This window comes from Eulemur rufifrons, chromosome 1 (genome assembly GCF_041146395.1).
Source record: "Eulemur rufifrons isolate Redbay chromosome 1, OSU_ERuf_1, whole genome shotgun sequence".
Classification (NCBI taxonomy): domain Eukaryota; kingdom Metazoa; phylum Chordata; class Mammalia; order Primates; family Lemuridae; genus Eulemur; species Eulemur rufifrons.
Window position 1 is genome coordinate 98,681,272 of NC_090983.1, and position 288,358 is coordinate 98,969,629.

The window sequence follows — 288,358 nt, forward strand, 5'->3', positions numbered from 1 at the left end:
TCCAGAAAATCTGCTAAGTGGCATGGAAGACCAACGCCCATAGCTATGACCCTGCAGGCTGAGCAGGTGCTCAACTACCTTGCCCTGCTGTAGCTGGTCTGCTTGGAGTTTCCCACTTCTCTCAAGCCCATTATATTAACAGATGCTTTGACTCTCTCTTTTGGTATTTGAACTGACTTCATCTCATTAAGATCTCTCTTTCTTTGCTATAAGGAAGGTTGCTGGCACTGCCCTTTTCTTAACAGAGGACAAATGTTCTTCCTCAGCAGAAAAAGAAAAGGCTGTTTATGGGAAGTTGTTTTAAATTCCATGATGTCAAATTCGAAACCTTATGGACTTAACTCCAGTAAACCTTTTCCCCTCACCTCAATAATACTTTAGGTAGCTATCATCTACCAATTCATATTATTCTTCCTAAAATATGCATGCCTCTACATATATTCACCCTATTTTAGAAGTAACAAGTTCCAAATGCAAGTATGTGTTTAAATGGCCCCTTTTATTCTTCACTGTGGTTCAACTCATTCTAGAAAATCAAAACATGTAGAATGAACCTGGGAAAAATGATGTATTTCTCTTTCATAACTTTGCAAAATTACCTCTTTGGCCCTTATTCTTTTATTCTTTTGTATGTCTTTTTTAAGGACATATATAACTGAATTCTGGGGAAGAAAACACCCAATTCATTTTTGCCCCCTTTATTTGAGTTCATTATTTTCAAGACCATTTCAATAGATTGAAACACTAATTCTCTGCCAGGTTTTTGACTAAAGGCCATGCTAAAGTCAAATCTTATGGACTTGAATGGGATTCCGTCATTATTTATTTATTTCAAATCATTAGTTAATACCTACTATGCACTCATTGTCAGGCCTCTGCCACTTGTTGAGACTACAAAGGAGAAGAGAATCCAATCTCCAGCCTGAAGAAACTTGTCTTTATTGGGGAATAACACATGAGAAACATAATGAAGTTCATGGAAGAAGAATCTTCTTGAAAATTGCTTCTATCAATGAATCAGAATAATGCAGAATTTCTAATTAAAATTCCAATTAAAGCTGGTTAGTGTTCAGGAATCCTATGAGAAACTTTTTTTAAAAATACGGCCAGGCATGGTGGTTCACGTCTGTAATCCTAGCACTCTGGAAGGCCGAGGCGGGCTGATTGTTTGAGCTCAGGAGTTCGAGACCAGCCTGAGCAAGAGCGAGACCCCGTCTCTACTAAAAATAGAAAGAAATTATATGGACAGCTAAAAATATATATAGAAAAAAATTAGCCGGGCATGGTGGCACATGCCTGTAGTCCCAGCTACTCGGGAGGCTGAGGCAGAAGGATTGCTTGAGCCCAGGAGTTTGAGGTTGCTGTGAGCTAGGATGATGCCACGGCACTCACTCTAGCCCGGACAACAGAGTGAGACTCTGTCTCAAAATAAATAAATAAATAAATAAATAAATAAAATACGCAATAAATACAAAGGCTACTTCCAGCTAGCTGGGCATGTTTATTAATAAGTGTAGTATTCCAGTATCCGGCAAACTATTTGCACATCAGCCCAACTTCAGAAGTTTATGGCACACCAATGATCTTCCAAAAAATATCTTGCTTTTCCTCATCTCTACTCTGGGGGGAGGTAGAGACAAAATGATCTGTGTAGTTAACAAAGCCATGAATTCTCCATCTCTGGTGTTCCCCAGTTCTCCTATATCAGACTTAATTTTTCTCTGTTGCTTCCCAGAGTAGCAATGATAATGTCCAAGGAAAGCCCTCTGCCCATTGCCTTGGGCTCGAGGTGAACCCGTGATTCTGGACCAGCCATTTTACTTATTTGAGGTTCGGAAACCTCGTCTGTAACCTGAAATTATAGATAACCACCTCTGATCATTGGTTGGGGATTCAATTAAGTAGCCTGGTTCAAGCACCTCCTAAAGTAGTTAGAGCAAGCACCTTATGAACTATTTAGCCAAGCTATGGGGGCAGCCTCCTTTACCAATAAAGGACACTTTCCACTAGAGTCTAATCCATTTGAAAAAAGCTAATGTGTTTGTTTTATTTAAAACAAAAACAAAAACTTCTAAATAATCTTTTGGGTGGTGGGAAGCTGCTGGTCATTTTAAAGCCCTCAAAGATGGCATTTGTCACTTCATTTTGAAAACAAAGATGTCCTTATGTTTATTAGATAGCCACTCTCCCCCTCCCCCATATTACTACAAATGTGTGGGCCTAAAACAATGGACATTTACCTCACAATCTCCCATGAGTCAGAAGTCCAGGCACAGTATGGCTCACTTGTGTTCTCCATTAGGACGTAACAAGGTAAAAATCCAGTTAGGCCAACCCACGCTCTTATCTGGAGGTTTTGGGAGAAAAACCACTTTCAGGTTCATTCAGGATGAGTTCACTTCCACGCAGTTGTAGAACTGAGGTCCGGCTCCCTGGGTGGCTGTGGGCGCAGTGCTGTTCTTAGCTTGGAAATCATCTTTTGCTTCTACTTTTAAGGACTCATGTGATCAGATCAGGCCCACCTAGGTGATACTTTCTTGCCATATTACATAATATAATCAGGTGAGTAACACGAGGGGAAGGGGAAGATGGAACCCAATGTTCTGACTCCCACAGCTCAATTTTTTTTGTTGTTTGTTGGTGGTGGTGGTGGGGTGTGTGTGTGTGTGTGTGTGTGTGTGTGGTTGATTGGACAGTAGGAAGATCATTTGGTGCAAAGAGTTTTACATTTCAAACTACAAATCCTTGGTGCTAACTTTCCATCTCAGACTTAACAACAACCAAATCTAACAGAAGTTTTGCTTTTTTTTTTTTAAAGGGAATCATTTATGTTCTTTTCATATCATGTCAAGAAAGTGTTGTATTTTGTTGTTTGTTTGTTTTAACACACTGTGATTTGTTGCTAACCTGTGAGATACAATAAAGGCAGAAATATGTACTTTTACTGATAAAGGTTTCAACAGAATTCTCTCTTGATCTTTTAAAATGTCATTAATCTTACTTTCAATTGTGTTTTGTTGGTAGAAATGATAACATGCATAACATTGGGCTGGAGTCTCCTTGAGAAAAAAACAAACTTTTTTTGAGATTAAGTATTGATAGGTTAGACCATTTTTGTTGCAGTTGAACTGAATACCAAATTGGACAAATCTTCTCCCTCTAATACATGTAAATAAGGGAATTGTGCCTTTATTGTGTCTCTAGTCCTACAGTAGGGGAGCCTAAATATTTCATGAACAGGAAAGATTAGTTTGAAAATGACATTTCTTATCCAGTGAAGGGTCCAAAGCTAAGCACAACTGTTATTTAGTGCAACCAAACATTTGAGAACATCTAGAAGAAGTGGCATGCAGGGAGATATTATAAATGGACCATAATTTACTACAAACAGGTAGTTTTTCTAAGGCAAATACTTCTGAGGAATGTATTGTGTTGTTCCTGACGGCTGTATTTTTGGAATAGTACCTCACAAGGAAAAATAATTCACACAGGCACTCTCCACAACCATGAACAACGCCGTAGAAAACTTCATTCCGCGGGTGGAAGCCAAATTACATTTTCTGGAGTTAAATAGAAACATTCTTCTCTCTGATCAAATTTTAATGAAACAATTCAGAGGAAAACCATCATCTTACTTCAAAAACTGTTTTTACTGAAAATATAATAAATTCCAGCCCTCAGGCACAATCATAGCTTCTCTGCTTGACTCTTCAGTGCCTGCCGAAGCAAACCGACGAAGACCTGCACTCCGATGTTGGCCACGATTCCAAGGTCAATGCAGTGTTCACTGGGAACTGATCAAAGTGCAATCCATATGTTCTCTTTTAATTCATATAATAATATAAATTTTGGAATGCGGCCATAATTTTTTCAATCTTGGCTACTTGTCTTCCATGATTTTCTAAGTGCATTTTCTATTTATTATCTCAACCACAATTTAATTCTTCAAGTCACTGGGAATCTAGTTAGAACCACAGAGCACAGAGCCTTAAGATAGTTGAGAAATCAACTAGGAAAATCCATTTATGGTGCAGATGAAGAAGGTGAGGTCTGGGGTTGGCCTCATGAACCACTGCCAGCTGGAAGGCCACCAGGCCACCAGTTTGGCCAGCACACAGTCGGAGGTGTTTCTGAGAATCTCACAGCTTAACTTCTTACAAAAGCAGTCAATTCATTTTAGAAGTATGATTTAATTTTGAAATGATACATATTCATTATAAAAGAGAAAAACTAAAGTAAAAATCATGGAATATAGAAAATTAAAGGAAGAAAAGCAAAAATCATCCAAATTATTTCTTCAGAAATAACCATCTTTTACATTCGATGGATATCATTTCAGATATGCTTCTTTGAGTACAGTTATCTTTATTCTCTTAATTAAAAGTACTAATTGTGAGTATTTGAATCTCCTTTGTATTTTATATCTTTAAGTTCACTATATATTAATTTTTTTATTTTTTATTTTATTTTTATTTTTTTTTGTTTTTCAGCTCATTATGGGGGTACAAAAGATCAGGCTATATATATTGCCCATGCCTCCCCATCCCCCCGAGTCTGAGCTTCAATTGTGTCCATTCCCTAGACAGTGCACATCGCACTCATCATGTAGGTGTGTACCCCTCCCCTCCCCCCACCCCATCCCCCCCAGTCAGAACTTCAAGTGTGTCCATTCCCCAGGCAGTGCGCATCGCACTCATCAAGTAGGTGTATACCCATCCCTTTCCCCCAGCCCCCACCTCTGTCCGATACCCAATTGGTGTTATTCCCAAATGTGCACTCAGGGAAACCAGTTTGCTGGTGAGTACATGTGGTGCTTATTTTTCCATTCTTGGGATACTTCACTTAATAGAATGGGTTCCAGCTCTCTCCAGGAGAACCAAAGAGATGCCATATCGCCATTATTTCTAATAGCTGAGTAATATTCCATGGTATACATATACCACATTTTGCTAATCCATTCATGAATCAATGGGCATTTGGGTTGTTTCCATATCTTTGCGATTGTGAATTGTGCTGCTATAAACATTCGGGTGCAGCTGTCTATTTTATAGAATGACTTTTGTTCTTCTGGGTAGATGCCCAGTAATGGATTGCTGGATCGAATGGTAGGTCGACTTGAATCTGTTTAAGGTATCTCCACATTGCTTTCCACAGGGGCTGCACTAGTTTACAGTCCCACCAGCAGTGTATGAGTGTACCTATCTCTCCACACCCACGCCAACATGTATAGTTTTGGGACTTTTTGATAAAAGCCATTCTCACTGGAGTTAAGTGATATCTCATTGTGGTTTTGATTTGCATTTCCCTGATGATTAGAGATGTTGAACACTTTTTCATATGTTTGTTACCCATTTATTTCTACTATGTCTGTCTATGTACTGCCCACTGTATTTATTCTGTTGTTACTTTGTTCCCAGTGATATGAAGTCTTAGACTCTTTGCACTACACTCTAACCCCCAGTGGCTCCTTCTTCCACCCTGTATCTCCCCTGGCATTCTCCCTCACCTGAGAAGCTAGGTCACAGACCAAAGCTAGGTCAAGGATGACCTCACTCATGATAGCTCCTCCAGTTCTGAGTCTCCTAAGGAATTCCACCATGTTCAGCAAGGCTGTCCCTAATTCTCCTGTCTTGTTAACGTACTCAGATCTAGTCTATTAGTTAAATGGTCAGTGAGTTGACTTTGGAAAAATAATGCTTATTTGCAGTGTAATCTGAAGTTTGGAATTGTAGCCAAGTAATTATTTGGTTTAGTGGGTTTTTAAAAATTTCATTAATTCCCCTTTTTTCCAGAATATTTCAGGAGAAAGAATGAAAACAAAGATACTTCAAATCAACCATCTTTGGGGAGAAGTCACAAAGACATTTTCTTAAGACTTACTTATTTTTCCTGGGATAGGTCAAATGAATTAGAATCAGTGGCGGGCTTGTGTACTGTTTAGCTTTTACTTGATTATGCTTTGGTTACCAAGAACACCCACATTTAATTCACTTGTACAAATAAAGTTTTATTTATTTTTCATCTCAAATTTCCATTACTGTTGGTCTTCATTTTGAAACCCAGGTTAATATTATATATGACATATAATATTAAGCTCTCTCTGGAACTTATTATGATAGCACAAAATACCACAGGATTGTTCTTAGAGCTTCTGCTTGCAAGTGGAATGTGACTTTTTTCATAATAATTCATGGACCCAAGAAAGTTACATGATCAAGACTGATTGTAACAGTTTAGGAAGTTAAAATCCATCCTCAAAGAGAAGTAAAGAATACTTGGGATTCGTAATGAATCTAAAACTGTCCATCTTCTTGGTCACAAGTATTCATCTTCTACATGCACATTTTACTCACCCCCTCATCCCAAAGGGAAAAAAATCCAACGTCATCCAATCACAGGGTCTGGCCAGGGTCTCATGATCTTGGTCAGATGTGGTTCCTAGTTATTTATGACTACCTACCCAGCATCAAATGGTAGAGTAGAGCTAATCTGTGTATATTCACCACACCCATTATAAAAGTAAGGAAAGCAAGCCACATAGAAATCACTGGTCCATAGCATTTAGGAAACCCAGACAAGGAAATGTTGAGAGGTCACAAGAAATGAGTCACATTTCTTGATTAAGCTTTCGTTCTTCTCCTCGGTTTATCTCCCCAGTCATTGCACTTAATGGCTTGTGGCTCTGCCCTCTGTGAGGACTTTTGTCTCTGGTCCACATCTGAAGAAAACACTGAAGGCCAAAAGCCTTCTCAGGCTGCTGATTTCCCATTAGAAAGTTGGTGACCTCCCGGTGAATTTACGTCTTGAGTTATAACTGTGTCTTTTGATTCAGACTTGTTATTCATTAGGCAGGAAAAATCTCTCAAAACATAGGCTTTTGTCTATTTGATTACTTCCAATGAGTTCTATGTGACATGGCTTTATTGATAATTCCTTTCCAGATGTGCCTCTCACTCCAGGGTTAGTTATAGGCACACCGAATTTATCAGGATTTTGTGGGAAAGCCAAATTTTAAGGTTTTTTTTTTTTCTTTTCCTCAGTAATATTTTTTCATAGTTAAATCAATTAAGATATTTTAATGAAGGTTGTAATTGCAGTATATATTTGGTCTTATACAAAAATCTGGGTTTTATGATAATAATAGTTTCTTGCTTAAAGATCCTTCTGGTTTTACCTTTCACCATTGTAAATGAGAATCAGTTGTGTGTTCTAATGTCACAAGTCCAGAGTCTGTGTTCTCTTGAAGTCCTGCTTAATTATGTGACAGTTATTTTCCTGAGTTTTTAAAATTTATTGATTAATAGTATTAAATGCAGCTGAGAGCATCAAAGTCCTGTCAGTAAATTCCCCAACTCTTCACTGCAGGCCACAAACTTAGTACTTTAAATGGTTTCCACAGTACTGCTAGTGATACCCAAGTATTTTGTCACCATATACTATGAGTCATCTTTTTTGCAGTCTACAATCATAATTTTTTTCAGTATGTATGGCCTGGCCTTAAAACAAGAGTTTTGTATCTTACTTTTGTTGTTATTACAATGGAACCCAACTTCTGGTACTAAGTTTTGTATTGTCTTCACTAGTTTGAGCAAAAGTAACAGAACAATACAAAACAAAACAAAATAAAACAAAGAAAAAATCAGTGCCTTATAAAAATAGATTTATTTCTTTCTCATATCACATTTCCATCATGGCTTAGCTACATACATTCTCCATTCTGGGATGTAAACTATAGAACTGCCCTAATCTGGGAAAGATTGATATGATAAGACAGGAAATGATGCTGTCTCTATGCAATGGAACCTAAAGCTTCTGCTTAATGGGCTCTGCGTTACTTCTATTCATATTTATTGACCAAAGTACATACTTAAAGATGATTTAATCGAGATGAAGAAATATAATCTCTCATTGGAAATTACTGTTGTAGGAATATCAAGACAATCAAAACATACATGATCCGTAATTATAAAGAAAATGAATTTAGAATACTTGAGCTAAAAAGAAGGGCAAAAGTCATATGGACAGTGGGTTTTTTCAACAAGGTATGATAATATGTCCTTTTCTTGAAATATTCTTTAATGTTTAAAACATAATACCTTATCCATTTGTGGATGGAATTTAGAGTCCATCATTTGAGGGATATTGTTATACTCTAAACATTACTACCAAGTTACTAGAATTTGGGAGGGATTTATTATATTTAATTTTTTTATACTATGCTTTTCTAAAATGTCAACAAATGTCTTGTACTACTACTGATTCCTTTTATGGTGATCCACTTGTTGCTAAGTAGAGTTATTTTATAGCCCACATACTCATGAACACAAGTACTAAACATCTCTATGACTCATGTTTCATAGTGAAGAAAGCATGCCTATGGAGCATTTTAAATAAGGTAATCTTTATGTTTGTTGTCAGTGCTATACCTGAAATGAAAAATGCTAAAACTAAAAGATAGAAAACACATCAGATGAAGTCTAGCAACAAAATTCTCCAAAAAGGAATGAACATGTTCATAGTGAATAGTAGAATCTTTAAAGCATTGAAAGATGTTACTTTTATGTTAATAAAAGCTAGAAATCATAAAGAAAAAATAGAACATAAATCTTTTTGTGTCAAATGACATTTCACTAAGATCTGTAAAGTAAAAATTGGTTGAAATGTAAGGAGAAATTAAGAAGAATACAACACAGTGGCGTGTTTAATACATAACCTTTAGTTTATGATGAACCAAGGACATAAAATTGAAATATGGTCTCAGAGTATTTGAATAATATAAATAAGATTAAAGCGATTTAAGAGAAAATTTTAAGTTTTGTATCTCAACAAAAATTCACATTTTATCAAATATATATAGAACTTTTACTGCAAACTTTCCCACAAGTAACAGCTTATACATTTAAGAAAAATCAGAAATAATACAAGGCATATTTTATGGCCATTTCCATTAATAACTTTCAATAATACCTAGAATCCAAATACTTCTGTCTATTTCCACTTGTTATGCCTCAGTCTGATCCATCTTAATCTAGCACCAAGCTTACTGTCTATTAAAACACCTTGGTTCTGTTCTTAACACCTAAGAGTATATGCGCAACACAACTGACAAGACAACCCTTTAAAACATAAACCAGGTCATCTTACCTTTATGCACAAATCCTGCACACACCTCCCCATTTCAGAGTAAAAGTGAGTGCCCGTGTGATCTCTGCAAGGCCTCCAGCAGCGAGCCCGGCCTCCCCTTGGACCTTGTCTGCCATGACGCTCCCTCCTGCTCTGCTGTCTCCAGTATCGGTCTTCTTGGTACTGCTTGAATGTACCAGCCTTAAGGTCTCTGCTGTGCTGTTCCCTCTGCCTGGAACACTCTTCTGCCATACAGCTGCTTAGGTAATTCCCTTTCTTCCATTCTTAGAAATTTTACTTAAATTTCAACTTCTCAATGAGGCTTACCATAATCACTCGAATTATCACTGCAAGAAGCATCCCATACACAGATATCTCTCTGTTTGTTTTATTTTTTTCTTTTGTACAGTGCTTGTGACCACCCAGTGTGCTCCACTGTTTATTTAATAATTGTGTGTTGTCTACCTCTGCTAGAATCCATGCTCCATGTGGGTACTAATATTTACCTACTCTGTAAAGGTTTACAAGATCAATTGAAAATTCAATAGTGTACTATTTACCAAATAATATACAAATGTGATATATAATACATATGTAATACACAGACGTTCTCTGAATTACAATTTTTCTATTTTACAATAGGTTTATTGGGTTATTAAATGCATTTTTTTTTTTTTAAGACAGAGACTCAGTCTGTTGCCTGGGCTAGAGTGCCGTGGCATCAGCCTAGCTCACAGCAACCTCAGACTCCTGGGCTCAGGTGATCCTCATGTCTCAGCCTCCCCAGTAGCTGGGAGTACAGGTGCTCAGCACCATGCCTGGATGATTTTTTTATTTTTTATTTTTTTTGTATTTTTAGTAGAGACAGGGTCTCACTTTTGCTCAGGCTGGTCTTGAACTCCTGAGCTCAAGTGATCCTCCTGCCTCAGCCTCCCAGAGTATTAGGATTACAGGCGTGAGCCACTGCACCAGTTTAAATGCATTTTTGATTTATATTTTTGAGTTACAATGAGTTTGTCATGATGTAATTCCCTCATAAGTCAAGGAATATCTGTATAACAAATTCTATATATAATATGCTATATGAATATATGTATCTCAGAGGCAAATTTATAATCTTTAATGCTTATATTATTTTTAAAAGAACAAAAGTCAAACAATATTCATTATTCATTTAAATAATATAGAATAAATATCTATCAAAAAAATAAGTAAATATAAATAGTAAAATTGGAATGTTCCTAACTCAAAGAAATGTTAAATGCTGAAGTGATGGATACCCCAATTGCCCTGATTTGATTAATTCACATTGTATGCTTCTATCAAGACATAACATGTATCCTATAAAGATATACAATAATTATGTACCCATAATAGTAAAAAATAATTTTTTAGAAGAAAGAAAATTTTAGAAAGAAAGAAATCTTTTAGAAAGAAAAACTGTTGAAGTAGTGGAAATATCTTAGAACAAATTCTTGCATGTTCTACCAAAAAAATGACACAGAGAACAAAATAAACAAAGGCAATTGAATAGTAACTAGTAGTGATACAATTTAGCAATTGAGCGATAACAGAAATTAAAGCAGAAAATCAAAAATGTAATAACAATACCCACTAATAACAAAGATATAGGTATTTTCAAACATTTATGGTGTAAAAATAAATTTTCAAACTACTATAAGTATGCCCTTGAACACAGTTTGCATATTGCCAGAAATAGAAGACACTAATGTTAAGGAACAAATTTATATCAGTTACTTATGAGTTCTTTCCAAAACGAAAGAAGGAAGAGAAAAAGGATGGGAGGAAGGAAGGGAGGGTGAGAAAAAGGAAGGAAATGCATATTTAGCTTTCATGATTATGGTTATCTTATATATTCAATTTTTTCTTTTTAAACCTTCAAGCTATGTCCTTTTCATGTTATTGTAATACTTGGTGAACACTTCTGTTAGTTATATAGTTTTATATTAGGTAGATGAGAAATAGGTTGATAACTTTTTAATTTTTCAGTAACTACAATAACACCCTGTAGCATATTTCGTCATAATGGTCCATTTGTGCTCAATATCATGTGGAAGCCAGTCTGAATTGAGATGCAATGTAGTTTACACTACACATACCTAATATGGAAGACTTAATATAAAAAGGGGAATGTAAAATATCTCATTAATATTTTATATTGATTATGTGTTGAAACAATATTATTTTAGGATTAAATCAATATATCACTATAATAAATTACACTACATTCTTTTCACTTTTTAAAAAAATGCAACTATAAGAATATTTAAAAATTGCATATGTGGTTCATGATGTTGACTTACATTTTGTTTCTGTTGGACCATGCTGGTCTAGACTAAGTGTTACATGATCAGGTAAAAAGGAAAGTTATTAAGATATGGATATTTGGGAAACACTCCTCAGAAGACATATTTGAACAAGATAGCTTTTGAGAAAAGGAGTACCTATTAGTATTTCACTACTGTAATGTATCCTTTAAATTATACCAGAATAGTCCTCTGAAATACTTGTGTTTAGCAGTCCTTTTGATTTATTTTATATGCTTATAACTTTACAACCATTAGACTTATCACAGCAATAAATAATGATTTCTCCTTGTTCACAGCTAATCACATGCTCAGAGATATTTAATATATGAGAAATTCCATGATAGGCTACTATTTAGTATTCAGTCATTCTTTTGTTTTCTTCTGATGTCAAAGTCTGTGTTGCTTTAAACTACTGTCAAAAGATAATCTGTCACGGACCCAACATGATTAACCCTGAATATCAAGCACCTTTTTAAATTGTTTACTATTTTAACTGTGCCAGTTGGTGTAATTTTTTAAAACACATAAATATGTTACTGTCTGTGCCAGTATAAGTGTGTTTGTTGTGTTTTTTATTGAGGTAAAATTGAATTAAATTAGCTATTTTAAGCTGGAACTACTTAGCAGCTTTGAGTAAATTGATAATGTTATGTAACCGCAACCTCTATCTGGTTCCAAAATACTTTTTTATATAATTTAATATATTTTATATTTATAATATACTTTTTTTTTTAATTTCAGCTTATCATCATGGGGGTACAAAAGTTCAGGCCACATACACTGCCCATGTCCCGCCCATCCCCCTGAGTCAGAACTTCAAGCGTGTCCATTCCCCAGACGGTGTGCATTGCACTCATCATGTAGTTATACCCCCATCCCCTCCCCGCACCACCCATGCGCCGGAGTCAGAACATTCAAGCGTGACCATTCCCCAGATGGTGCGCAACGCACTCATCATATAGGTATACACTCATCCCCTCTATCAACCAAAAAAGGAAACCCAGTATCCATTACACAATTCCCACCTTTCTCAAGGTCCTGGCAACTACCAATTTGCATTCTATCTCTAAAGATATACTATTCTGGATATTTCTTATAAGTGGAATCACACAATATGTGACCTTTTGTCTAAATTCTTTCACTTAGCATATATTTTGAGTTCCACTATAGCGTGTACTATTTTTTATAACACTTCATTCCTTTCATGGCTGTATAAGATTCCATTGTGCATATGTACAAAATTCATTCACTGATGGATATATGATCTGTCTCCACCATTTAAACATAATGAATAATGCTGCTATCCACATACTCACAGACATACTTTGTTGAGCACCTGCTTTCAATTCATTGGAGTATATTCCTAGGAGCACATACATTGGGTAATAGGGTAATTCTATGTTTAACCACCAAAGTGTTTTCCATTGAAACTGCACCAGTTTACATTTCTACCAGTGATGTGCAAAGGCTCTAATTTCCCCACATCCTCAACAACACTTGTTATTTTGTTTTTATTTATTTTTTATTATAGACATACTACTATTGTGAAGTGGTACCTCATTATGGTTTTGATTTTCATTTACATAAAGAGTAAAGATGTTAAGCATCTTCACCTATGCTTTTTGGCCATTTTTCAATTGGGTTGCTTGTCTTTTTGTTGTTAAGTTGTGAGATTTTTTTTATATTCTGAATACTTTATCAGATATAGGATTTGCAGTTTTTTTCACTTAGGTTTTTTTACTTCCTTGATAACATCATTTAATGCATAAAAGTATGTAATTTGATAATGTCTAGTTTATTATTTTCATTTCAATTCTTGTGTTTTTCATGTCATCGCTAAGGATCCATCGCCAAATCCAAGGTCATAACGACTCATGTTTTCCCCCAAGAGCTTTATGGTTTTACTTATATTTATGTTCTTGATCCATTTTGAGTTAATTTTTGTACGTGTTGTGATGTAGAAGTCTAATTTCATTTTTTGCTTGTGTATAGTCAGTTGTGCCATCACAAATTTTTGAAGACACTATTCTTTCCCTGTTGAATGGTCTTCTCACCCTTGTCAAAAATCAGATTGGCTCATGGTTTTCTTTAGCACTTTGAGCATGTTTAAGACACTTGACATAAAATATTTGTGTGGCAATTCCAAAACCTATACTTCCTTAGGGACAGCTTCTGTTAATTCCATCTGTGAATGGGCCTTAAGTTTTGTTGAAAATGTGATATTTTGGATATTATAATACATTACCCCTGTGAATCAGATTCTTTTCCTTTCTTTGGTTTGTTTTTGTTGCTTTTTGTAGGCTTTGGTGGCTGTTTGTTTATTTAGTAAACTATATAAAGTTTTCTCAACTACTTTTAAAGATTCTATTCCTTGCTTTGTGGTCTCTGAAATGTCTGTTCCTTTTTGAGAAAGAGATTCCCTTAAACACCAGGAGTCAGAAAACAAACAAAAAGAGAGAGAAAGAAAATGAATAAAGAAATAAAGAGACGAAAGGGAAAGAAGGAAGGAAAGCAGGAAGGAAGGCAGGAAGGGAAGCAGGAAGGAAGGAAGGAAGGAGAGAGAAAACTAACAAAAAACCTCTTTCAGTCTTCCCAGATTGGCTCAGTGCTGGGGCACTCCTTCAAAGCCTAGCCAAAGGGTTTATAATTCTGCCTTAGCCTTCACTTCCTGCCTGTACGGAGCCTACACATGATCCAGAGGTGAAAAGCTTAAGGTCTTCTGAGGTCTTTTCTGAACATGCATCCTACCCAGGGCATGCGTGTGGCTTTCTAAAATCCTCAGTATATGTTGGTGCTTTTGAATGCCATAATTCCCCAAAGAAACTCTTTCTCCAGCTTTTTCTCCCAGACTTTTGGCATTCTATTGTATGCCTCAACCATAATCTTTTGTCCCAGGCAACTGAAGTTTCTTTATTCACCTTACTAAATAGTCATGCATGACATAGTGCCATTTTGATCAACAGACCCCATATAAAATAGTGGTCCCCTAAGATTATAATGTAGCTGGAAAATTCCTATTGCCCAGTGACATTGTGGCCATTCTAAAGTCATAGCACAATGCATTACTCACATGTTTGTGGTGATGCCGATGAAAATAAACTTATTGCACTGCCAGTACAATAAAAGCACATACAGTTATGCATAGAACATAATAATAATAATAACAGATAATTATGTTGCTGGTTTATGTATTTGCTATACCATACTTTTCTCATTATTTTAGCATGTACTCCTTTTACTTATAAAAAAATAGTTAACTATAAAATATCCTCAGGCAGGTCCTTCAGGAGGTGTTCCAGAAGAAGTCATTGTTATCATAGGAGATGACAGCTCCATGCATGGCATCACCCCTAAAGACCTTCCAGTGGGACAAGATGTGGAGGTGGAAGACAGTGATATTGATGATCCTGATCCTGTGTAGGCCTAGGCTAATGTGTGTGTTTATGTCTCAGTTTTTAACAAAAAAGTTTAAAAAGTAATATATATGTATAAATTTTAAAAATAGACAAATGTTTGTAGAGTAAGAATGTAAAGAAAATATTTTTGTATAGCTGTAAAAGGTTTTCGTGTTATAAGCTAAATGTTATTATAAAATAGTCAAAAAATTTTTAAAACCTGAAATTTTATAAGGTAAAAAAGTTATACTAAGCTGAGATTAATTTGTTATTGAAGAACAAAAATATTTTTATCAATTTAGTGTGGCCTAAGTGTATAGTGCTTATAAAACCTACGCTAGTGCACAGTAATGTCCTAGGCCTTCACATTCACTCACCTCTCACCCACTGACTTACTCAGAGCAACCTCCAGCCCTGCAAGCCTCATTCATCGTGAGTCCCCCATATAGATGTACCACTTTTTATCTTTTATACTATATTTTCACTGTATCTTTTCTATGTTTAGGTATGTTTAGATATTTAACACAAATACTTACCATTGTGTTACAGTTGGCTACAGTATTCAGCACCGTAATACGCTGTACAGTTTTCAGCCCAGGGGCAATAGGCTACACACCATAGAGCCCAGGTGGGCAGTGGGCTGTGCCAGCTAGGTTTGTTTATGTACACTCTATGATGTTCGTACAATGGTGAAGTCCCCAATGACATATTTCTGAGAAGATACCCCTGTTGTTAAGCAATACATAATGATATTTTCAAATAAATCCTGTTGCCACTCTACCCTGAATGAGTTCTGAATCATGTAGAACAGAGGTGAGTACCTATGTCAGTCTTTCAGGAAGTTCTCAGGTTGAAATAGAAAAAGAAAATGCCGGTTCCTTGCAAATAAGGTCAACTTTGCTCCATCTAGAACTAGGGACCAGTGTCCTACACTGCAAATGTGGGCTATCCTTTTTAAGAACACTGAAAACCTGGGAGACAGCAGGGCAAAAACACAAAAATGCCACAAAGCTTTCCTATCATTTTAAAGTTACCTTTTTCTTGATTCAACATTCTTTTGGGTGCTATAAACCTTTGTTTTCTAGCCTTGTGACAAAGTTGATTTCAATAGTTTAAAAGCTTCTGTACAGCCAAGGAAACAGTCATTAGAACAAATAACCTACAGAATGGGAGAAAATATTTGCATGCTATACATTTGATAAAGGGCTGATAACTAGAATCTATAAAGAACCCAGGAAAATCAGCAAGAATCAAATCCCATTAAAAAGCTGGCAAAAGACATAAACAAAAATTTTTCAAAAGAAGATAGACTAACGGCCAAGAAACATACGAAAAAGTGTTCAACATCCCTAATCATTGGGGAAATGCAAATCAAAACCACAAGGAGATATCACTTAACTCTAGTGAGAATGGCTTTTATCAAAGATCCTCCAAACAACAAATGTTGGCGTGGATGCGGAGACAGGAACTGGGAACTGAAATAAAATCTTAAGGCTCACCCCTCCACTGGCTGACTGAAGGGACCCCCTGGTGGCCAAAGGAATATCCTAAAACTAAATTGCCTGCCAGGAGGAGGGAGCTCAGACAAGCCTCATCATGCCCCCCTACCTTCTTGGGGACATCCTTTGCAACCCATTAACAGGCCTAAGGGTCTGCAAGACAAACCTGCAGGTCCTCAATTTACACAATAAATATATGTCTGGTGGTTTGTCTCTGATAAACAGCTCCTTATGTTAAAACATTCCAAGGCTTTAGACAAAGCTTCACGTCTTGAGCCAATTACAAGTCAAAGAATCTTTAAACCCACCTGTAACCTGTAACCTGTAACCTCCTCCGCTTTGAGATGGCCCATCTTTTCGGGCCAAACCAATGTATGCCTCCCACATATTGATTTATGACTTTACCTATAACCCTATCTCCCTGAAATGTATACAACCAAACTGTAACCCAGCCACAGGGAGTCCACTTGCTCAAGGCTTCTTGGACATGGCTCCGGGTCATGGTCCTCAAATTTGACTCAGAGTAAATCTTTTTAAAATGATTTTACAGAGTTTGGGTTTTTTGTTTTGTTTTGTTTTTGTTTTTGTTTTTCTGGTTAACAGAACACTCATACACTGCTGGTGGGACTGCAATCTAGTACCTCTCTGGAAAGTAGTATAGAGATACCTCAAAGAACTAAAAGTGGACCTACCATTTGATCCCGTATCCCACTACTGGGTATTTACCTAAAGGAAAAAAAGACATTCTATAAAAAAGATACCTGCACTCAAATGTTTATTATAGCAGCACAATTCACAATTGCAAAGATGTGGAAACAACCCAAGTGCCCATCAATACATGAGTGGATTAATAAAATGTGGTATATGTATACCATGGAGTACTAGTCAGTCCTAAAAAATGGTGAACTAATACCTCTTGTATTAACCTGGATGGAGCTGAAGACCATTCTTCTAAGTGAAGTACCACAAGAATGGAAAAACAAATACCACATGTACTCACCATCAATTTGGCACTAATCAGTCAACTCCTATGTGCACATATGGAAATAACATTGATCGGGAATCGAGCATGTGGGAGGCAGGAGGAGGGAATGGGTAAAATCACACCTAACGGGTACAATGCACATTATCTGGGGGATGGGTATGGTAAAAAACAATTTATGTAACCAACTTGTGTGTACCCTTGTAATATTCTGAAATAGATTAAAAATAAATAAATAATATAATAAAATAAAATAAAAAATAAAGTTTAAAAGAACAGTGGAGTAATTCAGTACATTTTGAGTTTTATTTGTTAAAGTCCTGCAAAAAGCTCATTCCCAGATGCTGTACATCTCTAGAAGTTTAATTTGATTTTGATTTGAATATAGTTTTATTTAAATTAGTTAGCTTTTAACTATTAATACTTGTTATAAACATCAAATATTATGGTTGCAGCAGTAAAAAAATATAGTTTATGACTGATTTTTTTTATTGTTTCTGTGGAAGAAGGGACAGTTGGAAGTGCCCACTCTACCATGTTCTCTGACGCCCAAAAGAAATGTTTTTACATCTCTGTTACCTCCCAGGTTACATCTCTGTTCTCTTTCTCCTTCGCATATAACGTTCTAGTTACTTGAAATGTATTCCTCCCACTTTATCAACTGAAAGGGCATCTGAAACCCTTCTTCCAGTAAATGTTTCTCCTTTGGGTCCATAAAGCTCTCAGTGCTTCTTTCAAACATACCCTTACTAATTTGTATTGCTTTATTTCCACCTCCCACCCTAGTAAGTAGAGCATGACAATTTTGATTAAGAAGCTGTGTGTCACTGGTCCACGTATTAATTACTAATAAATGCACACTAATTAGAAATCTACTTTGTAGTGGGAATTGTGCTCAGTCCTAGTAGCTCAGAATGGACAAAGAATACCCAGCTCTTCTCTGACAACATGTACACTTGATGCCTCCAGCTCCAGCCAGCCGTCTGGCATACTGTAGGTATTCGATAGAATGGATGAATAGATTAATAGATGTTGTATATTTACTTAACTATAATTACCATTTACTGAGTCACTGGGGGTAACTTAATAAATAATGACAATTATTATATCTTGGGTGCTTTATATATATTATCCTATTTAAATATCAAAAATACTAATTTGGGAAGGCATCATTATATCCATGTTTTAGATGGTAAAATTGAGATTCAGATTAAATTTTTAACTATATTTACCAAGTATCAGAGGCATAAAATCTAGGTCTGTCTTTCTAGACTCATTGTTTGACATAAAATAACATCATGATTTGTTAAAAAGGCAACTTCCTGTGAACCCTATCATGTTTATTATAATCTTCTATTTCTTAGAGAAAAATGAAAGAAAAAAATTACATTAAATCTTTGAAGAAGCATGTAACTTTTCTGCTCATAAATAGAACATAGACAGGAAACAAAAGGCTAATTTGCATAATACAGCCAAATCACATTATCAAATCCTTTCCCCTGCAAATCCTTTACAAATTGTCGAGCTGCATGATAAACCAAAATTGAAAATGAATTTCCACATTAGTTATTGTAATTGTAATTGCTAAGGAAGCATAATGGAGGCACCTAAAATCCATATTTTGTGTATGTCAAATGACATCTCTACAAGGATCTTCTTAATAATGCATTTCATTAAAATAACCTATGTCAAGTGTTACCCTTAGGCTTCAGTCATACACATTTGGTTTTGCTTTTTCCAATTTTCAGGATTCTCTTATCTCTTGCCTCTCATATTTCCCATGATTCTCTTATTCCGTTCTTCAATCTGATAAGCCATCTGCACCCACCTTCTGATTTAGCCTTCAGTGGCAGGCTGAATAACAGGCCCCCAGTCCTAATCCTCAGGGATAGAGATTTCGCACAAGGGACTTTGCAGCCATGATGAATTTAAAGATCTTGATAAGGGGAGCTTGTCCTGGAACGCCCTGGTTGGCTCTGTATCATCGTAAGAGTCCTTGTAATTGAGAAGCAGGAGGAGGAGAGTCAGAAGAGGTGATGTGATGATAAACCATGGGCTTTGAAGATGGAGTAAGAGGCCACAATGCAAGAAATATGGGTTATCTCTATAAACTAGAAAATGCAAGGGAACAGATTTTCCCCTGAAGCCCACAGAAAAAATAAAACCCTACATACACCTTGGTGAGTAAGCTGAGTAAGACTCACTTTGGACCTTTGACCTTCAGAACTTAATGTAATGTATTTGTATTGCTGTAAACCATTGAGTTTGTGATAATTCATTACAGTAACAAGACAAAACTACCACACTCCTCCTCCTTTCCCTTCTCATTATCACAAATGCCATGTCATCTTTCAAAAAAAATTTAAGGAAGTTCTTCTGGAAAGCAATCAGTCACAACAATTTTGATCAAATTATAGAAAATGGCTCTTTTGAGACTCAAAAAATGATGCATTTAAAAATACCATAGTATAAAATAATGCCTTACAAAAAATTCACTCCCTACTTCTACACTCTAGATGGGTGATAGTAGGTTCATTTTTTTTCTTAGATGGGTGTCTTTTCACACACCTGTTAAATCACATGGCTATTTTGTAAGATTACCATTAAGATCAAGAAAAGTTCATGCATTCTAATGAGCTTAAAAATAAGACACAGTATATAGCTTAGTAATTCAACCAAGAAAGCAAGCTGTGAAAGCCAATAAGATGAGCAGTTAAGTACAGGGTCTTGGTCTAAAAGACAACGGTGTTCCTCAAAGTAAAAGGAAAGTGTGCAAAACTCTGTTAGGGAAAGAGGATCTGGAACTGTCCAGGCATAACTTTGAAGCTAGAGAATGGTCACATGACTCTGGTTAGATTTTGGAATTTTGTGAAATATTATGTTTTTGATATTTAAGTTAGCTATCAGAGGTTGCCTACCATCTGTAAATATAGTTTTGTTTTAATAAACTTTATTTTTTAGAGCAGTATTAGGTTTACAGAAAATTAAACAGGTGGTGTGGAGAGTTCCCATATATTCTCTTTCACCCTGTTCCCTTCTTACAGTTTCCTCTGATATAAACGTCTCATGTTGGTGCGGGACATCGCTCCCAATTGAGTAATCCATAGTGAGACGTTACTATGTAATAAAGTTTGCATTAAGGTTTACTCGTTGCGTTGAATAGTTCTACATATTTTGACAAAGGTGCAAGGTCAAGTATTCACAAGTATAGTATCATGCCTACATAATTGTTCCACTGCCCTACAAATCCAGGTTGTTTCTTAAATATACCTACATATTCATATTGCATATTTCTCTTCCCCTATGCTGTAACTTACAAACAAATTATTTTGCTTAGTATATAAGTCCATCTAAGTAAGATGTTACACCAAACTTTCCTTTTCCTCTGTAATTTCCCAGACTTAGTTCTCCCAAAGGCAAACTTACTTACTCATTGACTAAAAGACAACTTAGTCCTTCAGGTGACTACACCTTTTCCGAAAAGGAATGAGTCCCCATCTTTGTCCATTTTTCCCCTTTAGTTTACTGGTATGTCACTGCCATCCACACTGCCTATGTTTTGTGTATTGGTTTAACTCTAGTATTAAAGGCTGAGTGGGTATTCCCATGGCTGTGGTTGTGAGCACAAAGATCTCTTTGAAGAAAGACATATCTTCTCCTTTCAGTATTCATTTTCACAGTCAGGTCTTTCATGAAAAGGGAGATCCACTTACAAAGGGTTATCTCATCTACATGTAGACACAGACAGAACAGTTACTTGCTAGTGATCTCACCCTGCAGCGTGAAGGCAAAGGAATCCACGGCCCTGGTGTGGTCATTAGATATCGTTCTATCTCCTTTTGGTAGAGCACTCACTCTAGGGTGGGTGGGAGGGAGATCAGAGCGGGTGGAGGGGCAGGAAGTGGTAATGAAATGAGTTGGCATTTATAGAGTAATCACTGTGGGCCACTCCCTGTCCTCCTATGTGCTATTCAGTGCTCAAAACAACCCTACCAGATTCATTGTCTCCTTTTATAACAAGGGCTCCCACAGGGTATATCATTTTACAGATCAACTGTTGAACCAGACCTCACACCGTAGTATATTCTAATCCAAAGTTTATGTTCTTCCCTTCTGTTCTGTTAAACATTGCAGTAGTAGAGTGAGAAACAGGGTACTATTTAACATGCCCAAGGTCTGGCAACTATAAAGTGGTGAAATCTGTCTTGAAAACCTATTTAATGTGACACCAAAACCCATGCTCCTCTTACAAGAGGTTAATTATTTAGGTTTTCTTTTCCACTCAAGAAAGTGTTTTAAAAGTTAATGAAAATTACTTCAAAAACACAACTTCTTATTTCCCTACTGAGTTGTAGTCTTATGAAAGAAGAAAATTAAAACTAAAAAACAGAAACAAAAACAAATAATAATTGGGCTTCCAGTGCCAAAGATCATTAGTGGGTTTATTCATGAGTGTTTGAGAGCCTGAGCATGCGGCTTCCATTGTTTGCTTTGATAACTCAAGAAACTCAGATACGTCACATCTTCTCTGCTTCATTCAGGTTTGAAATCTAAGCAAAAGAAATGTGATGCTTGCATATTCTATTTTTATTGTCATGATCACTGATCTTTCAGACCAATATTAACAGTTTTCTTATATTTCTGATTTAACCTTAGTGCAAAATGGACCCATTTCTATATTGCTTTCCTAGCAAAATACTGTCATCTGTTTATTTTGTGAAAAGGTTATTTTTTTCATCTTTTTTTTTTTTTTAATTTCAGAATGTTACAGGGATACAAACATTTTGGTTACATAAGTTGCTTTTGTACCATTTGAATCAATGTTATAAAAAAAAGTTTTGGTTTTTTTTGTTTGTTTGTTTTAGGTTTACTAAAGAGCTCAGAACTTTACAGATGTTTCCCGTATATTTGACAACGATGCTGGAACGGGTCTGTTACTGGACCCATTTATGTAATACCACAAGTTAGAATTAATATGTCAGTTACTGGCACAGCATGTCCCGAACAATCACTGTGGGGAGCTTGTTTTATTTTTTTCTTCAAATGTCAATATGACCGATTACTAATTTTGTTTTTCAATAAATATGTGTGGAATTTCTGACTATGTGGCTTTCACTGTGTCAATTTCCATGGATTTTGTACAGAGGAGCATATGAAATTCTACCTGAAAATACAAAATATGTAAACAAACAATAGAATGCAAAGAGAAAGTGCCGCCATGAAGCTGGGCAGAAGTCATGGTACGGTATTAAGCAAGCTTGGTGTTTATCACTCTGCTCTTCCCAGGGTTAGGTTACCAAAGGGGAAAACAAAGATTACTCATAGAACAATCTTAATATGAGAGAGAGAGAGAGAGAGAGGAGAACAGAAGAGGAGAGGAGAGGAGAGGAGAGGAGAGGAGAGGAGAGGAGAGGAGAGAGGAGGGGTGAGGAGAAAATGAATGAGGATTCTGGACTGCTCATTCAGAATCCTGTGAACTTTACTAAGAGACCCCGGACTAAGATTAATTAAGGAAAACGCGATGCTTCAGTAGATCTCCATAGTTTTTTCTCATCAACTCTCATTCGTGATTTAAGGTGATTAGATTTGTTGATCTTCATTGCTATTATATGTCATGAGGTGAAGTAGACCTTTGTCTTTTTACCCTAGGAGAGGTAAAACAATTTTTCTGACATCACAAAATTGGTAAGTGAAAAATTTGGAATTCAAATTCTGGCTTGTCTTCAAAGCTTTCTCTCCATTTGCCATGGTTCAAAGTTCATGATATATTGTAGAAAATACAATAGATTGTCCAAAACATACTGATGTTTCTCATTCTGATTAATACTTTATTAAATCTGTTGACTGGAATCCTTTAAAGAGAACAATCATTTAAGTCTGAATGTGCCAATCAATCATCCTAATACTAAAGAAAAGATAAAATAAAAGCACACACAAATAACAGTATCTAACAATTATTGAATGCATGCAATTTTCCATGCAAAACAAAACTATGAAATATTCTTGCTTTGTATACAGGAAACAGGCATAGAGAAGTAAACTAACTTGGAGTTGTGATTTGAAACTAATAATCCCGGTGCCTAAACTCACATTCTTCACCACCATGCAATGTTCTACAAACATTTTTATAGGTGCCTACTATGTATGCATTTTTATGATCCATAAGGCAGCTGCATTTTAAAAATGCTCACTTAAAAAATAAGAATGTTCATCTGCATATAAAATGCCCCATTGCTTCCTCAAAATGTTTATTTCTGCCGATAGGGTCATTTTAAACCTAGTTTTCTGCCTTTTCTCATTTTCTTTGCAAATCTGCAAGTATTTGGTTAACAAATCCATCTCCTAAAAGACCTAAAGTCTCTGAGAGCAGAGAAAATTAGGATGCTTTAGCCTGCAGTCTGTTTTGAGTCACGTTGACACCCTCCAGTCACTCATCTATGAGAAGGAACAACACTGGTCCACAGGAAATGTTTCCACATTAAATAAAAAATAATGCTGTCTTAAGATGCTCACACTAAGACAATTCCAGTTTTGACACAATACAGACTGTTGAAGCAAGCGCTGTCCCACCGGAGGAAGCTCACTGAGAGTAAGAGAAAGCAACAAGGGGAACTGTGGTGCGACTGGATTGGGGAAAGAGCTGCACGCACCGTGGCTCAGGGCTGTTGGTTTATTGTGTGGAGTATTCTTTTGTTGCCCTGATGTTTTTTTAATGCCTTATAAATAAGGACTCACAATGTACCAGCCTACATGAATTTTCTCCAGCTGGCCCTGCCCCAGGGAGCTGTACTTGTAATAAAAGGAATAAAATCAGCATACTTCTTATGTCGTTTGGTATAAGTCAGGCCTCATTCCTAGGCAGAGGAAGAATTTTGAATTATAATTATGAGTAGATATGTTTATTTTATTCTGGTTTAAATTACTTAAATCTCAAGTAAACCAATCATTATGCTTCAATTTGGGTTACATAGAAGAACTCTGCAAACACTGTCTGCTAATCTTAGGTTGGACTTCATTATGCCCCCATTATACATTTCAGTACTGTGTCTCATATTTGCCCATTTGCCAAGATAATTCTCTTTTTGTTGGTTGTTTTTTAGCTCCCTGTTGATTTCCATTTTGCTCTTTTTATGGTTCTATATTTTAATTTATAATTTCTGTCATGCCTTAGGCTGCTTCAACTGGGTCATAAGAAATGTAAGCTCATTAGTTTTATCATGTAAAAGAAGGCTTGGATTTTTTCAAGACAAGTCCAATAATACATCTAGTGTCACGTACTTTCCAGAAAGTTCATGATTTATATATATTGAAGGATGAGACTATTGAACTTGATTTTTCATTTTTAGGAAAATTTTAAATCAATATCAGCAAATGGTTTTTTTGTGTGTGTATGTTTGTGTGTGTTTTAGTGGTGAAGACATATAAAATCTATATCTTGGTGGCTGGGGTTGGGTTGGGGACTACGGTTCAAAGAGTCTGAGTAAGGTTTTTAAAATCAAACATCTTGCTTGGAAATCACAAGTGTTAATATCCCTGTTCATTGGATATTTCTTCATTTTGGTACCTTATCTCAGAGCAGAGTAGCTGAAGCCAGTCTAAGCCATAGCTGGAAATCATCTTGCCAAAATAGAGAAAGTATCTGAAAATATTAAAACCGCATTGGGTAAGCTCCCATCCACAAGTACATTTGATGCAGGTAAGGCAAGTGCCTGTGGTGTGAAATTGTGTGGCATCAGTGTCTAGAGCCCAGAGGTTAATTTATCTGAAAGCATTAGCTATCTGAGAAGATGTCCCTAAAGAATTAGTGCGACATGTGGTATCTATAGAAATGAATTGATTAAGACATATTTCTTTAAAGTGGTGGAGAAAGGATTAATAATTCATTCTGAACATCACAATCATTGACTATAAAAATAGTTTGATTTATTAAGCATTCAGGCTATGCCAGCTACCCTTTTAAGGGCTTTATGTGTAATGATTCATAGAATACTTCTAACTATCTCCAAAGGTAAGGACTACTATTATTCTTATTTTATGAATGAAGAAATTGAGGCACAGAGTTCAAGCAACTTGCCTAGAATCAAACAGCTAATACCCGGGCTACTTGTTTCCAGAGTCCACACTGTTAGTGATAGGTGATCCTGTCCACCCAGCTCATGAATTGATGCATGTCGCCTCCTGAAGCTTTTCTTATCCCCTCATTGTAGAACATCAGAAATAATACAATAATAAAAGTTGTGGCTCCCACACACTGAAATGAAAATCTGTCTTCTAGATATTTATTTGTAAGTTGGATCCAAGTATTAAGTGTCTTCTATCAGTATCCAGTCCCGGTCCCTGAGATCCACAGTGCATATACTAGAATGTCCACTTCTTCCCCTGGCCAGGACAGGCCTCCATCCTGCTTGTTGCTCACACCTAAGTGCTAAGGATTGAAGTTTTTCCACTGGGTCTTGAAAAGCCATCTACTTGCTTCACCTGGTGACCCACAATGTAGCTGCAAAAAGGTGTGGTGTTCTTGCTCTAGGCAAGCTATCTATTAATTTACCTAAATTTTCAAAACCTTAGTTTCCTCATCTGACCAATGGCAAGAATAATAACGGTGCCTCCTTCACCTGGTTTTGTGAATATTAAAGGAGTTAAAACATGTAGACAATTTTGCACTTGTAATTACAGATGTTATTTGTTAGAGTAGGTACTGTTATATCTCTGTTACCTCATGCAGGAGCAATGGGGAGACATTCTGATTGGAAAGGTCAGTTTCTATTTGGAGTCTCAGCTAAAAATAAACCCTCTACGGCAGAGTTCCATGGGTTTCCTGTGCTGTAGCATTGCATTGCTCAGCCCCAGTGGAAGCTGAAAAACAGCACAGGTGGTTTCTGTGCTGTTTGGGCAATCGTAGAAATGAACACTACATAGCAAATAGCGTTGTTGACACTCCTCAGTAGTTGCTTTAGAAAGAGAGCCAAGGTCCCATTCCCTAAATATTCACTCCCTGAAGTTGTTCTCTGTCTTCCTTTGAGTGTGGAAGCATTAGTATAGCATCAGGGGATGGAAATGAGAGAAAGAGAGAAACGACTGCTTTTCCAGGTTTCCTACAAGGAAGATAGGGAAAATAAACTATTTATGTCAAAGTAACCACTTTGGGAAATATTTTTCTGGAAAAGTGGTCCATAAATCTTCATTTTGTTTATTTAAAGTCCTCAAATGTAAAATACCTTCATCACCACTTCCAATTAATTTTATTACTTCTCCCCCGCCTCCAATTTTTTTCATCCTACTTCTTTATTTATTTATTTATTTTTTAAATTTCAGAGTATGACAAGAGTAGAAATGTTTTGGTTACATGTATTGTTTTTGTGCAGTTTTAGTCAAAGTTAAAAGTGTGCATCCATAGTGCACATTGTATTGTCAGGTGTGAATCTACCCATTCCTTTTACCCCCTTCCACCTGCTTGATTTTCATTGAATTTTACTACCATATGTGCATATCAGTGTTGATCTATTAGTTCCAACTTAGTAGGGAGTACATGTGTTTTCTTGTTTTTCCATTTCTGCACTTAAAAGGATTATCTCTACTTCCATCCAGGTTGTCACAAAAGGTATTAATTAGTTCATCATTTCTTATGCCTGAGTAATACTGCATGGTATACATATACCACATTTGATTGATCAATGCATGTACTGATGGGCACCTGGGTTGTGTCCACATCTTTGTGATTGTGAATTGTGCTGCTATAAACATTTGAGTGTAAGTGTCCTTTTTATAAAATGTCTTTTTTTCCTTTGGATAAATACCCTGTGGGGGTATTGCTGGATCAAATGGTAGGTCTACTTTTAGTTCTTTGAGGTATTGCCATACTACTTTCCATAGAGGTTGCACTAATTTTCAGTCCCACCAAAAGTGTAAAAGTGCTCCTTTCTCTCAGCATCCATGCCAGCATCTGTTGTTTTGGGACTTTTCAACACACAACTTCACTAGGCTCAATCAGGAAGAAATTGAACTCCTGAACAGATCAATACCAAGTATTGAACTTGAAGCAGCAATGAAAAATCTCCCAACACAAAAAGGTCCCAGACCAGATAGTTTCACAGCTGAATTTTACCAGACTTACAAAGAGGAAGTGGTACTTATACTGTAGAAATTATTTCATAACTTAGAGAAGGAAGGACTCCTCCCCAACTCATTCTACAAAGCCAATATCACCCTGATACCAAAACCAGGAAAGGACACAACAGCAACAACAACAACAAAAACTACAGACCAATATTCCTTATGAATACAGATGCAAAAATTCTTAGTAAAATCCTAGCAAACTGAATGCAGCTGCACATCAAAAAAATAATCCATCACGATCAAGTGGGCTTCATCCCAGAGATGCAAGGATGGTTCAACATATGCAAATCTATAAATGTGATTCACCAGATAAACAGAAGCAAAAACAAAGACCATATAATCCTCTCAATAGACACAGAAAATGCATTTGACAAAATTCAGCACCCTTTTATGATAAGAACTCTTAAAAAAGTAGGCAGAGATGTAACATACCTCAATATTATAAAAGCCATATATGACAAACCCATAGCCAACACCATACTGAACAAGGAAAAATTGAAAGCATTCCCACCTAGAACTGGAACCAGACAAAGTTGCCCACTATCTCCACTTCTATTCAATAGAGTGTTGGAAGTCCTTGCCAGAGCAATCAGACAAAAGTGGGGAAACAAGGGTAACCAAATGGGAGCAGAAGAGGTCAAATTTTCACTCTTTGCTGATGATATGATATTATATCTAGAAAACCCCAAAGAGTCAAGAGACTCCTGGAATTGATAAATAAATTCAGCAAAGTCTCAAGTTACAAAATCAATATACACAAATTAGTGGCATTCCTGTACACCAACAGTAGTCAAGCTGAGAATCAAATCAAAGACTCAGTATATTTTGCAATAGTAACAAATGAAATAAAATACCTAGGAATATATTTAATGAAGGAGGTGAAAGACCTCTGCAGAGAGAACTACAAAACATTGAGGAAGGAAATCACAGAGTACATAAACAGGTGGAAAACCATATCATGTTATGGGTCAGCAGAATCAACAATGTTAAAATGTCTATACTACCGAAAGTGATTTACAGATTCAATGCAATCCCCATTAAAATACCAACATCATTTTTTGCAGATCTAGAAAAAATAATTTTACAATTCTTATGGAACCAGAAAATATCCCAAATAGCCAAAGCAACTTTAAGCAAAAAGAACAAATTGGAAGACATCACTTTACCAAACTTCAAGCTATACTACAAGGCTATAATAACCCAAATAGCATGGTACTGGCACAAGAAAAGAGACCTATACCAATGGATCAGAACAGAGAACCCAGATATAAAACCATTCTTATATTGTCATTTGATCTTTGACAAAGCAGACAAAAACAAACACTAGGAAAAATAATCCTTGTTCAATAAATGGTGCTGGGAAAATTGGATAGCCACATGCAGAAGACTGACACAGGATCTGTACCTCTTACCTCTCATAAAAATTAATTCATGTTGGATAACAGACTTAAACCTAAGGCATTAAACTATAAGAATTCTAGAAGAGGTTGGAAAAACTCTTATAGATATTGTTCTAGGCAAAGAATTTCTGAAGATGACCCCAAAGGCACTCACAGCAATAACAAAAATAAATAAATGGGACCTGATTAAATTAAAAAGCATCTCCACATCCAACGAAACAATCAATAGAATGAATAGATAACCTACAGAATGGGAGAAAATATTTGCATGCTATACATCCAATAAAGGTCTAATAACTAGAATCCACCAAGAACTCAAATGAATCAGCAAGCAAATATCAAACAACCCCATTAAAAAGTAGACAAAAGACAAGAACAGAAGCTTTCCAAAAGAAGATAGACTAATAGCCAACAAACATATGAAAAAATGCTCAATATTTCTAATTATCAGGGAAATGCAAATCAAAACCACAGTGAAGTATCACCTAACTTAGTGAGAATGACTGTTATCTAAAACTCCATTTTACTTCTGTCTTTTAACACCAGGGGCATGTGTTCAAGGGTTGTTCTGGGTGGGTACCTCTCCTTATGAGTGGTTTGGGTCTCAGCACTGAGTCCACATCTATTCTCCTAACTAGCTTAGCTAAGACTTGGCACATGGTAATATCTAGATCCAGATTAGACACCAGCTGTTTTAATAAATAGCTTCTCTTATGAGCGTCGCCTATTCCACTTGAGCACTACCAACCAGGAAGCACACTCAGGCCTAAGGTTTCTTGCCAACATAATCTAGGAGAACCATGCTTTTGCACCATGTAAATTTGCATCTCTTATAATCCTCAACAGTCCCCAGAAGCCATCCCAAATTAAAATACTGCTTCAAGTGTTATGCTTTCTGCGTAATGCAGTTTCAGGAGAAACTGGTAAATAAGACTGTTTCTGTGAGTTAAACTTGATAAGGCAAAGCTTGGTGAGTATAAATATGGTATATCCTAACTTGTCCTTACCAGGCCAGGGTAATAATTCCCTCTACTAATTAAATTCACCCCTCCTGGAAGCATTATCAGAGGAGTGGATGGTCTCTAATTAATACAGACTAGGAGAACCCCCAGAAACAAAATTTAACTTTGACTCAAGTACGAATATGGAGGATTGGAGAATCTGAAACTGGTAGGTATGTGCATTTTGAGAAACTTGAGACCCAGTCCCTAGAAAAAAGGTCTCTTGATCTCTCTACAGTAGGAAAAAATTATCCCTCAAAATGATTCACCACCTTTAGACCTGTTTCTCAAGAGTGCCAAGCAACTTTCTCACTACTAAACTGTCTTTAGAGACATCATGAAGTTTGACAGGGAGAGGGGTGCTTAGAGAGGTTGCACCAACAGGGCATTCACTGGCTATAACACACTGATCCGAAATTTCTGAAGAGGTGGTCTGGTTTAAGTAGTAAGACTCTCACATAAACCTATTTATGGGGGATCTGTTGGCAAATATGATTTTTTCTAGATGTATCACTGTTTTCAGGCCTTAAATTAAGTATATCCATGTGAGACCTAGAGCAAGTCTGCTTTGTCTCTTAGACTATTCCTGAAACACGTACAAGGTATGATTTCTGAACCACTGGGAACTTTCTGCTGCTTAAACGGTGTTTCACCACTGCCTGGCTTAATGACTAGAATTTTTCCATTATACATTACAATTTGGCACAATCAACTCTTGTCAAGATTATTGACAGGGCAATATGGCATGCTTTGTTCAGTTCAGACAGAAAGCTAGCTGGTAAAAAAAAAGTGTTCAGTGTGTACTTTGTCTCAATTTGGTAAAGTTCAATGGTGATTACCATTTTGGTGAAGCATATCTGGTTTCTTGCATGAGATGATTTATGGCTCTAAACAGACCAGGAATGAATATTTAAATGGGCCATTGTAGGTTTTAAAGGGAAGTTCAATGTGGGCAAGAATTGCAATGCGCACTACCTGGGGAACGGACACACCTGGAGCTCTGACTTGGAGGGAAAGGCGGTACATGGGCAACGTATGTAACCTGCAATTCTGTATCCCCCATAACAATAAGATGAAATAAAAAAAAAAATCTGAAAGATAATCATAAGCCAAACTGTGCTCTTAAAAGAATGAGGATGTACCTTCACAATAAAAATAAAACAAGAAGTGTTCAAAGCAATAAAAAAAAAAAAAAAAAGAATTGCAATCTTACCTCAAGCACTTGATGGGCAAAGTTTAAGGATAAAGATGTGGCAATTATTAAAACACTATGTCCATTTGACACTTTATGGACCGTGTAGCACTCTCTGTGGAGGGACAGACATTTATTGTAGACCTACTCTGTGCAAGTCTCCCTGTTTATGCAGCTCCTTGAAACTTCACCACAGCCTTGTGGGGTAAATTCTATCTCAGTTTTAGAAATGGTGGTATTTGCGGTTCAAACACTTTTAAAGATTAATTGTAAATTCATTCCTAGGCCTATATGACATTTCAGCACCATGCCATGTCATGTCCTCTGGGGAAAAGACACACATTTTTGGAATTTGCATGCACTATTTTGGGGGAGAAGCGATGATCAGCATGTTATTGACTCCTGTGCTCTGCAAATTATCTTGGCTCTATGCACTGTCTGGAAGGAGTGAAGAAAAGTGCCTGATTTTGTGGATGATCATGTGTAAATAAATTGATAGTTATAAAAGTGCTAATTGTAATGTTTCTGATTTTGTCAAATTTTATGAAATATTAATATGTCACCCAGAGAGATAACAATATACAAAAGAAAGTTATCTGGTAAAGATTCAAAATTTCTGGGTAGTTCATTTTCCTTTGTAAGTCCTCTTTTCCCCCCAGAAAATAATTTTAGTTGGGGTAGAAATGAATAAGATCAAAATGCACTTAGCAGTGTTTTTACAAAGCAAGGGTAGTTGTGCTGCACCCCCCTACTCTATCCTATTTCTTGTGAGACCAAAGACACATGCTAAAGCAGGAGGGGAAAGACTAGATGTTTGGAATGGGAACGGATTGTTGAGGTGTCAAATTTCTCTCTTAATTTAAAATAAATACACTTTGAGTAAACATATGAAAAAAATACTCAACATCGCTAATCATCAGGGAAATGCAAATCAAAACCACAATGAGATATCACCTAAACCCAGCAAGAATGGCTTTTATCAAAAGGTCCCAAAACAACAGATGCTGGCATGGATGTGGAGAGATAGGAAAAAACATACACTGTTGATGGGACTGCAAACTAGTGCTACCTCTGTGGAAAGTAGTATGGAGATACCTCAAAGAATTAAAAGTAGTCCTACCATTTGATCCAGCAATCCCACTACTGGGTATTTACCCAAAGGAAAAAAAAAACAAAAAACACATTTTATAAAAAAGACCCTTGCACTCAAATGTTTATAGCAGCACAATTCACAATCACAAAGATGTGGAATCAACCCAAATGCCCATGAATACTCATCAATAATGAGTGGATTAATAAAATGTGGTATATGTCCACCATGGAGTACTACTCAGCCATAAAAAATGAATTAATATTTTTTGTAACAATCTGTATGGAACTGGAGACCTAAGTGAAATATTGCAAGAATGAAAAAACACACACCACATGTACCCACTATTAAATTGGAACTAACTGAACTGCACTCATGTACACAAAAGGAAGTAAAACTCAACAGAAATCAAACAGGTGGAGGGGAGAAGGGGATAGGCTAAATCATACCTAATGGGTACAATGTACACTATGTGGGAGATGGGAACACGTATAACTCTGTTTCAAGCAGTACAAAAACAATCCACGTAACCAAAACATTTGTACCCCAGTAATATTCTGAAACAAAAAAAATTTGAAAAATAAAATAAAAAGTAATTAAACCATAAAAAAGCAGTCAGAGTTTGCTTGGGAATGGGGTGGGAAGGAGGAGGAATTACAAAGAGGTGTAAGGAATCTTTTGGGGTTGATGAGCATGTTCGTTACGCTGACTGTGGGGATGACTTCACGGTAGCAGACTGTCAAAAGCTATCACAATTTACACTTCAATATATGCAGTTTATTGTATACAAATAATGTCTTGATAAAGCTAAAATATAAGTGATTAATCAAAAAATAAATAAAATGAATACATTTTCACACACAAAAATGATATTGATATTGGGATATTATTTTATAATTTATGCAGTTTGCTCCATCCATGCACCGCTATGTTGTTTTGACTACCATGTTGTGATACTATTTTACCCTCTTGGAAAATTGATGGAGAGTATTAAACGTGTACCCCTCCACCCCTGTTACAAGTGGCCAGCTTATCTCTAAGTCTCCCCAGTAAGCTTTTGCATAAGGAAGAAGCTATCAATTTTAGATGGGCTTTGATCTATAATCATGATAACATTGCACAGTTAAATCTTTAGTAACTAGATCTAAACCTATCCTAATAGAACACAGACTGGGAGGACCTCCCAAAAGTAATCAAACATTAACTTTGACTAGGGCACCTTTGCTTGTGTACAGCAATAAGCATCAAACTATCCTCGTCTCTCTCTCTCTCTTTCTCTCTCTCTCAATGACATTGGATCCATATGTCCTGTAGTCTGCATTACTCCCTTCTCTATCCCTTTTCTATATGATAATTCTCTATTGGTGACATTTATGGTGAAAGACCAAGCATTCAAGGAAACCTAACTTTGGAGACTATTTCTGGAGACAACTTTATATTATCTGCCTACTACTTAAGGTCTTCCTCATCACAGAGCTAGTCCACCTCTCCCAGTAAGAGACATCTACTGGTGTAGGCTGCTCTCCTCTCCCTTTATTTTCTACTTTCAGGCATTCCTTCCTGAATGCTTATATCTCCTTCTGGAGTAAAGATAACTACCTCTCTGCCTATCTAGACTTTTTATCCATCTTTTATTACTCATCAAAGATTTTATTTCCTGTGTGACATGACTTGTGCATAGTAAACTTTCATTTTTCTGGATTCTTATAGCTCTCAAATTCAGATATGGATATGTGAAAATTACCCCAAATACAGCCAGATTGATGTCACCATACAGGCTGGAAGAAGATGATGATACTCTTGATCATAACAAAGCATGAATATGCCCTGTAAACATCTGCATTCATTCTGAGAGAGAACCTTTCTTAGGCAACTGAATACAGGTTCTTGGATTCTTCTCTCCAAAAATACCACCTTAACACTTGTACTGATATGTTCATATTTCATCTATATAAACTTAGTCTCTCAGACTGCAAGCTGCTCTAGGAAGGGGGTAGGTCATTTTTATTTTTTTTTATTTATTTTTTTTTTTTTTGAGACAGAGTCTCACTCTGTTGCCCAGGCTAGAGTGAGTGCCGTGGCGTCAGCCTAGCTCACAGCAACCTCAAACTCCTGGGCTCAAGCGATCCTCCTGTCTCAGCCTCCCGAATAGCTGGGACTACAGGCATGCACCACCATGCCCGGCTAATTTTTTCTATATATATTTTTAGCTGTCCATATAATTTCTTTCTATTTTTAGAGGTGGGGTCTCGCTCTTGCTCAGGCTGGTCTCGAACTCCTGAGCTCAAACGATCCGCCCACCTCGGCCTCCCAGAGAGCTAGGATTACAGGCGTGAGCCACCGCGCCCGGCCCATTTTTATTAAATAATGCTATACATGTCTAGATCATAGTGTAAATAAAAACTACTTGCAGAAAAAGTAAATCAATGGGATTATATCTTTTTTAAAGGTAGAAAGCATGGCATAATCACATTTATATTTTATTTGGTATACAGAAGACATTAATAAACATTGAGTAAATTTAATTTATCCATGTATACATTAACATTTAACTTTTATTTAGATTATTAGTGGTGGAATGATGGGTCAGAACATGTCACAGTTTATGCAGCTAAATCCCTACCTCTTACCTTTAATCTTGCCTTTAATCTGTATATATCTCTTTTGGGGGGTTTATTATTTCTATTTAGAAACACAATTGTAACTATATAGAGAAATCTAGAAATCTTAAAAGTTAAATAAAAAAGGGATTTTTACTAAACTCCCTCCCTCCTATTATCAGTCAGTTATCTTTGTGTCTCAATCTTTGAATTTGTACAGCTATCATGAACAACCATTTATTGTTTTGTGCACGAACATCCATCACTAAAATTGGGAAACCAGCCTGGCAAATAAAAATAAAGATAGCATGAAATTTCCAGGACAGAGATGCAGTGTACACTCAACACCCTTTATGCAGCCTATTCCAGCATGCTGTACTTTCTTATTAAAATCTCCAACTAGTGAGGATTGGACCAGCTGTTGGAAACCATTGTTAATCCCATCATTTCTCCTCTTAGAGGTGGGAGGTGCAAGTAAGATTGTCTAATGTGTTCCACTAAATTAGGCTTTAAAACAAGTTGAGTAATAAAATAACAAAACTTACACATCAAACAGAGTCTACGATTGGCACTTCAAAAACATTTGACATTTTTCTCTTGGAATGCAGAAATACATGTGGCAAAGCATGCCAGAACTTATGCCAATGCCCCGCAGATACTCATGCAAAACCTGAACTGAAATTCCAATGCTTACTCTTTGCAACATTCAGAGTTCTAATTAGAAAAATGTTATTTGCTGTCAGGTTACTTGCTGGTGTGTTTCACTTCTCTTCTTACAGCCTGTATCCTTCCTGATCACTTGCTTTCTTCTCTCACAGATATATGTCATATTTTTTTCCTGACCACCCTCCACTCTTCAACCTGATGTTCACAGTGCCTTCCCCCTCAAGCTGCCAGAGAAGTGAATGCAATCGCTGTTATCAGCAATGCTTTGTACAGGCAACCCACAAACCCTGCTATGATGGATTTACTGCAGTAGAGCATGTTGTAGACAAACAAAAAGACCAAATGGAGTTGAGAGATTGAAAGACAGATCATATGTCTTCATCCTAAAGGAAGAAACAAAAAAATCTTTCTATAAATCTGTGACATTATGATGCTTTTGTTTAAACGTTTTTGACCCTCAGTGACAGAAAGCACTGAAGTACAACTGTGATACTGCAAAAGGCAGAAATCTCTATAATTTTGGCATTTTGTAGACGGGCATATTTACTGTATATCATCTCAAGAATCTGAGTTTTCACAGGCTTTAAAGTTCAAATAAACTTTGTTTTATATAATTTATGCTTTTATCTTCATCCCCATTTTTTTTCCTTTTATACCATAGTAATTGTTTTGCTTATCAGATTGTCTAGGTCTCAATTAAGCATCCCTATTCCCTAAATGCTAACATTTAGGGTAGCTTGGTGGGTGCAGTTCTGTGTTTCTTTGTCTTCATACTGCACCAGACTCTATCCTCCTATAGGACAGTGTTTCCCAAGAATTAAGCAGAGTGTTTGTCACATGCTTCATGCACAGTCAATATTTGTTGAACAACTAAATAGAAACTAACTTTATAATTTTTTCACATTATTATAATTTACAACCTATCTTAATTTTTCACCTCCAAATTCTTTATCTTACCCTATTTAAGCTGATGCAGAAATATGCCTTTTTAAAGTCACCTCCATTTGCTTCTATTTTCTTAAGTCGTTTAAATTCAAACCCCATTTCTTACCTCTAGAATGGCAGTGGTGGGTTAATTATTGCATTGAAGTAATTTTAAAGATTAAACTCAAAAATCACATCTGATTAGTGGGTGGCACACTGATGTTTGGGAGGGAGATAAAAAAATGGATTCATATGCAAATCTAGTATTGTGCATTATCAGCATACTTAATGAATGGTGGTATTGATTTAATTTGGCTAATAAATTTTGGATAAGTAGAATTCTCAATTAAAATAGTACAACTCAAGAGTAAAAATCATATTTTGAGTAAACAAATTACCAAAGGTTGAAGGCTTCCCCTGACTGGAGCTTCACTCTACCCACCCTGGCGTTAATTAACTTTGTCAACCAGCATATCAGCCATGGAAATAATTTGGATTTTCATTAAGCATGTGATCTAGTCCAAATATTTCTCTTCCTTGTCCATAGCCTACTCAGAAAACATTCATCAGAAAATCTCTACATAAAATTCCTAGAATACCATAAATGTAAGGGAACCTGAAGTTCATGTTATCTGTTACCATTCATCCAACACTTTCTCAGAAAGGATTATGTCATCTTGGCTCCAATTCAGGCAAGATATGGGGAGCTAATTTCATCAGGACATAGTATCGCATGGCTGGACAGCTCAAAATGTTTCTAAATAGCTAATAAGGAGATCAACTCTGTCTTTCTTTTTAGTGATGCTGTTTGATCCCCTAGAGTCTAGAGCAGCAGCTTGTAAAATATGTTTTAGCATATAATAATATGAAGGGACATGGTTATCACGTGCCCTGTGAGGTCTCTCATAGTCTCCGTAAGAAAGGAACATTTTCATAGCATAGTCTCTTTAGACACCCCATATTTTTTCAGGATTACCTTAAAAGTTCAAGTTCACAATTTTCCAGTTGGGTCTAGCAAATGCATACTTCATTGGTGATATTACATGAAAGTATTCACGCAAATGCAGTTTATTTTCTCTTTTCAATTTGAATAATAAAATGCCATCTGACTTTTAAATAATTGATTTCCCTATTAAATTTTCTATATTTTTCACCTTTACTGTGGCCAAGGCCTCTTTGTATGTTTCTTATAGAAAATATAAATGACACAGCTATTTCACAGGACTTTTTTTTCCATCCAATGACTTCCAAATATCATTCCCACGTCTTCACAGATTTGGATTTTTTCCATCATCATTATGGGTGGGAAAAGTGGGAGAAAGATTCTGATTTATTCAAATTTGAAGGATCTTTCAAATGTCCCTTACAAAGTAGAACTTTTTGATATAGTTTTCACTAAATTTTCTGTTCAATCAGGGCAACATATTATAAAATAGGTTTATTTTTTACTAAGTTTTCCTGTGGTTTTACAGAAGGTACCAGCCAGTTTGCCATCTTATGCTAAGACAATACAGAGATTCAGAGAAAAGATTAGGTAAGAATTCCAATACAACAATTTGATATCTCTACGACCTAATAAGAAGCTAATTTATCCAAAGTTTAATCTTTCTCATCTGGAAAGTAGGCTGATTTTTCACTATTTTGCAGAGTATTTATGTGGATGGAAAGAAGTATAGAACGCATGTAAACTGTCTGATACAGGGTCCACATCTAGATAAGTTTACGAACATATTAGTATTAGTATTTTTTCAGACAGTATAAAAAGTTAAATTAGTATGATTTCTTATGTTAAATATTTTTATTTCTGACTTACTTAAGAAAGAAATGTGTCAAGAGGAAGTCTCTTTAGTTTGCTTAAAACTCATTCACTGTGAATTGTCATATATGAATTTTTTAAAATACCTATTCAGGTTAGGGGAAAGCATTTGGATGACAAGACACTTTGGTTCAGTCATTTTGTCATTTATGTCTATGAGCTTATGAAAATTTTAGAAACTATATAATACTTTGAGAAGCATTAACGATAGGGTATGAGCAACAGGGACTCTCACAATATCTAATTTCTCACTCCACCCCTTCCCCACACCACATACTCTGGCCTATTTTTAAGTTGGGTAGGGTGAGAGTCAGAGCCAGGGATGGGATACTCTGAAGGGCAATGCCACTCTGTCTCTGTGCAGGCAGACAGACGTGGAGGATGAAATCCCACCATTCAACCAGCCAGATCAACTGAAAACATAAGTCACAGCTTCAGCGGATGTCCTCACCAGTCCCATCTCCTGCCTCACATTGTGTGTTCAGGATAATTCTATAGTTGCCAAAAGCTTGCCTTTAAAAATCCTGCAGAGGCAGATTAAAATATTGCTTTCAAAGGGCGTTTGAAACAATGAAAAGAGTAAATGGGGACCTTCTTTGAGCTGCTACTCTCTCAGGGAGCTGAGGTTAGTCTTTTGGGAATAATCTAAATCAGTATAGGTAGATTTTTGAGTCCAGAAATCATATGTCTCACCAAAAGTATAAAAATTTTACCATAACGTAATCTCTTACAGTTGAAATTATAGTTTTGCCTTTGCGACTACACTACCAGGATGCTCTGGCTAAAGGATAATCCATTTTCTTATTCTTCATATTTATGATGCCAGACACAATTCATTGCGGTGCTGGGTAGGCAGCACATTTTTAATGTGAGGGGCAGGAGGATATGGGTTAAAATATGTAGAACCAGTATTTATTTACCGAGTATCTACCATTTCCCAAGGACTGCACCAGTCCCCTTACATTTAACATCTCACTTAATATTCACAACATTTTTAAAAATGAGCATATCCTTTTAATAGATGAAGAAACCAAGACCTTGAATGGTTGGACAAATTACCAAATACATAAAGTTGTTAAATAGAAAAAATAGGATCAAAATTTATGTCTAATTGACTATAAATCCTTATGAGTTTTATAATCAATGCTGCCTTTCTAGAAAAAAATACACTGCTTATTAAAGCATACATATACATATATATATAATGCAGTTATAAACATTTTCATCAAAAATATCTAAAGCTCTATATCCTAAAATACAAAGCTTCAGTTATCAGAAAAATGAACTTTCATGGAACGCCTCATTTTCTAACACTGCTCTATAAATGTTGTGTTGTTATCACCAAGAAAAAAAATAAAATGAACTATGAATTACCAAATATCACAAGTGAATTCATTTGTGAAAATTGTGAATACTCTGTGTTTGATAAAGAGTAATACCACCTGAATTTTATGTCTGAAAACATTCATTTTAGCTGGTTCTAGCTTAAAAGGATGCATTCAACATTGACAGCATTGAGGGAATATATTTGCATCCATGTATTTCTACACTGAATTCTGTGCTTACTTAGATTCTGTTAAAGCTAATTGGAACAAAGACTGTCACATTACTGTATGAAATGCTACTCGACAAAATTAACACACAGTGGTGTACCTGGAAGATAAATACAGCATTCCTAGAGATGGGATGCAATAAAAAATACAAATCGGTAGCACAAATTTTCACATAATAAAGGTACTTGGAAATAGATTCGCAAAATACAAAGGAAGAAAGGCAAAGTGAGGAGCAATTGGGACAGTAAAAAGCAGCAGTCAGAAATTGGCTCTAATGGATGGATATATATGTGTGTGTATGTATACATATATGTATGTATGTGTATATATACACACACACCCTCCCCCAATTTCCCTCCATTTTTAAGTGAATAGAAATGTGCACACAGATAGTTTTTTTTAACATGTTAAATACATATTTAAGGGAAATTTTAACATGTTTATTGTAAAAGTAACATCCTCATAGGCTGCTGGTGGAAGTGTAAAATGGTGCAAATTTACTGGATTTAGGTAGAATTTAGGTAGAATGATAGATTTAAAAACAGATGATAGCCCTGATTTGGGGTGGGGGCAAGGGCCATATATGTAACTTAAACTTTTGTACCCCCATAATATGCTGAAATAAAAAAACAGATGATAGATATAAATATTTTAAGTATTTAATTCCCCAAATTTAACTTTGGAAAATCTATGCTAAAGATATAGAGTTATTTTATTCAATATTATTTATCATTATAAAAATTTAAAACATTCTAAATGTTCCATGTATACTGGTCTTAAAAACTGCAAACATTGGAATATTCTTCTGTCATTGAAATATTTCCAGATAGCTTTTAATGATGAAAATATAAGCAAGAAGGTAAAGATAGACAAGCTGGGACAAAAGGTAAATCATATATGTTAATAAACACACACACACAGAAAGTAAATAAGTTAAAGTATGTGTGAGGAAAAAAACTATAAAATAAAATCTGATGTTAACGTTATAAATTTGAAAAATACTTTCTTTGTGTACATTTTTGTATCTAAATTTTCTGAAATAAAAAATATTGTTCTTATAGTCAGAAAGAAAATAATCTTATTTTCCCCCGCTTTTCTAGTCATCTGAGACATATTCATTCATCCATCCACACTTATATGTGAAGAAAACTTATAATGTGTTTGTTATTATATTAAGGGATATGGGAAATGAATGAAAATGCAAAAAGTTAATAACTCCTATCTTGTTATATTAGGTTATTAAGTATGGAATGTCCAATTTTCTTAAGTACTAAATTTGACAGTTGGTGTCTCTGACATTTCACTTTGACACTTCTTGTTTTATTTTTATTGTGAAAGTACATCCTCATTCTTTCAAACACATATTTTGGCTTATGATTCTCTTTAAAATTTTTTTAGAGCAATTTTTGTGAACCCATGGATAAGTCAAAAATTCATGTTAATTTTTAATATGAGTTCTGTCAAGGAACCAATGCAGTGCAGACAGCTAAAAATATCAAGTGTTTGGGAAGGATGTGGCTAATAAATGCACAGTACATCGATGGTTTGAGAAGTTCCGTTCTGGTGACTTTAATCTTGAAAAGGAGCCATGTGTATGACCTGAGGCCAACGTGGATAACGATGAGCTGAAAGCTGTAGTGGAAGCAAATCCATCTCAACCTATGCGTGAATTAGCAGCAAGGTTTGACGTTACTATTCCAACAATATTGGAACATTTGAAACAAATGTGCAAGGTAAGGAAGTTGGATAGATGGGTTCCACGTAAATTCTGAAAGCATCAGAAGAGAAATCGTCTTGAAGCTTGCCTTTCTTTGCTGTCACAACAGAAAGACAAGCCTTTTCTGCACTGAATTGTTACGTGTCATGAAAAATGGATACTTTTTGACTATTGCAAGTGTTCAGAATGATAGTTGAATACAGATGTAGTGCTGAAACACAGTCCAAAATGGAATATTCATCAAAAAAATAATGGTGTCTGTTTGGTGGTGCAACCCAGATATTATGCACTACAGCTTCATGAAACCTGGTCAATTGATTACAGTGACATCTACTGCACCCACTTGGTTGAAATGATGGGGATGCTTGCCAGGAAGCAGCTGAGATTGGTCAACAGAGACAGGCCAATCCTCTTGCAAGACAATGCCCAACCACATGTCACAGCTGGACTTGGAAACTCTCTGTTATCTACCATATTCACCAGACCTTGCACCAACTGACTACCACTTCTTCCAGGCTATAGACCACTTCTTGCAAAGAAAAATAGGCCATTCTCAATAAGCTGTGGAAAATGCCTTTATTTCATTGCCACTTATTCTCCAGGCTTCTTTGCTGCTGGCATAAACAAGCCACCACTAAGATGACAAAACTGTTTTGATTGTTCAGGTGCACACTTTGACTAATTGTACTGCTTCTTGTTTGAGATATAATAAACTACATTTTTGATTCAAAATCGGACATTTCACATTTAATGACTTAATATAATATCTTAGCATGTAATAACGGCTATATCCACAGAAATGCAAGAACATTATTATATCAGTTAAGTATAAAATTAGGTTAAGATTGTTAGTTGATAGAGTGGTGAATTTCATTTCCAGAAATCTGGATTTTATGAATGAATAGAACAACAACAAAAAATTGGTCCAGTTAAATAGATAGATAACATAGGTTTGTCAAGTTTTATTTAGAAATGTAAAAATATTAAAAAATTATTTATATGCATACTTTTAATGGAAAATCATTGAGTATCAAATTCCCTTTGTAGATATTTCATTGAATACAATTGCTTTTTTGAGAGGGAGGGGGTAAATTCTGTCAATTGGAGATTTATACTAAATAAACATAGAGAATAATTCAAATGACTTTTTCCAGTATTTTATTTTGATCATAGTTATTGACATAGTTGTTGATAAAAATCTCACTTCACATAGAAATCACAACTAAAGTGGAAACAATGTTATTAATGCTACTTCCTTAAATTTGGTGTATTCTGAGAAAATTGTTTTGAGGCCACTCATGTTCTGATTGTTCAACCCATAACAGTTGATTCCCAAAGAGATTCTATAAAATCTTTGTCATATTCAGGTACTGGCCTGCAGAATTTTGGAACCACATGTATAACTATTTTTTTGTATATTTTTACTTAAATAGATTTGGGGGGTACATGTGGTTTTCTGTTACACAGTTGAATTGCATAGTGGAAAAGTTTAGGCTTTAATACACCAACACCTGAATAGTGTACTCTGTGCCTAATAGGTAATTTTTCATACTGTAGCCTCTGTCATCCTCCCCCTTCTTAATCTCTAGGGTCCATTGAATCATTCTGTATGAACATGCATACCATTGCTTAGCTTCGACATGTAAGTGAGAACATACAGTATTTCGTTTTTTGTTCCTAGGTTACTTCACTTAGACTAAAGGCTTCCAGTCCCACCCAAGATGCTGCAAAAGACATCATTTAGTTCTTTTTCATGGCTGAGTAATATTCCGTTATGTGTGCATGTGTGCATGTATGTATGTGTATCATATTTTCTTTCTCCACTCATCCATTAGTGGACGTTTAGATTTGTTCCATATCTTTGGAATTGTGAATTTTGCTACAATAAAAATATGAGTGGAGATGTCTTTTGTATAAAATGACTTATGTTCCTTTGGGTAGATCCCCAGTAGTGAGATTGCTGGGTTCAATAGTAGATTTGCTTCTGAGAAATGTCCATACTGTTTTCCATAGATGTTGGACTAATTTACATTCCCACCAATCATATATAAGTGTTTCCTTTTCAACACATATGTGCCAGCATCTATTGATTTTTGACTTTTCAATAATGCCATTTTGACAGGGGTAAGCATCTCATTGTGGTTTAATCTGCATTCCCCTGATGATTAGTGATATTGAGCACTTTTTCATGTTTCTTGGACATTTGTATTGCTATTGTAATTACGACATCATTGCCATCATCATTTTCAACATTACCATCATCATCATCTGCATCACCACCATCACCACCTTCAGTGGTAGCAACAGCATCACTATCATCATCATCATTCTCAACACCATGATCATATTTGTGGATTTCATTTTATTGGTCATGAATCATGCTAAAGTGATTTACATGGATTTTTCTTAACTGACCTTCACTTTAACCTTATGAGATTTCTACAGACTATCCCCACTTACAGTAGTTAAGGCTTAAAGGCATTATCTAAGACAGCAGAGTAAATAAAAGTCAGAGGGCTCCAAAAACCTGATCCTGGACCCTGTCGTTTAATTGTACTTTATAGTAAGCAGAGCGACATCTGGTTGAATACATTTTCTACCTTTCCAACCTCGTGTATCTGTTGTGACATTTAAGCAAAATGGTTCACATGAAGCAGTTAGAAATAGGTTATTGTGAAATATAAGGACATGTAAAAATAACCTCATTAATTAGATTTTCTTAGGGGAAGTAATTTTGTAAGTTTATAAGTAAATAAGTAATAAGTAAGTAAATTTAGGCAGTGAAGTTATAAGTATATAACTGTATGTATATAAAAGTAGTAGAAGTGCCCAAATACTATATAAGGCAATTATTTTTGAACATAGACAAGTTTCATAGGCCATAATCTAATCATAATACTCTTCTTCTATCTGAGATACACATACAACCTTCTTATTCCCAGTATCTTCTCAGTGTTTGAGACTCACCTGGGACTCTGAGAGAAGATCGGAGACCTCCTGGTACGTTGATTTTCAGCAAGGAAAAAAAAATCTATTTGGGAGGCCATGAAAAGATTTCTATAGATCATATCAAATCTCAAATTTTATATTGATCTTAAATGATTATGCTCATATTAAACTAAAATTTTCACAAGGGCTGTGATAAAGTGAACCTTTAGTATAATTAATTAATTATTAATTTTAAATTTCCTTGGTAAACATGGATCTATTTAAATTGAATTTAATATAATAAAATTATATTGTATACCATGGTGTGATTTTACAGGTGAAAACTATAAAAACACTTTTATTGTAGTTTTTTTGTATCATGTAAGTGCAAAGATGTCAACTACTTTTTTTTTTTTTCTTGATAGGCACGTCCATTTTTTTGGGTACTGCCTACAATGTTTTCTTTTATACAAGTCTTTTTATTTTTGTTCCTTCTTCCTTTGTACAAATTACTTCCCAGTGAGAAGTAGCCACTTGACCTTTGCTTAATATAACAAAGTTTTAAAATTTATCTTATCCCTGAAACAGTGTTTTTGTTACAAACATGAGTTTTTTGAAAATTGGCCTCAATCTCTGATGTACGTCTGAGGGCTAGAATGCTCTCCATGGTGCTTTGAAGGTATTTAGCAAGTTATTGCTTTATTCAAATTGCTTCATATTTTCAATCATATGTTTTTCCTGTGATGGAAAGTTTTACAGGTAGTTTTACAGGTAGAAAACAGAAAGAAGGCATAAATCTATCTGTTAAATGAAATATATGCATTTTAATATTATATCATTATGATTTGAATTCATTTTGTCATATTCTTCAAAAATTTACCTCAAATTATGATAAAATATCTTAAAAATCTTAAATACAAAAGAATGAGATGGGCAAATCACTAAACCCTTTTAGACTCCCTTGGGAAAACGTATTCACATTTCACTATCTGATAGTGATATCTTTATAATAGATTAAATTTTTGTTGTAACACATTTTGTCTAAGAATTTTCACATAGCCCCCCATTTGATCCTCACAATAAACCCAGGCAATGGCAGAGCAGGTTCTATTCCCTCTTTGACAGTACAGAAAGCATATATTGCAAGGGATTTATTTGCCCAAAGTCACAAAGCTATAAGTTTAAGTGCACAATGCCAGTTCCCCTTACCTTACATCTGTGTGCTTATTGGCAAAACTCACATAGCCCCTGGATTCTATAAGTACATATATTAGCTGCCAGTATCAGCCAATTCTTGGACAGAATTACTACATTTGTTAGGCAACTTATTAATTGGAGGCTCTATTTAGATGTGTTGCCTCATCTAAATCTCACAACCACACAGAGTTGATACTGTAATCTGTAAATTACACGCGAGCAAATGATATGACACATTGATAGGTTCACCTCCATCACCTCCTTTGTTAGCAATCACTGTTCACAGACTCAACAGGCAAAGGATTGTTGATTCTGCCATGACTTTGTGCATAACAATTGGTATAGTCTTACATGTCCTTTGAATGAAAAGTAGTATTTTATGCTGTGGGAACCACAGTGGTTAAGCTGATGCACAGTTTTTGTTGATCACTTAAAGTAATTCTTAATTATAGGGAGAATAGCACTAAAGAATGGCAATATATCACACAGAATACAGTCACCTGCAGTGGCTCATGGTCATTAGGCTCTGGTATTTTCCATTGGCTAAACATACTTCATTTAAAACAAAGCATTGAATCTGTAGATCACTTTGGCATGGATGCGGAGAGACAGGAACACTCATACACTGCTGGTGGGATTGCAAACTAGTGCAACCCCTGTGGAAAGCATTATGGAGATACCTTAAACAGATTCAAATAGACCTACCATTCGATCCAGCAATCCCATTATTGGGCATCTACCCAAAGGAACATAAGTCATTCTATGACAAAGACACCTGTACCCGAATGTTTATAGCAGCACAATTCACAATCACAAAGATGTGGAAACAACCCAAATGCCCATCAATTCATGAATGGATTAGTAAATTATGGTATATGTATACCACGGAGTATTACTCAGCTATAAGAAATAACAGTGATACGACATCTCTTTGGTTCTCCTGGAGAGAGTTGGAACCCATTCTATTAAGTGAAGTATCCCAAGAATGGAAAAACAAGCATCACACGTACTCACCAGAAAATTGGTTTCCCTGATCATCACCTAAATTCACATCTGGGAATGATAGCAATAGGATATCAGACTGAGGTGGGGGGTGGGGGGAGGGGATGGGTGTATGCCTACATGATGAGTGCAATGCACACTGTCTGGGGAATGGACACGCCTGGAGCTCTGACTTGGGGGGATAGGCGGTACATGGGCAATGTATGTAACCTGAACTTTTGTACCTCCCATAATAAGCTGAAATAAAAAAATTTTCTTTTGCATACAATTGTTTAACAATAAATAAATAAATAAAACAAAGCAAAACACAACATGAGTTTGTTGTTTGTCTCTGGATTAAGGAAATTCACTTGGGAAGTGGGTGCTGATGAATTATGGTTTATGATGCCACTCATTTGCATTCCCTCAAGGATTCCAGGTGTTTTGTGTTCAGCATTTGTTATGGCAGAGGTGCCACCAACCATTTGTGCTGGAAAGAAGATGAACTTTTGAATACTGCTATTATTTATTTCAAGTAGACAGGCAAACCACTTTCCCAGACATAGACCTGTAGTTAACCTTACACTGTGTATTTTCTTGTAAAGAGATGAAACAATTCTAGAGAATGGCCAGGAGGGACCTTCCAGCAATTCTGACATCTGAATCTTTCAGTAGAAAAGTTGTTGAAGGCCATTATACATCCGTTAAGTCAAGTACATTTTGTGAAATTTAGCAAGAGAACAAAGAATTCTCATCACTTGTAATGTGAGAAACCTTTCTTTCAATTTTCTTCTCCTTTTGACTTTCTTATCTCTTGATTAATTTTTTTGTTGTAACAGAATTATAGGACCGAGCTACTGAATTCTGTCACTAGCATTTAGTGTTCCAAAAAATACTTTCTGTTTCCTTTCTAAATAACAAAACGTTTTTCTATATATTTTAAAAGCATGGCAGAGTGGAGTGGTTCACAAACTTCAGTGTACACAAAAATCACTGGAACCTACGATTACACAATTTGCATATGGCATCTTGGACCTTGCCCTCATGGTTGCTGAATCAGGTATTCAGGTTGATGCCCAGGGACATTTTAACTCAGACGATTTCCATGCACTCATTATAAGAAGCTCACTAAATTAGTAGTCTTACATTGATAGGGAAATTGTATCATTACTATCAGAAAAATATATTTCAATCAGCATAATGGTGAGCTAGTGAGCTCCAAGTTCTCGTTCCTCAACAGAAACAAGAAGAAGAAGAAGAGGAGGAGGAGGAGCAGGAGCAGGAGCAGGAGCAGGAGCCAAAGCCGAAGCCGAAGCCGAAGCCGAAGCTGAAGCAGAAGCACAAAGCAGCAGCAGCTGATGCTGCTGCTGACTCAACTTTGTCTCAGTACTCCGGAAAATAGAAGTTTATAGTAACCAGCTAAATACCCCAAATGGTAAAGTATTGTGCTATTCTTACTCGTAATCACTCTACTCCATCCATAATACAACAATGGTCTCTGTCTTTGACCAGGCAGCAACCTGGTTCTTAGTCTCAACTCTCCACTTCCCCAAGCTAGAGAAAGAAGAGCAGACTTCCTTTTTAAATTATTTTGTACATCTGCTCTAACCTCTCGAAGACACCTGAAGGACTGAAATAAGACATACTTCTGCTAGGTGTAAGTTGTAAGGCAGGTGAGGAAGTGGCAAGCAGTGCTTTTAAAAGCTACAAGGAGACTACAAAACCAGAGAGGCTTAGGGGAAGTTAATATAGATGGAAAACTACAACAGACCATTTTAGGCTTGGAGGAGAACCTGGGCTGAGACTATTTGGAAATTAAATCATTCAAAAACAGCCATATATGCAAGGGAAATTAAAAGGCAACCTTCATCCTTTGGGAAAGTGCATCCTCAGAAAAGCCCTAAAAGGACTTTAAAAGTTTACCTCTGCTGGTCCCTAGACTCAGTACAATCTTAGCTAAGTGGAGAAATACTGCACCAGCACAGAGCTCATCTTTAATGACTCAGAAAAGTGGTTGTTCTCTCCTTCATAATAATGTTAACAGTTAGTTGTTTTGTTTGCTTATTTGTTTCAGTTCTTGGTATTCAAGAAAATCTCTGTTAAAACCTTAACTGAACATGAGCCAAAGGAAGAGAAACTTCAGTGATCACACATGATAAGAAGGATCTTTGCAAAAATAGTTTGATGGAAAAACAAGCACCACATGTACTCACCACCACATTGGTACTAACACAAAGGTGGTCAACTGGTAGTAATATTCACTGGGTGCCAGTCAAGTGGGGGGGTGGGGAGTGGGTAAACTCACAACCAATGAAGGCAGAGCACACTGTATCAGGGAAGGGCACACTTGTAGCCCTGGCTTGGGGGAGGCAAAGGCATCATATGTAACCAAAATGTTTGTACCCCCATAACATTCTGAAATTTAAAAAAAGGTAATGAACCAAAGTCTTTAAAAAAAAGATTAATACAGGTCTTCACCAATTAAAAACAAAAGCAAAACAGAAAACCCTGGAGAAAGGGGAGATTTCCAGAGTTAATACACTAAAATAGTCAAATACCCAATTCACAACAACAACAACAACAACAAAATTCAAAGCATTAAAAAAAACTTCACACATATGACAACACAGCTAATTCAAAGGAATTAAATAAATTGACAAAAAAAATCATTGAGTATGCCCAGATGTTAGGCTTACTATCCAAATACTTTAAGTAAACTTTCTTAAATATACTTGAAGATCTAGGAGAAAAATCAAGAAAAATATATAACAAAATAAAAATTTTAACAAAGAGATGTAAATTTTGAAAACAACAACATGTGGACTATATTAGCTTTGTGGGAACATTAGAAACCATTTAAGAAGCAACCAAGTAGATGCCTAATCAAGAAAAAGCACACTCAAATTGGTACAATGTTTTGCCTCACCCAAGCAAGGATTAGAGGCATGCCCTTCCCCTCTACAATGCTCACCATGTCCACTAGTTGTGAGTTTACTCTCCCAACCCCCTAATCCCTGGAGAATATTACTACCGTGTGAGCACCATAATGTTGATCAGTTAGTGCCAATTTTATGGCGAGTACATGTGGAGCCTATTCTTAGGATCTTGTGATACCTCACTGTGGATAATGGGCTCAAACTCAATCCAGGAAAATATAAGAGGTGCTAGATCACTGTCATTTCTTATAATTGAGTGATATTCCATTGTATCCATATACCAAATTTTAATAATCCACTCATGAACTGACGGACACTTGGGTTGTTTCCACATCCTTGCTATAGTGAATTGTGCTGCCATAAACATTCGGGCGCAGATGTCTTTATTATAGGATGTCTTTTGCTCTTTTGGGTAGATTACTAATAGTGCTATTGCTGGATTGAACAGTATTTATATTTTTAGCTCTTTGAGGTATCCCCAAGTTCTTTTCCACAGAGGTTGCACCAATTTGAAGTCCCACCAGCACTGTAAGAGTGTTCCCGTCTCTCTAGATCCTCACCAGCATTTGTTGTTTTGGGATTTTTTGATAGAGGGCAATCTCACTGGGGTTAGATGATATCTCATTGTGGTTTTCATTTGCATTTCTCTAATGATTAGAGATGTTGAGCATTTTTTATATGTTTCTGGGCATTATTCTTTCTTCTTTTGAAAAGTTTCTGTTCATTTTTCTTTGCTCATTTATTGATGGAGTTGTTTTATTTTTTTCTTGTTGAATTTTTTAAGTTCTAGATAGATTCTTGTTATTATCTCTTTATTGGAAAGTTATAGTAACTAAAACAGCGTGGTACTGGCACAAGAATAGAGACATAGATCTTTGGAACAGGACTGAGAGTCCGGAGATGAAACCATCCGCATATGATAATCTAATCTTTGACAAAGCAGATAAAAATATACACTGGGGAAAAGAATCTCTTTTCAGTAAATGGTGCTGGGAAAACTGGATAGCAGAAGATTTAAACTGTATCCCCACTTCTCACCTCTCACAAAAATCAATTCAAGGTGGATAACAGACTTAAACCTAAGGCATGAAACCTTAAGAATTCTAGAAGATGTTGGGAAGACTCTTTCAGACATCAGCCTAGGCAAAGAATTTTTGAGGAAGACCTCCATAGCAATCACCATAGCAAATAAATAAATAAATGGGATCTGATCAAATTAAAAAGCTTTTGCACAGCCAAGGAAACTATTATTAGAGCAAATAGACAGCCTACAGAATGGGAGAAATTATTTGCTCTCTACAAATAGATAATCTTGAGAGCAGCAAAAGAAAAGTGATTGTCGCATACAAGAGAGCCTCCATAATATTATCAGTGGATTTCTTATTAGAAAACATAAAGATCAGAATGAAGTTAGATAATGCATTTAAATAAATAAAATAAATGCAAAAAAAAAAAAAAAAAGAAAAAGAAACCAAAACACCAAGAATTCTATTAATACATACAGTGAAATTGACCTTCAAAAATGAAGGTGAGTTGAAGGGGAGAAGAGAAGGACCAAATAGAAATCTCCAGTTATCATCTCTGTGAATTCAACAACTATCCATGCAAGCAAACATCTTCAGAAAAATTTAAAATCAGATGCGCGATCACAGTACCTGATTTTAACATTATATCAAGAGAAGAGTCACTAAAGAGAGCAGAAAAGTCAGTCTTGCATTGCCTCTGCTACCCCTCTCCTCTTTCCTGGCAGCATGCTGAGTGGAGAGAGAATCTGTGTGCCCAGAGGAGAGAGAGTGAAGTGACTGTGAGACTTCACATTGGAACTCAGGGCCACCTATAACAAGGGAACAAACAAGGACAGACATATCCTAGTACCCATAGAGGGAACATTTAGACTAGTCTGGACAGAGGGAAATCCTTCACCCAAAAACCTGAGGTCTTGCTATCCCCACCACTGGTTGACAAAAAGCAGCCTGGGGACTGGAATAAATTCATAAGGGAGTCAGGCCACAAAGGCTGAAATACACAATTCTTGCAGCTGTGCTGGCTCAGAGCCAGTGAATTTGGGGTGCACATCACCCAGTGAGACATCAACATGTATGTTTAACCAAGTGCACGTGTCACCTCACGCCAACTACAGGCAGTACAACTCCAGGAGAGTCTTATTCCAAATGGAGAAAGGAAAAGAAAGAGTTCAGAGGATTTTGTTTTGCAACTTGATTACCAGCTGAGCCACAATAAAGGACTAAGTAGATGCCTGAAACCCCTCATTCCAGGCCTTTGTTTCTAGACCCATGCTGGGCCAGAAGGCAACATGCTGCCTTGAAGAGAAGGACCCAGTCCTGGCAGGATTCAGTACACACTGACTAAAGGGTTTTTGGGTTTTGACTAAACATCAGAGATAGGCAGGCAACAGTCACCATGGGCTTCGGGTGAGATTGGGCTGGCTTTAGGTTTGACCTGGCACAGTCCTAAATGTGGTGGCCATGAGGGAGTGCCCACATCATTTCTGCCCCAATTCCAGCAGCCCAGCATACACAGTGAAGGAAGAGAGTGAGAGTCTTTGCCTGGTAATCCAGGGAATTCTCTCATATCCAAGTCCACTATGGTGGTACCATCAAGATTCTGCAGGAGTTATGGCATTACTGGCTTGGGCCACACCAAGTGCTGATATTGCTGCAATGACCAAAGACTTAGATCACAATACTCAATTCCTTTTGGATATCTGGAAAATTTTCTCAAGATGGGCATGTTCAGAAAAGTACAGACTACAAACATTAAAATAAATACCTAACTTTTCAATGTCCAATGATGAACATCCACAAACATCAAGAACATCCAGGAAAACAAGAAATCACCATATAAAATAAATAAGGTGCCAGTGACACATCTTGGAGTGATGGAAACATGTGACCTTTCAGACAAATAATTCAAAATAGTTGTCCTGAAGAAGCTCATGAACTCCAAGACAAGATAGAGAAGGAATGAGAAGCCTATCAGAGAAATTCACTGAAAAGGTTTAAAATTTTTTTCAATAGTCAAGCAGAAATTCTGGAACTGAAAAATTCAATTGACAAACTGAGAAATGCATCAGAATCTCTGAACAGCAGAAGTGATCAAGCAGAAAAAGAATTAGTGAGCTTTAAGACAGGCTATAAGAAAATACACAGAAGAGAAAAAGGATAAGAAACTAGAAAGGAATGAAGCATAGATACAAGATCTAGAATAATAGCCTCAAAAGAATAAATCTAGGAGTTATTGGCACAAAAGAGGAGGTAGAAAGATTAGGGTAGAAAGATTATTTAAATAAATAATAGCAGAAAACTTTCCAAACCTAGAGAAAGACACCAATATTCAGGCACAAGAAGGTCCTGGAACACCAAGTAGATTCAATGCAAACAAAACTACCTCAAGTCATGTAATAATCAAGCTCCCAAAGTTCACAGATAAAGAAAAGGTCCTAAGAGAAGCAAGGAAAAAAATAAAATGTGAAGGATTTCTAATACCTTTGGCAGCAGGCTTCTCAGTGGAAATCTTATAGGCCAGGAGAGAGTGACGTGACATATGAAAAGTACTGAAGGAGAAATCCTTAACCCTAGAATATTATATTCTGCAAAAATATCTTTCAAACATGAAGCAAACATGTTTGCTTGTCAAAGAAAAGCAAGGGATTTCACCAACATCAAACCCATACTATAAGAAATACTAATAGGAGTTCTTCAATAGGAATGAAAAGATCATTAATGAACAATAAAAAATCATTTGAAGGTAAACTCACTTGTATCAGTAAGTACACAAACACAGAATACTCCATTGCTGTAATAGCAGTGTATACACCACTTATATCTTGAGTAAGAAGACTAAAAGACAAATCTATCAAAAATAACTATAGCAACATTTTGAGAGATAGACAGCATAAAAGATATGAATAGAAACAACAAAAAGTTAAAAAGCAGCAGGGGGACAGAGTTAAAGTGTTGAATTTCTTTTACATTTGTCTTTGCTCATTTGCTCATAAGCAGAGTTGTAATATGTTTAAAATAATTGATTTTAAAATGGTTTTTTGCAAGCCTCATGGTAACCTCGAATTAAAAAGCATACAATGGATATACATAAAATAAAAGACAAGAAATTAAAACATGCTATCATAGAAAATCTGATTTAACAAAGGAAGACAGGAAGGAATGAATGATTACCAAACAATCTGAAATCAAATAACAACATGTCAATAGTAAGTTCATACTTAATAATAATATTGAATGTGAAGGGACTAAACTCTCCAATCAAAAGATATAGAGCACCTGAATGGATTTTTTTAAAGAAAGACCAAAATATTTGTTGTTTACCAGAAATAGACCTCACCTGTAAAGACACACATAGACTGAAAAAAAAGGGATGGAAAAATATATTGCATGCAAATGGAAACCAAAAAGAGCAGGAATACCTATATTTCTATCAGATAATATAGATTTCAAGAAAAAATAAAAACTAGAAAAAGGCAAAGAAGGCCATTATATTACCATAAAGGGGTCAATTGAGCAAGAGGACATAACAACTCTAAACATACTGGAGGACTCGATGCTGGAGCACCCAGATATATAAAGCAAATATTATCAGAGCTGAAGAGAGAGATAGACTCCAATACAATAATTGTTGAAGCCCTCAATATCCCACTTTCATCATTAAACAGGTTATCTAGACAGAAAATCAATGAATAAATGTTGGACTTAATCTTTAGTATAGACCAAATGGACATAATATTTACAGAACATTTCATCTAACTGCTGTAGAATACAAATTCTCCTCAGCTCATGGATCATTTCCAAGGATGGACCATATGGTAGGCCACAAAACAAGCATTAAAAAAATCTAAAAAACTTAAATCATATAAAGTGTTTTATCTGACCACAATAGAATAGAACTAGATATCAATAGCAAGAGGAACATTGGAAACTATACAAACACGTGGGAATTAACCAATATGCACCTGAAGGACCAGTGGGTCAATGAAAAATTTAAGAAGGAAGTTAAGAAATTTCTCAAAACAAGTGAAAATAAAATCACAACATTTCAAAATCTATGGGATACAGTAAGAGCAGAAATAAGAGGAAAATTTATAGTAATAAGTGCCTACATCAAATAAGGAGAAAAGTATCAAATAAATAACCTAATGATATATCTCAAAGAACTATAAAAACAGGAGCAAAACAAATCCAAAATTAGTTGAAGAAAAGAAATAATAAGGGTCATAGCAGAAATAAATGAAATTGAAACTCCCCAAAGTAGAAAAATCAATGAAATAAGAAGTTCATTTTTGAAAAGATAAACAAATTAGACACACTTCTAGCCAGACTAAGAAAGATAGAGAAGACCCAAATAAATAAAATCAGAGATGAAAAGGAGACTTTACTACTAATACTGCAGAAATCCAAAGGATCATTAGCAACTTCTATGAGCAACTATATGCCAACAAATTGGAAAACCTAAAAGAAATGGATAAATTCCTCAACACATAGAACCTTCCATGACTGAACCAGGAATAAATTCAAAACCTGAATAAACCGATAACAAGTAATGAGACAGAAGTGGTAATAAAAACTCTTCTATTGAAGAAGAGCCCAGTACCTGACAGCTTCACTGCCAAATTCTATCAAGCTTTCAAAGAAGAATTAATACTAATGCTACTTAGACTATTTTTAAAAAACAGAGGAGAAGGAACTACTGCCAAACTCCTTCTATGAGGCCTATCTCACCTTGATACCAAAACCAGACAAAGACACAACATCAACAACAACAAAAGAAAACTATAGGCCAATATTTCTGATGAACATGGATGCAAAATCCCTCAACAGAATACTAGGAAACCAAATTCAACAACATGTTATAAAGGTTATTCATCATGATCAAGTGGGATTCATCCTAAGGATGCAAAAATGGTTGAAAATATACAAATCAATCAATGTGATACATCATATCAACAGAAAAAGGGAAAAATCCATTTGATCATTTCATTCTATGCTGAAAAAGCATTTGATGAGATTCAATATCCCTTCATGATAAAAATTCTCAAAAACCTGGGTATAGAAGAAGTTTACATCAACAAGATAAAGGATTATACAACAGACATAGAGCTAGTGTCATGCTGAATGGGGAAAAACTGAAAGCCTTTCCTCTAAGATCTGGAATAAAACAAAAATGTCAATTTTCACCAATGTTACTCAACATAGTACTTGAAGTTGTACCCAGAATAACCACACCAGAGAAAGTAACAAAGGGCATCCAAATTGGAAATGAAGAAGTCAAATTATGTTTATTTTCAGATGATAATGATATGATCTTATATCTAGAGAACTAGAGAGTCCACAAAGAAAGCTACTAGAACTGACAAATTCAGTAAAGTTGCAGGATACAAAATTAATATTGGAAAACCAGTAGCATTTCTACATACCAACAGTAAAAATGTGAAAAAGAAACCAAAAAAGTAATTCCATTTACAATAGCTACAATTAAATGAAATATCTAGGAATAAATTTAATTAAAGAATTGAAAGATATTGACAATGAAAACCATAAAACATTAATGAAATAAATTGAAGAGGACACAGAAAAAAGGAAAAATATTCCATGTCCATGAATTGCCAGAATCAATATTGTTAAAATGTCAATAGTACCCAAAACAATGTATAAATTCAGTGAAATACCTATCAACATACCAATGACATTCTTCACAGAAATAGAAAAAAAAAAGTATCCTAAAATTTATAGGGAACTACAAAAGAACCACAGTAGCCAAAGCCATCCTGAGCAAAAGAAGAAAACAAACAAACAAAACCAAAGGAATCACATTACCTGACTTCAAATTATACTACAGAGTTGTAGTAACCAAAACAACATGGCACTGGCATAAAAAACAAACATGGAGACCAATGGAACACAATAGAGAACCCAGAAATAAATCCACACATCTATAGTGGATTTATCTTCAACATAAATGCTAAGAATATACATTCAGGGAAGGAAAGTCTCTTCAACAAATGGTGCTGAGAAAACTGGATATCCATAGGCAGAAGAATGAATCTAGACCCTTATCTCTTGCCATATACAAAAATCAAATCAAAACAGATTAAAAACTTAAATCTGGGACTTGAAACTATGAAACTATTAATAATAAAAGAAAACATTGGAGAAATGCTTCAGGATATTGGTTTGGGCAAGGACTTCTTGACTAATGCCCCCAAAGCACAGGCAACCAAAGCAAAATTAGACAAATGGGATCACAGCAAGCTAAAAAGCTTCTGCACAGCAAAGGAAACAGTCAAAAAAGGGAAGAGACAACCCACAGAATGGGAAAAAAGTATTTTCAAACTACCCATCTGACAAAGATGAATAAGTGGAATATATAAGAAGTTCTAATAACTGTATAGAAATAACCAGTCTGATTAAAAAAATTAGCAAATGATTTGAATAGACACTTTTCAAAAGAAGACATACTAATGGCCAACAGGTATATGAAATCTCAACATCATTAGTCACCAGAGAAATGCAAATCAAAACAACAATGAGTTATTATCTCATTCCAGTTAAAAAGGTTTTATCAAAAAGACAAGGAATAATGCTGGTGAGGATGTAGAGAGCAGGTAACCCTTGTACACTCTTGGTGGGAGTGTAAATAGTGCAACCACTACGGATAACAGTTAGGAGGTTCCTCAAAAAACTAAAAATAGAATTACCATATGGCCCATCAATCCCACTGCTAGGTATATATCCAAAAGAAGGGAATTTAGTATATTGAAAAGATATCTGCAGTCTCATGTTTATTGCAGCATTATTCACAATAGCCAATATTTGATATCAACCTAAGTGTCCATAAACAGAGGAATGGATAAAGACATTGTAATACATATAGACAATAGCATATTATATAGCTGAAAAGAATGAAATCCTACCATGTACAGCAACATGGATAGAACTAGAAAACCTTACGTTAAGTGAAATAAGCCAAGCACAGACAGACAACTCTTGCATATTCTCATGTATATGTGGGAACCAAATATTAAAAACAATTGATCTCATGAAGACAGAGAGTAGAATGATGGTTACCAGAGGCTGAGAAGGGTAGAAGGGAGTGGGTGATAAAATGGGGATGGTTAATGGGTACAAAAATATAGTTAGAATGAACAATATTTGAAAGCACAGCAAAGTGATATAATCAGTGAGTTAGGATATATTTAAAAATAACTAAAAGACTGGAATTGGAATATTCTTAAAACAAAGAAATGATAAATGCCTGAGGTGGTAGATTCCCCAATTATCCTGATTTGATTAGTTCACATTGTATGCCTGTATCAAAACATCACATGTACCCTATAAATGTATACAACTCTTATGTACCCAAAATCATTAAAAGTATTTTTTAAATGAAAGAATAATTAATATGTTCTTAGATAAATAGAAGCTGAGGGAATTTATTTTCACTAAACCTAACCTACAAGCGCTAAAGGTAGGTTACTTTTCATTCAAGTAAAATGAAGAGACATAGACAAAACCATATGAGAATGTAAAGTTCTCTGAGAAAGGTAAAAATATGGACACATATAAAAATTGGAAGTACTGTAAATTTATTTTAACTTTATTTTACTCCTTTTATAAGTAAAAGACAAAAGCATAAAAATAATTTTAAGACTATGTTAATGAGTACACAATATAAAAAAGATGTAATGTGTGACGTAAGTAACATAGTCACAAAGGACCAGAGTCACAAAGTAGTTGATTTCTTGTTTGTGATTGAAGTCAATTTGTCTTTAACTTTAAATAGATTTTTATAACTTTAGGATGTTTTATGTACTCTCCACAGTAACAACAAAGAAAAATCTATAAAACATACTGCAAAATCAGGAAAATCAGTAAGAAAAAATCGAACAACCCTATCAAAAAGTGGACAAAGGACATGAATAGACATTTTTCAAAAGAAGATATAAAAATGGCTAACAAACATATGAAAAAGTGTTCAACATCTCTGATCATCAGGGAAATGCAAATCAAAACCACAATGAGATATCACTTAACTCCAGTGAGAATGGCCTTTATCAAAAAGTCCCAAAACTATACATGTTGGCGTGGGTGTGGAGAGATAGGTACACTCATACACTGCTGGTGGGACTGTAAACTAGTGCAGCCCCTGTGGAAAGCAATGTGGAGATACCTTAAACAGATTCAAGTAGACCTACCATTCGATCCAGCAATCTCATTATTGGGCATCTACCCAGAAGAACAAAAGTCATTCTATAAAAAAGACACCTGCACCCAAATGTTTATAGCAGCACAATTCACAATCGCAAAGATGTGGAAACAACCCAATGCCCATTGATTCATGAATGGATTAGCAAAATGTGGTATATGTATACCATGGGATATTACTCAGCTATTAGAAATAATGGCGATATGGCATCTCTTTGGTTCTCCTGGAGAGAGCTGGAACCCATTCTATTAAGTGAAGTATCCCAAGAATGGAAAAATAAGCACCACATATACTTACCAGCAAACTGGTTTCCCTGAGTGCACATTTGGGAATAACACCAATTGGTTATCGGACAGAGGTCGGGGCTGGGTGGAAGGGATAGGTGTATACCTACTTGTTGAGTGTGATGCGCACTGCCTGGGGAATGGACACGCTTGAAGTTCTGACTGAGGGGGATGGGGTGGGAGGAGGGGATGGGTGCACACCTACATGATGAGTGTGATGTGCACTGTCTAGGGAATGGACACAATTGAAGCTCAGACTCGGGGGGATGGGGAGGCATGGGCAATGTATATAGCCTGAACTTTTGTACCCCCATAATGAGCTGAAAAACCAACAAAAAATAAAAATAAAAATAAAATGAAGGCAATAATTAAAGAGAAGAGGGACAAAAATGCTTTGAGACATAACAGAAAAAAAGATGATAATAGTAAGTTCTCCTTATCAGTAATTACTTTAAATACAAGTGGATTACAATCAAAATATTTTGATTAATTAATTCCTGAAAAGAGAAATGAAAAAAATGATTTTAATTAAATCCCCTATCAAAAGACAAACATTGGAAAAACAGATAAGGAGAATCAGGGCACAATTATTTGTTATCTGTAAGAATCTCACTTTTGAACTAAGCACAAGCATAGGTTGAAAGGGCGGAAAAAAGATTCCATTCAAAGTGAAACCAAAAGAGGGACGAGATGGTGATATTAATATTTCACAATGCATATTTTAAATAAAAACGGTTATTAGCAAAAAATGAAGCCATTACACAGTGGGGAAATTGTCAATTCACCAAAAGATATAGCAATTTTAAACAAATAAGCACTGCACATCATTACTTCCTTATATATGCAGAAAATATTGGGAAAATTCAGGGTAGATATAGACATATCTTCAATAATAATAGGAAAACTTCACTATCTTACTTTCAATAATGGATAGAACAACCACAGAAGATCAATGATGAAATACAGCAATCTAACACTATCGACCAACCAAACATAGCAAACATTTATGGAACACTCCACCAACAATAGGAGACTACGTTTTTCTCAAATGTACATGTAACAATATTCCTTAAAGACCATAAGTGGGCTGCCAAATAATTCTTAATAAATTTAAAAACATTGAAATCATATGAAGCATTTTATCCAGCTACAATGGAATGAAATTAAAAATCAAAAGCTGAGGAAGAACTGGAAAATCAACAAATATGTGAAAATTAAACAACAGACACTTAACCAACAAATCAGAGAAGAAATCATGGGAAAATTGTAAAATACCTTGAAAAAATGAAAATGTAATAGAACAAAACTTATGGGATGAAACAAATGCAGTGCTTACAAAAAATATATAGTGGTAAATGCCTGTATTAAAAACAAGAAATATTTCAATTCACAACATAATTTTTTACCTCAAAAAACTAGAAAAGAATAGCAAAATAAACCCAAAGCTAGCATGGGGAAGAAAAGAATAGCAATTAGAGCAGAGACATATGAAAGAGAAAATAGAAAAATAATACAGAAATAAACAAAAGTGAGAGTTGGTTCTTTGAGAAGATAAACAAAATTAGCAAACCTTTTGCTAGATTGACTAAGAAACAAAGAGAGAAGACTCAAATAACTAAAACTGAAAGAAATATGGGAATTACAATTTACTTTACAGAAATAAAAAGGATCATAAAAGGATATTCTGCACAATTGTATGCAAAATATTAAACACCCTAGAAAAAATGGATAGATTTCTGAAAAAACACAATGTATGAAGATTGAATCATGCAAAAATAGAAACTAGAATGGCCCTATAACTAGAAAGAAGATTTAATCAATAATCAATATCCTCCCAAACAATGACAAAGCAAGAACCAAAAGGCTTTCCTGGTGAATCTTCACAAATATTTAAAGAAAAATTAACACCAATCCTCCTGAAACATTTCCAAAATTTTGAAGGGAAGGGAACAATTCAAAACTCATTCTATGAGGCCTGCATTTCCTAGAAAGCAAAGTCAGACAAAAACACTACAAGAAAAATATATAGCTTTACCTCCAATGAATATTGATGCAAAAATTCTCAACAAATTATTAGCAAACAGAATTCAACAGTACAGAATTTCAAAGGTACATTATACACCATGACAAAGTGGGATTATTCCTAGAATGCAAGACTGGTTCAACAGATGAAAATCAATCATTATAATATACCACATTAACAGAATGAAAACAACAACAAAGCATGATTATATCAATTGATGCAGTAAGAGTTGTTGACAAAAGTTAACAATCTTTCACAATAAAAACAATCAATAATCTAGGAAGAGAAAAATATTATGTCAGTGTAATAAAGACCATATATTAGAAGTCTACACCCAATATCATACTCAATAGTATGATAAACTGAAAGCTTTCCCTCTAAGATCTGGGACAAGACAAGGATGCTTGTTTTTATCTCATTTGTTCAACATAGTACTGAAAGTTCTAGTTAGAGCAATTAAGCAAGGAAAAAAAAGTTATCAACCTGAAAAGGAAGAAATAAAATTATCTCTTTTCACAGCATAATCTTATCTGTAGAAAACACTAAAAATTCTACATAAAATGTTAAAATTGATAAAAATGCAGGTAAGTTTCAGGAAACAAACTCAATACACAAAAATCAGTCTGTGTTTTTATACACTAACAATGAGCTATCAGAAAAGGAAATTAATGTAACAATTCAATTTATTATATAATCAAATAAAATACTTAGGAATAAACTTAATCAAGATGAACAAATTATACATTCAAAACTAAAAAAAAAATATTGCTGAGAGACTGTAAATGAGATGGAAATAAGCCCCATATACAAGGATTGGAGGACTTAATATTGCTAAGATGTCAACATTACTCAAATGGTATATAGGTTCAATGAAATCCCTATGAAAATCTCAACTTTTTTTTTTTTTTTTTTTTTTTTTTTTGTAAATAGAAAAGTCCGTCCTAAAAGGAACTCACAATAAAAAAGTAATCCTTCCACCATCAAGGGACTCCAGATAGCCAATACAATCTGCAAAAGGAAGAACAAAGTTGGAGGTCACATATTTCCTAATTTCAAAGTTATTACAAAGCTACAATAATCAAGACTGTAGTACTAGCATAGAGACAAACATCTATACCAAGGGAATAGAATAGAGGCCAAAAACAAGCTCTCACATATATGAAATGGTTTTTGACAAATGCACCAAGGCCATTCAGTAGGGATAGGACAGTATTTTCCAATACATCGTGCTGGGAGAACTGGATATGTGCATACGAAAGAATGAAGTTGGACTCTTATTTTATTTTTCCTTTTTTTATTTCAGCATATTAAGGGGGTACAAATGTTTAGGCTACATATATTGCCTTTGCCTCACCTGAGTCAGAGCTTTAAGCATGTCCATCCCCCAGACAGTGCACACCACACTCATTAGATGTGTATGTACCCATCTCCCCTCCCCCCTTCCACCTGCCCGGCACCAGATGAATGTTACTACTATATGTGCACTTAAGTGTTGGTCAGTTAAGTCAGTTAATACCAATTTGATGGTGAGTACACCTGGTGCTTGTTTTTCTATTCTTGTGATATTTCACTTAGTAGAATGGGCTCCAGCTCTATCCTACACAAGAGATATCCTGACACAGGAGGTGCCATATCACCATTGTTTCTTATAGCTGAGTAGTACTCCATGGTATACATATACCACATTTTATTAATCCACTCATGTATTGACGGGCACTTGGGTTGTTTCCACATCTTTGCAATTGTGAATTGTGCTGCTATAAACATTAGAGTACAGATATCTTTTTTATAGAATGTCTTTTGTTCCTTTGGGTAGATGCCCAGTAATGGGATTGCTGGATCAAATGGTAGTTCTACTTGTAGCTCTTTGAGGTATCTGCCTATTACTTTCCCCAGAGGCTGTACAAGTTTGCAGTCCCACCAGGAGCGTAGGAGTGTTCCTGTCTTTCTGTATCCATGCCAACATTTATTGCTTTGGGATTTTTTCATAAAAGTCATTCTCACTGGAGTTAAGTGATGATATCTCATTGTGGTTTTGATTTGCATTTCCCTGGTGATTAGAGATGTTGAGCATTTTTTCATGTTTGTTTTACTAGATAACAAAATTAACTCAAAATGGATCAAATACCTAAACGTAAGTCCTAAAACTATAAAACTCTTAGGAGAAAACAGGGGAAAAGCTTCATGACATGGAATTTGGCAATGATTTATGGCATATATCACTAAATAGAAAGGAAAAAAGAAGAAAATAGATAAATTACACTACATAAAATTTAAAACTTACATTAATCAAAAGACACAATCAATGGATTTAAAAAGCCACCTATGGAATGAGAGAAAATATTTGAAAATCATGTATCTAATAACGGGTTAACATTCAGAATACGTAAAGAACTCCTACCTTTCATTAACAACAACAACAACCTTATAAATAATATACAGAGGACTTGAAAGGAATATATACAATGGCCAATAAGCGTATGAAAAGATGCTCAAGATCACTAATCATTAGAAAAGTGAAAATTAAAACTACAGTGAGATAGCTCACATCTATTAGAAAGGCTACTGGTTAAAAGAGACATATTAACAAGTATCAGAGAGAATGTGACAAGGTTGGAACCCTTGCAAACTGTTGATGGAAACATGAAATGGTACAGCCGCTATAGAAAGCAGTATGGCAGTTCCTCAAAAAATTAAAAATGGAATTACCGTACGATTCAGCAATTCCACTTCTAGATATACACCAAAAAGATTTGAAAGCAGATCTCAAAGAGATACTTGTACACCCATGTTCACAGCAGCATTATTCACAATAGTCAAAAGGTGGAAATGAGCTAAGTGTTCATCAACAGATGTGTAAACAAAATGTGGTATTTACACACAGTTGAATATTATTCAGCCTTAAAAAGGATGAATATTCAGACACGTGCCATAACATGGATGAATCTTAAGGACTTTATGCTAAGTGGAATCGGCCAGTCTCAGAAAGGCAAATACTGTACTATTCCACCTATTAATACATGAGGTACCTAAGGTAATACCATTCATAAAGATAGGAAGACTGGAATGATGGTTGCAAGGAGATAGATTTCAGCAAAAGAATGGGACCTGTTGTTTAATGGGTATAAAAGTTTCAGTTTAGGATAATGAAAAAGTTCTGGAAATGGATAGTGGTAATAGTTGCACAACATTGTAAATATACTTAATGCCACTGAATTTTACAGTGGTAAATTTTATGTCATATATATTTTGTCATAATTAAAAATATGCAAATGAGGAGAGAACAAAGGGAGAAAAACAAGGATTGAGGAGGGGAGGGGGACATAATAGAAAAAAATGGGGGATACCGAGGGAGGGAGGGAAGAAGGGGAAGAAGAGGAGGAGGAGCAGGAAATAGAGAAAGAAAGAACTAGAAGGAAAGAAGAAAAAAGAGAGAGGCAGGGAGGGAATAAAAAGAATGACAGCAACTGACCCAGATTGCATCCTCGTCAGGCTGTATGTTATATGTAAGTTCTTTAGAAAGTACCTTAAGCTTTCACAGACTCATTTTCTGCTTTTGGAAAATATCTGATTTTCCAATTTGTTCCTAAATCTTATAGTAAATAAATATGTAGTTTATCTGACAGCAATCTAACAAACAAAATCAATTGTTTCAAGGAGATTTTGTGGCAACTACAAACATTAAATAGCATTGCAAGATAAAAAATATATTTACTATATCTTTAAGACTGTACACAGCTTGGTATAGGACTCATATTTCATACTTTCTTCTGTTATTCTACATAACACCTAATGTAGCAGTTATAGCTATCATTATCTAGGTGTTCTGAATTTTATTTGATGCAGATCAGTTTACTAAAATTTGTGAACTGTAACCATAAAGCGTTTATTCACTAACTTAATAAGAAACTCAGATACAGCCAATGCAGAGGAATAGAGTTTTCATGATACCATAAGGTACTCAAGTTTCTTCTATTTTTCTGCTCAGTGCTTCTTTATATGTAGTTTTATCCTGTGAATTGCCTTGAATTCATCATAAGGCTATTTTACCTCTACTTTGCCATTTGCATTCTCAGGGGAACAAATGATGATGGGCAAATTATGCATATTCACAAAGCCCCCACATCTGCCCCAAATAAGTGTCACTTATGTCTCATTGGCTATTGCTGACAAAAGTAGTTTGTTTTTTAATTGTGTGTAGGTGGTGAGTGGTGGGTGGGGATTTGTTTGTACGAAAGAAGGGTAGAATGCATATTGGGGAGAGCACCAGGAAAATGCACTCAGGACATCAATGATTGAAAATCACTATTTGAACATATTGTGAAAATAATTCTTATCAACATAATGCATGCATATGCATTTTAATAGCACATTTTACAGAAAAGGAAAAAAAAAGTTATAGGTTCCTTCTTACCCCATCCTGTATCATTCCTCAGAGGCTACTTTATTTCAACATTTTGTTATTTAATCTCAAAGTTACTGTTAATACTACATAATATATATTTTTCAATTATTTTTTGAATTGCAATATCAGTAGAGCTATGTTCCTTTGGAGGTTCTAAGGGACAGTCCATGCCCTTGCCTTTTGCAGCATCTGGAGGTTACCTGCACTCTTGGCTACTTCCTCTCTCTTCAAAGCCATCTTTCTCTTCAAATCTCTCTCTCTCATATCTCTATTTCCATCATCATATTGCCTTCTCTGCCTCTGATACTCTTGTCCCCATCTTATAAGGATCCTTATCATTATGTCCGGCCCACCTTAATAATTCAGGGTGATCCCGTCTCAAGCTCCCTAACTTAATCACATCTGCAAAGTCTCTTTGCTGTGTGAGGTTAGATAGTCATAGGTTCCAAAGATTAGACTGTGAGCATCTTTGTCAGAAGAAGATCATTATTCAGTCTACCACACTATCTACGTTGTCATAGGTGATACATTCATTTCTTTATTTTATCATAATAGGATCTTGAGAAAGAGGTAAAGATGACATCTTGAAGAAGCGATCTTTAATAAGGAAAATTTAAGCCACTCCTTCAAACCAATGCCTATGACTTGTCCATCGCTCACCTGTAGCATATTGTCTGACATGATACAGCACATAGACATCATTAAGAAAATAAAGAATATTATACTATTAATTTATGTAACATAAATATTAATATATTCATCTCTTGGACCTATTTTTTTTTGTTTGAAATTTAATATGGCATCCTTCCATATTGGAAAGGATAAAAACATAAATGCAAACATATTTGTAATTCAGTGGTAAAAAATGTATTTGATATAGGAACAAAGAAATGTCTGCTTATCTCTGAAAGGAAGGTAAGTACACATTAATGAAGGTGAAGCCAATTTGAAGCTTGAAGAGAATCAGTAAGACAGAAAAATGAGAGATAGGTGGGAGCAATTTGGTGTGAGATACTGTTGAGGGAAATATCTTTACAAAACTGCCTGTCATCATGTAGCATATTTTCTGGTGAAGGAATACAGAAAATAAGTGGAGATATATATCTATATGCTTAGTATTACTGTTTAATAAAATAATTTCATAATAATTACCGTTTAGCATAATCATAAAGTCTATGTCAGAGTAGTTTAAGCTAAAAATTGAATGTTTGCTTTTTGAGCATGTTAAATTTGAGAAAACCATCACAGTTAACCGGTAGAGTTGAGTAGATAACTGAAGAACAGCCAAGGATTTGGGGTATAACTGATGAGTAGAGGTATGAATAATATTTAAGGCTATGGAATTTGAGTAATAGAGAACAAATATGACCAATGAAACTGAACCTTGAAGGAGGGGAATCTGACTTAGTACACTCAAAAAGACAGCCAAGAGGGGTGGAAGAAAACCAGGAGAGGGCAGTGTCCTAGGAGCCAACTGAAGTTCATGTCTGAAGAGAGCAATCATCTGTGTCAAAATAATGATGAGAACGGGGATAGAAGCATGCAATCTAGTAGTGCTGGGATGGACAACGCATGATATCATTCAAAGGCATGAGAAGCAGCATGTGCTATTGTTTTCATTGTCTGTTGCGCACTCCCACCTCCAATCCTGATATATTTTTTGCTGTTTTTTACTCTGCTCTATGCCCATAAAGACTGTACTCTACAGCTGAAGCATTCAGATTGCCTTGCCCTTGACTTAGAATCTTGGAATATTTTACCTAAAATTTTAATTTATGACTTTTTACTGGGAAACAAAAACCCTGAGGATATGGCATGTGTTCTCACAGTCTAGAGTGGCAACAGTAGGCAGGAACCAAGAAGCAGCTACATCTTTTAAAAAGCGCCAGTGTTGCCCAGGTGCCCACGGTTCTCAGTGGTCACTGTGATGGAAACCTAGGCACACATACTGGGATTGCTTAACTCATTTTTGTTGGCTTCTGGGCCCCTTTGGGGATATGCTATTTTAGCTGCTTCTGTGTGACCAGCAATGAACGGTTTGTGTTTTAGAAATTTTGCTGAAGAAAACCTACTCATCCATTATTATTTTTTCATCATTTCTTCCAAATCCTAGCAACATATTTCAGTACATGAAGAAAATATCTGTTGTTCACACAAGTACTTCTTTGCACCAGATTAATTTTAGGGCTTCCCAAGCCCTTTCTTTCTGACACTGTAGTCCTTCAACTCCTATATAATTCCAAGTGCTGCAATCAGATATTGCTGGCAAAATGGGATGGAAACAGCTGAACTGGCAGGAGAGCATTTCCATTTGACACTGAACTTTCTGTCATTGGGCCTGTTTCCATCTACAAACTCTCTGAACCTTATACTTTTCAGTTGGTGCTCCCCACATGAACTGCAGCAAAATGAGGTTTCCAAACAAGATCACATTTCTGCTTGCCCCATGCTACCACAGAATCCATCAGAGCAGATAATGCTGGAAGGCTGAGAGACAGCAAAGAAATATTAGTAAATATGGTCTTATTCCAACACACCACATAACCTAAGAGGACGATTTGTGGGTCTGACAGTCAATATTGCAATTGAATATCATTCTGCAGCGGCGGAATTGTTGCTGCTGCTGTCAGCACATAGCAGGTGGTTGGAAGTTGGCGACTTTTATGAAAGCCATTTATATTACAGTACATTTCATGCAAACAAGGGCAACATAAAGCTAAACTGCTCCAGGAATGAGATGCAAATACTACAAGTGTTTTTTTTTTTTTTCCTCCAATAAGGATTTAGGTAATTGTGCTTGAATTAAAATAAAGTTTAAAGAATAACTTTAAGCCACCATCGACATTTTCTGTACATATTTGACTCAAGTACTACTGGCAAAGTATTCACCACAGTTATCCTGTTCCAATTTCTGTTAACTTTAGTAAATCTGCAATTTTGGAGGCTGATTAAATAACAGATTAACTAAAATTCTTGACTGATAAGTTTATTCATAGCAAAAAGTTTGCCCAGGTATACTTTTAAAAACTGAGTGAACAAATTTATTACTAAAATAATGCCACCCTCACCTGCTTTCTAATAAAATTTCTTAAGTGAAAGCGTCTTAACACAAGAGAGTTGTCCACGGCCTTGAGAGAATATCGCTCATTTCTTTATTACCACCCATTGTATCACAACACACACACACACACACACACACACACAGAGAAAAGATTGAAGTTAATATTTTCTGAAAAATAAATTACAAAAATTTCTAAAAAAAACAACTTTGCTTGCATGAAATTTTGTATTTATTCCATTAGCCCCCAAACGTCGGCAAGTGGGACTATTCCAACATCATGCAGTGATCCTGGATTAAATGAAATCTCAGCAAAAAGCACTTTGGGAGAGAAGGTTCATCTAGAGTGAAGCAAATGGAACAAAGAAATGGCTGTAAAACGTGAGGGAGGGAAACACAACAGGCTTTGCTGCCTTGTAGCATAGCCTAATGCAAACACTGGATGTCAATTTTTGTACCTTCTATTATACTCAGAGATATAATTACTCCAAGTCACAGGTTTCCTGAAGTTCAAGTGCCCATTCAAAGTATGAGCCATGGCAGGGATAGTCTGATCAACATGGTATGTATAAGCCCCACGCAGACCAGTGAGAAAGACCAATGGGCTTTAAAACCGTCCTAAAGAGTTTACCTCCAGCGCCTATGCCACATGGGCATTCAGATAAGAATATGTATCTCTACCAACCACCAGGAGACTGAGGAGTCTTGCTTCACTGATTAAAATCTAGTCTTCTAGGTCCTGGTAATCTGCCTAGTTGTAGCCATTATTCAAAGTAAGGTACTTATGACTCCGACTCTAATTGTCAAATTTTCTATTTCTCCTGACAATTTTCTCAGCCTTTGCTTCATTATGATGGGGCTCAATTTTTAGGTAAATTAAAAGTCTATAATTGTTGTAACTTCCAGATATATTGGTACTTTTATTGTAAAAAAATCTTTACTACTATTAACATTTTTTTGTTTTGTCTGATATTGGCTCACTCAAGCTTTGTTATGGTTAATGTATCTTTTTCCATCTTTTTACCCTCAACTTATTTGTATCTTTGTATTTAAAGTGTGCATCCTGTCTTCAGCACTTGTTTTGGTATTTTTTAATCCAGTCTGATAATGTCTGCTTTTAAATTGGATTATTTAATGCATTCACATTTAATGCAAATATTGATATGGGTGAATTTACAACTTCCTTTTTTCTTTTAGTTCACTACATATCTCGAGTCATTTTTGTACCTCAGTTTTTTCTTTACTGCTTTCTTTTATATTAAGTGTAAATTTTCTAGTGTAAAATTGTAATTCCATTAATTGTTTTTTCATCTTTTTATAGTTATTTTCTTAGAAGTTGCTCCAGGTCTTCGCATATATGTCTTAACTTATCAGCATCAAATTCACGTTTACACTAACGTAATTACAATGAGTTAAGAAAAGTAATGCTATCTCATTTTTGTGCCAATATTGAATTTATATTGCACTCTTACTGTTAACATCCCACAATGCATCGTTGTAATTATTATGCCATATCATTTTATGTCTATTAAAGAATATAAGGAAATAATGGAGAGCAAGTAAATGTTTATATAATTTATTATATTCATTTCTTATTTACCATTTCTGTACTTATCTGTTTTTGTGGGTTTGAGTTATAAAATGCTGTAATAGCCTTACTCCAAAACTATTTTGTTTGTACCCACTTCATTTTGTGTTATTATTGTCAAATATAATACATCTATATATGATGATGATAACCATAAACTAGATGATACAATTACATACATCTTGCATTATACAATTGATTTTTTTTTTAAAAAAAATAGTGTGGTAAAATATACATAACATAAATTTACCATTTTATCTATTTTTTAAGAATTTTATTTATTTTGTTTTTAATTGACAAATGAAAACTGTGTATATTTATGCTGTATATTATAATGTTTTGAAACATATATACACTGTTAATTGGCTGAATTAAGCTAATAAATATACACATTACCTCACATATATATCATTTATTTCTAGTGAGAAGAGTAAATATCTACTCTGTTAGCAATTTTCAAGTATAAAATACATTAACTATAGTCACTATAGTGAGAACAGACCTCCTGAATGTTCCTCTTGTCTAAGTGAAATGCTGTCCTCTGTGATCCACATCTCCCGCCGTCCCTCTGCCCTCAGCCCCTGGTAACCACCGTTCTACTCAGCTCCTATGATTTCAACTTTTTAAAAATATATATTCCACATATAAATGAGATTATACGGCATTGTCTTTCTGGGCCTGACTAACATAATGTCCTCCAGGTTGATCCATATTATTAAAAGTGACAGGATTTTTTTCCATTTAAAGGCCAAATAATGTTCTATTGTGTATATATATATTTTCTTTATCTGTTCATCCATTGATCGACGCTCAGGTTGATTTCATATCTCAGCTACTGTGATTAATGCTGTTATGAACATGGGAGTAGAGAGAATCGCTTTGAAATCCCAATTTTATTTTCTTTGGATATATACACTGAAGTAGGATTGTTGGAACATACGGTAGTTCTGTTTTTAATTTTTGGAGGAGCTGCCATATTGTTTTCCATAATGACTGTACTAGTTTGCATTCCTGCCAGCAGTGTTCTAGTGCTCCCTTTCCCCCATATCCTCAGCAACACTCGTTATTTCTTGTCGCTTTGATAGTAGCCATTGCAACAGGTATGAGGTAATATCTCATTATGGTTCTGATTTGTATTTCCCTGGTGGTTAGTTAGCATTTTTTAATATACCTGTTAGCCATTTGTATGCCCTCTTTTGAGAAATGTCTATCCAGTTCCTTCGCCCATTTTTTAATTATATTATTTGCTTTCTTGCTATTGAGTTAAGTTCCTTACGTATTTTGGATATTGACCTCTTATCAGACATATGGTTTGTAAATCTTTTCTCCCACTCTGTTGTTTGTCTCTTCACTCTTTTGGTTGCTTTCGTTTGCTGTGCAGAAGCTTTAGTTTTTATTATAGTTTGACATATTCCCATTTGTCTATTTTTGCTTTTGTTGTCTACATTTTTGCAGTCATATACAAAACATTCATTGCCTATAGCAATGTTATTTAGTTTCCTTCCAGTGTTTTCTTTTAGTAGTTTTACAGTTTAGGTCTTATGTTTAAGTCGTTTTATCCATTTTGTGTTGATTTTTTTATATGGTGTGATATAAGAATCTAATTTCATTCTTCTATCTGGGGTATCTAGTTTTCCCAATATCATTTTTGTAAGACACTGCCCTTGCCACATTGTGTGTTCTTGGCATCTTTGTCAAAAATCACTTGGCCATAATGTATAGATTTTCTCTGACTATCCTTTTCCACTGGTCTGTATGTCCGTGTTTATGCCTGTAGCATGCTGTTTTCATTACTAGAGCATTATAGCAGATTTTGAAATCAGTTAACGTGATAACTCTAGCTTTGCTCTTTTTGATCAAGATTATTTTGACTGCTCCTATTCTTTTGTGTTTCCATGTGAATTTTAGGATTGTTTTGTCTATTTCTGTGAAAAATGTCATTGGAATTTTGATTGGAATTGCATAGAATATTTTGGATAGTGTGGACATTTTAAAAATATTAATTCATTCAATCTATAAACAAGGGATATCTTTCCATTTATTGTTATCTTTGTTTTCACCAATATTTTATAGTTTTCAGTGTACAGACCTTTCATTTCCTTGGCGAAATTTATTCCTAAGTATTTTATTCTTTTTGATGCTATTGAAAACATAATTATTTTATTTTTTTTCAGATAATTCATTGTTAGTTTATAGGAATACTACTGAATTTGTATGTTGATTTTGTATCTTGCAAATTTACTGAATTTGCTTATTTGTTCTAATAGTTTTTTAGTAGAGTCCTTAGTTTTTTCTATATATAAGATCATGTCATCTACAAATGGAGAAAATTTTCCTTCTTCCTTTTCTATTTGGATGCCTTTTATTCCTTTTTCTTGTCTAATTGCTCTGGGCAAGCTGTCTTGCTGTTCAGTTCCTCAGGTAGACTGTCCTGGAGCTTGAGTCTGCAGGTGGGCAGACCTAGTGCCAAGGTCCAGGGGTTGCACCTGGAGCCTGTGTCCACAGGAGCCGGCCTTGTGAGTATAGGCATTTAGAATAGACCTGTGAAGACTGGCCTAGATCTGGGTCCACAGTGCTCTGGTGTGGGCCTAGAGGCTAGTTCCACAGGGGTAAACTTTCCTGAAATTACAGGAGCTGTCCTGGAACTGGGGTCTCCAAGGTAGTCCTAGAGCCTGGGACCATGGGGGTTGCCCTGGCACTGGACAAACCTGTATCCTGTGATCACAGAGGCTGGTCTAGAGTTTAAGCCCATAGGAACTGGCCTAGTTCCTGAGGCCATGGTGGCCAGCCTGGAGCTGGGGTGGTACTGGAAGCTGGGGCCCCAAGTAATGCCTTAATGCCTGGGGCTACAGGGCTGTCTTGGTGTTGGACCAGACCTAGATACTGGGTCTGTACAGCTACCAGGAAGCCTGGGGCTATGGGGCCTGCTTTGGCATTGAGTTGGGCTTGAAGGCTGTGTCCATAGGTGCGAGATTGGTGACTAAGTCTACAGGGGCCAGCCTGTGCTGGGGCCCACCTGGCATTTGAGTGGACATGAAGGCTCAGTGCAAAGCTACCAGCTTGGAGTCTGAGGCTGTGAGAGCTTGATTGACATTGGGTTTTACCGGGGCCCACCCAGAATAGGGGTCCAAGACAAAGTTCAGTTCTCGCTTGACTCTCCTTTCTCCATGGAGAGGGTATCCCTCTCCACGCTCTGCTGCCTGAGGTTAGGGGAGGAGTGACATGGGTAATATGAAACCACCATTCTTTCCTCTTCAATGCAATCTTTTGCTATTTCTATGCTATACACAAGTGCTGTAATATATCATCTGGTTTCCTTAGCTCTTGTGAAGGTTTTTTGCATGCATAATTGTTCAAATTTATGTTTCTGCCAGGAGACAAGTGCTGGAAGGTCCTATTCCACCCTTTTGTTAATGCCATTCCTTTCCTAACCATTTTTAAGTGTACAGTTTGGCAGTGTTGCATACATGCACATTGTCGTGCGACCAATCTCCAGAGTTGTTTTTATCTTGCAAAACTGAAATTCTATACCAATTAAAGAATAACTTGCCATTTCCTCTCCCTGAAACCCCTGGAACTCCCCATTTTAGTTCCTATGTTTATGAATATGATTACTCTAAATACCCCATGAAAGGGGAATTATGTATAATTTTCTTTTTTGACTGGATTATTTCACTTAGCATAATGTTCTCAAGGTTCATCCATATTGCAATATACTAATATGTCATTAATATGTCATAGTTTCCTTAATTTTTAATTTTTAAGGCTGAATAATATCCCATTGTGTATATACATATATATGTGTGTTTTTCTTTGTGTGTGTGTATACATACATACACACACACACACACACACACACACAACATTTTCTTTATCCATTCTTTTGTTGATGGACTCTTGGTTTGCTTTTACCTTTTGGCTCTTATGATAATATTGCTAACATTGCTGTGAATGTGGGTTTACAAATATGTCTTTGAGACCCTGCTTTCAATTCTTTTGCATGTGTATACACACACACACACACACACACACGTGGAACTGTTGAGTCATGTAGTAATTTTATTTTGAATTTTTTGAGGAATCTCCATACTGTTTTTCTATTTTACATTCACACCAACAGTGAACAAAATCCCAGTGTTCTAATTATTTTACATCCTCACCAACACCTGTTCTTTTCTTTTTCTTCTTCTGCTTTTTCTTTTTTATAGTAGCCATCCTAAGGGATGTGAGGTAGTAACTTCATTATGGTTTTGATTTGCATTTCTCTAATGATTAGTGATGCTGAGCATCTTTTCATGTGCTTCTTTGCCATTTGTATATATTCTTGGAGAAATGTCTATTTAAGCTTTTTGCCCATTTTTTTATTGTATTCTTTTCAAAATTATCATGTTGTAGGAATTATTTAAATATTCTGGACTGTAACTCCGTATCATATATATTATTTAAAAATGTTTCCTCCCTTTTTATAAGTTGCCTTTTTTCTTTTTTGATTGTATACTTTGACACACAGAAATTTTGAGTGTTGATGTAGTCCAATTTATGTACTGTTACTTTTGTTGCTTGTAGTTTGGTTCCATATCCAGGAAATAATTGCCAAGTCCAATTTCATTAAGCTTTCCCTCCTATGTCTTCTCCTAAGAATTTAAAAGTTTTGACTCTGACATTCAGGTCTTAGATCCATTTTGAGTTTATTTTATATATGTATATATATATTTTTTTTTAATTTCAGCAGTTTATGGCAGTACAATTCACAATTGCAAAGATGTGGAAACAACCCAAGTGCCCATCAATACATGAGTGGATTAATTGAGTTAATATTGTGTGTGGTATAAGGTAAGGGTTTAACTTTGTTTCTTTGTACGCAGATATCCAATTTTCCTAGTATCATTTGTTGAAAAAACTGGCTTTTCTCCTCTGAATGGTCTTGATACCCTTGTCAAAAATAATTTGTCCATATATGAGAGGGTTATACAAGTGATATTTAACTCATTAAGAAAGCAGAAAAAGAATATGCATTTAAAGTTATCTTATAATTACACAACTATTTTTACTGATGCTCTTTGTTTTGTTGTTTGGGGGGTGTGTGAGCGTGAGTGTGTGTGTGCGTGTGTGTGTAGGCTCAAATTTCTATCTGGATTTATTTATTTTCCACCCATGGAATATCCTTTAGTATTTCTTATAAGGCAGGTCTCCTAGCAATGAGTTCTCCCAGCTTTTGTTTATTCTGGAAAGGCTTTATTTCAAGGACTCTCTCAGCCACTAATCTATGCAAATCGTAGATTGTAGCCTCTGAACTTATTGGTTTCTCCTGATGTGGAACCTCTGACCCCTGAGTGAGCTGGGAGGACGAGCAGTAGTTGTTGCCTTGCATTCTCAGCCTGCTGTGCCTGGATCCCTTCTGTGAGCACAGACTGGGTGAGGAAAAAGGCCAGCGAAATATTGGCCACACTCACCGGAAAGTTAGTGTATTCAACTTAAATTAGACGGGATGAGAAATGCTGGTATCTTTCCCCTCCTATATCACAGTGAGACTCAGGAAGCTTTGATTAGATGTGAAGGGACAGGGAGCCTTGTCTGCTTGTCTGTACCTGCCTGGTGTGGAGCTCCAGGCAAGATAAACTGGATGAGGAAGAGGGGGAGAAAAAGCATGCTGTGGCTCAAATGCTACAGATTCTTGTTGTTGTTACCAAAATTTAATACGTTTCTTGAACACAATTGTATTTATTTGCTGTATGCACTAGGGACAATTTTCAAAGACTGTAAATGGTTGTTTTATTCAAATTTTGACCAGATTGGTTTGTTTTGCTGGAGAGTGGGCTTACAGAGCTCCTCACATTGCTATCTTGGAAGATGTACACAGTTATATGTTTTTAAATGATAAAGAAAGAAAGAAAATTTTATTTCTGAGTTCCCGATTGAAATAAAGGTATTGTGTTCTCAATAAGAAAAATAAAAGGTAGTCCTTTATGATGAAATTCACTTGGTATTTAAGGAAAAAGTACAAATACAGTAAAAAAATATATCTAAAGACATGGATATTTAATTACCGTAACAAGTTCAAGATTAGGCAAATACATTAATGTGGCTAAAAGAAAGAGTTTGTAAAAGAATTCAAAACAAGGGCAGAGGCCAGACTATGCTTCGGAGTTTGGGCTCCATCCTGAAGGAATTTATAGGAATCAAATCATATTTCAGAAAATAGCTGAACCTGCATCATTACATAATGTGAAAATATTCCAATGTGAGCATACTAATATAGTTATCCTCATCTGGATCTGCAAAGCATGCCATCCTCAGGAACCTTCTAGTGTACAGACATTTTATTTGTTCCCCAGCCGATTGTCTCTGATTCCCAAATTAAATGGGACAAATACGTGCTAATTCCATCAGAGACTGTTCAATGGAATTCTCTTAATACATGTTCTCCCAGTATGTTCCAGTCTGGATGAGTCTTGCACTGAGCCAAATGCTGATACTTCTCAAAGCTGACTTTCTTGATAAACACACACATATGCATACACACTCAGAGTAAATCATTCAAAGTGGGATTGTGTTTGTGTGTTAAAAATATTAAAATGTATAACTAAATAAGCAACATGTGCTGTTGGCATAACAGGATAAAGAGAGATGCGGGCTGGAATGGCCAGAGATGCCTTTCCAGAAAAAGTGAGAAGTGAGACAGAGCTTGAAACATAAGATAAATAAATAAATAAAGGGAGGAATAATTTTCAGGCAAAGAATATTAAGAAGAAATATTTCAGAAGAGAGATTGAGAATGTATAAAGAACAGATATGTATGAAAAATTCACTCAAAGGGTAAAACAGCAGACTTGACCAAGAAAAGAAATGGCTTGTGAACTTGAAGGGAAGTAATTTAATCATTTAAGATTATCTAGTCATAGGAACAAAAAGAAAAAAAGTGAAAAAAGCCTATGGGGCTTAAGGGACACCATCAAGGACCAATATATGCATTATCAAGGTCCTAACAGGGAAGAGAGGGGGAAAGGGGAAAAACACTTAGAGAAATCGTGGCTGGAAACTTCCAAATCTGGGGAAGGAAAGGGACATTTACACTTAGGAAGATCAACCTTCCCATAAAAGATAACTCTAAAGAGTTACACAACAGGATGCATGGTAATTAAATTGCCAAAGTCAAAAACAAAAAATTTTAGAAGCAGTAAGTAAAAACTGACTTTGCATGTTCAAGAGAACTTTCATCAGGTTATCAGTGAATTTCTCAGCAGTAATCTTGCAGCCCAAAGGCAGTTAGATGATATATTCAAAATTCTGAAAGAAGAAAAAAATACAAGAAATGCTAAAGAAACTCCTTTCTTTGAAATGAAAAGACACTAAACAGAAATATAAAACCATATGAAAGTATAAACTTTGCTGTTAAAATTTAATATGCAAACAAATGCAGAATACTGTAATGGTATATAAAGAACTTTTAATTCTGATTTAGAAGTTAAATGACAAAAATATAAAAATAACTATATGAAATTATGTTAATGGATACACAACATTAAAAGATATAATTTGTGACATCAGTAACATAAAGTATGTGTGGAGGAGAAGTAAAAGTGTAGCGTTTTTTATGTGCTTGAAATTAAGTTATCATCTTAATATTAATAGATTGTTTTCCATGTAAGATATTGTTTGTACGTTCCATGGTATCCACAAAAAAACATACCTACAGAAGATTCCTGCTGAGAAATTTGCTGGTAACCTGATGTAAATTCCCTTGAACATGATAAGTCACTTTTCACTTGCTGCTTTTAAAATTTTTGTTTGACTTCTGACAAAAACATACAAAAGAAAATGAGAAAGGAATCAAAGGATGTCACTACAAAAAAATCAGTGAACCACAAGGAAGACAGCAAAAGAGGTAAAGAGAGACCAAGAGCTACAAGACAGAAAATAAATAACACAATGACAATAGTCAGTTTCTCTCTATCGATAATTCTTTAAGAAGACTCAGAACCGAATAACATGAGTCACCCAACAGAGTGCCTGGCGCAAAATTCAGTAAACGGCAGTTTTGTGGACTGCCATGCTAACTCTTCCTGCTTTACATGAGCTAAGGAAAGGGATTGAATCTTTTTCATTTTTATATTTGCAAGCCTGGAACAGTATCTACTATTCAAAATATATTTCTTGGATAAAAAAGAAAGGGAAGCTCCAATCTATTAAAATCACCACTCTTAGATATGGAATAATTTTGGACATAATTGTGGAAGGAAAAGAAACTAACAGAAAATTCATTTTCTGTGCCAAATTCTCTCCTGGATGCTTTAAAACGTTATGTCATTTAGTTCTTATAACAAATATGTAAGGTAAATATCAAAGTCTTTTTATTACGGACATTCAGAACAGTTGATAATTGCTCAATTTCACCTAAAATTTGCTTTCTGTCCTACATATTTTAATCTCCTATTAGAATTTTTGATGAATATACTGCTGGAGCTCTAGTTCCAATATTGGGAAAATGATTAGAAATAAATGCCTTATTTACAGTGACTGCTCTTTTCTTGATTTTTGTCTCTTTCTTATTCTCAAATTCATTCAGTTAACTTTTCTTGAGAATTTTTCTCTAAGGATCTCACAAATGCAGCCCAAGCCTTCCATTTTGCTGCCACTAAGCTGGTTGAGGCTTTATCATCTTTCTCCTGCTCTTCTTAGATAATGCCAGCGCCTGACCTTTTAAAGTGCAGCCTCTTTTCCTCTATTCTTCTGCATGCTTTTCCCAGAGTGTTTTTTATATAACACAAATGCAAATCATCAATGAAACTCTAAATTGCCCTCGTCCTTTAGAAATAAGTACTATTATCCTAAGAAATCACATTTTCTAGATTAGCCGTGAACTCTTTGGAGAAAGACCTTTATTTTTTTTTAATGGGGATGATGATAATGAAGATTATATGTGGGATACAGAAGCAAATAAAATAAACTTGTGGTGGACTTCAACTACTCAACTCCACACTAGTGGAGTGATCTTGAACAATATTCTAAACTTCTATGCTCCTCACTTTCCCCCAGTATAAACAGAGACAGTAATAAAACCTACCTAAAATGATTTTAGTACTAACTAATGGATTCACATATGAATTTTGCAAGGTGCCTGACAGATAAGAATCAAATAGATATTAGTTGTTATACTGTAGTCCTGGATAGTAGGATAATGAGTGAGCGACACAGTTTTGGAATACAATAGGTATTTGATGAATAATGAATGGATATTTAATAGACTTCAAAATTGGAAAACATAATAATAAGGTCTACTTCTTCAGGGTACCTGAGTAAATAGCCACATAATTGTTTTATGATCATAGAACAGTTGCCCCATTTACCTCTCTTTTCCAATTATTTTATGTGCACCTTTGCTCTATGGAAATATGTGCAAATGGTTCAGAATTAAGACAGCAAGATATTGATTTTGGGGCATTGAATTTCTGCTTATTATTCAAGAATCTTATTCACAAATTACATGAATTACCAAATATTTTTTTTCTTAAATGACTAAATAATTTTTATTTGTTTGCTAATCTTAAGCCCAACAAATTCTTTATTTTCTCTAGGAAAAAGAAGAAAAAATGTAAGCATAAATAAGAATAAGTTGTTAAAGAACAACTCCCAGCATAGATAGTGGAAAAACATCCCAGGAGGAGAGGAACACAGAAATCAGCTGGATTGCATGCTGACTTCTACTAAGTCTCAAAAATATGATAATTATTAGGCACTTAAAAAATCATGCCATTCTCAACGCACGATTGTTTTTGTTCCTGTTCCACAACTATTATCTGTCTGTTCTTTAGCAAGTAAATCAAACGTTTGAGGTTTGACTTTGTAATCATCCTCTCTAGAACTGTTTTGTTCCTATTCTGAAAATGGTACCTTTTAAAAGTGATGCCTCCCACCTACTGAAGATAAAATGCGGCTAAACTCTCTGACCTTTGAAAAATGTGGGTGTAACAGCCAGATCGAAGGACAGAAATCAAACAGGAGATGGATGAAATAAATTCTTCTTCTTCTTTTTTTTAATGACAAGTGTTGATCTTTTTTTTGTAGCTGCCAATTCCCCAGAAAGTTTTCCTTGATTTCCAAGGTCATTAAGCAGCAGAATAGAAACAAAGTCAAACTAACTCTGCCCGCCATTCTGGGGGAAGATCTTCCATGAGTGCAGCAGCTCAGCTGCATGCCAGCTACTTGGGGAGAGCCTCTCTTTCCTCTCTAGCAAGTGTGAGCTTATGGAATTATATTTTAAGGGGATTTCCATTTCTAGGATTACATTTTAGGAGGCTGTTTATGACAAGGATCCTCGGAGTGAATTCCATATTTTTGGATACCAGTTTCACGTCCTTATAAAAGGAAAAGAGTACATGCAGTATGCAGAAGAGACTCATTAATAAGCATGTAGATATTGGTCTGTGGCTCCCACTCCTGCACCCAGTTGATTATTATGGCTGTGCATGTCACTTTTGCAAAACATTTCTAACTCTCTTGCGTAAACAGAATTTGTGGAAGCTGTTCTTCAGAGTTTCAAAATTGCTCTTATAGAAAAGGAGACAATAAATGATTCACTACTATAGCCAACTCCTCTCCCCAAGGAAAATCTTTCGCAGGGAAGTACTTGGCAGCCTGAATCAGGATAGGTAGAGGGGGTTATGCAGATCCCGGTCACATGTATATTGGGTAGAAGACGTGCTATGTAATACTGAGGTCAAAATAAAAAAAAAGTGATGCCAATACGAAGAGATAAATTGATGTGGACTTTGTAAGCTTAGGATTGGAGCCAGATGGGTGTTGTAGACCCAGAAAAGATGAAATTCAAGGGCTGATGTAGGACTGCGGACTCAACTATAAGCATTTAGCCTTATGACTACCTGAGTGGGTAAAGTATCTTGATGAATACAAAGTATAATTTTATTGATGTAAAACTATTCTGTACTTACCTATAAAATGTCTCTTCACATCTGTAAAAGCTGCTTTCTGAGAGATACCTGTGATTTCCCATAGGCCCATAATTTCAGAAGCAAATACTCTAGCTTATCCAATCATTTTCTCTCTTATTCTTTATGAGCTCAAAACAGAGAGAAACTATTCTTGTGGAAAAAGCATGAGACTTAATGTAAAAAAAAAATGGGTCTATTTAACACTAGCTAATTGACATCGGGTAAGATAATTAACCTCCATCAATTTATGTAGCATGGGGTTCATAATGTCTTCTTCATAGTAATATACAAAAAAACTACCATTATGTTTAGTTGTTCCAAATTAATGTTCCATAGCAAGACAGCTATGATTGTGTGGCATAGGCATTAGCTAGGTGAGAAAGAGAAGGTATACTCCTGTAGCCAAAAGCAAGAGAAGATGGGGTGTCCAGAGAGGGACCAGGGATGTGCCAGGAGTGAGTGGTGAAGATTGTTTCCCGATAACATATTGCAACTTCCAAAGCCCCATGTGTTTCTTTCAGTTTGATTATATACTACATCTGTCCCATGCAGTGACCGTGAAGAACTGAGTTTTGTCTTCTCTTGGTTAACATGGAGCTCCAGTCTTTGACATTATGGTGAGTAGTTTCCTATATAACAGTCTAATAGTCTGACTTGAAAAAAAAGTTAGAATCTAATCTCTGCTTCTTCACTCACCTTCAGAATGTCCATTAAGAGATTAAGTTATATATTGTCTTGGAGAGTTGGTGGTAAGTGAGGAGAAAAGAATAAGGTACAGTTGTTAAAGAGAAAATAGTATTGTTAATAAAATAATTACACCCTGTGTATCACTTTCTCATATATCCTCCAAGCACTAAATAGCAAACGCCATAGATTTGCCTTGCCTGGTGAAACAGTTCAATTAAGTTAAGCTACAATTATACTTGAACAGTTTAAGATTGGGAGATTTTGTGACATGACACTATCTTAATATTAGAGGGAGAATAAATAAAGTACAACTAGTTCTCTGTCATAATGGGCCTATTTATTATAAACCTTTAGGAAATCTCATTTCAGTTTACCTGTACTATTAATTGTGAACAAACATATTTTTCTAAGAGATGTTATTGAAATCATTTGCTCTCTCCCAAAGACATTAGACATTTCAAGATACCTGAATTTAGAATGCTCACAGGAAATAGTGAATGACAGTAATTATTCAAGACTCATGTAAAAATGTCTAGCATTCAGCGGTCCTGTTTTCGTCATTGGGGATACCGAAAATAGAGCTTCTTTTTCTCAAGAATTAGTGATAAGAAAGATAGGAAATCATAAAGAATAGTGGAAAAAGTATCTTTTGTTATAAAATATGCATAGAAGAGGAAAGAAGTGGAGGAGGCGATGTCCATGCTGGAGTTTGAAGATGAAGCATGAACAGAATGTTGTCAAATTGAGTGCAGGGAATGAAAGTAGGAAAGGAAATTCCAGCAAGCATGAAGGTAGGTTTGAGGAAACAGCACAGAGCGTGGCCTCAGGCTCAATTAATTCTTGTTTGTGAATGAATTGATTGTTTATACATTCTTTCTTTACTTAATTTTACTGATATTTTTCAAGGTCTATGTAAAGCTTTTTAAATAGTCTTTGTTAAATTATGTAATGTGTAACTACATCATCAAATGATATCATGAAAATAAATTCAAATTATCAATTATTTGAAAATTTAATACAACTAGAGCAGCTCCAATAATTTGTGTTATGTACACAGTTATTATAATCATGAATCATTGGAAAAGCTTCATGAAACAAGGGGTCCAAGGTCTAGACATATATTGAAAAGCTGGTAAATGTACATATGATTCTTGAAGTTCAGATTCTACCAGGATCACTGTGAGAGGCAGAAGAGAATGAGAGAGAAATTGACAATGGCTGTTCAGGTGGGTATGAAGCAAAGTACTTTCAGAAAAATGTCTTTATTGGTCTGGCTTCCATTGTGTTAAGCAGACAGCAGTTGGTATGCCTCACAAACCTTCTAGGTGGAATTAATGGACCCGGTATACCTCCGGGTACATTAATCTTTATATATCTTCAGTGTGTGGAGATGTGGTATCCAGCATGTTTAGTCAGATGGGGTGAATGCATATCCCTCCGTCCCATCTGTGCCATCAATGGTTTTCCAATCTTTTGTGCATTTTTGATTATCTTACCTCAATGTATGGTTATTTGTTATGAAAGATAACTTCTATGGGTACTGTTTTAATTTCCATTTAAAATTTTAAAATTTTTATAGTATAATGGATTCTGCTACAGGCACACAGACTATATAGGAGCCAACCCAGTTAGCTGTTTAATTTCTAGAAAGCCACATGCTAGGGAAAAACAAAAAGATGTGAGGAAGTCATTGTATGATATTTAGGCATCTCTATAGGGAGCACTCCAGAAAAGGAGGATTTCTTTGTTTGTTCCTATTGTATCCCACCTTTGCCCTTCATTATGTTAATACCCTTCCTGGTAAGGAAATTGCCAAGTGTTCTTGATATATCATAATCAAAGTATTGAAAATAATGCCAAATAAAATCTCCTTTGAACCTTGATATAATGAACAGTCCATTTTATTCTTTAGTTAACTTCTGTAACTATTTGCAGATAGCATGCAGTAATACTTTCTTCTCTTTTGTAACCAGCAAAGGCTAATGGTTGCACTGGAACTGAATTTAGTTTCAATTGTGCTCTAGGAAATTTAACTGACTTATGAAGTTCAAAGATTAATTACTTGTGGGATACCCAACATCAAAACTGACTGCACAAGACTCAGAAAACATAAGAAATGCCTTCTCATGGTCCCTCATTTATATTTATTAATTAAACACTAATATATTAATTAAACTATTTAAGTGTAATCCTACTTATAATTTAGAACTATGTTGATGGGGTTTTTCTCAACATCTGAATACTGAGACTTTTGTGGAATTTAGACATCAATGTTCGTGTCTTCAGTTGTGGATGGCAACAGATATCCTGTGTGGAAGACTAAATAAGAGACCATGATAATTCAAAAATGATAATTCATCGTCAAAAACATTGACTTATAATCTCATTCACCCAGCAGCAGTCAAAAATGTTTTTAGAGTATATTTCATAAATGTTCCTGAAAAACAATCCCTGTTTTAGTAAGTTAACTATTCCAGTGACCTGGGGTGGGAGAAAGTAAAATTCCACATTAATTTTATGAAGCAGCATAATTTTACATAAAAGGTATGTAACATGCTCAACTAAAATTATAGGTTAGCTATGTTTACCAGGTTGTAAAAATTCGTAAACTATAACCTGGGTAATTTCACAGTAACCTATACAAGCTGAAATTGCATGCTGATAGCAATTATAAGCGTAGTTCAAGACATAAACAACTGCTTGAATGTGTTGCAGAGCACAAAGCAGGTGGAAATGGGAGGGTGCCCGCCTTTAAAAGGCAGGAATGCCACTTACTTAACAATCTATGTTGATCTGCTTTTTCTCCTGAAGGCATGTCTGGATTTAATATCAATGACTTAAGCTTCCAATTTTAGAAGTTAGAAAAGGAAGAGCAAATTAGTCCCAAATAAGGGGAATGGATGAAATAATGAAACTAAGAACAGAAATCAATGTAATAAAAAACAAAACTTAGAATATGTCAATGATACCCAAAATGGTTCATTAAGCAAAGATTAATAAATCCCTAATGAGACTGATAAACCGATATACGACTAAAAAAAGATGAGAGAAACACAGAGAGAAAGGAGGGGGAGAGAGAGCAAATTGCTAATAACAGGAATGAAAGAACTAATAACGTCACAGACTGTATGCACATTAAAAAGCAATAAGGGATTCTTATTAACAACTTGATGGAAATACAGCTGAAAACTTAGAAAAAACAGACACAGTCATTAAAAAGCACAATTTACAAAAATGAACAAGAAAATAATTTATAATTCTCTATAAATAAACTTAGCTAGTAATTAAAACTTCACACAAAGAAAACTCTAGATCCAGATGGCTTCACTAGTTATTTCTGTCAAACATTGAAGGAAGCAATAATATCAATATTTATCCCATTTATTAAAAAATATATAGGAAGAGAAAAAGCAATTGAATTTGCTTTAGTGACAATAACACTGATACCAAAAATTGGCAAGAATATTACAAGAAAGGAACATAAAATGAAGAAATACTCAACAAACCAATTCTAGCTATATATAGAAGGAATCAATTCAAAATGGCTAAGTAGGGCTTTCCAGGTAAACATGGTGAATCTAAAATCAAACAAATTAAATTATTGTGTTAATAAGGAAAGAAGAAAACTCATACAGTCATTTCAATAGATACATAAAATGTACCCAGCTGATTCAGCACACATTTCTTATTAAAAAAAAAAAATAGCAAAAAGGAATAGAAGCAAATGTCCTCAATTGAATTAAAATAAAATTTTAAAAAACCTTATAAAACACTCATAGCTAATATAAAACCTAAGGTAAAAGACTTAATGTTTTCTCTATATGGCCTAGGACAAGGCAATTTTGTTCACTCATGACATTTTTTCAGCTACAGATTGAAGTCTTACCCATTTCAATAAGACAAGAAAAAGGAAATAAAGGATGCAAACATTGGAAATTAAGTAATAAAAACTTTCTTATTTTAGGACAAATAAAAAGTGTAAAAAATCTAAAAATAAGAGCAACTAAGATTAATACATAAATTTAGTGAATCACATTATAAAAAGTATATGTTTTTCTATATTTCAGCAACAAGTAATTAGTTAATAAAGATAATATCATTTATAATAGCATCAAAAACTGGAAAAACTGAAGAATAAATCTAATGCGTATGGGCTCTCGACTGAAAACAACAACACATTCTAGATAGCTATTAAAGGAAACCTAAGTAAATAGAGAACATATCCTGGTCATAAATTGAGGGAGTCATTTTTAATCTGTTTATTCTTTCCAAATTCGTCTGTAAAGTTAACACAATCTTGATTAAAAATATGAGCAGAATGTTCTTCCTTAGAAATTGACCAGATTCTAAAATATATATGGAAATTCAAGAGACCTAGATTGCCAAAACAATTTCAAAAGAAAAAAAGAAGCTGGAAAACTAATATCTGATATAAAGACTAGCTACGGATTTCACTAATCAATCATGTTACCGATACAGGAACAAATAGGTCATTGGAACAAATTGAAGAATCCAGAAATAGATCACATAGATATCACTGATTGTCTATAAATGTGACCAGTGAAAGAGAAGAATTTCAGCAAATGATGCTGGCACAATTGCATATCTGTGTGATAAAAGATTAATCTTTACCCCTACTCCTTACTCTACACAAAAATCAGTTCAGAAAGGATCATATACCTAAATATCAAAGCTACAACTATAAAGCTTTTAGGTTAAACATACGAGTATACATTCATGACCTCAGAGTGTACAAAGATACCTTAAACAGCACACAAACAACACTAGTGAAAAATTGTACTTCTTCAAGAGTAAAAGCATCTTCTCATCAAAAGACACAGTAAGGAAATGCAAAAGCTAGCCAGAGATGGAAAAATATTTTCAATATATTTGTATGACAAAAGAATGTCTGCTAATACTATGTATATAATAATAAAGAAATACTTGATTTTTAAAACAGTCCAGTATTTAAAGTGAACAAAGATTGAACAGACATTTCATAGTAAAAGAAATGTGAGTGACCATTAAGTGTATGAAAAGGGCTTGATATCATTAGCCATCAGGGAGATTTATATCAAATTATAAAGAAACCCCATTCACACTCACTAGAATGGCTATAATCTAAAAGACTGATTGTAAGAGTGTTTATGAAAATGTGGAACAAGCAGAACTGTCATATACTTCTAGTTTGAAAGTTTTTGCAACCACTTTGGGAAACTATTTGGCAATTACTAATAAAGTTAAATATTCTCCTACAGTATGGCAAAGACATTGGACTCTTACATATATTCCCTAGATAAATTAACAATAGATCCACAAAAAGACTTGTACAAGAATATTTAGGGTAGTTTTTTTCTGTTTAGCCAAAAAAATAATAATAATAACCCAAATGTCCATCAACAGGTGAATGCATAAACATACTGTGATATAAACATGCATTAGAGAAATACTGAGCAACAGGAAAAAACAACTACGATACAAACTACACAGATGAACCTCAAAAATATGATGAGTAAACAGGTCATATTGTTTGATTCCATTTATAAGAAATCCTACAACAGGCAGAACTAACTTATGGGAATGGAAAGCAAAGCAGTGGTTGCCTGTCCTGGGGGTGGAAGGGGCCGGTAAACTGCGGAGAGGCACATGGGAGCTTTCCGGAGTGATGGAAACGTCCTCTGCCTAAACTGGGATGATGGTTCAGCAGTATAAACATACACCCAAATGTGCCAGACTGTGCACTTAGCATAGAAAAATTAACAAACAAAAAGTCATGACCGATTTGAGAGCAATTCAGACTACAAATATGTTTACATACAATTATCAGGATAATTTAGAATCTAATTGCTTAAAATCATAAAACATCTTTGCTAGCTTGCAGGATACAAGATCAATATAGAAATCAACAGTGTTCTAGCAGTAGTCATTTAAAAATGGACAAGACATAAGCAGTTATATATCAAACAGTGTTCATTAAGACAGGGTGACATTGAGGTATAGAAAATACTAGAGAGCCCCAAGGAAGGTCCTTTCACATATAGCACATCGTATGTGTCAGAAGAGGCATTTAGAATCCTGGGGAAAACAGAAAGAATGGGCTAGTCAGCCAACCATTCTAGACTATTTTACTATTCACAGGGGAAAATTTAAAAAAGATTTCCACCTTCTACTTTTTTTCCTACCATTTTTTTCTTTTTTAAATCATTGATAAAAGAACTAAATATGAAGACCTGAATAGAAAAAAATTAAAACAAAATATTAGGAGTATATTTTAATGACCTAAGGGCTGAGAAAAACATTCCTTAACAAGATGCAATAATCCCTACAGATGTATGAACTTGAGTTGAAATTAACTTTGACCAAGAATCCCATTCCCTTTCTGGAATTTGTAGCTAAGAAACATGGCAACTGACTCTAGAAATGGGGACTTCTGAGTGCTCTCTGGCTTTCTAAAAAAACTTAGACTGAAGTAGAATATGACCTCAGAACTTCTAGGGATGGATAGGTTTGAGAAGATTCTGATTACAGAGCGAAGGGTGGCACCCTGTGATGCTAGAATACGTATTAGCACTGACAGCTACGGACACTTCGTTATGAGGCCCCTTTAGGACAGAGTGGCAATTTGTGGATCATATTTCCTCCTTTATGCTTCCTTTCTTCCTTCAGGTATGGTGACATTGTTTAGTGTGTCTGCTTGCCAGTTCAACCAAGAAAGAGATAGTTCTACAGTGAGTTTTCTGGCATAGCTGGGTAGCCAATGTGCCCTACTGAACATTTTACCAAAAAAAATATTGACGAACAGCTAATATTCTGTGTATACCAACTGTGAAAATCAGAAGATTCCATAAACAATCCCTCATTTCCATTTGAACTTGACAAACTACAAGCTCTGTCATCACTGGGACCAGTTTATGAGCCAAACACTGGGTTAGGGAGGGACAATGGCTTTCCCTCGGGCAGGCTCTGTCCAGCTTGGGACAGTATCTACCACTCATGCAAATGTTCTGCCCGGCCCCTGCAGACATCTGAGTCTGGGTCCTCCATCCGGCTCCTTTCCTCTGAGCTGGTTCTCCTGGCCCACAGAAAAAAGTGATCTTCCTGCATGGTGTTTGCTGTTGAGAGGCTGCATGGGTTGTAAAGTGGGAATTGAGGTCCCACCTCTGGAGCAGGACTGCATAATAAATCCAAACTCTACCTCTTACTAGCTGTGTGACCATGCTAGGTATCTTAGCTACTCTGTGCCTTAGGTCACCTATCTGCAAAAAGGCACACAATAAATACCACCTTTTTCAGAGTTGTTAATAGGATTAAAATAATCTAGAGTAGCAATAATAACAATATCTGATGGAATATGCATTCATTAACTGTTACTCCTCCATCAAAAAATATATGCTTATTTATTTTAATTTGCTTTATTTGATAGCTTACAATATTTTGCATTTCATATGTTCTACGTAGTATTACCCATTATTGTAAACACCTTGAAAAAACTTTTTTCCTAACATACTATGTTTCTATAAATATTATTTTACAGTGATTTAAAATTCATTGAATTGTCTGTGCACAGTCAGTCTCCCCCACAACGCTTGCTGTAAGGATAGTTCTGCCTACTTCTTTTGCTTCTGTCTCTGGAGACCAGTACAGTGATTGACATATTAACTGTTCTCCAAATGAAGGGATGGGAGGCAGGGGAAGACATCAAGAGACTCAAAGCACTTCAGAGCCCGGAAATACCTTAAATCAGTGTTGTGAAAACCGAAAATGTCTTCAAATATTTCTAAATGTCCCCTAGGACATTGTCAAGGGTCCCAGGTTGAAAAACCACCGCCTTTCTTCACAGGAGGACACCTAAGCTAAAGCATTTCACTAGTTGTAAAGCCACCAGTAAACACTTGGGAATACTTAATGGGATGATTTGTATTTTCTCAAAATCCATTACCTGTCTTCCTTTCCTCTTTATTATATTGGGGTTTTTACATTTTTTGTTGTTGTTTTTGTTCAGATGTTCTCCTGATGTGTAAAAATTGAAAGTCTTTTCTGGCAAGTTGCTTCAATAGTTTTCTTGATTTGAAATATTGAAGAAATTAGTACCTAAACAGGAAACTAGACTTTCTGTTCAATCACTGTGTAGAATTGTTTATTAAGAACTATGTTCTTAACAAAGGTGCTAAGGATAGAGCAGCGATCATATCAGTGTGCCTCCCTGATGAATTATAATCATTTGAAATATAAATCATCCATATATTCCTTCTAAAAATCAAGCATATTAAAATAAAAACTACAAGTATATAATGTGTTGCTAAAATACGCAAAAAAATCTGGAAAATATAAAATGTTAAATATTATCTTTAGGCCGGGCGCGGTGGCTCACGCCTGTAATCCTAGCACTCTGGGAGGCCGAGGTGGGCGGATCGTTTGAGCTCAGGAGTTCGAGACCAGCCTGAGCAAGAGCGAGACCCCACCTCTAAAAAAAATAGAAAGAAATTATATGGACAGCTAAAAATATATATAGAAAAAATTAGCCGGGCATGGTGGTGCATGCCTGTAGTCCCAGCTACTCGGGAGGCTGAGACAGGAGGATCGCTTGAGCCCAGGAGTTTGAGGTTGCTGTGAGCTAGGCTGACGCCACGGCACTCACTCTAGCCTGGGCAACAGAGTGAGACTCTGTCTCAAAAAAAAAAAAAAAAAAAAAAAAAATATTATCTTTAAAAACACTGCAGAATTGGCAGAATTGGTCATCTGGTTATAAAAAGGACACACTGAAATCTAATAAAAAGATAAAATAATCTTTGATGTGTTTGTAATTTGTAAAGTAACCAGAAGAAGATTAGCTTAATTGACCACCTTACATAATTACTTAAACATATATGAGCCATCAGATATTGTAGACAAGGGAAATCATATATTGTGGATTTTTTAAATGTATGTCCTACTTGTGTTCAGTACTGTATGGTGTTCACTGTGTGTGTGTTTCTGTGTACACTGCCATATGTCCGTATGACAGACAACATCCAGGTTATACAGTAAGTGAGATAATGTTTGTTTCATTCTGTATAAGAGCAACAGGGACCAAAGCAGTGTATTGCTTTTAAAATTACAGAGTCATGCCGGAGAACCAGCCTTAGCGCTTATGTCTTCTGCCCTGAAGGAGGACAGTGTGAGAGGGGAACGGAGAGACACAAGTAGCAAAGGGGGAAATACATTAACTGGAAAAGACGAAACAAAATTTCCTTACTTACGATTGATTTTATTTTCATAATAGAAACCACAAAAATATCTGTAGATGACTTGCTAGAAATGATAGAGTTTAGTAAGTTTTCTGGGTACAATTTCAAACTTCAATATCAATTACATGTATACGCAGAGCCAAGAACAGAAAATGCCATTTTAAAAATACAATTTACTATAATAAAAAATGTAAAGTATCTTGGAAGAAAGCTCACAAAATATCCAACTAAGATGTATTAATACATCCCTCGCTGAGAAATTCATTAATGTAAACCTCTGTTACAGACATTTTAAAAGGCCCAGGTAAACGTAGACACGTACTGTGCGTATGGAATAGAGGTTCAGCACAATGAAGTTAATGCTGCTAACCACAATTCTGTCAAACTGTGAGCTATATTATTGTTTAAATTTGGCAAGCTCACTCTAAAACTTATATAGATCAGAAAATACCTAAATTGAGCTAAGATATTGCTCAAGAAAGAAAATGTTGGCGGATTTGCTCTAGCAGATATCAAAATTTTTCTTCCTTTTCAACCATACACTTCATGAAGTCTGGAATTGTTTTCTCCTTTTGCAATACTACTCCCTGCTGTAGTGTCTGGAATATGGATAGCACTAAAGACATATTTTTTTTAGTATGTGAATTATTTAGCTATGTTAATTAAGACAATGCTGTACTTGAAAGATTAAAAAAAAGATCACTGCAATAAAATAAAAAGCTCTGAAAGAGAGCTTCATGAATGTATGCACACTTGAATTTTTAATAGTTTTGCATCTCAGGGCAGTTACTAAAGGATGGGTTTTTAATATAATAAGCTGAAAAAATCAGTTATCCTTATTTCAAAAATAATAGAATCTAACAGATGCAATAAAAATAATTCCAGGTAGATTAATAACTTAAATATGAACAGAAAAATGTATAAAGATTTTTTAAAACATTTTAGAAATGCACATTTATTTGTCTTGTGTATGCCACATATAAAAAGCAAAAGCCAAAATAAATTATAAATTTACAGTAAAATAACAACAGACCACTTAAAGAAAATGAATAAAAAAACCTCACAAACAGGAAGAAGACATTCCTAATAGCTACACTGACAAACATGTAGGATCTCTCACATATAAAAACTTCCTCCAAAAATTAATAAGAAAAAAAAAAAACAAGCAATAGAAATATTTGAACAGGACTATTACAGGTACAAAAACATAAATAACAAACTAATGAAATTATGTTCAATCTTATTAATAACCAGAGAAAGCCATAACAGTATTAAAACTTGTTGATTCCCAAAATTTAAATGTTTGATAATATGAAGATGAGAATAGGGCAATTTATTATGTACAGATGATGAGCGTGTAATTCTTACTACTACTTGAAAAAAAAAAAAAAACTATTTAGCCTTTTGTAGAAAGTTAAAGATGTGATTATACCATGACCTAGCAGTTTCAGTCAGTACTTTACAAAAATCTCTATGTGTAATCCAAAACCCATGTAAAAAATTATTCATGGTGATATCATTCAAAAAGAAAAAAACTGGAAACATTCGAAATGTCTGTGAACATTAGGATGGAAAAATGTGTTACATTTCTAGAGCAATGGAATATTAGCATACAGTACACAGCAGGGAAAGAAGCATTTACCTCTCTGTACATGAATATGGGCAAATCTCACTAATACAATTTTGAATTAATGACAAAGAACAAGTCAGAGATAAATATATAGCATGATTCATTACCACAAAAATTTAAATATAATTGATTTTACTTATAAATTGAAAATTAAATGATATACATATATACTTACATATGTACACACATGTATGTGCAATATAAATATTTTTATATACAAATGATACTGATAAATATTTATCAAAATATAAGTATATATTTATATTTCATTTATATTTATTAAATATGTGTATTAATACAATATAAATGTCTATATAAATTATACACATATAATTTATAGTATAATTTATGCAAATTATTTTATATAAATACATTTTATGTTGTAATTTATATATGAATTTACTAAATACATATACACAGAGAGACATATACACAGCGAGAGAAAGAGAGAAAGATGAGAGAGAGAAGCAAGGCAATGATCAAAACAAAGTTCTAGAAAATAATCAGATCCAGGAGAGAGGAAGGTCAGGGAAACATTATTAAGTGTCCCAAGAATGTCCTGTTTCTTAAATGCCTTCTATTGGCTACTTTTGCTAACTTACCAAGAATTTATGAATCTTCTCTTATTTGATGTTTTTAATGAATGGAATTAACTTCATTTAAATCAGAAATGTAGAGCAATGGTCTTTTAACAAAAAGATTTATTTTTCAGACTCTGTTATAAATCTGTTGGTGGGCTACTAAGAAAAACAAATTAGTAAGTTTTTACAGTAAGTAAAGAGATTTGGTTATCTACTACCGAACACATGTAGCAGAGCAGATTTTTCTTTTAAGGACAATGTGGAGGACCTTAAAGCAGAAAAATTGCTTTATGACAAAACCATGTCTGTACCATTAATTATGCAAAACTTTGTTTAAAATTTAGATTTTATAAAATTGGAGATTTTACCTCATAGGAGATAGTGATATGATGAAACTACTATTATTTTTATTAATGTGATTTAAGAGTAATTTAACTCATAGTAATAGCTCTATGAACTTAATGTTTTGCCTGTTAATCTCTTGGCTGTTTATTCGACTAAAAGCAATAATAAGGATAAAATATAAAAAAGGAAACAAAAATCAGATTTCAGTTCTGAAATAGATTTACAATCTCACTTTTGCAGACACTTTTAATATACTTGAATCAAACAAATATTTTAACTTTCTAAAGCTAAATACCACATGGATCTTTGTTTGTGTTAGAAAATGTTTCTTTGATTTTTTTCTTGTAAAAATTTCAGCATTTCATAATTTCTAAAAAATAATTATTTCATAAATTTTAGTATTGACATATATTGATCAGCTGGGCATGGTGGCTCACGCCTGTAATCCTAGCACTCTGGGAGACTGAGGTGGGAAGATCACTTGAGCTCAGGAGTTCGAGACCAGCCTGAACAAGAGCGAGACCCTATCTCTACTAAAAATAGAAAAAGAAAAAATTAGCCTGTCAACTAAAACGCCAGGCATAGTGGCGCGTGCCTGTAGACCCAGCTACTCAGAAGACTGAGGCAGTTGGGTCATTGAGCCCAGAAGTTTGAGGTTGCCGTTAGCTAGGCTGATGCCACGGCACTCACTCTAGCTTTGGCAACAAAATCAGACTCTATCTCAAAAAAAAAAAAAAAAAAAAGAAAAAAAAAAGAAAATAAAGGTATACATTGATTGATGTTTTATTATCTTAAACTATGTGTTGTGTCTAGAAATACATCCTTTTTGGCATTCAGTATTTGTTTATTTGCATCATTTTGCCCCATTTTCTTTCTTGATCATTCTTGGTAGAGATGTGTTATTCTTCTTAATATTTTCAAACAACCAGATTTGTTTTGTTGGTTCTGTTCTTGTTATTGATGTTATTGCCTTTTGATTTGTCTCTTGTTTCATTATTCATTCCCTTGCATTTCTTTGTGTTTAATTCGTTGTTTCTCCCATCCCCAATACCTTGAGTTAGATGATTAGCTCATTAATAGCCTCTTTTTTCCTAAGTTGTAAAATTCTTTCCATAGGCTCCTTTAGTTTTATCCTGCAAATTTTTACAGGATGTTTATTTGTGTTAATTTTTATTCAGTCTAAGCATTTTGGAATTCCTATTGCTGCTGTTAGTCTAACCCAAGAAAGTGTGTGAGCATTGTGGGATTTTATTTTTCAGTTTCCAAGTGCATGATGTTTTAAACTTTTTTTTTCTTTTGGTCCTTACAACATAATTGCATTATTCTTGAAGAAAGGTTATCATACAATATATTGTCAAACGCAGGACACTTATTGTGGGCAAAAGGTAAGTACTGTTAATGATTATGCCAAGATAGCAAGCATATATTTTAACTATACAGATAAACCTGAGTATACTTTACCTTAATAAGAAAATAATGTTTTCCTTTTTATTATTTGAAGCTTCCTTTTCGTGAATGTATCAGGCTTCACTTGAGAGATTGTGAATCATACTATTCAAATTCTTATTTTTACTTATTTTTGTCTTCTGATGTAACAAACTTAGATGTATATAATATAGTACAGAGATATTTACCCAATTGTGCAGCCACATTTGGCAATTGATTTTTTTCTATTTCTCCCCATTGTTCTTCAGTTGTTCATTGACGTATGATAAAGCTATAAATTTGGGCAAAATATATTTTTATGACTACAACATGTTGAACTGGTTTTACTTTTATAAGTATATAACATTACTTTTCCCTCTCCATGTTGCCTTATATTAAATTTGTTACCATTGTTTTCTTTTGCTTTTTGCCTGCCATTTTTTTCTTGTCCTATGTATTTCATATTCCATTTGTGCGTGTGTGTGTTGTGAACCACTATTACTAGATCATTTTCCTCCCTGATCCTATCTTTTTTTTTTTAATTTCTTTCCCTGCTTTCCAGTGGATACAGAGAATTCTCTTTTGCTGGTTATAATTCTATTTTTATTCTTTCAGCGATTACCACTATTCTACTAAGTAGCCCTAATTAATATGCTTTTTCTCTATCAAATTCTAAATGTAGCAATAGTTATATCTTCCTTTAAGAGGATAACTATTTTAGCATTCCTCATCTAACTTATTTTTCACCTTGTGGTATCATCTACAGTTTTAGGATTGTTATAAGCATATTATTTTTCTATGGTTTTGCCATTTTGCAAACTTACTAATTTCTTTGGTCACCTTTATATAACATCTATTTTGACATTTACTGAATTTGTTTTTTTTACTGGATGGAGCTATCTCTTCAGGCCATTTTGTGCTCTCAGTTTCTGAGGTCTTATGGAATATTTTTGCACTCTTGAAAATATTTTTGAAGTGTTATTCCTTAATAAATAAAAGGAAAAACATGCTAGTTTATTTTAGTTTTGTCTTAGTTAAGGAGCCTTAAGGAGCCTTTTTAAAAATTGTCTTAACTATATTTAAATGAACAGTAAAGTAGTGCTAACAACATGCACATTGTTGTGCATCAGAAATTAGAGAGATTTATACCAACTTCATTCTTATAGACTGTTTTGGTTTTTTTGGCTTTTTCACAGTTACCTTTAATTTTCACTGATGTAATGTTTCCCCTTATCATATTTATCTTTCTGCATTCTATGTGCCCTGAGATTTTTTGACTTTTCATGCTTTTACAGCCATTATTTTATTTAATCCACTCACATATTTTTTCTCTGCTTTTTGGTGATTTCTATTATAAAAGTATCAATCCATCTACTCCTATGACTTAACCTTCTTTTAAGTTTTCGCCTTTATAACCTTTCTGATGCATGCTGGCTGACTTCTTTGGCCTTTTTCTCTAGTTTATGAATTTGGAATTTTTCACAGAGCAGGATTTGTACCATCCGATAATATTTCTTATCATATTATTTAATGTTTGACCTTAATTTTGTAAATTTGGTATCAATATTGACATCTTTGTGTTTATACTAGGAAGGGTGGATGGAAAGTCATTTTTGTTATGTATTTTAGTCCATCACACTATTTTAAACATTTATTTGGGCTCATTTTTTTGAGGACAAATACATGGATTTATTTTTAATTGAGCCTCACAATCTTTGTCTTATGATAAAATAATTTTATTCATTTATATTAATTTTTATAAGTGATATATATGCCTCATGCCACCATTATTTTAATTGTGCAATCTTCTACACTTAAGCATTGATTTATTTTTTTCCTTTTTGTTACATTTCCTAAGTTGTTCATTTCTTTATTTCTCCCTTTCACATAGATCCTGGTCTAGAAGTTTGGCAGCTCTACTATGCTTCTCAATTCAGCTGTTGTTTGTCATCTTTTCTTTAACATGCAGATTGATATTTCTCTAGTGATATATCTACATTACATAATATACATGCTTCCTATCAAACATCATTGCCTATACCTCCTTGATCCTATAGTTATGATTTTCTGAAAATCTGTATTTCCAAACTTTCTCCCTACAAAGCTTATGATTTTTCCTTGATATACATTATCATTAATTTTCCCTTTTAATATATATTCTTAGTTTCATTAAAAACACTAATGCGTTATAAATTCTCAATTATATATCTATCTGTCATTTTTAGCTATTCTAAATTATTGTGAGATTAACTCTGTACTTCTGTTTTCTCTACTCTTTTTATTTTATTCCCTTACCTTGAGATCACTCTTTGTGTTAACTAGGTTTTCATCTGGTTAGAATGGATGAGTAAGCAGGGCATGGTGGCATGCACCCGTAGCCCCAGCTGCTCAGGAGGCTGAGGCTGGAGGATCCCTTGAGCCCAAGAGTTTGAGGCTGCAGTGAGCTATGACCACACCACATCCCTCCAGCCTGCATAACAGAGCAAGACTTCCTCTCTAAAAAAATTAATAATTTTTTTAAAATAATAGATGAGTAAGAATTTTTGCCTTTTAGGGTACAGGCATTGTATTTTCTTTTCTGTTTCATAGAAGTTTGATTGTAAAGTAATGTTCCTTGTTTTTATATTTTTTAAGAAAACCTCATTAAAATATCTTCTTAATACTAACAATTTGTTTATAAAATTATTCATATTATCTTTTCTTTGTATATTATCATATTGTCTAAGGATACAAGCCTTGTTGCTTCTTTCCAATTCTTTTGTTACTGCTTTTTTCTTGATTTAATGTACTTCCTAGAACCTCTTGCCCAACACCAAATAGGAGTACTCAGAATTAGCCTCTTTGTTATCTTCTCAATTCAACAGGAAAAGTTTCAACGTTTCACCAATAAAAAATGTTTTCTGTAGATAAAAGATTAGAATAGCTTTCTGCTATCTCATTTGCTATTTTTTAAATGAATGTATATTAAATTTTAGCAATAATTTCTGCATGAAGAACATCATCTGATTTTTCCTCTATTGTATTAATATATAACTCATTATATTAATTGATATTGAATGAGAAAGCATTTTTTTAACTTATCTTGGTAATATTAATTTAGCCTTATTGCTGCATTCATATTGTTGTTGTTATCTTTAGAATTTTTTTCCATGAGTACAGGAGTGAGATAAGTTTGTAATTTGACTCTTTTAACATATCTTTGTTCAGGTACTGGTGTCAAGGTCTTGCTGGCCTTACAAAATGAGTTAGGAAGTATCATTTTTTCCTTAAATATTTGGTAACAATATACTGCTAATATCTTCCAGAACTGAAAATGTAAGGAAAGTTTTAAATACTATTTTTAGTAGAAATAAGAAGTATTCATGCTCTTTTTGTATTTCGTATCCATTTCATCTAGACATAAAAATTTATTTGCATGATGTCGTTCATAATAGCCTCCCATGATCTTTCAATGTCTATGAAAAAAGTCATTATGCCCCATTTTACTCCTGATTCCTTACAGGTTATTTTTCAGCTACCTGTTTTATTACTTACTGAGAGTGTTTTGTTCAAAATTTCTGACTGTAACTGTGCATGATGTTGCCTCCTCCGGTTCCCTTACCACAGTGCATGTCTGCTTATGATAATGATGACAACGCGTTCTACAGTGAACACTGGCCACTCTGTGACCTGAGTTTTTCCTGGCTTGCATGACAAGCAGGTTGTAAGGGCCAGCATATGTAAAGCCCCTAGAAGAAGACTTTAACCAATGATAGAATATAAATATCCTACTTTCTTTCTTTTTTTTATTTCAGCTTATTATGGGGGGTACAAAAGTTCAGGTTACATATGTTGCCCATGTACCGCCTATCCCCCCGAGTCAAAGCTCCAGGCGTGTCCATTCCCCAGACAGTGCGCATTGCACTCATTATGTAGGTATACACCTATCCCCTCCTCTCACCACCCCCCTCCCCGAGTCAGCACCTTCAAGTGTGACCGTTCCCCAGACGGTGCGCAACCCACTCATCATGTAGGCATACACCTATCCCCTCTCCCCCCACCTCAGTCTGATATCCGATTGGTATCATTCCCAGATGTGAATTTAGGTGATAATCAGGGAAACCAATTTTCTGGTGAGTACATGTGATGCTTGTTTTTCCATCTTGGGATATACTTCACTTAATAGAATGGGTTCCAACTCTCCCCAGGAGAACCAAAGAGATGTCATATCACTGTTATTTTTTATAGCTGAGTAATACTCCACGGTGTACATATACTATAATTTACTAATCCAATCATGAATCGATGGGCATTTGGGTTGTTTCCACATCTTTGCAATTGTGAATTGTGCTGCTATAAACATTCGGGTGCAGGTGTCTTTTTTATAGAATGACTTTTGTTCTTCTGTGTAGATGCCCAATAATGGGATTGCTGGATCGAATGGTAGGTCTACTTGAATCTGTTTAAGGTATCTCCACGTTGCTTTCCACAGGGGCTGCACTAGTTTGCAGTTCCACCAGCAGTGTATGAGTGTTCCTGTCTCTCCGCATCCATGCCAACATGTGTTGTTTTGGGACTTTTTGATAAAGGCCATTCTCACTGGGGTTAAGTGATATCTCATTGTGGTTTTGATTTGCATTTCTCTGATGATTAAGGATGTTGAGCATTTTTTCATATGTTTGTTAGCCATTCTTATATCTTCTTTTGAAAAATTTCTATTCATGTCATTTGCCCACTTCTTGATAGGGTTGTTTGATTTTTTCTTGCTGATTTTCCTGAGTTCTAAATAGATTCTTGTTATCAGTCCTTTATCTGATGTGTAGTATGCGAAAATTTTTTCTCATTCTGCAGGTCGTCTGTTTACTCTCGTGACTGTTTCTTTGGCTGTGCAGAAGCTTTTTAATTTAAAAGCATTTGACAAAATTCAACACCCTTTTATGATAAGAACGCTTAACAAAATAGGCATAGATGGAACCTACCTAAAAATGATACAAGCCATATATGACAAACCCACAGCCAACATCATACTGAATGGGGAAAAATTGAAAGCACTCCCACTTAGAACTGGAACCACACAAGGCTGCCCACTGTCCCCATTACTTTTCAATATAGTATTGGAAGTCCTTGTGAGAGCTATCAGGCAAGAGAGCAGAATCAAGGGAGTTCAAATAGGGAAAGAAGAGATCAAACTCTCACTCTTCGCTGATGATATGATGTTATATCTGGAAAACCCCAAAGATTCAACCAAGAGATTCCTGGAATTGATTAACGAATACAGCAAAGTCTCAGGTTACAAAATCAATGCACACAAATCAGAGGCATTCATATATGCCAATAATAGTCAATCAGAAAACCAAATTAAAGACTCAATACCCTTCAAAATAGCAACAAAGAAAATAAAATATCTAGGAATATATTTAACTAAAGAGGTAAAGGACCTCTATAGGAAAAACTATGAAACACTGAGGAAGGAAATAGCAGAACATGTAAATAGGTGGAAAACCATACCATGCTGGTGGATCAGAAGAATCAACATTGTTAAAATGTCTATACTACCCAAAGTGATCTACAGATTCAATGCAATCCCTATTAAATTACCAACATCATTTTTCACAGATATAGAAAAAATAATTATACACTTTGTATGGAATCAGAGAAGACCCCGTGTAGCAGAAGCAATTTTAAGCAATAAAAACAAAATGGGAGGTATTAATTTGCCAGACCTCAAACTATACTACAAGGCTATGGTTCTTAAAACTGCCTGATATTGGCACAAGTGCAGGGACACAGACCAGTGGAACAGAACAGAAAATCCAAATATAAAACTATCCTTATATAGACATCTAATGTTTGACAAAGCAGACAAAAACATACTCTGGGGACAAGAATCCCTATTCAATAAATGGTGCTGGGAAAATTGGATAGCCACATGTAGAAGACTGAAACAGGACCCACAGCTTTCACCTCTCACAAAAATCAAATCACAGTGGATAACAGACTTAAACCTTAGGTGTGAAACGATTAGAATTCTAGAAGAAAATGTAGGAAAGACTCTTACAGACATTGGCCTAGGCAAAGAATTTATGAAGATTGCCCTAAGGCAATCAAAGCAACAACAAAAATAAATAAATGGGACCTGATCAAATTAAAAAGCTTCTGCACAGCCAAAGAAACAGTCACGAGAGTAAACAGACAACCTACAGAATGGGAAAAAATTTTCACATACTACACATCAGATAAAGGACTGATAACAAGAATCTATTTAGAACTCAGGAAAATCAGTAAGAAAAAATCGAACAACCCTATCAAAAAGTGGGCAAAGGACATGAATAGAAATTTTTCAAAAGAAGATATAAAAATGGCTAACAAACATATGAAAAAGTGTTCAACATCTCTAATCATCAGGGAAATGCAAATCAAAACCACAATGAGATATCACTTAACTCCAGTGAGAACGGCCTTTATCAAAAAGTTCCAAAACTATACATGTTGGCGTGGGTGTGGAGAGATAGGTACACTCATACACTGCTGGTGGGACTGTAAACTAGTGCAGCAATGTGGAGATACCTTAAACAGATTCAAGTAGACCTACCATTCGATCCAGCAATCTCATTATTGGGCATCTACCCAGAAGAACAAAAGTCATTCTATAAAAAAGACACCTGCACCCGAATGTTTATAGCAGCACAGTTCACAATTGCAAAGATGTGGAAACAACCCAAATGCCCATCGATTCATGAATGGATTAGCAAAATATGGTATATGTATACCATGGAATATTACTTAGCTATTAGAAATAATGGCGATAATGGCATCTCTTTGGTTCTCCTGGAGAGAGCTGGAACCCATTCTATTAAGTGAAGTATCCCAAGAATGAAAAAATAAGCACCACATGTACTCACCAGCAAACTGGTTTCCCTGAGGGCACATTTGGGAATAACACCAATTGGTTATCGGACAGAGGTCGGGCTGGGTGGAAGGGATGGGTATATACCTACTTGATGAGTGCGATGCGCACTGCCTGGGGAATGGACACGACTGAAGTTCTGAATGGGGGGGATGGGGTGGGGGGAGGAGAGGGGTGTACACCTACATGATGAGTGTGATGTGAACTGTCTAGGGAATGGACACAATTGAAGCTCAGACTCGGGGGGATGGGGAGGCATGGGCAATGTATATAGCCTGATCTTTTGTACCCCCATAATGAGCTGAAAAACAAACAAAAAATAAAAATAAAAATAAAAGAATCTCACCATAATATAAATCTAGGTTCTTTGAAGGAGATATGGGGGACAGGAATTGGAAAGTAAAAATAAAAATCTAGCATATTAAAAAAAAATTAACTTTATTTAATTACCTCTACCTAAAATTATATATTTATTTTACATAGCAATATTATCATTATTGTTATAATAATTATGTCAGTGTTAATTTAAATTTATGAAAATAACAATCCCATCAAAAAGTGGGCAAAAGACATGAACAGAATATTTTCAAAAGAAGACAGACAAATGGCCAACAGACATTTTAAAAGTGTTCAATATCACTAATCATCAGGGAAATGCAAAATAAAACCACAGTGAGATACCATCTTACCCCTGTCAGAGTGGCCATTATTAAAAAAACAAGAAACAATAGATGCTGGTATGGATGCAGACAAAAAGGTACACTTATACACTGTTGGTGGGACTTCAAATTAGTAGAACTTCTATGGAAAACAGTATAAGGATTCCTCAAAGAGCTAAAAGTCTAGACCTACCATTTGATCGAGTAATCCAACCACTGAGTATCTACCCAAAGGAAAAGAAATAATTTTATCAAAAGACATTTGCATTCTTATGTTTATCACAGCACAATTCACAACTGCAAAGATATGAAATCAACCTAAGTGGCCATGAATACATGAATGGATATTCCAATTCCACAAAGAAATGTTAAATGCCTGAGGTTATGGCCACCCCAATTATCCTGATTTGATTAATTCATATTATATGCCTGTATCAAAATATCACTTGTACCCTATAAAGATATACAACTCTTATGTACCAATAATAATTAAAAATTAGAAAGAAAATACATGAGTGGATAAAGAAAATATAGTATATTAACACCATGAAATACTACTTAGCCATAAAAAGGAATGAAACAATGTCTTCCACAGTAACTTGGATGGAACTAGAGACCAGTATCTTAAGTGAAGTATCTCAGGAATGGGAAAAAAACAAACAAAAAAAAAACACACTACATGTTCTCACTAATAAGTGGGAGATAACAATGGGTTCACATGGGCACAACAGACATAAATGACATTGGAAATTAAGAAGAAGGGAGGATGAAAAGGGGGTGAAGGATAAAAACTTACCCTATTGGGTGCAGTCCTGAGCACTGCCCTGGTGTCAGCCACACTGAAAGCCCTGACTTCAGCCTTGTAGAATGTATCCATGTATCCCCATTTGTTTTTCTTCACTTCTGTATTTCATATATTTTTGTCCTTCCTTGATTTATTTATTTTAGATGCTTTATTTATTGTAGATGCTTTCTTCTGATTTATATTAGGTTTATTAATTTTCCTTGGAAGTGTGACTAAGCTATTAACAAATTGTTCGTAGAGTTCTTAACTTTGGTTACTTTCCCTTTTAGTTCTACAATTTAGGTTTTGAATTTCAAAATATAACATTAATCCCAGTTTCATGAAAATACTACTGACTAGCAGATTTCTAAGAATGCCTCAACATCCCCACTCCCTGGTGTACACATGCCACATAATCCCCAGGACTGAGAATGTGATGACTCTTATTTCTATGGTGAAACACTGTTGACTTTAAGAGAGAGATTACCCAGATGTGCCCGACCTAATCACATAACGCCTTTACATTTGTGTCTAGAGGTAAGGGAGTCATGGGAGATGTGAAGCGAGAGAGAGATTGAACCTAGGAAAATTCTCCTACTGGCATCAGATTTAGAAGGGTACACACAAAAAGAACCTGAGAGAGCCTACAGGATCTGAGGGTGACACCTGGCTAGCAGCTAACAACAACAAAATATTTTGTTACAACAACATAAAGGAAATATAAGCTACCAACAATGTAAATTAAATATAAATTACTTTGAAAGAAGATACTAAACTTCAGGTGAGAATGCAACCTTATCAATCCTTTAAATTTAAGTTTTTAAAGAATTCAAATCAGCTTTTATAACTATACTCAAATAAGTAAAAGAAACTATGTCTAAAGAACTAACTCAACTTATGAAAATAATATTTTAACAAATATGAAATATTGATAGAAACAAGTTATTAAAAATAGATTCTAGAATTGAAATGTATTATATAACAATGAAATGAAAAAAAATCAATAACATGGCTCAGCAGCATATTTAAGCTGGCCAAAGAAAAGAATCAGCAAACTTGAACATAGATGAATTGCTACTCTCCAGTATGCTGAATAAACAGTAAAAGAATGAAGAAAAATTAACAATTAACAAAGCCTCAGAGACACCTAGAACACAAACAAATGTACTTATATACACATAATCAATGTCCCAAAAGGAGAGGAGATAGAAAAATAAGCACAAATAATATTCAAAGAAATAATAGCCAAAAAATTCTCAAACTGTTTAGATGGAAATAATTCACAAACTGACCTACAGATTCAATGCCATTTCTAGCAAAATCTGTTGGCTCTTTTTTGTTGTTCTTGTTAGAAATGGACAAGCTGATCCTAAAATTCATATGGAAATAAAAAAAAGACCATAATTGCCAAAATAATTTTGAAAGAAATAGAACAAAGTTGGAAGAGTTGTACTTCCCAATTTCAAAACTTACTACAAAGCTACAGTAGTCAAGGCAACGTGATACTGACATATGGATTGTCACATAAATTAATGGAATCTAATTGACAGTCTACAAATAAATCCTTAAGTTTATGGCCAATTGCTTTTATTTTTTCTTATTTCAGCATATTGTGGGGGTACAAAAGTTTAGGTTACATATATTGCCCTTGCCCCCACACCCCCCAGTCAGAGCTTCAATCGTGTCCATCCCCTAGGCAGTCTTCGCACTCATTATGTATGTATACACCCATCCCCTCCCCCACCCACATCTGCCAGACACCCGATCAATGTTATTCCTAAATGTGCTCTTAGGTGATGATCAGGCTACCAACTGCTTTTTTAACAAGATTTCCATAAAAATTCAGTGGGAGTAGTAGTCTTTTATAACAAATGGTGCTGGAACAATTGAATGCCCACGTACAAAATAATGAAGGTAGACGCCTACCTAACATTATGTACAAAAATAAATAGCTTTAAATAAATCATAGGCCTCTGTGTGAGGGATAAAAGTATAAAACTCATAGAAGAAAGCATAGGAGTAAATCTTAGTGACCTCAGGTAGGTTATGTTTTTTTGGGTTTTTTTTTTTTTTTTTTTTTTTTTGCTATAACATCAAAATTGTAAGCAAGAAAATAAAAAGAGATAAATTTGATTATATAGTATTTATTTCTAAATTGAGCTGCACTTGGATATCAAGAAAGTGAGATGACAATTTACACAAAGGGAAAAAATATTTGCAAATTATATGCTTGATAAGAGACTTGTATCCAAAATATATGAAGAGCTGTTACAACTCAATCATAAAAAAGAAAATAGTTTAAAAAAAACTGGTCAAGAGATTTGAATAGACATTTCTTAAAAATATATACAAATAGATAATAAGGAGGCCATGAAAAAATGCAAAACATCTTTTGTCCTTGAGGAAATTAAGTCAAAACCACATTGAGTTACTACTTCATATTCAGTAAAATTGCTATGATCAAAAAGACAGAAAATAAGTGTTAGTGAGGAGAACTGAAATTCTCATTTATTGCTGGCATAAGTATAAAAGCTGCCTACTTACTTTATAGCTATATACCAAAAGGAGCTGAAAATATATGTACACTTAAAAATTATACATGAATGTTCATAGCAACATTATTCTTAATAGGCAAAAAGTATAAACAAACCAAATATCCATAAATGGTTGAATTTATAAACAAAATGTGCTTTAAACATACACTGCATTATTATTTTGCAAGAAAAAGTAATGAAGTAAATGATACATCATGGATAAACCTTAATACATTATGTCAAAGGAACACATTATGTGAAAAAAAATCACCTCTTTAAACAATTATAAATCAATAAATTAGATAACCTAGGAGAAACTGATAAATTCCCAGAAACATATAACTTATCAAGACTGAATCATGAAGTAATAGAAAATTTGAACAGACCAATAACAACTAAGGATTGATTCACTAATCAAAAAACTTGCAATAAAGAAAAGACCAGGAACAGATGGCTTCACTTGTAAATTCTACCAAATATTTAAAGAAACATTAATACCAATCTTTCTCAAACTCTTCCAAAAAAATTGAAAGTAAAGAAATACTCCCAAATTCATTTCTTGGGGCCTGCATTACCCTGATATCAAGTCAAACAAAGATGCAAGAAGAAAATAAAACTACAGGCCAATATTCCTGAAACAGAACATATTAATATATACATGTACATCGAAGCAAAAGTCCTCAGAAAAATACTAGAAAACCAATTCAAGAGCATATGTAAAAGATTATACATCACGATCAAGTGAATTTATTCACAAGATATGTATATAGCACTACATATGCAAATTAATAAGCATGATATAGGACATTAGCAGTATGAAGGATAAAAATTTTTATGTTTATGTCAATAGATGCAAACAGAACATCCTTCCATGATAGAAACTGTCAGCAAGTTGCACGTAGAAGGAATGTATATCAACGTCATAAAGGCCATATATGACAAGTTCACAGCTAACATCACACTCGGTTGTTAAAAGCTAAAAGCTTTTCTCTATGATCAGGAAGAAGGCAAGGGTACCGTCTCTCACCAGTTCTATTCAACATAGTACTGGAAGTCCTAGCCAGAACAATTAGGCAAGAGAAAGAAATGAAAAGCAGAAATCACAGATGACACAAACAAATGGAAAAACATATCATGCTCATGGATCAGTAGAATCAACATTGTTAAAATGTCCATAGTATTCAAAGTGATTTACAGATTCAGTGAAATCCCCATCAAAATTTCAACATCATATTTCACAGATATAGGGAAAAAAAAGTTCTACAGTTTGCGTGGAACCAGAAAAGAGCCCGAATAGCCAAAGTAATCTTAAACAAAAGGAACAAATCAGGAGGCATCACATCACCAGACTTCAAACTATACTACAAGGCTATAGTAAGCAAAACAGCATGGTGTTGGCACAGAAATAGAGACATAGACCAATGGAACAGAAAAGAGAACTTAGATATAAAACTATCCACATACAGCCAACTGATCTTTGACGAGACAGACAACAATATATCCTGGAGAAAAGAAGCCCTATTCAATAAATGATGCTGGGAGAATTAGGTAGCCACATGCAGAATAATGAAACATGATTCATATCTCTTACCATTCAGAAAAATTAATTCAAGATGGGTAAAAGACTTAAATGTAAGGCATGATACTGTTAGAAGAAAATGTTGGAAAAAGTCTTAGATATTTGCCTAGGCAAAGAATTTATGAAGACGATACCAATGACAATCACAAAAACAATAAAAATAAATAAATGGGACTTGATTAAATTAAAAAGCTTCTGCACATCTCAGGAAATAATCAACAGGATAAATATACAACCTGCAGAAAGTGAGAAAGTATTCACAATCTAAATGTTCAATAATGGTCTAATAACCACAACCTACAAAGAACTCAAGCAAATCGTCAAGAATAAAATAAACAATCCCATTAAAAAGTGGGCAAAAGACTTGAACAGAAACTTTTCAAAAGAAGATAGACAAATGGCCAAGAAACACATGAAAAAATGCCCAATGTCACTAATCATCAGGGAAATGCAAATTAAAACCATAATGAGATATCACCTTACCCCTGTTAGAATGGCTTTTATTTAAAAGTCCCAAAATAATAGATGCTGGCATGGATTCAGAGAAAAAAATGCTTGTACACTCTCGGTGGGACTGCAAACTACTGCAACCTCTATGGAAAACAGTATGGAGATTCCTCAAAGAACTAAAAGTAGACCTACCATTTGATCCAGCAATCCCACTACTGGGTATTTACCCAAAGAAAAAGAAGTCATTTTATCAAAAAGACACATGCACTCAAATGTTTATGCAGCATGATTCACAATTCCAAAGATGTGGAATCAACCCAGGTGTCCATCAATTCATGTGTGGATTAACAAAATGTGGTATATGGATACCATGAAATAGTACTCAGCCATGAAGAAGGAGGACTTAATGCCTTTTGCAACAATTTGGATGGAACTGCAGACCATTATCGTAAGTGAAGTATCTAAAGAATGAAAAAACAAACACCACATGTATTTGCTATTGAATTGGAACTAACTGATCAGCACACATGAGCACAGAGGGAAGTAAAACTCAGTGGAAATCGAGCTGAGGGTAGGGGGTAAGAGGGGATGGGCAAAAAGCTACCTAAAGGATGCAATGACCACTATCTGGGTGATAGGCTTATAGCCCTGACTCTAACCTAACAAAAGTGATCCATGCAACCAAAATCATTTGTACCCCCATAATATTTTGAAATTTAAAAAAAGATAAAATATCAATGGCCAATAAATATATAAAAAGATCCACTTTATTAGTATTGAGACAATGAGAATCAAAACAATGACCACATCAAAGAAAAAAGTAACAGTATAAATCCAATATTTCTACATGAAGAAGAAACAGTATATTTATACATAGTTAATGATAATATTGAGGTAGCAATTTTGAAGGCAATTTGGCAATTGTTAAAAAAATAAACACATAATAATTAAAAATAAAAAAACATACAATGAAATAAATCTGACACTTTCATCCAGCAATTCCAGGTAAGTAACTTACAAAAATGAGTCTATATGGGAAAATACTCTATAGCAAAGAGTGTTAACTGTAGAACTCTTAACAGCAAAAATACTGAATACCACCTGCAATTTTCATCATCAGAAAAAATTGTGAATGTCTCTGAAATAAGCATGATGGCCTCCAAAACTAGGGGACTGTTTTTCACACCATCTAGGTTGTGTTTGCCTCTTGTTCACCTTGAACAATGCTGTAAAGTGTACAAAACTGAAATTAATAGAAATGATTCATTTACCTAGAAATGTAAATGGTTTGAGACCATTGAAGCAGTGCATATTGACCAATTTTTGTATATATCTATAAATTTATTTTTTATTTATTAATTTTTTTAGCTTCAAGGTAATTTATTATTTATAGAGTCAGATAAAAAAGTTCTTATCATCACTCAGTTACTATGCCCTTTTTTATTTCAGAATATTATGGAGGTACAACGTTTTGATTATATAAATTGTTTTTGTACCTTTCCAGTCAAAGTTATAAATGTGCCCATCCCACAAATAGTGTGCATTGTACCCAATAAGTGTGAATTTATCCAACTCCTCATTCCCCCTCCCACCTGCTTGATTTCTGATGAATGTCATTTCCATATGTGACGTAAGTGTTGATTGATTAGTTCCAATTTAGTGGTTTGTACATGTGGTGTTTGTTTTTCCATTCTTGTGATACTTCACTTGGAAGAATGGTCTCCAGTTCCATCCAGGTTAACACAAGAAGTGCTAGTTCACCAATTTTTATGGATGAGTAGAACTCCATGGTATATATATACCACATTTTATTAATCCACCCATGTATTGATGGGCACTTGGGTTGTTTCCACATCTTTGCAATTATGAATTGTGCTGCTATAAACATTCAAGTGCAGATGTCTTTATTATAGAATGTCTTTTTATTCCCTTTGGGTAGATGCCTAGTAGTGGGATTGCTGGATCAAATGATAATTATACTTTTAGCTCTTTAAGGTATCTCCATATTACTTTCCATAGAGGTTGTACTAGTTTGCAGTCCCACCAGCAGTGTGTGTGTGAGTGTTTCTATCTTTCCGCATCCATGCCAACATTTTTGTTTTGGAACTTTTTGATAAAAACCATTCTCACTGGAGTTAAGTGATATCTCATTGTGGTTTTAATTTGCATTTCCCCAATGATTAGAAATGTTGAGCATTTTTTTCATGTGTTTGTTGGCCATTAATTTATCTTCTTTTGAAAAATTTCTATTCATGTCTTTTGCCCACTTTTTAATGGGGCTGTTTGATTTTTTTCTTACTGATTTGCTTGAGTTCTTTATAGATTCTAGTTATCAGCCTTTATCGATGTATAGCATACAAATATTTTCTCCCATTCTGTAGATTGTTTATTTGTTCTAATGATTGTTTTCTTGGCTGTGCAGAAGCTTTTTAATCTGATCAGGTTCCATTTATTATTTTTGTTGTTGCTGTGATTGGTTTCGAAGCCTTTCCTCATAAATTCTTTGCCTAGGCCAATGTCTATAAGAGTTTTTCCAATGTTTTCTTCTACAATTTTTATGGTTTCACTCCTTAGGTTTAAGTTTGTCATCCATTGTGAGTTGATTTTTGTGACCAGTGAAAGGTACGGATCCTATTTCAATTCTACACATGGCTATCCAATTTCCCAATACCACTTATTGAATAGGTATTCTTTGCCCTGGGATGGGCCCAAAGTCCAAATCCTAAGCACCCAGGTCTCAGTCGTATTGCTCTAGTGCACAGAAGGGATACTTGTGTATGAATTTATTTTGAAATATTTGATTTTATATGTGCATGTTTGTGTAGGTGTTGTGTTGTGGACGTGTTTGTGTACTGAATTCTTTGAACCAGTTGTAACATCTTTGGGGTTTCATTAACTGATGAGTTAATTAAGTTTCTGAACAAGTTTTCATTTTATAATTGTATGTCATTACCTTTAAAAATTATAATAAATTATTGTTCATCTATATTAAGGAATAATGCAGGAATTAAAAGAAATGAATATGAGCTCTATATTCTGTTAGGGAAAGTTCTTTGAGAAATAACCTTAATTAATTAAGTTTCAGAAATAAATATAATAGCTTCTATCTTAAAATTTGCATATGTAGAAAATATACAAAAATCAAATATGTACCATAAAATACACATTCACTCTGCAAACTGAGGTTATTACATGATTTGTCATCTAAGCTGATATATTTCTGTGAATTTAAAAACTTTCTGTTACCTTAGTGACTACACCAGATCAGTGGGTGTAAACTGGCATGTTAGTTCACTCAATTTCTAAGAACTGCTACTTCTTGGAAAGGAAATGGGATTTACTTTGCTGTCTTACTAATATTTTGCTTTAACAAAAAACACATGGTCACTTATTCTGTCTACATTTTCTTTCTTTTTTCTTTTTTTTTTTTTTTTAAGACAGAGTCTCACTCTGTTGCCCAGGCTAGAGTGCCGTGGCATCAGCCTAGCTCACAGCAACCTCATATTCCTGGGCTCAAGCAATCCTCCTGCCTCAGCCTTCCGAGTAGCTGGGACTACAGGCATGTGCCACCATGCCCGGCTAACTTTTTCTATATATTTTTAGTTGTCCAGCTAATTTCTTTCTATTTTTTTTTAGTAGAGACAGGGTCTCGCTCTTGTTTAGGCTGGTCTCAAACTCCTGACCTCAAGCTATCCTCCTGCCTCAGCCTCCCAGAGTGCTAGGATTACAGGCATGAGCCACCACGCCCAGCCTATTCTGTCTATATTTTCAAGTAAAAAAGTACAGAACATTTTTAATTCATTGAGCTTAAAAAAATACTATTTGAAATACAGCTTTGATTACATTGTGGTTAGTAAGTCAAATATTTAACAAGGGGATAGATTAGCCAAATTATGATACAAATATAATAGAAACTATTGCATGGCTTTTAAAATTAAAATTTCAATAACATTTAATTATAGGGAAGATGTTCAGTACATAAGGTAAAACAAGAAAGCAATATATAAACAATATAGAAGAAGTATTGTTCTAAATTAAAATATATCTCCTGGGGGAAAATAAGTGGGTCTATAAAGGATATTATTTTACATGCATTATTCTCTCACATTTACCAAAATTTTCTACAGTGGTCATTTATTCCTGTTTCAGTCAGAAAACACACACACATAAAACTCCACCACATTTGTTTTTGATACTAAGACTACCATAATTGCCTTGTTTGTAATCCAAAAGTTTGTTTTGCCTAAACCCCTAACCAAGTAAAAAGTTTACCAACTTCCATAATCCAAACATATATATTAAAGAAAAGGGGATATAAGAACAGAAATCTAAGCATTCGTTGCATACTCTGGGCCAAGAACAAGGTGTTTACATATCTGACAAGGTTTTTAAGCTATGACAAGTTGTTTACAGTTACCATGCAAAGGATACTAAAAATTCTATAGTAGCAGAGAACTGTGAGCTGTATTGAGTACTCTGTGGATTCTGATTGCCCCAAGGTTGACTTTCAGTGAATTATTCTCCCTTCTGACACATCCTACGCATACCCCAGGTGTATAGACTGCCAAAGTTAAAACCCTTCAACGTCTTTCCCAAGCCGCCACTCAACATCTGAACAACTTTGTTGATGGGAAGCTCCTTCCCTTCAGAAATAGGTTCATTTTTTGAAAGCTATTACAGAAAGAGCTAAATTTATCTCCTGATAGACTTCTCATCTTTTTTTAGCCTTGGAAAAAGGTTAATCCAACTTCAAATAATTGAAAACAGATGTTCTACAAACCCTTCCTCAATAGTCAGTCTAAGTGTCTTCCCCGTCTAAGCTAAAAATCCTGTACTCCATTTAAGAACACTTTCTTCATTGCATATCCTCATGCAGGGGCATGGTCATTTTTCTTGTCCAATATAAGTTTCTTTTTCTGATTCCTTGAGGAAGACTTTCCTGATGTCCGCGTATCATTCAGATCCGTCTAACTTACTCAGAGAGCTTCCAGCTCTCATCCTTTTTACAGTGGTTTTCACATTGTACTATAATTGTCACTAATTGCCAGTCTCAAACTGCGAGGTCTTCAAGGGCTATATCCATGTGTTCATTTTTTATTTTCAGAGCAAAAGTACCTCATACGCATTTCAACCCCTGGTGCTGATTGAATGGACCTTCAGAATGGAGAGCAAGCTTTGAAAAGCAAACCGTGAACAATATGCATTCCTTCAACAAAAGTAATGTGCCTTTCCTCCTGGACATGTCTACTTACAAAGGACAGCACTTGATTAAGATTTTCTCTCACTTCTCGAAATTATAAGTATCTCTACTGGGCAAAGTTGGCATAGAGCATTAAAGGCTGTAACCAAATTTTCAGGGCAGCTTCATTTCCCAAACCTGCCACTAAAGCACAAGGTGACTCACTGTGACCTCTGGACTTGGTTATCCTGACGACTCTGATGAATCTGCCTAGAGAAACGTTCAACACTTCACCGCTCCAAGCTCACATAATTTACACCAATATCAAAAGCGAAAGTGGATTTACTTATTTCTGTTCTGGTGTGTATTTTTCAGTTTCTGAGTTTCCAGAGATATGCGTCAAAGAAAATATTGAAAACTGCTTTTGGAGTGAAAATAATTCTGAACGGGCATAGGAAAAAGAAATCTCATCAAGTATTTGGAACTCAAAAGAAATATGAGTGATGCCAGTTACAGATGTTGGTTTATATTCAAGGCTGAGAGCTGATGCTTGTTCATATTCTGAGATTTTTCAGGGACTTAACAGTTGTGCACTCATAGAGATCCTCAATTAGGAGGATGCCATAGGAAGAGGCCAGTGTGAGTTCTCAGCATGCCTAGGGGGAAATGTATCCAGTTATGGGGCTTTTTAATCTATGTTGGTGATTTATCAATACAGCGTAACCAAATGTTTTATTAATTCAGAAGGTGTCATGATTTTAATTTATTTTATATCTTTTACTGCTCAGGCCAAATACTTTACTAATCATCACATGTGTTTCAACGATCGAGGCACACATTAAAACACTTGACAGGCTGCCCATTAATCTACACATTGCAGCCCACTGTGCAGTTTGCTGATGGAATTTCACATTTTATAGACCCGTCTTTGAATTTTGATGATTTGGTTCAATATTGTTAGCAGAGAACTTGCCTTCTTGGGGGATGTATTGCCCATTAAAAGTGACATGCTAGGGTGATTGGGATGTGTTTTGATTTAACAATTGAGTTTATAATTGTATACACTCTACTAATCACAACGCTTTCTCTGCTGAAAGGGACTTCATCTCCTGTGTGTCTACATTGTAAAATAGTTTTCCTTCTTTCATTTTTAGACCTCAAACTGATGAAAAATATTTTTAAAGTCCAACTGAATAATATTTATAGAAACTTTGGAACATGCTTTTTTCTTCTTAAAAATATAGCATGTCAAGTTTTACCAAGGTAAGCTAAAAAAATTGTCTTTGGAGACTGGAAGTAACAAAGAAAGCAAAAAGCTCAGAGTAAAGTCCTCAGAACAGGCTCTAGAAGATTTTAGGTGCTAGATTTAGACCATCATCAACATTATTACCAATTTAACTATCTTCAATGTGCTGTGAAATTCAGGACCTACATAACAAGCAGAGAAACAAACAGCTTTATGTGACTTTTTTTCTTATTATAATGCATATTAAAACTTTAACTTTTCCCCAGCCATTTTAGTTTGCAATCACCACAATGTTAATCTCTCATATTAGCCATTCAGAGAGAGAGTTCTTCTTAGCGTGCATGAATTTTGATGCAATGGATATTTCTTGAGCTCCCTTCTTGATATTATACAATGGGTGGGACACATTGCCCTCAAGGCAGTGGCTAGAAGGCACACACAACAAGTTGAGAAGCATAAACAATTTATCAGAAATCAGAGTATAAATTTTTCAGTAAATTTAGTGTAGTAGAATAGACAAACAGCGCTTGAGGGCAAGTAGTATCAGCAAAGGATATTGAGTGCATCAAATGCAGACAGAGAGCAGGTTAACTTGTCTTCTAATCTCAGCCTTGGAATCACAGAGCTATGTGGCCCAGAGAAAATTTTGAAATCTCTCCCTGTTTCAGTGTTCTCATCTATTCATTGGCTCACTAAGGTCCAACTCAGATACTGTTGTGAAGAGTAAAGGATAAGAGAAATACCGTATATATATATATAGTGTCTATTATATGTTGAATACTTAAGAGTTGCTGTGGCCAGGCACTGTGGCTCATGCCTATAATCCCAGAACTTTGGGAGGCAGAAACAGGATGATTGCTTGAGGCCAGTAGTTCAAGACCAGCCTGCAAAACATAACAAGACCTTCTTGTTGCTACAAAATAATGGTAACAAAAAATTAGCTGGGCATGGTGATGCACACCTATAGTCCTAGTAACTCGGGAGGCTGGAGGGGAGGTTTGCTTGAGTCCAGAAGTTGGAGGATGCAGTGAGCCCCACTGCGATCTAACTGCACTGACATGTAGAGAATCTAAGGAGCACAGTGCCTCAAATTTGGACTCAGAAAACGCTGGTGTGCTGAGATCAAATTTCAGATTAACTGTATAACTCTGCTTGTTAAAAGCAGCTAACATACAGACATTTCTGATGATTGACTTAAAAAAGTGAGAGAATTATGATTAAGGTGTAGGGACTTTGTCATATAACTCTCCCAAATACTATAGAAATTAAAGCAGAGGAAGTAAAATAAATAAGTCAATAGCAGATATTTGAATGAATTTGATTTTAGACGGGATTGGGGGCATAGAGGCGATGGGTACAGGGACTGCCGTGTTTATTATTAACAATTCTATTTCATTTGAATGCCAAATGAATATATCTTTATACAAAAATAAATAAATATATAAATAAGTAAACAAATTTTCCCGATAATAATGTCACTCTCATAAACGCATACTTGGATAAGGCTTCTTTCAGGAAGAGTCAGACCAGGTTATGACACGCTGTGCATAACCCTGAATCTGCCCATGCATTAGTGTCTCATTTACGTTCATCATTCTTCGTCGTGTGTTACAGAAAAGAAAAGGCAACCGGCGTAGACTAGCATCCCATACAATCAGTTCTTATACTGATAGCATTAAGAATGTATTTTTTCAGTGTACGAAGATTTTTCCACCGCAGCCCTGAAGAGCATTATGTAAGGATATTCTTGCTAGGGATATTACCAGACTTCATAGTATTATCTTTTTTCTTAAGAACAGAATTATTTACTTACTGCTGCTATCCTTAGGTCCTTGAAAGCTATTTTCATACCCTTCTATATCACAACATCATGCATGTCTATACACACACACACACACACACGTCCAAACACTCTTCCAAATGGAAACCTCAACCTAAGTCTCTAAAGTCATACCAACATGCTCACTATTATATCATACATTTCAGGCCATAGCTTCACGAATTGTATATCAATCATCTGTGAGTTCTTCCGTAACCTAGTAAATCAATCAGTCTGTCAAAAGGCTTCAAGTGATTGCCTAAATGTGCAACATAGTGTATTAGGTGCCACACCTAATACAATATTAGGTGCCACACTTTGACAAGATATGGTTGATGACAGGCCCTAAAGACTATTTCCCAGTTTAAAATCTAATATAACTTATTTAGTGAAGAGTCATTATACAGTAACGTAAAAATCCATCCATCCTCACTTCCCAAATGCTGCTGTCTATGTGCGGGTGTCATCGACTTGAGTCAGTCTCAATCTATCCCAGTTCAGCCTCTAAGAGCAAAACTTTCTTAAATGCAGATCTGGTCAGTCTGCTGCTCAGAGCCCTTCAGTTAACCTAGGTGCCTGGTGTCATGAATCTGGTTAGCTTAAACAACAAATAAACTGATTATAGGTGTTGGATATATTATTTATCCAATTAATGGGGAGACAGAAGAAAGGTAAAAAAATGAATGGATCCCAAAGCTACTTTGCAGGACAAGAAGTCGGCAGTGTCAAATGGCTGTGAGTCCTAAACACCCCACTATCTTTGGGCCTTATATTCACAGTCAAAGCACCATCCAATGGATCTGTTTGATCAAGACAAAGAGGATATCTCTGCATGCATCGGTTCTATCGCATGATACGAGAGGTGGTTTTCATTAATATTATACTTAATGGGGAAGAAGTTGCCAATTTTGAGCATCTAGATAATAGAAACCTGAATAAATGAATGAATGAGTGAATGAAAGAATTGACTCTCAGTATTTCATTTGATGTAAAACTGACTTCACAACTCTCCAGAAGTTTCAGCTTCTTAGCCTAAGATTCTTCCTCTCATAGCCACTGCTTATGCCTCCACTCTCTGTCTTTTCATACACCTTCCAAATCCAAATTCCAGAATCAAATAATAATTTTGTGATTTAATTCTTAGAGGTGCTCTTCTAAGCTTTTGTGTGGTGTATTTTTCCTTTTGTCCCCATAGATGACTTCAAAGACTGACATTCTAGAAACTTTGCCACCAATAGCTAAGCTATTTTATTTACCAGAATAATCCTCTCTAAACACTCTCTCTAGCCCATATCACCAAAGGGAATAATTTTTTCCTCAAATAGTTTTAAACTTCTAACAACTGTTTAAATTTCATTTCACATTAAAGGGCATTTTAAGTTCACCATTAGACTATAGAATTGACTATATTTTATAATAGTGTACTCAATGAAAACTATTGGAAAGTGACATATTTTGCAGCTTTAAGAAGTGTCTTTAATATTTTGCTGATCGTATCACTTAATTTTCCTTTTAAGAATAGCAGTTAAAGCTCCATATGTGAGAAACTGGTATCGAGTTTAATAAACACGAACCCAGAATCGAATGGAGATTCTTTGCAAAGCAGTAACAAGGTCAGTAGCAGCAAACTGGTCTTTCCTTCCTGGCAAAAACTCCAGTGGGGTATGTGTATGATGTGGTCAAAATAAAAGTAAGGACCTCATTAGTTTCAGAGCAAAGGCACTAGGGAAAAAACAGACATGTTGGAAAAGGACTAACATTCCATTCTTAATTCATTTTCAGTAAGATTAATTTAAGGAAGTTTTACTTGGTAGAATGAGCCACGACTGCCTAGAGTGATATTTTTAGTTCCAAGGAGGCATTCTAAGTGTGGAGCTGAATGAGCAAAGATATTTAGAAGGAGAATCAATTTCCTGATCCTTATTACCGTGTTACACTCTCAGCTATTTATTTCCACCCTCTAGTGAGGGACTTTGAAAAATTCTCGTGTTTGTAGGCTAGACATCCCTAGATTCACTAACAAAAACAAAAGAAAACAAAAAAACTGTCTTCCGACAGGAGCTAATTGCTTATTCTTCTATCATCTCAAAATTTCCTATGTCTATTATTTCAGTTATTCTCTTCTGCTTTCTACCATAGTTGTTAAAATTCTGACCCAACCATTCTTTCCAGCAATATCTTCCCTATTAAATGTACATGGCCATATTGACTTCTTAGAGTTTCGGCAAGATCAATTTAAACCGTCTGTGCAACGCACCCAGCACTCTGCCTTGCACATTGGGGGTCTATGACACTCACTACCTATCTCCAGTCCCTTACTGTCTCCCCGGTCTATATTCAGATACTCCCTTGATCAAAGATACAAAGTCATATGTTGTCGTCTGTCCCTTGCAGGAATAGAAACAGTATTTTGCTGATGGTAGAAATTCCAATGTCTCTCAACCTCTTAATTTTATAAGTAAGGAAACTGAGGCCTGAAGTCATAAACTGACTGACAGAAAATGACTCAGCAAGCCAGTGGCAGGACCACGTCCTAGACACATGCTTTTTCTGGTATTTAAATACTTGTTTTTAATCAGTAAATTAATTTATTAAAAACCAGTAACAAATGCTATCAAAACATCTCTTCTCCTTATTGTCTTAATAACATTCATATAAGCAGTCTGGTATTTCGTCTCCTTATCCTGAGTTTTTGTTAGATTAGGAATGAATACTCATGTGTCCTGCAAGTGGTGAACCTTTTTTCCTGCCGCCATTGGTTCATTAGTTTGGATGGTATTTCTGTGACTCACACCTGGGCCACTATGACAGTACCAGAAATAACAGTTAATGGTTGATATTTACTAAGAATACATAAAATCACCTTGTTCAGACAATGTCATACTATTAAATATCAGTGTTTTACTTGCTACTTTTCAATGAACAAATAATAAGCCAGATTTAGATAGTTTATTTTACCTGCCCTGGATAAAATAAACATTTTTGAGTTTTAATTTCTTCATTTGAACCTGAAAAACACAATTAATTATATTAACAATTCATCAGATAATTAAGAATAAAAATATTAAAATAATGTACAAGCTCAATTGATGTCTGGGTCCTTCTTCTCATATAAGCCTCATTGGGCCGAAAGGTGCCTTATCTTTGGAGAAACTTTGGAAGAGTTAAAGGCTTAGCTACAAAGTAATTGCAACTTGATTCCTAAGTAGCACAAAACCAGAACAAGTATTTTTCTGTAATAGATATCATCAGTAGTATATTCACACACCTGATATAAACCGATTTCCCAAAGGCTCATGTCTCTTTCATCTTTCCACTGTCCCAGCACTGGGTTGTGTCAAAGAGATATTGACAATAAATGTTCCTGGAAAGAATTTTATCCTTGAGATTCTTCCTTGCCCAATATCAAAAAATAAAAGGAAAATAATGTCTAACAACAAACTGTAGGATGATGAGTTAATTTTGTAAAGTAAGGAATACAATATTGATTTAAATAACAAAAAAATGAAAGGTGTATAGAGACAATCATATCATTGAAATAAAAAACACAGGGACTGTGTCTAGGGTAGCCTTTGTCAACTCCACCGAGGAGTCTTTACAGCCTGCTTTAAAGGATGAATAGACAAATTACAGAGCCTCAACTGAAAGTGTCCGATAGCTCAGCGCTAGCGTACTTAGGTATCAAAGAATTTCATCTGCTAAAATAAAATGACAACACATGTCAATGTCTGCTTTATGAATTAACTTGATCTGCAACTGCACCTTAATTTTACTTTTTTTTATTGATTTATTATTTATTTATTTTGAGACAGAATCTTACTCTGTTGCCCAGGCTAGAGTGCCGTGGTGTCAGCCTAGCTCACAGCAACCTCAAACTCCCGGGCTCAAGCGATCCTTCTTCCTCAGCCTCCTGAGTAGCTGGGACTACAGGGATGCGCCACCATGCCCGGCTAATTTTTCTATATATATATTTTTAGCTGTCCAGATAATTTCTTTCCACTTTTTTTAGTAGAGACAGGGTCTCACTCTTGCTCAGGCTGGTCTCAAACTCCTGACCTTGAGCGATCCTCTCACCTTAGCCTCCCAGAGTGGTAGGATTACAGGGGTGAGCCACCATGCCCAGCCTGCACCTTAATTTTAAATGTGTCACAGACCTGCTTATGGATGCCCTGGGCTCAAGCATGACTTGATGTGGTCTGTCGAACTTTCGGTTGGAAGGAGAATGAAGAAGAGATGATTATGATATATTATAATCTGTAGAGTCTAGGGTTACTCCTGAGAAGCTGGATGTAAACAAGTCACCTTCACAAGTCAAAGTGAAAGTCAAACTACTCAATTTCTGCATCTCTCAAAAGTTTCATGATTAGTTTTAAAAAACAATCATGTTAATCTATGAATTTCTTTCCCCTACTCAGTCCTAATACACTGTCAAATATTTAATAGGCAAATAAATATGATTTTATTATGTACATGGAAAATTGTGAAAAAATGCTTAAATATCTTACCAGAATGGAACTAAAATGACGGCATGCCCACTCGAAGGTATATTATAATCCACTGGGAAAGATGCAGGTGAAGACCAAGCTAGACCATGGAAAACGCCGAGGTAAAATGCAAGAAAGGCTATCCTTTGTTAACTCTAGGTAATTACAGTTACGTGTATAAAGTATAACTGTGAAAAAATATTCTTAGAGAAATATATCTAATTTAGTAACAGTGACTGAAAGATTTTTAAAGTATATTTTTCTTTTTTGTAATCACTTTTTAAAGTATTTCCAAGCATATGAATAAGCATTTAATAAATTAGAATTGAAAAATTATTATTTTCATTCAAAAGATGGAATACCTAATTCTGATTCTTTTAAAAAAAATTACAACTCATTTTAATTATAACTTACTCCACCCTATTCTTGAGTTCCTACCTCTTACTTTTACTTTTCACTAATCTTACTTTGGTGATTTGCTCTGTCTATAGGAAAGAGAGACAAATCCTTAGTGAGGATTGCCCTGAGCTATCACCTCTTCTGTTGACCTGTCCTACTGCTGGGTGTGTTATCCCAAACCTTGTTTGGTGCAAGTATTTCCGTACGTGATTTCTGAATTTGAAGAAGCCGGTCTCTCAGGTCACCAAGGGTACAACTAGTAGCTCTGCACCCAGAGGCCCCGTGTTTCCTTTGTAGCCCAGTCCTGTGTCGGACACTGTGTGAGAGGCCACGGTCCGTTTCACCTTGTCAGTCCTCACGGTTATAGTTACTGCTCATGCACTTTTTCACCCAGTAATCTCTACCCTCTATCTAAAACATCCCTCCAACTCAGCACGAAGTAGCTTGATGACTACTTTTACTTTGGAACAATGTTTTTGTTTTTCTTTGTGTTTATATTGGTTTAGTTTCCTATTTTGAGGGGCTATAATAATTATTTTCTGAGGAAGCCATATAATTAATAATCACCAACTTCCACAAGTCACTAAATGGCTTTTAGAAGTAAATGTTCTTAGCTGTTCCCAGACATTTTTAGATGCAGAACAAAGCTGTACTTATGAACCAGATACAAATACTTCAATCCGCCCATGCCACACGACTATTTGTTCTACCAAATTCCCTCAGAAAGGCCAAGGGTATCAGAATTGAGAACCTGAAATATTTCCAACGCTTTTCTTTCCCATTTTCCCAGTGCCTACCAATCCCTGTTCATTGTATTTCTGCCACATATATCAGAGGTGGGTGATTTTTACATAGTTTCACTTCTCTATCCTCAGAAATCCAGGTATTAAATAAACAAATGGATTGGTCTGGTCTCAATCTTGTTTCTTCTTAAGGCCAAACAATTCAGAGAGAGGAATAAAAAATAATAGCGGTAATCATAGTAGTGACAACAACTAACACTATTTGAGCATTTTTTCCGTGACAGGGATTACACCAAATACTTTATGTGTGTTTTCTCATTAATTGCTATTATTCTTCATATTTTCAGAGAAAGAAGCTAAGACACAGAAGTATCTTATAATTTAGACTCAAGGATTCAACATTCAGACTCTACACAAAATTATTTTTTTGTTTGTTTTGTTTTGTTCTGTTTTCTGAAATTAAAAAAAATAAGTTCATCTTCACATTGCCTTGCAAGCAGGGCACTATTGGGAACTTGTGTTGCTGTCTATCTTGAATCCCCACAGAAAACCAATCCAGCTGGGTTTGATGCTGCTCAAAGTTAGAAGTTTGTTTTTTTTTTTTTTTTTTGTACAGAGTAATAAAAATAAATAAAACAAAGCAAACCCACTTCCATGGACCAAATGGAGGAAGCTGTTTGCTTTTAGCCTAAGGTTTTCAAAAAGGCACAATCATTCCCTGTGCATAGGAAATCAAGAAATGCACTTCTCAAACACCTTGAAACAATTTGTTTGGTCCCCAGTATAGTTTTTGAAAGCAAAATATTTTGCACTAAAACCATCTCCAGTATGATTATGACTCAACAAAGCCATGGTGAAAGAACATGTATATTGTTTGTAATGCGAACTGCACTTTTTTTTTCTTTTTTTTTTTTTTTTTATTTCAGCATATTATGGGGCTACAAAAGTTTAGGTTACATATATTGCCGTTACCCCTGCCCCAAATCAGAGATTCAAGCGTGTCCATCCACTAGATGGTGCACATCGCACTCATTATGTATGTATACACCCATCCCCTCTCCCCCAACCACATCTGCCTGACACCCGATTAATCTTATTCCTGAATGTGCTCTTAGGTGATGATCAGTGCAACAAATTTGATGGTGAGTACATGTGGTGCTTATTTTTCCATTCTTGGGATACTTCGCTTAGTAGAATGGGTTCCAGCTCTATCCAGGGAAATATAAGAGGTGCTATATCACCATTATTTCTTATAGCTGAGTAGTACTCCATGGTATACATATACCACATTTTATTAATCCACTCACGTACTGATGGGCACTTGGGTTGTTGCCACATCTTTGCAATTGTGAATTGTGCTGCTATAAACATTCGAGTGCAGCTGTCTTTTTTATAGAATGTCTTTTGTTCTTTTGGGTAGATGCCCAATAATGGGATTGCTGGATCAAATGGTAGGTCTACTTGTATCTGTTTAAGGTATCTCCATACTGCTTTCCACAGAGGTTGCACTAGTTTGCAGTCCCACCAGCAGTGTATGAGTGTTCCTATCTCTCTGCATCCACACCAGCATTTATTGTTTTGGGACTTTTTGATAAAGGCCATTCCCACTGGAGTTAAGTGATATCTCATTGTGGTTTTGATTTGCATTTCCCTGATGATTAGAGATGCTGAGCATTTTTTCATATGTTTGTTGGCCATTCTTCTGTCTTCTTTTCAAAAATTTCTATTCATGTCCTTTGTCCACTTTTTGATGGGGTTGTTTTGATTTTTTCTTGCTGATTTTCCTGAGTTCTAAATAGACTCTAGTTATCAGAAAATTTTCACTTTGTTAAGGGCTTTTCTTCAGGTTCCCGATATGGGTGGTTCCCTGTAAAGTGACCAAGGGAGAGTCACGGGGAGCTCGTTATTTAAAAGCCTGCCCTGCGCCGCTGTGCGTGGCGCTTGTCCCCAGGCCCAGCCAGGCAGCAAGAGTGCCCATGCAATGCAGCCAGCGGTGCGGGCAGGCCCGTTAATCAAGTCGATGATTATGCGTGTGGGAAGTAGATGCTTTCCTTCCCAACGTGCTGCTCTCAGAACACATGTGAAAAGTAAAATAAGAATTTTGATGGTGAAAGTGATTAAACAGCCTTACCACTGAGTTTTAATTAGGACACAAGGGCTAATTGATTGTGGAGGGCAGAATGGGCATCTATGAAGCAGCAATAGCCTAGAGACTGTCCTGTAAAATATCTTTTCTAGAGCATAAAAATCTGGGCCTTGAGTGGGACCTTAATGCACAGCACACAAACTGGGGCCCAGGGGAGTGGACTAGTGGACCACCTCTGTCTTCATGGTGTCCCTCCGTCTCTTCACCCTTTTTCTGCCAGTACCCCATACCAGGCATTTAATTTATTACCTCCAGAAAGTGACGCACCCTCACCCACACCCTAGAGGGAGCGTACCTTTAAGACGAGGCCATTTTCTTATTCATCTTTGTAATTGCAGAGTGGAAGCAAGGCTGGGAGGTGGTAAGTTGAATGATGGAATGAAGTGACCCCTCTTTAACCTTTCCAGGCAGTCATGCCCGTTGCAAAATCATCCCTTCTTCTCCATCAAAAATCCAATTCCCATATCACTCTGCTCTCAGCTTGAAGGGCTCATAGAGATCATTTGTTCTTCTTTCAGTTTTGCAGGAGGACAGTCAATCTAAGGCAGGGACAGAGATTTACATGGGACCACATGGGCCCTCCAGATCCAAGTCTGCTTTGTTTTTCCATGAGGAGCATTGGCTTATTATGGTACTTCTTAAAGGAACAGTGTTAGAAAAAGATGCTCGCTATTAAAATATAAACACATAAAACCCAAGTGAATAAATAGTGGGATTTTAGTCACTAGGGCTTGTGGTTGGGAGGAGTAATGTGGCTGGAGGTCATGGGTAAAATCCCCATTGTCGGACCGGGAGGTGAGCACCTGCTCAATCACAATGTATGTCCATTCCGGGTCTTGGTCATAGAGCTCTTCCAGGGCAGACAGAACTCCGCCCCAGGCTGACACACAGCTAGATTTGTTTTGTTGTATCTAATTCCTCCCTTCTTATTGTACACAGTGAGGCTCTGGCCCACCATTTCACTAACACTCATCACATCAAAGTCATCAAAGATCTTTACATAGATAATAGCACAGGCCTCTTCTCAGATGCCGCCTTTCTGGATGTATCTGCTGCATTCAACAAGCCATTCATTTCCTCCTCTTTGAAACACTGTATTTATTGACTTTCAGGACACATTTTCTTGCTTTCCTTTTATTCCAGTGACTACTTCTTTCAAGTAGCTTTCATTGCGTCTTTCCCTTATTTATGAGCCCTAAGGGTTGGAGTGCCCTGGGACTCAGTCCTTACACCTCCTCATTCCCTGCACTCTCATAATCACCTCCATAGTGTTCAAGGCTGTCTATATGCAGCTATGGTCAGTCCAGACTTCTTTCCAGAATCTGGGACATTTATGTAAAGCTGCTTACTTAGAATTCCACTGTGATGTCTGATAGCAACACAAATGTGTCCAAAACAGAATTGCTGATTTCTCCTGCAAACTTACTCTGCCTGTAGTCTTTCTCCACTCAGCAAATGGCAACTGCATTGCTAAAGGTGATCAGGCCAAAAATCGCAGTCACTGTGGACTCCTCTTTCTATTGTATCTCATGTCTGATTTCCCAGGAACCCTGTTGGCTCCTTGTCATGTTCCGGGCTTTTGGGTGGGCGTAGTTGATCAGTTTCCCCAGGGATTTGATTGTCAAAAGATGTGTCTTGGACACCGTGAGATGCTCCAGCTGTCTGTGCTGGCAGCACTCTCACAGGACAGACGGCAGGGCAGGCTGGTGCTCGGGCTCCGTGCAGTCAAGGCCAGGTGACCAATGGATCAGCAGGGTCTCTGCTCAGCAGCAGGGTTTGGTGGATTTTGCCCCTTTTCTTATACCTGTTTCAGTCCAGGACAGTTACCAGCTGTCTCTTTACTAAGGGAGTTTGACTTATTTTTGTAAGGGTGAGCTTTGTTTTAAGGTTTATGAAAGTTGCATTTGGGCTGAGGTGGTCTTGTTCCCTGGAAATCCCTGGGCCAGGTCTTTCATATTGCTAAGTGACACATAATGTCAGTCCTGAGAGAAGCTTGAGCATGCCTTATGGCTACTATTAATCTTATAGCCATGATATGTCTCCTAGAGAATATCATACTCCTTAAAAATATAATATGTCCAGAACCAGTCAACTCTCATCACATCCACTGCTGCTGTCCTGCAAAGGGCCACCGTGGTCACTCTACTGGGTTATCACCACAGTCTGCTAATACCGTCCACTAAATCGCTGCTGGTCTCCCTGCTTCTGCTGTTGCCTTATGTGATCTATTCCCTCAGTAACAGAGAACCTATTTTAGAAGGTAAGAAAAGCCATGTTACATTTCTGGTTGAGACCTAGCAAGAGCTTCTCAAATACTCCTAAAAGCCACAGTCCTCCTGGTAACCGCTGAGTCCCTAGTCCGCTTCCCTGGCCGCGCTCTCCCCTGCTCTGCCTCCCTTTTTCTAGGCTTCCCTAGAAGCAGGTTTATACTGGGTGTTCTTTGCCTCAGGGCATTTGAGTTTGTTGCTCCTGAACAGAATGATCTTCCCCCAGGTAACATGCTCAGGCTCATTCCTTCATCTCTTTCAGGTCTTTGCTTAACTTCACTTTCTCAGTTAAACCGGCCATAACTACACTGTTTAAAATAAAGTCTCTTCCCACACATCCTCATCTCCTCCCCCCTTCACTGCTGTATTTTTCTCAGTGTAAAGCCACCATCTCTTTGACATATTATATATTTTATTTATTTTCCCTACTTTGAAACATTAATTCTATGCAGGCAGCTATTTCTTTTTCTTTTTTTATTGTATTATCTTCCCTATCCCCGGTGCCTAGCATGTACTATACATGCAATAAATGATCGAATAGATGAAAGAAGAAATTGACAATGATGGGAGAATGCAGTAATGCATCACAAATGGGGCAGGGGTGAAGTGTTCCTTCCTACACGCTGGCCTCCTTCAACGTACTAACAGTGGGTCACAAGCACACAGCTAAAATTGCCACTCAAGGTCTTTATGCTGTTCACCATGCATGTCTGCCAGCCAGGGAATGACAGGATTGCACTTTCCTTCCCCCTTAAAGTTAGGTATGGCCACGGGACCCCTCTGGCCCAGGAGAGGTGCATGGAAGGGACACTTGTCTCTTCCAGGCAGAGCTTTAATTTAAGAGCCAGTGCACACCTGCCATGACCCCTTTTTCTTGGCTCAGAAGTTGGTCCTGGAGGCATGGGGATGGGTCTCTATCATCTGGGGACCTGAATGGGGATAGCGTGGAGCATAATCCTTTCTGCTCACCTGTGATAGACCTGTAACATGAATCTGAAATAAACCCTCATGGCTTTAAACCACTGACTTGAGTTGTCTATAACTCAATCTAATCTGGCTTGTATTCTCAGTAACTAGCATCACACCTGTGACATAGTAGGTGTCCAATAATCACTTCTGAATGAATTAATAAAGAAGCAAAAAGCAAGGAAGGAAGGAAGGGAGGGAGGGAAGAGAGGGAGGAGATTAAGGCAGGAATGAAATGTTCTCATCTACATCTGCCCATTCTTTGACCTTTTCTGGAACAAAAAATAAATCAGAGACATAAAGCTTATTATTATATATGAGACTGAGAATAAAGGTTGGAATTAAATTATTTATGTCCAAAAATGGATTTCTTAAAAATCGTAGTTAAGAACTAAATAATTATTACTCAACATATATTGCACACTACTAAGTGATGGAAAATATTCTGGGTTCTCTACCCAAATATATTTTGATTTATTTTCAATTAGCTTCAATTAGCAGAAATAGATAAACATACTTCTTAAGAGAACTCTACACAAGCTCAATTCTAAGCGCCATTACTTATGAATTTTATGACTCTGGGTAAGTTATTTGTCTTATCTGAGCTTTCGTTCTCTTATCAATAAAATGAGAGTAGTAATCATACCTGCCTTATAACAGTTTTAATGACTAAACTTAAAACCTATGTAAAGGCTTTAGCCAAGTACTTGAGGAATTTAATAGTTGCCATTTAGTCTTATTTGTTTTTACTTAATGAGTTCTCAATTAAAACTCTGCAGTAGGAGTTATGTCGTATGTGTAGGTGAGTAAACCGTGGTGTAGATAAATAAAGCTGTGTTCAAGGTGAGAAAATGAAGATGTCGCAGGGATTGAGATCTCAGGCTTTGCTCATTCAGATGTATAGCGGATGCTCTTATGCAAATGCATGAAGCAAAAAATATTAGGAAATAAGACTTCAAAGTAAGTTTCTCTGACTTCACTTTGTCAGAGAGTCTACAGGGGGCCATGCAAGAGAGAGCACATCACCACTTCCAGACACACACACAGAAGCGCAGACACTGAACACTGAGCTGTGAAATTAGCACAGAATTAAGAAGCAGAGAGATGGGCAAATGCACCTCACAGATAAAATATTCCCTGGGCTCAGGCTTGGCTGACCAATGTCTTAATCACTTAATGAAAGTTTGCCGATCACGGGGGCTGTTCAGCAATGGAAGACTTCAGCAAGGAGAAGTAGACAGACAAAGGCAGAAGTTGCCAGAAACACTGGTGTGTAGACGAGGGCTCCATTCTTCCAAGACTTACAGCGAAGCATGTGGACATGGAACATCTGGTGGCCGGGTGTGCCAGGGGGCCTGAGGGAGAGGAGGCTCTAGAACATGCCTTGAGCTTTCTAATTCACAGGACTCCAGAGTGATCATTACAATTAATCCATTTACATGTACTTCTTTATTTTGAATATCCTATGTTCTTTTACATGCATCAACCCTCAAATCCAATCCATTTCAAGTCACTTAATAGTTTCTAAATCTGCAAAGTAATGGGTCAGACAGCTTCTCTGTGGTACACAATGGCAGTTGAGAAGCCGTCATTCTCCTACTGACACCCTCAACTGTCAAAAGTTTCCTGCAATTTTCTTTAAGTTTGTAACAAGACATATTGTTTAAAGCTACTCCTGTCACTGTAGCTGAGTACAGCAATTACGTATACACGTGTGTATGTGTACATATACATGCATATATATGTATACATGCATATAAAATATTTTTACTTTTGGTTTTGTAAAAGTTTTCTATTATTGCCTAACAAATTACTCCAAAATGTGGTGGCTTAAAATGACATGTATTTATTATTTCACATTTGTTTCTGGGGCCACTTATCTGGACATGGCTTAGCTGAGCTCTCTGTTTCAAGGTTTCTCACAGGCTACAATCAACATATTGGTCAGGGCTGTGGTCTCAGCATCAGGCTAGACTAGGGAAGTACCAGCTTCTAAGCTCATTCATGTGGTTGTTGGAAAGATTCAGTTGCTCACAGGATGTTGGACTCTGGGCCTCAGTTGGTTGTTGGCAGCTGGTTGGAGAGTACATTTAGTTCCTTGCCATGTGGGTTTCTCCAAAATGACAGCCTACTCTATCAGAGCTAGCAAAAGAGATAAAGAGAGTTTACTATCAAGGCAGAAATCATAATCTCTTGTAACCTAATCACAAAAGTAACCATTCTCTTACCCTTTCCATAATCTATTGGCTAGAATCAAGTTGCTCAACATAAGGAAATTGTATGTGGCTGGGAATACTTGGAGGTGAGGAATATTGAAGGAGGTGTGATTTACAAGTCTGCCCACAACAGGATATTATTTTATATCTATTATTTTATTTGTATGTTCTTTGTAACAATACATTGTTTATCTACTAATATCATAACCCCTATTTAAAGATTTTAAAAATGAGATTCTTAGACTGAAGTGATTTTTCCAGCATCACACCACCAGTAAAAGACAGAATTCAGCTTTGAGACCACACACATCTGACTCCAAACCCTAACTTCTATTCCTCTGCAAGTATACCTCATTTTCTGAGCTTAGTTGGATGAGTGGCCAAGAATTGTTATCTGATTAAGGGGATTTAGGTATATAAACAAATTATATTTATCTAAAGCTTGACCTGAGACATCCTTGGGTGTTTCTTCTTTAATTTATAGCAGCATTTAACTTCTCTCACTAGGGAACTAAGAATGAAAGAGGAGACTGTAGGATTCAGGATGGTTTGTTTCAAGAAATATTATGGATTACCAAAAAACAGATACCGAAAACATTTTGCAAGGCCCTATTTCAGCAAGTGTTTGATTAAACAATATGGACCAAAGAAATTATTTTGTGGTCAGTGGAGGTAAATTATCAATTTATAAATACTTCTTGGACATAAGCAAATGAATTCAACTAAATTTAATCAATATTTACTTACATTTACTTTGTTCCAGGCACTGTACTGTGTATTAAAGATACAAAATGAGTAAGAAACAATGAATTCTGCCTTTGACAAGCTCAATATTACAGGAGAGAGAGTAAAGAAAGACATTCTGTAGCCCCGGAAGCCATCCTCCGCGGACACCTGCTTTCTCTCGAGGCAGGCTTGTTGCACTGGAAGCAAAGCATGTTCAGAATGAATCATTCTTGTCTAATTATGGCCACTGGACAGAATAGTTCTGCTTAGGTCCTTTCAACCCACCTTCTCCCTTCTACTTCATCCTGTGAACAATTTGTATTCTTTCTTCTCTCTCACACCCAGGAATTTAATGAAGATTGTGAAGCTTACAAAGGAGATTGATTTTTTAAAAGGGCCCAACAAAACCCCTACAGGAACCCCAAAGTTACACACAAAGTATGTATGCACTTTGCATTATCCAAACCTCCTCTGACTATGGCATGGTGGCTTAAAATAACACACATGGATTATCCCACAGTTGCTCATCTGGGCATGGTTAGACTGGGTCCTCTACTGCAAGGTCTCTCAAAGGCTACCATCAAAGTATCATTCAGGACCATGGTCTCAGCACCAGGCTCGACAGGGGACAGATTTGCTGCAAAGTTCATGAACGTAGTTCTTGGCAAGTTTCCATGGACTGTGTTTGACAGAGGCCATTTCTCATCTGCAACTCTTAAAGAAAAAAAACCTAAAAGCCATTGTGATTATTGCTGTAGAAGTGGTGCTCTGGGGGGAGGAGGGGATGGGTAAAATCACACCTAACAGATACAATGCACACTATCTGGGGGATGGGCATGGTACAAAAGCAATTTATATAACCAAATCATTTGTACCCCTGTAATATTCTGAAATTTAAATAAATAAAAAGAAAACCAAAAAAAGAGAAAAATACACAATGTTTACCATCTAAATTATATGGGGAAAGATAAATAGAAGAAAATAAATAGTTTAAAAGCAATCTTTAATCCAAAGACCTCATAAGGTTAGTTGTATCTTTTGATCTAAACAAATACTTCCACAACTGACATGTTTCTTTATGAGATGTCCCTAATACAACATAGAAAGCTAAATTAATAACATTCATCATCATTACATTGAGTTGCCAGGATTAACTGGGAAATGTGTTTGATCACAAAAGGGTCAATTTTCGATAATGAATTTAAATATGACTTAATAGAGGAGAGGAAAGAGGGAGAATAAAATTAAGCATGGCAGTGTGTGTGTGTGTGTGTGTGTGTGTGTTACAAGGACAGATATAATTAAGTGCATATTTGTTAAGAAACACTTTATAGTTTTAAATTTCTTCTCTATGACCAATCTGACTTTGTACTTATAAAATAAAATCATTGCTGAAGTTATGTAAGTGAACAAGATAACATAGTGCTGTTTATGAAATGAAACAAAGATTTTATTCACCCATATACATAATTTCTACCATGTATAACTCAAAGTCAATTAATTTGAGCTTGAAGAGATAGAGTCTGGCAGGGTTAGTACATGAATCCTTGCTAGTGTATTCACTAGCAAGACTACCATGGGACCATCATCAGTGGAGGACTATTTAATTATCAAACCATCTGCTCTGGCAGCCTCCAAGCACAGGACAAACACCCAGTAGTTAGTTCAACCACACATAGGTTTGGTGGAGATGAGCATGGTGCAGTGGCATCTTTTAACAGCTGTTCTTTCATAAAAATAGCATATTTTTTATTAGATGCACATTCAATCCTTCGTGCATATTTATAGAATCATACAACCACAGAAGGCCATGGTAGTTGAAAGATGTAATAGACCAATACATACATTTGACATATAGATGACTTGCCCAAAGACACAAGCTAATATTGTACTTAGTGGTGAGAAACTTGAAGCTTGCACGCAAAGATCAAGAACAAGGTAAGGATATCTCCTCTCACTACTGCTTTAAACATCATACTGGAATTCCTACCTAATGCAATAAGAGAAGAAAAGTAAGTAAAAGTATACAGATTGGCAAAAAAAACATAAACCTGTATTTACAGAGAACATGATTGTATATGAAAAAAATCAAAAGAATTAACACAAATCAAATCAAAACAAAACAAAAAACCCTTCTGGAGCTAAAAATGATTATAGCAAGGTTGCAGGATCAAAGGTTAATGTACAAAAGCTGATTGCTTTCTAATATACCGCCAATGAACAAGTGAAATTTGAAAACAAAACACATTATCATTTAGATTGGCACACCTAAAATGCAATACTTAGAAATAAATCTAACAGAATATGTATAAGATCTATATGAGTAAAGCTTAAAAATGCCCATGAAAGATATCAAAGTAGAATTAAATAAATGAAAAGATTTTCTGTTTTCACAGATAGGAAGACACAACATTTTCAAGATGTCAGTTCTTCCCAATTTGGTCTATACATTCAGATCTACACATTCCAATCAATACCAGTAAGTTATTTTTTGAAAATTAAGGAACTTGTTTTTAAGCATATGGACAGACAAAAGATCCAGAATAGCCAACTCAATACTAAAAGAGAGCAACAAAATTGGAGGACTGGCTACCTGACTCCATGACTTACTATAAAACTGCAATGATTAAAAGTGTGTTATATTGGTGAGAGGATAGATAAGTAGACCAACAGAACAGAATAGATATCCCAGAAACAGACCCACATAAAAACAGTCAATTGATCTCTGGTGAAGGACAAACACAATACAATGAAGAAACAGTCTTTTCAACAAGCAGTGTTGGACCAACTGACCATCCATGTGAAAAGATTAATCTAGACACAGCCCTTACACCCTTTAAAAATATTAACTCAAATTGAATTGTAGTCTTAAATGTAAAATATAAGACTATAAAATTCATGGAAGATAACATAGGAGAAAATCTAGATGACCTTGGATATGGTGATGAGTTTTTATATGGAAAACCGAAGGCACAATCCATGAATTAAATAACCGATAAGCCAAACTTTATTAAAATTTATAATTTTCACTCTCCAAAAAACACTGTCATGAGAATGAAAAGACAACCCACAGACTGGCTATAATATTTGCAAGAGACACATAAAGGATTGTTACCCAAAATATACAAATAATTCTTAAAGCTCAACAATGACAAAGTGAAAAGTTGGATTTTAATATGGGCAAAAGACCTGAATGGATACTTCACTAAAGAAGGTACGCAGATGGCAGTAAACATATGAAAATGTTCTCAACATCATATGCTGTTAAGGATTTGCAAATTAAAGCAGTAAGTCACCACTACATAACTACTAGAATTACCAAAATTCAAAACATTGACAACACCAAATTCTGACGAGGCTGTGAAGCAATAGAAGCTCTTTCATTGCTGGTGGAAATGCAAAATAGTACATCCACTTTGTGAGATAGTTGACAGTTTCTCGCAAAACTAAACATACTCTTACCATAAGATCCGGTAAATATGCTTCTTGTATTACCCAAATAAATTGAAAACTTATATCCATGTAAATACCTACACATGGATGTGGAAGCAATTAAGATGCCCTTCAATAGGTGGGTGGATAAGTAAACTGTGGACTTTCAGAGAGTGACAAATTGTTCTTGGCTAAAAAAATAAATAATCTCTGGGGAATGGACACGATTGAAGTTCTGACTGGGGAAGATGGGGTGGGGAGAGGGGAGGAGTGCACACCTACATGATGAGTGTGATGTGCACTGTCTAGGGAATGGACACAATTGAAGCTCAGACTCGGGGGGATGGGGAGGCATGGGCAATGGATATAGCCTGATCTTTTGTACCCCCTTAATGAGCTGAAAAACAAACAAAAATTAAAAAAAAAAAGAAAAGAGACTCAATAAATATGTGTAGGAAAAGTTGGAAGAAAAAAATAAAAATGAATAAATAATCTATCAAGACACAAAAAGACATTGAAAAAAGAAATGCATATTGCTAAGTGTAAGAAGTCAATCTGAAAATATTGATACTGTATGATTCCAACTATATAATATCATAGAAAAGGCAAAACTATGGAGACAGAATAAAAGATCAGTGGTTACCAAGTATTAGTGGATAATGAATAGTCAAAGAATAGACAATTTTTTTAAGGCAGTGAACATATTATGATGGTGGATACATGTCATTACACATTTGTTCAAGACCATAGACTGTACTACACCAAGAGTGAACCGTGAGGTAAATTATAGATTTGGGGGAATAATGATCTGTCAATGTAGGTTCATCAATTGTGACAAATGTACCTCTTTGGTGATAGTGGGAGAGGCTATATGCTAGGGGCAGGGGGTACATGGGAACTCTATGCCTTCTACTAAATTTTGCTGTGAACCTAAAACTGCTCAAAAAAGCAAAGTATATAAACTGCTCAAAAAAGCAAAGTATATTAAAAAGACAAAAGCTCATCAATTCAAAGCAATGAGGGAGAAGACAACTATAGCCATGGAATATTAGTGAAATTATGATGCAGTAACATAGATTTATGAGAGAAAAACTGAATTTCTAGGACATAGCGTGCTGAAATTTAAGCCTAGAGAGGGATAATTTAAAAGAAAAAAGCTGGATGATTCATCCTGGATCTCAGTAAAAGCTCAGAAATCAGAACGATTGTGCACTCTTGTAAGGGGAGGGGTGGTAATGGGTGGCTGAATAGGTATAAAAGAAGCAGAGAGATTTTCAGTGTCATCTTTCCCACCCTGCCACCAGGTGACTACTTCTGCAGTGTAAGATGGGGTGTTACTAAATAAATAGGTTGAGCCAGAGGAAGTCTATACTCAAAAAAGAGAGAAAGTAAACAAAATATAAATGCTGAGTACGAGACACATCCAGTCCTCTTTCTTTCATTTGTCTCTACAGAACTGCCACAGAGGTCCACCTACAATCCACACCTCCCCCCACCTCAGAGCATCCCTCTCTGGAGAAGCCAATTTGCATTATGGGGAAATAGACATAATCACCACCAGTGTGAAGGCCAGATTCATGTTAAATCCTCCAGAAGAGGCAAGTCACCCCCTATATACTTAGTGATCCCAATAATAATTTTAGTACCTAAAATTTGAATATTAGTAAACAACTGAAGATCATTTATCACTTAAATATACCTCTAATATAAATGATAGAGACTGCAAGAACCATAGCAAATTATTTTAAAAAAGGACATATTAGAAATAAACGACAATGCAAGAAATTATAATCACCAAACCACCAGATGTATTATTAACATGCTCAGAAAAAAGTGAAATGATACAATGGCCAAAAACAAGATGTGAATGTTAAAATAAGAAATCATCTGGTGTTAAGAATTTACTTTTAGAAATTAAAATATGTTGGAAGAAGTTTTGTAAAATGACTTGTGATCCTTTTTGTGAACAACTTATGAAAACCTTCCAAGAGATAGAGAATGGCACCTCTTGTATTTTCCTGCATAGAGCTGGAACCCATTCTACTAAGTGAAGTATCCTAAGAATGGAAAAATAAGCACTGCATGTACTCATCATCAAGTTAGTTTCACTGATCAACACCTAAGTGCATATATAGGAATAACATTTATCGGGCGTCCAGCAGACGTGGGGGGGTGAGGAGATGGGTATATACATACATGATGAGTGCAATGCGCACTGTCTGGGGAATGGACATGCTTGAAGCTCTGACTCAGGGAAGAGAGGGAGCAAGGGCAATATACATAAGCTAAACATTTGTACCCCCATAATATGCTGAAATTAAAAAAGAGAAAGAAATTTAGAAATAGAAAATTTAAAAAATATTATAGTAAGACGTTTAGAAGATATGTTCAGGAAATCTAACTTCCTGACAACATTGATGAAAGAGAGAAAGAGAAAGAGAGATGGAGAATAAAATAGAAAGTGTGCTTAGAAAAAAATTAATACATTTTCCAGAACTGAAGAACATGAGTTCTTAAACATAATATATGTTCAAAAACAAACAAAGCTCAAGCTCATCATAGTAAATTTCAGACAGCCAGCAATAAGGATAAAATGTTAAAAACTTAGAAATAAAAAAATAAAACACATTAAAAATGAATAGCACAGGCACTCTAGCCAGGGCAAGAGAGTGAGACTCTGTCTCAAAAAAAAAAAAAACAAACAAACAAAAAAACCCCAAAACAACAATGAGTAGCACAGTAGAACTGCCTTTCTCAACAGCATGGGAAGCTAGAAGAAAATTGAACAATGCTTTTTGAAGAAAATAAGTGTAGAATTCAACACCAAACAAAATTTTCATTAAAGTATGGAGACAATTTAACACTACAAGTTTTCAAAAAAATGACATTTCACGTACACTCTTTCAAGAGATACTGTGAAATTGGGCTCCATTAAAATGGGGGAGTATGCAAAAAAAAAAAAAAAAAGCAGCAGCAGCTTTGGAATGTAGAAACGGGCTTTCCATTTCAGGGAAAAGATGAAGGAGTTGTCACGTTGATGCACAAGAGGCAACCCTAAGAGTAAATGTGTGTCACAGGCCTACAGAGAAAGTAGTTGCAATCAGAATGGTACCATGTGGGTGGCAGAAAGAATGCCTCCAAGATGTCCAACTGTGTTCAAAAGTGTTCCAAGGAAACTTGCCTTTCGAAGTATATTAATGATGAGTGCATAAAAAATAAGTAAATGAAAATAATGCCAGTTATTGACCCCAGGTCATTCAAATTATAGTAAGTATAATCATACTATGACTCAATTGTAAGTGAGATTATCCAACCAAAAATTGCAATAGAAGTGAATTGGGATACTGGGGGGACAGGAAGCTTGTGTGTGTTGGGGGGAAGGGACAGGGAGGGGATAAGTATGAGGAAACTACATTCTTGTATTATAAATATAAGTCAGTGGATGATTTTATAAATCTAAGATGACTAAACAAATTGTAGTAAAAGATTTTTTTATTTCAAAATATTAAGGGAGTTACAAATGTTTTTGTTACGTGGATAGCTTTGATACTGCTTAAGCCAGGGCTATTAGTGTGCCCATCACCTGGACAGTGTTCATTGTACCTGTTAGGTGGTTTTTACCTCTCCCCTCCTCTTCTCTCCCCCAAAAATAAGAGTTGGGATTTTTTTTAATCTAGAAATATTGAGGTAACTACCAAGAGGATTACATTATTGTCTAAATTTTTCTATAAAGAAAAATTAGGATAGAATAATCTCATTTATCCTTAAAAGCCTAGTAGAAAAAATTGATTTTAAAAATCTTATGAATATACCAATTTGATTAAATAAATATTTAAAGATTACACAGTATTATAACAGAAATGTTTAATATGTTTAAAAACAAATAAAGAAAACACTATATTTCAAAACTATAACATACTGATAAATAGGTAGTTGGGAGAATTTATCTTTAAAAACATAGAATAAAAATTATATTAAAAATTACTGAGTCAAGATTTTATTCAATAATGTTAGAGGAATAGTAGAATAGATATAAATAAATATCCAGAATAAAATAACTAACAGAAATAAGTTAAATAGGATCCTAAGAAACAATGTTGTTTATTTTTTTAAAAACTATCTAAATATTTGAAATAATACTAAAATAAACAAACTTCCATCAATATCAATGAATAAAAAGTAAAAGTGTTCATTATTAGGAATAAAAAATACCCACAGAAAGATTAGAGACAAAATAAGACATTAGAATTATATAAAAATTTAAAATTTAATATATATTTTATATAAAATATCAATTATTTTTATATAATATAAATAACTGGGCAATTAAAAGTAAAATTGGAACTATTTTTAAATTTTTAGGAAATTATAATTTTTCAATATTGACTGAATTAAAAAAAGACAACATAGACACATTAATAACCATATGAGAGGACTTCAAAAAGTTCTTGGAAAAATGGAATTGAAAGATAAAAATAAAAAATATAAAACTTTATTTCTCAATATAAGATCCATCAAGTTCAAGACACTTTTGTAAGTGATGATATCAGCCATTGCTACATACGTAAAGAACTGAGGGATTTAAAGCACTCTTTTTTACTTCTTAACTGAAGAAAAATGGATGCCTTTCACAGATTTTTTAAAGTTAGGAAACAAAAAGAAGTCAGAAGGAACCAAATCAGTACTGTAAGGTGGATGCTCAATGGTTTCCCATCAAAACTCTTGCAAAATTGCCCGTTTGCTGACAGTAATGAGCAGGAGCACTATTGTGGTGGTCAGAACTCTCTGGTGAGACTGCTGGGCATTTTTCTGCTAAAGCTTTGGCTAACTTTCTCAAAATACTCTCATGTTATTGGCTTTTGGCCCTCCAGAAAGTCAACATGCAAAATGTCTTGAACATCCCCCCCAAACTGCTGCCATGACCTTTGCTCTTGACCAGGCTGCTTTTGCTATAACTGGACCACTTCTAAGTTGGTAGCCATTGCTTTGCTTGTGCTTTGTGTTCAGGATTGTACTGACAAAGCCATATTTGATCTCTTGTTATAATTCTTTGAAAAAACGCTTCAGGACCTTGATCCTACCTTTTTAAAATTTCTATTAGAGCTGCTCTTGTCTGCAGCTGATCTGAGTGCAACAGTTTTGGCGCCCATCAAGTAGAAAGTTTGCTCAACTTTAACTTTTCAGTCAGAATTGTGTAAGCCTTGAGATGCTGAGATGTCTGTGGTGTTGGCTATTGTTTGTGCTATTAATCTTCAGTCCTCTTCAATTAGGACACAAACGAGATGAATTCTTTTCCTCGTAAATTAATGCGGATGGTCTGCCACTGCATGCTTCATCTTCAACATTACTCCTCCCTTCTTAAAATGAGTTATTCATTTGTAAACTGCTGATTTCCCTGGGCCATTGTCCCCATAAGCTTTTTGTAAAGCACCAATGATTTCACCATTCTTCCACTTATGCTTCACCATAAACGTGATGTTTGTTCTTGCTTCAATTTTAGCAGAATTCATACTACCCTGATAGCACCTCTTTTCAAACTGATGTCTTATCCTTCTTAGTGACTCAAATTCAATCCTGTTCAGATATGTATAACAAGTTGTATAAGTTTATTTTGGTGCATAAAACTTTTGAAATCCATGTAGAGTGTGTTCCTAATACACATTTTCTATGAACTTCTTGAAAACCCGTTGTAGTTGCTGAAATATATTTAATGAAATTATTTAATATTTTCATTTTAAAAAATCTTAGAAAACTAGGCATAGAAAGAAGTTTTCTTAATCCAATTAAAAAATGATTACAAAAATCTCAGCAAATACCACTTTATATAATAGGACTTTAAAAGCATTTCTTGGAAAGTCAGTAGTAAGAAAAAGATACACACATTTCCTGCCGCTAGCTAGTGTAGTTCTGACCATGCAAAGCAAATCACTAAGAAACACACGTGTAGGCACACAATGACTAAGATTAAAAAGAAACAAAAATTTATATCAATATTTTTATTAAAAGTAGGAAACTGCATAGAAAGCTACAAACTATTAAGATATTAGTACTATTTGATATGTAATCAATGTAAAAATCAATAGCATTTTATACATCCTCAACAATTTTGCAAATTTAATAAATAGAAACATCTCATTAACCATGCAAACTTATATGAAGGTCCAGTAACCATATATCTTGATTCACCTGAGAAGACACATTGTATATTTATTGTCACATTATTTCACCTGATCTCTCTTCTAGCAGTCTCAAAAGTTTGACAGTTTAGACAATAATTTTATAGCCACTCTTTCTCTAGGTTATCTAGTAATAAATTTACCAAAGGATTAGCCAATATTATTATGGAGAAAATAATTTACTTTTGCTAAAGTCATGCAAAATATCCTAAATATATGGGAAATATGCCATAATAATGAAAAAACAAGATCATAAGGAATACTTTTTTCCTAAATATTTTATAAATTTAATGCAATTCCAATCCAAACCTCAACAGCATTTAATTATTTAATTACAGAACTTGATATGGTGATTCTAAAATTCATAGGGATTTTTAAATGGTCAAAAATTGCCAAGATGCTTTTGGAAGGGAAGAATGGCATGAGATTCTTATTCAATGAGATAGTAAGAACTCTTTAAATGCCATAGTTGTTAAGACAGTATGATATTTTTAACAGGAGCCAGGGTACAATTAGAACATATGATTAGAATAGAAAGCTCAGAGCCAGACCTATCAACATATGAGAATTTGATATATTACTAAGATGGCACTGTAGATCAAATAGTTGTTGAAAGTAATAATTATTCAATAAATGGTTTGGGAAAGTTGGTTGTAAATATATAAACATATGTATTAAGACTTCTATCTCAGACCATAATAAACAACCAATTCTAGGTATGTTAAATATCTACATAAGAAATAATGTTTAAACTTTGAAAAAATGTAGGGAATTATCTTTTTATTTCAGCATATTATGGGGGTACAAATGTTTATGTTACCTATATTGTCCTCGCCCCACCCGAGTCAAAGCTTCAAGCGTGTCCATCCCTGAGACTGTGTGCACCGTACCCATTCCGTGTGTCTACAGCCATCCCCCCACTCCCCTCTCGCATCTACTCGACACCTGATGAATGTTATTACTATATGTGCACTTAAGTGTTGATCAAGTGGGCTTCATCCTAGAGATACAGGGATGGTTTAACATATGCAAATCTATAAATGTAATTCACCACATAAACAGAAGCAAAAACAAAGACCATATGATCCTCTCAATATATGAAGAAAAAGCAAAATTTAACAAAATTCAACACCCTTTTATGATAAGAATGCTTAACAAAATATGCATAGATGGAACTTACCTAAAAATGATACAAGCCACATATGACAAACGCACAGCCAAGATCATACCGAATGGAGAAAAATTGCAAGTATTCCCACTTAGAACTGGAACCAGACAAGGTTGCCCTTTATCACTGCTTCTATTCAACACAGTGCTGGAAGTCCTAGCCAGAGCAATCAGACAAGAGAAGCAAATCAAGGGCATCCAAATGGGGGCAGAAGAGGTCAAACTATCTTTCTTTGCTGACAATATGATCTTATATCTAGAAAACCCCAAAGACTCTGCCACGAGACTACTGGAATTGGTAAACAAATTCAGCCAAGTCTCACGTTACAAAATCAATGTACAGAAATCAGTAGCATTTCTATATGCCAACAACAGTCAAACTGAGAAGCAAATCAAAGACTCAGTATCCTTCACAATAGCAACAAAGAAAATAAAGCACCTAGGAATATATTTAACTAAGGAGGTAGGGAATTAAATATTTATATTGTGGGCATAGTGAAGTATTACTTAAGCAAAAGACATGAAAGGTGTATATTTAAAAGGAAAGGATTCAAGAACTTGAACACATTAAATTTTAAACCTCGTTTGACACAAACAACAGCATAAAATGCCCAAAGACACCACAGACTGGAAAAATAATATTTTTGCAATGTATATAATAAAAATGAGTCTCAACTATTTTAAAATCTTACAAATCAATTAAAAAACAATATGTAGAAGCAAAATGTTATAAATAATTGGTTCACAACAAGGAATTTTAAATGACTATAACCAATGAAAAATTATCTACATCATCAGTAATCAGGGAAATGTAAATCAAAATCACAAGGATATATCACTTGACACTTTTCATATTGGCAAAATTAAAAGTCTGACTTTACCATGTGTTAATAGAGTTTCAGAACAATGAATATTAAACATAACTCACTGTTGGGATTTTAAACATTTCTGACACTTTGGATAATCATTTTCACAATATCTAACATAATTGGAGATGAACGAATCTTTAAGCCTGTCAATTCCACGCCTAAAAGAAGTTCTAGCATGCATACAAAGGAGATATATTATTAAAAATGCTCGTTCTATGATTATTTTTAAAGGCAACAAATATCTCACTGGGATGTTATTTGGCTCCGTATACATTTTTGAAAAACAGACATGTCAGCTTGTTGCACAATTTTTTAAAATACCTTAGTAAAAGTTTTATAACCCTGTTACTTCCTAAGGCATGACATTTCTTTTTGTTATCTAGCCCTCAAAATGGAATTTAAAAAAAATCACAAATTATTTTCTCTAAAAGATCTGCTATCTATCACACTAGGACTTAAATGAGTCCAGATTTAGAATCACCAGCAGCCTTTGGTAAAAATCAAATTTCCTCTCCATTATTAGTACAGAATAGCGATTCCTGGTTGAAAGTTAAGCAACTCAGGTGATGCGTTTGACCGATTCCTTTAATTGTTTTGCATTGTGTCTTCCATGGAGAGGCATCAAAGCCTAGCAGTGGACGCTCTATGAACGTCAAGCATTTAACTTTTTGGATCAAGAGACACCCCCACTCCTGATCTTAAACCTGCTCACAGATCCAGGTGATGATGACAGAGTCAAAGCCATCACCGAACAGAAAAGCACAAGTGAAGTGACAGCAAAATATTAACACCTTATTCTTTGCTCTTGACTGAGAAAGAAAAGAAGAAATAAGCCAAAATCAATTAATGGGGTTATGAAGATGGTGCTGGAAAAGCAGGGCTGGGGAACACTTAATGCTGGAAGGGAAGCTGAGGGGATTTATCTGCTTTAGGGCTTCATAACTTGATAGTCTATTTTTTTCCTTTAAAAGCGATTCAATTGCTTATTTATTTATTTATTACATGCATAGTGTAGCCCATTCCCTAGCTGTCCCCAGTTTCTCCTTGATCCTGACTGCTGTTCCTCTTAAACAGGGGGCTGTTCACTATCTTTGCAAATTATAGCAATTAGTTCTATTTTCAAAAACATGCTCATTGTGCCTTCAGTCAAGGGTCTTCAAGCATCGTTTACTGGACAGGTTGTTAGAGAAAGAATTACAGAGAATCAGCCTCTTTAGCTCTATGGGGACGATAACCCAGGTATCCACAAAAGACATGCACCTCAGAGCTGAGCATAATTTGAGGGGTCACATCAGCAATGCCCAAAATATAAAAACAAACCAAAAAAGTACTCTTTGAAATTAGCTCATTAATTAAGTATCCTATGAGACATGGAGAATGTTACTTACTGTGCAGGGAACAGATATTTTCTTAAAATTACTGGTGTTCTATAGCAGAAACAGACTTTGCAGCCCTCAAGGAATATGATACAATCCTGGCTCCCCCACTTCCTAACTCTGCAGTCCCAGACAAACTAGCTGCACCCCTCTTCCACAGTTTCCCCATGTGATAATAATGTGTCTATCCTGCAGTGGTTGTACAAATTGTAGATAATGCATGAAAAGTACTCAGCACAATACTAAGAAAGTGTTCGGGAAATAGAAATGGTCTAATCTTGGCATGGAGATCACGCCAGGCCAAACGTCAAAAGAACTGAATATTTGTCTTAATATTTTTGTATGTCCTTGGAATATGCCGTGTCCCTGGACATATCTTCTCTCATAGAAAATGAGAAGGGTGGATTGGGTCTCTGCTTACAAAAGCCAGTGTCCCAAACAACAGAGAAATCCTGGCCACAAAAGAACCACCCAGGGAATTTTGGAAAATCTAGCATGCTGGCAAATGGGTGTTTATTTGCCTGCTCAGCTTGTGAGTGTCTTTTCTATGTTAAAGTAATTCCTGACCCTGGCAGATGCCATTCATTGTCTACAGATCAGTCATCTCCCAGCTTTGTCTCAACTAATGCAGGCTGGGTGTTCCTCAGAAGGTGGAACACTGTCTCAGGGAAGGCGGATGGAAACACTACAGATCTATTTCCATCACAGTAACCTCACTTCCTTTGCCCAGTAATTGATTCAGGAAATGGCACATAAATTATTTGTGGACAGTAAGACACGAGGTTAAGTCTGTGGGTTCTGGGACATATTTTCATCTTACAAGAAAATGGTGCCTTTTGAGGAAACAACGACAACACTCCCATCTTCTTCTCTCGTCTTGAAATTGGTATGGGGTGGGAGAATTTTGCCTGAAGCATCACAGCTATATTGTGACCAAGAGGTGACAAGCTAAAAGAATTGGACGGAAGGGGTACAAATGACAAAATAGAGACCATTAATGCATCAAATTTAGATCCTACATTCAGACTTATTGTTTCAGATAACTTACTGTCTTTATTTCTCAACCTAACTCCACTACGTTAACTGTGCTACAGGAGCCAACCTCTCTCTACAGACTCAGAGAAAGGCACATAGTCCCTTTTCTAAGCTTCCCTAGCTGTTAGGACATGGACATAGGATGTAGTCTCATCCAACAACCAGATGCGTCCACCTGGTTCTTGAATCTGGAACTAGTGGCACAAGGATGCAGGGAGGGGAGAATCCACGAGGTTCCCAGCTAGGCCTGCCGTTTGCGGACAGCAGGAGCAGAGGCACCACTGGGGGTTCAGGAACAGTGTCCTCCCGGGCTACCTGCGAGGCGCTTGCACTCAGTCCCTTCTGCTCTGTGTCGCGGTGTGCTTCCGAGCTCAGGCGTTCAGCATTCCTCAGGAATCTAAGGTCTTCCCATTATCCTTTCAAGACATTCCTTTTTGCTAAAGTCAGTCTGAGTTGCTTTCAATTGCTTAGAATTGAGAATCATAATTGATACATAATTATTCTTGGACACAGTTCAGGAAGGTTTAGGGTAGAATTCAGGAATGTACACTCTTAAACGACTCCCCAGGTGGGAGATTATCCACTGAATCTGAAGCTCACTAGACAGGGTGACCTCTCAGGGCCCTTCAGTACTAAAATTGTTCCAATTTCTGTTTCATACCTCTTAGATACAGAAGAGATGCCCATTTTCAAGCTCCCTATGAACAGGACCAGTCTTTGGTAACTGTCTCAAGTTAGCTAAGTTTCTTTTTTTTTTTATTTCAAAGTATTATGGGAGTACAAATGATTTTGGTTACATGGATCTCTTTTGTTATGCTTGAGTCAGGGTTAAATGTGCACCCATCACCCAGATAGTGTTCATTGTACCCGTTAGGTAAATTTTCGCCCATCCCCTCCTCCTCCTTCCCCCTGCTTGATTTCCACTGAGTTTTACTTCTCTTTGTGCACATATGTGCTCATAAGTTAGTTCCAATTTAATAGCAAGTACATGTGGTGTTTGTTTTTCCATTCTTTAGATACTTCATGTAGGATAATGGTCTCCAGTTCCATCCAAATTGTTGCAAAAGGCATTAAGTCATCATTATTCATGGCTGAGTAATATTCCATGGTATACATGCACCACATTCTGTCAATCCATTCTTGAATTGATAGGTCCCTTGGTTGTTTCCACATCTTTGCAATTGCGAATTGTGCTGCAATAAACATTGGAGTGCAGGTGTCTTTTTGATAAAATGACTTTTCGTCCTTTAGGTAAATACCCAGTAGTGGGATTGCTGGATCAAATGGTAGGTCTGCTTTTAGTTCCTTGAGGAATCTCCATACTGTTTTCCATAGAGGTTATACTAATTTTCAAATTCGCTAAGTTTCTTTTAAGAGGAAACTTAAGTTCCACCTATCTCCCATCCCATCTTTGGCCTCTCCTGCTCTCTTCCAGGGTGTGGAGGCTTCTGTTCTCCCACCTTTACCAAAACCCTTCCTTTAGGCAGAAGGACCTAATAGCAAGCATTCACTCTTTAATCCGAATGCAAGTCATTTTTGTTCTCTCTTAAAAGTATTTACATATTTGTTCTATTTCAATGTGAAAAAAAGATTTTTGTCTCTAGGGAAATGTGAACACCACAAACATTAAATGAATGACTTTCATTTATGAACATAAAGTTTAATTTGAGACTTCAGAAAATTAGGCAGAAGTTTACTTACTTTACATATAAATAAAGTAAGATTTTGTAAGATGGAGTATATGAGTGAATCAACTTGAAACTGTTTTTAGGTATTTGAATGGCTGCCTGATGACATGAAGAATTGGTTGTATTTTGAACCAAGATCAATGGATTAAATGACAAGGACATTTATTTTAGCAGAAACAAAAAAGGAAAAAAAATCAGTTTTTACTGAATATATCTGAATTTCACACCAGTAAATACAAAGCTTTAGAAAAGTTCATGTATTCTTAATCATAGGATCTCATATTTGGAAAGAAACAAAATGTTCTTAGTTTACTCTCTCACTCATTCATTAATCTTCTATTAAAAAGAAGCTGTCTGATCTCTGTATAGACATTATTGCATACTTCATTTTTTTATACTTTCACAACAATTTTGTTAGTTAAGTGGTAGCTATAGATTGCTCAGATGAGCACCCCCAAGATTCAGAGAGTTTAGTTTATTTCTGATCATACAACTTGTAAGTATCAGAGCTCAAATTCAAACTCACGCCCTGAAAGCTACTCACATTTGTACTCACATTTTAAGAGCAGAAGTGTCCGGGAGGCACTCCCAGGAGCACTGAGCTTCATGGAATAAGATCTTTATAAATGGAGGCCCCTATGGCTTTATAAATTTGATAGTCTAGTTCAGTGCTGAAAAATTCAACCTGTTTCTTGAGGACCTGGGCTGTGTCTGGACTCTGTGAAGACACCCTGTTCCTCTGGGCAGAGCCAAGCCCCAGGTGGCTGTGTGCATACCTGTGCATCACTCCCGGCCTGGGAGGAATGTGTAGAAGGCTGGTGTTCCACTAAATATAAATGCCTTTAGGACAGAACTGAATCTTATTTGTTTCCAAACACATACCACAGAGCCTGTCACAGAGATGCTGCTGGGTAAATATTTGTAGAGTCCCTCAGAGCCAAAGACAGAGTACCAAGTAAGGAAAGTAAAAACTGCAAAAGTGGTGTGGAAATGCTTTCTTGCCAGGTGCTTTTCCAGATCCGAAAGAATTGATGTCAGCATACATCATTCATTTTCAGAATACCAATTTTGCTGTGCTTTCTGATGAAGCCTTAGGAGATATGTAGAATTTTGCAAAATGAACACTATTTAAATAAAGTTGGGAAATTAGAAGGAAAATTATCTCATTCCCTTTACCCAGAGCAGTAGCTGACAATCCTTGAAGAGTTGAGAGATGCTTGAAACCTAATATATTGAAGAGGGATATTAGGAAATTATTCTACCAGGAATCCTTCTTGATAAACAATTAAATCTCATTCTTACCTTGAAATTGCAGAAATGAGTTAACCGAATTGCTTTGAGCTTCCTTTTATAGAGTATCTTCTAAGGCAACAATTTCACAGAAAAGTAATTGCATTTTATTGTTGGAGAAATTCTGCCATTGTGGTTTATCAATATGTTCAGTGGAACATTAACCTTTGAAAACAATAAACGACATTTTGTGAAGACAATAAAAGACCATTTATAAAATGATTTCCCTTGCAGAGTTAGTAGAAGGAAGACGGACTCTGCAGATAGGCAAAAGTTGGTTCAAATCTTCTGACACCCACAAGCTAGGCAGTTTCTTCAGGCAGTTTAATCTTTCTGAGTCTTATTTTCTGCATCCATAAGGTCATGCTAAGGACATTTACCTCACCCATACAGTACTGGTTTAAATGTGCATGTGTAATTGCTAGCAAAATTTTAAGACATAAGCAGTGCTTGACCAACACCGTTTCCTCACATTGTTGGGTAAAATAACGTCAATTCATTGATGTTGATGTTACCTTGTGGTTAGATAGAGATAAGATGACATGAGAGAAGAGGCGCAGTCTGGGCTGTGTGACCTTGGGCAGGTCATCTAATCTCTTAACACCACAAGTTTCCTTGTGCATGACAACAAGAGTTACAAATTTTCATAATTACCAAGAGAATAATGTGGCATGTGTCATTAACCCAAAACCTACTAAAAAGAGGCAAGCGAGAAAGAGCAGCTTTAAGTGGCTGATTGTGGTCAAACACAGTTGTCCCTCAGCATCCATGGGAAGTTGGTTCTGGGGTCCCCACAGATACCAACATCTGAGAATGCTCAAGTCCCTTCTATGAAATGGCATTATATTTGCATATAACGTATGCATAACCTCTACGCATGTCTCTAGATTACTTACAGTATCTAATACCATGCCAATGTCATGTAAATCGTTATTGTATTGTTTATGGAATAATGAAAAAAGTCTGTACATGTTCAGTAAAAAACAACCATCTATTTTTTTCTTTCAAATGTTTTTTGGTCACCAGTTGGCTGAATCCATGGATGTGGAACTCTGTATGTCACTGGTTGCATCTTTCTGAGAGAGCAGGTGTGGTCTAATGCAGAGGGTCATGGTCAGGAAGCAAGATTTCCTCTGGGGTCATCTGGACTTGTTTCCTTGCTGGTGTTGTGATCTTCTGCCTGCAAAGACTGCAGTCGCTGTACTGGCCCCAGGTTTCTGTGGTGCAGCTTGCTGCAACTATCAGAACTGGGCATCTCCCTTGGAGATTTACAAAGCTGGGTTTGTCTCACTTGTGCCACCTCTACAGGTAAAGTCTGTGGAAGTCTCTGCCATCACATGAAGATAATGAATTAAGGAACTTTTCTTACTGGATAGTCAAATGGCAAATGCCCATTTTATTAATTTATCATAAAGGTCAATGGAATATTGGATACATTGAGTGGTGGCTGCCCTGTAACTCTCTGCTTCAGGACTGAGAAACTGGGGCCCTGGTTGCCCTTCTTGAGATGACTGTGTGCACTTCTGCCCTATTCCTTGCAAGCTAGACGTGGGGTGCAGCTTAGAGTCTTGGCCACAATTAATGGGCCCAAATGATTATCATAAAACTAATTGCTGATGTAAGAATGTTGAGAATATATAAAAATGGTCACGTAGACACTTAGTGTTTTGTAAATAGTAAAGATAAATACAACGAAGTTTTACAGTTTATAACTTGAGATATTTTTCAAAAAGGCACTGTAGGCCGGGCGCGGTGGCTCACGCCTGTAATCCTAGCACTCTGGGAGGCCGAGGTGGGCGGATCCTTTGAGCTCAGAAGTTCGAGACCAGCCTGAGCAAGAGCGAGACCCCATCTCTACTAAAAATAGAAAGAAATTATATGGACAGCTAAAAATATATATAGAAAAAAAAATTAGCCGGGCATGGTGGTGCATGCCTGTAGTCCCAGCTACTCGGGAGGCTGAGACAGGAGGATCGCTTGAGCTCAGGAGTTTGAGGTTGCTGTGAGCTAGGCTAACGCCATGGCACTCACTCTAGCCTGGGCAACAGAGTGAGACTCTGTCTCAAAAAAAAAAAAAAAAAAAGGGCACTGTAGTAGTTAAAAGCAAGCATTTTAGGGCTGGGCATGGTGGCTCATGCCTGTTATACTAGCACTCTGGGAGGCCAAGGCAGGAGGGTCACTTCAGGTCAGGAGTTCAAGACATGCCTGAGCAAGAACCAGACCCCATCTCTACAAAACATAGAAAAAATAGCTGGCCGTGGTGTTGTGCAACTGTATTCCCAGCTACTCAGGAGTCTGAGGCAAGAGGATCACTTGAGCCCAGGAGTTCGAGGTTGCAGTGAGCTATGAAGACTCCACTGCACTCTACCCGGGTGACAGAAAGAGACCAGGAAGGAAGGAAGGAAGGAAGCAAGCGAGGGAGGGAGGGAAAGAGAGAAAGAAAAATATTTTTCTCTCTCTGTTGATTTAATTTTGCCAAGATCTAACCATATTTCTAGCTATGCACATGATTCAAGGATAGTAGCTATGAGCACAGGTTTTGTAGTCAACGGATGTATTCTACAATCTTAATCTGTCTTGATCTACAGTCTAGAAATTGTGCTCACTTAAGCTCACTTATCCTTTGTAGTCTCAATTTCTCTATCTGTAGAATCAGAACAGCAGTGAGTACTGAAGAGGGTTTCTGTGTGGATCAAATGAGAAAACATATTTAATATTTCTATCTCAGTTCCTGGAATATAACTGTCAAATTGGTTACATTATTATTGTTATTATTATGCATTTTATCATTATGAAGAAGGAATTCACAGTGGAAACAAACAAGGATGGAGGAGATATGCAAAGCTAATCTAGCCAATCTCCACGTCACTCCAACTCCTGAAGCAAATGTCCGTACAAGTGGAAGAGGGTATTATCACAGGGCCTCCTAAAGCTTTAGGATTATTAGATCTCATTGAGCATGTGATGGACAGAAATGGACCAATTCCATTTGAGCAGTGCAATGTAATCTGTGAAATGCATGTGGGAAGAAGGCATGTTTTGCATTTAAGCTGTGCAGCTGTGTCACTCTGGTGCTACTCTGTACTATATGCAAGTCATCCATTTTTCCTTTACATTAAAGATGCTCTTCCTTTGTTATCAAAATTCTTTGATTCTTGATGGTATAATAAACATCAGATATCAATAGGCAAATATTACCTAAATGAACTTTGTAGAATAACTGCTCTCCTCAAAGCCCCACTATGATTGTTTTAATAAAGTACTATATCTTCTCAGAATGTTGACTTTCTCACCAACAAATGAGGTTGCCTTGAGCCGCTCTGTTATGTCAGTCTTGCTGGCATAAATCAACTCTTTTTAGTTGTTGTTTTTAACATGGGCTCTTGCTGTATTTCTCTGGCTGGCCTCAAATTCCTGGGTTCAAGAGATCCTCTCACCTTGGACTCCTGAGTAGCTGGGACTACAGGCATACACCATCGTGGCTGATTAACATGAATAAACCCTTGAGTAGGCTGTAAGATGAAAAGGAAGGAGAAATCCATAGTTTAAAATGTATGTATGGGGAGTTGTGGCTTGACAGAATGCAATTACATAATTTGGAAAAGGGCCAAGGTATCAAGGTTAATAATCACACCTGACATACACACACACACACACACACACACACACACATATCTGTGTCTTGGGACATTTTTAATGATCACTTTCAGAATAACAACACCCACTTACAATCTTCAAGCCTCAGAGTGGAAAGAACTACATAGAAAGAGTCATCCCAAGGCAGTTCAGTGAGGGTCTCAAGCAAAGCTTAATGTCGTTGAAATGCTTCAAGGACAAGATACTCTGTTCTCAAGGCCCATGGCATCTGTGAGAAAATGAAAACTCAAACCTCAGAGATGAGGCACCTTCTGGAAACTCCTACTCTCAGGTGGCCAGAGAATGCTATGGGCAATTTTCATTATTGCAAACCTATCCAAGTAAGATGATGAGGTGATGCTTTCTTCATGCTTCCCCTGGGCGAGGCTGGGCGGGGGGGTGGGGATGTTGAAGGACAGCCGGTCCCTCAGGCTCTGCTGAACATTGCAGCAGACCCAGAGTGACCTCCCTCCTGCATTCTTTCTCCTTGTCATGGAGGTCATGATGGAGAGACTTTAAAGGCCACCTGGAGGAAAAATAGGGCTATTCATTGTGAGCTGTACCAAGAGAGTTCCATAGTTCCAGATCACAGTTCCATAGCGACATCAGGGGCCCAGATGAAAGTTACAATTAATCAGGAAGGGGATGAGTAGATACATTTCAGCTGGAAAATTGCATTTGAGAGAATTATACTTGTGGCAGGCCATGGCATTATAATCTGTGGAAGTCAATGAGTTGTGGCTCTGTGATTTGAGGTGACCTTATGTGTAACTGCAGCGGGAAAGAAAGAGTCTCACCAGCTGCCAGCAAAAAAGTATGGGGAAAAGAAAAAATTGTTTGGATTGAGGATATATATCAATGCAAGGGAGGAATTCATAATATTTTCTCCAAATCTTTTATGAAGGAGTTGTGGTAGCTGATACAAGGTTAGGATCCTAAAGGACTGGATATTCCCAGAAGAGCCTCCACTGAGATGAGGGAAGACCCAAAGGTCAGGGAAGTTGGGACTCTGGGTGCACTGAAAAAATCTCCAGGAAGGGTCAGGATGACAGCACATCCAGAGAGCCCAAAGTAGAGATCACTGCACAGGCTGTAGAACTAATATCTGTCCTCTGGAAACACAGCAGTGGACAAGTTGGGATCAAGTGGAATGACACAATATGGTCTTAAAGGGAATTTCCTCTGAGGGCTACAGGGGTTGCTAAGGACCTCTTTCCAGGTTTGGCAGGACTGTAAATTGTAGACACGTCAACCTTGCTGAAAGTTAGGGCCCAGGGTCAAAATAAGGTGGCTGCCTACCAGACTCACTGAGGTAGGCAAATAGACAGGAATTCTTTGCTAAGTACAGTAGTCCTCCCTAGTCTGAAGGGATACATTTCAAGACCCCAGTGTGTGCCTGTAACTGAGGTTAGTAGCAAATGCAATTTATGCAATACTGTGTTTTTTCTTTCTCTTTTTGTGTTTTTATTGATATATTATGGTTACACATATTTTGGGAGTGAATGTGGTATTTTGATACATGTATACAATGTGTAATAATCAAATCAGGCTAATTAGAATATCCATCACCTCAACATTTATCTCGTTTCTGTTGGGAACATCATAATTTTCTAGCTATTTTGAAATATACAATAAATTATTGTTAACTGTAATTTCTGTACTATACTATCAAATACTAGAACTTATTCACTCTATCTAACTGTATTTTTGTACCCTTTAACTAACTTCTCATCAACCTCCCTATTCCCTTCCCTTCCCGGCTTCTAGTAACAACCATTCTGATTTCTACCACCATGAGATCCACATTCTTTTCCTCCCACATATGAGTAAGAATATTCAATAGTTGTCTTCCTATGTGTGGCTTATTTTACATAACATAATGTCCTCCAGTTCCATCTATGTTGCTTCAAATGACAGAATTTCATTCTCTTTTATGTCTAAATAATATTCCATTGTGTATATATACCACATTTTCTTTATCCATTAGGTCGAATTCTGTATCTTGGCTATTGTGAATACTGCTACAATAAACACAGAGTGCAGATATATCTTAGATATACTAATTTCCTTTCTTTTGAATATATACCCAGCAGTGGGGTTGCTGAATCATATGGCAGTTCTCATTTTAGGTTTTTCTTTCTTTGTTTTTTTTTTTTCCCTTAGGAACTTACATACTATGGCAGTTCTCATTTTAGGTTTTTCTTTCTTCTTTTTATTTTTTTTTTCCTCAGGAACCTCCATTGTGTTTTCCATAGTGGCTGTACACTCTACATTCTCACCAACAGTGTACAAGCATTCTTCTTTATCTGCATCCTTGCTAACATTTGTTATTTTCTGCTGTTTTGAAAATAGCCATTCTAACTTGGGTGAGATGATATTTCATTGTGGTTTTGATTTGCATTTCCCTGATGATTAGAGATGTTGAGCATCTTTCACAAATTTGTTCATAATTTGTATGCCTTCTTTTGAGAAATGACTATTCTGCTCTTTTGCCCATTTTTTAATCAGATTATTTGGTTTTCTGCTATTGAGTTGTTTAAGTTTCTTATATATTCTGGTAATTAATCCCTTGTAGGATGCATAATTTGCAAATATTTCCTCCCAATCTGAAGCTTGTCTCTTTACTTTGTTAATTATTATATTGGGGGAAGAATACTCTCCTTAATAATACTGCTAGAAAAACTGGATATCCATATGCAAAAGAATAAAACTAGCTCCCTATCCTTTACCATATACAAAATTCAACTCAAAATGAACTAACAACTTAAATGTAATACCTGAAACTATGAAACTACTAGAAGAAAATATCGAAGAAACTCTGTAAGACATTATCTGTAAGACATTTTTTGAATAAGACCTCAAAATCACAGGTGGGAACAAAAGCAAAAATAGAAAAGTGCTATTATTAACATATCAAGCTAAAACACTTATAAAGCTTCAGCATAGTATGATGTTTTTTCAATATGATAACCAAGATAGCTACTAAGTGACTAATGGCGCAAAGGGCTATGTATACAGTGTGGATACACTGGACAAAGGGGTGATTCACGTCCCAGGCAGGATGAAGCAGAAAGGCACAAAATTTCATCACACTACTTAGGTGGAGTACAATTTAAAACTTATGAATTATTTTTACTTCTGTAATTTTCCACTTAATATTTTTGGACCATAATTGACCACAACTAAGTGAAACCATGGAAAGCAAAACCATGGATAAAGGGGGACTACTGTATTTTCTAACATTTCTTTAAAATATAGCGCATTATTTTAAAATTTTCCAATTCTAGAAAGAATCAAAAATGGCAAAGTAATTATCAAATAATATAAACATCTTATTAGAAGCAATGAACAATGTACTGCAGGGTCTTCTGACAATTACATAGAAGATTGGGGAACACGTTAATCACCACCAACTGCAAAATTATTTCAAAGCTCTCATGTTTTTATCTTCCCACAATAAACTCATATTACTTACATAGTTTTATAATCATCATCATCATTTAAAAGAAAAGTTCAGACATATAATAAACCAGACATTTGATTTTTAGATTCAACATTTTCTTAAACTGTAAATGATTGAATATTTGGTTAGAAAAAGTTTTCTAATGTTCATTTCTTTCTCTGGATTTTCTCCTACTCAGGTAAACACTGTGTCTAGCTCACTGAAGTACATGGATTTGTTTGACAATAGATCCATGTATATAAATTGGAATTAACTCAAACTGGAAATATTTTGGATTTTTCTCTTCAGCTCCATGATATAAATACAGAGAATAAGTTATATTTCAAGTTAGAACCAGATACCAGCTCCTAACAAAAAGGACAGACATACAGATTGATGTCATTGTGTATATATTGATGAGATCATTGTATCGAGCAAAGCTGATGATATAATATTAGATATAAGAAAGATATAAAATTATATATACAATATAGTGTTAATTATGTAAATATCCTATGAATGAAATGTGCACATCAAGATGTCAATAATCTATATCTAGGGACATAGGGTAATTTTCATTGTGGTTACATGCACTATTATTTTCTTGTATTTTTTTAGTGTTATAGTAAACAAAGAGTAAAACTAAAAGTTTATAAAAATAACTTGTAGAAAAACTTTTATTTTGATCATGAATTGGTAGACTTAAATAAAATATATCTAAGGATAGTGAATCTCAGATTTCTCAGAGTAAATGTGATTATTTATGGTAAAGGTTTGGCAGATGATATGGCCTTAATAGATCCTGGTTTGCTCTCTATTATATTATAGTTTCATACTCAAAACAATAGTAATAATGTGTTTCAAAAGATTCAAATAATAGTGAAACAGATTCTTGGAATTCTTAATTCCATAGATTTACAAAAGTAAAAGAAATTCTTAGGTTATCTTTTCATAAGTCCCGAGTGTTCAGCCTAGCCCTCAGAAAGTATTCCAGAAAACTAAAAGAAAAATGAAAAGGTAAATATCTGGCAGAGTCAGGCTGACACATTTTGAAGTGCTAATGGAAGCTATATGCAGTTATCAGCCTGGAATTCACATCTATTCAAGACTTTATTTAGATGATTGAAAGAAATTCACTTAAATGTGAAGAACTGTGAAACTAACTGGCAGATAGATAAAAAATGTGGAGTATTCCACCCAGATACTTTCTCTTGGTAATATCTTCCTTCCTAAAAGTTTGAACATTACTTGATAAACAAACAAGGGCTGCTCCCTGCATTGCTGTGTCTGCATAATATCAGTATACTCACCTAATTGTCTTCCCAGGGAGCTCTGGGTACATTAGCAAATACATCACATGTTTACTGCACTCTTTGTACCCAATGTTGTGAGATATTTAGAATATATAAATGTAAGACATAATTACCAAGATTAAGGCATTTTCAATCTTATTACAATGATAAAATGACCACCCAAGATAGACTTATAAGTGTATGAAGAAGGAGGGTCTTTACAGATCACTTTCTAGTTCAACAATTGCCAAGAGTCAGTCTGAGGGGAATTGTATGGGGTTTGGACTATCTTCCCAAGTCACATGAAAATCTAATTATAAATACTGGTTATTAGGCTTTTTCAGCCTGATATTTATTTATTTATTTGATTATTTATTTTTCAGTTGTAGAAGATAATTTTTTTTCTTTTTTATTTCAGCATATTATGGAGGCACAAATGATATGCTGATATTTATTTTGATAAAAAGAAATTTTGCGATGTTATCATTGAAGACCTTGGAGAGATCTGTGAAATTTTAACTGAGTCATTAAATTTCTTTTTCACCTAAATCATTTTTAGTTGGGTTTCCATATTTTGTAACCAAAAGAGTACTAGATAATTCATGGTGTTTTTCACTACTCCTAAAATGCTAACTCCTTTAGGAAACTGCTATGTAATCATTTTTGTGTCTTAACTTAGTGGTCAACATCTAGAAAGAACACACAAAAAAGTTTCCTGAACTATACTGAGAATATAAGCATGCATCAGCACCGTAGTTTAGAAAGAAGTGCATTAGCAATTCACAATCGCAAAGATGTGGAAACAACCCAAATGCCCATCAATACATGATTGGATTAGTAGGCTGTGGTATATGTATACCATGGAATATTACTCAGCTATAAGGAATAATGAAGACACGACATCTCTATGGTTCTCCTGGAGAGAGTTGGAACCCATTATATTAAGTGAAGTATCCCAAGAATGGAAAAACAAGCATCACATGTACTCACCAGAAAATTGGTTTCCCTGAACATCACCTAAATACACATCTAGGAACGACACCAATCGGATATCAGACTGAGGTTGGGGGGTGGGGGAGGGGATGGGGGTATGCCTACACAATGAGTGCATTGCGCACCGTTTGGGGAATGGTAACACTTGAAGGTGCTGACTCGGGAAGGGGGGGTGGGGGGGGAGGGACATATACCTACCTGATGGGTGCAATGTGCACTACCTGGGGAACAGACACGCCTGGAGCTCTGACTTAGGGGGAAAGGCGGTACATGGGCAACGTATGTAACCTGCAATTCTGTATCCCCCATAACAATAAGATGAAATAAAAAAAAAAAATAGAAAGAAGTGCATTAGGTATACAGACCTGGAACAATCATGCAGTGTTGTGTAGTGTAAAAAGAGGCAGGTAACAGGTAATCTTAGAAATGAGAGTTGATGGAGCTTTCTAAGCTAAGAAAGCGTCTATGGACTTGGTAAGTTCCGCACTGTGTCTTGAGCAAAAATTGAATGATGAACAGAAATTACAACATAACAAAGAAACAAAGGGTTATTCCATTCCTTTGCAAGTTTATGGGAGTTCACTCAGTCGGACACTTGGAAAACACTGGTAAGGCAGACGATATCTAAAGGACTAGGTTAAACAGAGTCAAACAACAAACAAACAAACAAGCAAAACAACAACAAAAAACAGGTATGACATTTCTCATGGCTCTGGATTTGTGATTAGATTCTAGTTAGTAAAAGTTGTTTTAGTCCCGTATCTTCTAAAGAAGGGAAATGTATCAGGGTATAGATGTCTTCTTCTAAAAATCCTGTCAGAGGGTAAGGCTCCCTTGGTCCATCACCGACCTATCATAGTAAGTCTGTTTTAAAAAATTACAACCTCAGTATTTACCTTTCATCTGCTTATTAAATGCATTTCAATATGCCCATACTTCCATCTGTACCCTGTCATTAATTAAATAAATGAACCCAGAGTGAACATATATCTATACATGAGCATATTCCTTAATGATCGACATTGTCTGGCTCATAAAGCATCAACTGCAAAGGAGGAACAGATTGGTCACATATGAATGTTCTAAAATATGTATTGCACTGAATCAGGCATCCTGTCATCCATTTTTCTTTAAGGAAAATGGACAGAAGTTTCAGGAAGGAGCAGGTGAAGGGCATGGTAAAGTAAGACATGGGTAGAATTTTGTTGACCAAAGTAAAAAGGAGCAAGGAGGAAAAGCAAAGTATGTGCAACTTATCTGAATACCACCACAAATATTAAAAAGATTTGGTGAGGCAAAATAAAGCCATTTGTAAGAGCTCACAGTGCAAATTTTAAAATTACTTGAAAAAATGTTGTACTCCATAAAGGACATTTAGGAATTATAAAATATCAGGAACAAATAAATAAAAAATTTAGGTTGTGTTGTTTTTGTTACTAAAATCATATCCAGGATGTACACATGGAAGCGGCATAGTCCTTCTAGATTTTTTCCTACTTCTAGGCACCTGGAAAAAAACACAAAGTGATAGATGGATAGATAGTGTATGATTAGATGGACAGATAGATATAGTAAAAAAAAATACCACCCCTCCTATTTTCAATGTAAAGTCACAGAGTTGGAAGTCCCATCAAGGCTGGGATTGGGCAGCAGTCCCATAGGAAGAAAAAAAAAGAAAAGCTAAGGGGGCCCAGGGTTAATGAACCTGCCATTAACATCCTGAAGGTGAGACTCACACTGAACTACAGCATCTATACATCGTGCCTAATACAGCTGGAACTAGAGTTGCAAGTAGCCACACTGAAATCAAACAAAGCCCACCCTGGGCATGTTGAGGGAAGAAAGAAGAGAAGAGCCATGTAGAGAATATGTAGAGGACGTCACAGTAAGAAGTTATCAGAAAGTCCCAGCAAAAATACACTAGCTGAGGGTGGGAGGTTTCCTTGAAGTGCATTTGCTGTGTCTTCTTTGCAGCGTTCAGTGACTGCGGTGGTAAGCACAGGACTGGTGGCAGAGACATTGCAGAACGTAGTTTGAGGAGAAGTGAGTTTCCCCCACAGTCTTAGAGAGGAGCTCTCCCAGCAGGTGCAGTCTGTTTCTGAGGCAGCAGAGAGACACCCTCAGGTGTGGCACCCGCATGGGCGCTCAGGCCCCCAACGGCTCTCAAGCCTGCTGCAAATAGCTAAGAAAGAGAACTCCAACTGAGTAATAGAGAAGCCATCTAAAATAATTCTTCAACATATCAGTATAATGATATTATATTAAAAAATGTGAAAACATAGCAAAACTTAACCAAAAGATGAACATTTATCAAGAAAAATATTCTACAAACATAAAACATTCAGTGAAGCTATGATCTCTCTGAAGGACCACAAAAGATGGGTCAAGGAACAAATAAAAGAGATATTAAGACAAAAGGAAGAACTGGACTTGAAGTAAACGAGCACAGGAGAATAATGGCAGGAAAATTATCACAGAAAAGAAACAAAAATTAAGATATACAAAGAGGAAATGCACTTGTAAACATAGTAAGGGATTTAAAGGATAGAAATTTTAAAAATACTTAAATAAAAATAACAAGCTTGAGACAACTAAAGAATATATATATATATATATATATATGTGTGTGTGTGTTCTTTACCTAAGTGCATAGGTTCTAGAAATAGAGATCATGTATATGTATATTTTCTCAAGATATTTATATTGATAGTCCATATACACAAACACAAACACACACATATAATACAGACAATGAAAAGTCAAATAAGGGCATAATTGGAGTTTCTAAAGAAGTAATATATATGTACATAAATATTTCACACTACTAGACCACTACTGTTCAACATCATCCTATGCTGGAGGACTCAACTGATCACTAAAGCAAGAAAGTGAATGAAGGGGATGGGTAAAGTTTAGAAGGAAAGAGGTCATTATTCACAGATAATGTGATTTAGAGTATATAGTAAGTTCATAGAAATAATGATTACATTCTTAAAATTATTAATAATCAGAGTTTAGCAGGTTTCATGAATAAAAATCGAAGTGTAAAAATTAATCTCATTGCTGTTGCTGTACACTAGCCCCATAAGTTAGTTAATAAAGTGTTAGATATACATAATATATGTGTATGTGTTTATGTGTGTGATCACTTACAAAAGCTTAAAACATCAAGTATCTAGTAATATATTTCATTAAAAGTCACAATACTACTGAGGGAATGAACACAAGAGAGTGAATATCAAATATTAAATACCATCTAAGTGAATGAGATGTACACAATGTTGGTGGACTGCATAAATCATTATCAAACAGAAGTCAATTATTTCTCATGATTTATTGACTCAATGCAATTCTGATAGAAAGCAGATTTTTTAAAATTTATATGAGTGTGCCTCTCTTTAGAGCAGATTCTACAATTTATATGGAAATGTAAAGAACCAAAATAGATTTAATATTCTCAAAAAAGTACAAAACAGAAGAATTCTCTATAAAATATTAACATTCATAACAAAGCCATAGTGAGTAAGAAAAAAATGATATTGGCACAAGAATAAATAAATAGGCCAGTTGAGTAGACTGTAGAGTATTAAATAGACCAAACCACACACACCCTTGATATAGGGGAAAGGGGACACTTTAGAGCAGTGGACGAAAATGTTTGTTTGTTTTTTCAATAAAAGGTAATGGAGAAATTCAGTATCTCTATTTGTTAATAAAATAAAATTGGATCGCTTCTCCTTACCATGCTAAAAATCAACGGTAAGTAGAATAAAGACTCAATCAAAAGGGGGCAATTATAAGCCTGCAGGAAACAATGAAGGACAATATCTACATGATCTTGAGGTGAAAGAACATCTGGAGGAAGGTTCGAAATCCACTAACCTGAAAAAAAAATTGATGAATTAACCTATATTAAAAGTAAGATTAGTTCATGAAAAAATCATGAGGGAGAGAGAGATTTACATGGACAAAAGACTTAAAAAGACATTATCAGGCTTTTACTAAAAGAAAAACTCCCTCTATGTCCCCCTTAATGTGTAGAGCAACCATACATAAAAAGCGTACAGCTTCTTTCATAATTAGAGAAACTGAAATTAAAACTACAAGGAAACATCATTACATACAGATTGGCAAAAAATATTTTTAAATAAGAAAATAAAACATAAATACTGATAATATCAAATTATTGAAGAGGATCTATGACAACAGAAATTTCCACACTCTCTGGTAGAAGTATACATTGATTTACTATTGAGGATCATAATTTGACATTGATATAGTTTGGATATTTTTTTCCTCCAAAACTCATACTGAAATTTGATCCCCAGTGTTGGAGGTGGGGCCTAGTGAGAGGTGTTTGGGTCATGGGGAGAGATCCCTCATGAATGGAGTGGTGCTATCCTCATGGTGAGGGTGACGAGTGAGTTCTCCTTCCATTAGTTCCCATGAGAACTGATTGCTAAAAGAGCCTGGCACCTCCCTCCCCACTCTCTTGCTTCCTTTCTCTTGCCCTGTGACACCTGCTCCCCTCTGCCTTCCACCATGAGTGAGAGCTTCCTGAGGTCCTCAGCAGAAATAGGTGCTGGCACCATGCTTCTTGTATAGTCTGCAAAACCATGAGCCAGTTAAACCTCTTTTCTTTATAAATTACCTAGCTTCCGGTATTATTTTATAACAACACAAGCACACTAAGACAGACATTATAAAATATGTTTGAATATATACATGCTCAACCCAACCATTTATTAATAATTACCAGGTAATATCCTAAAGAAACTCATAAGCTTGTACACCAAGGCATATATACAAAAATGTTCATAACAGCATTGTTTTCAGAGCTTGAAACAACTCATCTGCACAAACTCTAAGAACAGAATGGATACATTTTGCTGTATGCATACAAAGAAATGATATAAAGAAAATAAATAAATAAATCTGCTTGCAACAATATGGATAGATCTTACCAATAGAATAAAAAAGCAGAACACAAAAAATAGTATGCAATATTAATACAGAGCTACAAAAACATGCAGAACTATATTTTATCTTTTAGAGATGGACAAATAAGTGGAAAAACTATAAAGAAAAGCTAGGAAACAATCGAGTGAATGATGTAAAACTATTTATTTAGAACAGCTATTTTATCATGTTCTAAAATAAAAGATGTATCTGTTGGGCCAGATTGTTTCTTGTTGGCAAAACTATAATTCTCTGAAAATTTCCCTAGCCTGCTCTTATGGTTCATAAGAATAATTTAGTACTTTTTCTGGTTACTAGTGAGTTAATGTAATTTTTTCAGTGACAAGGTAATCAATAAACCAACTAAACTAATAATACTACGATTAATATATTATAAAATAATATTATAAAATAATATTGTATAGTCATGCACCACATAATGGTTTGGTCATTGACAAACTGCATATAGGATGACGGTGCCATAAGATTTTATGGAGCTGAAAAATTCCTATACCCTAGTGACATAGCAGCCTTCAGAACATTGTAGTGCAAGGCAATAGTCATGTGTTTGTGTCCATGCTGCTGTAAACAAATCTACCACACTGCCAGTTGTATCAAAGTATAGTGTCTGCAATTATTACAGTACATAATACTTAATAACAAATCACCAAGCTACTGCTTTATGTGTTTACTATACTTTTTATCATTATTTTAGAGTGTGTTCATTCTACTTGTATAAAAAAAGTTAACTGTGAAACAGCCTCAGGCAGGTCCTTCAGGAGGTATTTCAGAAGAAGGCATTGTCACTATGGGAGGTGACAGCTCCATGCCTGTTATTGCCCCCGAAGACCTTCCAATGGGATAAGATATGGAAGAGGAAGACAGTGATATTGATGATCCTAACCCTGTGTAGGCCTAGGCCAATGTGTGTGTTTGCATCTTTGTTCTTAACAAAAAGGTTTAAAAAGTAAAATAAAGCGAAACATTGTAAAAGTGGAAAAAAATAGACTAAGAATATAAAGAAAAAAAAGACATTTGTACAGCTGTTCAATGTTTTTTGTGTTTCAAGCTAAGTAGTATTACAGAAGAGTCAAAAAGTTTAAAAAACTGAAAAGTTTATGAGGTAAAAAGTAAATTAAGGTTAATTTATTATTGAAAAAAAACAGTTGTTTAAAATTTAGTGTAGCCTAAGTGTACAGTGTTTATAAAGTCCACAGTTGCATTCCTCAACCCCGGCCATGGCCTGGTACCCCCGTATTGTTAGGAACCAAGCCACGCATCGCGGCCTGAGTCTGCCCACCAGCCCCCCATCTCTGCGTGTGCCCCCCACCATGGAAAAATTGTCTTCCATGAAACTTAGGAACCAGGCCACAGAGCAGGAGGTGAGCAAGCAAAACTTCATCTGTATTTACAGCTGCTCCCCATCGCTGGCATCACCACCTGAGCTCCAACTCCCCTCTTCCCCCCTCTAGCTGGTCTGTGGAAAAAATTATCTTCTATGAAACCCGGTCCCTGGGGCCCAAAAGTCTCCGCTGGTCTACAGTAATGTCCTAGACCTTCACATTCACCCATCACTCACTCATTGACTCACCCAGAGCAACTTCCAGTCCTGCAAGCTCCATCCATGGCAAGTTCCCTTTACAGGTACACCCTTTTTTATCTTTTAGACCATATTTTTGCTGTATCTTTTCTATGTTTAAATACACAAATACTTGGCATTGTGTTACAATTGCCTATAGCTTTCAATATAGTAACATACTGTACAGGTTTGCAGCCTAAGAATAGGCGATACAATATATCCTATGTGTGGTAGGCTGTTCCACCTAGGTTGGTGTAAGTACACTGTGACGTTCACACAAGGACACATTTCTCTGAAACATATTTTGTTGTTAAGTAACATATGACTGTCTAGTAATCTTATGTAATAATATTATCTTCTAAATTTAAGACTCAATGGGTACTTTTATTTGTTTTATATATTTATTTTTTTGTTTTCTGGCTTTATTAAGTTTAACTGACAGATAAAATTGTATAAGTTTAAAGCATATAACATCATTCTTTTATATGCATGTATTGAAATAATTACCACAACCAAGTAGTTAACAAAACTATCACCTCACCTAGTTACTTGTTTGGTTTTGAGATGACAACATTAAGATCTACTCTTAGCAAATTTCAACCATATAATACAGTATTCTTAACTATAGGCAACATACTACACATTAGAGCTTCAGAACTTATTTTTCTTATAGCTGAAAGTTTGTACCCTTTCACCCATATCTCCCCATTTCCCTTACACCCCCACCCCGTCCGTGGCAGCTATCATTCAACTCTCTGTTTCTATGACTTTATTTATTTTAGATTCCACACTTAAGTGAGATCATATTGTCTTTCTCCATCTGACATATGTCATGTAACATAATGCTCTTGAGTTTCATGTATGCGGTCCCATGTGGATGAATAATAATTCTATTGTATTCTATTCAATTTTTATGACTGAATAATATCCCAATGCATATATATACACCACAATTTATGTATCCATTTATTTATTGACAGACATATACATTGTTTCCATGTTTTGGAACTAAAATAAAATATTGAAACAAAAAAATAGAAATACAACATATAAAAACTTATAAGATGCAGCAGTTCTAAGAGGGAGGTTTATAGCAAGAAATGCCTACATAAAATAAGAAGATCCCAAATGAGCAACCTAACATAGCACCTCAATGAACTAGAAAAAGAACAAAATAAGTCCAAAGTTATCAAAAGGAAGGAAAAATGAAGACAAAATCAGAAATAAATAAAATAGAGAATAGAAAAGCAATAGAAAAAAATCAAAACTAAGAATTAGTTTATTTAAAAGAGAAACAAAATTGACAAATCTTTAGCTAGTCTAAGCAAGAAAAGATGACTAAAATTAATATAATTACAAATGAAAGAGGAGACATTATAATGATTCCACAGGAATACAAAGAATAATGAGACAATTATGAGCAATTATAGGCCAACAAATTGGATAATATAGTAGAAATCAATTAAATTTTAAAAACATACAGCCTACTGAGATCGAATCATGAAGAAATAGAAAATATAAATGGGCCAATAATGAGTCAGGAGAGTGAATCAATAATCAAAAACTTTTCAGTAAGTAAAAGCTCAGGACCAGATGTTTTCACTGATGAATTCTACCAATCATTTAAAGAAGAAGTAATAACAGTTCTTTTCCAATACTTCCAAAAACTCGAGGAGGAAGGAAACTTCCAAACTAATTTTAGGAGGCCTGCATTACTCTGATACCAAAGCCAGACAAAACACTATAAGAAAATTACAAGCCAACATCCCTAATGAACAGACATGAAAAAATTCAACAAAATACAAATAAAATTCAAGAACACAGTAAAAAAACCTGTACACAATGACCAAGTGAGATTTATCCTTGGGATGCAAAGATGATTTTACACACACAAATCAGTAAATGTGAGGTACCACGTTAACATGATGGAGGACCAAATACATATGATCATCTCAGCATATGAAAAAAATGCTTTTGACAAAATTCAACACTATTTTATGATAAAAAGTGCTCAACAAATTAGGTAGAAGCAATATACTTCAACACAATGAAGGCTATATATGAAAAGCCCACAGCCACCATCATACTAAAAGATGAAAAGCTGAACATTTCCTTTAAAATCAGGAAGAAGACTAGGATGCTCATTTTTACAACTTCTATTTAACAAAGTACTAGAAGTCCTAGCCAGAGAAATTAGTCAAGAAAAAAGAAATAAAAGGCATACAAATTGTAAAGGAAAAGTAAAATTGTCTCTGTTTGCAGATGACATGTTCTTATATATAGGAAATTCTAAACATTCCGTTAAAAAACTATTAGAACAAATAAAATAATTCAGTAAAGTTTCAGGCTGCAAAATCAACATACAAAACTAAATTGCATTTTTATATCCTACCAATAAAATATATGAGAAAGAAATGAAGAAAACATCCTATTTCCAATTGCATCAAAAACCAATGGGTACTTTTAAATGTTAACCATAAAGAAATAGAAACATAAGTATATTATTTAGAGCCATAGTGGTTATTGATGTAAGAATTAAACACATGCATAGACACATATACACAAAAATAATTTGCCCATGTGGGTCAAATGAGAAAGTATTGTGTTTGTCAAAAACTATTTAGATTCTTTGATTTGATTTTATGTATAGGATCAACTTTGATGATTTTTTTTAACAACATGTTAAAAAATCAGCATAGAAGAAAACACCAAGAAAAACCCAGAAATAAACAACCAACCAAATCCAAATGATCTGGAAGGTCTAGACAAGAAGAAAATAAATATATAAGAAAGATCTAAAAGTTCACTCTATCTGTCTGCAATCATTATTCCAACATTGCTTCTATCCAGAGTATTAATGTCTCATTATTCTCATACACCGAATTATTTCAGCAACCTGAACTTGCCAAGAAATGTGCCCTAGCAACATTTCCGGGTCATAATAGATATCCAAATATGTTTATTATTTGCATTTATTAGCATCTCTAATTTATTACCCTGGCATCCCCATAGGGCCTAGAAGAGTTGTGTTAGTTTTCTATTGCTGCATTGCAAATTTCCCTGAAATTCAGTGGCTTAACAACAGCATGCATTTATCATCTCACAGATTCTGTAGGTCAGGAGTCTGGGCACAGTATAATTGAATAAATCTGGCTATGTTCTCTCAAAAGGCAGCAATCAAGGTGTTAGGTGGGGCTGCAGTTTTTCCAAATTTCAGTTCTAGGAAGGATTCTCTTCCCAGCTTGCTTACTTGGTCCTTGCAGGATTCAATTCCCTACAGGTTTTTCTATTGAGGATCTCATTTCCTCATTGGCTGCTGACTGGAGGCTTCCATCAATTCATTGCCATTAAGTTCTCATCACAGGGCAGCTCACAACCTGACTGCTGATTTTCCTTACGACAGGCCGGGGAGAAAGTTGACAGAGAACAAGCAAGACGAAAATCATTGTCTTTTACAATCCAGTATTGAAAAGTAGCATTGCATCATGTTTTTTTTGTGTGTGTTTCATTCATTAGATGAGAGTCACTTGGTATATCCCATAATCAAAGGAAGGGATTAACACCAGATGATGAACACCAGGAGAGGGGATCTTTGGGTCCATCTTAGAGGTGACTCCTACAACTTTGTGGGACATATAAATAATCTCTCAAAAAGATAGTGCAGTTGAATGAGAGATTGAGAATATGTTCTATTCCCGCATTAACACCACACAGTTTTTGTTTTGATAATTTTCCCCAATCTGAAGAAGGAAACACACTGATGTGGCTGAGCACTCTTTATGTGCCAATCTCTACAACAGGCAATTTTCCACGTTATCTCATTTAATCCTTACAGCCATCTTGAAAGTATATTTCCCCATCTTACCGATGAGTATACTGAAACTCTAAAAAGTAAAACTATAAGCCCAAAACCCAACAAACACGTATGGATGATTTTCTAGCTTCAAGATTTTTACATTGAGCACAAATCTTTTTTTCTTCCCACAGTCCTCATAGATGTGACCCCAAGATTGGAATGGTCCGGCAGTAGTACTTCTCTCTTCTGGTCCTCACTGCTGCACGACCATGTTTTCCCACTGAAAGTCAAAATCTGCTGGTGGACAGGGAGATTTCAGCACATTGCGATGGTGAACGCTTCTCAGATAAATGTATTAGCACATTTCTCCTTCTACTTATTTCTGTACAAAGTTTATTTTGTTTCTGGCAACATTTATGTTGATGTGCATAAAGTCTTTCATGGGAGACACCTTTTTTTAATTTCAGAATATTATGGGGGTGCAAACATTTTGGTTACATATAATGCCTTGGCCTCGCCCAAGCCAGGGCTACAAGTGTGCCCTTCCCCCATACCGTGTGCTCTGCACCCATTAGTTGAGTTTTCCCACCCCCGATACCCCCACCTGACCGGCACGCAGTGAGCATTACTACCATGTGAGCACCTTAGTGTTGATCAGTTAGTACCAATCTGATGGCGAGTACATGTGGTGCTTGTTTTTCCATTCTCGTGATACCTCACTTTAAAGGATGGGCTCAAGCTCTATCCAGGATAATATAAGAGGTGCTAGTTCACCATCAGTTTTTGTAGTTGAATAGTAGTCCATGGTATACGTATACCACATTTTATTAATCCACTCATGTATTGATGGGCACTTGGGTTGTTTCCACATCTTTGCAATTGTGAATTGTGCTCCCATAAACATTCAAGTGCAGATGTCTTTTTTATAGAATGTCTTTTTTTCCTTTGAGTAGATGCCTAGTAGTGGGATTGCTGGATCAAATGGTATTTCTATTTTTAGCTCTTTGAGATATTTCCAAATTACTTTTCACAGGGGGGTCACCTAATTTGCAGACCCACCAGCAATGTGAGAGTGTTCTAATCTCACCACATCCACGTCAGCATTCGTTGTTTTGGGAATGTTTGATAAAGGCCATTCTCACTGGAGTTAGGTGATATCTCATTGTGGTTTTGATTTGCATTTCCCTGATGATTATAGATGTTGGGCACTTTTTTGTATGTTTGCTGGCTATTATTCTGTCTTCTTTTGAAAAGTTTCTGTTCATGCCCTTTGCCCATTTATTGATGGGGCTGTTGATTTCTTTATTGTTAATTTTCTTAAGTTCTATATGGATTTCTGTTATCAGCCTTTTATTGGATGTATAGAATGCAAATATTTTCTCCCATTCTGTAGGTTGTCTATTCACTCTAATGATAGTTTCCTTGGCTGTGAAGAAGCTTTTTAATTTGATCGGGTCCATGGGAGGCACCTTTTATTGCTGCTGTATGTCTTCTTCCTGTCGGCTGTTCTTCCCTTCCAGAAATAAATATTTTATTCACTTGGCCATCTGAGCAAGTGTTTTTCTGCCTGGCATAATATTTATATATATACATTTTCAAATAGCATCAGAAGTGTGAATTTCATGTATGGTAATATATTTTGGGGGTATTATGTCACTCTTCCAGAGTAAAGAAGTTTTCTGGTGGCAAATGAAGAAAAGGAAGACCTGAAAAAAAGTTACTAATAACTTGGAGGTACAAGCTGTCTTGACAGAAAATCCTTACATTAGTAAATGAAGCATATTCTTTACTAACTGTGGCATCTTTACAAAATCTGTGCATTTAAACTGCAGAGCTAATAGTGGGCTTAATGATCAAAGTCTGGTTAAACAAAGTCTCATGAACAACATGTTAGCATCAGGGAAGCATGTCTTTGGTGGAAACACATTTTTATCTTTAGAAACCTAAAAACTTCAGAGTGGGGTCTTGACACTAAAAGTTATAACCTGTGAGCACTTGAGAACTTTTTGTTTAATATTTGCAAAACTTAAATTATTCAACTATATATTTTTATGAAAGCTTTTGTGGTGATTAAATGGTAATGCCTGCAATCTACTTAGCACACTGTAAAATATGTATTAATAGTAAAAGCTGTGTTTAAAAAAATTGTTACTGATGCTACGTCTCATATCCCCTTTCTATTTTTTTTTTTTTTTTTACTTTCTTGACTCTATCTCCAAGCATTTATTCCTTCTTATATCCATCTCTTATTCAACAAATACTTACTAAGGACTTGGTAACTGACAGGCACTCAGATAGGCACCACTGATACGGAATAATTCAGGTACCCACAATCATGAAGCTCTTAGGAGAGCTCAAAGGAGAGACAGCTTTCAAAGATCAGTTATGACAGAACATGACTCAGGGGGAAAAAAGAGGATAAGAGGCAGTGTCCCCTTCTCGTCAAGAGAATTGACTGAAATTTTAACCCTTGAGCATAATTATTAATAATTTCATGAAGAACAAATGCAACAAATGGCAAACAGTTTCAGAGATGGTAGATATTCCAGCTATATAAAAATAACTTTAAATTTCAATTGCCTATATGTACCAACTAAAAGACAGAGATTGCTGACATGGACTTAAAAAATGTTTAGACTAAATCTACCACTTTAAATATAAAGACTGATAAATTAAAACTAAAGAGACAGTGACTTGTGAACATTATACTAATTCAAATAAGCTATTCATAATAGAAACAAGTACTGCATGGCTCCACTTTTATAACATAATCAAATTCATAGAAACAGAAAGTAGAATGATGGTTGCTAGGGAACTTGGGGGAGGGGCAGTGGGGAGTTGTCTTGTGAGCACAGAGTTTCAACCAAGCGGGATGGGGGTTCTGGAGATCTGTTATACAATAATGTGCATGCGGTTGACAATATTGTACTAGGGACTTGGAAATTTGTTGAGAGGGAGAATTGTATGTTATATATTTGTTTATTTATTTTCCCCCAATTAAAATTAAAAAGGTAAATGGAGGGAGAAAGATACAACATGTTGACATTAATCAAAAGAAAGCTGGAGTAGTTATATTAATTTCATACAACAGGCTTCAGAATAAGAAAGGTTAATAGGGATAAAGAGGGATATTACATAATAAAGAAATTAATTCCCCAAAAAGACATACAAACCCTAAACATTATATACTCCCTGCAACAGAATGTTGAAACACATGAGGCAAAAACTGATAGAGCTCAAAGGAGAAACAGAGAAATCCACTATGGTAGTTGGGGACTCAACACACCTCTGTCAGTAATTGACAGATCAAGCAGGCAGAAAACCAGTAAGGATATAAATGGCCTGAACAATATTGTAAATTAACCAGGTATAATTGACATCTGTGGAATACCCCATTCAAAACCAGCAGAGTACACATTCTTCTCAAGTTCACATGAAACATTTATCAAGATAAAAATACATTCTGGGACATAAAACACACATTAAAAAATGTAAAATAACATAAATCATGCAAAGTATGTCTGTAGAACACAATGAAATTAAAGGAGAAATCAATAAGAGAAAGATAGCTGGAAAATTCCCAAGTATGTAGAAATTAAATGACACATTTTTAAAAAACTTTTTTGTCAATGAAGAATCTCAGGTGAAATTTAACCATTTTAGACTAAGTGAAAAGAAAATATATCTGATCAAAATTTGTTTTCCCATTCTTACAATACTTCACTTAGGAGAATGGTCTCTAGTTCCATCCAGGTTGTTGCAAAGGTATTAGTTCATCATTTTTTATGGCTGAGTAATACTCCATGGTGTACATATACCACATTTTATTAATCTACACATGTACTGATGGCACTTGGGTTGTTTTCACATCTTTACAATTGTGAATTGTGCTGCTATAAACATTGAAGTGCAAGTGTCTTTTTTTATAAAATGTCTTTTTCCTTTGGGTAGACGCCCACTAGTGATATTGCTGGATCAAATGCTAAGTCTACCTTTAGTTCTTTGAGGTATCTCCAAACTACTTTCCACAGAGGTTGTACTGGTTTGCAATATTTCCATCTGACCTTTGACAAAGCAGACAAAAACATACAATGGGGAGAGTAATCCCCATTCAATAAATGATGCAATCAATAGAACGAATAGACAACCTACAGAATGGGAGAGAATATTTGCATGCTATACATCCAGTAAAGGGCTAATAACCAGAATCTACAAAGAACTCTAGCAAATCAACAGGAGAACATCAAACAACCCTATTAAAAAGTGGGCAAAAGACATGAACAGAAGCTTTTCAAAAGAAGATACACTAATGGCCAACAAACATATGAAAAAATGCTCAGTGTCTCTAATCATCAGGGAAATGCAAATCAAAACCACAATGAGATATCACCTAACCCCAGTGAGAATGGCTTTTATCAAAAAGTCCCCAACAACAGATGCTGGTGTGGATGCGGAGAGAAAGGAACACTACTCTCATTTTTAAAAGACTTAATTTCTGTCCTTCACTAAGTTAATTTTCTTCGAACAAAGTAGGATAATTTGTTTGAAGATTAGTCCCTAACTTCCAAATAGAATTATCATATTCTGAAACAAAAACATAAACTTTACATCTTTCTTGAATACCAAAAGTTCTATTAAATATAAAATGTTGAGCAGTATTACTCTAGTTTTTATCTCCATCATTGCCATCTTTGTCAATAGCGTTCTGTGTGTGCCTAGCTCTCATGAGCTGGGTGCCTTGTGTTTCCGTCTAAGATCTTTGGGCACGTGAGTAGAGCACAGTATAACAGCACAAGCAGAAACAGATTGGAACTCAGTCATTTGGAAGAATATCTGTTATTTTCCTCCATTGCTTCACCTTATCCCCTGAATGCTTACCCAATTACTTTTTAGTCCAGGGGTACTGCTTTTGTGACCTCAAAGCTTTCTCTGAATGGGAAACTTAGCTTGGGAGGACCTAGACTCAAATCTACCTTGCTAGGAGGGACCAGACCTCAAAATAATTGCACTCCAGTGTGTGGTGAATTTGGGGAGTCCATTTCAGAGCCCTCTGAATTGTAGATTAGGCACTAGGCTGGCTGAGACTTTGTATCTAGTCTCTGCTATGGTGTTTATCTTTTTTCTTGTGCTATCAATTTAAAGCCAATCAAATCCTGGTATTAAATTTATCATTTTTCATCTCGGAGTGTATACGTCTTGGATTTTTACTGAGAAGTTTATATGCCTTTATATAGTTCACAGGTCTGTTTCTCTAGGTTTTCCTTGCCTATGTGATTCACTCCATTACTGTTAATATTTCTGTCCCCAAAAATACAGAATTAAAAATAAAAAACTCTTATGACATTTACAGTTTCCAAATAAATAAATCTATTAAAACTCTCCTCATGTTGTTTTTTTATTTATAAACATAATTTATTTTATTCTGGATTTTCTCTCAGCAGCTGCTGTTATCTTCACTGTGTCCCTAGAATATATATTTTATTATAGCTATATTTCTTTGACCACTTTAAGTTCTTCCTACCTTAGAAATAAAATTTTTCATTGAGATGCCCATCAGATAAAATATTTCCCACCGGACATACATTTACTTAGAATCCATTAGAAAAGCCACTTTGTGTCATATTGTGGACCATAAGAGATTCTAGCAACAGTAAATCCATGTCAAGAAGCCTGCACTTTCTTTGTGTTAAATGGTAAAATATATGATTGGGTATCTCATTAGTTAGTTGATATCCCTTTGAAGTAATCCAAAATTATTCCCTTAAGGGAAGATGTCATATGCAAAGCAACGGAACTTTTGATTGGCACATCCTTTGCCGACTCTATCAATGAAGGTGTTGAGCAAACACACAAAAGCCGGTGGTGGTCAGCTGTTACTCACATGACACTTCTTTCCGGCCCTTTCACTCTCAGGCTTCCTCTGAAAATCTCTAAAACGTGAACTATCAAACATTTTTTAATCTACATGAACCTCATAGTACTGATTTTAAATAGGTAATAATTGTTTTCACTATATCTTTACATTACAGTATAATTCCAGTTACTACAGTTTTCTTAGAGTGATATGAAATTTGTGAGTTATGACAGTAAGCTATTGATTGTTTAAAAATTATTGTCAATTGAATGTAATTTACTTTAAAGCCTCTAAACACTGAATTTCATTTTTCTTCACATATTGTAATGTTTTGGTGGAAATCATTTTTGCAATAGGGCTTCTAAGTTTAAAACAAGCAGTCTCTAAGCCAGTCGCACCCTGAGGTTAAAAGGTAGAACCACAGCATTCTTCCCATTTTACTGATCATTAGTTTTGGATTTTTCTCAGTGTCTGCACACATCACTCTCAGTTCTCCAGCTTATAAGGAGAATTAGAAACTACTGACAGTCACTACTACAAGGCACAGCAGTAACAATCTTCACTGGAATGCGATGGTAATAGTCTTATCCGAAATAATTACAAATTATAAAAATCAGAAAAATCTACCTACTGTGTGATTTAACAAAACAAAAAGTGGTTTCCTCAGACAACCCAGATGTTCCCTTTTAGACTCAACATTTATAGATTATGTTTTTAAAAGAAACACATGGCAAAAATATGGTATCTTAGTTTCTGAGGGTTTAGCAATCTGTTGAAAAAGATGTGATTGCCCTAGACAAAATGTTCCTTCTGCTTTTAATGAATAAATTCCCAAATTGTGGAGATAAATCTCAAACTAATGGGTTTGACAAAGCCCTGAACTAGACAGTCAACAAGGTCAAGTAAAACATCGCATTAGATCAGACCTGGAGTATATGATTGTCTCCAACAGCTACGTGAGCCTGAACAAAATGCTAAACTGACAAACACTCAGTTTTTTAATCTGTAGAATAGATGCATTGTGTGGACTATAGCTTAAATCTGTGATAGTTTTGTTGTCTCCATCTTAACCATTAGGTTTTCCTATGTAGAAAACTCCATAAGATAGTGCCGTTTCCTGTAAACAAATATGCAATAGCCAAGAAGAAGAGTTTCACACTCACAAGTTTTGCATTCCCAAGATATTAAACCCCAGACTATTCATCTTAAGATTGAGAACTATTCCCTGTGTATACACATGGAGCCTTCTCTGGAATGAGGAACCCCAATAGTTAATGACATTTTTTTCTCAATGGTGAGATTTGGAGACTATGCATCTTTTACCATTTCATCATTTGAAATTTCACGTTTTAATTTCTCTTTTACTAAATCGATTTCTTTTTTGAAGAGCCAAAAAGAATAGAGGGAAAGCATACAGATCTCTCAAGGATTATATTATTTTTGTTGTTGTTTTCTTGTTTTTGTATTACTTTTTTTAAAAGAATTATATTTAATTATTATGGATACATAATAGTTGTATGTATTTATAGGACACGTGATGTTTTGACACAGGTATACAATATATATTGATAAAATCAAGGTAATTGGGGTATCTATCACCTAAAGTATTTATTATTGCTTTGTGTTAACAATATTACAATTTCACTCTTTTATAAAAGTTAAATTATACCGTAACTTATTGTTGACTACAGTCACTTTGTTGTATTATTAAACATTGTTCATGTATTTTTGTACCCATTAACCATCCCTACTTTATCCCCTCTCCCTGCTACCCTTCCCAGCCTCTGGTAACCATCATTCTACTCTTCTTCTCCATGAGATCAATTGTTTTTAATTCCTGCATATGAGTCAGAATATATGAGATTTGTCTTTCTGTGCTTGGCTTATTCCACTTCACTTAATGTTGTCCCGCTCCATCTATATTGTTAAAAATGGCAGGATTTCATTCTTTTCATGGCTATATAATATTCCATTGTGTGCACGTGCCACAATTTCTTTATCTATTGATGGACATTTAGGTTAATTTCAAATCTTGGCCATTGGGAATAGTGCTGCAGTAAACATGAGAGTGCAGATATCTTTTCAGTATACTGACTGCCTTTCTTTCGGATATATACCCACCCAGTGGATCGCTGGGTCATATAGTAGTTTTATTTTTAGTTATCTGAGGAACCTCCAAACTATTATCCAAAGTGATTGCACTAATTTACAGTCCCAAAAACAGTGTATGAGTGTTTCCCTTTCTCTGCATTCTCATCAGCATTTGTTATTGCCTGTCTTTTTGATAAAAACCATTTTAACAGGATTGGGTGATATCTCACTGTAGTTTTGATTTGCATTTCCCTAATGACTAATGATGTTGAGCATTTTTTTCATATGCCTGTTGGCCATTTGTATGTTTTCTTTTGAGAAATGTCTCTTCAGATTTTTTGCCCATTTTTAGATCAGATTATATGATTTTTCCCTATTGAGTTGTTGGAGCTCCTTATATATTCTACCCTTGAAAGGTAGATAGTTTGGAAATATTTTTTCTCATTCTGTGGTTTGTCTCTTCACATTGTTGATTGTTTCCTTTGTTGTGCAGAAGCTTTTTAGCTTGATATGATCCTAGTTGTCCAATTTTGCTTTGGTTGCCTGTGCTTCTCGGGTATTATCAAGAAGTCCATGCCTAGACCAGTGTCCTAAAACATTTTCTCAATGTTTTCTTTTGTTAATTTCACAATTTTCAGTCTTGGATTTTTAATTCTTTTATCCATTTTGATTTGGCTTTTGTATCTGGTGAGAGCTAAGGGTCTAGTTTCATTCTTCTGCATATGGATATCCAGTTTTCCCAGCACCGTTTATTGAAGAGACTGCCCTTCCCCATTGCATATTCTTAACATCTTTGTTGAAGATAAGTTCACTATAGATGAATGGATTTATTTCTGAATTCTCCATTCTGTTCTATTTGTCTGTGTGTCTGTTTTTGTGTCAGTACCATGCTGTTTTGCTTATACAGTTCTGTAGTATAATTTCAAGTCAGGTAATGTGATTCTTTCAGTTTTGTTCTTTTTGCTCAGGATGGCTGATCTTATAATTAGAGAAACCTAAAGACTTCACAAAGAACTGTTAGAACTGATAAATTCAGTAAAGTTGAAGGTTACAAAATCAGCATATAAAAATCAGTAGCATTTCTATGTGTCAACAGCAAACAATATGAAAAAGAAATGAAGGAAGTAATCTCATTTACAACATCTACAAATATAATGAAATACCTAGAAATAAACTTAACCGAAGAAGTAAAAGATCTCTAGAATGAAAACTATAAGTCATTGAAGAGGACACCAAAAAATGGAAAGTTATTTCAATACATAGATTGGAAGGATCAATATTTTAAAATGTTTATTGCTTTTTAAAAAGATCTCTACTATCAGATGATTTTAGATGAGAATTACACAGAATTCTATCTCATTCTTTGATTAATCAGTTATAAAACAGTATATGTGTATGTGATTTCTTTTTGAGAAATAATAAAATAGTGACCCTTCTTTTTTTTTTATGATACAAAGAAATTTTAAAAACACAAAATATTTGTTGTGGTCTTCAGTGAATGAATTACTCTCATAGCAATAGAATCTGCCTTTGTAGGATCCTAATTGGTTGTGAAAGGGAAAAGAATGATCTTTAGATCTTATAAAATAACAGGACTTCCAGGTTTGCACAGAAAGGAAAAGAAAAGAAATACAGTTACTGCACATGGCAGTGATTTATCGAGGTGACTTAGCTTAGAGAACAGGTGAGTGAGTAAGAAATTATAACTATCTTCAAACTGCTAATGTGGTTTCATATGACTGGACACGTTGCAGCAGAAAGGACTAAGCATAGGCTGTCTGAAAAAGTTCATAATTTCTGCAAGTGTTGCAGAATGTCCTAACAAGGAAAGATAAAAAATCTATTTAGTGGTTCATCAATTTTTCTGATTCAGATTTAGTGTAGTATGGTGGAAAGAATGCAGAATTAAGTCTTCAAAGTTCTAGACATGGTTCTATTAGGAAATGCCTGAGTCATTTTTATAAGTTATCCAAGCACTCTGTGCCTCAATTTATTATTCTATAAAATGGTGAAAAATCAAAGACGTGAGCTCTTAGATCTGTTCCAACTCCAAAATTCTGTAATTTCTGTAAATCACTTATTTATTCAGATATTCTTCCATAAAGATCAGGTGCAACAATTAAGTTTGAAATACTTAAGAAAATCACTTCCTGCGGTTACTCCAAAACCACCTTTCACCTTCCTCCTTATCTGTGTGAAGTTTCGGGCTTTCTTTTTCTTGGGGCACCTTCTTTCTTTAAAAGGAGATTACCAGGTGTTGAACAAGCTTGTTAAAATCATTAGTGCCTAATTGAAAATTTCTCCATGAAGCAATCAGAATAAATTAAAACACATTGAAATATGAAGAGATTGAAAGTATGCAGCTGTCCAAATAATGTATTGTAGGCAAGAAATACTCACTTATTCATGGGGTCCTCCACAGTTACAGCCAATGAATGAAAGAGGTCTCCCTTGGCCATGCCTTGATAACAATAAACCCAACTGTTTCAAGATATTTAGCTCTGATTTTACATAAGTTTCAAAATACCAAGATGGTTTATTTCTTACAAGGCCATTTGAAAATTGAGAGATAGAAACAGAGCTTTTTTCATATCTTCCAGTAGCCTACAGTAATTTAATTTATAGAGACAAGATTTGCCATATTTACATTATCATAGAAAATTATAAAGGCTTTTTTACTTTCGTCCTCCAATCTATAGGTTTTTCTTTATCTCACATATTGGCTCCTGGAAAGAATACATTTTTCTCAAAAATCCAAAAATCCAAGAAAACAGCTTAAAGTTTGTTGTCCTCTAAGGTTTAGAATTAGTCTGAATGACTTTGCCTAATGCAGACATCCACGTTGGAACTGACGCTTGTAGTGTTTGAAGGCCAATCTTAGAGAGAGGGGAAGCCAGATTCAGTCCTCAGGGACACAGGGGAACTATACCAACCAATTGATGTGAACCAAAAGGCCAGGGTGGATCCCAGAGGTAGGTGACACAGGGATTCTGGGGACATAGAAGTGGCCATCCAGCCTGCCCTCTGATTGTTCTGGCCATGTGTCCTAGTCAGCTTGGGCTGCCATAACAAAATACCATGGATTGTGTGGCATAAATAACAAACATTTATTTCTGAAAGTTCTGAAGGCTGGACAGTCCAAGATCAAGGTGCCCACAGATCCAATTTGTGATAAGAGCCCAATTCCTAATTTACAAAGGGATGCCTTTTTGCTGCATCCCCACATGGTAAAGAGAAAGATCCTCTCTCTAGTTTACTTACTTATAAGGGTGCTAATCCTTCTAATGAGGTCTCCAACCTCATGACCTAATCACTTCCCAAAGGCCACACCTCTCAATACCATCACTGTATTAGTCAGGGCTCTCCACAGAAACAGAACAAACAGAATATAGATAGATATATAAGAGGGGGGTTATGGGATTTGCCTCACATACTTATAAAGGCTGAGAAGTCCCATAATATGCTGTCTGCAAGCTGGAGAACCAGGGAAGCCGGTGGTGTAATTCAGTTCAAGTTCAAAAGCCTGAGAATGGGGCAGATTCCAAAGGCCCAATGTCTGCGACCAGGAAATGGATGGCTCAACTCAAGAAGAAAGAGAGTCGACCTTTACACAGTCTCTGTTCTATTTGGCCTTCAGAGGGATAATGCAGGCCTGTGTTGGCCAAGGTAGATCTTCTTTTCTCAGTCTACTGACTCAAATGCTAATCTTTTCTTTAAACATTCTCACAGACACACCCAGAAATAATGCTTTACCAGCTACCTGTGCATTCTACAGCCCAGTCAACTGACACAAAGTTAACCAACATAATCACACGAAGATAGATTATGGCCTCAACATATAAATTTTGGAGGGACACAAACTTTCAGTTCATAGCATCATGGCTCTCCTCAGGAGTGCTCTGTTCTCTCTCAGATAAGCCAGAGACACAAGGTATCAAGCCAGAGGGTTCTTTCAGAGGCTCTCGCCTTTTTGTGACCTATTCATTAAGAATCACTTTCACCTTGTTTTGGTGTTCTATTACACAGTAGGGTGACTATAGCAAATAACAATGTAGTATATGTTTCACAGTAGCTAGAAGAAAAGATTTTGAATGTTGTCACCCCACAAAGAAATGATAAATGTTTATAGTGATGGATATGCTGATTACTCCAATTTATCATTATACATGCATTGAAACGCCACATTGTACCCCACACATGTGTACAATTAGTGCCAATTATAAATTGAAATTTGATTTTTAAAAGGAATCACTTTTGCCTCTTCTAAGTCCTACTGTCCTGCTGCTAAGAGCTGACCATGTTCCAGATCCAATTCATGTCCTGGAACAAGCCACTCAATTTTTAGCTCTCCAAGGATGTTGTAGAAGATAGTGTCATATAGCCGAATGAGAAAGAGCTTTGTGAAAAGAAGAAGAGGGTTTGAATAATCTTGAGTAAACTAATGTTACTGAACCCTCTGTGCTCATTTGGCAAAATTATAGTAAAAGATGTGTTGCTTTTGCTTTGGGGTGACTGTGCCCAGCTTTGAGATAAATCCTGAATGGTTCAGGCCAACCCTACTGATAGGCTTACCAGTGAGCATGCAACCTTTTCCAGCCAGCAAAATGTGAGGTAACTCTGCTGACAAGCTCTGGAAAAGAATTTTACTCCTGTATACAAAGTACGTGGCATAACTTTCCCTTATACAAAGCTATTATGAGACAACATGAAGCAGTTGGTAGCAACAGCCACCTTGTGGAGATGAGACCATCAGGCTAGAGACAAAGAATGGCACGTGCAGGATGGCCCCGCAGAAAGATGGGGATGCCTAGGTTCCTAAAGACACTGATCAGTTTCTGAGATGTTCCTGGGAAGGCCAACTTTAGAACATGTTAAATACACAAGCAGGGCTCTAAGGGACAGCTAATTTGCTGCTCCTTTTCACCAGACGTATCCTCATTAATGGACCCGGTCATCTCAGTTCTTACCCCACACTCATTTGTCAGTGACAGGGACAGACATTCCTAGCTCTGGAGCCTGTGGCCCTCAAGATTAAGGAAGCAATTTTTCTTGCAACCATTTTTATATTGTTTTGTCTTGTTTCGTTTTATTTCTCAGGGGGACGGGCAGTATATCTCTGAGCAGAATAGCCTCTTGAGTTTCCTTCGTCTTTTCCAGGAGACATAGAACTATTTCTTTCTACCTCTCTTCTCTGATAAGCAATCATTCAAATTCTATAGTAAGTCTGTGCTGTATTTCACTAGGTCACAAATCAAAGCTTATCCCTAACAAAGCCATCATATCCACAAGGTGATTTTTCAAAACCCTTCATGTGTCTTCATCTAATTATTAGTCTAAGTGATATCAGTCCATTTCTAACACAGATGGTGGTATAAGAGCAATGAATTCCATCTGGACCAACCAGATGGGCAAATGGGATTAAAGTTATACAGATGGAAATTATAGGCTTTAGAAAAAATTCTGACTTTTTAGACTTTTTTAAGAAATGGCAACATAGTTGCTTATCTGGTGATGACATCTGCCTTCTAATATAAGAACATTACAGTAGGAAAACCCAGTTCTTGCCACTTAACTTACTTCCAATTTTAGAGTTCTTAAAATTTAAAACTTCCCTTAAGAACAATATTTATATAAGTTTAGGTTTATAGATGTCTATAGAAATTGTAGATATAGAAATTTATTTAAATTGAAGGGTGTAAATATCTATGTAATTTAAGAAATAGAGATAAATTAGATTTATCAAATTTATCCAGTCTTAGTGTTTATATGTGTGTGTGCATATATATACATATATATTTAAGAGTGTTGATATATATTTAAATTAGGCATGCTGCTATTTATATAAGTTTAGGGATGTAAATATTTATGTAAGTTTAGGGTTGTGGATATTTGTATAAGTTAGACATGTAAATAGCTATATAAGTTAGGCCATAGATATCTATTTAAGTTGAAAGTATAGATATCTGTACAAGCTTAGGGACATAAATAACTACAAAGTTGGGGTATAGATATTTATATAAGTGTTGGAAGGTAGATATCTGTGTAAGTTTAGATTTGTAAATATCTATATAAGCCTATGGATGTGGATATTTATTTAAATTAAAGTGTAAATATCTATTTAACCTAGAGTATAGATATCTATATATTTCCTGTTCTATTCTTATAAATCATGGATCACATCTTTGAGCACTAACTGAAAAGATACAATAGTTATTTTTTCCTCCCAGTGTTCTAGGAGCCTAGATAAACCAGAAATACTTCCTTGTGCACAATTTTCCAATTATTATTTCTTAGAAATTAATCAAATTCATGTTTTTCCAGCACAGATATGATATAGTGATAGATATGGTCTATCACTAGGGGGTTTCAATTAAAGATATCTAGGTTCAAGTCTTTTTTCTACACCATGTTATATATGTGACTTGCTTTACTATTCAATACAATAAAAACAACCTTGGTGAGCTGTAAGAATGAAATAGGAGGCAGAAGAAAATATCTAGCAGATTTTGTCACTTAGGCATTTCTGCCACAAATCCTTAAATCGACTGGGTGAAAACATGGCCCTGCTGGAGCATGTGATTCTCTGAATTTCTCTTGTGAAAGTCACATACACATCTTGAAAATGAGGAGATGCCCAAGTGGGGCCACCAGAGACAGAAGATAGAGGATCCCTCATAAAAAGAAACTAACGGAAGTCCCCTCAGTCCTTAGAAGGCAGTGGGCTCACATGAAAAAAGAGTAGGTCAAACGTCTACAACCAAAAGTCATTCTTATCATGAATCCAAACTAGTATCTCAAGTAGTATTCCTACATTTTAGTTTCCTTATCTACAAGGTGATAGTAAATATGTACTCAGTTACTGAGTTAGGACCCTACTAGACCTCTGTGAGAAACTTAAATAAATCTATATCACGACAGGAGTCAATATTAGCCAGACATTGGGTGGGCTGTTCTTGAGGTGGGATGAGGAGGAAAGGACACAAATTCTGAGCACCACCTTTGTGCCACCATGGCAAGTGCTGTGTCTCTAAATACAGCACCTGATTTCATCTTTACAATAAAGAAGCATAGGGATATTAAATGTGAAACTAAGAGTCACAGAGATTAAGTAACCAATCCTAGCTTATACAGCAAATAAGTGAAAAAGTCAGACAGGTAATGCCAGCCAGTCTGCCTTCAATTACAAAGTTTAAGTATAATATTTCAAAATCTGCGTAGCATTGTGCTTGTCCCCATGAAAAACTGAATATATTCTTGACCACATTGCTCATTTTTATTTTGTCGAATACCCTTACTTAGGGCTAACTGCCCACAGATGTTCTAACACACAGGCTGAACTTTCACAGACCTGCCCTCTCATGTGCTTTCTCTGTGTTTACTTGATATGTGGCTTTACCGTCCACCTGAAGAGATGTAATAGACCTGTAATGCTCAAGACTCGTAAACGCAAACAGGACTCCGTGGCCCAGTAAAACAAGCTCTCACTTTCCTACGGTTCTGTCCACTTATCCGTGTTATGATTTACTATAGGTGCCATTTTATCAAGACTCACACAACATTCTTCAGGAAGCAATTCTTAAAGCTATTCTGTATGTTAGGGAATATCATAAAATCCACTGGGGCGATATGTTAGTGTAAGAATTCCGTCGGGATAAGTGGCATATTTTATCTCGTCAATGAGTATCAAGTAAGTTTTTTTTGGCAAAACAATTGATTTACATAAATAGCCTTTTATCATTCCACAAAAAATTTTAAACTGTGCCCTCTCTTTTATCTTCCAACCTTACTTTTGGCTCTCAGCCTTTCTCACTTAGATTTTTTAATAAACCCCCTTGCTTAAATTTTTTTTCCGTTCTCTCCTTCCAAACTATCTTCCAAATGGCTTTATGAGGGAGATTTTTGAGAGACAAATATTATATATCAGAGTCTTGTGCAATTCTTGAATATTTTCTGATTCCCTAGAAATTAAAATCATCATCAGGTGCAAGTCCTTTAAGAAGCTTTCCTGAGGAGTTTTCCCACTGTCCTCCAAACATATCATACTCTGCATTAGCTACGTTTAACTACTGCAAGCTTGCTCATGCTTCTTGTATTTGCACACCATTAACCCACAGAATTGGGATGCTCCCCCCTTCGTTTCCCATGTGAATAATTCTTGCCTGTGTCTTAACACTTAGCTCAATTGTAATACCATGACAAAACCTCCTGACACCTAAATTGTGGGTTGAGTGTCTCTGTTCTGTATCTCAGGGGACCTTTGCTTCACTTTCTCTAGTGCCAACATTCAATTAGGGCACCCTGGAAGAGCCATATTGATTAAAAAAAAAAAAAAGCTGAAAGCCTTATGTGCCAATTGAAAAAATAGCTGTTGCACCAAACCATGTAAGTGCTCCAGCATGAATACCCAGGACTCCTTGGCCATTCGCCCAGGATCTGCCACACCTCCCTCAAATTCAGAAGCTAAATAAGGCCAACAAGATCTTGCTCCAGTGCTACAATTAGTGGTCAACAGTATGGTCAGTACCTATGGTCATGTTGTGAATTATTTTGACTATCATCCCTGCCTCTATCATACCATTGGGATAGTTCAGGATAATGGTTAAAATATGTCTATCTTCCCATAGTAGCTGTGCTTTGAAGAAAAGAGCTCTGTCATATACATCCTCTTATGACAAGCATCTGGAGACATGCTTAGAAAAATATAGGTAGCTGATGAATGTTTCATGAATGAATGAATGAATAAAATTATGTAGAATACAGCCATTGACATGCTGGCTACAGTGCAGAGCCCTTCACCAAAATTCAATCATCCAAAGCTTCACAGAGCAGAGGTGATGCCTTCCTAAAACAAGAATCCAACTCATTTATGTTTTTAAAAATTTGTTAATTGTGGTACATACACACATACATATATATACATGTATATATATGTATGTGTGTGTGTGTGTGTGTGTGTGTATAAATAACCTGAGATACTAATTAGACAAAACTGAAACAAATGCCGTACGTCAATCTTTCAAGTAGTTCCCAGACAGGCAAAAACAGACACACTACAATAACCAGTAATTGGTGCATAATGTCTGCTCTGGTTCTGCAAGCAATGACCAGGGGCCCCAGTGGGGGACACAGAGGATGGTTCAAGACCGTTGCTGTGTTGGGGAGGGGTAGGGCATGGGCAAGTAAAGATGCCACAAAGTTTTTCATTGTATTCAGGTTGCCTTTTTCTTGATATGGTATTTGCTTGGTTGTTGTAAACCTTTAGCTGTTTTTCAGAGTTCTGCCAAAGTTGGTTCTGATAGTTTCTGCTTCCTTTTTGTGGTTTCTATTGGGAGGATGAGAGGTGGGAGCCACCTACTCTGCCATTTTGCCAATATCACTCCAGACAGTGCAGTTATTCTTTATGAAGCACATACCACTGCTTTATGCATTACATTTCTCCTTTCTTCACTTTTGTCATTGTTATGATTTAGCATTTGTATTATACTTTCTGTTTCTTATGAATCTTAGAACCATAGTGGGGGCACCGTATCATATTATACACCAGTATCTATACACAGCCTACTAAGGCCACATTAAGATAGTTCAAAGAAATCGTGAAGAAATCCGCCAGTGAAGAGAGTATTTTCTCCCAAACCGTAGGTTGCTTATTTACTCTCGGTTATTTCCTTGGCTGTGAAGAAGCTTTTTAATTTCATGAGGTCACATTTATTTGTTTTTGTTGTTGCTGTATGTGCCTCTGAGGTCTTAGTCATAAATTCTTTGCCTAGGCCTATATCTAGAAGAGTTTTTCCTATGTTTTTTCTAGAATTTTTATGGTTTCATGCCTTACATTTAAGCATTTAATCCATCTGGAATTAATTTCTGTATATGGTGAAGGATGAGGGTCCTGCTTCATTCTTTTGCATGTGGCTATCCAATTTTCCTAGCACCGGTTATTAAATAGGGCATCCTTTCCCAGCGTATGTTTTTGTCTGCTTTGTCGAAGATCAGTTGGTCGTAGCTATATGCTTTTCTTTCTAGGTTCTCTGTTCTGTTCCATTGGTCTGTTTCTACTTCGATATGAGTACCATGCTGTATTGGCTACCACAGTCTTGTGGTATAATTTGAAGTTAGGTGATTTGATGCCTCTAGATTTGTTATCTTTGCTTAAGATTGCTCTGGCTATTACGGCTCTCTCTTGCTTCTGTATTAAATTCTAGAGTATTTTTTCTAGGTCTGTGAAATAAGAAATTGGTATTTTCATAAGTATTGAGTTGAATCTATAAATCACTTTGGGAAGAATGTACATTTTAACAATGTTAATTCTACCAATCCATGAGCATGGGCTGTTTTTCCCCTTGTGTCATCTACGATTTCTTTCATCAGTGTTTTATAGTTCTCTCCTTGTACAAACCTTTCACTTCCTTGGTTAAGTATATTCCTGAGTATTTTATTTTCATTGTAGCCATTTTAAATGGTATCAACTCCTTGATTTGACTCTCAGCTTGACTGTTATTAGTATATAGAAATGCTACTGATTTATGTACACTCATTTTGCAACATAAGACTTTGCTGAATTTATTTGTTAATTCTAGAAGTCCTTTGGTAGAATCATTAGGGTATTCTAGATACAAGATAATATCATCAGCAAACGGGATAGTTTGACATCCTCTTTCCTGATATAGATCCCCTTTATTACTTTCTCTTGACTGTTTGCTCTGGATAGGACTTCCAGTACTATGTTGAATAGAAGTGGCAAAAGTAGTCACCCTTGTCTTGTTCCGGTTCTTAGGCAGAATGCCTTCAAGTTTTCCCCATTCAGTGTGATATTGGACATAGATTTGTCATATATGCCTTTTATGGTTTTGAGGTATGTTCCTTTTTTGCTTAGTTTGCTGAGGGTTTTCATCATGAAAGGATGCTGGATTTTGATTCCTTTTTTTTTTTTTTTTTTTGCATCTATTGAGATGATCATATGGTCTTTGTTTTTGCTTCTGTTTATGTGATGAAACACTTTTATTGATTTGTGTATATTGGACCATCCTTGCATCCCTGGAAGGAAACCCATTGATCATGGTGAATTAATATCTTTTTGATGTGCTGTTGAATTTGGTTTGCTTGTATTTTTTTGAGAGTTTTTGCATCTACGTTCATAAGGGATATTGGTCTGTTTTTTTTTTGTTGTTGCTGTGTGTCCTTTCCTGGCTTTGGTATCAAGGTGATACTGGATTTGTAGCATGAGTTAGGGAGAATTCCCTCCTTCTTGATGTTACAGACTAATTTCTGTAGAATGAGTGCAGTTCTTTGTAGATCTTGTAGAATTTCGCTGTAAATCTGTCTGGTCCAGGATGGTTTTATTTTTGTGGAAGAGATTTTTATTATTGCCAAAATTCTACTACTCATTATTGGTCTCTTCAGGATTTCTGTATCATCCTAATTCAGGCTTTAGAGGTTGTGTGTTTCCAAGAATTTATCCATTTCCTCTAGGTTTTTTAGTTTGCATGCATAGAGGTTTCTGCAGTAATCATGGATATTTTATATTTCTAAGGTATCAGTTGTAATGTCTCATTTTTCCCTTCTGATTGAGGTTATTTGAATCCTTTCTCTTCTTTTACTATTTTTTTGTTACTCTTGCTAGTCCTCTATCAATCCTATTTATCTTTTCAAAGAAACTACTTTTTGTTTCCTAGATACTTTGTGTTTTTTGTTTGTTTGTTTTGGTTTGGTTTGGTTTCCATTTCTTTTACTTCTACACTATGCTTTGTTATTCCTTTTATTCTACTGGATGTGGGTTTAATTAGTTCTTCTTTTTTTAGTTCATTGAGATTTGACATTAGGTTGTTAATTTTGTGATATTTCTGCCTTTTCAATATAAGCATTTAAGGCTATGAACTTTCCTTTTAGCAAAGCTTTTTCTGGATCCCATACATTGTGAAAGCTTATGTTCCTTTTGTCATTCAGTTCAAACAAGCTTTTGATTTGCATCTTAATTTCATCATTGACCAAAGGATTTTTCAACACCAGGTGGCTTAATTTCCATGATTTTGTGTGGATTTGAGAGTTCCTCTTGGAATTGATTTCTAGTTTTATTCCACTGTGGTCTGAATAGATACATGGTATAATTTTGATTTTTCTGAATTTGCTGAGATTTGTTTTGTGGCCTAAGATATGATCAATTTTGGAAAATGTCCCATGTGTTTATGAGAAGAATGTATATTCTGGAGATTTGGGGTAGAGTGTTCTCTAGATGGTTGTTATGTCCATTTGTTCTAGAGTCCCAATTAAGTTCAACGTTTCTTTGTTGATTTTCTGCTTCAATGATCTGTCCAGATTTGTCAGTGTTGTGTTGACAAGTCTCCAGCTATCATGATGTTACTGTTTATTGCTTTGCTTAGAGCTAGTAGAATTTATAAATCTGGGAACTCCTCCATTAGGTGCATACGTATTTAAGATTGTTATGTCTTCTTGCTGAATTTCTCCTTTTATCATTACATCAAGACCATCTTTTTTCTTCTCTACTATTGTTGATACAATATCTATTTTATTTGATATGAGAATGGCTACACTGGCTCACTTTTGGTTTCCATTTGTGTGGAACATTTTTTCCATCTCTTTACCCTGAGTCTGTACATCATACATGCAGTCCCTCATTGATCAAAATCCTGTTATACAGCACATGACTGTACCGCATGATCTTACCATGCCAAATCTAAAGAAGTTAGTCTCATGGAAGTAGAAAATAAAACAGTGGTCACCAGAGGCTGAGGAGGATAACAAGGAGAAGGTTAAAAATTAGTCAACAGCTATCAGTTATCAGAGGCTGAGGGAAGGTAAAGAGGAGGGGGATAAATGTTAGTTAACAACTACAAGGTGCTAGTTATATAGGAGGAATAAGTTCTCTTTTATTGCACAGTTGGTTGACTAAAAACAATAATGTATTGTATATTTCAAAATAGCTGGAAGAAAATATTTTTATTTTCTCACCACAAAGAAATGATAACTGTTCGAAGTGATGGATTTCCTATTTACCTTAATTTCATGATTACACAATATATACATGTATCAAAACTTGACATTATACCCCATAAAAATATACAATTATTTTGTGTCAATTAAAAATAAAACTAAAAATAATAGAAAGCAAAGCACAATTTTAGAAATATGCAAAATTTTGCATACACACTTCTCAGGGAAGATCTATAAGTATCCAATAAGGATATTAAAAATTATTTAAAATCATTAGTTTTCAAGAAAATGCAAATTAAAGATACAGTGCAATAGTGCTACACACCCACCAGAATATCTATAATTCAAAAGACAGGCAATAGCAATATCCTTTCCTGTTCAAATGGATATAGAAAAACGGAAACTCTTATGTATTGCTATGGGGGAGATAAAACGGTATTGTCACTTTGGAAAATAATTTTGCAGTTTCTTATAAAGTTAAGCATAGTATTCTCATATCACTCAGAAATTCCACACCTAGGTACATAACCTCAAGGAAATGTAAATATATCTTCAATAAAATACTTGTGTGTGAATGAGTCTTGTATCAGTTTTACTCATAGTAGTCTAAAACTTAGAGCAACCCAAATATTCATCAGTAGGTGAGTGAGTAAACAAATTGAGGTATATCCATAGAATGGAATATCACTCAAAAAAAAAAAAAAAAGGTAGAGGAAGACATAGTGGCTCATGTCTGTAATCCTAGCACTTGGGAAAGCCAAGGCAGGAGGATCACTTGAGGCCAGGAGTTCCAGGCAAGCCTGAGCAAGAGGGAGACCCTGTCTCTACAAATAAAAATTTCAAATATGAGCTGAGAGTGGTGGCATGCACCTGTAGTCCCAGCTACTTGGGAGGCAGAGATGAAAGGATCGCCTGAGTCCAAGAGTTTGAGGTTGCAGCGAGCTATGATGACACCACTGTACTCTACCTGGGCTACAGAGTGAGACCTTGTCTCAAAAAAAAAAAAAAAAAAAGGAATTAACTACTGATTAATATAACAGTGTAAATGGATCTCAAAAACATTACACTTAGAAAAAGAAGCCAGTCACAAAAGAATACATAATTCTGTTTAAATTCCAGAAAAAATGCAACTCAACTATAGTAACAAAAAAGCAGATTTGTGCATGCCTGATATAAGGGATGATAGGGAAGTTCTTCCACAAAAGGGCATGAAAGTGTCCTCCAGGATGCTATGGGAACTTTTTATGTCTTGATTATATTAGTGGCTCCATATGTGCATATATTTATCAAAACTCGTTAAGCCAAACTCCCGGATCTATGCTTTTTATTGTATGCTAAATAGGCTCAATTAAAAATAACTAAATGGCGAGGAAGTTAGGCTTACAGAAGACAATCCAAATATTATAAAACTTCACAGAGTCCAAAATATATAATTGAGAAAATTCAAGAGGCTTAATAAAAATGTACAACTTCTTCAATAGCAAGAAGTTAATGAATAAAACACGGAATTTACAAAAAAAAAAAAGTCTTTAATCTTCTAAAGTTGTTTGCAATCATGTTACCTCTGACATTGACCTTTTAAGTATCTTTTAGAAACCTTTTGTGGTAAAGAAATTATTACCTCAAATTTAGCAATTTCTTTATTGTATTTTAATTTTTTGCTATAAGTTTCAAGTAAAATTAACTTTAACAAATTTTTTTAGAAATAATGCATAGTATGCTTTTAACAGTTGTAACTATCCATCTATCTGCCTATGTTTACCTACTAATTTCTTTATAAGTATCCATTCATCCATCCAAACATTTATCCATTTATTGACCTATAGGCTTAGAATGAAGACCAGTATGTTGGCTTATTCTACAGCAACAGTGATCCTCTTCTAGTCAGCAGAATTCAGAAAGCTAAAATTCTGATTTGCTTTCACATAGGGTTCTAAATTTGATTTGGATTCTGACAGCCATATTTACACCAGATTTTGACATGGAATGAATGATGTTGAGGGAAGAGCACCGTTTTGATGATTTTCATTCAGGGCAAAGTTACATGGGAGAGAGAGGAAGGGTGCAGGTTACCCATTTAATTGATGCCATCTTTATATAAGGGGCATGGCTATGATGGTAGTATCTGCAGTGGTGGTTTCCTGATTTACTTTCCCTCTGCTATCGTAAAAATACAGAAGCTCTATTAGCTACCCAATTCTACTGTGTGGTTGGACATTCAGCCTAGAGTTTATTCTTTAGCCCTTTAAAAGTTTCTTAATAAATTGCCTTTTGCTTAACATCTCTAGAGCTTAAAATCTGCTTCTGAATGATGTAATTACCACATTTTAACATCGGGTATTTCTAGATGGCTGCATTTAAGGTAGTTTGTTTCTTTCTTCTTCATATTATTCTATGATTTTATATTTTCTTTTTAATGAACAGATATCATTATCATATATATTCAATAAAATCATCTTTTAGAGATGGGAGAATGAGCCCGCCTTTTTAATCTAAATCATCTCAACTAGTATTGTATCTATTATGCTGGATATATTATTTATATAATGTGTATATATACACATACCAAACACATACACAATCTGTATGTGCATGTGCTTACAACATATATGTATATATAAATATGCATGTATAGATATACACACACAGATGTCTTCTTTTTTATATTAATTTTCTTTTTTTTCCTTTTTAATTTCAGAATATAATGGGGGTACAAAAGTTTTGTTTACATGGATTGCTTTTGTACTGTTTCAGTCAAAGTTATAAGTGTGCCCATCACCCAGATAGTGTACACTGTACCCATTAGGTATGATTTCACCCATCCTCTCTTCCTCCCTGCCACCTGCTTGATTTCTGCTGAGTTTTACATATATCTGTGCCCATGAGTGCTGATTGGTTAGTTCCAATTTAATAGTGAGTACATGTGGTGTTTGTTTTTCCATTCTTGTGATACTCCACTTAGGAGATAGGTCTCCAGTTCCATCCAGATTATTGCAAAAGTTATTAATTCATTTTTTATGGCTGAGTAGTACTCCATGGTATACATATACCATATTTTATTAAGCAACTCATGAATTTATGGGCATGTGGGTTGATTCCACATCTTTTCAGTTGTGAATTGTGCTGCAATAAACATATGAGTGGAAGTGTCTCTGATAAAATGACTCTTTTTCCTTTGGGTAAACACCCAGAGGTGAGATTGCTGGAGCAAATGGTAGTTCTACTTTTAGTTCTTTGAGGAATCTCCACATTATTTTTCACAGAAGTTGTACTAATTTGCGGTCTCACCAACAGTGTATAAATGTTCTTTTTTCTCTACATCCATGCCAGCAATTATTGTTTTGGGACATTTTGATAAAAGCTATTCTCACTTGGCTTAGGTAATTATCTCATTGTGGTTTTAATTTTCATTTCTCTGATGATTAGTGACATGGAGCATTTTTTTCATGTTTATTGGCCATTAGTCTATCTTCTTTTGAAAAGTTTCTGCTTGTGTATTTTGTCTGCTTTTTAATGGGGTTCTTTGATTTTTTTTTCTTGCCAATTAGCTTGAGTTCCTTGTAAATTCTGATTATAAGCCTTTTACTGGCTGTATAACATGTGAATATTTTCTCCCATTCTGTAGGTTGTTTATTTGCTCTATTGATTGTTTCCTTAGCTGTGTGAAAGCTTTTTAATTTAATCAGCTCCCATTTATTTATTTTTGTCGTTGCTGTGATTGTCATTGGAGTCTTCATAAACTCTTTTCCTAGGCCTATCTCTAGATGAGTTTTCCCAAAATTTTCTTCTAGAATTCTTATGGTTTCATGTATTATATGTAAGTCTGTTATCCATACTGAATTAGGTTTAGTGAGTGTTAAGAAGTACGGATCCTGTTTTAGTCTTCTACATGTGGCTATGCAATTGTCCCAGCACCCTTTATTGAATACAGCTTTTTTGCCCCACTGTATATTGCTGTCATCTTTGCCAAAGACCAGATGGCAATATGTGAATTGTTTTATATCTGTGTTTTCTGTTTTGTTTCATTGGTCTACATCTATTTTTATGTCAGCACCATGCTGTTTTAGGTGCTGTAGCCTCGTAGTATAGCTTAAAGTCTGGTAAAGTGATGCTTCCAGATTTGCTCTTTTTGTGTAATTTTGCTTTGGCTATTTGGGCTCTTATCTTGTTCCAAACAGAGCGTAGAATTATTTTTCTAAATCTGTGAAATATGACATTGGTATTTTAATGGGGATTGCATTGAATCTGTAAACCACTTTGGGTAGTATGGACATTTTAACAATGTTGATGCTGCCAACCCCTGAGCATGGTATATATGTCCATTTATTTACATCATCTGCTATGTCCTTCCTCAGTGATTCACAGTTCTCTTTGTAGAGATCTTTCACCTTCTTGGTTAAATATATTCCCAGGTATTTTAATTTCTTTGTAACTATTGTGAAAGGTATTGAGTCTTTGATTTGACTCTCACCTTGACTGTTGTTGGTGTATAGGAATGCTACTGATTTGCATACATTGATTTTGTAAACTGAGACTTTGCTGAATTTATTTATCAATTCCAGGAGTTTTTGGTGGAATCTTTGGAGTTTTCTAGATAGCCTGAGTGCTCTGGCTAGGACTTCCAGCACTATGTTGAATAGAAGTGGGGACAGTGTGCATCCTTGTCTTGCTTCAGTTTTGATCATGAATGCTTTCAACTTTTTCCCATTCAGTATGATGTTGGCTGTGGGTTTGTCACATATGGCTTTTATAATTTTAAGATACATTTCATTTATGCCTATTTTTAAGAGTTTTTTTTATCATAAAGGGATGCTTAATTTTGTCAAATACTTTTTCTGCATCTAATAAGATGATCATATGGTCTTTGTTTTTGCTTCTGTTTATGTGGTGAATCACATTTATGGATTTACATATGTTTAGATAATGGCATGCCCAGTTTAACTTCTGAGACAGTAAGTGGTGATTGTGGGTGATAATCAACCAAACCTTGTATGATGAATCAGTAAATGCTACAAAGGGTGTGCAAGTTCACCTCCCTGTCAGTAGGTGGTGCTTGCCAGAATGAAGAAGCTACAATGTTGTTTTTGGGTCTTGTGACCAGCTCTAGTCCCTCAGGAGAAGCATTCTAATGCTCCAGGTGGTGGATGGGGCCCTACAATTTCAGGTAAGTTGTTATTCTCCAGTACAACAGAAGTATGTGGGGAAGTGAGGATGGATGGGGCTGGGTTGGGTGAGGTTGCCTTCAGGCTCCACAAAAGCTTGCAAGGGATCTGTTTCAGCAGGGGTCAAAGATCTGCTCCCAGCTTCTGGGCAAAGCCACCAAGGAGGGGCTGAATTGTCCCCTCCCAACCAAAAAGTCTGCTTGTGGAGGCAGGCAGTCTGAAATTTACAATAGGGCAGTCTGTTGTCTGTCTTGCTCCTCTCTGCCCTCCCCTGTTCCATAGTGTTTCCCCTCAGTGTCTGCCAATAGGCAGGAGCTCAAGGCTACCAAGCTCCCCAAGGACTGTGATGCAGGCTGGGAGGTTCCCTGCCCAGGATCCTGGCTTGAGCTGAGAGCATGGCCCTCCTAATGGGGGATGGGTGCCCCACAAGGACACCACAGGTAGGACCCACCGTACTCTCCCCCCTGATCTGCTCATGTAGGCACCCACACCTCCCAAGACTAATTTACAGATCTTCCCTCCATGCTGCTAAGTAGCATGACTGAGACCTGAGGGTATAGAATCTGACTTGTGGGGCCATCCCCAGGACCCCAAAGATCAATCCCTGACCATGCCAGGGAGAAGCATGCTGGTCCTGAGTTGTCCATGAAGTGCCCAAGCACGTTCGATTTACCTCCACCTCGGGGCATGCCCCAATCTAATGGAATCACAGGGCAAATAACACCAAGAAGGGCCAGCGTGCAGGGAGCTCTCAGTCTGAGAGCTGTCTGCCGCAGGACGCCAAGAAGAAAGTTCTGAGCCCTGCTCTCTGTGGAAGCCTTGGTGTGGGGGCTCAATTGTCTCTCTTGGCAGCCATTGGTGGGGGTGGGGAAGCAGATAAAAAGAGTCTGGTTGGAGGAATACTAGCACTCTGGTTATCTCTGTCCCTCTGTCTAGGAGGCTGCCCACCCAGAATGTCCAGGCACTGGAGTCATGCAGATCAGCCAGGACCCACCTAGACCCCTGTGGCTCCTGCAGTCTGGGCCAGAGTTGGGAAATGTTTGTGTAGGGATGAGCAAGATGAAACCTGAGGAGTTGAAGGCCCCTGGAGTGGACAAATGCCCACGGTGAGTGAAAAAGCAATATGGTGCCTGCTGTCCGGCTCAAGTCTGTGGAGACTGGAGGCCCCCCCAGGGGGGCTGGGATCCTGGTTCCCTCCCCACAAGAAGCTCCCAGCTCACTGGCCGCAGCAGCCTCTGGGCTTGTGGGGGCAGAAGGTCTCTCCAGCAGCCTGGGAACCCACCAACTGTCAGAGATGCGAGGTAAGGAAAAACAAACCACTCCACCTACCCTTTTTTTTCTTGGACTCCAAATCTCTCGGGGGTTGATCTCTGCCAGTATCTTGCTCCTTCATGTTCTGCTTTGCAACTTCTTCCCATGGAGTCTCCTGAAGGTTCTGGCACCTTTGCCTCAGTCCCACACCAGATCTATGTTTGGCTGTTTGTTCATTTTTTCTATTTCATCTGAAGTTTCTCCTTCTTGCTGAGATGCTCTGGCAGCTGGTGTCTCTGGTCAGCCATCTTTAACCATATTAATTTTCTTAAGGTCAAGGGAATTTAACATCATTATCTACTTGTTTCCCCCAGTTGCAAACATGACCATGTACACAATGTCTATTTAGTATACAAATAATTGAATAGAAATTATTGTATTATGCAGTGCTTTTTAGAAGACTCAAAAATTCCTGTTATATAAATAATTTTAAATCATTATATAAAAACAAAAAATTTTAACTCACTGAAAATTTTTAAAAAGTATTGAAAATTAGAACAGTACCCGTAGGTTTAGAAATTATAGAAGAAATGGTCTATTTCCATGATTAAACACACAAAGAAGTGAGCAATTTAGTATGATTTTCTGCCCAAATGTATGAAGACAAGTTCTCTGACACTTCTAGTTTGCAATAATTTTCTTCCTTTGCAATCCTCCATCTCTTAACTAAAAACTATTCATCAAGCTTCTTGTGGATATTAATTTGATTTCATATTGAATGAAAGTTCCAAGTATCACAGAATCTAAGTATTTGAGTGCCACTTTAAATGCGCTAGCACCCTCTAAAATGTCATCTGAAAATAATCCCACAGTATAGAGAATTAGCCATTTCACACAGATATATAACAGAATCCTCATCTGGGTAACCAGTGTCATTTGTCGTTAATACCCAATTCCTTCATGGGAACCGCTGACATGAGAAAGAACCAGTCATTATTCCTTTTCCATGCCAGCAACACTTCCTCATCTACTTTCTCCGACGCACATATCTGAGCACCTGAATAAATTAAACAATTACAAAACCATTACTTTACAGAAAAGATTCCCTTTCATCTGTTCTGTATTTTGCCTGATTTTATCATAGCTCTTATTATACTTTGTGGCAATTGTGTGTTTAAAAGTATGGCCTCTCTGGCAGAAATGTCCTTCTGAGAAAACTAAGAGTAAGAATATGTATTTTAAATCTACTTAGTTCTAGGGTCAAAAATAATTCCTTAGGCATAATTACAAATCATGTACAGGTCAACAGGAACATTCTGATAACAAACCAATTTGGAATGAGCCAATGCATTCAAAGTAAACATTGTAAGTCAAAATAATTCAATTTTTTATGATAAATAGTATGACAATTATATTCTAGAATGTAAATCAAATTAGAATTAGATGATACAATTTACACAATATGCTAGATCTTCAAATTCTATTCGAATACTGTGACCTTTGCATGACTACTGACATTCATGTCAAAAAAGGTAAATGCTTATTTATTTAATATCATTTGTATTAGTGATATTCTAGTATACTTATTGCTAATCAACATTTCTAAATAACCATTTAATTGAAATATACTCAGAAATGTGCACATGTAGAAAGCTGTGGATTATCACAAGGTAATGACACACATGTAACCACCACCTACAACATGAACTCCATGCCAAAAGTCTCCCTTTTGTCCCCTTTGAGTCCCTGTGACCCCCTACTTCCTCAGTGTTAACCACTATCCTCACTTCTACCACTCAAGGCTAATTTTGCCTATTGTTGAACTTTATAGAAATGAAATCTTGCAGCATGTACTGTTTGGTTTCTGGTTTCCTTCACTACAAATCATGTTGCAATGTTCATCCACATACTTTATCACAGAAAGGCATTCTTTTTCAATATTGTATAAAATTCCCAGTTCTTAATATATCACAAATTATTTATTTTTTTCTATTATTGAGAAATATTTGAGTTGTTGCTAATTTTTGGCTAAAATTAATAGCACTGCTGTGAACATCGTGTAATTGTCTTTGGTGAATGCATTCTGTTGATTACATACCTAAAAGTAGAATTGCTGGATCACAGGTAATGCATATGTTCTAATTTAGGAGATAACATCCAAACAGACTTTCAAAGCTGTTATACAAATTTACACTCAATTTTAAAATGGCCAAAGCACTTAAATACACATTTCTCCAAAGAAGATACACAAGTAATCAATAAATACATGAGGAAATGGTTAATATCAATAATCATTAAAGAAATAAAAATCAAAACCACAAAGAGATACCACTTCATACCTCCTAGAATGTCTACAATATTAATAAAGACACAGAGAGAGAGATTTGAAATCTCATATATTGATGATGGGAATGTAAAATGGTTCAGCCACTATGGAAAAACAGTTTAGTGGCTCTTTAAAAAATTAAACAGAATTATCATATGGTCAGTTAAGTCTACTTCTAGGTATATACCCAAGTGAATTCAAAACAGGTATTCAAACAAATGCAGGTAGATTCATGCAGGTTGACAGCAGCACTATTTATGGTAGCCAAAATTTGAAAACAGTCCAAATGCTCATCAACTGATAAAGGGATAAACAAATTGTGGTATATCCATACAATGGAATATAATTCACTCATACAAAAGGAATGAAATACTCCTACTTGTTACAACTTCAATGAATCTCAAAAGCATTATGCTAAATGAAGGAATCCAGATGCAAAGTGTTATATACTCTACAAAAATTGTAACACTAGTATATTAATTTCCATTTTAAAAGATGCTAAAATTTTATCTATATTTTTTTAATCAATAGATTAAATTACGCAGAATTGATATCTTTGCACTGTTGAGTCTCCCAACATATAAACACACCATTTAGGTCTTTAACATGTTTCATTTATGTTATACAGTTTTCTGTGTAGAGAATTAGAGCATTTATCTTTAGATTTATTCTCAGAAATTAGACTTTTTGGTGCTATTGTAAATGATGGCTTCTTTTTCATTTTCTAGTTACCGATATTTAAAAAAGTAAAACATTTAAAATTAACTTTTTATCAGTGACCTTGCTACATCAACTTATTAATTCCAATATGTTATCTGTATATTCTTTTGCCTTTTATGTATGCATACTCATACATTGTGAAGTGGCCTATTTATTTTTAAAAATTACTAAATATTTACCAATATCATTGGCAACTTATTCATTGATATACCAAATGGAGTTTGTGACTAATAATGATGAAAAAAGGTTAATATGAACATCAGTATATATTTCAAAAATAAGAAAAATGCAATAAATAGTGAGCAAAATGTCATTCAAATCAAACCACCGCCAAAAAATTTTAAATTCACTACCGACATTTAAGAGATAGCACTACTGAACAGTAGTGTAAACTAAGAGAAAAACTCAAAGAATATACGAATTCCAAATGTAATCAAGATATTAACTGCACGGTATAATCAAGAATGCCAGAGTTGATCATATTTCCAAAATGAGATCATGCTACCATATGGTTTTAAATCTGGTAAGTTCAAAGAGGCTTCTGTATGTCACAACTTAAAAATATCTTCATTTTTCCTCATGAAGGAAAATTGAAGACCAAAAATAATCACCATATTCCAGTCAATTAAATCTTTCTTTTTTTCCTCAGAACTTTCTTATGTTCTGAAAAATAAATAGCTTCACAGCATACATTAAGATAAAAACTTACTCTGGCCTTTGTCTCGTCACCCATTTCTTTGAGAACATTGCAATGGACAAGCATGGCTTAGAATTTTAAAACCAGAAGAATCTTTGTGAATGTTTTAGGTCTTTGCCCTTCTCTACATAAAACTATGTTTTTCTTGACAATTGAGAAGGAGAAAAAGGTTGAGCTTATATTTATTATAACAATTTTGATAAAAGGGATTTTTAATAGCAGGCAGAGGCAATCAATCCCTTTTTATAAAAATCCAGCTATTTAGAAAGCTGATAGATTGAAATTGATATACACCAAGTATGTAACAAGGAAATGTTACATCTGCTGTAAATTATCCTGAAGGGTGTGGAATCTTCTCTCTGAAGTCCTCACTGCCATGACTCCCTCTGGCCTGAACCACGACATGCAGCCATGCCCTTTTCATTACCACCACAACACTTGGCACGTACTTTTACTGATGCACTAAGAGGTCCTAAATCTGTTTACCTGGTTGTCCTGACCTGTGAAATTTTAGCAGCAGCAGGGCAGAGAGGGTGTCTTCTGTGTTAGTGCCCAACCATCTATCATAGAACCTGGAACCCAGCTCAAAAACTGTTGAATTAAATAGGATAGAACAGAAACCAATTTCTTTCGGTTTAATGAACGGTCATATTTTAGATGATGAGAAGGAAAAGCATATTCTGCTGGTGTAGCCTCACGAAGTGGCGAAACATTTGATGATAACTGCAGGTCAAGACAAGTCTACTTGCTGAGATACATAATTTATAAAATAAAAAAAAGAATCTTAGTTATACCCTCATAGGGATAAAAAATACATATTTTATGAAGACCTATCTTATAACTTAGATGGGCATGCATTTTTGAGAGGACTGTTCAGAGAGCTGCCTGCCTCGTCTGACTGAAATATAAACCCCTTGGCAGTTCTGTTTCCACAAATTAATGACACCTCCTTGAACAGTGCACACTAAGATGTATGTCACCGGCCTTCTCGGTTAGTAAGCGTGTATTTGGGCGCAGTGGACACAAAACTAGACTTCCTTCAAGTCTGTTAAGTGTGTGGATGTGAGGGCGGAAGTCCACAGGTAAAATCAGAAAAGGCTCCGTGGGCTCCAGCAGCGTCCGCGGGACTCGCTCTCGCTCACCGTCTCTCTCAGTGTCGTTTTTACCCGAGTGGCTCAAACTCTTCCTGCTAAGTCCAAGCATGTGCCTACAGTTCCAGACTCGCACAGTAGCCCCCGTGGAAGAGAGAAATGCTTTGAGACGAACAGCTTCACACCGTCCTCCGATTGAAATTCACTGCTGGTTGTGCCGGTGCCTCATCTCTGACCTGGGAGCTGCGGCCAACAAAATGGATGCCTGGTCACATGACAACCCCCGGCGCCAAAAGAGGCCCACAGACGCTGACAGTGGAGAAAAATAGCGTCCTTGACAACCTAGGAGTCTGTTACTAGAAAAATGGAGAACAGATGCTTGGATATAAAATCAACAGATATCCAGCAATTCTTCTTACAGAAAGATAACATTACTAAAGAGTCTCCAGTCTTTTATCAAAATTTTATCTTGTTAAAATAATAGGCCATGATTCACCCTACCTCTTCAACACCTCAGGAAACCATCTCTCTAGTCATATAAATTATCATAATGTGGGTAACTCTTACATTTGAATGCATTTATGCGTGGCCTTTCGTCTGTGTAGAATATTTTCTCCGTATTTCTGTTTCTAGGACTCAAGTTTTCTCCTTTTCTTAATGTAGGCTTCCTTTGACTTTCTAAGGTTGTGTTAAGTATCTCTCCATTGTATTATTATAAATGCTTAAGCATATATTCAACTCTAGAACCTAATATGTTACACCTATTTTTTTTCTATTTATTCCAATAGACTTTAAGTTTTTTGGCTGTAAAAAAAAAATTGGTCATATATTTTATTTTTTCTAGGGGCCAATCACAAATCCTAACACAGATTGCAGGTGGAATATACACCTTTCTCATCTATAGACTAAGGATAATAATATTTTGCTTAAAAGGAGAACCTTAAGAAAATTAATTTATACAATTGAATCTAACATACTAGTATTGCTCTTCATCTTTTAAAGTAAAACCTCTAGCCTCTGTCATTCCATCCTATCATTTTAACTCATTCTAAGCATGCAGAATTTAGAATATTAGAAGATGCTGGTCAGTATATATGGTCACCTGCTATGCTCCAGAACTGTTCCAGTATCTCCAGGGCACATAGCTTAATTTAAAGCTCACAAAATAATTTTCAAGGAAGAATAATTACCCACATTTTTTCTAATAAAGAAAGAGTAGTACTGGGGTGAGAGGATTTGACATGCTTAGTCAGACAGAACAAGGTTTTAATTCCAGTTCCATCACTATTATTTCATGACAGTGTGTAAGTTATTTAATAACTCTAGGCCTCACTTGCCTCACCTGTGAAGTAGAGATAAGAATGGCACCTTCTCGGCAGGTGGTTGTGGGGATTGCAAGAATGCAATGTCACATAGTAAATCCTCAATAAATTTAGGAATTATTATGAATAGATGAATGAAGTCACCTTCTCAGGACATAACTTGTAAATGGTGGAATTAATATTCAAACCTCAGCCTTTCTGATTGTAAACCTGTACTCCTAATTAGTAGGCTACATTGTTTCTTATTTAAACTGCAGAAACTACAAGCAGAAGACATACCTGAAATTTTATGCAGAAGCAAATTACCTTAATTATCAGTAAATTGCTTTATAGGTAAGAATTGCCAACTAACTGGAAAAACTAGTAAATAGAACAGGTATTTAAATTACTATTAAGAAAAAGTATACAATTCTGAAGATTCATGTATGAGGACAGGAGGGTAGATAAAAGCGAGATGAAAAGGTCTCAAGTAAAGACTATTTTCTTCATTATCTTTATAATTTTACCTCATTAAGAAAAACCATAACAGCCTGCATTTTATAGACATGTAAACATCTAGCTGGTACCTTATTCACACCTGGACATGCACAAAGCCTTTCACTAAGAATTTTGATGATACTTAACAAAAGACCTTGCTTGCAACGCTCACACTGGACTTTCTGCCAAATAAGGGTTAAAGCCTCTTATAGACTTGTTTATTGAAAAGGAGTCTGGAAATTCAAGCCCTTCTCCTGTCTTTGCATAAGCAGTGCTGAATGATGGTCTTTATTGGGTTGTTTTTCATCTCTGCTACTGAAGTACAGCATACGGTAAGATGCATATGAGGCATGCATGGTTATTGAACATGTAATCAATGATCTCTTGCTCCTGGCCTCCCACAGGAGCAGTGCACAGTAACCCTGCCTCAGGGAGGCACAAATACAACTCAAGGAAAGCTTTCACAATAGTTTTATTTATGTAAAGTTATTATAGTTCATTTTATTTCCTCCTGAAACATCATCCATTTCATATATTCCTCACTTCTGGTAGCTCAGAGTATAAATTAATTCCCTGTGGATAAGGGCTGGTGTTATTTAATACTAAGCACCTATTAATAAATCACATTAGGATACATAATTAATTGTCTAAACCATTTTGGGGTAATAAAATCATCTACTTTTAAATATCCTTTGGGGAAATGTGAATATAACCTAAGTTTTTAATGGCTCTCAGCATTAGCCGCAATTGTTTAGAAGTTATGATTTTTTTCTATGTCATAGAAGCAAAAGTTATTTTTTAATCTTAATATTTTATTAACATATGATTTAAGATCTTGACTGGGTTGCCTAAAAAAGGAGAGGAGTTGACTAGGTTGAGAAGTTGGAAATGAGAATATCTTAATTATGTTTCTGATGGTGTCACCTATAATTGATAAGTTGCTTCTCTTCATTGGAGTCTGGGTTTACCTGGTTAATAAGGGTAAAATTAATTAGTGTACTCCCTACCTTTAATAATGTGCATAACTCTTGTATTCACTGTGTTCTCAAAATATTAATGATCTGCATTGTACATAGTGTTTATATGTAGAATGCAATTTTGCAAATACACAAGAAATGTACCTGATTTGAGTTTCTTACCTGCCTTTTTAATTCCTCATATCTCATCTGGATTTCACTGTCTCCTCTTCTATCCGATCTTCTAATTTTCACCCCTGAACCTCTACAACTGTTCCATGCTGGAAAAGCCCAGGGCTGAGAGAGATCTCCTTCTACTGACAGGTACTGTGAGTCATTGGAAGCTAATGGGGATTCTCCCAGGTGTAATCAGCAGAACTAAAGAGAATGAAAGTTTAAAAATGGAAACAATTCAAAAATGAGTTCCAAAATACGATGGGAAGACATGATAATAACAATAGCATTGGCTTCTTACCACGTGCCATATGTTTGAGTATATTTAATCCTCCCACAAATATGACAAAGTCAAGAGTATTACCTCCATTTCTGAGAGAAGAAAAGAAGCTAAATAAACACTTCCTAATTTTTGATGTACCTATCCCAGGACTAACCTAACCAACCTCTGTTGATGTAAAAACTATACGTGAGATCTACCTAACTCCAAAACCCAATCTCTTTCCATTATATCAGACTCTTGTTTGTTATCTCAACTATTATCCACCAGCTGTGTTTCTTGGAGCTCAAGGAAGCAACAACTATTCAGAGAAAGCCCTTTTCCTTACAGATTGAAGTAGGTAAAGAAGAGAAGAAAATACTTGAGAAATGGGTCTCAATGCATGGTCAGGTTAGATTATGTCAAACGAATATTTCTGACATGCCATTTTAATTTCTTTTGTGTTCCTCTTCCTTTACTTTTAGTTATAATCTTAGGTGTTGTCCTGGAGATTATGATTGTCAACTTAATTTATAATAATTTACTTTGATTAATACCAACCTAATTTCAATTGTATACAAAAACCTTGCCCCTATATAGTACTAGTTCCTTCCCCTCCTTTGTGCAGTCATTACTGTTATTGTTAAGTTTTAATACATTGTATGCCCGTTGCCACAGTTTTGTAATTATTGCTTTATGCATCTTTCTTTTAAATCTGATAGGAGAACAAAATGAGTTACAAATGAAAATACATTTATACTGCCTTTTATATTCTATGTACTTATATAGTTATCTTTACTAGTGCACTTTATTACTTCATGGGACTATAAGTAACTATCTAGTGTTCTTTCATTTCAGCCTGAAATGACTCACTTAATATTTCCTGTGTAGCAGGTTCACTAGTGACAAATTTCTTTCAGATTATTTTTTTTTTTATCTGAGAAAGTCAATTTTGGGACATATTAAAATAAAGAATTTAAAAATGCTCTGTAGTAAGTTCAATGTCTGGACTTTCTCACTGCCAATTTCTGTTGATAGATTTTCTTTCCTGTGTATAATCTACACTTTCAAAATTTCAGGATTTTTCAATTTTTTTCTTGAAAATTGAATATTTAAAATAATATAAAGCAACAAACATGGAAATAAACATGGCTCCACTCTCCAGGGATTGTTGTTTGTTGTTGATTTGTTTTCTGATGTTATTGTTTGCTTGTTCAGTGACTTTTATGAATCAATTCTGTAATGTTTGTATTCTTAGTCCTGTGTGGTCATTGAAATCTCTGTCTAACTAGGTTAATACCCTGCCTTTGCTGAGGAGTTCTGTGAACATGTTGAAGCATACCTTCAACAATATGTCAGGCTATCTACAACTCTGCACCAGCCTTCACTTCTTGTTTGCACAGAGACTCAAGGTCAGGAAAAAGTAAGAGTTTACATCTTTCCTTGCTCCTTCTTGGGCATGTGCAGAGCCCTGCATGTGTGTGTGGTCTTCTAGCTTACAAAGAATATATCAGAGATTTTCCTAGCATCTATGGGCATCTCATTTCCCAAATTTCCATTTTAAGTGTTTTGGCTAGCCTATTGTTTTTCTCAACTGTTATTCACCAATGACAATTTCCTCAATATTAAATATCAATATCAAGGCCTTATTGATTTATAAGACTTCCAGTCAAACAAATGGAGCATGAAACACAGACTCAAAATCCAATCCTCCCATATTCAGTAACTTAAAATCATTTCCAGCAGACAGGGTTTCTTGCTAAATTAAAAGCAACATGCTCTCTAGCGTTGCACTGTTGTTTTCTCGTTCATTATAAACAATGTTGATTGAGTTCTGTTTCATTCAGAATCGGCTAGTTGTCCTAGGATAGCAACAACAACAGGAAAAAAGAATTATCTTGAAGATCTTCAGTTTCTTCCACAGTAATAGGAGAGTGGTTTGGAGAGTCTTACATTTGCAATTAAATGACGTATGTTTCATTTTCTCAAACTCCTTGGCCCAAACTAGTCACAAAGCTTCATCATCACATGGGTGTCTCGGACATGGAATCCTGTCACCAGGGAGATGAAGAGCGAGCGATTCAGGGAATGTTCCCCATGTAGTCAGGAAACCATAATCAGGGAATGTTCCCCATGATCACCACAAGCTCCTCAAGCCCTGCACATTGCTAGGCACTCAGCTCCAGGTGGCTGTTGTGTTATTGTTACAATAGTGCCTACAGGCTTAGAACACATCAGTCTGACCTTCTCATTCTTGGTATATTTTTGGAGCCCGCCCTACAGGAAGACCTACTGAAGACCTACTGACAGCTTAAGCTCTGAGTCCCCTTGATTACTATTGCTGAGGAATTGGCAGCTGTTTAAAAAAATGAGTCTGTATATTTTCACAATGTGGAAAAGGATTTCAACCATAAACACACAAAAATAATAGTTTTATGCAGAAAAATTTATAATAGTTCCCCTGCCAAGAAAAAGATCCAGTTTCTCTTGGAAGTAGGGGAAAAAAGAGAGCAAACAAGCAAAAAAAAAAAAAAAAAAAAAAAAAAAAAAAAAAAAAAGAAAGCAAGCAACAAAAGCCAAAGAATAACATTTACAATAAAGAAAAAAGAAAGAAGGGCTTTAGTTCAGGACAGCAATTCACAAGAAGTAGTATTTGGCTTGTGTGTGCAGGTGGGCGTGGTGGAAAGATATATATTTCAAAAATCAAACAGTATAAAGTAGTATTGTTCTTACCCCTGTTCCTATCTGCATAGTTCCAGCTTTATGTCTCCAAGAATATGTGCACACTTACAACTCCAAAATAAACTCTACTCTTGAAACAACCAAGAAACAAACGTAAAATTCCCTAGTCTTCTCAAACTATGTAATCTTTGTTGACATATGTGGCAGAATTCATAAAACAGGGAAGACCTAAGGATGTTAAGAGATAAATTCATGTGTTGAAAATCATTCAACCCAATTAAAGTAACTTTACTGACACCCTATTCTGTATTCTGCATATAACATTTCATAGGCTTTATAACGTTTACAAAGCTGGATAAGATAGTTTTTCTCCCAAACTGAAATCCCCTTTATTTGTTACTGAGATCTAGAATTGCCTCTATATTATCCTCCTGTTCCTTAGGAATAAGACCCTAAATCATATGGTACATTATTACCAAAATAAAGGGTTCATTCTGCATATATACTGTACCTCGGTGAGACCCTGTGATACAGTCTGATGAATGAGATACATAACCAGAAGAGTTACATGGGATTTTCAGGAAGGTTTTTTTAAAATGGGGAGGGCAGTGCATACCCATTTGTTCATTATTGCTCATTCCTGGTGTTATCCTAGAAGATAGATAAGGACATTTGAATTACTGCACCAATTCTGAACCCTAAGATGATCTTTTATATGGAAGCAATACATAGGATCGCTAAGGAAAAGAAAAAAATGCATAGATATCCGATGGATTCTTAGATTCACCATACCAGTCTTGGGCTCTCTGCCCTTGGATATCTTTTATGTGAGAGAACAACCTCTATTTTGTTAAGCCAATGCACTAGGGTTTTGTTCACAGGAGATGAATGCCGTTCCTAAGTAGTATATTTCACATTAAAGATTTCACACTTCCACTGCTCATGCCATCTAAGCCAGAAATCTGGAATAAACTTGGATTTTTTCCTATCCCTCATGCCCATAAACCAACCGATCGTCCACTTCCTCTCCCTTCTGTATTACCTACGTAGTTTTGTAATCCATCTCAACATTTCCTTTCCCATGTCATCACCTTACCTGAAGTCTTCATCATCTCCCACTGGACTGTATTCATAGCTTCCTTTCTTGACACACCATTTAATTCTATATAGTACTCCTCAAGTGCAATTTCTGAAATGACTTTTTTCCATGTCTTTCCTGTGAAGAATTTTTAATTGACTTCTAACTATCTAGATCCGTGGTTATTGAGATGACCCTTATCTCCTTGTTCATCCTCATTCTATAGAACTGCTCCTTTTATTTCCCTCTCTAGAAATATAGGAACACTGGCAGTTTCCCTAAACAGTACCCTTTTCCTGGCATGCCCTCCTGAATCTCACACACCTGGCAGACTTCCCTCAAGTCTACTCAGGAATAATCCACCCTGTAATGTCCGCATGGTATGTTGCATCTTGTCTACTCCCTGACACCTCGTACATATCTCCATTATCAGACTTATGGAAGGGTGATTACATGCTTCCCTTTCTGACTCAGCGGTCTGAGGTACATTTAATCTCTGCATCTTCTGTACTTAGCACTTGGCCTCACAGGTAACAGACATCCGACACTACGAAACAAGTGTCTTCAATCCCTTCATTCACAGCTCAAATGTACCACGTGTTCCGCTTTGTCTTGAGAGTACGGAAACTTTAAACCTTTCGCTCACGGGTATGTCCAGATTGTTCAATCCAACTCCTTGTTAGATATCTAGGTAACTTTCACAAGTTCAGGTATTTAAAGTGTTAACCAGCTCTGGTGTCCCAATCTTAAATATGACTCGGGATCAACCGACTACCGAGCCTCAGGCACCTGCACTTCCTTTGGTGCATTTTTCCATTAGGGTGACTCTGTCTTTTCCTTACAGAATGAGGAACAACTCCTACTGTTGTCATAATACCACTACACCTTTTCTTGGACAATAAAGTTTGATAGCTAACATAGACCTGCATTTTGTTTTCAAAGCTTAACCAAAATGATAGATATGTCTCCAAAATGCATTGTCTTTCTTCCTTTAAGCATAAAGGAAACAGATTCAAAGGTAACAAAAAATTAGCTTCATCTCCCTCAGAGCATTCTGGTATACATTTTTAAAAATATAAATATATAAGTAAAATAGAAAATGGATGAATGGAGTGAAAAAAACAAAATTTAACTTTAGAAATCTAAAAAAGCTGTGATAGTAATATCAATCCTAAAGAACACTTAACTTTTCTTTCATTGAATGCAAAACCTCAACCAGCTGATGCTTGAATGGCTCTGGGAATGAAATCTGATCACTCAGGATAGAGGAGTAGTATATTGCCTAACAGTCCATGCTCTGCATATGGATTATTTGGGGTCAAGTCCTAGCTTCAACATCTTCTAGTGCTGTGACTTTGAGCAAGTTACTTAATTGTCATCTGCAAACTGTACCTCCCTCACAAGCCAGGTATAAGCTGAGTTCATGTATGTGAGGATATTAGCACGAGCCCCAGGCAGAGCAAGTGCTTGGTAGCTATAAGTATTATTATTACTACTCAGCCCATTCCACTGCTTTATTTTCTAAAATTTCAACTGTATACTATTCCTTGCAATAGAAGTATACCCATTATAGGAATACCCCTTAAAGTAGAACATTTATTTAGCTAGCTCTGTTTTTGTTCTAAACATCTAACATATATTAGCTTTTCTTTTTTCCATTCCATTTTATGGATAGGAAGACTGAGATGCAGACAATTTAAATAATTTGCTCAAGGCCACATCACCACTACAACGTAGCACTCAGATTTCAAAAATAGACTGTCTGGGGTTGAACTCACACTCTGGACCACAGTATATCATCTCCTGATGCTCTGAGTTCAGCTTGCTGGAAAACAGAGAAAATATCCCTTCATTCTCTCTTTTCATCTTCTCTCTCCAGTACTCTTTACTTTAAAGAGTTTCTGAACCCATACATCCAGAGTGCTCTCCAGTAAATAAATCATTTCATTTTAACCAGAGAGAACACAATCAGGATTTATTTCCTCCCTCCACAAATCTGAGAGGATCGGGGTAAACTGGATTTATTTTTTTGAAGTGTTGCTTACATTCTTTTTATTTATCAACTTTTTCTTGGTTCCCACTGTATGCCAGACACAGTGCTAGACCAAATATTTGGAAACTGTGGAAGAGAAAATGGAAAAAACAATGGGAAATTGTAGTACAGTGGAGTAGTAAATGGAATATGCCAATTTATAATGTTATGAATACACACACAGTTCAATCATCTCAACTACAGGGAAAGCTTCCTGTATGAGGTGATTGCTAGCCTGTGTACTAACCAACGGATAATTAACTTTAGGACCCCCTGAAGAGGAGTGGGTACTGAAGTAAAACAGGGGGCCCCAGGCAGAAGGATAGCACATGCGGGGTTCTAGGGCACGTAAGTGCACATGACCTCCTTGGAGCCTTCCTGTTGCCTGGAAGAAATCAGCTACTGATTTGAACCTAGAGAAGGTTCAATGACTGTAGTAGGCGTCTATTGCTGCATAACACATCACCCAAAATTTAGCAGTTTAAAAGCAGACAGATTTATTATTCAATAATTTTTGTGGGTGATGAATATGGACAGAGCTCAGCTGGCTCCGGGCTCAGGGAGGCTGTACTCAAGGTGTTCTCCAGGTTTACATTCATCTCAAGGCAGCTTTCAAGCTCGCTCAGGTGGCTATTATCAAGACACAATTTTTTGGTGTCTTTTGGCCAAGGACATCACTCAGTTCTCTGACATAACAGCTTCTTCCTAGAAAATCTCAAAACATGGCAGCTGGCTCCTCTGAGAGCAAGTGAGTGACAGAAGGCACTCAGGATAGAAGCCACAGTCTTTTTGTAACATAACCTTGGGAGTGATATCCCATCATTCTTTCACATTCTATTTGTTCCAAGTTAGTGGAGGTTGCCAGACAAAATACAAGATGCTCACTTAAAATTAAATTTCAGGAAAAAAAGAATAGTTTTTAATATAAGTGTCTCCCAGATATTACAAAGAGCATGTTAAAAAAAATATTTATCTGAAATTCAAATTTAACTGGGCATTCTGAATTTTTGCTTGATATGTCTGTCAAAACTGAGCTAGTGACATTCTCTCACCTCTGCCACATCCTGCTTACTAGAAGCAAGTGACGAGGTCCGGCCCACATGCAAAGGGGTGGAGGATTAGAAAATAGCGTGCAATGGTGTGAACGTTAAGACATGGGGACCGCTGGGGACCATCTTAGGAGCTGTCTACTGCAATGACCAAAGAAACATATTTTATTCTTATTTTCTTCTTTAGGGTACCTTCTGTGTGTTTTTAGTGGTGTTCCAAAATATTTTGCCTAAATCTTCTCAGCACTTCACAGAAGTGTTCTATATTAGACTACTTGGGCTGCCATAACAAAATGTCACAGACTAGGAGGCTTAAACAATAGATATTTATTTTTTCACCATTCTTCAGGCTAGAAGTCCCAGATCAAAGTGAAGTCAGGGTTGATTTCTGACTGGGCCTCTCTTTCTGGCTTGCAGGTAGCTATCTTCTTCTTATGCACTCAGGTTGGCTTTTCCTCTGTGCTCTTGAGGACAGAGAGAGACAGAGAGAGAGAGAGAGAGATCTGGTATCTCTTTCTCTTCTTATAAGGACACCAATTCTATCAGGCTAAAGCTCCATCCTTATGATCTCATTTAACCTTAATTACCTCCTGAAAGGTCCTGTCTCCCACTACAGTCAGATTGGGGGTTAGGGTTTCAACATGATTTTTTGGGAGGTGTCACAATGCATATAGATACTTTCACAATAAAAGGACAATCAGTGCAATTCAGGCTGCAGCTATAGTCACAGCCCAGTTCATCATACCAGTTGATGACAAAAAAAAAAAAAGAAAAAAAGAAAAAAAAAACCCACAAAACCTCATTCTTGGTTTGGAAGCAATGGGAATAGGCAAGAAGCCTTTAGCTATCTCTTAGACTGACATTAAGCCCAAGTGAGAAATCACATAAAATCTATATTTCAGCAACTTCACAATATAAAGCATGTTAGTGCTAAGTTCTCCATACATGCCTCACAAGGGGTGTAATGATGTTTAAAGTCTGATTGTTTATTTATATTTCATGATGTATAATTTAGGTAATTTGATAACCTTAGGGCATTTTATGGTACTTAATTTAGGCAATTTGATAGCCTAAAGGTTAATATTGAAAGGCAGGCATGAAGGAAACTCCCAACAATTTAGCACTCCCGTAGGAACCCTGTAACAAAGCCAGAATTCAAAACAGAAGCAGATGGGTGATGTTGCTCGAGTTTGGAGTTGAGCATCTGGGCTTCCAGCTAAGGGAGTTTGATATCACAGGCATATTGGCTTTGCTGGAGATTCAGGAATCTCTGTCGGTGTCTTTCTCTCACATCACTCACCACTGAATCTGTGATGAGGATTTTGTCTTCTCCCCTCCCCCCCTCCCCCCATAGAAATATATCAGATTAGCATCTTCTTAGACAGAGTTTTCTCTCTGCTGAATCTCCACATGGAACAATTGCTATAAACTTTAACTGCATGCCTGGCATTTTATCTTGAAAGAACCATACTGTCTCATTCCCCCTGGCCATCTACAAAGAATTGGGAAAAATTTAGAAGCTAAATAAATAATTCTAGGAAAGAAATGCTGCATAGTAAGGGTTAGAAGTCCAGCCTGTGGGACTTGAAGATTGGGATCTCATGACATTGTACAAAATCATACACTTCAACAGGTAAAAGTGTTTAGATGACACCAGCACACCATGATCACGTGTCTGCCTAACTTTCTATCCCATGTCCCTCCCTCATTCCTTATATCAGATTAACTATTTTGGTTACCATTTGGCTGAAAGTAGCATACACTGTTTTTCATCTCTGTGCTTCTGAAGTTGAATTTCCACCGTGTGCAATGCACAAACTCTTTTTTTCTTTTGGATAACCCTGAGAAACTCTTCATGATTTGGCTAACATGTCAACATCTCCAGGGACCTTTCTTGATTGAATCTCTGCATCCCTGGATTAAATAAACCATATCTGTTCTCCCACCAAAATTTGTCTCTACCTCAACTTTCTCAGGTATTATATTATGTTGTTGTTACTTGCTTACCCACTACTCCCAAATAAAATGTTGCATAGCTCCCTGAAGACAGAGATAGCTACATTCATGGTTTTATTCCTAACTCAAAACTCCTAGTGGATGTGTTATGAGGCCTTTTAAATTTCAAATTACCTGTAACAACAATCAAATACCATCACATTATTTTTATTAGCCACGATGGTCAATTATACCATGTAATTTTATAGAAGTAAGGTATGCAAAATTGCTCTATTAGTAGGATGTTTTACATCTAATCTGAAATTCTTTTTGTCAATTTAAGTAAGTTCTTTTCTATTCTTATTTTTTTCAAAATAAAAAAACAAAAGAAAAGAGATGTTAACATGTATTTTCCATGAATTTCTTTGTACAGACTTTTGTCCATTAGTGTAGTGAATAGAATGGATAGATTTTCTGATGTTAAACCATCCTTGGATTCTTAAAATCAACTCTAATTAACCTTTATTGTAAAGATGGATATTTGTCTTTAAATCTTTATTCTCTAGTTCTTCTGAGTTTGAGATGAGCACATAGCCTCTCAAATAAAGATATTTCCAAGCATCCTCTGCAAAAAGAGAGGCAAGTGAAGAATTTAAATCAATACAATATAAGCAGAAATTTCATGTGTGACTTCCAAGACTTTTAAAAGGATAGTGTTTAGTGTTGTTCCATTATTTACTCCTTTATTCTTCCTGTCTAGATTTCTCTCTCTCTCCCTCTCTCTCTCTCTCTCTGTCTCTCTGTCACACACACACACACACACACACACACACATATATATATACAGTAAAAAAAAAAAAAAGAAAGAAAAAAAGAAATCCAGCCATTTGGCTGATTTGGAAGTCATACACTAAAGCTCACTGTTATCCTGAAGCAAAATAGAGGGAACCTTAGTCCATGATCATTTTTAAATCTTCCCCAAAGGCCTTCACTATATACTTCAGTGTTTCTTTTGTGAGTGAAAGAAGTAAATATCTATCTCATATAAGTTATTTTTATTTTTATTCTTTTTTGTTCTTGTTGTTGTTTTATTTCAGCTTATCATGGGGGTACAAAAGTTCAGGTTATATATATTGCCCATGCTCCCCCCATCCCCCCGAGTCAGAGCTTCAAGCGTGACCATTCCCCAGACAGTGCGCATCACACTCATCAAGTAGGTATACACCCATCCCCTCCCCCTATCCCCCACCTCTGTCTGATACCCAATTGGTGTTATTCCCAAATGTGCACTTAGGTGATGATCAGGGAAACCAATTTGCCAGTGAGCATATCAGGACATAACACTATCATAAGTCAAGGAGCATCTGTACATAAAATACTCTATTTTTATTACAATGGGAAATGTACAAAGTAGGTGAAATTAAAATATATAACTACAATAGAACAAAGTTTAGAGATAAAATAAATTATATTCTTATAAAATTATTATATTTAAAAATAAAAGCTGGTGTAGACATCCTTCTAAAATTATTTCCAGTGATAGTAATGTCATGGTATTCATACACTTGTATAATGCTCTCCCCTTGACTGTGGGCTGGACCTAGTAACTTGTTTTTTATGAATACAATTAATATAACAAAGGTGCTGGAATATTGCTTTAACCATTAGGTTATAAATGATGGTGACTTCCATCTTGTACTCTCTTCTTTTTTCTCCTCTCCTCTCCTCTTCTCTATTGTGTCTTCTTGGCATGCCACCTTTGATGAAACAAACTGCCATGTTTGAGAAGTTCGTGTGGCAAGAGCTAAAGGGATTTGAAGAAGGCCTTTGGCCAACAATCGGTAAGCAATGGAGGCTCCAAGTCCAATGGCCTGCAAGGAACTGAATTCAGGCCACAGCCATGTGAGTGAGCTTAGAAACAGATACCTCCCCAATCTGGCCTTGAGATGACTGTAGCCAGATGGCTGTAACTTAATTCAGTGTTGTGAGAGACCATGAAACAGAGGAAGCAAAGTCACGAAATATAGCCCAGCTATGCCTAGATACTTTATCCACAGAAATATAACAATCTTACTACATGTCTACCTAATAACAGAGATTCTAAATACCTTAAGAGGGAAGGAGAAAAATTTACATAACAATAAAAGTATTAAACAAATCTCTAAATGTAGTGGTGGATTTTAGTACTCCCAGCATTTGACAGACAGAGCACAAAAATAGATACCTAAATAAAGATAGAAAATACAAATAACATTATCACCCATCTTTACCTAAGTGATACTTAGAGAACATTACACCCAGCAGAATAAACCTTGTTTTTAAGGGCACATGGAACCTTCATAGATATAGACCATATATATGCTTGGCTATAAGTTTTAGTAAATTTCAAATATTACAAATATTACAGAATATGTTTTTGACTATAGGAGAATAAAACTGACAATAAATAATAATAACATATCCAGAAACTTCTGAAATATCCAGAAATAATTATTTAAAATTTATTTATCAATTAAACATTTATACCTGAGAGTTCAAAAAAGAAATCACAAGGAAAATTAGAAAATATTTTGAACTGTATGATTATGAAACTATAATGTATCAAAATTTGCAGAAAGAAGCAGTAATAGGACTGAAAGAAATGTAGAGCTTTCTATTAGGTTTATATACATTTTCATTTTGAAAGTTCGGTAAATTTCTTCCTTTTACTCTTCTTCTTCCTCTTCCATTGCCTTCTCTTTCTTTCCTTTTTTCTTTGCTTCCTGACCACTGGTTTCGTAAAGCATCAGATAGTGCCCAGCAAGATAGGCATCCGCACTTGGGAAGTGGGAGGAGTAGAGAGTGATGGCCCAGAGCAGGACACCAGAGCATGAGACCGCAAGGAGTGACCCCGCGGGGAGGCCGTGCAGCCTGGATGACCATAGCCCAGTTAGAACGTGTGCTGAATTCTGAGTGGGCTGAGGAGATCGGGGAGGCGAAGGGGCACTCCTGTGTGTGATGTCAGAGCACAGGTGGAATTAAACAGCATCCACGTGGAGAAGTGGCCCCGAATATAACAGGAAGCTGGTTACATATGAAGAAACTGCAAGTAAGTAAATATATCAAGGATATTGGAATCCAGGCTTCTAGGTATTGAGTTATAAAGGTAATAATATAGAAAATAAAAAAGAGACTAAAACCCTAGAATTAATCCTGTGGAGTGGATTGAAATTGGGGCTGCCTCTGTGAACTCCTAATTTTCGATGTACATAGATAGATATGGGGAGAATCAGATATTAAGGTGTTCACTGTATATAAATATGCATGTGTGTTTATGTACAGTAATACACACTTGTCTTAGTCATTTCTGTGCTGCTATAATAGAATTCCACACACGAAATAATTTATAATGAACAGAAATTTATTGGTTCACAATTTTGGAAGCTGGGCAGTCCAAGATGGAGGGCCCAGTGTTTGGCGAGGGGCTTTTTGCAGCATCGTCCCACGGCAGAAGGACAAAGAGAGGACAACAGAGAGAAAAAGAGCCAAATTCTCCCTTGGTAATGAACCCACTCCCACAATAATGACAATAATTCATTCGTGAGAGCAAAGCCCTCATGACCTAAACATCTCTCAAAAGTCCTACCTCTCAACCTTCACCCTGGGGACAAAGTCTCCAACACACAAATTTTGGATATATGGCAATACCTATATCCTAACCATCCACTGAGATGCCCTGGGAGTGGCAACAGGTCAATAGCAGTGGATATACCTAATACTTACATCTAGGCGTTTAAATATATTTCTCCAATAAAAGGAACAAATAACCCAATTAAAAATGAGAAGAAAAATGAACAGTGGAATATTTGAACAGGCACCTTACCAAAGAAGACATACAGGTGGCAAATAAGCACATAAAAAATGCTTAACATTATTAGGACTAAGGAGATGTAAGTTAAAACCACAGATGAGATACACTACCCATGTATTAGAATAGCTAAACTTCTTGTTGGTAAGAATTTAGAAAAACTTGAACTCCTGTACACTACTTGTGGGAACATCAAATGTTACAAACGCTTTGGAAAACACCTTAGCTGTTTCTTAAAAAGTTAAGCAAATTTCTTCAATGGAATCTGGCTATTCCACCCTGAAGTATCTTCCCAAAAGGAATTAAAGCATGTGTTCAAAGACTTCTACATGAGTGATCACAGCAGTTCTCTGTTATCACCAAAAAAATGGAAACAAGCCAAATGTCCATCAACAGTTGAATGATTAAACAAATTGTTTTATACTTGCAGAACAAAATACCACTGAGGAATCTAAAGCAAGGATCTATTGATACATGTAGGATCATAGATGAATCTCATAATAATTAAACTAAGTGACAGAAGCAGAATTTCAAAATGTATGATTCATTCATATAAAATTCTAGAAAGTAAAACTATTGTACAGTGACACGTAGATCAGTGGTTATCTGGGGATGAGCCGTGGTGGGTCAGGGAGGGAATGGAGGCAGGAAATGGAAAGGTGAATGGGGCATCTTTAGGGGTAATGTATTTTGGCAATGCTTCACGGGTATATACATACAGTAAAACTTATCAAATTGTACATTTTAGGTAGGAACTGTTCGTGGAATGCCATTTATACCCAGTAAAGCTGTCACAATTTAAAAAATTCAGTGAGATATCCTGCATAACCTCTAAAAAGAATTTTAAAAATCAATTTTCTCCCTTTACACTATTAGTGAAAAATTGGAAATTTTTTTGTGGAAAAAAAAAGAAAAATGAACACATTTTATAACAACATCAAAAACATCATAAGGTACTTAAAATACATTTAATAAAAGATGTATAAGCTTACTACATGAAAAACAATAAAACATTTTGAGTAATTCAAAAAATTTAAATAAATGAAGAAATATATTAAGATATAATTCTTCCTAAATTCCTTGTAATTCCTATCAATACATAGCAAAGTTTCATTTGTCTGGTTGGTCAATTTGTTTGGCTTTGATGGCAATTAGCAATGTAATTCTAAAATTCATAGGGAAATACAATGGATATAGGATAGGCAAAACAATATAAAAAAAGAAATTTAGGAAACCTTCTACTACCTGATTACAGGACTTACTGGAATGCCATAGCAATAAGGAGAGTATGGTGTAATACAGAGATTCAAATAAAGTTCAGTGGAATAGAATAGGGAGTCCCCAATGGATCCACATGTAAGGCCAATTTATTTTCAACAAATATGCTAAGATAAATCAATGGGGATATAAAGTCTTTTTAATATATGATATTGAACAGCTAAATAAATATATGAAAAAGAATGATTTTCTAATGACTTCATTATATGAAATGATGGAATATTTCATAATAGCCAAGAATTAAAATAATCCAAACATCTCTGCTTTACATAATTCACAAAAAGTAATTTGATATGGATTATAAGTCCACATGTAAAAACTAAGATTATAAACATTCTAGTATAAAATATGGTGGAATAAATTTATGACTTTGGGATTCACAGGTATTTACTAGAATCAATGCAAAATATCCCAATTATAAAATAAACAAAATAATAAACCTTATCAAAATAAGAAAATCTTTTAATTAAGACCCTATGATAATATTTATAAGACTTATATTCAAAATGTATTTTAAGGCCGGGCGCGGTGGCTCACGCCTGTAATCCTAGCACTCTGGGAGGCCGAGGCGGGTGGATCGCTCGAGGTCAGGAGTTCGAGACCAGCCTGAGCAAGAGTGAGACCCCGTCTCTACTAAAAATAGAAAGAAATTATATGGACAACTAAAATATATATATACAAAAAATTAGCCGGGCATGGTGGCACATGTCTGTAGTCCCAGCCACTCGGGAGGCTGAGGCAGTAGGATCGCTTAAGCCCAGGAGTTTGAGGTTGCTGTGAGCTAGGCTGACGCCACGGCACTCACTCTAGCCCAGGCAACAGAGTGAGACTCTGTCTCAAAAAAAAAAAAAAAAAAAAAAGGAAAAAAAAAAAAAAAAAAAAAAGCAAAATGTATTTTAAAAGCTCTTATAAATCACCAATTTAACACTAAATCCCACTTACAAATCCTCAAGAGACTAGAACAGACGTTTTACAAGACAAGATCTAAGAAGGGCAAGAACTTAAAAAGATGTTCAACATCATTAGTATTAAAGAAGATTCAAGTTAAAATTACAACACTTTAGTCTTTCACACCTATTAGAAACACTAAAATTCAAAGCACTGACAATGGCAATTGTTGGTACAGATATGGAGTATCTTGAAATCTCAGAAATCACTTATGGTAATATAATAAGGTACAACTATTAATACTTTGGAAAACTGTTTGAACTTTCATATAAAGTTAAACATAACACACAGTCATCTCTGAGCCCATATATTATATTCCCCTACCAAATTTACTCAAGGGTAATGAAAGCATACTTCCACAAAATCATACACACACAAAAAAAATTTTTGATGGTGGCTTACTTCTTTAGCTAAGAAATAAAACAACCCAAACATCCATCAAGAACAGAATGGGTAACCAAATTGTGCTATATTCATACAATGGAATGCAACTTAACAATGGGAAAACAATGAGCTACTGCATAGGTAACGACGTGGATGAACCACCAAAGCATTACGATGGATGAAAGAAGCAAGGCAGGAGTAGCTACTCTCTCAATTCATTTATATGAAGTTCAAGTAAAGATGAACTATTAGTATCTATCTATGTTGATAGATATGAGAATAGTGGCTGTCCATAAGGAGGGGAATCAATTTAGAAAAGTACACAAAGGAACATTGAGGGGTTATGGAAATGTGCTGTATCTGGATTGGGAAGTTGGTTACATGGGGTACACATTTGTTAAAATTATTTGAGTTTTACACTTAAGATCTGTGCATTTTAGTGTATAAATTTATCTTAATCAAAAATGGACAGGAATACAGCAACAATATCCATATTATTTATAATGACCAAATACGGGATACAGTTTAAGTGTTTGTCATAGTAGAATCAATAGAATAAATAAATAAGCTGTAATATATTCATTCAATGCACATTCATACAAAAATGAGACTGAAAAAATTATATCTGCAAAATAAATAAATGAATGAATCATAGAAATGTAAGGGTGAAAAATAGAAGACAGACATAAAATATAACATCCACTATTGTTCTATTTTTATTAAGTTAAAGAAGAAGGTAAAACTAATTCAGGATGTTAAAAAATCAGCAGAGTGATTAACCTTGAGCAGGATAGTGAATTGAATGGAAAACTAAAAATGCTTATGAGGTCTGGTAATATTCTTTCTTGAACTAGGTGATAACTGCATGGATGTGTTCTCTTTATGAAAATTTAATGAGATGCATATAGTAATAATTTGTATAATTTTCTGTAGATTGGTTATCCCTCAAAATAAGTTTTGTTAAAAAAACAATTCTGTATTTTCTAATTTAAAACATAATAGCAAATTAGTAAATGATTATGAAATTGATTAACACGTAACAACTAAGATTTAACCAAGAACAAAAACTAGTAGTTTCACATTTAAACATATATTAATCTAAAACCATATTAACATACTTCTGAAGAGTAATTATATAATTATTTAAATATATGCATAAAATAATTCAATAGTCAACAAAAGTCAACATCCATTCACAGTAACATTTATCCTTAGCAAAGTGGGAATAGAAGGAAACACCCTAAACATGTTTAACTTTAAACTTTTGAAAAGTGTATTTATTAAATGGACATGCTTGAAGCTCTGACTCGGGGGTGTGGGTGGCACATGAGCAATATATATAACCTGAACTTTTGTACCCCCATAATAAGCTGAAATAAATAATATTAAAAAAAAGAATCTATAGCAAACAAAATACCAATTTAAGAAAAATTTAGAAGTGATCTCATTAAAGTCAGAAACAGAAGACACCTATTATCTCTACAGGGTGATGTTGAACTTGAAATTTTAGTCAAGAAAATAAGACAATAAAAAAATAAGACGGAAAGGAAGAAACCATAATACTTTATGTATATATAATTATTCACATTAAAATATAAAAATAGAATTTATAAACCATTAGAACCAATCTAGGAGTCAGGCAAGATCGTCATATGTAATCAAAAGATAAAAATTAATAACATCTCTATACAAGACCACAAAGAAAATGAATATTTAATTATAAAAAATATATACCATTCAAACTGGCAACTAAACTGTAACTGTAAACTTCTGAGAAACCAATCTAATCAGCTATAAATGAGATGTTCTTAGAGAAGATGATACAATTTATCAAGAAAAATAAAGGAAGACTCAAATAAGTGAAGCAGTGTGCAGTATATATGGATAGAAAAGCTTAATTTTATAAAAATGGTAATTAATCTACAAATTAATTTGTAGGGAAAAGTTCAGTGATCAAAAAAATTTAGTAATTTCTACAACCATAAAAATGCTAACGGACATAGGAAAGCAGCGTGTGTTGCATTTCCACAGTGTATAAGACAAGGAAAATCTGCTCACGTCTTTTTATCCTTTTGTGAAAGTGGACAAGTGTTGATCTTCAAACCTTTTTGTTCTGCCTCCTAAAATTTTGTTGAGTGCTATACTCCTTTACACATTTAAAATTCACACCTAAAATGTCTCAACTTCAGTTTAATTAGTTGCATTGATGTCACATCCAACACTATAAAAATTGACATTTTAAAATAAAACTGTCATATCACTTTTTAAAATCCATCTAATAGACTCTAAATACCATCATGATTTGCTATCCATAGCCATTCACTTAAAATATATGTGAATAAACTCTTATTTAACAGAAATTTTATGTATTTTTATCTTTTTGAACTTGTATTTCTGTTCTACTTTCCACCCTGAATTTTAGCCTAATGTAATATGTCATGTGTAGAACTCTTTTATCTTAATACATAAAAATGAGTTAAGTCATCTTCTCAGAAATCTTAAACAACTCCTGCAAAGCATGTTTCCTGTGTACTGGTCACCACTTCAGCCCACTGCATCACGCTGCAGTTTCTAGGACTTGCACAAATCTGATGACACAGAACGCTCACAGAAGTTAGGGAAGCCACTTTATTACTCAAAGATAAGCAACAAAGACAGTAGACGCCTAGGATTTCTGGCAAGCTGGTCCTCCAAAGCTCAGGAAAGCTGCCCAGGTCGTCCGTGTGCACTCCACTTGCACCACAGCTAACAGACCCTGAAAAGCATCCCAGCTTGGGTTTCATATCCCAAGGGCAGCACAAAGAGCTGGGCTAAAGCTCGGAAGGATATCCCATTTCTAGCAGGGGCGGGCGCAGAGCCTAGGCTATCCCAGCCATCTCTCCGCATCTCTCAGGGCATTGCATTTGCAGCACGGTCTACAGTTATTCTTGAGAACTATAGGCGAGAAAACGGGGAGAGCTGGGTCATCCGAAGCCACCCAGAAAGCTGTCCTGCGGCCGTCCATTGCCTGATGAAGAAAATCAAAGACTTTTGGCTTAGAATTAAAGACTCTGTGATTGTCAATCAATTTTTCCTTATTCCATGATACTAACATTTTTTTTTTTTTTCCTCAAGTGAAATTCTCATAATTCTTCTCCTCAAGCTTTCTTGGGTATCTGTCTGTAGAAGCCTTCCTATTTCTCCACAATACCTGTACCCGTTCTTTACTACATGCACTTTACTTCTGATTGCGGAAAGTCTACGTACCTTCAAAGCTCCACTTCGGAAATTTTTTATACAGTCATGAAAACTTCCTTTTTCTTTCCTCAAATAGGAGTACCGCCTCAGTCCTGTTACAAAACTTCCCTGGGAGCAGTCTGATGACACATCGCATCCTTCTTCTCGGCCTAGCTGCACGCGCATTTCTCTAACCTGTCCTGCCTGCACACTAAGATTCTCAAAGGTATCACACCCATGCCTGACCTTTCATATCTGTAACAATAAGAGCATAATCATTTTCTTTAATTCAATCAATAAACTTTTATTCAGATACGGGCAAATAAAATATCAATTTTTGAATTCTGAGTTGATAAAGGGAATTTTATCAGTTAGGTGTCACCAAAATAATCCTGACTACAAAACCCCCAAATATCAAAAAAATTGCCACAATATTCATTTATTGTTCTCACTGTGGGGATTAGTTGAGTGTCAGCTGATTTTGGCTGGACTCGGCAGTGCTTGGCTCCAGCTTCAGGGCAGGTTAGGGTCTGCTTGACATGTCTGGGCTGAGGTCTGGGATGAGGGGCAGCAGCTACCCAGGTACGTGGTGATGACAGAGTACAAGAGGGCAAACTCAGCCACACAAGCACAGCTCAAGCCCCGCTGCGTCACATCTTGCTGACATCCTGTTGGACCAAGCACATCACATGGGCTCGCAAAGGCTGGGAAGGACACCTGCCACTGTGGCAGGCCATGAAAGCACAGCATTGCTGCCACAGGGGAATGAATTAGGACCAAGAAATCATTCCGCCTCGGTCATATAACTATTAATTGTATAAGAAGAGATTTAAGAAAGATATGAAAAAAGAAATAACTAGAAAAATATTAATAACTAGAAAAAAACTTTTTTCACAGAGAAGATGACTTCAGTGCTGACTTTTTAGGGTGAGCTGTTTGCCAGGCACCGTAGACAGAGGGGCAGGTTATAAGAGCAGGGCTCCTGTCCGCAGGCACAAAGCAGAGCACCGGGATGACATCCTTGGGGAGATGCTCAGTGTCGCGGGCTGGATGGTTCAGCATCTGTGGGACAGGATGGAGCCAGAGGCACACAGTGTCCTGAACGTCATGGATGTCACACTCTGTGACAAGACATTTGACCTTTATTTTGTAGACAATAGACTGTCAAGATTTATGGAACTTCTCCTTTGATGTTTTATGAAAATTGTCCTGCTAACGTATATTGTTTACTTACTGTGTGTTTTTAGATAAAGGAATGAATGAGTGGATAGTTCCTTTCCTCCCTCTTTTCCTCCCTTCTTTCTTCATTATCAGGCAGATCCCCTAAAAAGACTGTGATGTGCCTTACAGAGATATGTACATGCAGTAAAGTTAGACATTATTTACCTACAGAAATTGTGGAGAAAAGAAAACTTGCTGAGGCAACAGAAGCAGAATTGGCTCAGGCAGTCCTATTCCTCCGACTGTGCCCAGACAAGCTATTCGCTTCTAGAACTACTCCCGGCTGGGGTGGCGTGAGCAGAATGGCTCCCTTCGGTAGTTAGCGTGGCTCCGGCGTGCAGACCAGGGTCTCCGGGCACTCACTCCTCCACCGCGGTGGCTGTCTGGGGCTCTCTCTGACAGCCAGGCTTGTGACAATGACCAGCAAAGGCCAGCGGCTTCAGCTCAGTCCTCTACCGCCACCTGTGTGCCGGAAGCAGCCACCGCACCGTGCAGCATCCCTGGGCCCCTGGACGCAAGGTCTGAGACAGCCTTGAGGAATAGAGGAGAGGGAAGGACACTCACAGAGCAAGCGAGGCTCCCATCTACCTTCCTTGCAGACCTTTGCTCTGCGAACACATTCAGAGGCCCTTTGACGGTGTGAGGGAAGGAGACACACTGAGGCCACCCCAGATCTTCCTGCCCAGGAAAGTGGTCCTGGGTGGAGTATTAATTCACACTGTGAAGAAACCTTGAGATGATTCAGCTAGTTCCATCAGAACAGAAAGGGCATTTTTGGAAGTGAAAGTACAGGTTTTTCTCTGCTTCATTGATTCTAACTGTATTTCTGTGGCATATACAGAATGGAGAAGAATTCCTATTTCACAGAAAAAAGAAACTGAGTCACAGAAAGAGTAAATGGTTTGAAAGTATCAAATCATCTGGGTCTGGCAACTATAGAATGAAACCAAAGTCCTTTAAGAATTTGTGGTTATAACTGTTATGAATATATTGGCTTAATTCAGCCTCGTAAAACAAGCATCTATAATTGCAGCAACTGTTGATGAAGCTACTCTTTCAGGAAAGTTCTAATTTCAAATATCCTGTCTTTTCATGCCATGTCGGACAATATGCTTTGATTTTGAGGTCAGGAAAACATGTTGATTTTGTTAAATTAAAAACTCCACCTTGTTTGTAGAATATGGAATCTTTACGTAATGCAGATTCCAGGGACTTAGATGAGGCATAAATCGGTCGGCATAAGCCGGCGCGGAGCAAGCGACCCTGTGCTCACAGGGCTCAGGAGACCCAGGAAAGACTCCTCAATCACATACACTGTTGCCAGCAGCTATGAGGGTAGCTCTCATCCCATAATGAGAACTAGAAATGCAGTGATGTATACCCAGTCAAAAATAACAGTGTCAAATTTTATCTTCATATATATTCCTGAAAATGCACTTTCGTTTGTTTATTTTGTTACATTTTTCTAGGGATTGAGTAGCATTATATAAACCAGAGAAAAAGAAAAAAAAAAATGCACAGTGCATTGAAGAGCCACAGACGGACAAGGCTGGAGCTTGTGTTGGAACATGGCGGCTGGATACCGGCTGGAGAGTCTGCCACACCCCAAAGGGCTGCGCTCACTCGTGCAATCATGCCAAAAAAAGTGCAATAGAAATTACATTAATGCAACATGCGGTTTTTACAACTCCCATTCAGAACATGTGTCGTCAGTCACCTTGGAATCCAGTCCTTCTGCCTGGACCACCCCTTGGTCAGCCTAAACTACAGTCTGCCACATGACTTCAGGCATTTACTCAACCTCAGAGATTCAGCTTTATCCTCCTTAAAAGAAGACTAATACTCCTTGTTCATAAGAAACGGAGTTTTTGCTGTGAGATCTGAATGGTCTCTTACAATGTCTACCTGGCCCGAAATTTAAAAAAATCAATAAATATAAACTTGTTAACATTAGATGAACAATTTTATATAAGAAGCAAAAGGTGCTGAAGGAATTCAGGTATGATTTCCCTTGTAATGAAATCAGGATACATATCCACAAAAAATTAAAAAATCCCCAATGAAAATAAAAATAAGAAATATACTAGGAGAACAAAGATATTCCATTGAGTTAGCAAGGCATCTTAACATTGTACATAATGATTTAGTAGCTGATTACAAAGCATGTTTTGTCACTTATGGTTTGTGCAATATTAGTGTATTCCCTTAACCTCTCTGGGATTTGGTTTCTTGATTTATAAAAGAAGGTTTATATGCCTTCCTTCAAATCTCATAGAATGATTATGTCATAGTGAATATTGCCAGTGAAACAATGAGTGAAAGTGTAAAATATATTACACATTGTGATTTTGTTATAAGAAAATTAAGGAAACAGGAGAGATCTTAATATATACTTAAGAAGGTAAAATTTCAGGTAGACGTTAAAGAAAAGAAAGCTTCCAAATGGCAATGGAGATAAAAGAGAGGAGCTGGGAGATTCCTAACTTGCAGCATAGTGGTTCTCAGTAGGTGTGAGGATATGGGGAGATTTTGCCTCCCAGGTAATTTTTGATAAATTTGGAGATTTTTTTGGTTGTCACAACTGGTGGGAAGTGCCAACTGGCCAGGAATGCCATTAAACATACCCCGATGCCCAGAAAAGCACCCAAAACAAAGACTTATCCACCCCAAAATATTAATTAATGCTCAGAGTGAGAAACCCTGCTACAGAAATATTGGTAACTTGCATAATGGATATGGAGATTAAGTCCAGACATGTTGGTGGATGGTGATTGTTGGACGGGCAATGGGGACAGTGATGGGTAATTTTAGGTGTCAACCAGACTCCATTAAAGGATACCTAGAGAGGTGTTAAGGCATTATTTTTGGATATGTCTGTGAGGGTGTTTCCAGAAGAGATTGGCCCTTGAGTCAGTGGACTGGGTAAGAAAGATCCCCCGTCGTCAATGTGGGTGGGCACCTTCCGATCAGCTGAAGGCCAAGATAGTGGATAGAACAAAAGACAGAGGAAAAATAATTCTAGAGAGAGAGAGATACACATACATATACACATATGTGTGTGTGTGTTAGAACTGAGACACACTCTTCTTTTGCCCTTAGACATCAGAACTCCAGCCTTTGGACTCCAGGACTTACAGTAGCACCCCTACCACCATGGCAGGGTTCCTAAAGCCTTTGATCTCAGACTGAGAGTTACCATCAACTCTCAGTCTGGTTCTGAAGCTGTAGGGCTTGGACTTAGCCTTGCTACTGGCATCTCAGGGTCTCCAGCTAGCAGATGGCCTGTGGTGGGAATTCTCAGTCTTCATAGTCACATGAGCTAATTCCCCTAATAAACCCCCTCTAATATATCTATATCTATATCTATATATAAAAGAGATATTAATATCTCCTATTTATCCTCTATTCGGATTTTAGACTGCATTAGGTTGGCACCCCTAACCTCTGTGTTGTCCAAGGATCAACTATACATTCTATTGTTTCTGTCTCGCTGGAGAACTCTGACTAATGTAGGGATTTTTGTATAAAATGAGAAACTAAAGAAGTTTACTTTTCAAGTAGTGATGAATTCTACTTAGTAATGAAAGATAATCACTCTAGATATAACCACGTGGATATAATTTGGCAAATCTCTATTAAGAATTGTTTATTGTAGGCTAAATATAAAGATAAATATGATGGAAAATATATTGGAAATGATTCACTCTGTCTCCATACTGTTTTGTCTTCAGTAGTGGGTCTCAGGTAATCCTTCCCATCAGCCCCATTTCCAGTGAAATTTCACTATCCGTTGAGGGAAGAACATGTGAGAGATTGCAGTTATTTACCCCATTGGGTTAGTCATGGCATTGTGATTTGCTCTATCCAATAACATGGGAGCAGAGTGAGGCATGCCAGATGTGGGGGAAAAACATTTAAGACCTGCTGTGCTGTTCTCTGCACGCTCTCTCTTCTCTTGCATGTGATATAAAATAGTATATTTTATAGATGTTGCAGATACAAAATGGTGGAGCTTCCTAACAGGTACAAAGGAACTCCTGGCTCTATCTTACCTGACCATTAAATATGTGTGTGTGGGAACAGTCATTGCCCTCTTAGGACTTCAGCCTCCATACATTTAAAATGAAGCATTTAAGATAAATGATTCTGAATGTTTCCCGAAACTCTCACATTCTGAAATTAAATGAATATTTTTAAATTTATGATAAAAACATTTTTCAACTTTTTACCTAAACACTTGGTTTTATATAGACATATTGTTGTACTGAAGATTAAGCATCCAAATACTTAAATTATTTGGAGCATTAGTCTCAGCTTATATCTAAAGCTGACCTGAGATATTATTTCTCTGTCATGGGTAGAAAAATCTCTGTAATCATTAGACAAGTAAGGAGATGAAAAAGATCTTAATAGCCAAGGAAAACTCAGGTATTTAGGACTCAGGCATATATTGCTTTGTGTTATCCAGATAACTGGAGAATAAGTGTATAATTTTTTCACATAAAGAACTAAATTCCTAAGAGGTTAGAGGACTCAAGCAGAGTTGCTGGTCTATAAGTGATGAGTCATAACTTGTACCCGAGCTCCAGGGCACTATCCACAACACTACAGTGCCTTGATCATGGCATAGAATCGACTGTATTGCTCTGCTACATATTTCACCACAGATTTGTTTTTTTTAGCATCATATATGCATGTTTACCTGCTTCCATTTCACTGTGCACTCAAAAAATAAAAAGACCAGGACCTGCATTCCTTTCCTATCCTGTGTGTTTATTACTAGTATTGTTAATATTATACTTTTTATTTTGAGATAATTGTAGATTTGCATGCACTTGCAAGAAATAATATAGAGAGATCATAGGTTCCTTTTAAACAATTTGCCCAGTGGCAAATCTTAGAAAATGTAATATAATATCATAATTAGGATATTGACATTGATGCTGTCACGGTACAGAACTGTCCCACATCCAAAAGGATCCTTCATGTGGCCCTATTATGGCCACACCCACTTTCCTCCTTTGCCCACTCTCTCCTTAATTCCTGGCAACTACTAGTCTGTTCTCCATTTTTACAATTTTATGATTTTGAGAGTGTTATATAAATGGAATCAGACAGGTTGTACATTTTGGTATGGGCATTTTCTTTCCTCACTCAGCTTAATTCCCTGTAGATTTATTCAAGTTGTAGAATATATTAATAGTTTGTTCTTTTATTTTTGAATATTGTGTTATGGTATGGGTGTATTGCAGTTTGTTTAGCCATTCATTCATTAAATAACATCTGGGTTGTTTCAATAAATAAATATAGCCACCGATTTTTATAAATAATGTGCAGATTATTATCTAAATGTAAAATGTAAATTTTCAACTCTGTGGGAATCCCAAGAGTGTAATTGTTATACCATATGTTAATTACATATACAGTTTTACAAAAACTGACAAGCTGTTTTACAGAGAGACTACCATTTTACATTGCCACCAACATCAATGAGTGATCCAGTTTGTATACATATCTGCCAACATTTGGTGCTGTATCTACTTTTTTTATTTTAGCCAATGTGATATGTGTGTATTGATATCTCATGGTTATTGTATTTTGAATTTTCCTAGTGAGTAATATTGAACAATTTTTTATATACTTATTTGCCAATTGTATAACCCTTTTACTGAAGTGTCTGTTCATGCCTTTTAGCCATTTTCTAATGGAATTCTTGGTTGTTTTGATATTGAGTTTTAAGTTTTCATATATTCTAAAAATTAGTCCTTTGTAAGATATGTGGTTTTCCAATATTGTTTCCATGTCTGTGGCTTGTCTTTTTATCCTCTTAACAAGATCTTTTGCTGAGCAAAAGTTTTCAATTTTGATAATTTCCAATTTACCAATTTTATGGCTCCTGCTTTTCCTGTCAAGTCTAAGAAGTATTTTCCTAGTCCTAGATTCTAAAGATTTTCTTCCATTTTCTTTCTAAAAGTTTTATAGTTCCCCATCTTACATTTAAGCCTATAATCTGAGATTTTTTTACATAGGATGTGAGGTTTAGGTCAAGGTTTGTTTATGAAAAGTCTATACTCCTTCCATTGAACTACTTCTACATCTTTGTCAAAAAGCGGTTGTTCTAAATAATGAGTGGTGATGCTTGCAAACTCTGTGAATATACTGAAAACCACTGGATAACACACCTTACAGGGGGAATTTTGTGGTATGTAAATTATATCTCAGTAAAGCTGTTATGAAAGTTCATATAAAATCAGTTGTGCGAATTCCTGTGGGACTATTTCTGGGCTTTTGATTTTGTTCTCTTGATCTATGTGTCTTTACTTTTGCCTGTACCACACTTCCTTGTTGCTGTAGCTACAGAATAAGCCTTAATTGCAGGTGGAGTGATTCCTCCCATTTTATTTTGCCTTTCCAAGATTGGTTAGCTATTATAGAGCCTGTGCTTTTCATACAAATTTTAGAATAAGCTTGTTTATATCTCCAAAGCATCTTGCTGGTACTTCTTTAAAAATCTAAGTATTTTCTTTCCTTCTTTATTTTTGTTAGCAAGAGTTGAAAACATGTTATTATAGCATGTTTTTTCTTTTTTAATTATTTTATCTTAAATTTTTATAGATACATAATAGTTATATACAATTACAGGGTATATGAGATATTTTAATGCACATATACAATACGTAATGATACTTTGACAGCAATTGCATTAACCCTATAGATCAATTGGGAAGAACTAATTTCTTTATTATGCTGAATTTTCCAGTCCATCAACACAATGTGTCTCTCCATTTCTTTAGGCTTTCAATTTCTTTATTTAGCATTTCATGATGTTCAGTACACAGATTTGGTGTATGTGTTTTTAGTGTATACTTCCCTGTTTGATTCCCTTTGGAGCAATTTTAAATGATATTATGTTTTAATTTTGCTTTTCACAGTTCATTGCTAGTATGTAGAAATTCAATTGATTGGTCCTCCCTGCTTGTGCTGGCGGGTTTACATATTGTTTTTAGTGGGGCTCCGTGATCTAAACCACCTGCTGTTACTAGGTTGGAGATTGCGAAACACCAGACACGCGTCATCGAATCACCATCAGCTATTCGGTGAGTCATAAAATGACCTTTCACTATGTTGTTCCTCTAATCCTGGGGTCCCAGACCAGTTTGTTTTCCTCGTCCACCCTTTAGAGTTTTCCCTTGGGTGCCTCTTGCATTATTTCCACAGTTTATGGTTGCCTTTAGCCAGGAATAGCAGGAAGAGCTGAATTTACTTCATCTTGTCCAGACCAGACCAGAATTCATCCTGTGCTTTATAGACAAAGATTAAAATTAATTCCTTACGGGTGGGATATTTATATACCAGACAAGGAATATCAATAAAAAGCAACCTGTTTATGAAGAGGAATAATGGTACTCACATTCTTTCTCAATTCATATCAAAAGTTGATAAATTTGTAGAAAATTTTATATTTTCTTCTAAACATCACATGGGGTTCAATATATAACTTATCTCCTTATGTTTATGCAGAATTGAATCCGTAAATATAAAGAAATATGCTACCACTGTGTGGTACTATCAATACAAGTTTGTTTTTCTTTAATGTGCTAATGCCATTTTGAGAAAAATAATGCCGAAAGAATGATCGCCACTCTCAACCCCTATCTAGCAGTTACCTTCCCCAAGAAAATTGGGAATGAAAGCCATCTGTGATTAGAAAGTAAATGTGCTCAGTAGCGAGACCCTTTTCTTGCTGCTGGGCCATCTATCTCTGTTGTCTCTATTCCCCATCTCTGATGTCTCAGTCTCTTCATAAGGTGATTGAGTCTTTCACTAGCTTTGCTTGTCACTTGGTGCCATTATCGTAGGTAGATTTTCCCTTTCCTACCTCGTTGCACTAAACTAACACTGAGAGGATGTGGTTAGGGGTTAACCAAAGAATATATTAGATGGAGTTTGTAGGAACTGCAAAAATTGCCTCAGGGCCACTGCTGTCATCTTTGCTCATCCTGAGCTTAATTGAAACTCCTCTGCTATTTCCTCAAAACTCAATGTTTCTTTTCCACCTTCAAAGACACTCATAAAAATCAACATTCCGGAGGTTGGCTAGAGAAGATGACAACAAAAATGCATGAAATTCATGACATAATCCTGAAGTTGGAAAATGTGGAAAAGGTGTCTGGAGTCTTAAGTTTTGGGGACTTAGACCTCCTTCTAATTCTTCTCTCAGAAATACTTTTAATGCAAAATCATTTCCTCTACTATCTCTCAGTTTGATTTGCCAGTGTCATATTAATATTAACTTCTTCAGAAATTACAATATGATTTGGTCCCCCTGATTCCTCCTTTGTTATATAAATGTTTATACAAGCATGTTTTGCTCCTTGTACTTGGTAGTATCGTTAGAAATTTATGTCTCATCTTTTGCTTATGTTACCTAGCCTAGCAACCTGATGACTCTCCCACAGGTAGAGAAACTGTAGGGCACTTAATCCAATGGTGTTTTTGCTACACTTAATCTTATGGTGTTTTTGCTAGAAAATGAGTGTTTGAGATTCAATCTTGAAAGCTATGCAGGATGTTGAAGTCCCTGCTGCTCTTTTTGCATCCTGACTGCACGTTTATCTCCATCACACAAGCTCATTTTGTTTATTATGTTTTCCTTTTGATAATACATTACAGGCATTATTCTCCAATGGCAAGTTTTTATGATATCTTAGAAGTAAACTTTTTTCCAATAAATAATAAGATAACCTCTTTTAGTGATAGTTAACATTGGCATGATGAAATTATTATAAATTTGTGGGACCGTTCTCTCTAATCATAGGTAATGAGGGTTTAGAAATGTAACAAAATAGCCTTCCAGATCCTATATGTGCTAAACAAGAGTCTTAGCGTTACAAGCAGGACGACTGAGAATTGTGTTAATGACTGTTTTAGGGAAGATTTTACAAGGAGCACACATCAGATTTCATCAGCCCTTGTCAGTTCCCCTACAGCAACCTAATTTTACAATCTATGTCTCTAAAGTCAGGGAAGTTGAGAGGCAAATGACATGTATGTGTCAGTGCATGTAGCTGAAGATGTACATGTTCATATGCATGACTGAGATTAATATAAGCATATAAATATAGGCTAGTTCTTCACTACCCTATATTTCACAGAAACATATTATTCTGGAATTTTAATATTTGGTGGGCCATTAGATCATCGATTTAAAACCCTTCATTTCACAAATAAGGAAATTGAGACTCAAATTGGATAAATGATAGTACTAAAGTCACAGTCTATTCAAATCTGAATTACATTAAGAATTCACTTAAAGTTTATGGGTCAAAAACAATCAACAGTCCAAGATGCTGGACGTCTGCCTTTTATCCTCAAAGCTGCTGTTATAGATCAAAATTATGTTCTGAGAGAAGGAAAGAAAGAGAGCGAGAGAGAAAGAAGGAAGAAAGAGAGAAAGAAAGAAAAAGGAATAAAGAAAGATGTCAAACCCATTTTGTGTTAATCTTTACTTGTAATGCCCAAACTTTCTACTATATCATGAAATGGGCCATCATGGTGTCCAGTCTGCTTAACATCTTCAGCTACATCTCTCATTGTGCCCTGGATTTATTCCCTTACATTTCACACTTTAAATCAAGTTGACTGAATCTTAGCACCACTGACATCGTGGACCATAGAATTCTTTGTTTGGGAACGGGGGCTGTCCGTGCACTGTAGGGGGCTAAGCAGCATCCCTGACCTCTATACATTAGATCCCAGGAGCCACCTGGACCCAACCCAGTTGTGACAACCAAAAAATGTTTTCAAATATGGCAGATGCCCCTGGAGGCCCAGTTGACCCCCCCACCGACCTTCTAAAAATACTACTTTGCATAGGAAACTATGGAATGAAATAATTTAAAACTTTAGAAACCCAAGAAGTTGTCTTCCAGGATACCTTTATTCATTCTGCTTCTGCACAGAACACCTTTGATGGTCTTTCTCACCTTTAAAAAATAATTCATGTTTTAAGATTCACATCAGCACAAATAATCCCCTTCATGAAGTCTATTTTTATATCATTTCCTCAAGAAATATCTTTCCCTTTTGAGGCTGCCTTGTGTAAATTTCTAACATATTAATAGAATCCTTGGCATTTTATTGTACTCATCGGTAAGTGTGTTCACCTCACTTTTGAACTGTGAATCAATTGAAGGCAGAGATCATTCAGGGATACCAGTAATGCCCAATGCAGTGCCTTCCACATATGTTGAGATTTCAAAGCATCTTCTCTGAATGGGTGAGTGAGTGAATGAGTAAGTTAACTGATTAATAGAATGAATCAGTGAGTGGGCAATTGCTCTTTGTAGCTCACTTGACATATATAAATTTAAGTTTTGTTAAACAAAATATTTTTACGAAATTGACAACTAAATGTGAACCTAACAGTTTATATAAAAATCAATCATGCAAATAACTCACAGATCTGCCTATAAAAAAATTCTTCTGCCACCAAGGCAAAGTCACATTGAGTTCTACACATCTGTCAGCTTGAGCAGACACATTCTCACTTAAATGCTGGTCAAAAAAAGATAGTGTGAAAGCCAAGATGCAATGCGTGCAAACAATGGCTATTCTGGGAGTTTGCTGGAAAAGAAAAGCACACATTTCAAGTTGTGCACTGCTCATCACCTCTTCACATCTACAGAAGACAGTGAGGAACTCTGTATGTAATATAGCAATGTTAATAATGACATCTCTCTTGCTTTGATTAACCCTAACCAAATTCCATACCAATAACCTTAGGGCAACTTTATGTACTTTACTAAATGCTTAATTTTTACTGATTATACTCTAAATATATTATTCTGGTATGCTTAGTGTCTAGGGTTGTGAATCTTTTGTCTGCTGCTTCTCTCTTCCCACACATATTTATTAAGTTTCATCAAATTTTGTTATTATGAATATATCACAAGTCAACCTTAAAGACTAATGATGATTAAATGTGGAAATATACTTTGGTTAAATTGACAATGTTTAGCCAACTACATCTATATGGAAAAAACCTCCTTTCAAATGTCCTATAGCAAGCATTATGGAAGGTGTGTGGTTGTTTTTTATAAGAACATTTTAAAAATAGAAAGATTTCACTATTCCCCAGGCTTTGTACACCTCCAATCTTTACTAGCAATCTACTGGCCCTTTGTTGTTGTTGCTGTTGTATATTTGCAGTAAGGGTTGTTGACGCGATACACTCAAAAAATTTACTGTGCTTGTGTGTATGTCTATATGGTTACATACATATTTATATCAATATAAGCAGAAAATTGAGGCAAGTAAAATAGAAGCATTGAAATACACTGCTATAGTGATCAATACTAGTCACAAAGGAAGAGAACTCTGAGTTTACTGAAGGAAAGAAGCTCAGTAAATGAAAGGTATTATTTTTCTAACCTTCGTGACATTAAATTCCTATGTTATGGAATATTTACTATTCAAAAGTGCTATGATCGATGTCTCAGCAGTGTCTGCAAATGACTGTTATTTCAGAGGCCATTCTGCCGCCCTTTGTCTGTGTTCATCACACAGTGGGTTCTAAGTATGCAAATAATTATTATTCTTTTTGCTCTGAATCTCTATAGCACTTTCTTTCTGTGTATACTCTCCTCTTAGATTCCATGATTCTCACAAAAGTACTGCAACTGGGATAATAAAATGGCTATATATCCTACCAGGACAAACATACAGGGAGTTCATAGAGGTATCCACCCAAAACTCAATCTGAGATAGTTGAAAACAGGGACATACATATATTACTCACATTTGTTCGGGAAAGTATGAGTCACACGGTGTGGATCAAGGCTGTGATCTTAACTATTCTATAGAAGCTCATTCAAATTCATCACATAGGTGTGAATCACTATTTTAATAAAATTTTAAGAGGACAAAAGCAAAGCAGGTAGTCTCAGGCTTTAATTAACCTGCAACATTTATAAAATAATTTCTACATGCTACATACCAGAACATGATATGTTCTAAAACATAGAGTCCTGTGAGGTGGTAGTGTGCTTTTGAGCAAGTCAGTCCTGAGAGTAGATGATAGATTTCAGAGTTCTTGACTTTGATTCAGAAGATGCTAAAAACAAAACAAAACTCCTAGCTAACCTTTCAGAGACATATATCCTGGGCCACAAATGCCAGATCAACTTTAGTACTAAAGAGAGAAAATAATCAACTAGAACTCCAATTGGTACAAAACCATTAACTGTGTTTGTAGCAGGTCTGGCCTGAGTCATGAGTAGAATTGCTAGCCGGAATAGTGAGAAAAAAAATATCATGTGTTTTCTCTTGCAGCCTTGGGAATAAACAGAAAAACAGTTTCTAATAAAATCACTTCAATAGCACTATGGGATCTTATAGCTGCCAGGATCTTAAAGATCAGTTAGATGGACACTGACATTGTTGATGGGGAAACTGAAGCCCAAAAAGTAGAAAGGCTTGTTTCAGCTTGGACCATGGAATAGTGGAAATCTGAGAACTCTAGTCAAAGTCTGGAATTTCAGCTTAGCAGGAGGATGCTAAGTTGTTGAGAGAAGTAATGGGTAAAAAAGATGTTTAAGTTGCTTTTAAATTAAGTTGAAAAAATAAAAAATTGTGTGTGGTGTACATCATGAAACATATTGCAAAAAATAAAAAATAAAATAGTATAATCCCACATAAAAACCAGCCAAGAGAGAGAGTGAGTGAGTAGGTGACGTTGAGTGGCAAATCACTGGAGAAAGTGGACATGAGATAGGAATAGAAAGGAGACAGAAGATCAGGTAAAAAGTGAGAAGTGATATAAATGGAAAGAAAGAGAAGCACATGGGCAGTGACGGGTCAAGAGAGAAACATAGCTACGGTAGCAGAGAAAACAGAGGTAGTTTTTCTACCTTATCCCACTCCACCAGTTGAACCATGTTCAAAATGTTCTAACGACTGCCCTTTCATGTGCTCACTATAAATTTGAGTAATACTAAGAGATTTCTAAATACTCTATACTTCCTTCTTTTTTCATTTTTATCATCTTTAATTTTTTTTTATTATTTCAAAATATTACAGGGGTAAAAATGTTTCTGGTTACATGGATCACTTTTGTTATGCTTGAGTCAGGGCTTTAAGTGTGCACTTATTAAATATTAGTTGGATAAGTTAATGAAAAAATGTATCCTTTTCAAAACATAATTAGGGTGTTTTCAAACATATACATAGAGATATTCAATTTAGACTTACCCATTTTTCTCATTTTCCTGGTATTTTGACACTCACAGGGAATATAATTGAATAAAAGAGGTTTGTATATAGTTTATTTTAGAGAAAATGTTGATATTTCAAGTCAATTTATTCAGCTGTTTTAGCACTGTTGGGGAAACAATTAATAGATTTCCCTTTTTTAAAGTGTTATTTCATTTTTAATTGACACTTAATTGTGAATATTTATGATGTATGGTGTGATGCTTCAATACATGTAAACATTGTGTAATGATCAAACGAGAGTAATTGGGATATCCATCATCACAAACATTTGTTATTATTTTATAGTGAGAACATTCAAAATCCTCTCTTCTAGCTATTTGAAAATATACATTATTGTTAACTAGAGTCACCCTACTGTGCAATATATCATGCGAACTTATTCTCCTAACTTTAAATTTGTACCCATTGACCAATCTCTTCTCATTACTCCCTTCCCACATCCTCCCCAGCCTCCATAAACCATTATCATACTCTCTACTTCTATGAGATCAATTTTTTTAAGATTTCACATATAAATGAGATTGTGCAGTATCTGTCCTTTTGTGCTTGACTTATTTCACTTAACATGATGTCCCCTAGGTTCATCTTTATTGCTGCAAATGACAGGATTTCATTCTTTTCCTATGACTGAATCATATTCCATTGAGTACAGATGCCACATTTTCTTATCCATGCATCCATTTATGGATGCTTAGGTTGATTGTATATCTTAGCTACTGTGAATATTGCTGCAATAAACATGGAAAAGCAGATATCTCTTTGACAAACTGATTTCATTTCCTTTGGAGATATGTGTGCGTGATATATACACACATACATATACCAAATATTGGGATTGTTGAATCATATGGGTAGTTCTATTTTTTAACTTTTTGAGGAGTTTCCATACTGTTGTCCATAATAACTAACTGTACTACTATAATTTGCATTCCCAACAGCAGTTTATAAGAATTCTTTCTCCATATTCTCTTCAGCATCTATTATTTTTGCCTTTTTAGTAATAACCATTCTAACTGGCATGGGGTGGTATGTCATTGTGTTTTTAATTTGCATATCCTTGATGACTGGTGATGCTGAGCATTTTTTCATATGCCTGTTGGTCATTGTATGTTTTCTTTTGAGAAATGTCCATTCAAATATTTTGCCTATTTTTTAATCACATTATTTGATTGATTATTTTTCTTTTTACTATTGAGTTGTTTCAGTTCCTTATATATTCTGGATATTAACCCCTTGTCAGATGAATAGTTTGCAAACATATCCTCCCATTGTGTAGGTTTTCTCCTCACTCTGTTGCTTATTTTCTTTGCTGTGCAGAGCTTTTTAGAGTGATGTAATCCCATTTGTCTATATTTGCTTTTGTTGCCTATGTTTTTGAGGTCTTATCTAAAAATCCCTTGCCCAAAATGTTATAAAATGTTTTTCCTATGTTTTTTCTAGTAGTTTCATAGTTTTATGTCTTACATTTAAATATTTAATTCATTTTGTGTTGATTTTTATAATTGGTGAGAGATAGAGATCTAGTTTCATTCTTCTGCCTATGGATATTTATTTTTCCCAGCACCATTTGTTAGAGAGACTGTCCTTTGCCCTGTGTGTGTTCTTGGTACTTTTGTTGAAAATCAGTTGGCTGTAAACGTGTAGGTTTATTTCTGGGCTCTCTATTATATTCCATTTGTGTATGTGTCTGCTTTTCTACCAGCATATTTGTTTTTTAAGCTACCCAGTCTATGGTATTCTATTGCAGTAGCTTGAATGGACCAAGACAGGAAATTGGTACCGAGAAGTGGCGGTGTTGCTATAACAAATACTTTACGATGGGGCAGCTGCATTGGAACTGGTAATGAATAGAGGCTGGAAGAGTTTTGAAGTGCGTGCTAGAAAAAGCCTAGATTGCTATGAACAAAATTTTAAAGGTGATTCTGGTGAAGGTTCAGAAAGAAGAGAGTTATAGAGAAAGCTTCTGTATTCTTAGAGAATACTTAAGCATAATAATACCTAACAGAATGTTGGTAGAAAGATGAACAGTAAAGGCCATTCTGATGAGATCTCAGTTGGAAATGAAAAACATATTACTGGACAATGGTGAAAAGGCAATTTTTGTTTTAAATTGATAAAGAACTTGGCTGACTTGTGTTTTTGTTCTAGTGTTTTGTGGGAAGTAGAACTTGCAAGTGATGAAATTGGATATTTAGCTGAAGAGGTTTATAAGCAAAGTGTTGAAGGTATAGCTTATATATTAAAATGCATTCTTAATGTAACAAATATTCTCATCCATGCCTTTTGTATTTTTTAGCTCTTACCTTTAGTATATTTTTGTATTTTGCATAACTTTGTAATAATTATAAAAATACACATAAATGCTTATGTAGCACTATGTGTCAGATACTGCTATAAAGATATTGCTTCCATTATCTCATCTAATCTTTACAACAACCTCTTGAGAAGGCAGAATATTAACTCCATATTCATACGAAATCTTAGGGCTAGCAAACTAAGCAACTTGCCAAAGTTTACACAGCTAGCAAGAAACAGTAACAGGGTTTGATCCTAGTCATTCCGGTTACAAAGCTAATGCTCTAAGCCCCTACATTCTGCTGCCTTACTGTGTGCTAGACACTGTAGAGTCTACTTCTTTAAATTTACTCTTAAATGAGGTAGAATTCGCACAAATAAAGAGTAAGCTAAGGATGACCAGGTCTCTGTGACTTAGCCTATAAATACTGGAAGTCTGCATTCCATTGTTTCTCCAGGTACTTTTTTTTAGTCTTGGGACTTCATAATTTTGACATTGTTTATTACATTTAAAATAAAAAGTGTTGCACAGAAAACACATATTCTAATTCAAACTCACAGCTTACTTTTAGATAAATTTAATCTTAATTTGGTTTCAGCTTTTCTATAGAGGAGGGACTTAACCTTGAATTCCGGGTCTTGGTATTGCTATCTGTCTCAGACTTTTCATCTACCTATATGATGAATTTCAACTTAATGCACACTTATTCTCTTTGTATGTTCACATATATGATGATTAATTGAATTGGCTCATTGGCCTCTATGCTCTATACCACAAATTAATTAGTGTAGTTTACACTAGTATTTGTAAAATAATTTAAATATTTACACTCTAATATCTTATGTTAATATGAGCATCTGGTAATTTAACAGTAGAAACTTTTGTGTTTCCTAAAAACTCAAACCAGAGAGGAAAATTATACCTGTTCTTCTAAGCTGCTTCCAAACCAACATCTTTACCAAGACTATAATTTAGAAATTTTATTTTGTTTTCTATTAATATTTCTCACAAAAGTTGAATTGTGTCCACTAAGTTTCAGACATCTTGCTAGTCATTGGCAAGACAGGGGTGAAAAGAATACATCCCTACTCAAAGAAGGATATAATTTATTGAGGAACAAAGTAGGTATTTCTGATAAAAGGTGATAAGACAAATAGGTGACTCAAAGTGAGTGCCTATAGAATAGGTATTTGAAAGTGTTTATTGAATAAGTGAATGAATAATTCAGATATACATAGATGGATGTTGATACATACAGAAAATAATTTGAATTTTCCATTGAAGTGTCATTTAGGAATTAATAGGAGTTATGATATTTAGCTGAATTTGGGGGAAAATAGAGTTTTGGTTGGAAGATGGTGAAAAGGGCATTATATGCAGAGGGAACAATGTAAGCAGTTTTATTGAGAATTTTGGCATCTATATTCATAAGGGATATTGGTCTGTAGTTTTCCTTTTTTGTTGTGTCTTTTCCTCGTTTTGGTTTCAAGGTTATGTTGGCTTCATAAAATGTGTTGGGGAGGATTCCAACCTTCTCGATGTTGTGGAATAACTTTGCAGGATACACACCAGTTCTTTGTAGATGTGGTAAAATAGGATGTGAAACCATCTGATCTGGGGCTTTTCTTTTTGGGAAGGTTTTTTATTGCTGTTTAGATTTCAGTTCTTGATATTGGTCTGTTCAGGAATTCTTTTTCTTCCTGGTTGATCCCAGAGAGGCTGGGTCTTTCTAAAAATTTGTCCATTTCCTCCACATTTTCCAGTTTGTGTGTATAATGGTTTTTGTAGAATTCATAGATGATATCTTGTACCTCTGTCTCATCAGTTGTAATTTCTCCTTTCATGTTCCTGGGGAAGTTATTAGAGATTTTTCTTTCCTGCTCTTAGTTAGTCTACCCAAAGGTATGCCAATTTTGTTTATCTTTTCAAAGAACCAACTTTTTGTTTGATTAATCTCCTATATGGTTTTCCTGTTGTCCATTCATTTAGTTCTGATTTGATCTTATCAATTTCTCTCCTTCTATTGGGTTTGGGGTTGGTCTGTTCTTCTTTCTCCAGCTCTTTGAGTCTATTCATTAGGTTGTCTACTTGCAAATTTTCTGTCTTTTGGATACAGGCATTTATGGAAATAAATTTTCCTCTCAGGACTGCTTTAGCTGTGTCCCACAGATTTTGATAATTTGTGTCTCCTTTGTCATTTAGTTTCAAAGAATCTTTTGATTTCTGTCTTGATTTCTTCATTTATAAAATAATCATTCAGGAGAAGGTTGTTTAGCTTCCATGACTTTGAGTAGAAATGCAAATTTCTGTCAGGGTTTATTTCTACTTTTATTCCACAGTGATCTGAGAAGATGCATGGCATAATTTCTATTTTTTTTTTTTAATTTTTTGAGGCATCCTTTGTGTCCTAGGATATGGTCAGTCTTAGAGAATGTCCCATGATCTGATTAGAATAACATATACTCAGTGGATTTTGGATAGAATGTCCTGTAAATGTCAGTCAGGCCCATTTGTTCTAGCATTCTGTTTAAGTCCATTATTTCTTTGTTTATTTACTGTTTGGAGGATCTGTCCTGTGCTGTCAGCGGGGTGTTGAAGTCTCCGGCTATTATGGTGTTGCTGTTTATTATTTGGTTTAGATCAAGTAGGGTTTGTTTTATGAATCTGGGTGCACCTAAGTTGGGTGCATATATATTAAGTATAGTTATGTCTTCTTGTTGAACTGTACCCTTCACCATTATATAGTGACCATCTTTGTCTTTCATTACTTTTGTTGATTTAAAAACTAAGTTGTCTGAGATTAAAACCACCATGCCAGCCTTCTTTTGGCTTCTGTTTGCTTGAAATATCAATTTCCACCCCTTTATTTTCAGTTTAAATGCATCCTTGCAGGTTAGATGAGTTTCCTGGAGATAGAGGATACCTGGCTTGTATATTTTTATCCATTGGGCTAGCCTATGTCTCTTGAGTCAGGAGTTCAAACCATTCACATTTCTTGAGAGAACTAATAGGTGGGGCAGATTTCTGTTCATCCTGTTGGGTAGAACTTCATTGCTAGGTTTTCTCTCTTGAGCCATTGTGGTATCTGGCCTTTGATCTTTAGCTTTTGAGTAGTTTTATATTCATGAGTGTTTCTCAGGCTGGTTTGTGCAATTCTGTTTTGAGTAATTTTTGGAGGGCTGGTCTTTTCTTGGTGAATTCCTTCAGTCTTTGTTTACCTGAGAATGTCTTAATTTCTCCTTCACATGCAAAACTTAGCTTTGTTGGGTACAAGGTTCTAGGCTGGCCATTATTCTGTTTCAGAAGAGTGAGGATGGGGCCCCAGTCTCTTCTTGCTTTTAAGGTTTCAGTTGAAAAATCTGGCAATATTTGGATGGGCTTTCCTTTGTATGTTACTTGTTTCCTTCATCTTACAGCTCAAAGAAGGGCCTCTTTAGTGGATATTTTGGTCAGTCTGATGACTGCATGGTATGGTGTCTTCCTATTTGCAATGAATCTCCCCGGGGTCCTTTGGGCTTCTTGTACCTGTATATCTAGATTTTTAGCAAGGCCTGGGAAATTTTCCTCAATTATATCTTCAAATAGTTTATCCAACCCTTTGATATTATCTTCTTCACCCTCAGGAATGCCCACAACTCTCACATTAGGCTTCTTCACATAATCCCACATTTCTTGCAGACTCTGATCTTTTCTCTTATTTCTTTGTTCAATGTCTGTGACTGACTTATTTAATAGGAAGGTGTTACCTTTGATCTCTGAGATTCTTTCCTCTGTTTGACCTACCCTGCTCTTGAGGCTTTCCACTGTGTTTTGTAGTTCCCTGAATAAATTCTTCATTTCCAGGAGTTCAGTTTGATTTTTCTTCAATATTTCAATTACTTTAGTGAAGTTTTCTTCCAAGTCCTGGATTTTTTGTGTAGTTTCTTTGTGTTGGTTATCCATTTTTTCTTGCATACCATTGAGTTTTCTTACCATCCATGTTTGAAATTCTTCTTCTGTCATTTTAGTGTTCTGAGTTTGGTTAATGTCCATTGCTGGAGAGCTGGTGTTCCTCTTTGGGGGTGTGCTTTCCGTTTGATTCTTCATACTTCCAGAGTTCTTTCACTGATTCCTTCCCATCTGGATCAGCTGTTGCTTCTTACCTTTAGATTTTCATTTGTATAATGACACATCCTGTTTAGTCTCTGAGCCAGTAAGTGGTGTCTGAGGGTGAGATTCGACCACACCTTATATGATGAGTCAGTAGATGCAGTAAAAGTTTGTGCAGAATGACCTCCCTGTCAGTAGGCAGTGCTTGCTGGGAGGAGCAGGCTGCAGTGTTGTTTTTGGGTTCTCTAACCAGCTCTTGTTCCTCTAAAGAGGCACTCTAGTGCCTCATGTGGTGGGTGGGGCCCTGGGACTTCCAGGTGTGTCCTTATTCTGCACCTCAGTGGGGACAGATCGGGAAGTGAGTCTGGGTAGAGCTGGGTTGGGTGAGCCTGTCCTCAGGCTCCACAAATGTGGTTAGCAGGGGTCAAAGGTCTGTTCTTTGCCTCTGGGCATAGCTGCCAGGGAGGGGCTGGAATGGCCCACCCAGCAGGAAGATCTGTGTGTGGAGAGGGTGGGGCTTTCTGAGACCTACAGTCTAGAACAGGACTTGCTCCTTTCACTCTACCCTATTCCACAGTTTCTCCTGGTCTCTGTCAGCAGGCAGGACCTCAATCCAGTGGATCCCCCCTGGCTGTCACGCAGGCCAGGAGGTTCCCTGCCCAGGATTGCAGCCTGGGCTGGGTGCACGGCCTTCCCGTTTGAGGAGGGTTGCCCCTCAGGCACACTGATCTGCCCCTGAAGGCACACACACCCTCAGTAGGTTCATTCACAGATATCCCTTCTGTGCCCCAGGGCAATGCAATCAAGACCTGGGTGTATGGGATCTTGTCTGCAGTCCTGTCCCCTGGGTCCTGGAGATCAATTCCTGACCCTTCCAGGGAGAGGAGTGCTGGTCTCAAGTCACCCATGGGGTACCCAAGCTGGATCAATGTCTCTCCACCTCGGGATTTGCCCTTCTCTTCTGGAGTCACCAGGCAAGCAACCCCTGGGAGGACTGGCGGGTAGGGAGCTCACAATCTGATTACCCCTCAGTCTGTTGTAGGTCCCCAAAAGGAAAGGTCCCATTGCCTGCAGATGCCTCCAAGTGGTAGCTAAATTGTCTGTCTCAGCAGAGGCCAGTAGGGAAAGGGGAGGTGAGAATGAAGCCATATGGCACCTGCTGATTGGTTTGGGTCTGTGACCGGGAGGTGCCTCGAGGGAGCTGGGAGCCCAATGCCCCGTCTGCAAGTGGCCCACGGCCCACTGGTGGCGGGCATCTCTGGGCTGGTGTGGGCATTCTCTCCACTCAGGAGCCCATCTGCAGTCCAAAGCGCAAAGGAGGGGAAATGTAGCTGCTCCACCTACAGTTGCTGCTGGTCTCCAAGCCTCCCGGGGCTCTCTCCTTCCAGTTCTCCTCTGCAACTTCTTCCCATGGAGTCTCCTGTAGTTTCAGGCACCCTTCCTTCCGACCCTCCTCTGCTCCACGCCTGTCTGCCTGTCCCTTCTCCTTCACCTTCTTCTAAAATCTTTCTTTTTTGCAGAGACACTCAGGCTGGCGTTTTTTCTTGTCCGCCATCTTGCCCCTCCCCTGAATGAAATTAACAAAACAACTCCATGTATAATTGCACTAAAAAACAAAATATCAAGAAGAAACTTCACTAAAAAATACCAAAACTTACAGGTTGAAAACTACAAAACATTGTTTAAAAAAAAATGAAAAAATGAAAAACATCCTATGCTTATGTGTCAGAAGACTTCATAGTGTTAAAATGTTATAAGTTATAATCCAAATTTATCTACAGATTCAATGCAATTTCTACCAAAATTCAGCTTATGTCTTTGAAAAAATTTACAAAGTAAACCTAAAATTCTTAGGAAATGCAAAGCACCCTGAATAGACAAAAGAATACCGAACAACAAATCCAAAGGATTCATACCTCCCAATCTGAAAAATTACTACAAAGCTACATTAATCAAGACAGCATGGTACTGCCAAAAAATAGACATGTAAATCAATGGAATACAGTTGATAATTCAGAAATAAATCTTCCCATTTATGGCTAATTGTTTTCCAACAAAGTGGCTCATGACTTAAATGTAAAACCTTAAACTATAAAGCTTCTGAAAGAAAACATAAGAAAATAAATGGTGACCTTGGATTAACCAGAGAATTGTTAACTATAATACCAAAAGTATGACCCATAGAAGAAAAACTTGGTAAATTGAACTTTGTTTCAATTGAAAACATTTGTTTAGGGGACAGTCATTCATTGCTAGTGAGACTGTAAAATAGCACAGCCACATATGAAAAACTTATTTGTTTTTTTATAAAGTTAAACATATTCCTTCCATATGACCCCAAAATCCACTTCTAAATTTTTACTCAAGAAAAATAAAATATTGTATTCACATAAAAATATGTATGCGAATGTTTATGGAAGCTTTATTCATATTTCCCCAAACTGGAAACAACCAGATGTCTTTCAATCCATGAATGCATAAACAATCTGTAGTACACCCATACATTAAAATACTACTCCTATTAAAAGGAACAAACTATTTATTCATGCAACAACTTGTATGGTTCTTAAATGCCTTTTATAAAGTGAAAGAAGCCAGATCCAAAAGGCTACATATTGTATGATTCCATTTATATTACATTCTGTAAAAGGAAAAACTAGAATAAAGAAAACCAATCAGTAGTTTCCAAGGGTTGGGATAAGGGGTAATTGTCCACAAGAGGGCAGTTTAGGGGAAAATTTGGAGTGAGAGAAGTGTTCAGTATGGAATGGTTCTAGTGGATGTACAACTCAATTATTTGTCTAAACCCTGTAAAATTGTACAAAACAAAATTTGAACTGTACTGTATATACTTTTTAAAATTCAGCACCTTTTAATCATAAGAACATTTAACAAAATAGACGTAGATGGGACTTACCTAAAAATTATAAGAGCTATATATGACAAACCCACAGCCAACATCATACTGAACAAGGAAAAATTGAAAGCATTCTTGCTTAGAACTGGAACCAGACAAGATTGCCCTCTATCACCACTTCTATTCAACATAGTGCTGGAAGTCCTAGCCAGAGCAATCAGATAAGAGAAGGGCATCCAAATGGGGGCAGAAGAGGTCAAACTATCGCTCTTTGCTGATGATATGATCTTATGTCTAGAAAAGCCCAAAGATTCTGCCATGAGACTACTGGAATTGATAAACAAATTCAGCAAACTCTGGTTACAAAATCAGTGCACACAAATCAGTAGCATTCCTTTACACCAACAACAGTCAAGCTGAGAACCAAATCAAAGACTCAACACCATTCACGTTAGCAACAAAGACTATAAAATAGCTACAAATATATTTAACGAAGGAGGTGAAAAACCTCTACAGGGAGAACTATGAAACTTTGAGGAAGGAAATTGAAGAGGACCTAAACAGGGGGAAATCCATACCATGCTCGTGGGTCAGCACAATCAACATTTTAAAATGTCTATACTACCCAAAATGATCTACAGATTCAATGCAATCCCTATTAAAATACCAACATCATTTTTTGCAGATCTAGAAAAAATAATTCTGTGCTTAGCTCAAAATTTTAAAAAATAGAAAAAATATTAAAAGGCATTATACCAGAGTAAAAGTGTTTTAACTGATTTCTCCAGATATATCCCTCCTATATTAGGTCATACTTTTTGATTATATGATATACATGTTCTGATCCCTGGAACCTGTGGATATGTTGCTGTATATGCAAAAAAAGATTTTCAGCTAAGGACTTTATCCTGGACTGTTCAGATGGTCCCAAAGATGCAATCATAAAGGTCCTTATAAAAGGAGGCAGGAAGGTCAAAGATGGAGATATAGGTAGGAGATAAGACTATGATGATAAAAGTAGAGTGAGATTTGAAGATGCTGTGGTACTGGCTTTAAAGATGTAGCAAGGGCAACAAGCCAAGGAATACCAGGAATTCCAGCTCTAGAAGCTGGAAAAGGTAAGGAAACTGGTGCTCTCCTGGAACTTCTGGAGGGAAAGTGGCCCTGCTGACACCTTGATTTTGTCACAGTGAAACTTATTTTGAACTTATGACCTCCACAACTGTAAGAAAATAATTTTGTGTTGTTTTAAGCCAATAATATTATGACAGTTTGTTAGAGCAACAATAGGAAACTAACACATATCAATGTATCAATTCAGAAATGAAGTGGTATAAAAATTGATGAACTGGATTTCATTTTAAAACAAAGCACAGCAAAAATGCATTTGATTGTAATTGTAATGCCACATGGACACAGTGAGATTTTTTTCAGCCTGTGAATGGAAACTTTTAAATGAACTATCAGAATATGTTTTACAGGACCTAGATTTCAAGTTTAGTTGGGTACTCACTAGCAATTTCTGATGACTACTACCTTCTAGGCACAATCATGGCAATGTCACATTCTATAGCAACAGCGTTATGGCTTTCTCCCATTTTATATAATAGATGTGACCATTGAGAGTTAGTTATTTATCAGATATCTACAGCTAAATTAATAAAAGCTTTAAATGCAACTGCATATTATCTGTGAACATGACCAGCTTTATGGATGCCTTGCAGGAGTGACTGTGCCCAGTGTAAAATTGAGAGAAGCAGAAGAAGTGGTGTTCACTTCCCCCTCCTAGATGTCCTACAGAAATTCCATTTGGGGGCAGTGGTTGAGCTTTCAGGTGAGAAAAGAAAAAGGATAATGATGCTAGGTGGGCAGACCTCTGGGCCATCTTTCTCAGGCTCGATAAGGTCCCATGTGTTCATACAGGGGCTAGAAGTTCTCAGATTAGAGCAAGTTTCGACATTTATCATTTGTTTAGTTCAATTTCTTTCCTTAACCACTTGCTTACCTGGGAGGGTTCCTCACCACCCTATCAGACTGTCCAAAGCAGAAATTCATATCTGAAAGGCCATGGCTCTCATTTTAGTTTACTAAAGTATCACCAGCCTATGATTGTATTTTTATGAAAATAAAAGAGATCCAGATACTATCTTGTTTAGGATCTCTTGTTTAGTGTATAGGGAAAAATAAAACTAACATTTAATATAAAAATGTAAAATCTTTAAGTCAGAGATGGTCAAGGACATACGCCTTCACAATAGGTATAATTTTGATCCACGATATTTTGAATGGGTTAATTTGAAACAAAGTATGTCCATATATGAGGGTGAGTAAAGCAAAGTGGAGGAGGAACAAGTCCAAACTGTTAAATGTTTACGAACCTGTCAAGGTCAGTCCCACACAGTGGAATGTGTATATGTTTTGGCCCCATATTCTGGGTCCTCTCCTTAGGTCTGGTACAGGGTAAACAGGTGGCAAGCAGGTGGCCAAGGGCAGAGAGCAGGAACTGAGCTATAGTTAGGAACCAAATTGCAGCTAGGAACTGTTCCCTGCAGGTGGGAACATACATATCAACAGTAAAAGGTTCCTAGTAACCTTAAACTGACTTAGAGCTCATTACCATCTAATTAGCATAACATGAGTGGAGCTTCATAAAAGAGAAACTGTTGTATAGCCTACCCTTTATGTAACCTGCCACGTGATCTGTTATAGAACCACAACCTGTCAATCACCCCCAAAGGCTGGAAACGGCAACCAATCCTGCCAGGGGAAAGGCGGGACAAACTAGTGGCTTATAAAAGGCAACATGTGCTCAGCCTCCAGCGTCTTTCTCCCTTCCTGGGGACTAACCGGTTCCACTCTCTCTGGAACGCATCTTCCCTTTTATGTAGCTTCCTTTACTTTAATTCTTTCTTTTATGTGATAAACTGTATTAAGTTGCTCTGCGAGTGTGATCGCTCTGTCATCCGCTCGACTCCACACCAGGACTCATTCTTGACACTGGGAACCGGGGGCCAGGGAACGTCACACAGAGGAACCTAAGAGTCTGGTTAATTAACAGTTTGGTATTTTGAATAATGTATTTAGTTAACATCTCTCCCTTTCTGTTTCCTCTTCTGCTACTGGATAAAATCTGTATCAGTGGGTTGTTATGAGGCTACAACTAAATGAGGCAAAGTGCAATAAGAATAATGATAATAAAGTAAACCAGATGGCTAATGGCTAATATTTGAGATAAGAATATGCTATGACATTATTTAGAAGTTTATTTAAAAAACAATATTATCTAATTTCTAAATGATGCTAAAAACTGATCCATCATTTTGAGTCAAATAAAGAATCATTATTTCTTTGCTGGGTCATACATTTCTAGAGTATCAGATATTAGTCTAACCTAATTCACCTTCACTAGTTAGAATGTTTAGCTGGTATGAATCCAAATTTGAGTTACAAAATTTACTATTTTCAGAAAATAAATTTTCTGGCTTAAAAGTCATATAATAATTTGCAATATATTAACAGACAGCTACTAAATAAAGACACACGGAAGAATTCTTCCAGTCCTCAGACATAACTGATGGGTATTTAGCAGAAATCTTCCCATAAGTATAGGGGCTTCTTTAGACTTAGAAAGAAAGAGCTAAACTAAGTAATTCATGTGTTCTTTATAGTCTTCTAAGACAATGACTTTCTTTGTTAGCACATTTATTTTTAAACATTTTAGAAAAAAACAACTTTATATTTCAATTTCTCTATTTCTCAAGGGAATCTGAATAAAAGAAGTCTTGTACATATAACCACCTTTTCAAAGCAATCATAAAAAAAGTATAATAACCATGGCTTGGTGACATAAATTATAACAATTACAATTATTTTATAATAAATGCTAGTATTTATAGAAATTGCAAGCTCATAAAAAGCTGTAAGGCTCACAATTTCACTGTGAGCATATGTATCCCCATTGTACAGATGAGGAAGCTGTGGATCATTTGTTCTAAAATAATGCAGCCCATAATTAGAGCCACATCTTTGAATACAAGCCCAATGCTTTTCCCATTATGTTTTATATTCTCGGTTAAAACCAGTTAAATGGTGTAACTGGCTCATCTCCATGGGTTTAGTTTTCAAGCCTCTGCAAAGAGATGCACTGGAATTCAGTAATCCCGCCTCCATGCCCACTGCATGGCCTGATCCTTCCCTTTCACGTGGATGCTGCAGGTGACTGTTTATGTCCTGCTAGAGCGTCTTCAGTGTGGTTGCCCAGAGATGAGAAACAACAAAGGCAGCTAACTCAGACATATGCCTTTACTGAAGAAATATTTCCAAATATATCATAAACAGGAAAAGATCCAACTTCCAGCCAGTAATTTCTCACTAATAAAGAGAATGCTAGTACATCTGATTTATTGGGAAATATTTTCTTATCAGAACAGAAATGTGTTTATGTCTGGGGTTTTATTTTCTACTAAATTACCTGATGGATATGTTATTCGAGTCTCACCTGAAACTGAAAGTTTCTTTTTAAAATAAATGTTAAAAAAAATAAAGTACTAGTCCTAATGGTACAATAAAATTGACAAATTGAAAATAAAATGTCAAAAGTAAAAAAAATTAAAGTTCTCGTAAGTATATTAACCCACCATGTGGCACATCATGTCTAAATTATGGGGGATTTGCTGACCTAAACAGCAAACTGAAAACTTCTGTGAAAATGAGAATGAGAAATTTTGATCCAATTTTCATGCCATCATGAGTTGGTCTTGACAAGTGTTTGTATTAATATTATTGATGCATTGTTATTGGTGCTTCAGCCAACATTTATGACAGAAAGAAAATCTGCTTTTGTGTTGGGGAGACATAAACATAAATCCATGTTTTTCTCCTTTCCTAACTCACCACCTTGATCGCATTGCTTTGCCTCCTTGTCACTCAGTTTTCTTATCTCTAAAGTGGGGAAAATATTTCTGTGTTTAGAGTAAGGGAAAGATCTAGTAGCTTATATAGTGCAAGTTCTGAGTCAACATTAATCCCTTTGCCATAGGAATTTATGAGTTTTATACAATTAAGGCAAAATCATATAGTGTGATACAAAACAAGAGAATCAAACACATATGTCCATTATTCTCTTTCAGCAGGTTTCTAATTTCTCACTATGTTATAGAATTTATGTTCTTATTTCTTATATTTTAGTTATTTTTTAAATGAAATTTAGCCTAGCAGAATTTTAGTTGTACGACAATTTTGGAGAGATGATAAAGATATTCAATAAAATTCTGAAATAGTAACATAATCAAAAGTCACATGATGATCCATAGGAATGAAAAGAAGCCGCTTGCCAAGAAAACGTCTATATGGCAGCAAGGAGGGAGAGAGAGAGGGCAGGGTGTGAAGTTTCTGAGCAAGATGGACATGAGGAATTTTATAAGAAGAAAAACAATTCATTTTCTCATCTCTGGTCCTTGACTTTGCCTACAAATTGAGACGTGGTTAGACCATATATAGAATATATCCCAACCCCAAGATTGATCGCTTATTATGAAAAAAGATGTATCATTTCTAGGGTATTGTAGAATCCAACTAGATATTTGCAATCCCGTTTCTCCTCCTCCTCCTTTCCTCCTCCTCCTCCTTTCCTCCTCCTCCTCCTTGCCTCCTCCTCCTCCTTTGCTTCTCCTCCTCCTACCTCTTCTGCCTCCAGCACTTATCCTCTCTTTCTTCTCCTTTCCCTTCTTCTCCCTCTTTTTCCTCACATCCTTATGCTCTTCTCTTCCTTGCCTTTTTTCTTCAGCATTTGTAGTAAACCTCCTCAGATTTTCTGTTAATTATCTTACAGGAGATTGATTACTCAGTCTCGTAATGCTATTTTGTTTTCCTCTGTCTTATTTTTAACTAAAATTATTCTATCCCTACAGAATCCAAAATATCCCTATCTAGCGTCATGTGGTCTATTCAACTCTGAACTCTCTACAGAGTGTCTACAGCTAAGAGCAATTTTGCTCTAAGTCGATGCTAACAGTCACTTTTCTCACTGCCAAAGATCGTCCTCTGCAGCTCACATTTGGAACTATGAGATCCCTTTAGGGTCTGTGAACTTTTTCTTGTCACGTTTATATTTGAAGTACATCTTATTACTTTATTTATTCATTCGTGTGCCACTTCATTGCTAAAAGGGTTTGAGACAGAATAGAATAAAAGTCATAAATACTAGAACTAATAAAACAAGAATCAAATTTTTTAAAAACTCAGATATGAAAAAGGAAAAAGACTATGTCTGCCACACTGTGTTTAGCTGACTGTGTGCTCCCTGGCAGCCCAGTCGTAAAGAGCTGTATGTGGTTATCTTTCAAGTCCTCATCAGAAAGAAGAAATCTGCCAATTTAAATAAGATTCCCTTTCATTCTAGCAATATATTGAATAGAAATTCATCAGGTGGTGGCTCACATAGAAGGTACTGTGATCATAGTGATATAATAATAATCTCATCTTTGAGCAAATATAGAATTTTTTATCTTTTAATTTTATTTTAAAAGCATAATATCATATTATAATTAACTCATTGAAGACCCTCCGACAAATAACAAAATATATAGTCCATATTTCACTGCTTTAAAAAAAAAATGCTTAAAAATATTCATCAATATAGTTCCATCTACATATTTAAATAAAATAATACTACCTGTAGAACTATAAAAATAGTTCTACCTGTTTTCACCTTCCCTGCAGTTTTATTTCCCAGCAGCAACAATTCGAGTGAACTACTTTGGTAGTTACCGCTATATCTCTAAATAATGTGCTTATACTCCAGTTTCTTAGTTTATTATTTATGCAGTAATTGTGGACTGCCTATTATGACAGATGAAAAATAGCTCAGCAACTCATTGCACACACACACTTTCACATACTCCCTCCTTCATCCTTGAAATGCAGTTTATCTCTATTATGAATTAAATAGCCAAATTTTACAACAATATAACTAAAAAAAAAAATCACCGCAGCATCTAAAAGTGTATTATAATGATATTTCCTAGTGGGCAATCTCCGTGGTGACAATGCTTTGTGGTGCTGTGGAGTTGCTGCTCAACACTGCATCTGCCGATTCTGAAAATGTTCCTGGTCCACAGTCGATGTAAGAAACTGTTGAATAAATAATCTTCTTTGCAGAGTATCCCTGTTTTCTTAATTAACAATTGCCTCATGTTTTCTCTGCAATTTACCATTCAAATATACTTTTTTTCTTTTTTCCAAAAGCAACTTCTGATTATTTTTTTGCTACTGAAGTTCAGTTTGCATAGACATATCACACCCAGAGATCTTTATTTGATTGCTCTAGACTAAACTAATGGTTCCCAGGATTATCATATTAACACATTTTAATAAGTACAGATAATAAAAGCATCTAAAAACATGTGAGAATGACAGTCACAGATGGGAAATGACCAAAATTACTAATTTTTAATTATTTTTCATCTCAGCATAAATTCAGCAAATATGTGAATTTATTCATGCCATCACTCATTTATTAAACAACATTTTGAGAGCTTAATATGTGCCCTGCCCTATGCTGACAATGAGTATCAACAGTACACTTCTCAATATATTTACAGCCAGGTAAGGGAGACATATAACCAATCAGGCAAGTGCATTCTGTATGTTATCAGAAAGGAAGGGAAGGATGCAAAAGAGAAAGAAAATCTGGGACCACATGGTAGGAGATGATCTTGCGGAGTCTACAGAGGCTGTTTGATCTAGTTCATAAGGGATAAATGGACAACCAGGAAAATTGAAGAACCAAGTCAAAAGCAATAAATGTGAAAGTTATAGAGCATACAGGAAAAAGACAGAGTACAGAATGGTGGGAGCGAAGGCTTAGGAGACAGAGAAGCCAGATAACAAAGGGCCGTGCAGGCCAATGAAGACAATGTGTCGCCTTTGATGAGAATTAAGGAAAAGATTTGGATTTAAGAAAGATCATTTGACAGCTGTACATAGGATATATTGGAGGTTGAAAGACTGAAGACAGAGAGACCACTTAGGAAGCTATTGCATTAGGCTAAGAGAGGGCTTTGAAACCCTGAGCTTAGAAATTGTCGGTAGGGTTATAGAGAAGTGGGTAGAACTGAGAATTAAATAGGAGGTTGAAGGCAAAGGATTTATATCTGAGAAAAGATTAGTTCAAAAATCACACATTTAATGAGGCCTGCCTTGATACTAGAACTGAAAAGTTCTTAGCCAAGTCAATAGTGTCTTTTAGAAATTTAGACACAGTTTAGACACAATTTAGAAATTTAGACACATCTCAAGAAATTGTCAGACCTATTTTTTTTTTATTTTGGTAAACAAAAACATGATTCACTACCTAATACAAATATACAAGCAACCCATGCCTTCACAAAGATTAATTCTGGTCAAAAAAGAAAAGCACACTATACTTGGAACAGTTCAGAGCATTATAATTAGAAAGAGATCATAAATACAGCAGCAGTTCCTAAAGGTCAGAGGAGGACAAGCATAAAAACAGTTCAGATGTGTCATTTACTTTAACTTTCTGGACACATCAAATCCGTACAGGTTTCCTGGACCATGGGTAAGATGGAAAGTAATTATTAACACTTTTATTAACAATAATAATTACATACTCAAGCAGAACAGAGAGTAAACTCATCCTTTCAACATATTATTTAAAAGAAACCAAACTGAGGAGCATTAAAGAAGATAAAAGAGTCAGAAGTGGAAAGAAAAGTTGGTTTAAGACATGCAATTTTCATGTACTCTGTGATTTTTCTCCTTATCGTGAGTGTGAGACCACAGGAAGATCAACGTCCCATCAGCGACTATTTGCTGTGTGCCACGAAGACGGGCAGAGCAGAGCAGTTACCGGGGCCATCCCAGGAACCTTCCTCCTGGACAGCATGCGTCCTCACTTTCAGAAGACCTCCTTTTTTAGGCCATAGATATGTGTGGATCTCTCCGTGTGCTTATTTTGACCTAGGTAAAAATTTAAAATTCTTTATTTCCTCAAAATTACCACCACAGCAGGCCTCACTCCAATTAATGTCATGATGGGAATCGTTATTAATGAATAAAATCCCTGCATACGTATTCCAGCTTCAAGCAGTTAAGTTGTAGAAGGGAAAACACTGCACCAGAAAGAGGCAGCAGGGAGTTTACACCAACCAAACAGGAGCCTGCAAAAGTAGGTTACATGCTCCACTCAGGGCAGCTTTTTCATCCCTATTATTCAGACTATTAATATTAATGGATTCTGGGAGAGAAAGTTAGGGACCTAGTCTTCCATCTTGCTGTGCAAAAACTGAATATTGCATGATACGGAATAAATGGAGTGTTACTGATGCCATTTTGTCTCAAATGAAGTTGCACCAGAAAGCAATCCTTATCTTCACTCTCTCTTTTTTGATAGGAGTCTAGGCAAAAAGTAGCTAGGAAAAAACAAACAAACAAACAAACTGAACAAACAAAACCAATCCTGGCTTGTAAAAGCTGACGTGGGAATACTGAATGAGTGCGATTTGGGAAGGAGTCTGACCTTATGCCCACCCAGGTGCAAGGCTGTGCTCTCCAGGCTCAGCCAGGTGGCAGCTTGTCCCCAGGCGGTGTGACCTGAGACTGACTGAAGTGTGAGAAGACTCACTACACAATTTCCCCCAACAGAAGTGTTTGCTCCTGATACCCAAGGAAAACTAGGCATGGAATTAAAATGAACTGGCTGGATTCATTATCTGTAAAGTTCTCATTTTTCATTAAGTGCTGTGAGTCTGAGTGATTTCATAAAAAGGTTTTTAGTGCACAAGGCGCAGGATATTAAAGATAATAAAGATAGGGCGCTCCACACCCAGGAGTGGGCGTTTTTTCCAAGGGATGCAGATTCATGCTGTGTGGTTGACAGCTGTCACGGCGCACACATTCCCCAGCCCCTGGTATTATTCTATTAATGACACATTTCATTGAGAGTTTTGAAGGTGAGTTGAAATTGGTGTATTTTAAAATAAATTATGGTTTCTGCTGTGTTTACACGCATGCATGCATGGCTCATGGACTGTAGGAATCCTGAAGAAAAACAAATACTTTTCTGTGGTAGCTCAAAAACATTCAGGGGGAAAAAAAAGAAAGAAAGAAAAGGAAGCAACAAGTTCTGTTATTTGCTCTCTGAATTCGCTTCTGGTTAGAAGCAGCAAGTTAGCAGGAGGGAGAAGAGCTGCTGCTACTGCCAGCCACCTGCACGCAGGGAGGAGCACTGAGTGACAAGACGAGAGACCAGAAAGCCACGACAAACCCAGAGTTCACACGGCAGGGCAGAGCGAGGGCAGGGAAGGGAGGTACTGAGCCCCACCCACAGTGACACACCCAGGGGACACAGCCCAATCACTGCCAGACCCAGGAAAAAATTCAAACAATGACTAACAGTTGCATCTGAGAAGAAAGCAACATGGAGTGTGTTTTAAAGATATTTCCAACAAATGGTTAAAGAAAAGGCGAATATGATGGTTAAAGGTATAAAGCTTCATTTTTTCGAAAACACCATTATCTGGAGCTCTTCATTCCCTGGTGTTCCAGATAACTATGACTTTATACCATGTTTCATTACAATCATGTGTCCTTACCTCTTTCCAAATCGCCCAACTCCAACTGCTGTATCTCGTTAAACTTCAAGTTTCACTTCAAAACTAACCACGTGTAGAAAAAAACTAGATGATTCTGCACAAAACTGGTAGTCATGATAAAAAAGCTTTATTTCCAAGTCCCTGAAATTCTCAGTTACATCACTGACCACGCTCCCACCCTCAAAAATCTGGCTGGGCGCGGTGGCTCACGCCTGTAATCCTAGCACTCTGGGAGGCCGAGGCGGGTGAATCGCTTGAGGTCAGGAGTTCGAGACCAGCCTGAGCAAGAGCGAGACCCCGTCTCCACTAAAAATAGAAAGAAATTATCTGGCCAACTAAAAATATATATAGAAAAAATTAGCCGGGCATGGTGGCACATACCTGTAGTCCCAGCTACTTGGGAGGCTGAGGCAGGAGGATCGCTTGAGCCCAGGAGTTTGAGGTTGCTGTGAGCTAGGCTGATGCCACGGCACTCATTCTAGCCCAGGCAACAGAGCGAGACTCTGTCTCAAAAAAAAAAAAAAAAATCTACCACAAACACTTTTTCTGAGAAAGGGTTGAATGCATTGGAAAATATCTTTCTTAATACATTTTTGTTTGCCTTCAGATAATTTTCCATTTTACGATGTTAGCTTCTCTATCCTAAAATCCCTAGTGTTCAATACATAGTAGGTCCCTAATAAGTAGTTATTGAAGAAATAATAATTTTTGGCTATTTAGATATCATGTTCAAGTTCCTGTGCAGTTCAAGGATTCAAAACCCAGAGAAGTTTTGTTAACTTGTGCTAGAGAGCACAGCAAATACCCAGTCTTGTAATTTCTAGATGGGCTTGTTTATGACCTTTTTAGATTGTGTAATGGTCTATTTTAATAAAGTTTATTGTAAGTTCCTTCAGTGCAATAAATATACCTGGCTCAATATTGAAGTGCCAAATTAATGATGCAGAAAAGCAGCAATTAATTATCTCTGGAATAAAACCAAATAATCTAAAAATAAAAATACCACTAACAGGAAAAAAATGGACTTTGAATCTCAGGAATATATATTTCATTTCTCCTTTCAGATTTCCCCAATGTTAATTTGCAAAGTTAAACCAAAAGTATTTTAAATAAATAGGATAGCCTTTTACACTCTCCAGTGGAATTCTCAGAAGAAATAAAAAATATATATCCTGGAGTGGTCAGGATATTGATTAAATTTCAGAATTTGACATCATGCTTTCCAAATTACAGTAAGAAATAGCAGTTAAATTCTGAGGCAAGATTTAACAGCAAATTAAAGAACTGCATTCAGTCATCACGGGATTTTGTAAGATTTATACTGGCTTAATAGACAATTGCAATAATGTAAACAACCAGAGAGCTAAGTTTGATTAAAAACACAAAAACAATGATAATAGATCAATATAAGCACCAGCTAAAATGACGATCATCTTACTCCACTTCAATTTTGCTAGTAATTTGCTAGTAATTCCAACCCATAAAAATATTCAAAACATTCAAATATTTGTTCCATAAAAAGTTAATTTTTATATATTTTTACTTTTAAATAAAAATCTAAGATTATGTGACAATGGAAAAGACATGATTTTTGAGAAGAAGCATGACAAATATTTGTGCTGTGTGACCTTGGGCAGGGTTTTCAATGCTTATGCTACTCTGTGTTCTTATTTCTAAAAGAAGTGACAATAAGCATATAGGATTGTTGTGAGAATTAAATTGGATTTAGCAGAACTATTAGTCACCTATCTTAGATCTCTTTCCCACTTCTTTTCTTTTCATCTCTTTCAGGTTGGGCTTCCCGATAAGCAGACACAGAGATGGAAGTTATGAATAAAGTTTGCTGAGAAATGGTTTCTGAATGGCCACTTGTGAGGTGGCATGGGCAGGAGAAGTTGCTCCAGCACAGTCTCAGCAGGTGCCCCAGTCGACCCCATGGTGACTTCTGGAGCTGAGTAGCTGTTCAGAGCTGTCTCCTGTGAGACGGGGCTGGGCATTTATACCCCACATAGACTAGAGATTGGTTTTGTGCCGCCTGGGACCAGGGCACACCTTTGGGTGAGCAGCTCTCTCAGCTGAGGGCATCTCAGAGCAGCTGCAGATATAAGCACCTCAGTCCTGAAGGGGGATTTGGGTGCGATACCACAGCTTCACCTCACCTCACCAACATACTGGCATTTCTTCTGAGATGGGAAGTAAGGGGGTTGTGCATTCTTGGCATCCTTTACAGTTTGGACATTGTCCTTTGACACGACACTGGGTAATGTGATTTATGGGTTCTGAGAATGATTGTTCTACCTAATGAGAGAAAGAAAGAAAGAAAGGGAAAGAGAGAAAGGGAATCCTATTCAAGAAGTTTCCTCCTTTTATGCTCCTTTCTTTGCTAGCTTGGACATTGTTTTGTCTAGGCACAAACCTTGCTGCTGTGGCAATCATCTTCTAGAAATCTAAGAAAATAGAAAGGGAAAAAAAAAGTCCAGCCAGAATCTACTCTATGTCATTTGGTAAGTAAATTAAACAATTTGGAACTACATAACTTCCTATTTTTATTACAGAGGATATTTCTCTTTCTTGGTATTTTACGCATATTGTTTCTTGGTGTTCTACATGGAGGTAAATACACCCTAATTGATATAGCATTTAAAAAGATGACGGATGAGAAAAACAAACAAACAACAGCAACAACAAAAAAAAAACAAAAGTAAAAAGATGAAGGCTGAAAAAGAACAATATAATAAGCGTTTAATATTGTTCTTTTTCTTCCCCTGTAATGCATGAACTGTTTCATAAGATTAGCTGTGTAGAACTCTTAAAAATGCATCATTTTGTATGGCTAGATTTTTTTAATAAATAAAACATCTGATGGACATGATTCTGATATACAATGTTTAATACTTTATTATCTGGGTAAAAAGCCTTCTAAATGGAATTTATACATTACCTGCTGTGTGTTGGTCATCAATATGAACAATACTATTAAAGAGATAACTGTAAGATCTGATGAGGTAAGATGTGTCTCCACCTGACAGATCTTAGACTTTTGCTCATTTAAAATCCTTGTTACCTTTTGTCACTCTGGCCCTGCCATAAGGGTGCCCCCTGTCAAGGTCACTGCTGAACAAGTCTTTTCTAGCCCAGCCCCTCACATAGTTATTTATCTGTAGTGATCTATAAAGGCTTCAGAAATCAGTAACTAATCCTTTTAGAACTATGTACAAATTATTAACACAAAAGCCCCAGTAAAACCACTGATGGCTTTTTTTTTTCCAAAATATTAAGGGGGTATGAATTTTTTTTTATATGGGTAGCTTTTGTAACGCTTGCGTCAGGGCTATAAGTATGTCCATCACCTGAATAGTGTTCCTTGTACCCATTAGGTAGATTTCTGCCCTTCCCCTTTTGCCCCCTTCACTCCTCCCTCCTCCCCCATGCTTGATTTCCAATGAATTTACTTCCGTTTGCACACATGTGTGCCCGTCAGTTATTTCCAATTTATGAGAGAGTATATGTGGTGTTTGTTTTTCCTCTTGAGATACTTCACTTGGAATAATGGTCCCCAGTTCCATCCAAATTGCTGCAAAAGGCATTAGTTCATCCTTTCTTATGGCTGAGTGTTACTCCATTGTGTACACATACCATGTTTGGTCAAGCCATTCATGAACTGAGGGGCACTTGGGTTGATTCCACATCTGTGTAACTGTGAATTGTAAACATTCGAGTGCAAGTGTCTTTTCTTATAAAATGACTTTTTTTCCTGCAGGTAAATACCCAGTAGTGTGATTGTTGACTCAAATGGTAGGTCTACTTTTAGTTCTTTGAGGAATCTCTATGCTTTTTTCTATAGAGGTTGAACTAATTTGCAGTCCCACCAACAGTAACATGAACAGTCCTTTCTGCATCTGCATCCGCATCTATTGTTTTTGGACTTTTAATAAAAGCCATTCTAACTGAGATAAAGTGCTATCTCATTGTGGTTTTAATTTGCATTTCCCTGATGATTAGTGACATTGAGCATTTTTTTCATGTGTTTCTTGGTAATTTGTCTATTTTCTTTTGAAAAGCTTCTGTCCTTGTCTTTTGCCCACTTTGTAACGGGTTTTTTTTTTTTTTTTTCTTATTAGTTTGTTTGAGTTCTTTGTAGATTCTGGATATTAGCCCATCATCGGATGTAGAATTTGTGAATATTTTCTCCCATTCTGTAGGTGTCTGTTTGTTCTGTTGATCATTTCCTAAGCTGTGCAGAAGCTTTTTAATTTAATCAAGTCTAGTGGCCACAAGTATTGTTGGCTCATTTCCTGGATTTTAGTTTTTCAAACTCGTGAGATTCCAAAGGAGTAGAGTGCAGGTAGATAATGTCTTTAGTCTTTCTTCTTTTATTATGCCATCTCTACTTTCTTGAGTAAAATTAATATTGGTAATAATAGGTGCTATATGTTAAATTCTTACTGCATTGGGAATGGTACTAAACACTTTATAAGATTTTATTTACTCTTTACAAAGTCTAACAAAATTGGTAAGATTATTTCTGTTTTAAAGGTAAGAAAAATTTTTAAAAATGTTTAATATCACATAGATAAATGGTGCCAGACTTGACAATTAAATTTACATTTTACTGAGTTTTTGAAGTATTAAATTAATTTAAATGCTGAAGACACATGTACACACATATATTTATATGGGCTATTTCCACTGCATGCCAATATCTCTGGAAATCACAATGTCACATGGGTTTGTCCATATTTTGAGAATAGTATAGCCAAAGCACTGAAACCACATAGCAGAATCCAATCCTCTATTGTAATTTTTTTTTCTAGAATATATGTCCTCATTATTGCAAAGGAGCCTTCAATGCACTGTGTAGTATTTCATAGATTGGCGAATGTCACACAGTCTTTAGTCATTTTTGGAAACTCAAGCTTTCTTTAAAAGAAAGAGAAATATGCTATTTATTAATATTTTACTTGAAAATATGTTCAACGGTATGGCTCCGTAAATACACATCTTCGCATCCCATTTTCATGAAGATCTCCCGGGTACAGCAGTCACCGAGCATTACCGAAACACTTGCATGCCAGAAAAACAATATAACTCAGGAGACTCAATATAAAATTATTATTATTTTAAGTGTTATTACTTTTATAGCTACATGAATGCCTGTGGTGCTTTGCAGCAAGTAAAATACATGCTATCAAATAAATGTATACAAAAAATCAGAACTAAAGAGCTTACAATTTAAGGACTAAACTACGAAAGGACTGCAGGTGCCTAAAAAATGGGAAAATGCTGCCTTTAGAGATTGGGATGAAAGGGGGAAAACAGATAGTTCTGAAGTCTGGAGGCTGCCAAGACACAGATTTATTCAACCATTTCACTGTCATTTAGGGCAAGGGAAGTAGTGAAGCCATGCAAGCCAAAATTCAAACTATTAAAGGTAAAAACAGAAATATACATTTAAAAAACCACCAACACAGCACCAGTGCTAGGATATAGTGGAAAATGAATGCAAATGTACTTTGGTTCCATACTGCCCCTCCCCCTCGGTCCCCTCCTTCCCTCCCCAAGGCGTTCTTCAGAGCCTCTGTTCCCCCTCCTCTTTACTCCTCTTCCCAGTTTGCTTCTCCTCCCTCTTGCCCACGGGAGCTCTGACAGGGCACTCGTGACACAAGCATTTCCACTTTTCACTGTCACCTCCTGGTGACTCCTTCATTGACACCTGCCCTCAAGTCATATTGAACTCCTTGTAGCTGCCTAAAGAATCTTTGAAATTCTAAACCTTATTTTAGAAAACAAACCCCAACTCCCTACTCCTTTGCTGTCTCCCGGTTCTTCTCCAAATGGATACGCCTGTTGAACTTTACTTGCTCATCTGGGACTTCGTCATCCTCAGAAAATCTCTGCTCTCCTGGGCTTGGTAGCACATCCTCCCTCCGTGATCTAGTGGCCACCAATCAACCTTCTCACCCATCCTTACATGTCCTCTAGTTGGGGCAATGGGGATGCATTTTTCTCAGCACCCCAAAAGCCCAAGGCCAGCTCCTTCCAGCAGGACTGTCTGCTCTCTCTCTAGGTCACCCCAGGACCCTCCACACTCTTTGTCCTCTCCTTAAAGCCTTCCAAACACAAGCCCAGGTCCTCACCTCTCAAGTTGGAAAGCATCATGATTCCCGTTCCCACATTTTTTATAGTCTTCTTCATCTCATTGACATTAGCATGAAGAGTATTTGCTTCCCATATTCTGGGCTAATAGGGAAGATATTTTCTGTGTCTGTTCTCAGACAGGAATTCTTGTCTGGCTGGATGAGCTCTCCCTGTGTCATCCCAGGGAGGTCCCCATTCTACTCAGACATGAAAACTGAGTGCATCTATTAATAGTTGATTTAAAAGGTCAAAGACACCAGCAGAGAATATAAGGTGATACTGGGAAAAGGAGAAAGGCAATAATAGGTGATGTCAGGGAGTGACTGATGCTTAATCCCACAGGAAAACTCTGGGAGGTCATGTGAATTCAGGCCTTGCTAAAGAGCAAGGTTACTGAGGCATTTATGTATCTGTATCCGTCATTCATTGTTTTAGAGCTTCTGTCAGAAAGACATTTTCTCAGGCACAACAGGTTTTAGCAGCCTTGGGGGAACCTTCTGACCAGGACATGGATGCTGACCGCTGACAGTCAGGCCAGCTGGTGTGGACTCAGCGAGGGAGCCAAACGTAACATGTGGTGGCATGCCAACAGCCTCTGCCATGGGCAGACCATCACCGCACTCCGGGACCACTTCCGGTTGTGGCAGGAAGGAGGTGGAATCTTCCCATCCTCCCCTTTTATATCCACATGGCCTCACAGAGCATGTGTTCTACCACTAATTGACTTCCTTAGATTTCAGCTAATATGTAAGACATTGCTAAGCATGTTAGACACAAGATGATACCCTTGAAAGCCTCACCTGCGTGTACTTAACCTCACACTCCCTATTCTGTTACACCAGGCACCTTCTTGTGAGTTTGCTCCCATCCAAACACACACTTGGGTGGAAGTCGCTAAAAACAAGAAGTGTGACCCTCACTTTTACTCCAATCTTCTTGATTCTCTCCCCTCGTTTCCTAAAGCAAATTACATTTTCACAGCATACACACATTCAAGGTGCCTTGACAAAAAGGGGCGATGATTTATAGCATTGGAAGATTCTTTGCCCTTCTGTATCATATGTAAAACATAAAGTGTCAAGGAACAGAAGTAGTGAGAATATAAGTAGAATATAGGCATGGTTGGGGGATGAGGGGTGGCAGGTACAAAGGGGTCTAGCAGTATTAGGCAGTATTAGGAAATCTATCAGAGAATATAATAATGGTCACATTGGAAATAATTAAAAGTACAAAATGAAGCATAAATGTCATGCCATTCAAATTTTGTGGGCTGGCCTGAGCACACAGTGTTAGATGCTAGGCATTTCTAGAGAAATAAATGCATGTGCTGGATTTTTCCTCCATCTATGTTAGCAGAAAACACATTTTAGAGCTGAGCTGCAAAAGTTCCCCAGCATGGTTTCAGACCTGATGTCTTTCAAAAACATCCTTCCTGCTGAACTGTAAAAGGACTTGAACCTCTTCTACACTTGAGAAATCTGTTAAAATAAAGAATATTTTTGTTATTCTCTCTTACTGTGTGATCTTTCCATTTGAGCTATTTCAACTGCTAACCACAGGATAAGGTTCATTCTGAGTCAGAATAAAGGCCTTGGAGGAAAGGCCCACATTTGACTCATCCCAGTGATACAAAATCCTTACAAATTTGGGATAATGTGTGGGTTCTATCTATTCACACAGGTGTTCTGCCAGATGCTGACATTTTCCCCATTCTCTTCGGTAGAAAAATCTGAACTGATTTGCTGACTGTTGGATTTAGAAGAGCCCACTGACAATGGGAAAGTTTAAACAGTTCCTTTCCAGCAAACTAGTGTGTGTGAGACTGTGTGAGAGTGTGTGTGTGTATGTGTGTGTGCATGTGTGTGTGTTTTAAAGGAAAAAAAAAACAACCACAAAAATTTTGCAATTAATGAAGCTTTTCTGGGAACACTTGCTTTAAATTCCACAGTCTACTTTAAACAAACACTCTGAATGATTATAATTAAAAACTCTTCCATGGAAAGATAGAGACTGCTGAGTCTTTACAAAGCAGCTTCCCTTAGATTAAAATATCCATTTTTCTTTCTGTTATATTTGTCTATGTGGAGGGACTAATTATAACTGATTAAGTGAGTACGAGGATACTAAACCCTAATGAGTGCCTATTTTGGATATATTCTTAAATGATGTGCAAAATGAGATGCTTTGAAGCTTCTCCTCTTTAACAAAGGACAGATAAAGAGAAGAGGATGCAGTTTTCATAGTCAAAGGCAAAATGGGTCAAATGAAATTTTTGAAGTGAAGACTCTCTAGAACACATCATGGGTGAGTGTAGAACATTAGTGATGTCTTCCAATTAGCAAAGTTACTAGGTCAGACTGCTGCACACACACACACACACCATGCACAGTATTTAAATATGCCAGCAGAATTCTATCAAATTGACAATCAAATATATGTAAAGGATTTGTGCAAGGCCCAGCACACAGCAGGTGCTCTATATATCTTAGCTTTTCTGCTTTTCCATTTCTTCAAGGTTGATTTATTCAAATTTGGCAGATTATCAATCTGGTTTTGAGAGACTAACAAATAAAAAATGTAAATCTTGTTTTGCTCTAATTTTGTTTGAAACACAGATGCAAATTTTGTCAACCGGAAATTTACTGGGTGGAAAACTAAATCTATGAGTGGCATTGGCTCGTATATGAAGTCGGCAAAATTCCAGCCCTTGTTTCTACCTTACGCAGCCCTCTCAGGTGAGTGCAGTGAGTCCATTTGTTCTCATGCACTTAGGTCAGTCTCCACCTGGGACAATAAAAGATGTCTCTGGCAGGTATTTTTTAATGAAAGGAAAAGCCACTAATGTGGGTAATGTGCTAACCATAGATTTTTTACTAAATTTATTTTAATGTATTTCATGAAAAATAGTATGTATATATTTAAAAATCAAATAAGACTGAAGTTTCGTAATGAAAAAAGGTCAATCTCTGCCCAACCCCTCCCCATTCCATAGTGCCACCAAAGGTAACCGCATTCAAAATAAAGTACTGTTTTCAGGCAAACACCCTTGTGTAGCTAAATGTCACACTTACCAAAGAAAGATGTTTGTTGTTTTAACGATATTAAGCATAATTTAATATAGTAGTTGTCGGTTAATCTCTCATATGGGACCATCTCTACATTCTATTCTGTCAATATTGTTACATGTCAGTATGTTGTTAAATCATCACAGTTGATAGTATATGACTTATATATAATTTAAAATAATGTACGGTTTAATCAAGAATTCTGTTAATAAACATTTTTTCTTATAGACATGTCCAAGTGGTTTTATTACATTATAAACACATGTAAATTTTATTTGATTAGTTTTATCTGTATCTGTCATTATTTTTTTTTTCTCAAAGCTATACTAGAACTTGCAAATCTTACATATTTTTTCCAGATGCTCAAATGCCAAAATTAATTAGTTCCATTAACTCATCTCTGGGATCCAGAACCACCACTCCCTTCCCTCATTGGGCCAACGCATCTCTAGACTCCCCACACAGTGCTCATCCTCAGACTTCCCTTTGCCACTCCACTGTACAGGACCCTTTCTTTCTAGATCCCATATCTGCTATTTTTAAAAATTTACTTTGTGGTACTAAAGCACAATTTCTGATAATTTTTAGGCAGAAATTGTTATTGTAGGGGAAAAGAAAAATCTTTCTTTCTCATCTTAAGTTCATGGCTTAGGCCTTATAACAAAAGATTGATTAACAAGAGAAAGGTAAACTATTTTATTTAATAGAAGTTTTATATGACACAGGAAGACCCAAAGAAATGGGTACATCTGTGTGTTTTTATGCTGAAGTTTGATGAGGAGTAGATAGTCATGGAGAAATATGATTGAAGGACAAAAGGATATGATCTAATGACAATGAACTGAGGGATAGAGCAAGGTTTGTTTGTTCAGATTCTTCTCAGCCTCTCTGTGTCTTTGGTGCTTCTGGGTGCAGAGGGCACCTCTTGAGCGAGGGTCCTGGGCCCTGCTTCAAGGCACAAGGACGAGGGGAAGTTCCGGAAGACCTCCTTGCTTCTGCAGTTGTCTCAAATGCCAACATGCCATATTTTGAGGTAGCATGTCCTGAACCCCATTTGTGTATATAATTTTATAAGTCTTGTGGGTTTAAAAATACATTTATTTTATCTTTGAGACTAATAGTTTGGCAAAGTGCAGAATCCTACACTCAAAATAATTTTTTTCTTAAAATTTGTGAGATGTTGCTCTACTAGAATGCTGTGTCACTCTTGAAGAATCTGGTTACATCTGACTTAGAAATGTCTATTGATATAAGGGTAACCCTGTGTGTGTATATGACCCACTATCTTGGTGACACTCAAATTCATCATCAAACAAAATGGACCATAGAAAGAAGATTGTATTGAGATTCAAAGCTGCTTGCTCTGAAGAAGGCATCAGAGGCAATATTTTGGGGGAGTGTTTGAAATCATTAATCACAAGAGTTACCTGCCTTTATTCCTGGCCATTGCAGACTTTTTTGTTGTTAAATTTAGTCAGAACTTCAAAACTCAGCCTTTCTAGTTTAGGTGGGCCTATTTTACTTTTCCAAATAGAAAATCTTGAATGTTTTTTGCAAGTTAACTTCTTAAAGTGTTAACTTTATTTTGATATAGGATAATAAGTTTTATGCCAACTATTAACTATATGAAAAAAATCAAGGATTATAAAATGCACTTATTAACAGCACACAATATTTCAGCCAACTCAATAAACAGAAGTCAGTTGTTGGAAACTGTCCTTTAGCAAATGTGCTTGTTAAATATAGACAGTTTGAAGTGGGAAGTAAAAAATAATACTAAGGAAAAATGATATAAATCAAAATGGGAGTACATTCATATCTCTCATAAAAAATCAAAGAAATTATTAACTTCATTTTCTATAACTAAATTTGTATGTGTGGAACAAAAACAGCAATACAAAGGGGTAGAAATGAAAGAAAACAAATTAAATAGCTCATTATACATGTCAATTATGTGCATTAGATAACTAACTTTAAAATTACACTTTGCAGCCATGGCTAGAAATTCTTTTCAAGTATGCAAATGTGCTCACAGTTAATTGTATTTCCCTAATAGGCAATCTAACACTTCAGGATTTTCCTCTCTCTTATTTTTTTCCCTTTTGGCAATTTAAGCCCACCTAGTGTATTTTCTGAGTATTCATCTCACTTTATCAACAAAGATTAAAGACTTAGACTAGTTGGTAATCCCATTATCTTGCAGGATAAAAGTGAATGTATCTTGGTCACTGCCTGCAGATCTCAAGGGATTTATCATGAGTGAGAAGAAAATCCAATTAATTCCCAGTTTCCTGAGCAGTCATGTGGATCATTAGTTTATTCACTTGAGTGCATAGTTTACCACTATTTTACCAGAAGATTTTCTAAAATTAAAAACATAAGACTTGATTTGATTTGTTTCAAAACTAAAATTATTTTAAATGGGATTTGTTGATGTGGAAATCGTTTTAAAATCAGCACTTCCTTTATGGAAAAAGAACAAGAGGATATACATTTTAATAAAATGAAGGGCTGCACTCACATTTCATTTGAGGAGTCTCCTTTCAAGGTCTGAGTTAGGATGGAACGTGCTCTACAGACCAATTCCGAATCCTACATCTGGGGAAAAGAGGCATGTTCTCCCCAAGCCTTATCACAAAACCCCCTTAAATACACACACACACACACACACACACACGCACACACACACACACACACACACACAAACACCAGCGCGCGCGCACACGCATGCATGAACCCCACAACATGGTGGCAAATAAAACTGGCAGAGAGGAACAGGAACATTTGGCAATAATAGGAGACCTGGTTTTGTTTATCAAAACCATAGTGCTATTGTAAAGTATAAATAATAAGATATTTTGTAAAACAGTTACTAAACTTCCTAAGACATAGTAAATTCTAATAAATAATTGTTAGAAATTGATACTGCGAAACATGGCACTTTAACATGCTGAGCTGAAAGAGCCTCGGCTCTCTCTGCCCCCATCGGATCCTGTCTCTCAGTCCTCTCTGAAGTCGCTCAAAGCACAGGATGAAGTCGTTTGCTGACATTTCCTTATCTTCTAAAGTCCCAACCCACCAAAGAAGATAACAATGACTTCTGGTCCCCTCCCTGAGTTTTCACTAACGGAGCTCAATAGCGCAGGAAGAAAGACTGAAGTCTGTCAACACAACCTCTGTCCCAGGCCATTGTATATTCTCCAAGCCCATTGAATTCCCCTAAAAATCATTTACTGTGTCCCTAAAGTTATTCACGCTTCTCCATCTCCCTTGCCCCTAAGAGGAAGGGCATGGAACCACCTGTGCCCACGGCATGGGAGGTGATCGCTCTGCACTTCTGCCCTGCGCACAGTAGTGCACGCATATGCCTCTTCTCCCATTAATCCTCCTTTTGTCAGATTGGTTTCAGCAAAACTTTAGAAAGCAAAGGGGAAATTTTCTTTTGGCCCCTATAGTTTTGGTACTTTCAGCAGGGTAGGAAAGCTCTGCTCTTCTGAAAGCCAGTCAAGAGAACCCAGGACCCGACAAGCTGGCAGAAGGGTCAGAAATTCTTACCGGCCAGGCTCCCGGCCTCCTCTCTGTGGAATCCAGTTAGGCAGACAGTAAAAAACCATTGTCTGTCTTCTTTTCCTCTCCAAAATCTTGATTAATGGGAGGAAAGGATTTGTGTCACTAGCCTTTGGTGTCCTGACCCTGGTGTACTTTTTGGTATGAATATTCAGATTGCCTGATGTTTTTCCTCCCAGAAACAGTCTTTTTCTTTGTCTGTGTTGTTCTGTGTTGTTCTGTCATAAAGAGGGTGCCCTAGGGTAGAGTGGGGGCCTAAACCCTATAAGCCCTTGGTTCCAGCCTGCCCTGCACACCATTCTGATGAGACACCTGTCTATATAAACCTCACTGTGGGGCCCCAAAATAAAAACCAAATGGGGTTTCCTCTCATCTTGTTTTATGTCTGAAAGTTTGACTAGTGACCAGGGGGGAGCGTCCTGGGGGCAGGATTTTCAGGTCCTGTCTGGCAGCCAGTCTGAAAGTGTCTGGGAACCTGAGAAACGTAAGATTGTAAGAAGCACACTTTTTGTTCTGAGTACGTCAAGCTCTCAGGCCAGTCTGGCTTAATAAAAAGTTCTATCAAGAAGAGACTTTTGTTGTCTCAACCCCTGTTGCCCGGTTAGTTCTGGGAAAGTCCAATCCCAGGAGGGCCTACCCAGGGTCACAGATTCATGTGTCTGTGACTGGGGGCGCCCCACAGATTTGTGGGATACTGGAGGCACCATATGCACAAACACCATCCACAGCCATCTGGGCAACGAGTCTTTTGCGATCTTAGCCTGTTCCTCAAGTACATGTTTTGGAGAGAAGACCACCGGGACTGCCCCTTCTACGCCCCTCCAGGAAACACAAAACCCAGAAAATTACCTACTGGTCTTACCATGAAGAGGCTTATTGGATTGCACTGCTCTTGGCATAAGTGCACCATTGGAAGCTACATGTGTGACTCTTGACTTTTTGGGGTACTTATTTGCTATTATCCTTCGCCCTCCCATGGCCAGCTGCGGATTTCCTCTGCTCATCCACCTGCGGGGCTTCAGGGCCGTTGCGTGTGGATGGTCAGCAAGAAACTGACACCCTGGAGAACACAGCGGGGCGGAAAGGTGGTTTGTAGCCACTGGCGGCCGGCACAATTTTCCTTTCTGTGAGCTGTCTTTGGGGTGATTCTGGATCTTGCGAGGACATCTTTGCACCTCCTTAGAAATACAATGTGCTTCTTTGATTAAGTCATAGCCATGGATAAGATGTATTGGTCAGTCATTTGGAAACGTACCTTTGTTTTAAAAGAAAGAAAAATCATTCAAAAACCAGGAATATTGGCTGTTTGCCCTGGCTTAAATTTCATAAAAGTTTAGAAAAAATTTTTTAAAGAATTGTATGATCAGAAGTCACCTTAATTAGAAGCTGATATTTATGGTATAATTTATTTTTGACAAAAAGCCAATTTTTTTTCTTTTGAGTCCTGTTTTTGGGAATTTTTTTAGTCAACTGAAAACCTTCTTAATTACGTGTTTGGTCCCTCTGCACACTGCCGTCCCAGTTGGTGTGACTTCTGCTGAAGATAAAAAAATGTAAGATTTTAATGGCCCTTTAGGAAAGCTTAAAATCTTCTCAAATTGGCTTGTTTAGACAATTGTTATCTCATTTACTTCTATTCCTCCTTTCTCTTTACTGTCTTTGACACCACATAAAGAAATTTAGAGGAAACTTCTAGCAGCCCTGAAATCCCTTGAGGGACTGAAAAAATGGCACCATACACTCCCTGTGGGTTCTTCTGTCTTCCTAGTGCGGTCTTAAGAGTAACAAGCAAGTTGCTCTCAGGGCTAAAGAAAGCTCTGTTCTTTTTCACATGGAGCCTGACGTCTTTGTCTGTTGGGGGTACAAGGGATTACTTCGTGCCATGACAGAACATGACCTTTGTTTGCCAGCAGTGACTGGCAGGTCACTGGTGAGGGCTGCTATCCGGGAGGTGGCTGACAGCGGTTACAGTGAATGGTTATTACTACCGAAGAGTACTTGTTAATTTGCACGTTTATTTATTTTATTTCAAAAATTTTAGGGGGGTACAGACGTTTGGGTTACGTCCATTGCATTTGCACTGCCCAAGTCAGAGCTACAAGCGTGCCCCTCCCAGACTGTGTGTACCGCACCCATTAGGTATGAATTTATCCACGCCCTCCTCCCTCCCCTCACCTGGCGATCCGCAATGTGTTACTTCCACACGTGTTTAAACCGTGCCTTTCCTATCTAGACAGGCACAGTTTGAACACGTAGAGGCTGTGGGAACACTTGCCACCAAGGGGTAGTACTGCAGGGGGTGACGGACTGATGGCAGAGTGGGCTGAGTGGCAACTGATCACTCACCCGCATCGGGCGGGGCCGGATTTCCTCGCAGTGGGGTGGACTGTTGAAGTGTTTCACAGTCGATCTGTGGCATTTTCCTCTTTTGGGGGGGGACCCAGGATTCAATGTAAAAGTAGCATCCTTGATTTTTGAAGATCTGGATGCTCTGCCTTCCAGCCGTGCCTGCTTTTCACATATTTAAGTACTACAGGCCCTGGAAACTGCAGATGCTTCAAGACACAATTTGTTAATGGACTCTGCCCTGAGCTCGGTTGTCCAGGTGGAAAAAGGAAACTAAATTAGAAGATAATTATGTAAATAAAATTGGCATCCTTATAAAATCCTGTGGTGAATTTCTATGATTCTGTGTTACCTTGACATCCATTTTTAATCTTTGTCTAATACAATTAAACTCCTTGAAAAAGCTTAAATACTTTCTGTGCTTTGAAAGGTAAATTTCTCTAAAACTCTTTAAGTGCTTTGGCCATATGGAACAGATAAACTTTAACTATTTGCATTTACAGAGTCACTATTTAATCCAATCGTCTTTGTAACTAGTGAGTTTTACCTGTCTCATAGCTAAAATTTCAAAATTTAAGCTATAAGATCTTTCTATCTGTATGTATATTTAGTGTACATATCTGTATTTTTATATTTTCTACATGATACCTAATTGACTTATAAATGAGCACTCATAAATTAAGCAAATAAGCACAAATATTTTTCAAAATCACTTGAATTCATAATCTGTTAGTAAATAAGACTAATTTAATGTTGTCAATTTAATAAAATTAATTATTCTGAGTTACCAGCAAAATATGCATGTATTTTAACTTTAAGATTCTTGCTTTTATGATACTTGCCTAACATACAGTAATACCAAAATGGTTAACAGAAAATTTAACTTGAGATGAAAGCTATATTTGTCTAATGTCTCATGAAATTTTCAAAACATAATTGTTAAGAATAAATAAATAGATATAAATGGGATATGTCTATTTAAACAGGTTTCTCAAATCTTATTGGTAACTATACCCTTAGAATTTTGCTAAGCTATATTAGATGATGACTATTCATTGACTACCTAAATCACTTCCAAATAAGATATAAGGCTAAGGCAATTAATTACAAAATATGAGTTTAAGCTCATATACTTTTGGCTTCTTATTTCAGAAAAATAAACCTTGTTTAAATCTGTTATGTGTCCTGTTACACACTAATAAGTTGTTTTATAAGAAAGTCCGTTTCTAAAACTTATAAAATTTATATTGATAATTATTTAGTGACAGTTAAAAATTGCTTACTTTTTAGGTTTTTACTATGAATTAATTTTACTAAGTTTTAAAATCCTGCTAATATATGGTAACTAAAACTACATATAATAAGGAAAACAATTCTGTATACAGAACTTACAAGAAAAGCAAGGCATGTTTTATCAAGGAGATTATTAAGTACGAAAATATGTTTTTGTTGAAAAAAGTGGTTTTGTCTAGTTTATACATTATTTTATTTCAGAATAAATGAAGAAAGAACAAATGAGATAGATAAACTGAACAGATATAGGAAGTTGGAGAAAAACTGAAAAAAATTTATAAAAGGTTTATGGAAATCTTATGCTGTGTAGTCAAAGTCAATTAAGATTGATTTGTTTATAAGGTTTTATTAAAATTATATTCAATATTAACAATACACAAAGGGTTAAATTTTGTTTTTTCTTTTAAATGAGATTTTCATGTAATATTTTTTTTTTTTTTTTTTTTTTGTTTGTTTTTCAGCTCATCAAGGGGGTACAAAAGATCAGGCTATATACATTGCCCATGCCTCCCCATCCCCCCGAGTCTGAGCTTTAGTTGTGTCCATTTCCTAGACAGTGCACATCACTCTCATCATGTAGGTGTGCACTCCTCCCCTCCCCCCACCCCATCCCCCCCAGAGAGAACTTCAAACGTGTCCATTCCCCAGGCAGTGCGCATTGCACTCATCAAGTAGGTATACACCCATCCCTTCCACCCAGCCCCGACCTCTGTCCAATACCCAATTGGTGTGAATCCCAAATGTGCTCTCAGGGAAACCAGTTTGCTGGTGAGTACATGTGGTGCTTGTTTTTCCATTCTTGGGATACTTCACTTAATAGAATGGGTTCCAGCTCACTCCAGGAGAACCAAAGAGATGCCATATCGCCATCATTTCTAATAGCTGAGTAATATTCCATGGTATACATATACCACATTTTGCTAATCCATTCATGAATCGATGGGCATTTGGGTTGTTTCCATATCTTTGCGATTGTGAATTGTGCTGCTATAAACATTCGGGTGCAGGTGTCTTTTTTATAGAATGACTTTTGTTCTTCTGGGTAGATGCCCAGTAATGGGATTGCTGGATCGAATGGTAGGTCTACTTGAATCTGTTTAAGGTATCTCCACATTGCTTTCCACAGGGGCTGCACTAGTTTACAGTCCCACCAGCAGTGTATGAGAGTACCTGTCTCTCCACACCCACGCCAACATGTATAGTTTTGGGACTTTTTGATAAAGGCCGTTCTCACTGGAGTTAAGTGATATCTCATTGTGGTTTTGATTTGCATTTCCCTGATGATTAGAGATATTGAACACTTTTTCATATGTTTGTTAGCCATTTTTATATCTTCTTTTGAAAAATTTCTATTCATGTCCTTTGCCCACTTTTTGATAGGGTTGTTCGATTTTTTCTTACTGATTTTCCTGAGTTCTAAATAGATTCTTAAAAACTGAAAGCATTCCCACTTCGAACTGGAACCAGGCAAGGCTGCCCACTGTCCCCATTACTTTTCAACATAGTATTGAGATTTTCATGTAATATTAATAGGAAATAATAAAAGACTTTGGTTAACTTTGAGTAAATTACCAAACAAAAGAGGGGAGACTTTGCCTCATGCTGTCTTTTCTAAGTCTTTTGATTATTTGGAAAGTTGAGTCTCCTCTCTGTGAAAAAATAAAGGTTTCTGCTTTTTGAAATCTTCGAATTATCCCTCTGGCTAAATAAACGACTATTACTTAACGATGACCTGTGATCAACACTAATTTGATCTAGTGTTTATAGACTTTAATATTTGACATAGTTCATAAAATCAAATACCGAATTCTAAAATTAAGTCTTTTTGACCTTAAACTTTTGAAAATTCCAAAAAAGGCCCCTGGGAGTTCAAGAGAGATATATTAGGCTCATTCAATATGTTAAAACCATATGGGAAGCACTGTCAAATAAGAAATGATTAAACATTCTTTGAGTTATATTTATATAAATGTATTATTAATATGTGTTCCAAAATTTTATGAGATTTCTAAAAAGAAATCTAATATATCTTAGTGTATATTTTTAGTCTTAACTATGATTATGTTAAATTGTTGTATGCAAATTTCCTTGTCAATTGTATCTTTAATCATGGCTATTCTAAGCCTTTGTCATCCATAATTATTGTTTCACTTTGATTCTTCTCGAAAAGCATTTTATAATCAGCTACAGTCCAAAATTGGCTTCTTCTTCAAAGAAATTTATGTAAAAGGTACATGACAAGTACTCTTGAATGCGAGTGTCTGATTACATTGAAGATCATACCATTGGACTATGTAAAGATTTCCAGATTTCTAATTAAAAAGGCTGATGAATTAATGAAGTTTGCTAACCCAATATCAAGCAAAACAAGACATAATTACATGAGACTGAAATGATAGAGTACTGAAATGATTTTTGTAACTTTTTGTTTGATTTTTATGTTTTGTTTTCCAGAATCCAAAAAAAAAACATAACTTTTTTTCTTTTGTGGAATTTATAACCTATGACAATTGGATAAATTATACTTCTATGAACAAAATTGAAATATTTATCTTTCAAGATACCTGATTTCTCCAGAATTTGGAAACTATTCATAAGTATTCTTATTTTATGGCAATATACTTATCTGAATAAGTTCAATATAAATGTGGATTTTTTTGGGTTTTTTTACAAAAGGTCACATTGGAAACACTGATTATTTTACCAAAACTTTGACTGGAATGACATGTTTTCAAATGTGACAAGACTGCTTTGAGAGATTGCGGTTGACTTTAGAAAGCCAATATACTTGGAATAAGACTTCTCTAATACCTTGTCTACACATTTTCCTTACAAAATTCCTGACCCTGTGGTAACTGAAGCATGTTACTTTCTGACAGGGCCTGAAACCTCAAAATATTTGGGGGACCTCAGGAAGAGAGGAATTTGCTTAATTCATACAGGAAGTGCAGGCACATTCTGATCACAAATCCTTGGCTTGGCTTCCTAGGCTTGAGAGGCTTTTCAATCTCTAATCTGAGATTCCATATGAAAAAGTTCCAGCAAAGCCAATTTACAAAGAGCCTATATAGCCAATTGCTATTCTTGCTGCACTTTATGCAAATAATCAGGCTACATATAATAAGACTAAAACATATTTTGTAAATAAGTTGGTTCTACCATGATTTAACTTTGGGAGGATTGGGGACTGGACTGGAGAAACTATTAGGTAGGGATGAGAGTATGCAGGTGGCAGGGCAGGTGACGGGGGATGTGGTCAAGGGCGGAGGGTAAGGACCAATAAAAACAGAGAATAGAGGCCGGGCGCGGTGGCTCATGCCTGTAATCCTAGCACTCTGGGAGGCCAAGGCGGGTGGATCGCTCGAGGTCAGGAGTTCGAGACCAGCCTGAGCAAGAGTGAGACCCCGTCTCTACTAAAAATAGAAAGAAATTATATGGACAACTAAAATATATATATACAAAAAATTAGCCGGGCATGGTGGCGCATGCCTGTAGTCCCAGCTACTCGGGAGGCTGAGACAGTAGGATCGCTTAAGCCCAGGAGTTTGAGGTTGCTGTGAGCTAGACTGACGCCACGGCACTCACTCTAGCCCGGGCAACAGAGTGAGACTCTGTCTCAAAAAAAAAAAACAGAGAATAGAAATCACAACAGCAAGAACTTGAGGTTAGGAACTTTCCCCGACCGGGAGCATGCACAGAAGCTAGGAGCTTATGACCAAAGGTAACTTTTCCCTCATCAGCATAGAAAAACTCACTCTCTAGCACCAGGACAGTTCTGGAGCCAGCCATGCAAGGACAGAAAATGGGAGGGTACATGATTCCAGGAATCTCCACCCACTTCCCCTAAAAGACATGAATATATCACCCCCAGCTTAACATATTATTTGGGATTAGCATAAAGGACAGACCCTAACTCTGGGATGAGCCTGTTCCTTATTGGAGCAGTTCACTCCCTACTGACTTTGAGAGTGCACTATACTTTCTATACTCCCTCTTTAACTCAGGATCATCTCCACTCACAGGGACAGACCTGTTCCTCTCTCTGGGACTTACTTTCACTTTGCAATAAAAGCTACCTGTATGGAAGTACTTCGTGTCTGTCATCACTCCATTGCACCGGCCCTACTTGGGATTCTTTCAAGCAAGGAGCCAAAGAACCAGGACAACTTTCCCTGACCACACCTGACAAGAAAAAAAATTGTGTTTCCAAAAAAATACTATAGTACCTGTCATTCTAGCCCTTTTGATTATTTTTGTGCTTTTATTATTTGCCTACAATTTGGACCAAATCCTGAATTCTTTCCTGGCTACAAGTTTCCAAACTAATACTTCCAAATTTTTCTTCCATATTCTGACTTGGACCCAATGAAATTGCTACTACCTTTGTCCTGAGGCAATGCAAGCTGAAGATCATGTATAAACAACCTTATGAAATACAAACTGCAGACAAGAAAAATCTATCAGATTGCCACTGTCTACTTCTATTTCAACTGAACACACTTTGAGTCTAACACCTGGACCCCTCAAATGATTTCCCTCTAGACTCTAAGGAAACTGGTTTGTATATTATTCCAAACATTAACCTTTTTTTTTCTTCTGTTTGAGAGGGCTTCTGCAATACTGTCTCCTTATATGAGACACAACTGTTTAAGTGGAGTGGCCCATTCCCGGAAATGGGAGACTGGTTTAATGGGATCCTTTGCCACTCAGCTATTAATTCAATATTTCTTTTCACAGTCATGACTCATATTTTCATATGGGAAACTTCTAGTGAAGTTTCAGACAGGGGAATGTTGGGCATCAGAAACTGAAATGCCAAAATATGGTGCTTTGCCGTGCTGAACTGAAGAAGGAGGCTCAAGGTGTGTCTGGCCTGCTCCTACTCCTGTCTCTCCATCCTCTGTCTCTCCCAAAGCATGAAGCTGTTCTCTCAAGTTCCCTCATCTGCTTAAAGTCCAGACCCACCAAAAAAAGAAAACAATTACATCCAGTCCCTTCCCTAAGTTTTCACTAAATAAACTCGTATCACAAGAAAAAAGAAGTCTATCAATACACCTGCACAGACTTCTGTCACCATCCATTGCCCACTCTGCAGGCCCAACAGACTCTGTCTCATGCCATTTCATCCTATTCTAGCCTATTAAATTCTCCTAAAAGTCACTCACTATCCTCTGAAATCATCCATACCTCCCCATCTCCCTTTCCCCTCAGAGGAAGGGTACGTAAACATTTCTACCCCACTGCAGGGTGGGGTAGTCACTCTGTGATTCTCCATTGTGCAGATTAATAAATTTATATGCTATTTCTCCTATTAATCTGCCTTTTGTCAGTTGATTTTCAGTGAACATTCAGAGGGTGATGGAAAGGTTTTCCCTTGATCCTTACAGTAGTATTGTTCAAAAATGGCTTTTAATAGTTTTTTTATTACTTTGGAGAAATAAAATTGCTAAATGAGAATTTTAATGAGAGACTGGCTATAGTGTTTTAGAACAGTGGTCCCCAACCTTTTTGGTCATGGGAACTGGTATCATGGAAGAAAATTTTCCATAGACTGGGGTGGCGGATGGTTTAAGGATGATTCAAGCGCATTACATTTATTGTGCAATCAACCCCCTCTGCTAATGATAATCTGTATTTGCAGCCACTCCCCAGTGCTAGCATCACTGCCTCAGCTCCACCTCAGATCATCAGTCATTAGATTCTCTTAAGAAGCAAGCAACCGAGGTCCCTTGCATGCACTGTTTACAGGAGGGTTCCTGCTCCTATGAGAATCTAGTGCCAACATTGATCTGACAGGAGGCGGAACTTAAACGCAGTGATGCAAACAATGGGAAGCAGCTGTAAATGCAGATGAAGCTTTGCTTTCTTGTCTGCTGCTCACCTCCTGCTGTGCGGCCTGGTTCCTAACAGGCCCCGGACCAGTACCAGTCCATGTTCTGGGGTGTGGGGACCACAGTTTTAGAGTACCTGATGTTATTGTGTAAGGAAACTACAAATAAAAATAAGAGGCTTGTTTATCCCCATTGCAAATAAGGAAAAACTTTTCCCATTCTCTATTTTTTTTTCAAAATTTCTTTCTCTGTCCTTTTCAAATGTATGTGAACCTTTCTAATGGCTAAATAAGCTCCTTTCCCCCATTAATGTTTCCTCAAGGAACTGAAAACATCCCTTTGAAATGTAATTGCCAGGAAAGACAAGGCTTTATGTCCTTGGAGGAGGTAAGAGGAGATGACCTAATGTTAGCTGTCACCTGACTCCAAATTGCAAAACCTACCTCATTTATTAAATTGGTTCTATCTATTTAGCTGTATAAAAAAGTGAGATTTCTTTCTGTCTCTGCTATCTTTTTAGTGGCTTTCATGTGATGATTGCCTCATCACATTCTGGTTTAATGCTTAGTCAATAATAAAATTGTTTTCTTTTTCTTCTACCTTTTGCAGAGGTTTTCTGGGTTAGAACAAGATTTTGTTTTTAATTATATTTTCCTAACAATTATCACTCTTCCGTCTTCTGAGGGTCTGCTTGACACCCTCTGAAGCCCAGGATCTCCCAGCATCTTGGGGTGGAACAAAATCTTAGGTGACCATTTCTCCCTTAGAATACATCATTGGCTGTAATGTGAATATTGGTTCTCAGTGGGGAGAGACAGAATCGAGTTCAGCAATACAGTTCATGAATCCAGAAGTTTTTTTGCCAAAATTTCTTCAAGAAAATGCAAGTATTTTTATTTTTGTCATAAATGTAAACGAAAAATTTTGCATCAGACACTTGTTAAAAATGGCAAGGCTTTTATTCAGTCTAGTGCAGTAGGAGAAAGAGACTTCAGTATAGAACCAATGTCAACTCCAAATGCAGCAAAGATTGCTGGAGATGTACAGGCAAGGAGCAGGATGGAGGTGTGTGGATGGAATATTACTGAGAGGAAATAGACTAGACACGAAGTGTGGAGGATCTTTGCGAAACAGGCCCCCTAAGCTAAGCCACACCCAGATTCCTGATCCTCAGAAACACTGTGACATAATGAAGATTTGTTGTTTAAGCTGCTAAGTTTTGGCTTTATAAACAGACAACTAATGCAGACATCTACGTAATTAAGGGAAACAAAATTCACAGATGGATTCGATTGCTTCCTGTGTGGACAAGTTAAGGAAATAGATCACAGTGTCATGGAGGTGGTAAGCTTTTGAAATGATTTTAAAAAACACTTTGAATTTGGATAATAGCTTGTTAGAGAGGAAATCCTAGGATGTAAGGAAAGTACTTAAAGGTACAAAGGCAGACATGAATTAATGAGTGTCTAACAATGCTCCAACTACCTGGCGTCTGGGTGCCTCGGGCTGCCGAGTGGAAAGACGTGATAGAGCTAGATGATGAAATGTACCTGTTCATCTATTGTCCGATGTAGGAACTACAGCATTGTTTAACAGCCAGGGAGTGGGGAGTAATTGTACAAGTTATATTCTGTTATTAAGCAAGAGATTCACAAATTTAAGCTGTACTTTAGAAATATTCATAGGACAGTGGTGAATTGCAAAAATTCTTTCATCTTCACCCAGGAATGTTCTAAGAAATGAGAGATCATCCTCACTGCTGTGAAGCTCACAGTTTAGTGGGAGGTGTGGGCAAGTATTAAAACAGTTACAAGACAGATTATATATGTTATAATAGAGGGATGCAAAAGCCAAGACAAGTTACATGTACTGAGCAGTGTTTTGTGTGTATCTTGAAGTAATAGTTGAGTAAACAAATAAAATTAAGAGATCAAAAGAAGAAAGTGAGAAAGTATAGATGCTAAATGCATAGAGCTAAGTTCTTTATACATGTGTAAAATTCAATCTTTATAATAGTGTTCAGCAACTGATACTTTTTAATGCCAATTCACAGGTGAGAAAAATGATGCAAATACTTTAGTCATACAGCTGTGAAGACATCGAGCTGGAATTTGAATCAAGATCTGTCTAATAATACTTTACTTACACTTTACACTCTTCTCTGACACCAGAAGGCTTTGTTTGTCAGCAGTCTCTGTAATTGAAAGTCAAGTTTGCCAAGCAAGGCTGAATCAGATAAGATTTTTTTCTTTGCTTTCTGAGTGAGAGCTAGGTTGTATCTATTGGGGCTGATACTCCTACTCAATTAAGCTAAACACCATATGATGGGTTTGGTAGAAATTAATTATCTCGGTTGAGTGACTGAACCCACCACATTGTGACTTGGAATCAGTCAAAGTGGTAGGTCTGCTGGCCCTGTATAAACAGTACCTAAAATAAGCTCCTTACAAAAATTTCTTTTACTTTGTGAGTTCACATAAAGTAAAGTGAGAAAGACTACTGACATGTAAAATGTCAAGCTTGAGATAATTAAAATAATTTATTTAATGAGAGTGGTCTCTATTAAACACTAATTTTTTTACCTCGGTCCTTGGTTCTAAATCAATTGTGACACTACTAACAGCCCAAATTAATCAAAAGAACTTGTAACCTAAATGTAATTTTTATTGCTTTTACTAATAAGCAATTGATTTTTATATTATTCTCTTGGGTGTTATATATGTACTTTTCTTTCTACAATAAAAGAGTAAGAAAACATTTAAAAATAAATGCACTATGAATATGCTACATTTCCTCAAGAGATTTATATTTCAAAATGTGTTTGCATAGACATTTGATATAATTCATTTTCCTTTCCCCTGAGGCAGAGACATCTACTTTGGGGAAAACAGATGACTATTTGGGACCCATCAGTGTGGTGGCCCTTAGATTTCACTTCCTCTCATTCCCTCTCCTTCACCCTATTTTCACATTTTACTAGGTCTCTTTCTTCTTTATACCCAATAGGGGAGATCTCAGTTTTCCTTGGGATTAACTGAGAGCTGTTGGCTTGGCGCATGAATTCTGCAACAGCTCACTCTCATAATGAGCTGGAAGGGGAACCCCAAAGTCCTTACTCTGAAACTGTATATGCTCATCACCTTCAATCTGAAAATGGTCCTCAGCTTGAGGTGAAGAGATGGCTTGCTGGCCAAAAGAGTTTATAATTTAATTTTTAGAAATTACTTATATTAAATCTTCCCCCATATACTCATTTAAGTCCAAACTTCTTTTATAGGGCAATAGGAAAAAAGAATTTGAGAAACAAATATATTACTGTTTCTGCCCTTCATTAGAAGAACAATGTCTTGTACATCAAGGTCCTGTCTCCATTTCTGAAGGTCACTGGGAAAGTCAGTGCCATTCATACTACAGCATGTTAGGTATTGACTTTGCCCTCAGAGTCCATCAAATCAACTCCCGGGGGGAAAAAAAGTTCAAATTGCAAAGTTAGCCTAAAATCCCAACTAGCCCATTAATTTTTGACCCAGAAAACTTCCCTAAATTTTTAACCACCAACCAACAGGGAAATTAGCACTCTTTCATTATTTTCTCTCTTCTGCATTCTTAGTCTTATGCACACATACACACACACACACACACACACACACATTCTAGAAAATAGAACCATGTCTTGAAGGTAAATAAAAAATACAGTAATAACATATTCTATTTCCCCAAACTTTAAGAATCTCCAAATTACTGAGAGTTTCATTAACATTAGGAAAATGTAAATGTGAGATATCCCTTGAAACCATACCTTACAAAAGCAAAAAAAAAAAAAAAAAATCTGGACTATTGAATGAAGTAAAACATTATCTGAACATTATTCTGTTAATAGTTTTCTAATAATAATAATAGTTGTAAATTTCAGTTATTAAACATTTGTTTTGAGCCAGGCACTGTGTGCAGGGTAAATCCCCAAAGTCCATATTCACATCACAAATTATCAAATTCATAAAATGGCGGAAGCTTATGATTGTCTCAGTAGAAACACAGCCTTGAATGACTGAGCTGATGTCCTGCAATTAATTTGGGAAAATGCATTTAATCTGATTGAATGATTTCATTTGCCACTGACATTACCAAAATTGATTTCCATCAAAATGGTGGAACCAGTAACCTTGTATAATGACACTGCCAAAAAAATACCTTTATTCAGTTGTTTTCACCCTGTAAATCCTATCCACCACCGCATGTACTCTTTACAACAACTTCATGAGGTGAGCAGTAGTATTTCATATGTGTGTCTGTGCGTCTGCCTGTTTGAGTCCCAAAGAGTGATATAACTCATGGCAAAGTCTCTCCTTCCATGATACTCCTACAGTGATGATTCTTTCACAGTCACTGTTAACTTTCTCAGCCAAGCTAGATTGCTCAGGGCCGTAATGAGCAGCATTGCTATCGGACAGCCAGCTCAGCAAAACTACCCTCGACTTCCACCTGCGACTACATATACCCTCTCTGTATCCTTCTCACATTCATCCATTCACTCATTGACTCTCTCATTCTTTTGATTAATATTGACTGACTGTCTTCTATATGTCAAAGCCTGTTAGCTTGTGGGATTCCAATGATGTATAAGATGTAATCCTTTCTTTCAGGCCCACTAGAGTTGAGTGGCTGAGACACACAAACAAACATATAATTAAAGTGGTGAGCAAAACACCATCATAATCTTAAACCCATGAGCGAGAGAAAAATTCCCAAACTGATGAGATCAGAGGACATTTTGCCTGGGCCATCCACTAAAGGAAGAGTGAGATTGTAGAAGACTTTTAGATGTAGAAAGCACAGTGTGTGATGGCTAAGGAGCTAGAGAGAGCATGGCACTGTCCACCCTGCACATTCCTTTGTACACATGCCTGTAATTAGAGGTGAGGACAAGGGAGTAATATCAGACTTTCATTTGAGATGCATCACTCTGGCTATAGCATGGATAATGGACCCAAAACTGCAAATACTGGGATCATGACAATTAGGAGGAATTGAGGTAATTCACTTAGTAGATGATGGTAAGCTGAACTTAGGTAGTGGTAGTGTGAATATAAGAAGAACCTTAAAAAATAGAAGCTACAAGGCTGAGTATAGTGGCTCATGCCTGTAATCCCAGCATTTTGGGAGGCCAAGGAAGGAGGATCACTTGAGCCCAGGAGTTTGAGACCAGCCTGCAACATAGAGAGACCCCCATCTCTACAAAAAAATTAAAAAATTAGGTGAGCATGGTGGCATGTGCCTATAGTCCCAGCTACTTGGGAAGCTGAGACAGGAGGACTGCTTGAGCCCAAGAGCTAGAGGCTGCAGTGAGCTATGATTGTGCTACTGCAGTCCAGCCTGGGTTATAAAGCAAGACCCTGTCTCAAAAAATACAAAAAAAAAAAAAAACTATGGGCTACAAACATTGACATAGGAAGTAGTGGTTTATTTGAGTAAAGAATCAAGAAAGAACGCATCTCATATTTCCAGATTATGGCAATGTTGTTCTCCCTCTGTAAATTCTACCCATTTGATAAATGGAACTCATTATGATGGGTAAGAGAAGGAGAAAGAGTTGCAGGTTGTGTGGAGTATGTATGTATATCCAGGAGTGGCTGGGAGGAAGACAGTGAAGAGTTCACTTTTGGACCCATGGAGCCTGAAGTGTCTATGATATATCTAAGAGCAGATGTCCAGTCACCAATTGGACATTAAAGTCATGAGCACAGGAGAGAATTCTAAGTGTCATCAGCTTGCGGATGGCAACTGAAACCACCAGAATAGTTCAGCTCCCTCAAGGAGAACGTGTGTAGGAATGGTTTGAATTCTATTCTAATGAATACTAAGAACTAACTCAGAGAAATGTATCTACACATACCTATTCCAAAATTTACAAGGTAAAGACTTCAGAGATCAAATTAAAATGAAGAAAAAAATTGTTCTACTAATTATCAAAAAAGAGTAACATGGGTAAACAATTTCATTGATGTGATGGTGTCAAAGATACAATACAGATGGCTGAAGGACAGTTGGAGATGAGGGCACGTTTGTCATATTTGATGTAATCTTTCTCGCCTTCATGATCAAATCCAAGGACACCTCTTTCCTTTATCACCTCAAAAGTTTCAAACACGGAGCTCAGTGCACAGGGAGGAATCACTTTTGGTACAGTAATAGATGCTGAAATTTTAACTCTAGATTCCTAACTCCACACTTTAGTACTTCTGCAATCTTGGGCTATTTAATTAGCCTTTCTGAGTTCCGTGATGTTCTTCAGCAGAGAATTAAACATAAAAATACCTATCTCACAGTGCTGCAGAGAGGCAGAATGAAGTAATGTACGAGAGAGCACTGTATACAACCCAATGGGCTCTAAATAGCATGCAAATTTGATATTGTTAATAACCTGTGGATGTATCCTTTACCAGTTAGTGTGTGTGTGTGTGTGTGCGCGCGCGCGCACGTGCGTGTCTGTGTTTATCTCTTTGTTGTAGTTCTTTCTTTTAGGTTATTGCAATGGAGATGTAAAGATGAATATTTGGCTTACAGGTTGGGTCCAAATTTCTAAGCAAATACCCACATGGTAAGAGGAAGGAAACTGTACCATATCCTCCAGCAGTATCAATAATATCCTAGGCTGTTAATGAAACTGTGCTATTTAATGAACATAAAAAAGGATCTTATCTCTGCCTCTGGGCCTTTCCCCAACTGTTCCCAAGACTCAGCCTTCCCCATGCAAGGCACAGTTGTCCGTGGCTGGGCAGGTCGTGTGGCTCAAGCACAGGGGCAGCATCCACGTGGGGAGAATTTCCAGCAGCCTCACCATCCTTGGGGGTGTCTGGTGCTTCCACCCACCTGCCACTTTGCACATCACTGACCTGTGTCCACTTTCTTCTATTTGCTAATTAGTTCAGGCCTCAGGTTCCCCACGTGTTCATGACTACAGATGTCTTTTGAAAAGGTCTCTCTCTTTACAAAATACAGTTCTCAGCTCCACAAAACCCAATACCTTCTTTTATAAAGCCTGCTTTTATTTATAATTTGAACTATAATATCATACTATAACTTACTTAAGTACATATACTTTCAAAAGAAAAATCAGTTGAATTTCCCATCTTTAACAGAAAGATAAAAAATAATATATATTTCAATATGTAAACACTTAGGCAAAACTACTCTAGAACATACAATAAAGTGGTCAAATGCCAGGATTTCCTTCTCTTGTACTGGTGACAAGTAATTGCTGTTGTTGATAAGATTTCCTGAAATAAAGGACATCTCTTGGTAAAGTTATAAACAAAACAATGTGTAGCCTTTCCTCAACTTACCAAGTGGATACTCTTTAAAACTGTAGGCCAATTGTAAGAAACATTATTTTGTATATATATAAAATAGAGTTAGGTTCTAAGGTCAAACAATTGTAAACTGGTTTTTAGGTACATGAATTTCTACTAGGATATATCAAAAATTGTGTGCATGGGAAAGAATATTGTTCACCAAAACAAAAACAAAAACCAGTCATTTCCTCTTCTTCTGGGTGCACAGCTAGACCCATTCCCTGGCCTCACTTGTAGTCTAGCTGACGGAATAAAGCAGAACCGAATGTGTCGTTTTTAGCCAAGTCTTTCAAGAAAGCTTGCTGTGTCCCTTGTATAATCGCATTCCCTGTGGGAAATAAGTGATATGCTCAAATTGGGCAATTTAAGAAGAGTTTAATAATGTAACCATAAAAGTGAAGGCAGGATATACGGATGCCATAAAGGACGGTACAGCTCCCAGGGCGAGTAGCAGGGAGGTCCCTGGATTTCCTAAGTGCGGAAGGACTTGAGGAGGATGCAGGTACCAGAAACACTGAGCGAGAAAGCCCTTAGAGGGGCTGTCTGCCAGGAGATAGAACCTCGGGCTGTGGACACACCCAGCTGACAGCAACTGCACTGGGAGGGGAACCAACAACCCAATCTCTCCTCCCCTCTCCATCTTCCTGCCAGCTCATACTCCTTGTGGTTTGAGCCCCCCTCAAACCCAGTGGTCAGGGAGGCCTACTGGTGCAGGGCGGGTTCTTGCAGCACGGAGCAGCCTGAAGAAGCATCAGGAGGAATGAAGGAAAGATCTCCAGAGCATCCCTCCGCAGCGCATCTCCTCTCTCACCGGCTGACTCAACTCAAGGATGGTTGTGCAAGGGTGGCAGTTCCCAGAGCCGCCGCCTTTCGCATCGGGAAACCCTTAGAAATATGAATTCTCTAACCCCACAGCAGACTTCCTTAATCAGAAAATCTGGAGGTTGGACCCAGATTTCTGTGTTTTAACAAGCCCTCCAGGGGATCTAAATACCTGATAAAGTTTGAGAACCAGTACTCTAGCAAGGTGGCAGCCATGTGTTGAAAGGGGTCTGGAAAAAGGAAAATCCCCAGTTAAGTAAGTAGCCTCCTTCGTAGACTGTTGTGTGATGGGAAAATAAACTTGTGTTGCGTCATTGCACACTTTTGTATCTGCAGTTTCTGAAGTCCATTCCCAATCTAAGTAATGTAAGTGGACACAGAGATATTCTTTGTTTTATGTAAGATTTTCCCTCAGGTTGCTAGACACCTAGAATACCTGGCATTGGCCAGTACTTCAAAAGCAACCCCTGATCCCAGCCTCTTCAGTTTAGGCTAATTTCCTTGGTAAGAATTTTTTCAGGAACTGAGCAGAACAGAGTCTGTATAGATTTTAGAAGAGATATAGTTTAGAGAAGGTTTAGCAGAGAGATTCAAATTAAAACTTCTGTGTCTTTCTACTACCATACCTACTAACCTGTTTACATCTTTCCTATATATTCTGCTTTTCTCGCACTGAAGTGAGAGAAATGCCTGTTTCTCTCTAAGCTTCTGTCGATTATCAAATTGGCAATCCTCTGGATCCCATGCTAGGCTCTTGACTATAAAAATATCTTCTCTCTCTCCTGCATGGCCAGTTAGATGACCAAGTTCCAAGGCAAGAGAAAGGGATGAGTTCTTTGCCTACCTTACGTAGAGGCACAAGAAAGTCCCACTGCAAATGATATGAATATGTTACCTAATTACAAGGAGGAAATAGAGAACTGCAAATAATAATCCAACCTCCTCCAGGTAATGTAAGTCATGTAGACAGCATGTTTGTAGGTGAAGAAGTGACCCAAGAGTACCATGAAGATCACCTGCATAGCCCAAATGTCCAAATTCACTGGTTAATTCCCAATATCTTACTCGATCTTTCATATACTTTCTTAAAGTTGACCATTCCTACTTCTTGAGAATCTTTGTTTTCCAGGCCTCTGGAACACTACATCTCTCCAGTTACCCTACTACCCCACTAGTTCTCTTTCTCATCTCTTTTGCTGGATTCTCATTCTTTTCTTCAGATCTCAGGACCTGGTACTTTTTGTCGCCTTTCTCTTCCTAAGTACTCTCGTTCAGCCACATTGTTGTAAATGCATTTGCTGTTCTGATGACCTCATTCTGTTCATCTCCAGTTCCTCCCCAGTGCTCCAAAAAGGATAGCAACAACTTGTCTGGCCTCTCCACCTAGATGTCTTACAGATCTGGCCTTCAACATGGGGAAAACAAAACTGCTGGTTCCCCACACATAAAATCTTTTGTCTTCTTCGTCTTGTTTATTGGCATCACCATCCACCCAATGAATGATTCAGGCTGCAACTTAGGCATCCTCTTCTCCTGTTTTGTTTTGTTTTCCTTTCCCCCCTTGCTCTCCCCACATCCAATCCAGCAAATTCAGTCAACTCCCTCCAACGCATTTCCTGGGTTGGACCTTTTCTGTCCACCCCCACTGCTATCACCCCAGCTCTTGCAACTGTTCATTATATTCACTTCCCTCTATCGAGGGGCCTTCCTCCCGCCCCTCACATAGCTGCATGCATTTGGACTTCAGGCTGAGCAGAACATTAGTCTGCAGACTATTTGTTCTTCCCTCTTCCTGGAACACTTTCTCAGTGATCTGTATGTGGAGAGCCCCTTTACAGCATTAAACCCTCAATTCCTCCAAGACTGTCTTTGACCATTGCAGCTGCAGTAGCCTCCTCTCCACCCCACTCACAGTTGTCACTCTGTCCTGTTAGCCTGCTGTTAGCCTCATGGCTCTGTTCATTGCCTGACATTTTATTTGTTTAATTGCTTACATCTTGATCATCTATCTTTTCTCACAAGGGTATAAGCTTGGTGTTGGCGTGCACTTTTATTTTCCTGCTACTCCTCTCTATCCCCAGTAATTATGTCAGAATCTAGCAAATCCTACATAGTCAACAGCTATTAAATGAGTGAGATAAGAATTTACGTTTATGTTTTAAACACCTCACCACACATAGGGATATTGGTTGAATTGGCCAGAGTTCCAAAGCAAGAGAAGAATGGAGCCTACTATCTTTTCTGTCTTCTAACTAGTGTAAGCCATGCTGCCATAGCAAGCAATTTTAAGGTTGTAAGCACATTTGGCAGTGTAAGGATATTTTTTTATGCTTTAACTGATCAACCATTAATTTTTCTAAAAAATAATATTTTCTGTGTTAATGAATTACAGTTTCTCAGAGTGGTACAGCACAGGCTTGAAATTTTAATTAAATGAGCCAGATTTTAGTAAAACAATACTTGGCTCAGCAAAAATCCTCCATGTTGACTGTAATCACACAGTGTGCGAAGTTGTGAATTGGCCAAAAGATTAAGTGTATGATGGTGATTAGCATGCCAGTCAAACCAGCAGGGAAGAAAGATGCAGCTTGATTGGTTTATTATCAGAAAAATTAATATGTATGGAGGTGCTGTGTCTCTGAGACACAGTGTGTCAGCCTATGGAAATAGGAATAAACAAAGTCACCCATCACTGACATGTGTATGAACAATAACACCAACCATAGAACAAACAAAAAAAGTCTTCTTGAACTTTTGGGCTTTTTCTACCTACATGCTCATTAGACAAATTACTTGATCATTGTTATTTTCTGATGGAGGAAACATAGATTTGTTGAACACCTTGTATGTCATATTTTACAAAAATGACTATTAAAATTAGTATTCTGTGTATCAGAAAGTCAGTGCATGAGGTAGCTAGTAACTGAACTCAGTCCTGCTTCTAAAGAGCAGCAGCCAAACGGCGACAGCCTCTAGCATGTGTTGTTATGAACCCAGCACTGTGCTAACACATGATTTAGTTTAATCACCATGGTGACTACCTGAGATATGTTAATTTCCTGAGAAAACCCAGGTTTTGCAATGTTGAGTATCTTTCCCAAGGTTACAGAGATCCGGG